This window comes from Furipterus horrens, unplaced genomic scaffold (genome assembly GCF_987537825.1).
Source record: "Furipterus horrens unplaced genomic scaffold, mFurHor1.1.pri manual_scaffold_10, whole genome shotgun sequence".
Taxonomy (NCBI): domain Eukaryota; kingdom Metazoa; phylum Chordata; class Mammalia; order Chiroptera; family Furipteridae; genus Furipterus; species Furipterus horrens.
The window spans coordinates 31,482,283-31,770,640 of NW_028327180.1; the positions used below are offsets into that span (position 1 = coordinate 31,482,283).

The 288,358-nt window shown below is 37.8% G+C and overlaps 4 protein-coding genes and 1 pseudogene across 11 annotated transcripts; 2 read left to right on the forward strand and 3 right to left on the reverse strand.

Annotated features, from left to right (window-relative positions):
• The first annotated feature begins 76,091 nt into the window (after positions 1 to 76,091).
• Positions 76,092 to 215,345, forward strand: GALNT7 (polypeptide N-acetylgalactosaminyltransferase 7). Of its 3 annotated transcripts, XM_090288920.1 has the most exons (13): positions 76,092 to 76,272; positions 147,088 to 147,548; positions 190,104 to 190,270; positions 194,466 to 194,596; positions 194,858 to 194,937; positions 197,182 to 197,364; positions 197,506 to 197,688; positions 200,411 to 200,528; positions 202,024 to 202,146; positions 205,294 to 205,512; positions 208,932 to 209,030; positions 209,726 to 209,854; positions 214,181 to 215,345. In XM_090288920.1, exons 1-13 carry the CDS (start codon positions 76,147 to 76,149, stop codon positions 214,316 to 214,318), a joined length of 2,157 nt encoding a protein of 718 aa, XP_090145046.1. In that variant the 5' UTR covers positions 76,092 to 76,146; the 3' UTR covers positions 214,319 to 215,345. The 3 variants fall into 3 exon arrangements, with proteins under 3 accessions (XP_090145046.1, XP_090145045.1, XP_090145044.1); XM_090288919.1 differs by lacking the exon at positions 197,506 to 197,688; XM_090288918.1 differs by lacking the exon at positions 197,182 to 197,364.
• Positions 215,346 to 222,721: 7,376 nt separating this feature from the next.
• On the reverse strand, positions 222,722 to 225,493 carry LOC149999430 (high mobility group protein B2-like). 6 transcript variants are annotated; one of them, XM_090288913.1, is made up of 5 exons: positions 225,394 to 225,493; positions 224,565 to 224,729; positions 224,210 to 224,355; positions 223,952 to 224,126; positions 222,722 to 223,230 (listed from the first exon to the last, which is right to left on the reverse strand). In XM_090288913.1, exons 2-5 carry the CDS (start codon positions 224,712 to 224,714, stop codon positions 223,075 to 223,077), a joined length of 627 nt encoding a protein of 208 aa, XP_090145039.1. In that variant the 5' UTR covers positions 224,715 to 224,729; positions 225,394 to 225,493; the 3' UTR covers positions 222,722 to 223,074. The 6 variants fall into 6 exon arrangements, with proteins under 6 accessions (XP_090145039.1, XP_090145038.1, XP_090145036.1 ...); XM_090288912.1 differs by having other exon boundaries at positions 224,565 to 224,733; XM_090288910.1 differs by having other exon boundaries at positions 225,302 to 225,493.
• Positions 225,494 to 237,140: 11,647 nt separating this feature from the next.
• Positions 237,141 to 243,026, forward strand: SAP30 (Sin3A associated protein 30). Its single transcript, XM_090288928.1, has 4 exons — positions 237,141 to 237,773; positions 239,357 to 239,482; positions 239,891 to 239,989; positions 242,812 to 243,026. Exons 1-4 carry the CDS (start codon positions 237,444 to 237,446, stop codon positions 242,932 to 242,934), a joined length of 678 nt encoding a protein of 225 aa, XP_090145054.1. The 5' UTR covers positions 237,141 to 237,443; the 3' UTR covers positions 242,935 to 243,026.
• Positions 243,027 to 251,045: 8,019 nt separating this feature from the next.
• Positions 251,046 to 254,196, reverse strand: SCRG1 (stimulator of chondrogenesis 1). The gene is made up of 2 exons (XM_090288829.1): positions 253,948 to 254,196; positions 251,046 to 251,815 (listed from the first exon to the last, which is right to left on the reverse strand). The coding sequence occupies exons 1-2, from the start codon at positions 254,184 to 254,186 to the stop codon at positions 251,761 to 251,763; spliced, it is 294 nt and encodes a 97-aa protein (XP_090144955.1). The 5' UTR covers positions 254,187 to 254,196; the 3' UTR covers positions 251,046 to 251,760.
• Positions 254,197 to 258,007: 3,811 nt separating this feature from the next.
• LOC149999433 (large ribosomal subunit protein eL36 pseudogene) lies at positions 258,008 to 258,351 on the reverse strand (annotated as a pseudogene).
• Between the last annotated feature and the right edge of the window lie 30,007 nt (positions 258,352 to 288,358).

Genomic DNA, 288,358 nt, shown 5'->3' on the forward strand with positions numbered 1-288,358 from the left:
AGGTAAAGCTAAAGGAGTTCATCATCACCAAGCTATTATTATATGAAATGTTAAGGGGATTTATATAAGGAAAAGGAAGATCAAAAATATGAACATTAAAATGACAAAATCACAACTATCAACAACTGAATTTAAAAAATAAAAACAAACTGAGCGGACAACCAAAGTGGTAACAGAATCACAAGTATGTGAAGCATGTGGAGGGTGTCAACTGGGAGAAGGAAGAGGAAGTAGAGGGGAAATGGTGCAGGGATTAAGAAGCATAGTAAGAGGGTGCAGAATAGACAGGAGGGTGTTAAGAATAATACAGGAAAGAGTAAAGTCAAAGAACTTATATACATGACCCATGGACATGAACTAAGGGGGGTGGGATTGCTGGAGGGAGGGGGTGCTGGGTGGAGAGGAGCAAAGGAAAAAGAAATTAGGACAACTGTAATAGCATGATCAATAAAATATACAAAAAAAGACAATAAATGTAAAGAAAAAGAAAAGAATAGTTGAATTATTAAATATCTCCCACAACATTAAAATTGCTATTTTCTAGATTGCTTTATGTAGATTGCCAATAGAATTGTGTTTTCTTGATTCATGAAGCTTTTGGAAGGAGGCTGCTGTCAGGGAATTCAACAATAGAACAAAATAGTGAAGAAGACATTAAGTTTTTATTGCTAATTTACTTCCTTGGTTTTGCAATGCACCAGGGCTAATTCCTCTACCAAAGTGTGGCAATAATGTTAACAGACTTACCTGATAAATGTGCCCCATCTTCAGAATGTGGGATGAACTGTGTTTGTTCAATTTTACTGCATCCTGAGACAAATGAAATTGGGAGAAGGCTTCTATGAAATGAAGCTATTTTCTACAGGGTTTGTTCCTAAGAAGCTAGACTGCAGCCCCAGCAAAAACGAGGAGACAATAAATCATCTGGTTTATAACTAAACAAACCAGCCAAAACAAAAAAAAAACAAATATAAGGCTTCTAAATGCTATTCCAGTATTAGATCTATGGAAACCAAAGTCAGTTAGTTTATCTGAAATATGGATATATTAGATACTTCATATTTTGTTGAATGGATGGATGGCAGGAAGAATGCCTATTTCTCCTGTACTGTTCTCAGTATTTCCTGTTACTCAACCTTGAAAATAGAGAGCAGAAGGGGGAAGAAGGGGAAAAAGAGAGACCAAAAGAGGGAACCAAGTAATAGAAATGGAAGCCCACATTCTAGAGCATAAAAGATATAACTTCACTGGATATTTTGGTTGAAATGTTGAGTTGTTTTATAACTGCTGCTTTAAGGGGGGGGGGAGGCACAATCAAAATATACTCCATCAGGCAGTAGACAGAAAAAGTCTCCAGAGAAAAGCACAAATCCCTGTCTACGCTGAATTTCTTAACCATCTGAAATGCTTTAACTCTCCCTTGAATAGTTTTCCCATTGGAGGAGCACAGATAATAGAGTAACTACCCTCCTCTTTCCCAGCTTCCTGATAATGTTTTTACCCCTTTTGAAATGTATATAGTAATGATGTTCACCAGTGATTGTCATTAGTTAGAAAAAGGAATCTGAGAAGAAGAAAAAAAGATTCAATAGAAGCTGATAAGTATACAAGTTATATATGCTGTTTCTATTTATTGATGGAAATGGCAAATATAGATACATTATACAGTCATTGCCATGTAACAATGTTACACTCGATGACAAACCACATATACAATGGTGGTCCCATTAGGATTATAATTAAGCTGAGAAATGTCTATCATTTAGTGATACCATAGCCTTCATAAGGTTGTAGGACAAAAGCATTACTCATGTGTTTGTGTTGATATTAGTGTAAACAAACCTATGGTGCTGCCCATAGTATAAAAGTATAGCACATACAATTATGTGCAGTACAAAATACTTGGTAATGATGATAAACAACTATGTTACTGGTTTATATATTTACTATACAATATGTTTTTCTTATATTTTTTATTTTTCAATCACAGTTGACAGACAATATTATGATAGTTTAGACATTCAAATAACTTACAAAGTGATCACCCCAATAAATCTAGTACCCATCTGACACCATACAGAGTTATTACAATGTTAATGACTATATTCTGTGTGCTACACTGTACACCCTGTGACTACTTTTATAACTGACGTCTTGTTCTTCTTAATTCCTTCACCTTTTTCACCCATCCCCTCGACCACTCTCCCATCTAGCAACCATTAATCTGTTTTCTGTACCTATGAATTTACTTCTGTTTTGATTGTTCATTTATTATTTTTTAGATTCTACATGAAAATGAAATAATGTGGTATTTGTCTTCCTTGTCTGACTTATTCCACTTAGCATAATACCCTCTAGATCTATCCATGTTGCCACAAATGGCGATATTTCATTCTTTTTTTATACTGATATATATATATCTCACATCTTCTTTATCCATTCATCTATCGATGGACATTTGGGTTGCTTCCATATCTTGACCATTGTAAATAATACTAAAATGAACATACAGTTGCATATATCTTTCAAAATTATTGTTTTGGATTTCTTTGGATAAATAATCAAAAGTGGAATTGCTGGGTCATATAGTAGTTTTATTTTTAATTGTTTGAGGAACCGCCGTACTGTTTTCCATAGTGTGTGCACCGATTTACAATCCAACCAACAGTCCATGAGGGATTCCTCTTCTCCAACACTTGTTATTTGTCTTGTTAATAATAGCCATTCTAAGAGGTGTGAGGTGATATCTCGTTGTGGTTTTGGTTTGCATTTCTCTGATGATTAGAAATGTTGGGTATCTTTTCATATATCTGTTGGCCGTCTGTACTACACAATACTTTTATTGTTATTTTAGAGTATACTCCTCCTACTTACAGAAAAGAAGTTTGCTGTAAAACAGTATGGCATGTTACAGCAACCTCATACATCTTGGGTTTACTGCATCTCTTGACTACATTGTTATCTCCTGTGCTTGATTTAACCTCAGGTTGCTTTGTACAGTAACATGCTCTATAGGCTTGTAGCCTAGGAGCAATAGTCTATATAAACCGAACAGCCTAGTTGTGTAGTAGGTTATATCATCTGTGTTTGTGTAAGTGCACTCTGTGATGTCCACACAACAACAAAATCAATTACCCATTTCTCAGAACGCATTGTAATAGTTAAGTGATCCATGACTGCATTTTATTGATTTAGACCTCAGTAAAGCTAAGGCAGAAAGGTTCCATTGTGTAACGATAGTTTCTGGCCTCTTCATTGTTACTAGAATGAATACTAACCCTTTCCGGGGAGTGGTGGTAGTTTGGGGACCAGGAGCTGTTACTTGAAAGCTTTCCAGAGCAGTGACACTGATTTCTAAAACTAATTAAGCAACAAGAAATGCATGCAACTGAAAAAGGAGACAAGTCCAAGGCAAACATTGGGCTATAACACAATCAGTAAAGCCTTCAAAAGGAACTGAAGATTTACTGACTGTTCCTGACCTATAAACTTTACTACATTTTGTTTCAACTGCTGAATCACACAAATGGAAAATGATCAAAAGCAACGGATGTGATAATTTCCTAATGGTCATCATTTTGGCCCGATGTAAACTAATATCTTAAACATCTTTAAAGCACATTGCATTGGGCCATCTCTACTCATTCTTGTAAATAACCACAAGAAGATCCAGGTTTAACATACATGTAGCAAAGCTGTTTTTGTTTTCAATTCCTAAAGCCACGAAACCTAATTTTATTGAAGTTAGACTTTGTTATTTATTATCTGTATAACCATGGGTAGATGACCTGATATCTATAATTTAGAATATTCATCTCTATATTATACTGTACTCTAAAGTTCCCTATAAAAAGAAAACTGTAATTTAATAATAAAAAATAAAGTAAAAAAGCAAAGCACGGTAAGTTATAAGAATTTAATCTGGAGGACATGGAATGTATTCTCCTTCTTTTAGAGGATTGGGATAGGGAAATCATTGGCAATGTTACTCTGAACAAGGTAAGATTATCTACACACCATACAAAAATGAGATGATGAATTATAGGGCACTCTTGGATATTACAAGAACTGGCAATGTATTAATTCTATCAGCTATTGATTCATTCACTCATTCATCAAACATTTATTGAGTGACTGAATTATAGACACCACTCATACAAGTTCTCAAAACCCTATAATAACGCTTCATAGCAGAGTTTTTCCCCTAGAAATCTGTTTAAATAATCAAATTCACAGAGAGGCTAGTCAGATACTCCGTAAACCTTGCCAGCAAGCTGGAAATCTGCTTATCAGATTACAAAACTACAGCCAGATGTAATGTTTAAAGGAAAACCATTCTTAATATTAATCTTACTGTCTTTTACTATTGTTTTTAGTAGATGACTGGCAATTTCTCAAAGAATAAGGTATTGAGTACTTCTGAACTCTTTAAATTTTATTCCATAAGAAGATCTTGAGTGCTTTTGAACTGTTTAATTTTTACAACATAGAAATATCTGGTTATCTTCAATATAGGGAGGAGCCTACGAATTACATATCCGTGGGAGTGGAAAATATCTCTCTTTCCTTTTCCTAAAAATCACCCTCCGGCCCAGCCAGCTGATAAAAGAGAACTTTTACCCCTTGAAATCCTGACAAGGGAACAAGGAAAGGCAGCAGTTATCAACTCATTGTTGGGTCTATTTGTGTATCACTATTAATATCTTAATAGCATATAAAGCTCCAAAGTTCCTAAGTTTTTTCTTAAAATAAAATCATTCTTCTCATTGTACTCTGATATGCTTTCTGAATAGCATGAGAAAGAGGTATAGTTACACTTAGTCCTGAGAATTGAGGATAATCCTGTGATAATAAGAAAATGTTGGACACCTGAAGGCTATCCATCATTGTCATAGCAGCACAAAGACTAAGAACAGATGCCTCAGGAAGTTCTTATGAATTTAGTCACTGGCCCTTCTCTTCTTTACTTCTAGGACCTCTGAGCTCTAATGGTAGAGTAGAGGGATTGAGAGGCAAGTTAACGTTCCTCCCAAGGAAAGTCCTGAGAAAACTGTGAGGCTGGTCATTCTGTTCCAATATTCTGATTAAGAAAATGCAAACCACTGAAGAATAAAGTTTAGTCTACACCGGCAAATGCCTTTGATAAAGCCAGATTCAAACTCTTAATTATCAAATGTTAACTAACTATGTGACAATCACTCTACCACCACTAAGCAGGCTTCCATTTTTCATTCACTGCTTTAACTTTCTCTTAAAAGAGACAGAGGACAAGTACAAGCTCACTGATATTTTCCAACCTGGCAGATAATGTGCCAGCTGTACCAGCTATTAGAAAAAAGAAGACTATTATCACAATTGCCAATTTTTACTAATCCAGTAAGTAAATAGCCTAGGCCCAATCTTTATAGACAGATAAACTGTACAGTACTTGATAAATATTCCTGTGTGGCTGCTTGAAAGCAAAGCAAAGGACACCACTGGATAACAAGCCAGCTGTAAAAATTAACATTAAATCCCAGAGAAGAATGGTGTTTCAGGATCACAGATGCTATCTCTGGCAAGAGAGATACCTGTTTAAAAAGAGCGATGGTTATTAAAAGAGCAATAAGCCATTAGAGATATTTAAAGCATTTTACAATCAATTTTAAGATAAGTAACACTGCCTGAAGTTAAGCACAATAAGATAACTAAAAACTGTGATTCTACGTTATCATGTGAGATTTACAGCCTAAGGGAAAGAGCTACACGAAATACAAACTCCATCTGACTTTTGTATCAAAGCCTTGCAATTAACCATTATCAGAAGCAAACTTGGTATAAAAGGGATTTTTTTAACAAGGATATTGGCCCATGCAATAGTGGAATTTAATGTGTCTTCTAAGATCCTTAGGATGTCTTTTTTGCAACCACTTGTAAAAGCCTTGCCAGAGCAGGGCAAATCCTGCTAATCATCTTTCCAACTGGGTTAAAACTGAGGGGAGATAAGAGGAGAGCACAAGTCTGACTGACATATGAAAACAGACTGACATCTGAAAAGAAATGATTAAAGCTCAAATGCTCAGTTCTGCTGGGTAGCAACCAAGAGGACTTGTGACTGTGATTCAGAGTGTCCTCCCAGGGTAAACAAGAGTCAGAGTCATTACTGAGCTGAATAGAAAGAATAAATTTGGGTGAAATTCAGGAAAGAAAATTTAAATTTAATGTCTGTGATGAAAAGAGCTGCCACATAGAGAAACAACTCCCAGAGGTAACCATGCGCCATCTTCTCAGGAGGTTTTCAAATGTCAGGCTTCACTATGAACTGACTTTTCCAGGTCTTTGGATGGGAAAATTCACTTGTAAAAGAGCAGGATTCAAATTTTTGGAGAAAGTAATTGTCTAACATTCCTGTTGGAGAAGAAAAAATCTATGGTGGGAATCAACACAGGGAGCTGGTTCTACAGGAAATGAGGAGAAAGCAGGCACAAGGCACAGGAAACAGGTGGGTATTTGGTTGGCAGAAAAATGGTGGGAAACACCACCAGGTCTATACTCTTCAGAAAGACAGTAATGGACCTCTTCCTAGCAACAAACATCAGCAATGAGCCTGTGTTGAGATCAATAGCACAGACATCTTTAATTCATCAACATGACTTGATTTTTCCTAGCAATAGCCTCAACGGTTGGTGTCAACCTACTACATGCATCCTTTGTGAGCTTAAGCTAATAATTAATTCCCTAAAATCTATAGTAAGCTAGTCTTTGTAATATTTTCTATTTTTAACTAACAAGACTTGTGTCTCACAATGCAAGTTTAGCATCAAGCAGATTGGGGTTCAGATTTCAGCTCTGATATTTACTGTGTGACCACTGACCAATTAATGTAACTTTTCAATGATCACCCCACCCTCTGTTGAAGATGGGGTAATCATATCTACCTCTAGCAGCCAGTGTTATATAGTTGAAATAATACACTAAAAACCATGAGCAGAAAAGGAATTTATTGTAGGATATTAGAGAGCTCAGAGAATTCACAGTAGAACCAGGTGATAAAATGGATGGGAATTAAGAGAGTGAGTTGCTCCAAGCCACAAGCAAGGTTACGCTGGACACTGGAGGCTACCTCCATCCCCTCCGTGCTTAGCCATTGTGAGGTGAATTGTAAAAAGATTTCTTTCTCTCAAGATTCTAATTGTCATATAGTGAAAGGCTTCAGAAGCACCTTATCAGATGTTATATCCTCTCTGGCACCATATGTAAATTCTCACTAGGCCTTTCAATAAAGCCAGCTGCTTCTGGACAATGGGGAACATGTGAAGTTCAACAAATAACTAAGCATGGACCCACTGCCTTTGTTAATTGACTATAAAGTGAGTCCTCGGTCAGAGCAAATTTTAGGGGATCTATGTATAAGGTCTTCAGTAAATCCATGATTATTAGGAACCCAAACCAATACCCATTGATCACAATATGTGTAAAACATTCCATGAGGCCATTCTCCTTTCCAGACTTGACAGATAGCAAATAGGTGCTACTCAGAGATCCTCCCACCAGAAGGACTTATCATCATCCCTTCAGGCCAGGCTAAGCAGGGCTATAGTTGCACAGTGCTCCATTTCCTTCTAGTTCATGCCAGCCTGGGGTTCAAAGCACTAGTCAAGCTCAAAACTCTTCCTCCTCATTAAAGTAGTCTTAGAGAACCCTCATGAGGCCAAATGTCTTTCTCAGTTAGTTGTAAAATGGGTTTTAGGAGCTTGTCAGGGTGAAATGGCCTAAGTATTAGAAATAGTCGGTCCAGAGTCTGATACAGAAAAATACTCTGAAATCTAAGTCATTATTGTTGCCAATTACATTCTCAGGTAAGAGCCAATATGTTTGGGCAAGGAAATGAAATTAAATAGAGGTTTGTCTTGAGTCTATATACTTAATAGATAAGAGTGCTCAATAAATATATTAATTGGGTACATACTTAGCATCCTATTAGCATTAAAGTTATACATTTTAAACCCAATTAATGGAAACACATGCACGCATTTTTTAACAAATTACCTGGAAAAAATAATACAGGTCTATGATATCAAATATAATAAGCAAATTCTAAGCATTTCTCGTCATGGAAAAATTCACTAGTCTAGTCTAGTAGGTTACCAGGGTTCTGTTTCTTCTCACACGTCACTACCAATTATCCAAATGTATCCATTTAGCACATGCATACTTTGGCACTGAGAAAAGAAACTGTCAACAGAGGTCACACAGCACTGTCTTGAAGAGTCTGATTGGAAATCTTATCTGTAAAGTCTTCACTCTCCGACAGTGTCACTATGCTGACTAAATTTCTAGATCTTTGACACCAGATAATCTTTTCCCAAACATTGTCAGGGGAAAAATGAGCACAGGAGGCATCTGGAGAAACTCAGAAGCCCGAAGGTGAGAGACTGCTGGTTACACTTCCTCCTACACGATATATTCTAGACTCAAGTTTTGGAGTGTCTCACAGCAAAAGTGTTATTTAATCACAATTTTCCCTTCAACGACCCAGCTTTAAAATAACTGAATATTTAATTAATTCTCCAGGGGAATCTAAAATATGCAGTTTCTAAATTGATTAAAGAGTAAAAATGTTGCAATTTTTCTATAGCTCTAACCTCATTGATTTTGATCAAAATGCTTCAAAATGTTTGTGGTTACACAATCTAAAGGATGTTTCAAGGTAGAATTGTAGGTTTACTACCTCTGGAGGGTCAGGGATGAAGACTTCTGGATAGCTGCCATCCTGTTTTATACAACTATGCTGTCCCTGAATTTAAAGGGGAAGGAACTAATTGTAACCTGTAATTTTGTGAGAATATGTCACTGTGTATTTGTAAGTGATAGTTCACAGTAGAATTTAAAAGCTCCATGGTGGATATTTTTAATGGGTACTTTCTTAATGTCACATAACTTTAAAATTCTATAGCAGAATAAGAAAAATGACATCCTGGTCTCCACATAGCTGCAACTGAACACTTTGATATCTTGGCTGAAATAGGGGGCAACTCAAATATAATTACTTATTAAACACCCTGCCATGTGTGGCTCAGTTGGTTGGCTTTGTCCCACAAACCCAAAGGTCACAGGTTTGAATCTGGATCAGGGCACATGCCTGAGTTGCAGCTCGGTCCCTAGTTGGATCATATGCAAGAGAGAACCAATCGATGTTTCTCGCTCTCTCTTTCTCTCTCCATTCCCCACCCTCTAGAATCAATAAAAGAAAAACAAAAAAAATTTTTGAAAGAATTAGGGCATTTCAGGAAAATCATGGGAATATTTCATATATTACAAGGTAACAAAATAGCCTCAATCAGGTGTAGATTCTGCTTGTTACAAAACAACCTTTACTTCAATGTACCTTAATGATGATGGGAATAGTAATATGAGGAGGAAAGTGGGAAGAAGGATGTACTCAGTGGTGAAATAAAGGAATCAGTTGTCATTGTATATACTTTAATCAAAACAAGGGGAGGGGAAGAGTCAGAGATTACACCCAGGTTAGCAGCAGCAAAAAATAGGTCATAGGTGAGGCTACATTGGTACCTTCAACATCCAGGTGGTCAGACAAGAGTTCAAGTACCCACAGTAATTTAAATAGCAAACAAATATTTTCCTAAAAATGAACATCTTTATATAAATGTTTAAACATGCAGTTTCTATTTGGAATATTGGACTTATTGGTCTAAAAAATAAAATAACAATAGATCAAAGTCTTTCATCGCACAACAAATATCCCAAATTTACTCATACTCAAAACTTACTCATTCCAAACTATGTCACACTCCAGGAAAGTTTTGTTTGAAATTTCTTGGGAGAAAAATAAAACTAATTTCTCTCGATCATTGTCTGGATCCTCCTGATGAATGAGAATGGGCAGCAGCCAGGGGGGCAGCAGTCAGTGGGGTCCGTTTCAGCAGCCAAACAGGTCACTGAAGAAATTAATTACCCAGCACATAACACAAAAGAGAGAATTTCCAGAAGAAGAAATACAAGTCGTGTGTACAAGAACAACAAAAACAGGTGTGTCAAGTTCCGGGGTTAAAATTATTTTTGAAAAGGAAAAATAACCAAGAATAATAGGAAGAAACAGATAATAAGGCACAGTTTATTAAATTCTTCACAATGTAGGTGGAGTGCTGAGTGCTGCACTAATGAGGTAAAGCTGCAAAACTGGACAGGATGATGTAAAAGCTTATTAAATAAATAGCCTGTTAGCATGTACTGAGTGGCATTAGTGAGAGTTAATATGCTGCAAAAAATACCCAGTCATTGTGTTTACTTCCAAAATGCTACTTAGAAATTCAAGGTCGGGTTTACATTTGTACTTTTCTTCCCTAAAGCAGATGGAAGGGCAAGCTCTTCAGCATCAGTCTGAAGTCCTGCTGTCATGCTGAAGGCAGCCCATTTTTTCAGGGTAGGCCAGCTGAGCAAGCATTTGTCATGCAAAGAGTGGAGACAGAACAAGATCCACAGAAAGAACATTAAGAGCCCAAAATCAGGCCATGTGGCAATAACCATGATGTGCTGGGAAGTAATAGCAGCACCTGGAAAAAAGTGAATCATTGTGAATACAGCGGATGTTTGTCACCAGGAGGGGTGGGGGGCGGGGGAGAGAGAGAGGGAGGAGGGAGGCAGGGTGGTGCTGGTGGTGGGGAAAACGGCAAGTTTTGCAAACTGTGAGCGCAGGCCATATTACAGGTGGACTCTGGAAAGGACTGCCTGAAGCAGACACAGGTTCACATAACACAGTTCTTCTAATAGATATCACAGAAAGAGAATCAAAGAGAAAGAGCATCTCTTAATAATTACGCTTTAAGTCTGCAAGAAAAATCTCTATTTTAATGCCATTTTCTATCTTTGGGGACTTTCCCCAAAATTGAATTAAAAATGTTTAAGTATAAATCAGCTGTTATCAAGACATTATAACAGGATTTTCAGAATATGATTCTACATTTCTAACACTACTAACTGGACAGATAAATAATGAACAAAACTGCCTGTTTTTACATTCATCGACTTATTTATTCATTCATTCAACCAACCAATATTTACCAAGATCCCAGCAGAAGCCAACACCGTGCTAGCCTCTGGAAGTACAGTGGTGAGCCATGTGAATATGGTTCCTGCCCTTTTGGTACTAACATTCTGATAGAGAAATCAGCTATCAATCAAATAATCTCATGATTTTATAACAACAAAGGGGTTAACTGCTATAAAGTAAAACTACTTTGTGCTATAGGAGCATATATTCGATAACCTGATCTTGTCTACAGACTCAGGAAAGGTCTTTTCAAAAAAATGACATTTAATCTGAGTGCCAAAAGGTAAGTAGAAGTGTTTTTAGGATCTGCCAATTTAAGCATGAATTTTTTTTTTTAATTTTAAGATAAGGTGATGGAAGTATTAAAGCCTTAAGAGAGAGAGGCCAGTCAAAAGGGTTTTACTGTCCTTTTGTACCCTCGCAAACAAAAATGATATTATTTCCACTGCTTCCAGCTCTCTATCTGAAGGTGAGAATCTTCCAACATTTTTAAGATTCTGGATATCACAGCAAATGCCTGCACCTTTGCAGTGCTGGTGTGCTGTTGTATAAAGGGAGGGATGGAAAAGGCATTTTGATTCTTTTTATTGCCTTCTCTAATAAAAGGCAAGCAAGTATAATCTCTAAAACAAGAAACAAGGGCATAAGCAAAAGAATGTCTTTAAGCAAAACATTCTGCAGCTATTGCATTTTCTCTTCTGGGGAAAGGAATCACAGGTTTTGGTAAAGACAGTGGACACTTTGAATCCCATCTGTTTTTCATAAAAAAGAGAACATTTTTTATAGCAGAGAATGAAGGCCTTCAGGTCTCTGAAAGGGTTGTTCTGAGACATTTCCCAATGAATATTGGTGAAGGAGGCTAGAATGAGGAATGGAAAAGAATATCCAAGAAACAAGAAATATAGATGCAAAATTCCCTGGGGTAGAGGACCTTGGGGCATATGAGGAGCTGAAGAAGTCACTGCAAGAAGAGCAGAGGGACAAAGAGGGTAAGAGAAGAGGCTGAAGAAATGCCAAATGCTATAGGGCTTTAAAGACCATGTTAATGATTTTGATCTTTATTCTTAAAGCAGTAGAGAACCATTGAAGAATATTTAGCAGAAAAATAATGACAACAAATGTGTATTTTTAAAAGATCACATTTTCTGCAACTTGGAGAAGAGATTAGAGAGAAGCAGAAGTAGATGTAGAGAAACAGTTATGCAGCTACAGTAATAGCTTAGGAGGGAAATAAGAATAGCTTAGATTTAGGATGTTGGCAGTAGATGTGGAAGAAAATAGATATGAAACTAACAGGATTTAATTATAAATTGGATTACAGATAGTAAAGAAGGTGGAGGTGTCAAGAATGAGTTCTTCATTTTAAGCTTCTATCTATAAATAGATAAATAGTGCTGACATTTACTGAAAGGAGAAAAACCTTAGTATGAACAGGCTTGGTGGGGTGATGGTGGTGGTGGTTATGGTGGTTGTGTTTAGCTTAGAAATGTTGAATCTGAGGTACTTTGGAGATACTGTGTATATATATTGGTTGGAAAGTTGAATATTTATCCCACAAGTGAAATTTGTGAGATAATGATATTGAATTGGAATATTGATGGTGAAGACATAAGACTGGATGAGACTGTCTAAGGAAAGAATGTGAAGAAAGAAAACAGAGAAAGAGAGAGGAGGAAAATCAGAAGAGTGGCTTCACAGAGGCCAGGGTTCACAGAGGATTAAAATAAACCTACTGGATTAGTGACATGAAGGTTATTTTTGATGGTAAAAAGAGTCATCTTTACAATAGAGCAGAAACAACTTCAAAGTGTGTTGAGTAAGAAGTAAGGGGGTGACTATAGTAAGTGCAGACAACAAATCTTTCAAGAAGTCGTCTGTTAAGGTTAGATTAGTACAGGAGAGGAAAGTGAAACTGGGCTAGGTCCACAAAAAATATAAATGAATGAGTCTTGGACATACCTCAATGCTGAACAGAGGGATCCATTAAAGAATGAAAGGTTGAAGATACAAAAAGGAGAATGGATTACAGAAAATGCAAATTTTCTTAATCAGCAGAAGATATAATCTTGACCACAGGCATAATGACAAACCTTAGAGAGGAAGAAATAGAGGAAGAAGTTGAGAACATTCCCTCTGATGGCTTCTACTTTTTTTGGAAAGGGGAAGGCTACCCCCAGAGTCTGAGAAAAGAAATGGGATTTGTGAACTGGAAGTCTGAGGAGAATAGTGGTCTAATATACTCCTTGCAAGAAATGGATAAACAAGTTAATCAGAGTAGCATTGATGGATTTCCAGATAATTTTGAAAGACCAATTGGAGTTGTTCAATCATGAATTTGTGATGGTTTATATCTGCCCAGCTCTAAGATTTTTCCTCTAACATTTCTTCTGCTACCTGGAAATAAAAAAGGAGAAAATGAAAAACTAGTGTTGAAGCTTTCTGTGATGTGTATAATGAAGACAAAAGTATGAAGTCCTTTGGAATCTTAGGAAGAGATACAGTGAAATGATGGTTCATAGACTCTAAGTTAGATATGGAAGAAAGTAAAGATAAAATAGGCTAAAGAGCAGAGAGAAGCCAGAGCTGTCAATAGAGTCAATGCTCACATGAATTTCAAATATGGTCATAGTACAAGTAATTGAGCAAGAAATTTGGAAAAATAGGAGACATAAATCTAAATGGATGTCAGATTTGTGATGCAGAAGTAGAGAAGTGTTGGGTGTTTTCTGCCCCAGGATGTGATCATGGAATGGGTAGAGGAGAAAGTCAGGAAGTCAAGAAAATGGGGACCAAGGTGTGGACTGGATCATATATTTATATGTAATAGTAGAAATTGGTGTGAGAAGATCACTTGAGACCAGCAGAGAGTGGAGAGCGATGGAATGTCATAACAATGAGTAGGTCTTAACGGAGGTTAGCAGAGCCAGAAGACATGTGTTCCAACAAAGCATTATTTTCAACAAGATGGTGGAAATTATACAGAAATAGGAATGAAGAGCAAGCAAGACACCAATGCTGTCCCTTATCCCAGAGGTGCATGGGTATGAAAAAGTGAATGACCTCCTTCTCCCCCCAAGAGCCCCATCCGCAAGGCAATCCCAAAGTCTTAGCTCCTACCTCTCCAGGCCATTTTCCCTTGTTCTTCTAAATCTATCATTTCTTTCATCAAGAGCCTCTGAAATGACATAATCATGTCTTCAAAAATATAAAGTCAATTTACTGTTTGAAAGATTACATTTTTGTTTAATAAACACAATGCTAAGAGAGTTAAAGCAGCTGTTACAGACCTAGCCAGATAATCTCAGAAGCAAATTTGGGTAGCATTCCACTTTTTTGAAAAAGCCTATAACCAAGTTTAACTTTGAAAGTAAGACCTTCCAGGGAAATTCATCAGAGACTCATAGTCATAATCTATTCAGTTGGTATATTTGAATTTGATTCTAAATATGTCTATAATAGCATATTTTCACACTTGCACATCTTCACACTTACAAGGCCTTAATCATAATGAGTCATAATGAACATTTCTTTGGTAAGGAGAATTAATATTCCCACATGAACTTGAGACACTAAAATATTAATAGTCTCACAGCCTTTTGGCTTTTACTGTGATGCCTGCAATACTTTCATATAAGTTTAAGATTGGGAAAATAAAATGTGGGCTCAAAGTAAAAAAGTTTTTAAAGCTGTTCTTTCTCTTGTGGTTTCAAAATTTTTCAAGATAAGGGGAAACATTAACAAAAATGCCATCATAATGTAAAAAGCTTCTCTTGAGGTAAATATTAAGGCAATGAACTTAGTAATACTTTTAAAAAATGTTATTACACCATACTGAAAAATAAGCTTTTAATATTTTGTTTTTACTATGTGGCATTTATGGCTAATCAGTTTGGTAGACTGCCTTGATAGTCTGTGTTGGCATTAAACTAATACTACTCAGTGAAAAGTAAAAAATTCAAACAACTGTGAGATTTCCCCAAAAGCTGTAATTTTCTTGCCTATTCATTTTCACTAGGTTCCTTAGGGGAAATAGTGCAAGAAAATATTCATGAGAAACTTTGATCACAAAGAAGACATGTCTATGCAAAATGCTGAAGAATTTGTCTTTAAAAGGGCGAGGGGGAGGGAGATGGGGAGCTCAGGAATATCTGAGTTACATTCAAGGGTGAAGATAAAAATAAAGTATCCAAGGGAAGAAGGCCATAAGAAGGGACTTCCAGAAGAGATGTAGATTATTTACAATTTTTAAATGGACTTCAGGTTGTGAAAGAGCAAAAAGAGATAAAATGGGTAAAAATGAACAAGCGCTATATTACAAAAGAAAAGTAATCAAAACACATTTGCTTCTAAAGAAATAGCTTTGCAGCTGCTAGAAGAGGAATCACATAAGGTGGGAATATTCAAAGAAGTCATAGAGGAAAAAAGAAAAGAAAAGAAGTAGTCTAGGTCTGAAGTGGAAGAATATCACCAGTGACGTTGGAGTAGGGGACTGTCCTGCTCCAGGATGGCCTCATCCTAACTTAACTGATTTCATCTGCAATGACCCTGTCTTCAAATAAGGTCACATTCTGAGGGGATTAGGGATTAGGACTTCAACATAGGAATTCTAGGAGGACACAATTCAACCTGTAACAGTGGCCCGCAGGGTTGCCAGCAGAATGCCAAGCAGCAATGGGACTTCTGTGTAATCCAGATGTCCTCTAGGGTCTCCTGCTCCTTGAAACTTAAATATAATTATATTGGACCCTCATTCATGCTCAGAGGATATTCAGCCCATCCCTTATACATCCGTGGTTTCCCTGGGGCCTTATATTATCAAGGCCAGCTCTGTTTTATGGCTCCTGCTCTTGTGTGCTCTCCACCCTGCACTGCACCGAGAAGTATAATAAACCCCTTATTTCTTTGATATCCACCAATATAATATAAAATAAGTAAGAGCCCCACTCACTAAGTATTTGTAAGGATACTGGATGTTACTAAAGATCTGAAGGTCATTGGAGGGGAGAGAGGTGGGGCATATAAAAAGCATGCAGTGAACAACTTAGAATCACTTCTTAACCTTCCTGCTACTAGAGTTCTTGAGACCAGTTTGCCACCAGGCTTCTGCTCCAAGGTTGCTGCCTCCTGATGTCTGGCAAGTCTTCAAGCAAATCCTCAAATAGATGAATCCACCCTCTGTTTTCTGCAGTCCTCATGAGCGGAAGTTGAGTTCCCTGAAGGAGAGAGTCCCTGCTCCCTGCTTGGTCACATTCGTCACGTTGGCCCCAGAGCAGGCCAGTGGTGTCCCTGTGATTACTGCTCTTTCAGCTTCCCTTTGGAGCCCCTCTCTCTATAAGACTCAATCCATGGATGGGTTCCTGTATCAAATCAAAGATACAAACCTGGCCGTCCCCTCCATTTCTTTCCTGAGGGCACTGGGCAAAATGCCTCTCTATCTCACGTCATGCAGATTAACTTCTTACAGCCCAACCTATGAGTTCAGACTTGTCTGAATCCTAGAATGTATTCAGATAGGGACTTCTATTTTATTCATTTATTAAACTTTCTGAAATGGGAGTTTTGTCAATGAAAATAAAATTCTTGTCAGGACTAGAAGAAATTGAAAATGTAAGAGAAATGATATAAGGGAGTGAGGCTCTGTCTTTTCAATGTGCCAGGAAACAAAGGGACCTATTAAAATATAATATGTAGAAAACTCTCAACAGAAAGCACAAAGCCAAAGAGTTTAAAGAGCGGAGTAAATATTCCCAGCTGCTAGGAAATTCCTCAAGTACAAACTAGAAAAAAACAAAAGTAAAATACTGGAGTAAAATATCAAAAGACAACATTCAAGCAATAATTTTATCAACAAAATCAAGACTGATTAGAGAAGGTAAAATCAGGTAAGATGGAAGATATCTCTTACACACATTTTAAGGATGCAAGAAGAGAGTAAAGGGTAATAGTAGGCTCAGTAACTATTAACAGACTGAAGTTTAGCCCAAAGAAAAGGGAAAAAAAAGATTTTTAAAAGAAGCATCGCAGAGAATTGTTTCCAGAACAATGTATAGAAAAGACTAATTCTTTTATTTGTTTATTTAAATTACAGTTTACATTCAATATTATTTTGTATTAGTTTCAGGTGTACAGCATATTAGACAATTATATACTTTATAGAGTGTTCCCTCTGATAGTTCCAGTACCCAGCTGGTCCTTACGTAGTTATTACAATAATATTGAGTTATTTCCTATGCTGTACTTTTCATTTCTGTGACTGTTTTGAAATTACCAATCTGTACTTTTCAATTTCTTCATCTTTTTCACCCAGGCCCTCATCCCCCATCCTCTCTGTCACCATCAGCCTGTTCTTTGTATCTGTGAGTCTGTTTATGTTTTGTTTGTTTCAGACCCACAGGTAAGTGAAATCATGTGGCATTTGTACCCAAGAGCCCATCAATAGATAAGTGAATTAAAAAGCTGTGGTACAGATATAAAATGGAATATTACCCAGCCATGGAAAAGAATAAAATCTTACCATTTGCGACAGTGTGGATGGACCTGGAGGATGTTGTTCTAGAAAAGACTAATGCTAAGAGAACTGTGGTGGATCTCGTGATGTGCTGCCTGGATCCCTGGCAACCAGTGGAGCAACCTCAGCTACTGGGAGTGCTGTGGGCCTTCAGTTTACAGCTCATTCAAGGTCTGCCTCAGCTGGAAAGAGTCCCACACCCCTCCGTTAGGATGGCCCACAGCCCATACACAATGATGGTTCAATGCACTTTGACACAGCTGAGGACAATTCTGAAGGGCAATTCTAGTTTCATAGTGCCCCATGAACTTGAATGAGACCGCCATTAGATCAGCATCACAGCTTGATTTCCTCATCTCCCCTATTCTGCTTCTTCCTCTCCCCTCTTTATGAATGGATATTAGAAACAATTCTTAATTAATGTCTTGTCCACTAAAATCCATTTCAGAATCTGCATTCCTGAGGATCTAGCTTGTGAAGGAAGGTGATTTGCTTATATGAATAGGCATATATGAACTTATATGCCTTTTTATATAAATTAATTTGCTTATTCAAATGAATTTATATGAGACCTTAAAAATGAGTGGCATTTTAGTCCCTTTGGGCTGCTACAACAAAATTCCATAAACTGAGTAGCTTATAGACAACACAAAATAATTTTTTTATAGTTCTAGATGCTGGAAAGTTCATAACCAAGGTTCAGGAATTCAGTGGCTGGTGAGGACCAGCTTCATAAATGGTGTCTTCTCACTGTAACCTCACATTGTGGAAGAGGCAAGGGAACTCCCTCAGGCCTCTTTTATAAGGGTGCTAATCCATTCACAAGAGCTCTGCCTTCATGACCTAATTACCTACCAAAGACCCCCATCTCAAAATATCATCACATTGGAGATTAGGTTTCAACACATGAAGTTTGGGGGCACACAAACATTCAGCTATAGCAAGTGGTATAATAAATAAGATGCTACGCAGGGGAAGACCTTCTGTGTTTATATCCACATGGCTTTGTTCTTTGAAACTTCAAAAATTATCTGAGAAAACTTTTGGTTTTTAATGTCATATGCAAGAAAAGTCAATAGTTTAAAAAAACAAGTATAAATAAAGTGTTAAAGAGAGAAAGGAAAGAAAATTAGCTCTTGAGGCCACTAGCCCTGCTGATAATATTTTATATAAATCATATTATGAAGCCTAGTATGTATGGTAGAAAGATGATGAAAAAGGCACAATGTTCTGTCATTAGGAGATGAAGCATAGCTGCTAGTGAATTAAGAGACACAGAGAAGCCGGGGGGCTATATTAAACCCGTGAGCTGTTCCGTCAGAAAGAGCAAAGATGAAAGATGAAAGGCAAGTCCTAGTGAAATTTAGGTCCTTAGCTTTAGTTGATGCTTAAGCCTTCCATAGAGGAAGGATCTCCTATGTTGACCTGGGGAAATATTAGGTTTTGTAGAAGAATTCTGGTTCTTAAAAAGGGGGCTGGTAACTTACCATTATAAAATTGTTTCAGACTGAAGAAGCAATTTCTGGAGCCAACTTTCTCTCCATGGCTGGTTCTGACTATCGTTTTAAAAGTGTGTTGTATCAATGACAAGTTAAATTCAGACATTAAAAAGCACACTGTTATTCTATATTAATTGACATGAAAACAAGTCAATGGCATAATAAAAAATTTCAAAACTACAGGTTAATGACTTCATTAACTTAAAATACTGTATCTCCATAAGTGGATTTAGGTAGTCAGTTATCATTAGGTAATGGGATTTTGAAGGATATTTTATATACTTTAGTACTGGTTGAATGTTCTATGACAACATATAAACCCTGTTTTTAATATTCAGTAAATAATGAAATCAAAGAAGAACTCACAGACACACAAAGAATCAGTCTTGGGGTCAAGACTTTCCTGTATAATGAAAATATGAAGGCTTGTAAGTGTGAAGAGAAGAATTTGTCAAAAATGGTGACATAAATAGAAGTGTAAAATATCCCAACTTTTTTCTTTAAAAAGGAAAAGATTGAATTTAACCCAGTTATCAAGAAGTTGAAAGTCTTGAGAAACGTTCCTGCATGAATTTCTTGCTTTCCTGCATGGCCTTAGCTTTCTGAGTGAAGGACAGGTGTGCAGAGCAAACAGCCTGGAAGCTACAGAGAATGTGATCATCTGGAGAGACTTAGAGATGTGCCTGGGTAGGCACCCCAGGGACATTTGCTTTTCCACCCTGGGACATTTGCTTACTTCCCAGGACAATGAATCTCTCTCCCTAGAGGGAAGAATGGGAAGATGGCCCAGCAATTCCATTTATCGCAAAGTTTGCTAATTTGAGATTCCTTACTTGTGATGTACTCTTACTGCATGCACAGATAACATTTGATCCTCATCGCATCATCTGGGGACTGAGGTCTAGGAACCAATACATAAATGGTGCTCTGGTCACTGTTTTTGCTGTAACAAATGGTCTTCTTCTCTCACCCAGGGGTCTTGTATCCTTATATATATATATAGTTGGGACAGGCTAACTTGTTGTCTTTCAAGAAGAGTAAAAGCTTAGACCCCTCACAGTTTGGGATGTAGCAGAAATGAAGTGCAAATTGTGTTGTTTCATTTAGTGATGAAAAAGAAATGTAAATATTTTAAATTTAATAACCCTATGATAATAAAATGTAAATACTTAAAGCTCACAATCTTATACAGATATAAGGAGACAGGTTTAGTAACACATAATTATAATATCAAACTCAAATAGGTTGGACACTGGTAGCGTCATATCCTTCAGACATGATACATCCTTTACTAAGTTTCTGTTCAATAAAGAGCTGTCAAATTCAATGTATACATGCAGAAATAGAAATTAGATATGTATGTGTCTATATTATATTTATGATCATCATGTCTTCTTCAGCCTTCCTGTCTTCTTTCACCAGGTGTGGTTTATTTTGTTTTGGCCCCACCCTTCCTACCCAGTGCTTGCTTACTCTGTCTTCGCTGTGTTGTGATCGTTGCCCCAATATTTTTGACACCTTTCCTAACTCAGTTTTGAGATCCTCCATATACCGTTTTGTACTATGAGATACATTTTTTGGCCTTGAAGTTATCAATTTTGTCCTGTTTCTTGGAAGGACAAATAACAACCAATGGCCACCATGACTGATGGAGGAAGTGCTGTCTGCCCTGTTAATCATTCAGTGACCTCTGTTCACTCTTCTACAATGACTTCACTCCAAACACTATCTGGACCTTGAGAGTTTCTCCCAAGTACCCCAAGAGATAGGGGCACATATTGAGAAGGGTGAGTTGAATGTCAAGAATAGCTCTCCTGACCGTGCTCTTAAAATGTTACAGATACTCTGGCAGTGATAGCAAACCACTGGAATTCTTTACCTTCTTCATATTTGGTCAAGCTGCTCCCTCTCAACTGCTGATTTCTTCAAGTCCCAGTCTTACTGTTCATTTTCAGAACAAACATTTCTGATTGTTTTATTCAAAAGGTCTGCATCAGAATAGACTATAAATAGGTTTCCTGGAAAATTGACTATTGTTGCTTAAATGCACATTTATCAGAGAGCTCTAAAGAACTTTTAGTAAGTTTCTACATTTACATAAGATTAAGTTGCATCACAGCTATTACACTTTCAATGTCTTTATTTTTTCCTTTTTAATATTACTTTCTTACCCTTTTCTTTTCACTGAATTCTTTGAAACTTCAGCACTCTCCCCTTGTCAGCAAAAGTACTTGGGTGAAGTCTTTGGTAGGTAATATTGCATTGTTTCTAAGACTAGGATGGGTGTCCTTCTCTAACTAGGATGTCTTCCATTACTAAAGTCTCATCCTACCCACACTAAATATTGTTTTAAAAAAGACTCCCTCTCTTGTTCTGCCACTCAGTTTAAACTTCTGCTTCATAGGAGAGTGGAGGAAGGTAGAGGGGTGCAGAACAGAGATGTCACTAAATTGAAAGCACAGTTGACTCTTGACAACACGGTTTTGAACTACACAGGTTCACATATACACACATTTTTTGCAAGAAATGCTGTAAATATATTTTCTCTTTTTAATAATTTTCTTAACATTTTATATTCTCTAGCTCACTTTGTTGTAAGAGTACAGTATACAATGCATATAACATGCAAACTGTGTGCTAATAGACTGTTTATGTTATCGGTAAGTCTTTTGATCAATAGGCTATTAGTGAAGTTTGGGGAGAGTCAAAGATATACATGGATTTTTGACCACATGAGAGGTTCACACCCCTAATCTGCACATTGTTCAACAATAGTACAAGTGTTTGGAAGAGATATTATCTATGTCAATTTAATCCAGAAAGCTTTCTTTGAAATATCTATTCAAATTAGTCTGAGGCAGAGTTTTCTGTGGCACACCTTAAGTTGCCTGGGCACAGTAATTCCTCCTTACCTGATGTACCCAGTGAGGAAAACAGTGGAGGGAAACCTGCATCTCGTGGGTGATATTCCAGGGTTGGGATTAGCAAAGTGCTGGAAACCTGAATTAAGATGTCAGTGCTTCAGATCCCAACTGAGAGTTAATTAGACCTTTAAGTTCACCTGGACTTAGCTGAGGTACCAGCAAAAGACAGGCAACAGTAAAGGGTGATGCTAAAATTCAAAGTGCTTTTGTGAGGCCTGGGTTGGGATAAAATCAGGTTGGGACCTGAGGTGGGAAGGATATGACAAATAATGTAGGTGCGGGGGTATGGGGACAGCCAGAGTGGGTAAGGAGAAGAGAGGCTGGTAGGCAGGAATCTTTATCCTGCTTTGTTGTCAATACTGTTCCTCTAACTTGTTTCTTTCCCTCTAGCCTCTCTTCTTATGTTTATTTCTTTAGTAAACAATCACAGACATGTAGAATGCACAGGACATTGTGCTAGCAACATGAAAATTAGATAAGACAGTGTTCCTACCTTAGTAATGAACTTTTTATAGGAGATTATAGTCAAGGCCTATATTTCTTAAACTATGTGTAAAGAATCAATGCTGTTCTTATAAGCTATATTTTCTGACATTTTGTTTCTGCAGTCAAAGAAGTTTGGAAAATGCCTATAATATACAACTGTTGGATAATCAATGTTTATTAGCACAAGAAAGGTACTGGTATGTCCTGAAATACAGAATTTTTAAACCCATTATTTCATCAATTTATTTGGCCTATTATTTGTAATACCTTAAGTGTGGAATATTCTTTGAACATACACAGCGGGGTAAAAGTATGTTTATAGTTGTTGATATGAAAAATAATACAACAATTAATAATAATACAAGAATAAACTGTGTTTTACATACTCACCACTGTAAACCTACTTTTGCCCTACCCTGTATTTATAATGGGTGACTTAAAGTATTTGTCTGGTAAGACTAACAGCTAGATGTCCTATGGGCAATTTCTTTCTTTCTTTTATAAATTTAATCTTTATTGTATTTTACCCATTACCATTTAGTCCTCTTATACCCCCCTCCCCCGAACAATCACCACACTCTTGCCCATGTCCATGAGTTCTTTTTCCTTTTGGCCCAATCCCTCCACCCCCTCACCTTCCCCGGCTACACCAGCTGTCATCTGCTTTCCTTGTTAGTTCATCTTTTTCATTAGATTCCACATATGAGTGAGATCATATGGTATTTGTCTTTCTCTGACTGGCTTATTTCACTTCACATAATGTTCTTCAGGTCCATCCGTACTGTTGCAAAAGGTAAAACTTTCTTCTTTTTTACAGCTGAGCAGTATCCCATCGTGCAGGTGTCCCGTAGTTGTTTTATCCACACATCTACTGATAAATACTTGGGCTGCAAATGACACTGCAATGAACATAGGGGTGCTTATATTCTTTCGGCTTAGTGTTTTGGATTCCTTCAGATATATTCCCAGAAGTGGGAAAGCTGGGTCAAAAGAGAGATCTATTTCTAATTTTTTGAGATTTCTCCACACTGCTTTTGACAGTGACTGCACCAACCTACATTCTAGGGACAATTTCTACTGACTGCTTTTTTATAAAAAATGTATTAAATTTATTGATGTGACATTGGTTAATAAGATTATATAAATTCTAAGTATACACTTCCATAATAGATCATCTCTAGATTGCATTGTGTGTTCACCACCTAAGGTCAAGTCTCCTTCGATCACCATATATTTGACCTCCCTTTACCCTTTTCTGCCTCAACCACAACTTTTCTCCTCTGGTAGCCACATACCACTGTCTGTGAGTTTCAGGTTTATATCCCACATATGAGTGAAATCATATGGTTCTTGTCTTTTTTTCATCTGACTTGTTTTGCTTAGCATGATATTCTCAAGATCCATCCATGTTGTCACAAATGGTAGTATTTCATCATCTTATGGCTGAGTAGTATGTCATTATACATATATATAAATCACATCTTATTTAAACATCTATTGACTATTTTTTATTCTGTGAGTTAAACTTGCCTTGTGGGTAAGGATTGTCACACAGAGGGAGCTCTGAGTCAGATCAAATAAAAACAAGCCCTGAGAATGGAGCTCTTTGGTGAGCTGCCTGACAAGTCAAGTAGCAACAATTCTCTAGGGATGAAGTTTTGGGCAGTTCCAAAGCTGTTCTTTCCCCTCCGGTGTTTGCTGTGTTGCTGGTTTTCCCAGCTGCCATAGTTATGAAGCTGTAAATTTTAAAGGCTACAGAAGACCTTGAAGAGCAAGATGGGATTAGGGCAAGTTAAAATGTGACGAGCCCGACTGTTCTTTTGAGATTCTGCCATTTTTCTTGAATAAACACTCCTTGGGTTGTTACAAGCTTTTAGTTAGTTTCAAGAGTTCTGAAAAATTTGATTTGACAGTTTTTACCAGTGTTCTTATTGCTTTTATGGATGAGCAGATTTCAAAAAATCCTTACTCCATTATTCCCTACGTGCATTTTTTTTATGCCACTGTGCCTTTATGCCTGTTATCCCCCATGCTAGAAGTGCTCCTGTCCTCTGTTTATGCTGTATTCAGATGTTAAATGTCTCATCCTCAGTATTGACTTCACTGACCTCCTTATCTTCTTCCCCTTCCAGGAAGAATTATTTATGCCCCACATGACTTGTTCATACATTTTATAGCAGTAATCACATAACCTTATGCTCAGCTGTTTCAGAGTTCCACATTTGGTTATGAATGGTGTCTATTACACACCCCAGGGAGCACTGTTCATAGTAATCTTGAATGTGCCCTCTGGAGTTACATAATGAACAGTTTGCATGCTATACCTGGTTGGCTTGCATCTATCTCCACCAGGTATCATGAGATACTTAAAATAGAAATAGGGTCTAATTCAAATGTGTTTGCCCGAGATTAAGTCCAAAACTTCTCCAAAGTACATACTTAATAATTTAAGAAATGAATAAATGGAATATATCCTCCTTATCCTTGTTATAGATCATAGGCAGGTTCTTCTTTAGAAAAATTTATAATGTAGAAAATGAACAAGAAATCCAAATAACTAAACTAAGGTAAAGATCTCAACTGTCATGCGTTAAGAATAAAATTCCTATTATTTTCAAAGCAAGGGAGGATGATTAGCAAATTTAATGAATTGACCTTCTGTTTATTATGGGATTTCTACTTAATTCATGCTTTAGGCCTTAATTATACAGGTTCCCATATGTCTTATTAAGAAGTCTTTAGGTTGCAAGAAACAGCAGCTGCCTAGAAATAGCTGAAGTAAAGAGGAATTTTTATAAGGAATCAAAAGTATTTCATGAAAATCAAGTACAAAACTTGAGCAGAATCTCTCAAGAAACTGAAAGGCAAAACTATAAAGTCCATAGCCAAGGTTATGGACTCTCTGAGATCACTCTCTTTAATGCGTATTTCTTCTCTCTGCACATTAGCTTTGTTTTTTTCTTTCTCCCAAAAGACCTACTTTCTCTGGATCAGGATGGGTAAGATCACCACAGTCCAAGCCTCAAATTCTCTCTCTGTTAAGTCATCTTATCAAAACTAACTAGAGCTTCTGAGTCTTTGTTTCAATTCCCACAAGAGTGAAATTGTTGGACAAGCAGGGATGTGACTGCACTCATGGGGTGGGTTACATGGCCCACTTGCTACCAACTTAGAGAAAATGGGCAATGAGGACAGTGCTATAGGAGACAGAGAGTTTAACTGGATAGGCATCTGCATTAGTCTGTTAGGGCCATTATCACAGAATCACAGACTGGATGGCTTAAACAATAGACACATTGCTCATAGTGCTGGAGGCTAGGAGTTCAAGATCAAGGTGCCTACACGGTGGTTTCAGGTGACACTGCTCTTCCTTGCTTGCAGATGGCCACCTTGGAGAGAAATCTCTGTTGCTTCTTTCTCTTCCTTTAAGGAAACTGGTCATATTGGATTAGGGCTCCACAATTAGGACCTCAGTTAACCTTCATTATTTCCTTAAAAGCCCTATCTCTGAATATGAGGGTGAGGGCTTCAACAATGAGTTTTAGAGGGACGATATTCAGTCTGTACGTCATCTCAGAAGGTAGCTATTGTGCCATATAAAATGACTTCTGAGTTTACTTTTGGAGTATAATGCATACTGTTTTATTTACTAACAGCCATTAATGATCTAAGCCTTGTCAAAGAATAATGAATTGATTTTTCTTCTTCTTCATGACCAATATCCTCACATGTGTATATGCATGTGTAGAATATCTTGTCATGTACATTCAATTCTCAATTATCAAAACTAATGAAGATATAGAGTAGATATTTGGTTTACCTAGAAATAAAGAGTATTATTACAACTGTCTATTCTAATAATCAAGTTTCCTACAGGAAGAAACAATACAATTCAGAAGACTCACACACTTTTGAGTGAGTAGGAAGAGATGTTCTGTTGGAGTCATATAGACATCTCCATTCTACTGATATTGTATTCAGTAAGAAGGAGGTTGCACAGAAAAAAGCATGAAACCAAACTCAAAATAACAGAAGTAAGTAGACCTGGCAGAAAACTAAAGGAACTCTTTATAGTATACAGAGGCCAATTTAAATACAGTAAATGAACCAAGTAGTAACTCAGAGAATTGTAAATAAACTCATAGGGACCAAAACAGTCCCTTTCTAAACAAATGCTGCTTAACTGTCACTGAAAGCCATTCACCCAAAGCCAATGACTTATTCAAATATTATCCAGGTGCCATTCTGAAAGCAAAAATTCTAATATCATCTCAGAGGCTTAGGGATATTGTTCTGCTCCCAGCAAATATTTCTGAGCATTTTTGTTTCTCCAGAAACTAGTAATATGGAAACATAGTTAAATCTTGGATCATTCAATGACTGTCCTGTGCAATGCTCCCCTAATTCTGCTGTGCCCAACTCAGCTGCCAAAACAAGGGAAGGAAACCAAGCAGCACAAACACAATCTTACATACTCAGAACATCTTAATTTCATGTAAGATTACTAACAATCAGGCAACTCCCGTAGAAAATAAGAAATAGACTAAAATCAACCATATTTGTCAATAAATTACTAATTATAATTTTTATGTCGCAAAGCTATGGAGTATAGGCAATGTAGACTAATGGTTAAGAATAAGGACACTGGGCTTAGAATGTCAAGGTTCAAACCCCAGCTCTACCACTCACTAGCTGTGTAACCTTAGACAAATCACGTAATCTCCCTGTGCTTCAGTGTCTTCATTATGGAAACAAAGATAATAACTTCTACTTCATAGCATTGTTGAGAGTATTAATGAATAATAAATATAAATGCTTAGAGAGTTTCATGGCACAGGGTCAGTATTATGTTCATTTTTGCTCTAATTATAATTTCTGTTACTTCCATGTTAGCTACTATGGCAGACAGACTCCAAAAATGGTCTTCCATGATCCCCACTTCCTGGTATTCACGCCCTTGTGCAATCTTTTCCCCTTGAGTGTGGATAGGACCTGTGAGTTCCTTCTAACTGATAAAATGCAGCAAAGGTGATGGGTGCCATTTTTATGATTAGGTTACAGAAAACCGAGACTTCTATCTTGCTCACAGACTTTCTCTACTGCTTCATTGGTTTGCATGCATTAATTAAATGCACACATGCACATGCACACATACACACACACATAGGAGAAGCTTATGTGACGAGGAATTGAGGGTAGTCCCAGCCAACAACCACCGGCAACTGAGATCCTCAGTCCAGCAACCGATGAGGAATTGAATTTTGCCAACAACCATGCGAGCTTAGAAGTAAACCCTTCCCTGGTAGAGCCTTCAGATGAGGCCCCAGCCCTGATCTATGCCTTGATTTCAGCCTGAAAAAGACCCTGAAGCAGAGGACCCATCTGAGCTGTGCCCAGATTCCAATTCTACAGAAACTGAGATAATGTGTATTTTAAGTTTGTATCTATAGCAGTAAATAGTTAATATACTGAGATAATGCTTAAAACAAAGTGATTGTTCAAATAAATATTCATTCTCTCACCCTCCTCAGTTTTATATATATGGGTCGGCAGCCGTCCGTCTCGAGAGACGATGGTGTAGCTTCTTAAGAGTCTATCTGCACCGCCGAGAATGACTGTGCAGTCCGACTCGGGAGTGACACGGTATCTGTCTCCTCCCGTGTTGAATCGACATCTTGCGATGTCGCTGGAGTGTCCTCTCCAGTGAAGCTGAAGCTACAGAGCCTGGGCAGGGTGATATGGAGGGTCTGCTGTTGCCCATGCAGCAGACCCCCCCTCTCTTCGCAGCTGAAGGGTCCAAGGGAAAGACGGAGTCAATACAGCTTGGCTTCAGGTGCGCCGCAGGAGTTGCCGGTGTTGTTGACTACAACGTCAAACCGCCTTAGGGACTCCGGCTCCGGATTTTCTGTTGGGGTTTACTCCCTTAGCCTTTCCCCTGAAGAGGTATGCCGCAAGGCAGCGGAGGTTTCTTGGAGTCAGAGTTTTCCTTCTCTGATGTGCCCTGACTGGAAGATCGAACCAGCGACACTTAGCTCGCAGGCCGACGCTCAATCCACTGAGCCAAACCAGCCAGGGTGTTTTATATATATATATATATATATATATATATATATATATATATTTAATGTGATTTTTGCCTCAAAATTATTCTTTAGAGAATTGTCTAATGTCTCAGGCACATAGGGTCTGCCCAAACTTGGCTTCTGTCTCTTTTTGTAATCATTATTCCCTTGCTTTGATTCAGTTTCTTCAACAATACTAACCATTCCTTATGAAGTACCTACATGTGGCACGCACACAGGTGTGTGCTAGGCATCTTACCCATATTAGCTCATTCAATCTTCGCAAAAACCCTGAAAGGTATTATTATTACCTTCACTTCACAGGTCAGGACACTGGTGTTGTGAGAAACTGAACCCCTTTTCCAGGCCATAGCTAGATGCTCCAAATGCTTTAAACAAAACAGAACAAAAAGCCACCACTGTTTATGCACATAGCTGTTCTCAAGATAAATACTATTTTTATGCAAATAGTGCACAAACACCTGCAAGATGTTACTCCTTTTCTTTCTCCTAGGAAATCCTTGAGCATCAATGATCATTCAATCTATCTTTCTTTGTGTGTGTACACTGCAGCCACACAACACTCATGCTGAGGGCCCACTACATCTGGTCGCTGTCCTATATTAGGGGACATCTTCATACACAGCTATACCTGGAAGGAAATAGATGGTGACTTTAATAGCTCAGAGTGAGGTCAAATGCTGTTATTACAATATGCAAAGAAGCCTCCGAAACATTTTTTTCTGTTGAAGTTATACAGCTTAGGTAGAAACAGAGCTGAGATTTGTGCCCACAAACATCAAGTTTAAAATTATGGTTCTTTTAACAGTCATAACTTACCCCCAAGCACACAGGTAGTATTTTTAGTTGTTAGGTTATAGTAGGTATGTGGCGGCCTTAAATATATGTGTGATATGTTCAGATTATAGCTAATACAAGATTGGTTAGTTTGGATTTCCTTTACTCTAAGGTTGTTTATATTTATACATAAGCTGATTCACTTGAGTGTGATTTTTGCACTTAAAGAAATCTGCCTTTCAAATTCAGGGGGTAATAATTACTTGCAAATTTAAATTAAAGTAGTTCAAGCTTAAAATAGGCAGTGTTTTGAGCTCAGCACTCAATGACAGGTAGGGGGAATAAGACAACCTCAGAACACATTGAAATATTTAAGTTAAGGAGACTCAGAGGAAGGAAGTCTGTATTGTTTATAAGGTAGGAGAGAAGTCTCAAGGTTAAAATAAGCCAGACAGGTTAATGTGTGTGCTATATTTTATGTCCTAATGATCCCAAGACATACACACAAGTAATTCTTCTAAATGCATTCATGAGAGTCACTCTCTAAAAACAGCATGAAGTGGATATGAGCATTTAATCTTGAAAACTAGCATGTACTCGTGTGCCTGGGCCTGAAAACAAATTCTGAAGAAGAAAGGAGAAACAGGTTATAAAGCAAAAGGAAACAATATGTATTTAGGCTCCCCTTTCTGTTTGGATTTCTCAGGTACCAGTGGCTACTTTGGGAAAACTGAGTGGTTTGGCTTCAGGGGATGATTAAATTATCCATGTAGGTCTCAGATATCAAGGTAGAACAAGGCCTGACACACAGCATTTTGGGGACTTTTACTCTTTTAGAAATGTAGATTTCTGAAACAATGTGTAGATATATAAATTCTTCTCTGTTGGTAAATACTACATATTTATATGTGCAAAGATATCAAACAATTTTCTCCCCACACATACCAGGGTTTTTTTTTTCCTTCTCTCAGAATTTGAACTGTTTGACAACATTGAGTTCTGGAGGGCAACCAGGAATATAAAATCACTCAGGAGTGATGGAAAGATTTGGAATAATTTTAAATGGACAGGAAACATGGAAGAGGTTATTTAAAACTTAACTTAAAACTAGTATTTTAGTTGGTCTTCCCTCAGCTTTGAATACTCAATTGTCAAAAATCTAGGTTTTAGAAAATTACATTTGTTTAAAAGGAATTATGACAAAACATATATCTTTTTATATTCAAACATAAAAGTAAAATTGTATCATTTTCCCTTCATCATGAAGCTTCCTATAACTTCCTGATCCCTACAGAACTGGACGCTTTTTAGCATAACATTCAAAGCTCTTTACATCAAACACTCTTCCTCACTCAAGAGAATGTGCTTCATTCACAGCAATCTGTAATTCTGTCCCAAAAGGACTGTGTGCTGTCACATTTTCATGGAGCTCTTGCTGTTTTTTCAACCTGAAAGGAGAAATCTTCCCTGCTGGCTTAAGGTAATCCACCTCCTCGTGCTTCAAGTCTTGCTCCAATGTTACCTTTTGCTGGAAGCCAATCACTAAGCCCATCCGCCCATCCACACTCAGTCCTTACGTTCTCACAGCACAATACTCACACCTCTTTATACATCACAAATTTTAGCAACTCTCCTTCGCACACTGTACTGCATTTATGCTCATAATAGATGAGCCAATGAGTGTTTGCTTAAATAGAATTTATATAAAATTTTAATTATTTAAATTTAAAAATTAAATAAATCTATTGTTTTAGGAATTAAAAAAATGTATTGGCTTTATGGGGATGACATTGGTTAATAAAAGTATGTAGATTTCAAGTGTATAATTCTATAATACATCATTAGTAAATTGAATTGTGTGTTCACCCCCCAGAGCCAAGTCTCTTCCATCACCATTCATATCTCCTTTACCCTCTTCTACGCCCCCCCCAACTCCCTTTTTCCTCTGGTAATCACTACACTATTGTCTGTATATGAGTTTGTGGAGTTTTTTCTTAATCCCTTTACCTATTTCACCCACCCCACCCCCCAGCTCCTCTCCTCTGACAGCTGTCAGTCTGTTCTCTGTATCTATGAATCTGTTTCTATTTTATTTTATTAGTTTATTTTGTTCATTAGATTCCACATATAAGTGAGATCTACTTGTCTTTCCCTGATTAGCTTATTTCACTTAGCGTAATGCTCTCCACATCCCTCCATGCTGTCACAAAAGGTAAGATTTCCTTCTTTTTTATGGCTAAGTAGTATTCCATTGCAGAAATGTGCCACAGCTTTTTTATCCACTCATCTACTGATGGGCACTTGGGCTACTTCCATGTCTTGGCTACTGTAAATAGTGCTGCAGTGAACACAGGGCACATATATTCTTTCTAATTAGTGTTGCAGGTCTCTGCAGTGGAATTGCTGAGTCATAAGGCAGTTAATTATTTTTTGAGGAAACTCCATGCTTCTTTCCACAGTGGCTGCACCAGTCTGCATTCCCACCAACAGTTCACTAGGGTTTCCTTTCTTCCACATCCTCACCAACACTTGTTTGTTGATCATTTCTGGAATTTTTATGGTCTTTATTATTGAAAGAAGAATTAATAGAAATTAAAAACAGTAAACAAAAGTGCCTGTAATTCCACCCTCCAAGACAACCTCTATTAAGAATTCAGTATATATACCCTTTCACAATGTATATGTGGCTTTAATTTTTTTTTTTTTTTTACAAAACTGGCATCATAACAGAAAATTTTTTTATCACATTAGCAAGTCTTCTCCCTAAATTTCTCAGCAGAAAAATTTAAACATTGTTCTTATTTTTTCAAAATTCTTCTTGCGTCTCTCCCATATTATACAAAGCATTTGTTTTTAATTTCATTTGACCCCACCCATAAATCCTTTATTTGTCAGGTGCTTTCATTATGAGGAGGCAATAATTCACGGTGATTCAGCTGGTCTGCCCAGGCCTGCCTGTCACCCTTTGGGCTTTCTCATTACTGGGCTTAAGTGGTCCTAATTACAAATTAATGAGATACACACAGAAATTGCACAGTAAGTATCTTTTTAGCAGTATCTTAAGATTTGCAGAAAGAGAACTTGGCTGGTGACCAAATTCAGGGTCTTGCGTTCTGTTTTCCACAATCTTTGTCACAAGGATCTCTGGGTCTCAGTTTCTTAATCAATGACTGATTGGGTGGACATCAAGAACTTTCAAATTGTGCTCCAAATAGTGCAAAGACCCTGAGAACATGCCCCAGAGGCCTTCAATAGAAGAGTAGAAAATGACTTATTTGATAAATAATTAATTAATAAAATATCAAAGTTAATCAAATATCTCATCTTGGAGATTACTGAAAATGATGAAAATTACTAAAAACAAAATGCAGTGTAATTATCTCTGGTGTCTCGCTTATAGGAGAAAATAAATATCTATTTGTTAATAAATAAAACTTAGGTACCATCAAGCCTAAATTGGTATCTTTAAAATTTTAAATGCATCCTTTTGTTTCACTTTATCTGTTACCTGCTTCCCAGCCTTCCCCACTCTCCATCTCTTTCAAAGTAAGCTCTTATACTAGCTCAGCCTCATCTGAGTATTCACAGTTTCTAAGCACAACACAGATATTGAAATAGAAAAAGAACTGGGTTCAATCGGTCAGAGAATTTGAATTGAGTCTCAATCTGCCACCAATGTTTCACCTTGAGTAAGTCACTTATGTCTCTGAAACTGTTCTTTCTGGCAATCATTTATCAATTAATGTTGAGCATTTATGGCACACCCGCTACTAAATCAAATACTACAATTAATATGTCCCAGCCCACTTTCCAGGAGCTTACAGTGTGATGAGGGTATATATAACCCCAGATATGCAAAAGTCAGTGGGAATGAAAGAAAAATAAGACAAACCTGAGAAAAGTATGACCATAGGATTGCCCAATCCCTTTCAAACAGCTCCATGGGAAGAAAGTAATTAGCTCTTTTTTTTTTTTTTCCACGATTATAGTGCTCTATAAGTTTTCTCCTCACATCACTGAAAAGGGGGATAAACTTACAAATATGTAATTTCGGTTGACCAGCACCTTCTCCAATATCCCTCCTAAGCTGTTCTGAAACTAATCACAGCCCAGGCAGGATCTTGTCACTTGGCACTTGGGAGGAGCTCAATGAACATTTGCTGAATTAACTCATTAATGCCTAGCAGGCAGACAAAGCCAAAGCAGAGGGAACCTCCTAGCTTTTTTTCATTTTCTATGTATGGAAAATACACAGAAAATGTGACTCTGGAAACAAGAGTGGACATGAAAAACATTCCTTGGGACATGAATTAAGGCAATTGCTCATTCTGCTGTTGTTCCAAAGCTGATTTTCCAGCAAAATGAAAGTGATGATAGCCCTGACCGGTGTGGCTCAGTTGGTTGGGCATCATCCCTCAAAGTGAAAGGTTGCTGGTTCAATTCCTGGTCAGAGCACATGCGTGGGTTGCAGGTTCAGGGCACTGATGAGAGACAACCGATAGATGTTTCTCTCTCTCTCTTGTCAATGTTTCTCTCCCTCTCTCCCTCCCTTTGCCTCTCTCTAAAAATAAATCTTTTTTTTAAGAAAGAAAATGATGATGATGATGATGACAATAATACCACAAACTTAGAGATAATTACCAGTCCTCATAGGATTATAGATGAATATTTTGGCCTATAACAAAGAAAGAATTTTCCAAACATGACTAAATCTTTACATTAAGAAGGCATATCTCGGCCCTGGCTGCTATGACTCAGTGGATTGAGCGTCGGCCTGCGAGCCAAGTGTCACTGGTTCGATTCCCAGTCAGGGCACATGACTAGGTTGCATGTCAGGTCCCCAGTTGGGGGCGCAAATGAGAGGCAATCACACAGTGATGTTTCTTTCCCTCTCTTTCTTCTTTCCCCTCTCTCTAAAAATAAATAAATAAACAAACTAACAAATAAATAAATATAAATTATTTTAAAAAAAAGAAGGCATATCTCAGACTTCTAACTCAACAGAGACTTATTTAGGCAAATCATTTACAAATGTCTGTGAGTTCCAGGTGTGTCTAGGAAGGGGCAATGACAGAGTTTTCTGTGGTATGCATCAACCCATTTTGGCTTGTTCAGTGACATTCTGGGGTTCCAGGTGCAGTATCAAGGCAGGAAAGTGTTCTATGGGGCTGCAGACACAGCAGGTGCCTGCTGAGCAGATTCAAAGCACAGCTGTTTGGCTCAGAGAGCCGCAGATAGGAAGAACACTAGTGCCTGCCACAGAAGTCAGCTGGGATATCTGCTATTCTTGCAAACTGGTGTATATTACATATGTAATTCAAGGGCTAAAATTAAAACTAAAACGAACCCACAATTTCTGGAACAGTCTTCAAACATTCCAGTGCTTCTTTTAATACAGCTAGCCGTCTTCTGAAACTCAAAAGGAATTTCCTCTAAGCAGAAAAGTCTGAAGAGAGTTCTTCAAAGATCCATAAGGGGAACTCTTTCTGATAGCTGAAAAAGAAGGTTCAAGATGCCTCAGAGATGACATGGATGGAAAAACACTTTACACTGCCAGGGGAGAGGAGGTCATTTTAAATGGTTCATGAGAATACAGTAATCAAGTTAGAAATCCAAATCAGAATTAAAAGAGCAAGAGTAGTATTAAAGACATAACCTTGCAAAGCAAGGGCCCAGAAACACAAGTACCTAAATAGCATACATTACATGTGTGTGCATATATATCAATGCAGGGGTAATACTAACCAACCAGAACAGATGCTAGCTATGCCCAACCCATGTGGCCTTACTGACATGATATCTGATCTCTCATCCTTGTTATCTGAGGATGCTTAAACTGCATAAACCCTGGGATTCATCCAGTACTGTGTGCGGTTTCCCAAATTTCTCATGCGTGCTCCTGGTTCTGTGCCTTTGTACGAACTATTCCCTCCACCAAGGAAACCCCTGGCTGTCACCTGTAACTTTCTGCAAAGAAATCTCTTGACCTTCAAATCTGAATTAGGTACACCTCTGAAGGTCTTCCCTAGGACTCCATATTTACTCTTATATTCAGAATTGGGGGCGGGGGCGCCGGTGAAGCAGAGACATTACCAGAGAAACAAAATTGCTCATCTCAATTTACTTATGAACGAGGAAGAACTGGTGAGCGTCTCTCTAAATCCCCACCTCCAAATTCTGAATCAAAATAATTTTATCACAGTTGGTAACATTCTCCAGGGAGCCACTAAAAGCTATTATAGGCTTTTGTTCATGTTTCTAGGGTCCCAAAGAGAGCAGAAAAAAATCTTAATCTGATGATTTTAGGCATGATAATTAAGACCTACTATTTCTGCAGGTCTGAGCCATGGTCCTGGTAATAGGAGAAACATTTTTCTTCAGTTTACATTGGGTCATGCTGTCACTGAGCAAATAATTACTGTATATCCTCAAGAGATGTAATTAGTTAATAAGGCCTATTGTTGACACTAAAGGCTTCAGGAAAGAACCAGAGTTGAACATTCTGCTCATGTGGAAGGTAGCAGAGTTTACCCAGGGGCCAAGCGACACAAGAGGTGTGAACTGAAGGAGGAACGAGGTCAGGGATGGGGGAACGCCCATAGGGACTGGATTAGCTAGAATCCCAGTTATGAAACAAATGGCATGTTCATAACAAGGAAATTCAAGGAGAGTTTAATAAAGGATCTATTTGCAAAGGTGTGGACAGAGTGTGGGAAACCACAAGAGATTAGTGCTGGCAATAGGACAGCAGGTGCTACCACCACTAAGCTAAAGGAGAAGATGGTTAACAGAGACCGACAGTGCTGCATAGAGAGACCCAGTTGACAGTAGCTTGGTACTTGTGATAGGGGGACTCAGACAGCGGGCAATGCAGGGCAAGAGGTAGTGACTTCTCTCCCGTTCCTCTCTCCAATCTCCTGCTAATGCTCCCTTTGAGGACAGAGGGTAAGGGAGCCGTTGACATAATCCAAAATCAATCTCTCGGTGTACAAAGTGGAGTGGGGAAATGCAGAGAAGGTCTGGAGCATGAACAGAAGTCCAGCACATGGGCACAAACATTGTGAGAGCCTGCATCCTATGACTATTTCCCTCATATGTAGAAAGGGAAATTCCACACAACTTAGAACTTGAACCTTGGCAGTGGTTAAAAGCATTGGTGAAACTGCCTAAATTAAACTCTCAGCTCTACCTGTGGCAAGTGGCTTCACTTCACTCAAACTTGGTTTACTCACCTGGAAAACAGGCACAATAATAGTACATATTCATAGAGTTGTTGAGATCCAGTAAGGCAACCAACATAGTGAATGGTGAATAGTAAGTGTTCCATCAATGTTGATATTAATTTTCATTATTGCTATTACTGTGTTTTGATAAATATTACATATACCATGTCATCTGATGCTGTCTGATTGAAAAAGCTAAAGGGTCAAAGGAGCAAGGGGAAAAGTAAAGGAGTCTTCTTCATCCATTCTCTCTGGCACCAAGAGAGAAAGGAGTCAGATTACTGAGTGTGCTAAGACACAGACACCAGGGTTACCAGACAAGAAATCTAGAATGTCAAAGATCCCAGAGAGGATATTTGCAAAAGAAGCAGTAAGGCCAAATTTCCTAATTGATTCTTGGAGGTTAAAACATCCACCCCCAGGAAAGGGTTGGGAGGCTCACACATTCCTATACTTAAAGAAGGAAATAGACCAGAAAAATGAAATTGTATTCATGTAGAACGATCTATGCATTACACAAAAATGAAATATCTTCAGCAATTCGGTGGTAGTCCTAACATGTGTTTGAAAGTGCAAAGAAGACGACTCTGGCAACAAAAGTCCATGTTCTGCATAACTTTCTTGTATGTGCATTGGCAAAAATAAATGCCATTCCAGTGTTCTCTGTATTTTGGAAGCATGGGATTTTCTCTTCTGTATCCTACCATAAGTAAAATTCTTTACAGTAAAATTATCTGTTTTGACAATCTGACATAGCTAAGTTAAAACAGAGAATTAGTATTGGCAAGTTAACAGGATTCTATGGATCTATAAGTCACCAAGTTCATTATCAAATAAGAAGACAGATGCAGAGAAAGCAGAACACAATTTCTGCCAGGGGAATATGAATGAATTGGGATCAAACAAAGGACTAACACCAAAGATACATATAATACAATTCCTGGGCTCAACATTTAGCCTTTTATTAACTTACCTGTTTTGATTTACAAAATTTGAACAGACATTGGTAGGTTGTGGACTCCTCCTTTTTGGATGGCTGGTTTTAGAGTTTTATTTTGTTAAGTAACAGCCTTATTGAAATACAATTTATATGGCATACACCATACCCATTTAAAGTATGCAATTCAGTGGGTTTTTTTAGTATATTTGAACTTATGTGCAACCATCAGCACAGTCAATTTTAGAACATTTTCATCACCTCAAAAAAACAGAAATCCATATCCTTTAAATATCATTCCTTTGTCCCTTATCTTCCCCTTCCCCAGGCTAAACAACCACTAATCTAGTTTCTGTCTATCTGGATTTACCCATTCAGGCCATTTAATATAAATAAAATGATATAATATGAGATCTATTGTGACTGTCTTCTTTCACTTAGCATAATGTTTTCAAGGTTTATCTATACTGTCACATATAAAGAGCTTCATTCCTTTCTGTGGCAGAATAATAATTTGTTGAGAGAATATACCACATTTTATTTATCCATTTATCAGTTGATAGACATTTGGGTTGCTTTCACATTTTGGCTAAGATGAATAATAACTCTGTAAACATTTTTGTACTAGATTTTGTATGGACATATGTTTTCATTCCTCTTGGGTAAGTACCTAGGAGTGAAATTACAGGGTCATTTGGTAGTTCTATACTTAACTATTTGAGAAAGTACAAGACTACTTGTTAAAGTGGCTGCATCATTAACGTTCCCCACAACTCCTTCGATTTTCTCTACCACCCCTATAACTATGATAATCAACTTAATATGTAAGCGAAAGTGCAAAATACTGGGTTGGTCTCCATACCAGTCACATCCACAAATAATAATTCTCACTTCTCCACCTATGACCAAATGTTTATTGATTATATATATAGCAAGTGAATCTTATAAAGATTCAAATGAGAACTATGTAGTCCTTTCTATTATCTCTATGAGATGAATTAATCTTATTGATTTTATTCTCAAAAAACAGGCAACATAGGCAGGAATGGTGTATCTCCATTATACTTATCAGGGAACAGCACGTATTAAGGTCTCTTTCCTTCAGTAGAAATGATAAGATATTAGCATAAACAATAACAATGCTATGAGTCAAATGGGTGAGAAAAGCCAAAATGTAATGAGTGTTATAAAAGGTGAGAGCAGATGGGGGTAAGGGTATACTGAGGACAAAGGAGGGAGATACAAGGAAGAGTTCCTGGAGAAGAAGGGAAGGTAGCACTGGAGATGGGTTTTATAGGACACATAAGACTTGGAGAGTTTAGATACTGCTGGCATACAAAGCAGCAGGACCAAGAAAAGGCACGGAACGATCGATAGACCAGTTTGAGTGGAAAATATTCTCTTACGTTTACCTAAGTAGTAACAGGATATGGGTTTTAATGCATAAGTCAGAATCTGGTCTTTATTCAGTCAATAGTAGAGGAAAACTGACAGAAAATTTTTGAAGGATTTTTATAATCAATGTTGTGCTTTAATAATACTATTGTAGCAATATTATATGAAAACAAAAGTAAAAGGCTAGATGATGGGGTTAGGAACACTCTTTAAACGACTATCACAATAGCCTGAATGTAATATAACAAATGTGTAAATCAAAAATTCTCAACCAGAGAATATTTTTACCCCCCAGGGGACATTTGCAATGTCTGGAGACATTTTTGGCTGTCACACAGTGTGAGTGCTTCTGGCATCCATTAGGTAGTGACCAAGGATGCAGTAAACATTCTACAATGCACAGGAGAATACCACACAACAAAGAAGTATCCAACCCACATTGTCAACTACACCGCGGTTGATAAAATCTGGTCTAAATTAAGGTAGTGACAGCAAAAATAAAAGCAAAGGATGGATAATAAAAATATTATCAAAGAATAAGTGATATGATATGATGATGGATTGGCTATGGAGGCAAGAAAAAGGGAGCAGAAGGTTTTTAACTTGCACGATTGACAAAAGTATAATAGTGAAACTGAAAAATTTTAAAGAAATTGATGTTAGAAGAAAGAAAGAGTATAGTAAATGTATGTTTTTATCTTCCCAGTCTCCCTTTCTTTGGAAAGAATCACCTCTTCAAACTGTAATGAGATTTGGATGGAGAAAATCACACCCTCAACACCATCCAAGTGGCATTTGCCTGATCTAGGTTTGGCGAATCAGAATCCACTATAGATTTGACCTTAATGAATGGTTCTCTAGGTGGGCACGTGATCCAAGCAGATCGATCAGAGTTCCTGCTAGAATTCTACAGATGTCACACAAGAAGCCTGTCTAAAAATTAAATTAAACAAAGGCAAGCAAAACACACACACACACACACACAGATATTTTAAGTGATCTCATTTAAGCTCCTGAATATAGCTATGCCTGAAATACAAGATTTAGATTTCCCAATAATATTAAGCCTACTTTGCTTAAACTAGTTTGAGTTGGATTTCTATTACTTTCAAACGAAAAACCTCTGCTAATAAGAATACTAGTTTTCAATATGTTAACAGAAAATTCATGAAATAGATATAAGTGCAGGAGCAGCTAAAATTTAGAGGATTAGGTTGTTAGGAGACATATTTTGTTATTTATATTTTAGAGGTGACCGTTAGATGCCAGAATAGTTGCAATCTTTTTGAAACAGACCAAAGATAGAAAGGAGAGTTGGTATTTTTTAATGTTATAATAAAATAAAAAGAATTATAAATTATTATTTAAGAAGTCTAAATTATCAAGTTGTGATCATTTAGAAATAATAGTTTTAGTAAAGATATTGGAAACAAGTATTCATGAATGGTTTTGAACTATTTGTAGTTTCACCATATATAGAATAGATCTGAATTTGTTCAATTCTAGCCTATCAATGTGTTATCATTTTCTCTCACATCTCTTTTGTCTGCTTCTCCTGCTCTGTTCTGTACTACAGTGGGTTGATTTCTGCAAAACACAGTGCCCTGGCTTCTCTGCCAATTGGCTTCTGGTTAATTTGGCCAAGAAGAGTCATTGGCAGGAGTTTGGAGTGGGAAGGTGGGAAGAAGACAGAGATTGCCTTTCCTTCTTTTCTCACTTTAGCCAGTGTTTCTGGTGGTGGTTGTGTCTTCTCCACAGTCCCAGTTTGCTCAGGGTAGCCCTACCCTGGGAGGCCTCAGTTCCTACCAAACAAAGCCAGCTCCTAAACTCTGGGAAAACCACCTCCTCTTTTTGTCCCTTCCAGCCTGAGGTCCTGGCAGCTTCTTGCTGTGGCTAATATCTGACTTCACTATTTGCTGTTTGCCTTTCTCTCTCTCTCTCCACGCCTTTGTAAACAGTTCCCCATGTTAAATCATTTCTATTAAACCACCTACTTTAGGTTCTCAGGCTGTACTCTGACTCATTTGCTTAGTATCTTAGTTCAAGCTGTATAACAAAAACACCATGGACTGGGTGGCTTAAACAACAGGTGTTTATTTCTTATACTTCTGGAGGCTGGAAGTCTGAGAGCAAAGTACCAGCAAGGTAAGGTCCTCGGTGAGAGCCCCTTCTTGTTGATGGGCAGTCACCTTCTTGCTATGTTCTCACATGGTGGAGAGAAACATCATCTCTCTTGTATTTTTTATAAGAGCACTAATCCCTTTTATGAGGGGTCCATCCTCCTGACCTATATACCTCCCTCCCATACCTCTAAATACTATCACATTGGGGATTTGGGTTTCAGCGTGTGCATTCGGGGTAGGGTGAGGCACAAACCCTCAGTTCATAGCATTTAGTATCCAGTTCGGATCACCAGAACTGGGGTGATGGAACAAAGAACAAAACGAGCCCATTTACCATTTTCGACTCCTCAATTAAATAGGGCATATAAATAATTGTGTAGCTGGTGGTAGATGTAGAAGTATCAATATAAAATAGAGTTCATAAGGGACATGTAACACAAAGTCATATTGAAACCATATTTAAAAATATAAAAGAGTATAGATATACATTCCGGAGTTCAGAGAGGGAAGAGATTGATGTGAGCTGAACTCTAAAGGAAGAAAAGCCGAATAGTGGGAAGCAGAATTCCTAACAGCATTATGTGGGGGGAAAGGACAGAGCATAAGCAAAGAAGCAGGAGTAAGCACGGTGCATTCACAGAAGAGCTGACTGAAGTAGAGCCATGTATGAGTAAATAAGTTCTAATAAGAAAAGGTCACATTGCAGGGGCCTTCAATAGTAGGCAGAGAACTGTGAAGTCTATGGGATCAATCCCAGAAAAACTGAATGGAGAGACTGTGTCCTTTAGAAGATAAAAGCTATACCCCCTTTTTAATCTGGTCAATGAAACACAGAACAAAGGATCTGAAGCTGGCTTTCATTCCCACTTCCTGACCCATTTTATAATCTTAAAATCTCAGAGTTTAGTTCTTGGTTGCCTAATTGCAGAGAAGTTAATAATAAATAAGATTCACCTAAAAATAAAGTTTTTTGTTGTTTTTCAGATAGCTAAAAATTTTTTAGATATTTACTGGACACCCAATCTTGTGCTAAGCTTAAAATTATGAGGTCAGTTTTATTTTTTCCAATGATCAATGTAATCCGTCATAGTAAACATGATTCAACATTGCATCAAAGTCACTAGAAAGAAGAGTGTTTTTGCCAACACCTAGTTCTGACTTTAAAAAACAGACTGGAAGAAATGAAGCAATGCTGTAACATAGTCTAGTAATTGCTTTATAAAAATGAAAGTACACAGCAACCCAAGAAAGAACGAGTCATTCAAAATGTGATGTGTTTTTTGAGAATGAAAATGGAAACATCAATGCAAAGATTAAAACTTATTTCAGACTATAAGTAGGTTAGCTTGACAGATGGCTGATGAAATAAAATTCTATGTCCCATTTTATATTAAGGTGAGTTTGTTTTGTCTTGCGTATTATGATTCACATTAGAAAAGCCATAACCTTTCTGCTGTTACCTTCACCTTCACTGTGGAAAGAAACTGCAGAAGCATTATCTTAGCTCTTACCCATTGCCAGGAATGAATTGCAGTCAGAACAAACAAAAGACTTAATTACAGCCTTTAAATGAAAGCAAGAATAGTACACCTGGAACTGAAATCATATCAAAGACACATTTTTTAAAAGGTGGAGAGGAGAGAATAAAAGAAGTGAACTAGGGTTTTAACTTTGGGAGGAAGAAATTAAACTTCTACCCGTCTATAAATTGATATTGGTTAAGAATTGGTTAAACATTTTGGGCGTTTGGAAGGATTTTTTAAACTGATTTTCATTCTCTTTTGTTAACATCTCCCCAAAGAGTATTTCAGTGCTGATATAAAAAAAGAATTACAGTAGATGACTTAAGCATAGTTTACAAAAATGTGTAGCTTCGTTGATGGCTTAAGCTGGGGGCAAAAGGTATTTAACAGAAAACACATAAAAACCAACCTCTTCACAGAAGGCTAGTCAAAACTTGCCAGAGTCACATAATCATGTCACTTGGTAAAATGAGCAGGCCAGGAACGAGGAAACATGAATTGAAGGGGTGTTTTCAGTTCTGAACAAGGCATGGCAAGGCAAGTCAGTTTAATTGTTGCTCTTTTACAAGGTGATGATGCTGAACAGTCTCCTGAGTTCAACAAGATTCTCAGCTAACCCTTAATTGTTAAGTCATTATAGCTACTACTGATGTGTCATCGCTGCTATAATAGCTGTAGGGTTTTTCTGCACCTGTTTTGCATTTGCTGTTAGCATTAAGAGACTTAACGCAAATGTAAAATGAGACTATTACTTCTGTTAACTGCATGTATACATTTGTACAAAACATTTAAACCCACACACAAGGCAAGGGGGATAATCTCTTATCGCTGTACAGAAGAGACCAGCTCTTTGAGATCGTAAGGTCAATACTTGTAAAAACAAAGCAAAAACAGCAGTAACTAAGAAACTCAGGCAGTCGGTCCTCCCGCAATTTCATTAAAACCAAAGAGTTTCAGGAACCAAAGGGTTTCAGGTTTGATTCCAAGTCAGGGCACACACCTAGGTTGTGGGTTTGGTCCCCAGTCCAAACACAAATGGGAGGCAGCCAACTGACTCTTGCATGGATGTTTCTCTTTCTCCCTTCCTCTCTCCTGCCCTCTCTCTCTCCCTGAAAGCAATGAAGAAAAATTTCCTTAGATGAAGATAAAAATTTTTTTTTCTAAATATATGTCTCAAGATAGAGCTATGGTATCAACATACACTTAACTTTTTTCCTTTTCCTTTCTGGTCTGTCTCTGGAGGGACAAAAAGTAAATGCCTTTGCTCAGACCCATGGGTCAGTGTGGAGCCACACACCTTGGGGCCTGTGACAGTAATTCCGTGAGAATAACCGGTGTCCTTTAGCCACACTGATCTGGAGGGCCTGCAGAGTTCCGTCCATCTCCCACTGCTTATCAGCTCAGGTTGCCGTCTCAGAGTAGGTGCCTAACTGATCATCCACAGAGGGAAGGTTTATCAAAACTACCCAGTGGCTGGCCGGCCTCCTCATCCCTGGAGCTGAAGTGATCTTGTTTGAGAGCTGATGTTTGAATTCTTTCTTTAGCATGAAAGCACAGTGGATCAATAAGAGTCTTGAAAATCTGTATGCAGAACGATTTTTCAACCCCAGCTCATTTTATCATCTCTGGAGCAAAGAGTTCGGAAAGTATACTTTCCAACAAGTTAAACTGCTTGTAATAGAGGTATTACGTTAAAGAAAAACATGAAGACTTGCAGTGGCTATTGAGGGTCGAATTTTTCATATGCTGAAGTTGTGGACAGACAGGGACAACACATCTGACAGCTGAAAGTAAATAAAGTGGCAATCCTTCAAAAAAAGCCTTTAAATTTTTCATACCAAAAAAAAAAAAAAAAAAGAAAACAAAAAACCACTATGCTGAGACGTCTCAGAGATTTTTTTTCTATTCTAACTGTAGTAGATAAGATAGTGTGTATTTCACAGGAAGATAAATCATCTCACAGGACACCAAGAGACTAAAAGAATTGTTGAAGATTGTAATGCAACACCATTTTTGATGTTCAGATTCCAGACACACCACTTTACCACATTAGTGCACAGTTGTTTTTTGAGGTTGTTTTTATGCAAGAGTGTTTTCGTTCATTGCAAAAAAAAGAAATAAAATAGCCCGCTAGATGTATAGGAGTAGGTTTAGGTCTTAGAGGAAAAAAACATCACTTATTGTTTGCTATAGTTGACTTAACACCTTTTGGTCTTGTTTTCTTAATGCTACAGGCCACTAAAATGTACTACTTTGCACCTTCTTAGAAGCCAGTTGAATCAAGTTGGCAGATGGTTTCTTTCACAACAGCCTTGATAGACACTTTTTCTGATCTCTAACTCTGTGATGGATGAAGTATAATTTTTAACATAAAAGTCGTATGGCCGACTGTGAGGATAGAGAAAGAAACAGGTGTTGGGTGATATAAAGACATGTAAGATCAAGTTAGACTTGAAATACCATTTCCTTTTTTTTTTATACTTGAATGCCAAGAAAGGGGCTTATTCTCTAAGGAGAGAAGATTTTGAAGATAAAAATGCAAAGTTGGAGATTTCAGACTAAAACCTCTTCTCCATCACACAAAAAATAAATAAATAATATGTGTGTTTTAGGACCTTTGGAAAAGATTATAGGTGAGATAGGTATTTGAGAAAGGCCTGCTAAGGATATGAACTGTTGCAACAGAATAGTGCAACTGTGGCAATTTCTTTTACTCTCTGGAACAGAATGGAAAGAGATATATAATCGTATCTGTGGACTTAAAAGACACTCTAAAGATTTATGACTTAAAATGAATGTAAAATATGAGTCTAGTGATGTCTACTTTTCTGCAGCTATTGCAGTTTTTGATTTGCAAATGCATTTGACTTGGGGACATGGCACTTTGCGATTTATCCACTGGGATTATAGATGATCCAACAAGCATTTAGTCCTGTTCCCTGTACTGCTTACAAAATGTATTATGATTTAGTAAAATTACCTAGTATTTGGAGCAAGAAGGCTAAGATTAGAGGTGAGAAAAGGTTATATTACAGAATGATGTCTTCTAGGAAATAATCTTGCCTGAGGGTGATATGAAATGAGCAACTGGTGAAGGAAGTTACAGAATATCTCATATTTTTTTCAGCTGAGTCCAGTAATACTTGATGGTTGTTATTATCAAGCACACATAACTATATTGCATTTCCCTTGGTTTTGTTCTCACCTTATTTAATATTCCTTCATAACTTTTCACTTAAAACACAGCATGGAGATGTAGAAAGGAAATCATATGGATACATAAATAATTCATATGCACCTGAAGGCATAAAATTATGCTAGACAAAACAAGGAGCAAGAAAGGTGAACAAAAAGTTAAATTTAAATGTTGTTTAAAAAATCTAACTGAAGGAATCTGAAAACTAATAAAAAAATGACATTGCTCTCTCAATGAGGATGTACGTAACCTTGATCTTCAGCCCACATCATGCTAATTGAACTAATTCAACAGGGATCGTCTTAAACTTGAATAACTTTAATGTGTGGAAGATTGTTAATGTTAAGGTAGTGAACTGTCAGTTCTATACAAAGAGATTTCCAACTCTATTTACATAGTGTTCTTTTTTACCTTCTAGGATAATATTCTGATCTCTGCCAATGCTTTTTTAGAAACACCTGTCAATCCATTTACAAACTGCAACGGTGCAATGCCTCCAGACTTCACAATAACAGAAGTTCTAGTATTGAATAAAAGACAGTGACTGCACTTTCTAAAGACAGTGTATGTGTTTACAACATAACACTTACTTTACAGGAGAAAAAAATTTAATAGCCTTAGATTTTACGATATTTTACAAAGCATTTCACCATTTTGTGTGTATTTCTCTAGAGTAATAATATTTTCCTATATATAGTGAAGCAAGTACAGATACAAAAAGTAATATATAGTAATCTAAAAATCTCAAAAAAATTAAGTGTAGAAATAGAGAAGGCAGCCTAATTACATTTCCCCATGTTATTTATTTCCTTTTATTTTATAAATGATAAATGAATGATAATAATAATTGTCAACATTTATTTAATACTTATTATGTGTCAGGCACTATGCGAAGTACTTTACAAGATTTATCCCTTTGAATCCTTCCAATAGTCCTATGAGTTATCTCCATTTGATAGATGAGGGAACCTAGATAAGAAACTTGTTCCATGTGCTAAAGCTGACAAGTGATGGAGCTGGAGTCCAGCAGTCTGAATCCTGAATTTATACCTTTACACAGTATGTTATTTTCTGGGATCATCAAAGAAGAAATTGTCACTAGTCCTCTTGTTATCAAGTAAAATTAGGTATGTGTTAAGTCTGTCTTAGATCCTTACCAGTGGATCTACTGAACTGAAAGGACTTCAGTTTTAAGATGGCTTCACTTATGAAAAAGTTTTCTAAAAATATGGGTACCAAAGATTGTGAAATTACAATTACACTACCATAATCTCCTAACCATATGTTTTTTTGTTTGTTTGTTTAAATAAGCATTTATTGATCACCCCCTATGTACCTGGTTTTTTTAAAATAATAAGAAAGATGAAACAGAAGATAAACTATATAGATGTTTTATCTAGATAAGCATCTTTCTGCAAATTGTATTGATATTTATGTGCTCCCCTTCATTTAACAAGTAATTAATGCTATTACTGACAAAGGTATCTGGAATTCAGATCCACTAGACATTCCCTCTGCTTCAGTCATTCTTCCTTCCTTAAAATGAAAGATACCTAGGAGCCAAGGAGAAAGGGGATCCTGGGAAGAGATTAAAAGCCCACATTCTTATCTACAATTTCCTTTGCTGTGATGGTTTAGGTTTTTCTCTTAATCATCTTCAGTTGGGGGAAGGAGATAACAGCTGCAGTTCCAGCATCATCTCAGGCTCCTCACAGGTATGGAAGTTCAACGGGACTTCAACTGCCCCTGCCTAAAGGAAGAGGAGAGAAAAAAGGGCAAAGGCAGAGAGAACAATAATGGTTTATAGCAGCAGCTATTGAATACTGCCTAGCTCTACAATTTCTCTCTGCTGGTCAGTGGAAAACGCTTCATTTTAATCCTCCTGAGCTCTCTCAAGGACAAAAATATTCTTCTTAGGGAATCCTTAATTTGTGTGAATAGTTGCTATTCTAAAGCAGAAAATGGAAGTGTATTTATGAAAGAGGTGCTGGGAAAATGAAGGTGTATTATTTCCCATTAAACAAAGCAATAAAACACAGGCAAAGATCTGAAAATAAATACAGTGCTTTCTCTTACACACACACACACACACACACACACACACACACACTGAAGATATCACATTAGAAGTTACTTAAAACATTCTCCAAAATAGGACAATATATGGATTCCGAGATTTCCTGATTGAGGTCCATGCGCTACTTTGGGAAAGAATGAGGCCCGTAATAAATCCTCTTTGTACCTTATCCAATGCTGCTGATGGTGAAGGTTTGAGACTGTATTTTGATTTTTCAGAATAAATGTATTACTGACCAGGTCCTGGAAGCTCCAAAATAAGAGGACAGTCTTCTAAGAAAGGCACTTATAAACTCTTTGGAGAACTATTGAACCATCTCTCTTGGAAATGGTCTCTTTAGCCACATGCAGTTAGTCTAAAATACAAATCCCTCTTTTAAGTTTGTGTAAGAGAAACAGTATTTCTAACAGAATTTTCTCATGCTTTTCATATACTATAACATCATGTAAACTTGTAGCTGGAATTAAAGCAGAGATCATCCAAGCAGGAGTCTCCTCTAAAATTCCCTAAGACGTAATTACTTGTGAAATACCAGCTGGGGTGAGAAAGTCTACCTTCGTAAGATAATAATTTCTTCCATATTCAGAAAGAAAGTCTGTCTTCCTTCATGATTCCACTCCTAGGTACTAAATTGACCTCTTGGAGCCTCTGAAATTTCCATTCTCTCTACCACATGGGGTCCTTTAACGTTTGAAGACAGTTACGTACGCATAAGCCCTTTCTGTCTTCCTGTTGGCAGATAAAACAACAAGGGATTTGGGCTCAGTTCCAGAGTCAAAACCTGGCTCTGCTGTTTACCTTTTCCATGGACCTGGATATAACATGAAATGTCTCCACGCCTCAGTTTCCTTAATGAAGAAGCAGAAGAAATAATACTCATCCCATATGGTTGTCTAATGGGTTAAATTAGTTCAATGTATGAAAATGCCTGACCTTGGAGGTCCTGAATTAATTGTGACTCATATAATTATGAATACTGTGGCTTTCAGCCCTGTCCTTCCACCCCAAACATTTTTCCTCTGATGCAACAGAATTTGGCAAAAAGTGTGTTACAGGTGTGCCAAATTCAATATTATTTTCTGTGGTGGTTACGGCCTTGGGATGTGTAAGTAAAGTACTGCATTGGTTTTCGTGTCCTCTCCTGTGGACCGCAGAAGTTTTTAGAGATTTTTGTTTGTTTTTTTTTAATCTCTCCTTTGTCATATAAATATCCTTTCATTATCAGCACTTAAATAGCAACTATCGTTAGAAAAAATGGATTCTCCAAGAGAAATATGACAGCCTTTCAGTTCCTCAGCCCTAAGAGTGGCCCAGCAAGGCTTTTTTATTTTTTACCCACTTGTATCCTACAAATATTATTTGGGGGCTCACCATGCTGTAAAAAGAGTTGGGGAAACACTGCAATAAAATTCATTAATGACTACTTGGTGTGTGGTACTAGAATTAACTAAACTTTATCCTTCAGAAGGCTAAGAAGAGTAGAATGAATTATATCCTTCATTTCTCCTAGCCCTGACACTTCTATTGCAATTTAAAATGGTATTTGGTATTTGGGTTTTGGGGGATCCACATCAGACTGTTAATGAACATTGACTTTGAAGCTGATAAAAACTTCTAGCAAAAATATTGATTCATTCATTCATTCAAAAAATATTTTTGGTCTACGTATTCTGGGCAATATTCTAAAAATTGGGACATAGTTTTAAACAAGATCAACAAGATTTCTTCCCTCATAAAATTAAAAGAATAATAAGCTTTCAATAAAGTCAGCCATATCTACAAAAGAATTTAAAGTTGAATAATAAATAAACTAAAATACTCCCAAGTTGCTGCCCTGATTCATTTCTAGTCAGGAGGGTAAATATCACAATCCAAATGGAGTGGGAATAAATTACTTTTAAAAATAACTCCCTAATATTTCTCCTATGCATTTGATATAAGTAAATGCAAAAGAATGCTCAATAGGTTGCCTGACACAGCTAACATCCTTTCAGCTATTATGAATTATAATGTGCAGCATCAGCCCCCTGCTTTACTAGTTCCATCTTTGTTAAATTCAAATAAATTTACACAGTTTGGGATATCTTTCTCCTAGCAACTACTAGTATTTCTTTTTATTTATATAAAGCAGAATTGAGGCTGAAAACCTGTTTGTATTTCACTCTTGATGTTGATGTCCAAAGATGTATTCTTGTATACTCTTGTGTATAGTATTGGGGCACAATAGGCTGCGTTGTGACATAGTGGGACACTCCAAAAACTCAGTGACTTAAAGCACACATTTTACTTACTTCTTGCTCATGCTATATTTCTATTGCAGGTAGCAGGTAGGTGTCTGCCTTGGATAGACGCTCAGGGGCCCCAGCTGACTGAGCAGCTGCCATCTTAAATATTATCAGTCACAAAGCCAGAGAGAAATCAGACATGGGGAAGGGAACACTGTGTCTTAGAGCTTTCAGTTTCTCTACTCAGAGAAATTACTTGCCACACCCATTTCCAAGTGTGCAGGTAAATTCAACCTGTTGAGAAAGACAGCCTGGTACTTGTGAACCACCATAATGATTACCACAAGAGCCCTATTTACTAATTAGACCCCCCCCAAAGCAATATTACCTTCAGGTGTTCAGAATCTTACTTTGACCTTTATGCTAATCTGATCCATTGAAAAACTTACGATAATGCATTAAATTTAGGAAGTTCTTATATTATCTGTGAGGTGTCATTATAAATCTTGAATACATTCTCTAATTAGAATTTCATTTTTTTAATGTTAAAGACATAAATCATTTTGTGCTTTGATAATTGAGTGATATTGACATAAAATACTTAGGCTTCTGAGGGCATGAATAAGTCTATAATTATGTGGGCATGGGTTGGAATTTTCTCAACTGATAAAATGACATTAATTAACTGCAATAGTGATTATTAAGCAATCTTTGGACTATTTGTCACACACCTTTATCCATAATCCATCTTATCTATATTTTTTATGGGGAAATATATGAGATACTCATGGTTTTTTAATAAATTAAGTTTTAGGAATTTATTGATTTTGGATGGTTTGGGTTGGCCTGCATGTGACAGTGGCAGAACATATTTGGGAACTCTTCTTCTCAGTGTTTACATGGTACTATTGGAGTCCTTATAAATTAAACCATTGTCTGGAACTCAGTCTGTGAAGAAGGATCTGGCTAATAGCCTATTCAGGCTCATCTTTCTTTTAGAAAAATTCTGTTGCAAATAATATTGCATTTCCTTTATACCATTCACCTCTAAAGAACTTGATTTTGATCTCCCTTTCATGGCTTCCTGCAGGCTTTCTGGTTTGTGCCTGTTTTGTTTGTGTTGATGCTTTATTGCTTGCACCTTTGATATAAGTGAATATTTTTCTCTTATTTCTTTGTTCAGTACAGAAGGCTGCACTGTGTGCTCTCCTCTGTTACTTGAATGAATTTCAAACAGTCTTTCAGAACACCCACATTGGGATGACAATGAAAGTAGTCAGTAATTGTTGATGAAAGCTTTGTAACTTCTGCATCGTATAACAAAATTGAATTGTGAAGAACAAAAGCTGGTCCCTTAGCCTCCTTTGTATTCTGAAAGGGCTTGCAGAAAGCTCAGGTAAAGCCTGAGTATGTTATTCTGCCAATTTAGCACATGCAATATAAGACACAATCTGATAATTTGACAAATTGAATTCTTATATAGCTAGAAAATATTTTCTCTTCCTGATAGACTTAGTATTCTATCTCTGAGCTTGTAAGATGTTCAAATATACTAGAACTGGTTTAGTTGGAGATATACCCATATTGGCACTCATTACTGCCATAAAATCAACATAAATTATTTGTTGTTTATTATAAAATTTTTATAATTTTTTGAAGGCTGGAGTTATAAATACTTATTTGTTGGGAGCATAAACTGAATCAAATGTTTTTTTAACATTTATTTATTTACTTATTTATTCCCTATTCCATTAGTTTTCATGTAACTTACAAAGCTAATATAGTACAAAAAATTGAGACAATTCAGGATATAAAAAAAATATGAATGAAAAAAATAAGTGTATGACTGTCATTAAAACCAAGAAACAAACAAAAATATTTATTTGGAGCCATATCTCTGACTCTGTATTTCTAAAGTTCACATAAAAATTGCAAAAATAGTGAAGTCTATCAGTCATATTGCTTTCTCTAAAAATTATTAGTACTATGTTATTTAAGAGCAAGAGAGAGAGAGGTTCACAATGTGGTTAAATTTCTAATAGCTTCTTTTGTGATTTGCAATTTTTGTGTTTTGATGATGAAATTTAAGGACATACAGATAATCTCTATGTTTGCATCTAAAGTTCTTAGAGTTTTGCCTCTCACATATAAACTCTCGATTCATCTGGGATTTTATTTTTTTATGGTTGTGAAGTAGAGATTAATTTAAATTCTTTTTCCACACAAAAAAATTAATTGTCCCTAGTGTTTCTAGTGGAGGGGAAATGAGCAAGAAGATGAGATTACCACTGTGGCCAAGATTGAGACAATTTAGTCCCCAAAGCTCATTTCAACCTCAGGGAAGCATGGAGAACACTGGTGGTGTCATCTTGGCAGGAACACAGACTGCTGGGAACTATACCCCTGACTCATAAGATGGAATTTTAGCCTTTCCAATTCCCTTATACCTAATAAAGCTTTATTATTTGGGGCTTCACTAATTCAGAAATTGTTAGAATTCACACTGGTATGCTATTGAAGTTTATTCTTACACCAAGAATAATGGCAGAGATTGTAAACAATCTTAGTAATATAAAGGAGGATGTTCACAAGAAAAAACTGTCTTCAACTACTGCAAAAAAACCTTGTTTGTTTATAATTTCATGCTTAAATATATTTTAAAGTCAGTCCATCTCTCAGGAACTTCTACTAGGCAATTATTTTATTACACATTGCTAGAAAAAAATGAGTTTTCAGACTAATTTGAAGTAGCTTTTTTTCCCAAAGAGTCCAATAACATGTTTTGTAATAGAAACAAATATATTATAATACTGTTTAATGGGTTTAATAAAACAGAAAATAATACTGTGGTTACACTTTAGTTCCCAGAGCTAATTGTTAGTTTTTATAATGTCCTACTGGTGACCACTTTTAACACATTTTACTGTAGGAATTAATTTTAAGGAAAACAATCGAGATGAAACAAAATGTCAAAACTTGTCAAATTCTCTAATTTACTAATCATTGACCCATATAGCTTTTATGGTTTTTATTTATATGCTATGTATTTTAATGATCTGTTGTGCAACACATTACCCCAAAACTTAATGGAACAGCTTAAAACAACAAACAATCATGATCTCACATGGTTTCCGAGTTTAGGACTCTGGGAGTGGCGCAGCTGGGTGGTTCAGGCTCAGCGTTCCTTTGAACTGCAGTGACTTGAAGGCTCAACTGGGGAGTGGTCCACTTCCAAGCTCGCTCGTGTGGTTGTTGGGAGGCCCCAATTACTGCCCACATCCTCAATTCCTTGTCATGTGGTCCTCTCCAAGGACTGCTAGAGTGGCCTTTCACATGACATACTGCTTCCCCAGAGTAGGTGATTCAAGAGAAAGTGAGAGAGTCCAAGGTGGAAACCACGGTGTTTATAATCTAATGGTATATCATTACTTCTGCTGCGTTCCACCACCCACAACCCTAGTACCAAGTGGAAGGAGACCACACAGGGTGTGATCTAGGAGGTGGGGAACATTGGGAGCCACTTTGGAGGCTTTGTCATCATAGTATGGCATTTGAAAAAGAATATAGAAAAGGGAATAAAACAATATAGGGAGCAAGAGATGTTCACTAGAATAGAAGGCTCACATGTATATATGGATAGGTTTATACATATATAAAACCGTAGTATATAAAAATGGTAGTTTTATATGCTTGAATATACTTCTGGGTCTTCTCTTTCAAGCCATTGATCTCTCTGCTGTGGATCATCACTATTCTGGTTTTGAGTACCATAGCCTTGTAACATCGCAATGTCTCGTAGGGAAAAGAACAAACAAACAAGGAAATGTTAATTTTTAACAATAACAAAATTACAATTTTGAAATTTGGCTTTTATTTCTATGCTGAAATAATTGCTTCTGTCTCCCTCCCCTTGCAAATTCATTAATTTCACAGAAGCGATTATCAACAATTTATGAAAAATAAAATAATTTTAACAACTTGGAAAAGAAATGCGGGATAGTAAAGCTAGATAATCAAGGGGGAAATGTTGAGAGGAAGAAATGAACAGTTGGTTCCCAAGGGCAAGTTAGCAGCTGGATGTTAGGGCAGACCTTAATATATTGGTTTGCTAACTTTTTGTTTATATCCGGCACTCATTATGTGGTTTTGCCATTGCCCAATTCATTCCATGTGGAGTAATACGGCTCTAGCAGCAAACTATAAAGCAAGAATATTTGCTTTCTCATTCTCCTACCTACCATCTTCTTTTACCAGCTGTATTATTCATTGCATATTAACTGCTATGATAAAAGATTCCATACCTTAGAGGTGTAATACAATATAGGTTAATAGCTTGCTCAAGTCACACTCCAATGCAAATGCAAATGCAATGGGAGGAAGGAGGGAAAACTATTTCACACACTTACTCAGAGTTTCTCTTCCATTCCCTTAACTTCAGCCTTTCTCTGAATTCTGTACAGGGTTAAAAAAAAAAAAGACAGAACTTGAAGGCATATGCAAAATGTTATTTAGGGGTCCAGGCCTGCAAGTAGTGTGCATAATTTCCAGAGCTCAGTCACATGACCCCAGTAAGAGAATCTGGGAAATGTAGTAGAGCTGTGTGTCCGGGAAGGAAAGGGGATAGAGTTCCGTGAACACCCAGTAGTGTATACATAGCACCCCCATTAGTCTCCCACAAAACTCTAGTATTCAGTTCTTCACTTTATAATTTTTGTATTATATGCTTTGAAGCAGTTGTTCTTTAAATTTATATAAATAAAAAGAGACTTTACTAAATCTTAAAACTACGCAATAAGCTTTGAATTGGGTGGTAGACGAGAGGCAAGGGACTACTCTGGAGCTGCTGTGAGTCACTGAGTGAGGCTGTGGTCCTATTACAACCATTTGTGCTCCAACTCTGATCAACAGACGCAAGTTATGGAAACTCTAAAAGGCACAGTTCCTCTTCTAACTCACTGATCCCGAAGTGTGAGAATGCATATTTGAAATGATGTACAGTTTTAAAAAATGCCTACTTGCATGCAGGTGTAAATTCTTATTCATAGCACCTTCTATCAGTGCAATCACCATTTTATTATTAAAAACCTAGGAGGTAAAACAATTTGCACTTTAATATCTCCATATATAATACAATTAATCCAATAAACTGTCACTTGAGACTGAAAAAACAGAAATGTAATAAAAAATCCTGATTTCTAATGCTAAAATTTCAAAATTAGAGAAGCAAAATAAATCTAAAAGCTCAAATTCAGTAGATTTGAACTACTTTTTCCTTGCTTTTTAAAATTTTGTTATTAACCAGTAAATGACTCATGAAGTAAGACAGCACATATTTTTTTATAATCACTTATTTAATTGCCCTATTTCTAGGCAAGACATAGTTCCTAGTCATTTGGTATACTTCACAAGGGTAATAGTTGGCTGAAATTTTATTTAATAATGAATTAAGAAATTGGAGTAAGTTATTTCCTCTTGATAAAATACCCAATTTAAGATCTCAATTCTTAGCTTATATAATTGAGGATTTTTCCTTAAATTGTATTGATGAATTATTACACTTTTGTTTCCCAACTTTCATTAAAAAAAATAATTCTAATTTGTTGTACAATTCTATATATAGTTCACTTTTCCTTCTTTCTACGCTTCCAAATTGCTGTTCCCCAAAATTTTTGCTTAATTTTGTTGTTATTGTTATACATTACCCATAATTTCATAGGTGGTTATGCTCATTAACACTTCTTTCCTTCCTTCCCTCCTTCTGCCTTTCCATGGCAGTGCATTCCTTGGTGAGTCATAATGTGAGCCATTGTGGCATAACACTCAATGAAAGATACTCAGAAAAAGAGTGTTTTCTTTCACAGAATTCCAATAGGAAAAAAAAGGGATATTTGGCAATACTTACAAAATGTAACTTTAAATTTTTTGTTAAAGGTAATAGTGAAGAAAACAGCCAAACAAAAGAAACACTTTCTATTACCGTTAATCATTCCATTCAGTGTTTCCAGGCAGTAAACTTCCAAGAGCAGAACTTTGTCTCCTCAGTCTGGCACAATTAGTCACTCAATATTTGTTGAATGAATCCATCAATGAAAGCATGTATGAATAATGGGACTTACAATACCTTTGCATGTTTCAAATACAACCAGAAACCTTTTCAAGAAAGCAATACAAATGCTTTTAAAACTATAAATAAGTTACTTAAGTCTTTTAAAGAAAGAAAGCAAACTGGACATTCTTATAAAGTTTTCCAGGGCCTAGTCCATTGGTTGATTTTCCTTAATCTGTGCTGATAAAAAACCTGTTTATACTAAATATGTTTCCCTATGATTAAAACAGTTTTGTCTGGGGAGTACAATTTTCTACCTATACCTTTTCTGATTAATAAAAGATTAATTCCCCAAACTAGAAATGATTGATCACTTTTATAATTTTATTAGACATCTTATTCTACTTAGAAAATTTTAGAAGAAAACAGGAATGTGTTGTATTTTCAACCATTTTACTTAAAATTGTGTCACTAGGAAAAAAATGCAAGAAAAGCATTTAATTTTTGCAGTGTTAGGGAACAAATTAAATAGGTTTACAAAGTTGCCCATATTGCTTTAACTCCTTTTCCACAGCACATCTAACGATAATGTATTTGCTCATATGTCTATAGCTCAGAGCTCTACAGTTCATGTCTAAATATATTATTTCTTTTCTTGTCTATAAGCTTCTCAGAGGTCAGCAACAATAACCTCATTTCGTATCCCTGGTATAATGTCTGGCATAAGATATGCACTCATATTTTTAAGCAACAAGTAATTTGGTAACATAAAACTGAAATTTATTCTTAATCTTCAAAAAAAAAAAAGATATACCAAAAAATCTCTTATCCTTGGATTTAATCCTGATATCAACTTGGTTGTTTATTGAAACATTAAGCATAATATATTTGTAGACAGGCCCCATTGTCTCATTTTGTTTTGTCTTATCTTCCCATCAGATTACTACAAATAAGGCCCTCTGATAACGACAACTAAGAGTGTAATGGGTAAGCAGACACTCATTACATATTTACTTGCTGTTTGATTCTTCAATAATGCCTAGTACAAGGTGTTATCTGCCCTTGAATGTAATAGCTGTTCAATGGACATATTTTGAATAAATTGAAGGATAGCATCAAATAGGAGAGCACTGGCTTCTCTTTCCCCCAGTCTACTTTTAGGAAAATGGATATATGTATATTCTTAACATTATCAGATAAGATGAGGTGAGGGGTTCTAAGCTGAACCGTGTATACTCTGTGTGTTTAGCCCACGCTAAGTCTCTCTGCGGCGCTCAAATAGTCTGGGTTCCTCCCTTTCCCATTGTCCCTAGGGTTACTTCTAAAATCCTTGGTTTGTCTAGTGCCCACTCTGGAACACTCACACCAGCCACAGGCACTTGTTCCTATTCCTTTATCTCATCTCAGGCATTGGAGACTTTCTCCTTCCCACCTACCTCCTTGATGGGGCAACACCTATTTGTCTGACAGTCTGTCAGTCTCCTCTTAAACACCACTTCTTTCAGGAGGCCTTTTTTGATTAACTAGATTAGGTATCATTAGGTGTCTCCACATCATTGTGTACTGGATCAGAAATAGCTCTTACAATACACATCATATAACTAAATGTCTTTCTTCCCTCTGGGCCTATTAACTTTGTGAAAGCAGAGTCTTTTTCTCTCTTGTCCACTGCTGTATCTCCAGCACCCATGCTCAGTTTACCGCTGCTTAATTACACTGAACAAAGGAACCATGTCTTCGTTATTCCTGAAATAGTAGCTTTCAAAGAGTAAAAGGAAACCTGGACTGGGAATGCGTAGCAATGGGTTCAAATCTCATTACAAGCACAGTTGCTTTGTTCTGGTTCCCCTCTTCCAACAACACAAGCAAAATAGCTTAATTTAGTATGCTCATATCACAGTTTACAAAGCTGAGACAGTCTTACACTATGATAAATTGAGAAGAAGTACTGTTATTTATGCAACATAGCTGCAGAGACCAACAATCAAATGATAGTCATCACACAGAGCACTGTGAGCACTGTCCTTGGCTGCGCAGCTGTCGCAGTGTTAACAGGCTTGTCTGCAGCTCTGCCTCTTGGGGATGCACAGCCCAGTGATTTCTCCGGCTTTCTGACCAGAGTGAGCCAAGGGAAGCATTTGTCTGTTGCTTCCCCAGCAGTCCATGCAAGATAGAATCATTTCTATTATTTTATTTATGAACTGTAGCCATTATGCCTCGGCACCAAAACAACTGAAATGTACATCTGTGGGCCTCTGTGACTCCCATTTAATGTCTAATGAGGTCAGTCAAAACCGAGGCCAAATTTACCATTTATTATTTATAGGTTATGTTCAACTTCAAAAAAAAAAAAAAAGAGACAATATAGAGGGAGGGACACATGAAACAGGCTGTTTAAATCATAGACTAAGGACAGAAAAGATCAGATACTCTTAAAAGGAGAAGGAGAACAGTATACCAGAATATTTGATCACTGAAGCTACATAGAATAGGGGTTAGAGTTCAAGCATGTGGAATTCAGGGTAAATGGAACATTTACTATGGCCCCTCAATCTTAAATGTTTCATTCCTCTATTTTTTTCTCTTTACCTTTATCTTGTAGATGTACAACTATTTCTTGTTAGAAACCACAAGGAAAAGAAAGGCAATTCATATTTCCGCACTAGTAGGACAATGCAAAGAATTGATATTTTTTCTTAGGTGTCCCCCTTTCCAGTTATTCATTTCTTAGTTCAATAATTAAAATCCACCCAATGGTTGGATCACATGATGGAATGAGCATATGTAATGGAAAGTCAGTCACATCTAATTTGTGATAATAACAAATAGCTCAGCTAATGTGTTTATGGTCATCAGTATTCAGGAAAGGGCTTATTCCAAAAGTCTGTGCCTCATAAGGAATGCTAATGTTCATCAGTCAGCTGTTGTTCTATGAGATAGATCCTCTGGAGTCTTTGTGGATTGGATTTGTGCTGAAAATTTTTGTTTTCTTTTAAAAACATGGGAAAAGAAAATCTTGTAGGTTTTTTACCCTAGCCTAACTAATGTAATCTGTTAATTCATTCTGCTTGTCCCTGGCTCTCAATTATTATTTTGCTGACTTCACTTTATTCTACTTTGTTTCCACCCCTTTTTTAATACTAGGCTTAAAAAAAAACAAAAAACAAAAAGAGAGAGACTTATGATTAATAACCACAAAGCCAGAAATAACCAAGGAACCACACCCCTGCTTTTACACGACACATAAATCATCCCAGACAGATCCCTATTTTAAGGATTTCCTCAGAGGCAGATTATACAATTCTCTCTGCATTTTTTTTTAATTTAAGTGTCATAAAATTCAAAGATAGTCTTTTCTTTGTCATACATAAAGAAACCTTCATCCAAAGTATAAAATTAATGACCAGCTTTTTTTTTGTTGTTACTTATCATCTCTGGGAACAGGATTATGATTTCAAGAAACAGTAGAGACTTCTCTATTTTACTCATTTGAGCTATGTGCAAACCAAAGAATTCTAGTATTTAAAAAAGTTTCATATATTAATTGACTATTTTTTCTAAAAATATATTTTGTGTCATATTAAGTAGGTTTCCACTGAAAATGGGGTGGGTGTAGGAAAACAGAGTAGTCATTGTTTTTAAAAAATTAATTGTTAAAAAATATCTTTATATATAGCACCTACTAATATTCACTTTTTGGTACTGTGTATGAACATAACTAAAAAAACTAGATATAGATCATAAAAGTAAATATTCTATAAGGTAGGCAAAACCTGTACAGTTCATGGTTTCCAAACATATAGAGAGGCTTGAACCTAAAACATTAAATTAGGTAAATATAACACATAAGTCGGTTATTTCAAAACTGTAGTAAACATGGGATTAAAAAGGATGATTAGGTAGAATGCAAATATTTTTAATTTTGATAATTATTTTAATATGTGTAGAAAAATTAATACCACAACCTTCTGATTTTACTGGTATCATTGTTTAGTGAAAAGCTAAATTTAAGTTTATAAAAGTTTATAATATTAATGAAAAGTATTAAAGCAATAATACATGTGTTACTCTAGGTATCACTAAAAAAGGTATAAATAGTACAAAGATAAATAAAGTTTATGAAATACTAATATAGTTAATTCATTGGTATTGATATCACACCTGCCATAGGATTTAAGTGTTGTGAAACTGAAATCAAGGTATCAAAAATAAAGTGTGGTGATTTGGCTCATCAGCTAGCATATTTAAATAGCATCATAGGGAAATAACAGTTTCTTAACATTTTGTTCTTAGGCTTTTTCCATTTGATTATTCAGTCATACTGGTTCCATCATGAACATGTATTAAATATCTACTATGTATAAAGCCTCTGATAGGTAATTTCCAGGAATATACAAATCTTTTAAAAGCACATCATTTTGTTTAAAAAAATTTTTGATGAGGAGATCCAAGATGGCGGAGGAGTAAATGGAAGCTACACTAACCTCCTCCCAGGACCAGTCTGGGTTTACAACTTAATTTTGGAGAAATCATCTGGAACAACCAACGAACACTAGCTGGAAAGAAGTCTTATAACCACGGAGAGACAGAAAAGGCCGCTACATCACAACGTGACCGGTAGGGAGTGCGGAGACGCGGAAGGGCTGGCTGGGCTCACATGGGTGGCAGCTGAAGGGACTGAGAAACAGCTCAGCAGCCGGGGATTCCCCCTGAGAAGGGCAGGGTCTAAACCCCCAGCTGGGCTTCCCAGCCTACAGCAACAGAGTGGAAAGTAAAACAGTATCAGCTGTGAAAAGCGAAAAGCCACAGGGTTTCTTGCTAGCCGGAGAGAAACAGCAGGAGAAAAAGAGCTCTTAAGTGGATCACATACGAAAATATTTTGGCCACCACTTACCCTGGGCTCAAGCAGAGGGAAGGCAGAGAGGACTGGAGACACTTGGGGAGAGTTTGGCACGGTGGCTTTGAGGGAAGAACTGGAGGAGCAGCCGACTGGGTCCCAGTGCTGACTCATCCCCAGTACTGCGGGTAGACCATTCCCCTCCAAGTGGCGTCAGCCTGAGGGGAAGCAAAAGCCCTGCCGACGGGAATTAAGCTGCCACACCCACAGTCCTTAAGCCTGACAGCTAATCACAGATTGAGCAGATTAACAATCAAAGAAGACAGACAACAGCAGTAGATCCCTGGAAGTCTCCAACAGGCTGCCTAGGGCCAGACTGGTACATGATCTGACGCCACCAGAGGCAGATCCAGGAAGTGCAGATCATTCTAGGAAGCACCAACAAACAATAGGAGTCAAAAAAATGGGGAGACAGAGAAACAACCTCCCATCAAAAGGAAAGGTAGAATCCCCAGAAAGAGTGCTAAATGAAATAGAGGGGAGCGAACTATCAGATATGGAATTCAAAACATGGATTATGGAGAAGCTGAATGAGCTCAGCGGAAACTTCAAAGAACTCCAGAAAAACTACAAGGAACTCACAGAAAATTACGTGAGCATGAAAAAGGACATAGAAGCTATCAATAAGAGCCAGGAGGAAATGAAGAATACGATCTCTGAATTGAAGAACACAGTAGAAGGAATTAAAAGCAGGCTAGAGGAAGCAGAAGATCGGATCAGCGAGCTGGAGGACAACCTACACAAAAACTCCCAGACAATGCAACAAAATGAAAAAAGGCTGAACAAGACTGAAGAGGCTCTAAGACAGCTGCAGGACAACATGAAACGTAATAATATCCGTATCATAGGAATTCCAGAAGGAGAAGAAGAAGAGCAAGGGATAGAAAACCTCTTTGAAAAACTAATGACAGAAAACTTCCCTAACATGACGAGAGAAAGAGTCACGCAAGTCCAGGAAGCACAGAGGGTCCCAATGAAGATGAACCCCAACAGGCCCACTTCAAGACACATCATAATTAAAATGGCAACATTCAAAGACAAAGAGAGGATCCTAAAAGCAGCAAGAGAAAAACAACTAATAACATACAAGGGTACTCCAATAAGGCTATCATCAGATTTCTCAGCAGAAACACTACAAGCCAGAAGGGAATGGCAAAAAATATTCCAAGCAATGAAAAACAAAGGTCTACAACCTAGAATACTATACCCAGCAAAACTCTCATTCAAAATGGAGGGTGAAATAAGGAGCTTCCAAGACAAAAGAAGGCTAAAAGAATACATCTCCACCAAACCAGCAATGCAAGAGATGCTAAAGGGTCTGCTCTAAGAAGATAAAGAAACAGAAAGAGACAGAGAAGAACACAAGTACAAAGGGGAAAAATGACAGTGAATAAGTACTTATCGGTAATAACCTTAAATGTAAATGCATTAAATGCTCCAATTAAAAGACATAGGGTAGCTGAATGGATTAGAAAGAATGACCCACATATATGCTGTCTACAAGAGACCCACCTTAGAACAAAAGATCTACACAGACTGAAAGTAAAGGGATGGAAAAAAGTATTTCAAGCAAATGGGCATGGGAATGACTGGGAATGACTTTCAAAGGTAATAAAAGCCCGCGAAATAAAAGGCCTGCTGCCATGGTTGGTTGTGCGGTCCACAGCAATCTCTCCAGGGAAAGAATGAAGGTTGTTTTCCTGAAAGATGGCTAGAAGGGACCTTAAGGCACAATGGAAAACCATAAAGACTTGGAAAGGACAGGTGTGTACAGGCAAGGATGAATGCCAGGTATGTGGCCCAGCTTCTGTGCCCTGAAGAGCAGACTGAGGGCCACCCTAAATGTTCCTTGGGTAAGTTCCAGCAAAACAGAACTAAAGATCATAAGTGATCATTTGCTGCTCTTGTTATGTTTATGCAAACGAACAGGATAAACTAAAAATGGACTTAATGTAGCCCCTTTAAAGACAAGGAGAGTAATCTTAGGGAGAAAAATCATTATTCAAGGAAAATCACAATGATCAGTGGCAGACTGTAAAGTAGGGCAGCTAACCGTCTTAAAAGTTTCTTCTCACTTAAAAAATGGTTTCACTTGAAAATTAAACCATATCTGTGATATCACCAAGAGATTCAAGTTGCAGGCAAGTAGAATGTCAAGTGCCTTGCAACTGGATGTCTTCCCAATAAGACAGTCTTACAGATTTAGAGACTTGTTTGTTGGCTATGTTACATAAATTAACATGTGTTTTCTGTTTTCAAAGGGCATAAGCCTATGACCGCATTACCTGAGTGATTGTCTGTACGCAAAAGGCTCACTTAATCCTCTCTGCAGCGCTGCCTCCTGAGACTCAACGGTTTGGCTGAACTAAATGGCTGGGTTGATGAAGAATAGGGTGGTCTGTGGGCTTCACTTTAAAACTGAATTCTCTTTTCTATCCTAATGGCTTGGACAGAAAGGGCCCAGAGGTCTGAGAAGGGGGAAACATAAACTATTTCCCTCAGCCCAAACTAAATATAATGGGCAAAAGGGTTTTGGACAGGCGAGATGTGCCTAGCACACCTTCCTCCAAAGAAGCCCCCCCCCCTTTTTTTTTTCTCCTAATGTGGAACATTGAAAAATTAATCCCTGCCTTTTGTCACCTAGTAGTTATGGATTGAATGATGCTTTTTAACCCTTTTTGCCAAATCTGTTCCCCCCAGAACACAACAAGGATGCCAACCTGCTAAACCAAGCACGCGTTGTCCAGAGACAGCCAACTGACCTGGAGTCTGCACAATCCTTCCCCATGTGGGAAGGCCACCCTCCCCTCCACACCCCCACTATTATTAGGGATTTCTGGACCCAAGGGTAGGTAGGACGACGACCATGTCCAGCTTGAAGCAGCTAGAGGAGCTTGAGACCTTCGCCCATTGTCCTTTACAAGATTACAAAGGGTCTTAATATCTGAGAGGGAGGGATAGTTATTTTTTACGAACCATGGGTACGGACTTGGGGGGGGGATGCTGGGGGAGGGAGATACTGGGTGGAGGGGAGTAAAGGGGAAAAAATTGGAACTACTGTAACAACATAATCAATAAAATATACTTTAAAAAAAAAAAAAAAAAAGAACCTGAAAAAAAAAAAAAATTTTTTTGATGATGTTAACCTTAAAAAGCAACTCTTTCATTATTAATAATTTAGATAAGACAGAAAAATATTGAGAAGATTTCCAATAATCTCACTATTCAAATAGAGATCAAAATGCTCATAGGTTATTTCCTTACAGTCTTTTAAGAATGAAAATATATTACTTCTTTTACTAACAGAGTTACAACCAGAGTGTATTTACTTTTGTATCCTGTTTTCCCCCACTTAACATTCTATTGCTTCTACTTGCCTATCTTACTAAATATTTGCTAAAATGTGATTTGAGAATCAAGTTACCACTTAACTATTCGCCTACCAATAAAGATGTGGCTGAGTTCTCAAAACAACTCCCAGAGATCCTACACAGTGCTCTTTTCTCCCCTAAATTACCAGCTATGTGCAAAAAACTCAGTGGGAGACTTGGACTCCTCCAGGAATGGTAGATCCACACAATGGGAAGAGCTTGGGTTCCCAAAGGGCTGTGCAAGGCAGAGTCCCTCCCACCCCTCCACCAACCCACAGAGAGGCAGGGACTGACCAAGCCCCTGAAATTTTGGACTTGTTTGTCATAGCAGTTAGCCTTAATTTATTTATGTTCTTCCTCCAAGCCTTAAAAACATCCCAAAATCCTGTTCCCTTGTTTTATAACACCTTATCTCTGTGCTTGATTTGGAATTTTCCAGTTTACTTAATTTCCGATGAGGTCATTTATCTAGTGGTCAACCAATTGTGTGAATGTACTTGATTTCATTTAGAGCCACTTTGCAAATCCAAAGCAGGGGCATAGGTTGCTGTGCATGATTTTGTCCTATAAGACAAATTTTCTATCAAGGACTTAGCTAATAAGATGCTACAGGATCTTCTCCTTCTTCACCATCTACCTAGTGTTCTAACACTCTGTTAGAAAAGTTGATGAAATCTATGACCTTCAGGTTGGACTCCAAGCAAGTCACTTACACCATGCTTTAGTACTTTATTTCAGGGGATCATGCTTTCCAGGATACAGTGATGCCACCTTTAAGAGTAAACCACTGAAGTTTTTTGCTCCAGGAGTGATACAATTGGACTTACATCTTAGAAAAATAGTTCTAGTAGTGGTGAGAAGAATGGTTTTAAGAAACCAGAGATTAGAAGGTGACACACGTAATGGAAAAATTGCAAGTGACCCTGAATCATAGTAGGGGGAATTGATGCAAAAGGAAATGCCAATGACAGAGTGGCCCTGACTTGTTAATAACTAAATCTGGAAGAAAAAAAATAGAGGAAATCATGGAAGATGTCATAGAAATTTCTTTTTACATGTCAATGGCTGAATCAGGAGCCTAGAAAGAATAGAAGACTTGGTGGGAAAATAAATGAATTCTACTCTGGAAATGCTGACTTTGAAGTACCAATAGAACATCTACGTGGGAAATGCCCTGTGGTCCAATGTTCAGAAAAAAAGTCTGCATTGGAAGTTTAAGTGTGGCAATGATTAGCATGGTCAAAGCCTTGCAAATGGTCAATCCAGGCAAAGAATAAAAATGAAGGAGAAGAAGATGAACTAGAACTGAATTCTAAATGATGATATCATTTTGGACAACAAAATCAGTGAATTGGTGGCAGACAGAGAATAAGTGGCCTGGAAGACAGGAAGAGAACCAAGAGTCCAAAAGGCAAGAGATGAGAAAATTTCAATAATAATTCTAATGTGCTATTTAACCCATCCATTATATTAAAAATTATTTATATATTTTTATTTCTAGAAATTAGGTCTTTTCTCAGTTTTACTTAGTTCTTTAGAGTTCTTCATGCCTTGAAATGTATTAACCATGATTATTTCATATTGTGTCTAATAATTCCAATGGCCACATTTTTTCATGCAACATATTTTATAGTATATTGTTTTTGCCGGCCCTCCCTCAGGGGGCCTTGGATGTTCAGTAATTTTCAGCTGTAAGTTACTCATTTTCTTAGGGATCTCAGGAACAGAACATTTTCTAAAGTGTGAAGTGCAGAGCATTCTTTCTAAAAAGATTTGTATTTGCTTTTCAGATGTGACATTATTGGTCTGGAACTGCTTTAAACTAAATTCTGCTTTGACAGTTTTCTAGCCATCCAGCTTGTGTGAATTCTTGCTGCTAACCAGCATGAAAGCCAATTTATGGTCATTAATTTCTTAGATGGATGGTGTGGGGTATGAGTAGAGAGAGGTTTCTTTTCAGGGGATAAGGAAAGTAGGTCAATTTTCATTCTTTCTCACCTTGAGGATGGAACCCTTTAGGGATTCTGAATTTGTAGATCATATTAGATTTGCCATTTGGGAGTGGGCCCTGAATTTGTTTTCTGTTCCTAAATCCTTGAACTCAGAATATAAATGATCCTTGGGTACCTCAGGTTTGGCCAAAAACCTCAAGGCAAGAGCCAGCTTCAGTGCTCAGTTTACTTCCTTTACTCGGTCTTTTGACATTAGTATTAATTATTTTCTTGGGTACCTGGATGCATTCAGAAAGGTTTGAAACATGTTATCTGGCGTTTTCATTTTTTTTCAACAGATCAGTTGATCCTGGCACCTAACCTGCCATTGTTGCATGGGAGGCTTCACTTCCAAATACAGGTTGTTCCATTTGAAAATCTATTATATATATGATACTCTAAAACAAATTGCTGAATAATCACACAGTTTCTTAAAATAATGTGTGCTGCTAGGGCATTCTAAGTGTTTGTTCTATAGGTTATTAATTTAACCACTTACAGAGAGTATGGAAGCAAAACAAAAAGATCAATTATTTGCAACCATAATAGTTGAAGAATAATTAAAATAGATCCATATTCTGACCAATTCTAACCACCTCCACTCTCGTAACCCTCAACCATGTTACCACAATAGCCCATTTGGACTATTAAAATAAGCTCCTGACTGGTCCTTGCTTTTTTCTTTGTTCCTTTCTGGACCAAACCCAGAAGCCAGAGGTTGTGATCCTATTTAGATATGTTACGTCATGTATACTGCCACCCTACGCACTGTTGATGGCTTCCCATCTCTGTCTAAAGTAAAGCCGTAGTCATTGTTATGCCCCAATGATCACTCACCCCTCACTTTATTAGCTATCCTTAGTGTCCTTGCTTTTCCTAAGACAAGCAGGAATGTTCTTCCTTAAACCCTTTTTTCTTGCTGCAGCTTCTGCTTGGAGCTGTCTCCTCTCAAATCCATTTGGCTTGTTCCATCATCCCTTCTGGTTTGCTCAGATATGGTCTTTTCAATGAGAACTACTCAGGTTATTTAAAATTGAGCCCTGGCTGGTGTGGCTTAGTGGATTGAGTGCTGGCCTGTGAACCAAGGGGTCGCTGGTTCAATTCCTGGTCAGGGTACGTGCCTGAGATGCAGGCCAGGTCCCCAGATAGAGGTGTGCAAGAGGTAACCACACATTGATGTTTCCATCCCTATCTTTCTCCTTCCCTTCCCCTCTCTCTAAAAATAAATAAATAAAATCTTTTTAAAAAATAAAAAATAAGTAAAATTGAAATCTTCCTTCCTTCACTTCCACCTAGCATTCCATATCCTATGTCCCTGCTTTACTTCGCCCCATAGCATTATCTTCTGTTATACAGTGCTATCTAAATAAATGAGTTAATCTTTGTAAACTCTTAGAACAATGGTTGGCACATAAATGATTCACTTGTTTATTCGATAACAGTAATTTACATACCTGGTTTACTGTCTCACTCCATGAGGGCTGGAATCTCTGCTGTCAGTTTACTGCTGTATCCCATCATATAGAACAATAGCTAGAACATGGCACATGTTCAAAAATATGTAAAATAAATAGAAACATCTATATACAATAAAAGATCATAGAAAATGATTCCATTTTTAAAATCATTATACGTAGCTTGAGAAATAGAAGCCATCCCATAAGACCAAGTCCTCAAAGACCATTCTCCTAAAATAAATGCAATTAAAATTCAAATTCAAAACTCTTTGCCATATACCAAAAGGTACATTTATCTAAATGACAGTACTTTGAGTTCCTCTGAAGAGTAGCACTCTTGGCTCATATCTCCCTGGTGTAACTCTCCAAATAGTCATTTAACACGGAGTCACACAGTCAAATAAAGAGAAAAATGTCTTTGGTCATTGTTCAGCTGTTAGAAAACAACTAAGGAAAAAATGAAAGTTTTAGGCATCAGCAAGATGTAGTATGACAATGCTGGAAAATATAAGGTTTGAAATGACCAGCTATGTAGTCCCTGTCCAGACTCTAATTCCTGGATCCTTAGAATAATCTCTCTGCAAATCTCTGTATAGTCTGTACCTCAGTTACTTTATTTGTATGCAGCTTTGCTTCTCTCCTCTGAACTGTCTGAAAGGACTTATAGGCATAGCCCCTCACTAAAAATAATCCAATCTTATTTAAAACTAACCAAAGAATATTCAGAAGATGTGTGAAATACTTCTTTGTCGTCACCATCATGTACCTTTTAGGCTGTAGAGTTTGCCTCGGACAAACAGAATGCCCTCCAGCTTGGCTCCTTCCTTCTGGTCTACACATCGCCACATCCCTCCACAGATCCTGGTTATCCAGCTCTGTTCATTGTGGTCATCCAGAGATTCAGCAAAATGCCTCGCCCAGAATCTCACATTCTTTAATGTGGGAACTTGATACCTTCAGGACAAACTAGCCTCTTTTGGTAATAGTGATAATCTCTTAGAGCATAATTTTGATGCCACAGGGGTGAAATGGAACAAAGCTATGTCAGTTAGAGGGACAGAGACTCCAACCTGGCACATGTAAAATGAGAAATTTGGCTAGGTCCTAACAGAATAAATTTCATGAAATTAAGGTATGAAATTCACTGGAGAAAGATCCAAGTTCTCAGCCGAGTGTGGTTAAGTGACATGAAAAAGTCTTTATAACTGAAATTTGTCAAGGTGTTACTATAAATCCTATTACTGTTTGTGCATATAAATCTCTGCTTCAGCTATCAGTTTGTTATCTAGAAATTATAGTACTCACTTTAGTCAGATCAAATTGTAGAATGGTGTACCCTCCTTTCCCAGCTACTAAATAAGGGCAAAGCCATCTACCCCTAAAATACTTCCATAAAACATTTAGATATTATCGCCTTTTAAAATCTGTTAATTTGAAATTATTAAAGCATGGGGAAGAAAAAGTATCTCCATTTTTATACACATGATCGAGTTGTATAAAGACATTAAAACTATAAAGATTAGGGAACCAAGGTAAAGAATTTCATAGCTCGGGTACGTGGGGGCAACTGTGTAGCAAGAAGAGAGAGAGCTTCAATTTGTAAGATTTTTAGTTTTGAGTGACAGGACAACCTGACATTTTTTATTTGTTATTTAAAAAGATGAGTTATTTTTAGCAATGGACAATGCCTGGAAGCCTTTTCAGACATTTCAGATGAAATACACAGAATTGTATAGAAATAAAATGAGGTACAGACCATAGAGAAATCTTTAGAGAGATTATCCTAAATGATCCAGGATTTAGAGGTTGGACAGGGAGTAGATATATAATAATTCCAAACCTTTTATTTTTCTATTATCATACTACTGCTTGCTGATTCCTGGGAATTTCACCTTTTCTTTAGTCATTTTCTAATAGCTAAACAGTGAACACATATATTTTCTCTTTATGTACATATCTGCAATACATCTTCTATTATAAAATGCTTCTCAAGCTTGCTTATGCTTAAGACATGGAGGGGACAGATGAAGTATATTTTCATTCATTCACTCTCAAATATTGAGCCAGCTGTCAGTATCTAGAATACAATGCCAAATAATAAGAACACGGTCCTTGCCCTTAAGAAACTAGGTCTAATGAGAGTAACAAACTCTTGAATAAGCAATTACAAAGTCAAGCTATATAGGCTGTGGGAGAGAGCAGACAGTGTGATCTGAGACTGAGAAGCAGGTGCTTGTAAACTAGCAAGGGGTGGGGTCTGAAAAGAATCAGAGGTTTCTGAAAGAATTGATGCATCAGTTGAAATCTGAAGAATGATCAGGAGTTTAGTAAGAGGGAGGTGGTGATAAAACTAAGAGAACATTCCAGGCAAAGGAATACAGTCATGTGCCACTTAATGACGGGGATATGTGCTGAGAAATGCATCATTAGGTGATTTTGTCATTATGGGAACATCTTAGACTGCACTTACACAAGCCTAGATGGTATAGCCTGCCACACACCTAGGATATATAATATACTACCTTTGTATATGTGGTCCGATGTTGACCGAGATGTTGTTATACCATGCATGACTGTAACATGCATGAAGACCTGGAAGTGAGAGAGAATTTGGCCTGTTCCAGAAATGGAGAGAAGGTCAACATAGTTGTAGTTTAAGTTGGAAAAAGAGAGGTAACTGACCAATGGCAAGGCTATGGAGGGAAGCAGAGGCAAATTCACAAAGATCTTTGTAATAACGTGAGGAGTTTGGGTTTAAGAGCAATGGGAAGCTGCTTGAAGAGATCCCCCAAAAGTGGCAAGAGATAAAATTTGTTTCAATCACCTCTTAAGTGATTAAATCAGAAGAGCATTTCTGAGTTGTGGGAGTCTGAAAAAAGTACCAAATTATGAAGAGGTAGTGTTGTACTGTGTTAAATTTATGAGGGCTTTTAAATAAGCATTTTTTTGCCTTTAAAACACTGTAGGAAACCATTTACCTCATCAAATGGAAGCCCAAGTGACAACTTAGGAATTATCCTTCTCTTAAGCTTTTGATAGAAATAGTCACCCATGTCAGAAAAAAAGTACAAAGGCAGAATTTGTCTTTGTTGTGCTTCACACTAGTACAAATTTAAAAGTCCCAACCATATATTAACATTACAGGAAAATCTCACAATTTCACTATTGGAAGGCATGTTAAAGATCATTTGGTCTAACTCATTCCTTTTACAGATGAAGACAGTATACAGAGTAATATATATTTTTTGCAAGGTAATAAGAAAGCAATTATTTAAGATTTGGGTTCTTACTGAAAGGCTTGAACATATCATGATGGTGACTGAATTACTACAAATAATAATTGAAAAATAAAACAAATGTTCTAACCCAGATAATGGCCTCCAATGATCCCCACCTCATATTATTCATACCCTGTGTGCTCCCCTTCAACACCATGCAAGACTGTGTCTTCTGTCTTGAAATCTCCTGTGTTCCCCTGCCCCATACCTCAGATCTTTCACTCTGGTGGAAGCCAGCAGCCATGTCATGAGAAGCCCCTAGGGGAGGCCCATGTGACAAGAAAGTTCCCCACTAATAGCCAGTGAGAAACTGCCTGTTAGCCTTGGAAACGAACTTAGAATTAGATTCACTAGGCTTGTTGAGCCATGAGCTGATTGTAACTCAGCTGACAGCTGGGCAACAGGGTCTCATGAGACCCTGAACCAGAACCGCCCAGCTAAGCCAGTCCTGAGAATTCCTGACCTTTAGAAACTGTGTAAAATAATAAAAGTCAGTTTTCTAAGTGCTAAGTTTTGGGGTAATTTGTTATGCAGTAAGAGATAACTAACAAACACTACATAAAGTCAGTATATGTTTTTTAAATTTTTTATTCTTCAATTAGTTGACATACAATATTATATTAATTTCAGGTATACAATATAGTGATTAGACATTTATGTAAATTATAAAGTGATCACCCCAAAATCAACATATTTTTTAACAAATATAAACTATAAACACTTTTAAAAATATCTGAATAGTGATTCTTTTCCAAACAATAAAACACATCTTCAGCTTGAAAATACTACTGCTGGTGTTCTTCTTTAAAAGAGGTGATAAAATGGTTTACAGAATAATTAACCATTTAGTTATAGGTCACCAATTCTAATTTAATCAAAGTTCTTGGCAAGCAGATATAGTTAAAATTGAAATTTGGTTGTAGATAGTAATTGCCCATGGCTACATGTTCCCATTTCAATACAACTTAATTTCTCTCTTTGGTTTGAAACCTCAGTAGACACAAAAATCTGAATTTAAATTAAACAATCACTTTCTTCTTAATCCTACGTCATCTTAGTAGGATGCAGAGTAAGAAGGAAACATGTCTATGGGCTAATGATGATAAAGACATGTAAAATAGTCAATTTTCTAATTAAATAAAACCTCCAGGTAAGGAGAAACAGTAGTTGAAATAGCTGTGACCCCTCTTCGAAATTTCATCTTCCCTTATATTCTCAATCCAATTATTCATTCAGCATTTTATCAAAAAATACTTATTGAACCTTTGTACATAGTAAACATAGGGATACAATGATAAACTGGATGGACAAGGCTCTACCCTCATGTACTTTTATCTGGGAGTGGGAACAAAAATTAAGCAATTACAAAACTGTGGTAATTATTAGGGAAGGAGAAGGGATCACCTAGCAGGGGAACTATCCCAGGATATTGGTAGGGACAGACATGGGGATTGGGAACAGGGGAGGGAGTATGGGAAAAGCTTTTTGTTAAGGTGTCATTTCAGGCAAAAAGAATTCCCTGTACAAATGTCTGAAGTCAAGGAAGTTCAAGATAGATTTAGAAACTTGGGAGTTCAGCTTGGCTGCAGAGGAAAGAAGAGAGTGGTATGAGCTTCAGGGCGTGCACCACACCTTTAAGCTGCAACCCAGCAATGGGCACAATTCCTTTTGGTGGGGTTCCCACTAACAGAACAGGTGCAGGAAAGAATTAAAAACTAAAAAATCTTTAGGCCCTGACTTTTTCCATCCTGAGTACACTTATTTATATTCCAAGCCCAGAAAGCTAATACAGTTTGGCAAGGAGTATGTAGGTAGTGGCAAGAATTCTAAGGTTAGAAAGGCCTGCTTTGAATTCCAGCTTGAAAAAAGTAATACCAACCTCAGTCAGGTCATATAAAGACTGAATGATATAATAAATGTAAGGCATCCTGCACACACTAGGCACTGAACAAAGTCTCTTCTCTCCCGTATATTGCTTCTTAGCCCACAGCTGGCCTCATAGCTGAAGGCACTATGTCACTATCCACCACATGTGACCCGATAACCTGGCAAAAGACAAAGCTCTCTTGCCATCTCCGATGTCTCTCCAATTCAGTTCTAGTCTCTCCCCTCTTCCTATGTGAATCTTGGTATAGAGAAACCAGAAGCTTTCCAGCATCACAATCCCTGTCATAGGATAGCTCTATTGTTCGTAAAGAAAAAAACAATTGTGTCTTATACAAATGAGACTTGTTCATTAATTATCTGTACTTTATATTTGTATATATATTGTACTTGACCTCCATTATTCCTTTTGACAATACTGAGGTATTATAATCACTATGTGGCAGGTAAGAGTCCTAGCTTCATAGAAGTGACTGACCCCGACCTAGGTTTTGAATGTAGTTCATTTTCTAAACAAAGTTGTATCAACTCTGCAGAGGCTGCCTCCCAGCAAATGTTGCAAGAGGCATATGTTTTGTTATACTTTTAGCTTATTTTAAACATTGTTAGGACTCAGAGAAACATGAGCTTTTACTTTTATAACCATTACTCAATCTCTAACTTTGTGTCCTATCACACATATTTTAAGTTCTGTGTATAAAACTAAATGGGGGTGGCAGAATCTTCCCAAAATACTTTTTTTTTTTCTACCCAAGAACAATTTCAATCACTTCAGTGATAAGTACCACTTTCACTTTTCATACTTGCCCAACCATGCTCATAATAGTAAAAATAAAGCTTCCTATTTTCTATTAGTAAAAACCTGTCTCCTGACTGTGAAAATGAGAGCACAAATGAAAGGTTAATTACTTCCAGTGGACTTTGGCTACTGATTTCAAATGGAATTATTCCCTCATATGATCAGAATAAGATCTCTTGAGGGTCACCTGTTTCAAGCCCAGTCTCTGTTGAAGGAACTATTTACTTTGCAAAGAGTCCTCCTCATTCCTGCCTTCTAACATTATCTAATCTTTTCCTAAGTACCCCTTCCTTTCAGTGTTTCTCCAATGGTGGTGCTCAGATTACCTGGATCAGAATCACCAGAGTACTTATTAACAGGTGATTCCTGGGTTCTAACATTGACCTGAGTCATCACACAGGAGTTGGGCATTAACTTTTTATATTATCCAGCAGTTCAACACTTTTATCAGTAAAATATTCCAGATGTTTTTTCAGAAAAGAAATAAAAAATTTTGATCAAAGTCTCCCGTTTCTTATACTAAAAGCAACTGGTTTTTAACAAGTGGTTGATAAAAATGCTGAGTCAGACAATGATTTGTGTTAGATACCTGATACTCCTTCCTCCAGGTGCTCTATATGTTGGGCTTTTATGAAATACTATGTACAGTTATTCAGCTAACCAATATTATATCTAATTATACTGTCATCCACTCTACACTTCTCCATGTTGCTCACAAGGATACCACCTCAAGTATTCTGTGGACATTTTTAAATTATGGCATTTACAGAATTCCCCATATGCAAGGTAGTATAACCCAAACAATGAAACCGGTGAAGTTAGTTTGGTACTATTCTTTATTCATCTTGATGATTCAAGAGCAAAGAAGAAAAAAAAAAGAGAGAAAGAACTCATGGACATGAACAACAGTATGATGATGGGGATGGTGGAGGAGGGTCTAGGAAGGATAGATGGTGATGGAAGGAGACTAGACTTGGGGTGGTGAACACACAATACAGTGTAAAGATTATGCATTGTAGAATTGTGTACCTGAAACCTGTATATGTTTGTTAACCAGTGTCACCCCCAATAAATTCAATAAAAAGGAAAAATATCTGTATTTCATTAAAAAAAGTTAAATAACCAGGGTTTACTTGTTTTAAAGTACTTGCAAATATGAGGTGATATTAGGAAAAAGGATCAACTTTCACCATCCTAAAACTTAGGAGATTAAATATTCTGTTCAACTTAAATTAGGCAGTTGAGGGTATATACACTAATAACGTCATTACGTACACTTGACCATACAGTAAAGTGATCGACATCTTTATTGGGAGATAAAGGCACAAAAATTATCTCTTTGGAGTGCAGCATTTGGCTCAACATTTGGCAATAGCCTTTCCTTTATAACTGATGTCTCTGGCACAAAAAGCTTTGAAAAACAGAAATCAAGGAACCTCTATCAAGTGGCAAAAATCAGGTCCTCAGAACAGAAACTTACCAGCCCATTAACAAGGTTGATATTGCTTATTGCCATAATACTGGCTTTCTTGTCAGCTCAAGAGAAAGTGAGCATTCCAAGTTAGCTCCTCCAGTCCAGTGATATTTGCACATCCCACTTGGGCCTTTTGGTTACAAATCCACCTCCTTAAAGAGCCGTGTGAAAAAGCAAGAACAATCAATAAGAAAAAAAAATCCTTCCAGCTATAAATCAGCCACGTGGAGCTGCTGCGGCAGCAGCAGTGGTAGCCCCGACTTCCTGGTTTGCTTCCTGCAAGCCCAGCGGCAGGGGGCTCGGGGAGGAGAGTGTAAGAGAGAGGGGGGCAGTCAGAGCAGCTCCAAAACCACGGGAGGGGGCGGCGGGTCAGGGCATCCTGCAGGACACGGACGTTAAGGGGAGAGTTATGGCCCAGAATTACAATAAAAGTTTGGGAATCTGGAAGCTTTAAGAGCTGAGCTGAGGGGGAAAGGCTAAAGCTAAGGACCAGACCTGGAGAAAGTATAAGTTAGTTACAAGGTAACGGGGGATTGCAAAGGAGATCGGTGTGCACAGTGAGAGAAAAGAAGGGGACTGCGGATCTGGAAGGGGGCAGGTAGACAGAAGGAAGATTAGAGGAGCGAGACGCACCGGTCGGTTGGATCTCTGCGGAGGCCAACGGAGGAGGGGGAGTGCAGCGGTAGCGGAGCGCGGTCCGAGCCTCGGGGCCGCGGGGAAGGGGCGGACGGAAGGGCCCGGGGGAAGGTAGAGCCGAGGGGAGTTCCGGATCTGTAGCTGGAAAGGGCAGGCTACGGAGAGGGCGGCAGCCTGTGCGGCAGGGGTGGGGGAGGGAGGAGGAGAGCCGGAGGAGGGGGAAGAAGGGAGGGGAGAGCTGTGGCGGCGGCTGCGCCCGGCTGTGTGTTTCTAACTGCCGGAGGAAGATGAGGCTGAAGATTGGGTTCATCTTACGCAGTTTGCTGGTGGTGGGGAGCTTTCTGGGGCTAGTGGTCCTCTGGTCTTCCCTGTCCCCGCGGCTGGACGACCCGAGCCCACAAAGCAAGATGAGGGTGAGTGACCCGCCCGCCCCCTCCGGTGGCGGCGACCTGCAACTTGTTTTGTTTGCGCGCGCGAGTAGCAGGAGTCGGGAGTGGCAGCGGGGTCGGGCGCAGCGTTGGCGCCGCAGCTCCGCAGGTGGTGGTGGCGCAGCACGGGTGGATCGGGGGCGTTGAGCCCCGAGCACTCTGTCCCGGCTGCTCGCCGCCGGCCCGCCCCCTCGCCGCCCCTTCCTCCCGCGCTTCCCCGCCCCGGGCTCCGCCGCCGCTCCCTGCGCTGCAGATGCGGCTCCGGCTGCCGGATCCACTCCGGGACCGCTGGGCGGAGCGGGAGGAGAGTAGGGTCCCTAGGGGCGGAGGGAGGGTCGCGGCCGCCCTGCCCCTGTCTCCGCTGGGCTGGGACCGCTGCGGTCAAGGCCAGGGGACGCGGGGTTGGTCCAGGCTGCGGCCTGTGGCACGGGCAGGCCTGAAAGAGGCGAGATGTGTCGCCTCTGCCATCGCCACCGGTCCGGACCAGGCCCTCGGTCCAGCCTTCCCTCCTGCTACCGCCCGTCCGGGGGTTCCCGCAGCCCGTGGCTCCCCCAGCCTGCGGCCCGCCGGGTAGTGGGAGGGAGATGGCGCCCCGCCTCCGGCTCTTACGGACAGCGCCGTCTCCCCCTCCACTCCGGTGGCCGGGAGACGGGGTGCGATGTGCAGCCGAGGCCTCGCCCTGGACGGGCCCTTCCGCTCGCTTCTCCGGCGACGGGAGGGCGGTTGGTGCGGTGGGGGGCGGGGGGGCGAGGTGCAGAAGGTCATCCCAGTCTGGCTCTCGGGCCAGGTCCCCACCCCTACTGGGGAAGCCCCTTCTCCCGGAGCGACGTCCGCTCCGGGGGATGTGAAGCTGGTTCCTCTTCCCCGGCTGCAGTAGGGCTGCTCGGCCGGAAAACTAACTTGTGCTAGCGCCCCGCTGCTCGGCGCCGGCTGCCTGCTCTCTCAGCCGACCGCTGATGGGCGCCGAGCTCCCTGAAGCTCCGCTGGGAAGCATTTGTCTGCCGCGCCCAAGAGCGAGTATTAGCCTTGACACTCCTTTGCTTTAAAGGATTTAGTCAGATGCTTCGGAACATTAGTTACCCGGAGCCGCGCAGAAAAGGGGTCGCGGATACTGCGGCTTCGGGGCGACTGTGACTGAGTCACAGCAGGTTGGCAGCATACCGCTTCTCCCTCCAGCCTGACCCGCTCCCCGCTAAATGATCTGCACTCCCCTTCTTCCTAATTCCGGACCCTGGCTTAGTCCCCCGGGCCAGCAGCCCTTGTGGATAAGGGAGGGCGTGAGAAGTTCTGGGCCACTTCTTATTAACTTCCCTTCTGGAAAGTTAGCGTCAGGGAGTTGAGTGAGCAGACTTCCTTTCTTGAACAGGAATCCTAGGAAAAAATTTCCTTATCAGTTCCTGCCTATATGATAACTGGATTTAATCTTAAATTTTAGTATCCGAAGTCTTTACTGCAGTAAAGACTGCAGTTTTAAGCCTCTCAGCTCTCTTGGAGTGGTGGCGACCTTTTTATGATTTTACTTAAAAAATGCTTTATTGACAAAAAATAATTGAACATTACAGTTGTTTGAGAGTTTGTTTTAGGGAAAATAGTTTTTTACAAAGCTAGAAATCTTAAAACCCTGTTTTCTGGGAGAGAGTTAAGGAGAACTGACAAAACTATGTTCAGAAGGCAAGTCTTCTAAAGGGGTGGTGGAGCATCAGTGTCAATACCCAACTCTTAACATATTGTATTTGTGTTGGTATGTAAGTTCCGAGTCACCATGCCCATTTAATACCTGTAGGAGGTGGTGGTAGCTTGATTTTTGGTCCAAATTACAGTTTGGTGCTGCATAGTGACATTTCAGTCAACCAGGGACCACATATAGGACAGTAGTCCCATAAAATTAAAATGGAGCTGAAAAATTCCTATCACCTAGTGACATGGTAGCTATGGTAATGTCACAGCACAACACATTACCCTTGTTTCTGATGCTGGTGTAAACAAACGTGCACTGCCGGTCGTATGAAAGTATAGCACCTACAATTATGTACAGTACGTAATACTTGACAGTGATAATAACTATACTACTGATTTATGTATTACTATACATTTTATCATTATTTTAGAGTGTTCTCTTTCTACTGATAAAAACAGTTTGCTCTAAAACAGTATGTGGCGTTATGCTGACAGCAGCATGCATACCGTGTCTCTTGATAGTATCATTTTCTCTTGGGCTTGATTTAATCTCCTGTTTTGTATAGTGACATGCTGTACAAGCCTGTAGTCTAGGAGCAACATGTTGTACCATGTAGCCTAGGTGTGTAGTAGGCTATATCATCTAGGTTTATGAAAGTGCGCCCTATGATATTTGCACAGGGATGAAATCCCATAAGGACACATTTCTCAGAAGGTATCCTCATTCATCATTAAGTGACGCATGGCTCTATTTCATAGAATTTGTCGGTGGAGCCAATGTAGCTTTATTTGCCAAAGACAGAGCTAGCTGTAAGACTTTCTAACATGATTAATATTGAAAAGAATGCTTATGGATCAGAAGATTCAATCCCTTCTATTAACTTTGCAGGCAAACAGTAACTAAGGTATAGAATATAGATTTTTAAGTCACAAGAGCATAAAGAAAAGGACTATTGCCTCCCATTAATGAAAACTAAACCAAGAGTGTCTGAGATGAAACACTAGAAAAATATCTTCTTTATGGAAGATTCTAACCCAGTACTCAGATTCTTACTCCCCTGTTTCCCTTACCCCTCCAGTTTTTTTACTTTGATTATGATTGCAGATTCCTCCATCCACTGTGAAACACCTGCCTCTCCTTTAATGCTGATCCACATGTGGACTCTTTTGGATTCCTATAAATGGCCTGAGAAGGGATAGAAAAATCCAATTTATCAAATATATGTTCTGCCTCTATTCTGGCAAACATGCTCATGGTTCCACCCTGGGCCACTTTTATTGCACTTTCAGTGTTCTAGGCACTAAAGTCTGTTGCATCCTGGTCCTTTTTTTACCTGGATTACTTCCTTGCTTTAGATCAGCCCAGGCACTATTGCAAAACACATTATTCATGGTCAAGACAAGAGAAACATGTTTCTTTTCTTCCTTCTACCTCTGGGCCTCTTGTGGTTTCTCTGAGGTGAATAATATGAAAAATGATTTTGCTGTTCAAATTGTACTCTGTTGTGTACAATTTTTATAGTCAACAAACATTTTTGAGTGCCTGCTGTGTATCAGTGCTAGTTGTTAAGGCCCTTGGCCTTAAGGATCTTGCAGTCTAGTGAGAGGGAAAAAGACATTAATCAAGACCCCCACAAATGAATCAACAAAAGTTGTGCTACACACTGTGAAAGAAACCATGGCGGAGGGAGGGTGCTAAGAAAACAGAGGAGAGCTTGGTCATAAAAGGCTTACCTAAAGATAGGAGTTTAGGGTTGAAATCTGAAGATTTGAAAAAGTAGTCATTGAGAGGGAGACGGTCTGAGCTGGGAGACAGCATGGTGAGCTGAAGCGCTGAAAGAAGGTTGACATACTTGGAACATGGAGAGCAAGAGGAGAGGTCGAGTGAGGATGCAAAGTGGAGGGTGGGTCTTGTACACCATGCTAAGGATTAGGTCTTTAGAGCAGCGGGGAAGCCATTAAAGGATTTTTAAGTAGCAGAGAGATGTGATCAGCCCTGTGTTTTGAAAAGATCACCCTGGCTGCCTATAGAAAGTACAAATTGGTTTGGAGCCAGAGCAGATAGAAGGGGTCCTGTTGGAGGTTATACTAGTTCAGGTGGGACATGAGGTTGCTTGGATTGGCAGGGTGACAGTGGAGGTGGAGAAAAGTACATTGATTCAAGAGTTATTAATAATGCAAAGGCATGAGGACTAGGTGATTGGATGTGGGAGTGAAGGAGAAGAAGGTGTCAGGAGGCTTCGGATGATAGATTACTTGTTACAGTACTGAAAGTCCTGAAGACAAACTTCACACATTCTTATGTCATATTTTATGGTTATGGGAAAGCTTATTTTTTTAGGCTTTGTCCTCTGGATATTTAAAGGTCAGCATTTATTAAGACCATCTGTGTAGGACTTGCAAAGTACAAAATGTTTCTTTCATTAAATAGATTAAAGTATCTCCCAGACCATGTATCCCAGATTTATCCTTGAGTGAGTGTTTAAAGTTGCATCATAAGCCTCTGAAAATAAAGGTTTGTAATGGAAATGTTGAAAGATCTTTAGTGGTTCTATAACAGCAAATTCAGTACTGGTGCGTAGTGGCATGTAAGCTGATGATTCTGTGTAGTTGCTACTGTAGTGAAACCATTACTACCACTTAGGTTCAGAGCATACATAGTAGGCTGATTCAGGAACCATTGCTAGGCAGAGGAGTTTAATGTGATAGCAAATTAAGACTGTTGAAAGGAATATCACTTAAGGATGTGGGCATTGATTACCCTGTCTCAGTCAAGTTCCACCTTATTAAAGTTGTTTTAATTCAGTGATGCTTGGCTGCAACCTGAAAAACTCAGCCCTTGACCATGAGATTTTATTTCAAATAGAAGTGCCATTTATCCCATTAAAGATGGGAGCTGTCACTTAGCAAAAGAGTATAGTGTCTGAAGTCGTAAGTGGTCACTTTTGCCTCACTTCCCCAGGCAAAATGCCTGGGATTGGTTTTTTGTTCTGTTTTACTGTCTTCCCTCAACCCTACGATATAAAAAAAAAAAAAAAAAACTTTTTAAAGAAAAAACAAGCAAACAAACAAAAAACTCCCCCCTTACCAAGTCTAATAAATTCAAGCTCTGTAGAGCTTTTGAAATGAACGTAAACTTTTATATACACGTATATTCTTCAGGTCAAGAATCAGAAGCTTTTGTTTCTTAAAGTTGCCTGTAAACCACCAACTGAGCCCTTTGGAGGCAGGATTCATGTATCCTGCTCATGGAATATCTCTCCCATCTCCAAGGTGCCGAACCATTCAGCCATGATACCTACAGGTCAGGACACCTGGAAACGCAAACATTCCTGAGAATTGCCGTATCTGTAGGTTCTGTGGAAGTTTTTTTCCACCTGGTGGTAGAAAGTGAGGCATCAGACCTGTTACCACCATGCCTCTCCCCCTTTCCCTCCTGTAAGACTCCATTAGAGTAAAAGTCCCTGCTCTCAAGGAATCATGTCCTAGTTGAAGAAAAAATGCAATAGTGGCATGGCCTGCGTTCCTTTCCCTCTCCCTTAATCCAGGGAGTATAAGTAAACAATATGAGAGCTAGCACAAGGACATGTTTCGTTGATAGCCAAACCAGTTGGTGATTTAGAAAAGCTATTCAGGGAGAGTGCAATTATTAGTAAAGAAAGAATGAAAACTGTTGAATAGTCAAATTGGGATAACTATTTGGTGAATTAGGCTAGCTGCATGGAATGGGAGATAAGGTATGGGCGACAATTTTGGTTCAGTATAAGCTGGCTGCATGAGATCGTTTAATAGTAAATTGGAGACAGAGGGAAAGAGAAAATAATGCATCGTGAATGAAAATCAGAATTCTGAGCATAGGCCATTTTTAAACAATATTTCAGCAAGTTTTGGATAGCTATTGAATGTGCGAAAATGATTGTTATCTTCAACTTTAAACAAGATCATTGTCTTTGTTAATATTTTGATGATTTTCATTCTTAAAGAATGAATGTTTAATCTGACAGAAGGAAAAAAGTAGTTTAAATACAGGGTGGGGCAAAAGTAGGTTTACAGTTCTTTTTATGGTAAATAATACAGTAATTAATGATAATACAAGAATAAACTTTTTCACATACAACTGTAAATCTACTTTTGGCACACCTGTATAGAATTTAAAATTTCTAGAATAAAATGAACATAGTTTGAGGCTAAGAAAGAAGTAACTATTCTACACGTATTATGTTAATTATAACAATAACCCCTTAATGCAAGTCTGATATAATGCCCACTTTATAGCTAAGGCTATTGAGTTGCAGAGAGGTAAGCTCTGCCCAAGATCATTTGCTTAGGAAGCAGTAGAGCCAGCATTCAGTCTCAGGTGTTCTGACTTAAGAGCTTTGCTCTCTGACCCTGCCTACCTCACAGCTTTTAACAACATAGGAGAGACTCTGCGGACTACATTGAAAGGAAAGGGAGACATAGAGACAATAGAGAGGTCATTTCAAAAGCAATAGTCACTTGAAAACCATGCAGGATAATATGGAAGAGAAAGGGGCAGCAGTGACCACTCAGGGAAGGTCAAGGAAAATGATGGCTGAAATGAGGCCTAAAGAGTATAAGCCTGTAATGCAGTGCTGACGAAGAGCATCTCAGGTAGAGGAACATGAAGTGTGAAGCCCCTGAGTTTGGAACGGGGGCTGTGATGTTTGAGGAATAGAGAGAGGGCCAAGGTGACTGGAGCATGATGAGTTTAGAAGGAATACGGTACTTGATGAGCTTGCAGGTTTAGGCAGGGCTCTGGGTTGGATGACAAATTATGTAATCATTTCGCTCTGTGAGATGGTCTTAGATAAACAGAATGGGTAATAAGGTTTTTTGGCCACAGGTTTGTGGACCAGATGCACAAATAGCAATTGCACAGATAAAGAGACGAAAATTGTATTAACGAAGTCCACTGGGTCCTGTGGGATCACAGAGCAGGCAGCATCTAGTCTGCAGGGCTAGGTGCTGTCAGAGAGCTGTCTTAGGGTGAGAGGGAGGGAGGAAGGCACTGTATGCAGAAGCATGAAAGATTAAGGCAAACCCTGTGGACAGAATGGCTGGAAGGTTGGAAAGGGGAGTGGAGGAATGAATGAGAGGACCCTAGAACGTAAACCCTGAATGACTGAACACTGCGAATGGACAGAGCCAGGGTATAAGGGATAATCTGGAATGAACTGCAGACTAGATTTTAGTGAGGAGAGAAGTGTCTCTGTAGGAGATGATGAGACCTAAACTAGGAGAGGGACCAAGAAAATGAATGTGAGGAGAAAGTATAAAAATAGAATTACCCATTGTAGCTGATGGGAGGAGGAATCCTACTGGATAGACTAAGAAGGGAAGAATGCCTTCAAGAGGACCAGAGCTGTCTGCAGCAGTGATTCTCAACTTCAACAGTCATCACAATCACCTAGAGAATGAGTTAAAACACAGATTACTCAGCCTGTGCCCAGAATGTCCGATTCAGTTGGTCTGGGGTGGGGCAGAGAATTTGCGTACATAACTAGCTCCCAGGCAATGCTGTTGCTAGTGGTCCTGGGATCTCTCTTTGAGAAGTACTGGTGTAGAGAACCTGTGGATTTGGAGGCTGCAAAATCAAAAATTTGTTTGGTTTGGTCATATGATATTTCACAGACCATGCATGGGTCAGTCAAGTGAAGGTGTTTACCAGGTGGAACTCAGACTAGAAATCGGTACTGGATGCAAAGGTCTAGCTCATTGGCAGGAACGTGATGTCTGCAGCTCGGGGAGTGGATTGGTAGATTAAGGTAGCACATGTGGATAGAAGACAGAAACATGCTCAGAAAAAAAAAACATGGAAAGTGCCTTATTTTAGGTGCTGGGAAGGGGAAAGATGAAAGAAGGCATAGGCACAAGTAAAATGCTTTAGAGAATATTGCCCTCTAGGAAACATGGCAAAAGGTAATTTCTTTAAGGGTGGAACCATCAGCAATTTCAAACACTACAATATTTGAGCAAGGTCTGATTAGAATTAAGGATGCAGCAAGTTTATCTGCCTGTCAAATTGACCAAGGATACTTGGGAAGGACTGGAGTAGCATCTTCAATGGCATCTCAGTAAATAAGATGACCCAGGAAAACTGAATCACATAGAAAAGAAGTTGAAATGGCGAAGGAAGGGTTTATTAGAGAATTGTTACTGTCATAGAGGAACATAGCCCATCTGGGGTTATATCCCTACTGCCTTCACCTCCCCCCACCCACCACTCTGTGTGTGTATATGTAAATACATGTTATACAGGCTGAAGCAAAAGTAGACTTACAGTTGTATGTATAGAAAATAATACAATAATTAATAAATAATACAAGAATAAATGTTGTTTTGCATACTCACAACTGTAAACCTTTTTTTCCCACTCTGTATATATTTTAAGTTGAATTGTAATCATGTATTTATGATAATATATAATATATACTATATGTAATGCAGACATTATATTACAATATGATTATAATGCACATTAGGCATTTTTTATATTCTTTTAGTTTGAAATCCAGTAACTTGTAAAGCTCTGATTAGAGCATAACATTTTAATATTTGAAGTTGGGAAAGGAAAAACAAAATAGCAATCAGTAGGCTCAGCATTTCAGTAATATTAGCTAAGAAAGGAGGTCTACTGTTAAATTCTAGTTCAGCCTAGTGATCCCGAAAGCAACACTGAGACAAGTGGAGCTTTAATTGCCCAGGGCTTAAGTCTCTTCTGGAGAGGAAAGAAGTAACTTTCAGTTGCTAGGAATCCTGACTATTTCAAAATGAGAAATGTCCTCATGTCTGCTCCATTATAAATTCTCTTCAAGGTTTCCCAGCCTTCATTGCATTTTTAAGCGTTGCTTCTGAGAAGTATTTAAACATGCCAACAGGGAGACCTGATTGAGTTCACTGAGTATAAGAACTGGTACACTGAAACTTGAAGAAAAAATTAACTTTGCATTGTCTAATTAGGTTTATAGGCTTGCTGCAGAGCACCCTGGTTTCCCAAACCTAGAAGGTGCAATTAACTGTAGTATTACATCAATACCAACTAGTCCGCTAATAGGCTTCCAAGCGAAGCAGTTGGAATTTGTTGTTACCAAGAATATTTTAAACTGGATGAATTAAAATTAAATCATATACTATTGGGAGCAGTTCTATTTGAGACTAGAATAGAAGAGATGACCTAAACATTTTTTTCATCTTTAATCTTTTATTGAGTCCCTGGATTTAAGAATACATCTGGGCCTCAAGAGGTATGCTACTCTCTTCAAGAGTAAACTTACATGCTTAATGATTATTTGGCTTAAACATACTTTTAGCACTTACAGTTCTTACCTTTATAAAATACTTTATAATATGGTTTAGTGCTTAAGTATTGAGGTACTTATTGTGAATACATATATTCACAAGTATGTGTACACTTTATAAAAACAATTGGTGTAAATATGTTTTAAATAGACATTAACCAAGAAACTGCCTAAACTTTTGTCACTCTTATGAGAAGGTGGGTATGTCAGCATTTCTGTTTATTAAATGGTCTGTAATTATCCTTAGACTCTTGATTTTCATTTTTAATAAAAACACCAAAAAAAAAAACCTGTGATAAGAGATTCTCTTTAATGTGAGGAAGGTTTGCAAGTCACTTTTAAAACTGTGTGAATGCCTCACCCTTCTCCAGCTGGAAGCCTTGTTTAAATCTGACTCATTGGGTGTTGCTATTGAAGTGAAACAGTAGACCTAGGTTCTTAATGTAGTATGAGACACTTTGAACAGTTTTGTAGAATCTTAAGAATGAACACTTGTAAAGAAGTAGTAGCATAACATCAGTACACTTATCTTTATGCTTCTGTGAGAATTTCTTTTTTGATAAATTCTTTAGAAAACTAAATAGAAAACAATAGAACAGTAAGGTACAATTGTACTTTTATAAAAAAATAACGTTGCTGAGACATGATGTTCGGAGTGCTCTAAAGATTCAATTGTTATCATTTACTATTGCAATTGAAATAATTTTTGTCTGTTGGAATTTGAAATAATATTTCACTTATAGTTTATTAACGTCTATCATGGAAAAGCAATTTTCTAAAACAGTAGCACAGTAGTATACTTAAGTGAGTCATATAAATTTCATTTTCCCAGAATATTTCAAAAATACCTGAACAAAGATATTGGATATAGAAAATTGGAAGAGTGGAGCATGATATGTAGATTCTGTTTCTATTTAGATTTACAAATTATTAGTTGTAAAAACATTTCAAAAATGACTCAGGAACAGTCATTTTTATTTGGAACTTCTGGTCAAGATGGTGGCATAGGCAGACATGGCTCACCTCTTTGCACAACCACATCAAAATTATAACTAAATTAGAGAACAGCTGTCACTCAGAACCATCAGTCATCAAGATGAATGGAAGGCTGACAACTACAGAATTAAAGAAACCACATCCACCCAGACAGGTAGGAGGGACACAGATGTGGAACAGGCTGGTCCCTCACTCATGAGTGGTGGATAAAAATTTGGGAGGGATGTCTCAGAAGTGAGGAGTCCCAGCTCCACACTAGGCCACAGAGTCCAGGGTTCCAGTGCCACAAAGATAAGTCCCCAAAACTTCTGGTGGCAAAATCCAGTAGGGATTGAATCAGTGGAAGAAAATGCTGAAGCCCCAAGCAGTTCCCCTTGAAGAAACCATACACGGACTCACCTACTCAGACTCACTCCCTCTGAGCTCCAGCACTGGGTAGCAGCTTGAAAGGCATCAGTGGCATACAGGGAGAAACTGAAGTGTCTGGCATCAAGGCGAGCTGAGGCCATTATCCCCTTTCTAAGCCCACCCCCACGGAGCCAGCAAGCTGGTGCCATATCTGAGACTCCATCAACCTGCCTAACACTGTTTGACCCGCCTTGGAGATCCCCAGAGACTCCTCCTCACCCAATTTAGGGGCCCAACCAAGCTGCTTTTCCATATGAATGGCTGGTCTTGGCTCACACTTCACAACTTCCTAAATCCTCTCAAACAAGCAACAGCTTGGCCCCAGTGAGCCCCAGGCCTGGCACTAGCAGCAGCCAGCCTAGATTATAACTTGGCTTTGCCAAGGAAACCCTAAGCACAGCACAAGTAGCAGCAGTCTCAGATTGCTTTATAGCTCAGGCAGAGTGGCCCCAGGCAAAACACAGGTGGGGGCTGACCTTGGCCTGCACCTCTGGGAAACCCCATCCAGTGGACAGCTACAGGATGGAGCACCACCATCCTGCCCCTGTACAACTCATCCTCCATGGAGGGCGGAGATTGGTGGTCAGTAGTCACAGCCAATCCATACAGCTGACTGGCCTAGCTAAATCCCTCCCATTGACCTGCCAACAGCAACCAAGGCTCAACTACAAGAGGAGGCTGTACTCAGAGGGTGCAACTCAAGTACGCAGCTTGGGCGCTAGGGCAGGCTGTGCCACTGGACCCTACAGGACACCTACTACATTAGGCCACACTAGCTTGGTTGGGCCCCTAAGTTGGGTGAGGCCACACTACCAAGACACAGAGTCAAAGAAGTTCTACCTAATACATAGAAACAAACACAGGGAGGCTGCCAAAATGAGATTAAAAACATGGCCCAAATAAAAGAACAGATCAAAACTCCAGAAAAAGCTAAATAAGCAGTCTATCAGATGCAGAGTTCAAAACACTGGTTGTAAGGTTGCTCAAGGAACTTAGGACCTCAGCGGCATAAAAAAAAGATCTAGTCAGAAATGAAGGATACACTAATTGAAATAAAAAACAATTTACAGGGAAACAACAGTAGAATGAATGAAGCCAAGAATCAAATCAATGACTTGAAACAAAAGGAAGCAAAAAACAGCCGATCAGAACAACAAGAAGAGAAAAGAATCCCCCAAAATGAGGTTAGTATAAGCAGTCTCTGGGACAATTTCAAAAGAACCAACATTCACATCATAAGGGTGCCAGAAGGAGAAGAGAAAGAGCAAGAAATAGGAAATCTATTTGTAAAAATAATGAAAGAAAACTTCCCTAATTTGGAGAAGAAAATAAACATGCATGTATGTTCAGGAAGCAGAGAGTCCCAAACAAGATCGATGCAAAGAGACCTACTCCAAGACATATCATAATTAAAATGCCAAAGGTTAAAGATAAAGAGAGAATCTAAAAAAGCAGCAAGGGAAAAGAAGTTAGTTACCTACACAGGAGTTTCCCTAGGACTATCAGCTAATTTCTCAAAAGAATCTTTGCAGGCTAGAAGGGACTGGCAAGAAATATTCAGTCGTGAAAAGCAGGGACCTACAGCCAAGATTGCTCTACCCAGCAAAGCTAATGTTTATAATTGGAGGGCAGATAAAGAGCTTCCCAGACAAGAAAAAACTAAAGGAATTCATCATCACAAAACTATTATTATATGAAATGTTAAAGGAACTTATTTAAGAAAAAAGATTAAAGCTATAAACAATAAAATGGCAAAAACCAAATCTTATCAACAAATGAATCTAAAAACATACTAAGCAAACAAGAAGAACAGAGACAGAATCATGGATACAGAGAGCATTTTCTTGTTTTTGTTTTTCTTAATTTAATTTATTTATTTTTAGAGGTGAAGGGAGAGGGAAAGAAAGGAAGAGAATCATCAATGTGTGGTTGCCTCTTTTGTGCCCCCAGCTGAGGACCTGGCTTGCAACCCAGGCATGTGCCCTGACTAGAAATTGAACCAGTGACTGATTCGTAGGCTGGCACTTAATCCACTGAGCTGCACCAGCCAGAGCCAGAAAGCATTTTGTTGGTCGTCAGATGGGAGGGAGTTGTGGGGGAATAGGTGAAGAGGAGAGATTAAGAAGTACAAATAAATAGTCACAGAGTAGCCGTTAGGATGTAAAGTACAATATAGAAAATTGAGTAGCCAAAGAACTTATATGTATGACCCTAGGACATGAACAATGCTGTGGGGATTGCCTGAGGGAGGGGCATATGCTGGGGTAGAGTGAGGACAAAGAGGGAAAAATCAGGACAATTGTAATAGCATAATTATAAAATGATTTAAAATATAATTTTAAAAAATAAATTTTTATTTGCTTGATTGTTTAATGCTGCTATGAAAAATAGGTATTTGTGATGGAAAATATTTGCCAAGAGAAATTTACAATGAAATATATTATACTGGAGTCCGTTGTCAATATCAGCCTATATACCTAACCTAGACATTTTCTAAAATATTTGACTTATTAGGTATAGGTTTAATTATACTTACTTGGAATTGACTTAAATCCAACTCCTTCCATTAATATTCTTCTGGAAATATTTATCAGACAATCTGATTATTATGTCCTAACTAATCCCACAAAATTAGTTTTTTAATCTCTAATATAACAAGGTGTCCCATGTAAATCTTATTAGTATTTGTTGTCTTTACAATCTCTTTGCAGAGTGTTACAGGTTTTTTAACTGATTTTTTTAGAGTAATGGAGAGAGAAACATTGATTTGTTGGTCCATTTATTTTTGCATTCATTGGTTGATTCTTTTATTTTTAAAGATTTTATTTATTTATTTTAGAGAGAGGGGGATGGAAGGAGAAAGGGAGCAAAACATCGATGTGAGAGAGAAACATCCATTACTCAGTTGCTTCTCGTGGGGACTGAACCTGCAACCCAGGCATTGCCCTGATAGGGAATCCATCTGGGGACCTTTCACTTTGTGGGAGGACACCCAACCAACTGAGCCTCACCTGTTAGGGCCATTGGTTGATTCTTGTGTCTGCCCTGACCAGTATTGAATCTGCAAACTTGGAGTATCAGAACGATGCTCTCACCAACTACAGTTCTGTTTTTTTTCTTTTGAAAGAAAGCATTTAAAACCCACTGTTTGAAAATCTGCTAGCTCTTGCCAGGGTGATTTAAAATGAATTTAAAAAATCCATTAGATTTTTGGCAAATAAGCTCTCAATTATGGTACAGAAGAAATGACTATAAACAAAGTGCTTTTTAATGTAATGATCTGGAAATGCCTGAAATCATATCACTTTACAGATGCAGACTTTTCTCCTGTAGTGGGGTGTTTCATTTTTTAACTAAAATATCGCTGTCAAGATTGAAAATTTTGTTCACTTAAAATATATAATTACATTTTAACATTTAAGCAAAGATTGGTAGAATTTGGCAATATATGCAGTCAGTTTCATTAACTGTTACTCTGTGCATGATGGCCTCTGAGGAAATTCTAAGTTCAGTATTTGTAAAGGTTGGAGGAGAATGTTTTTATTGTGGTGGTCAATTAAAATAAATATGCTTTCAGTGCAGGGAAATTCTAGTGTGTGGTAAGGAGAAAAATACTTTTAGCAAAAAGTTTTCTAAAATCCTGCATTCTAAAATTGTGCTAAAAGAGGGTGATTTCCAAATCCCTTGGTATTTTATGGAAATACATTTTCTGTATGAAATTAAGATCAATCTTACTTTTCCTTTCATAGTTAACAGTTAGACTCTAAAACCTGGCACACCTTTTAAAATAAATGTAGCACAGTTGTTTACTTCGGAAATTTTGATGAGTGGTTATCAAAACTTCAAAGAGAATAGAGTCCAGAATACCACACACTTTTTCCCAGGTCCTGATGTCAAGGAAAGAACTGGTATCAACTGTAGTATGGGTCAAAGTATGCATAGGCTACATCAGTATGCTTAGATTACTTTTCCCAGCATCCTCTTTGAAATCTGAAGAATGTTTTAATGAATATGGCTTCATTTTAAAAACTTTCCATAAATTACGACCGCAGGAAGAGTGCCAGCCGCTCTTGTTTGAGCATCCATAAGGGTGACTAAATTGAAGAAAATCGCAGCCAGACAGTCTAATAGCTTCATAGTGGCACAATAATGTTTCTTAAGAGGCAGTTTTCATCCTCGACCTCTGCTCAATTAACTGGTAACACCAAGAGAAAAGTAAATGTTAAAATCTTTGCTATATGTTGACAAAAATCACTTCCTGATGATCAAGTGAATGGCTTGAAAAATGTATTCTGATTTGCATTTACTCTTTTTTTATTTTAAATACTATCAGGTACGTACTTGTGTTTAAAAGTAAACATGTCTTGTGTGATGATTTATGACTTGGAAGGGCTGATAAAATGCAAAAAGAGTAGCTGAAGGGAAATTGTTGTAACAATTAAGGAATAGATTTTTAATATTATAAAAAATGAGGAACTTAAGGTAACTGCAAAGATAATATATAATTTGTTCAGTACTTTTGTTTTCTAATGAATAGTGATACTTTTCCTACTGTGCCTTCAGTACTTCATGAAAATAACTGCAATCTATTAACTATTTTATTTTTCTCCCTCTAGACAAAGGATTCCTTTCTTTGATTATGAGGCATTTGTTGAGTGGTTGGTCAGTTTCTTTGGGTGCTGATGGGTGCTAAATGTGAGAATGATTCCTTCAAGGTTAAAAATTTCAGTCATGTAGCTAGATAAACCCAGGTATCTAGGTAAGCCAAACCTGCCATTTGGTCACACAGCATGTAGCCTTTGAAGGATGAGGCTGGCAGCATACTCAAAATTTTCTAACGTGTACAGGTTACATTATCGGAATATACCCAATTCTTTTTTATTAAAAATAATTGAAGATTCACAGTCCTCTGTCATACCCATAACTCTGATGAGTCAGTCCTAATAAGAAAGTATTTTATTTCTAAAATTAGGTACAATGAGCTTTTTTAAAACCTTATGCTTTCTGTGTAACTCCCCACCCCCCATCTCCTCTCACAGGCTTTAAAGAAGCTATTGCTTCCTGTGAAATAGTGACTAGGAATGGAAGAGAGATAGAGCCTTGGTTTTCTTGCAGGAGATTCCTTCTGTCAAAGGATTGCAGGTTTTCCTTGGTGGCACAGACAGCTTAAAATTAATTTTTGCCTCGTGTACGCAGTGATGAAAATCACATCAAATTTAAATTACTAAGTGAAATGTTCTTCTGATAACTTTTTTTTTAAATGAACAACAGATGCAGAAGTGTTGTTGTTACTTCAGAGGGTTCATATTCTGAAAGTTGAAGTTTCAGTCTCCTCTCTGTTTCCACCATCTCTTATCAGGTGACTATCAGCATTGGTTCACTTCTCAGTTAGTAGTAAAAGGATGAGAAAATATACAGTGCCGTGTTAAGTCAGGTTCCTGATTTGTTTCTAGTGCCTTCCATCTAGATATATATCTAATTTACTTATGTTATGTCCTAAATCCATGGGCCAGTACTGATACTCCTAGCCATTTTTATTTAGGATATCACAAATGTACATTTAAAAACATTCATGGTGATGGAAGGTGAGTTGATTTGGGATGGTGAACACAATATGATATACAGCTTGTGTGTAACAGAATTGTACACCTGAAACCTATATAATTTTATAAAGCAATGTCACCCCAATAAATTCAATTACAATAAAAAAAAACATTGTAATAGGTGACTAACACCCCAAAAAGTAAAACAACAAACGAAACCCACCATGCTTTAAATGGTTTGTGGTGAAGCAAAAAGCATGAGAAATTTGCTGCATTTCAATCTGCTTATTATCATTTGGAAATCAGCTTCTTGCCCAGGGAAGTTTTAGGTTGATTGAATTCTCTTCATTGCTCTGTGGCAGCATGTAGCAGTGAGCATGACCTCATTTAAATATGTTTAAGGAGTGATTGGTGCACCAAGTGGCACCTGTAATCTCTAAAGGATAGTGTCATTAAATGCCTAACATACTGCTAGGAGTGAAGATCAGTAAGTTGCAGAAAGGAAAGTGGAAAAATTCATTTTGAGGAGGTAAAGCTAGTATAATTTAGGACTTGGATTACTAGAATTATTTCACTGAGTGAATTTCATGATCATCTATGAATATAGGTACTACATCAGTATGACTTTGTGTTACTGCTGAAATGGCTTCCTGTCCCAGTCAGGTAATAAATTAAAATATTTTGTATATTTAGCACAAGCTACGGCTCAGGAATACTCAGAATTGTACTGTAGGCTAGTTACCAGGAAGTAGTAGGGGTCAAATCTGGACTGCTGGGGAAGTTTTTATTTCCTTGTGTAAGCCTCAGAGAACCCACCGTTCTCCTGCTTCTGCTGCTGTTGCGTGAATGCTAACAATTTCTGTGGTTATGTAAACTGTACGCTGGTCAAGTAAGAGACATCAACTCTGTTTAAGTTCAAGAGATTCAGCAATCTCATGGTTTTAGAATAATCTGATATTTTAGTGGTGTTTTTTTGCCTTTTTGTCACTGTCTCATTGAGAATTTGAAAACCCAAATAAGTTCATAATTAATGAATAAGATTCCTAGGGAGGGTACATTGAAGTTGATTTTAGTATTCCTTACTAGGGCTTGAGTTAGGGAGAAGAAAAGGGTGTGTTATCTAAAAGGAGAAGGGGCTTTGCTATAAGTACAAAGTCACAGTTTAGGCCAACCATTTGTGTTGCAGGTAGAGGGGAGTAGAAAGGATGAGGGCATCTAAATCACATGGTTTTTCTCTTCAAAAATAATTGGATTGGTAACTCTGTTAATCCCCATGAATACTAAATAACCCTGGGAAATTATATTGATGTTTAATTTACTTGCTGTGTAATATATAGCTCCCTGAGAACAACCTGGTGGATTAAAAATAAAAGCTGACATCATTGTATAGTAAAAGTACACCTGGGCTCTGACATGGGTTAAAATCCGGGTGTAAACACTGTTAATAGCCTTAGTGAGCTTCACCTAGTGACTTCACTTCTCCAAGCCTCCTTTTCTTATCTGTACAGTAGACATAAAACGTACTTCATAGCAATGTTCCTGTGCTTCCAAGCAGGTTAAGTTTATCAGAGCTCGTAGGACAGCGTTTAACTGGCAGTTTTGCACATGTTGTTTTCCCTTCTTGGGTGAGCATAAAAATGTGTACCTCGTTTCAAGAATGGTTAAAAGAGTGAAAATAATTAATTATGCAAACTTGTTATGCATTTATTATTTTGAATTATAAGTGAAAAGGGGTTGAGTATTTTCTCCTGGACTTTTAGGCATTTGCCTTAAAAGTTATGTCTTTTATTGCACCAATATTCTAAAATGGGGAAAGAGGATAATGCTATCACTTATTTACTTAAAAAATATATTCTTTTTTTCCTGAATGTAGATGTATGTTCATTGTAGAAACTATTAAAATGTTAAAGCAAATAAGAAACTAAAATTCTCCTATAATCCATCTTATTTAAAGCTATTTATCATGATCTGTTTAGTGTATTACTTGCCCAAATTTAAGTATATGCAGTCATAGAATATATATATATGTATATGTGTCCATATACATATATATATATATATTCCTCGGCAGCCGTCCGTCTCGAGAGATGATGGTGTAGCTTCTTAAGTGTCTATCTGCACCGCCGAGAATGGTTGTGCAGTCCGACTCGGGAGTGACACGGTATCTGTCTCCTCCCGTGTTGAATAGACATCTTACGATGACGCTGGAGTGTCCTCTCCAGTGAAGCTGAAGCTACAGAGCCTCGAGAGACAATGGTGTAGCTTCTTAAGAGTCTATCTGCACCACCGAGAATGGCTGTGCAGTCCGACTCGGGAGTGACACGGTATCTGTCTCCTCCCGTGTTGAATCGACATCTTGCGATGACGCTGGAGTGTCCTCTCCAGTGAAGCTGAAGCTACAGAGCCTGGGCAGGGTGATATGGAGGGTCTGCTGTTGCCCATGCAGCAGACCCCCCCTCTCTTCGCAGCTGAAGGGTCCAAGGGAAAGACGGAGTCAATACAGCTTGGCTTCAGGTGCACCGCAGGAGTTGCCGGTGTTGACTACAACGTCGAACCGCCTTAGGGACTCCGGCTCCGGATTTTCTGTTGGGGTTTACTCCCTTAGCCTTTCCCCTGAAGAGGTATGCCGCAAGGCAGCGGAGGTTTTTTGGAATCAGAGTTTTCCTTCTCTGATGTGCCCTGACTGGAAGATCGAACCAGCGACACTTAGCTCGCAGGCCGACGCTCAATCCACTGAGCCAAACCAGCCAGGGCTATATATATATATACACATATATATATATATATATATATAACTGTGGGTTGCCTTTTGAATTTTATTGTAGAAACATTGTAATTTATAGATTGTTTTTCGGATATATACTGTTTTCTAAACTTTTACTCTCTGGTAATTTTAGCATTGAGATCATTTAAAAAGTAGGGAAAAAGAAAATCCTACATTGTTGTTTACAACACATTTGCAAAATTGTTTTTCATCTGCTTCTTAAAAAGCACATAATATGATTGTGAGTTTTATAAGATGGTTATAAAAGTTGCTGTTGAAACTAATTTGGGGTGCTTCTTGGCTAAAGCAACAATTAAGTGGAGAAAAACAGAAGTGATCTGAGGGAGAATGACAGTGGAAAAACGGTTTTCCTTGGCAGTTGCTTATTTTACTATCTTTTCCTTATTCTTTGCTCTAGCAAAGTCCACAACTTAATTTTAAGTTGTGGTTACTGAACACTAAAGCTTTTAAACTTCTACTTAGAGAATAAGTATTAAGATATCTAAGTCATGGGAATAATTATACATCACAGTAAATGCATTGTTAATTTTATTCATTAATCTTGTTCCTATTGTTGTGAAGAATTTTTCTTTCTACTTAATGAACTCAGCCACTTCTGAATTTTCTTAACTATTTTTCTCCATATAATGAGCATTTAGAAAATAAAAATGAAAAGTATACCCTTTCTCTTATCACTGCATGGTTGGACTATACCTACATGACTGCACAATGATGTGCCTTCTTTTCTATGATCATCTGATTTTAAGTTCACACACACATGTTGTTTGCATACTTATTTATACATATATATGGTAATATAACAGGTCAGCATTGTCTCTTTCCTATCTTTGAAGGGAGCCATATTCTAATCTGAGAATTGATGCATCGGCCTCAAATACTAGGAAGGAACTTCTGAATTTTTACTTTGCCTTCTACTAGGCATATTTATATTCTCAATTTAATCTTCTGACATTTTACAGATGAGGAAATTTGCAGCTTAGAAAACTTCAATGCCTTGCCTGAGGTCACTTGGCTTTGTAGGTAATGGAATCTGAGTTCAGACCTAGGCTGACTGCAGAGCCCTCTCTCTCAGGCAAGGTGTTACTCACAGTAGGACTTCCTACACTGTGTTCTGTGGGCCCAGATGTATTAGCAGGACTTACTTTGAGGAAGGTTCTTGGACCAATAAGATTGAGAAATGCTGAGTGCTGTATCTTCCTCTCAAGTATTCAACAGCGCACACGGGTATGTTAAAAGCTCTGAATAGTCCTACAGAAATAAACTAAGACTTTAGCTCATCTTTCACAAACTGATCTGGTCACTGATTCAATCTTAAAAGAACACAATTGCCCTGAGAAAAGACTTTGCTAATAGCTGAATCAAAGTAAGGGAGTGACTGGGTGATACTACTAGCCAGTGCTTTGTGGATAGATGCACCTCGCTCCAGGGCAGGGATCTTGTTGCCTGGGCTTGCAGAATTCTGCCTTTAGGCCGTTACTCTATGTTCCTGCTTGGCATATCACCCAGCTGTCTAAATCTTTTGTTTCAATGTCTTTCCAAGTTCCCTCTCCGAAGCTTTCTTTATCAACTTTAGACCACACTGTTATCTCCAGTCTCAGAAAGGTCCCTCATTATGATGTGTAATTATCAATGGCCATTATACTCTTTGGCTCCTGGCTACTTCCTCAGTTGGTCTCCAAGCTCCTTAAGGGCAGGCCCTATAGTACACTACTCTCTTGGACCCCTGCTGATTAGCCTCTGGTCTTACTATCCTAAGAAGAGAGGTCCAAGTTCTAGTGGATTTTGTTCAGTTGACAAATACTCATTGTTTCTTGGTCATGACCCCCCAGTGAAACTTGCACTTCATTCTTAATCCTTAGACTTGAGAAACCCATGTAATCAATTTACAAGACACTAACATAAGTAATCATGCTCCCTTTTATTGCTTTCCAGTATGGCACAACCCTCTAATCTGGCTGTATTATTCATCAAAAATGATTCCAGTTCTATTGTAAATTCTCATACCCAGTGAGTATTTCACAATTACAGAAAATTCCTACTGGTCAGTTAAAATAGGTTTCTTAGAATAGCCCCTGCTAGGCAGTCCCCTACATCTTGCCCCCTTGAAGCCGCTGAGTATTTATATTTAGGAATTTCTTTTATACAGGTGTTAAAAATCTTTCACAGGCCAAAAGCTTTTCTGAAAGAAGGAGTTTATTGAGCCAAACGCTAGCCACAAAAGGATCGTGCAGCCTAACCCACCAGCAGGAGCAGGGCTAGATGGAGAAGGGGGGTCTTTTTTACATTATGTTCTGGGAAGACAGATGTAAGTTGTATGGAAAGAGTTTACATTGACTGCAGATATGGTAGGATGGGAGAAGGTGAAGCAGAAGCAATTCTAAGGTGGACACACAGTCCATAAGGAAGAATTATTTCCTACTTTAGATTGATTGCGGGTAACAGTCCTGAAAGTTCATGCAGAAGCAGGATGGGAGCATCAGGTGGTCTCCTGCTTTGTTTTAGATAGCTGCCTGGAAGTTGATTCAAAGCGCCAACATGTGTTCAGGAATGTGAGCACTATTGTCAGTTGGTCCACAGCTCTTGTCTGTTTCTCTCACTGCTGTAATTTAATTTAGGACATCTCAGAATTTTTCTCTTGTTATAGGAATCCCAACAAAGTGGTTCCTTGACTTGGGTTGTGAGACAAATGGTTTTAATAGCTATTAGATTGATGTTCATATAGAAATAGACAGATGTTTAGTGTTTAAATTACATTTCAGGTACTGGAAACTCATTTCAAAACAGGTCCACCAAGCCAAATAAACATTTTGCAGGCACATGCACATAAAACACCAAAGCCGTATCTTATATGTTATATGGATACTTTTTCTGCATAGGCAAGATGTAGTGAAGCCTCTTAAAATATGAGTCTAATAAAGTTTACACTGAAAGTGCTACCTTTTCTTCTGGAAACTCCCTGTAGTAATCATTGGATATTCTTCCTTTGCTCTAAGGAACTTCTGTGTACAAAATTAACATCATCTGTCTTGACTGGTTTCACTCCATATTCAGTGTGCACAATGCCTCTGGAAGTCTTTGTATGGTATCTGCTGGGAAACAGATGATTTCCACTACCATCCCAGCTTTCCCTGGGGAAACACAGGATGAGTAGACCAACAATTCAATTATCAGTTGGCTTTGTAGCTCTATGTGAATGTTAAGGGATGGTAACTAGACATTTGGGGGTTATATCATTAAAATATGTATTTGACTTCTATAGCAGACATCTAAAAAGTTAAGGTTCTTTTTCTCTTTCATCTATGACATCATCAGGAATGCATGCCCCTTCTCCATTGTTATTCTGTCATTCCTAGACAGTTGCTCTTATCTGTGTGGTCTGAGATTTCCCCACCTTGTGCGCACTCGAGCCATAGGAAGGAAGGAAACAGGAGCATTTGCTTCCTCCATCTGTACCTGTCACTTTCAGTCACATCCCATTGGCCAAAAAGTAGTCACTCTGAGGGAAGTTGGAAATGTATTTTTGCTATGGGTGGCCATGTGCATAGCTGAAAATCAGTGGTTAGAGGGTGATTAATTAATGAGTGAGAAGGAGAGAAGGCATATTTGGAGGGCCAGTAGTCTTGGCCACAAGGTAATAGCATAGAAGTTTAATGATAAAGTTGTAAAAGCAAGAGTCAAGAGCACATTAGCTCAAATTTTAGTTCCACCTAACTTCTCCTTCTCTAAAAAAATTAGCCCAATCTTGGTATCTGGTATAGGTTTTGTCTTCTCACCCAAACATGAAATTTGTCTGTTTTTGTATTAATTTACTTACTATTGATTCCTAAACTCTTTCCAGACTTGTTTGTTAAGTTCACATCATCAGGACCAGGTTTTAACTTTCTCTTATGTTCGCATTATCACCAAGCAATGCTTTTTAACGTAGGTATTCAGTAAATTTATATCACATGGAATTACAATGGATTTTTAAAATTCTTCCTGTTTTGTTTATTTCATTGTTGATGGAGTCAGTAGTTTCTTGTCTTTTTTTCGGCCAACGGAAAGAGTTCATACTCCATGCATCAGATGCTTATCCCCTTTCAGAACTATAGAGGAGGTATGGAATTTTCACGGCTGGTGAAGATGTGGTATCACAAAGTCATTCTCAGGACCCTTTACTGTTTACAGTCAAGGGGCCATAGAAAGGGTTATGTGTCATTGGAGGAAGTAGCAAAAGTCTGGATTCGCATAGCTGCATTAAGCGGTAGGTCTTACAGTGGGAAAAATGCACTGGAGTATTGATAAAAACAAAAATGGAATATTGAGGAAACAGCGTGGTTGCAAGAAGGGCTACTACCACCCTTAGGGTGTCGGAGAGAGGAAAATGAAGAGGTTGGCATTATCAGAGTTTAGAAGTTCACACGAAGGGCACTGTAAGTTGGGGTTCAGATCTCTGGGGGAGGCCTGGGAAGACCCTCGCCAGTTGCTGATTGCACCTCTAGAATGTAATGAGTTTGGGGGATAGAGATCAGTTAGGTAAATGGTAGAAACTAGAACACTCCAGCTGCCATGGTGAAGCGCCTTGACTTTGACAGCAAGCGAAGAACAATGATCTCTTAGGCCAGCCCGTCTCCCCTCTAGAAACCCTTATTGGTAAAGCCTAACGGCTGACAGTTAACAAAGGAGAAATGTCTGCAGAGTTCCGGACCGTACTGCAGAATATACAATAGAAGGGTGGGTTTGGAGCTGAGAGAGAATAGTTTAATACCCTACACAGTACTTGATACAAGGTTTTCCTTTGGAAAGTTTGTGTTGGAAGGTTTAGAGTCAAACAGCTCGATGAGAGAACAGTGGTCCGCCCAGTCTTGTATTCTGTCTTACACCCGTGCCATGGCTATTTCCATGCAAGAGAGCATGACTTCCATTCTTTCATCCTCATAGGTTAGGGATGCAGCTTGGATTTTCCTTTCCTTCCTTTCAAAACCCTTTCTGAAACTATCACTCATGAATTTCTTCAACACTTTTTTGAGTCTGTTTATTTCTAATGTCTGTGATTCATTAAAAAAAAAACTACTTAGTGAGACTTTTTTGGTGTCTTGCATTGTGCTGGGCCTTGAGGATACAAAGGTGATTGAGATACAGTCTCCATCCTCAGGGAAGTAACAGCCTAGTTTGGAACACAAGGTGAATGTGAGGAAACTGATATTATGTATTAAGTACTAAAATAGAAAGACCTGTACCTGGAAAGTGGAAAAGAGCAGGCCCAAGGAGGAGAAGTAACTTTGGGCTCATCTTCTAAAGCAAGAACTCGCCAGTCTGAGGGAGGATATATGTGGGCGTGAGTTGTGGGGGAGGGCAGCAAGTAGAAACTACAAATGTAGGAGGAAACAAGGAAATAATTATTAAAGTGACATTGCTACATATTTACCATTTGCTGTATGAAGAAACATATTTAGTTGCCTATAGTGGAGGTGCCACACACACCCTAGGCTCGGTAGGAAGTTGCTCTGTCCAGCAGAGGCTTCGTGACCACGGCGGAACAAACTTTTACCCAGGACACTTTGTTATGTCTGGGGGAAGGAAGGGGACTGCCTCTCTAGTGGAGACCAGCAGCCAAACCTTCATCCCTCGTGTCTTCTATTGAGGAGGATACATACGAGAGATACAAGGTTAAAATTCATAAATTGTCTATTGTATTCAGGCATTTGACAGTAACATATAACATACACTAATTTGGGAGTCACACTGACTGATTAGAGTCAAGGTCTATAAAACATTTGGACCGAGTGCAGGGTTCTATATACTCCCTGCTGAAGATAGCTTACACTACATTACTGATAAGGAAAGCAGAGTAAGTTTTAAAGCACAATGAGCTTAATAAGCGCTCTTTCATCCAATTCCCATGGCAACCCTCTGAGTGGTTGACAGTTATGTTCTGCATGCAGCCTTATGTTGAGACTTAGAGACAAGCGCGGCCAGGAGACTGGCGGCTCGTCATGCTCAGGCCGGGGCTGGTTCCTTAAACCACAAGGAGCGGTTGCCCACAGTTGCCCTAAAAAGCCCTCTTTTTGGCTTCATGGGAGTCTCCTTGTTCCATAATTTTGAATTTGATAAATATTCTCCCTCCCACCCTGGTCCGGTATGATTCTCTGTACTTTGGCCATATGCTTGCTGAGATAATTCACCTTTAGAAGCCAAAAAAGTACTACTGTTTTTTACTTTTTTTTTTTTCAAATTGAGCAGACTTGTTCCTGGTTTATTAGTTGTCTCTCACAGAACAATTTATGCTTTCTCTTTATGAGCCCCCCCCCCCCCCACACACACACACACTTGTAGGAAAGGCTGTCTTGAGAGGTATGAGAATTGGCGCCACACAATGAAAGATGCCCCGGCTGCCATACCATCAGAAGGGGATGTGTAATGTCACTTTTATATGTACAGGTGAATTCTTAAATTGTCAATATTGCCTTGAAAGGCAATAAGTTAATAGTAGGGAAAAAATAAAAATGCAACTGTCTTAGTTTTTCTCTCTTAGTCTGCCAGTGGTTAATGTTATCCTATGTATAACATTATAATTCAAGGGACCTTGTAACATCTTAAGCCACATCCTGGTCTCAGTTCCCTTGCCCTATCCGTAGTTTGGGAGGAATAACCCTGTCCCATAGATACAGCTAATTGAAACAGGGGTGTCTAAGCTAGGTCAATTATATTTTTGGTCCTGGGATTTTTTGGTTTATGTGGCATTGACCACTAGAGCAGGTGCACAGTTGGTCTGTAGACATGGCATCAGGGTCAGGCAACTCCTTAAGCAGTAAAGTTACATACCAGGCTAAGTTATGGGGAAGGAAAATCTGAAAGTCCTGCCAAGGAAACCATCAGAGAAAGCAATGAAGCAGACTCTCTTTCCAAAAGCAGTTATGAAAGATTGTTATAGAGAGGGACAGACAGAGACACAAAAAGACTCTACTTCTGCCTGGGGACCTTCTAATTTTCATAAGACCTACCTGTTCTTCCTGCAAATTAGGTTTTGTGACATTTGGCCAGATTCTTATAATAAATGCCAGTTTACTTAAGTTATCTTAAATGGGTTTCTGTCACTTAATACTCAGATTGTTTTAGAGTAACATACACTCCATAGAGAAATGATCTGCTTTAACTTAAAGGAATTGCTATCATGGATATTTCATATATGAGCCAGGGAGTACGATTTTTGAGCGGTACCTTCACCGCACATACAGGAATTTGCTGCCCTGCCCCTTATGTCTCTTTATTGCTACCTCTTTCTTGTCTCCCCCACCTCAACTTTGTTTTTGTGGTATGGTAATCAAAGAAGATGAATAATGTTTTTATACAAGAGTAAGTTTTGTTTTTCTATAATTTTTAAAGATGCCTGGCTTTTTTATATGTTTGACAATAATCATTAACTATGATATGCAATATGACTTTATATAGTATATATAAAATGATATTTGAAGAAATTTCTATGTAAATGAATAATAACACAGAAGGCAGCAAAATAGGAAAAAGGAATGACTAAACTCTCAAATTTTGGCATTTTTGTTGATATTGTTAATAAGTAGTTCATTTGCTTTAACTAAAAGCCCAAAACTTTAAAAAGAATTTTTGTTAAGGAAAAGTATTTTAACTTAATTTCTAAAGAATATGAATTTAATGAGTTGGACATAATTTTGTCATTTACTATGAAGATATCTCAGTGGCTTATAAAATAGGTGGTTTTACCAAAAACTATAGACTATTCCGTTTTTAAAATGAGGCTAAACATACCCAGTTGTTAACAATACTTACAATTTATTGCCTTATTTACTCTTGAGTTTTTGGTTAACATAAATTTAGTTCATATGCTTATGAAGTTATAGAATGAAAACAATTAGACTTAGTTTTCAACTTTCCTATTTGTAAATGGATTTCTTTTTGATAATCTAAATATTTCTTTAATCGTTCAACTGTTCAACTGATTACTTCATGTCTTTATTATTTATTTTACTGTATTCACTTAGGGTACAGAGTATTAAAAGCATTAAGAAGACTAATGATGTAAACTAATTGGAGTTCTTATTGTCAGATTTAATATAATATGTTAATATTCAGTATTTATAGAGTCATGTTTTGTACATGTCTTGAGTTGTTTAAAGGACAATTTAAAGTTAAAGTAGGCAATTTCCTTATCAACTTAGAAAATCTGTCTTACTGGTTGAGGGTAAGTATATATCACATCACAACTTTTAAAAAATATTAGGGAAGCTGTTGGGAACTTTTTTACCAACACTTTCACAATCACAGTAATATTCTGTGGCTTTGAATGTAAATTTTAAAATTTATTATGTTCAGAAACAAGGGAGAGATGGTGTCTGCTGATAATAAAGTGAAACTAATATCAATATTACAGTCTGAGCACTTTCTTGTAGGTGGTTTCATCTGAGTCTTTGATTAGGATTTTGTCTTATAGGAGATACTTGTAATCTGGCTTTTAGCTGTAACAGCACCCAGACTGAGCTTTGAAACCTGAGAACTTTTGGCTTAGATTTTCTTAGCCAAATTTCAGCCTAGAAGCAGTGGTTCAGTGGCAGATGTTAATTTTCAGTGCTGGTTTAATAATAAAAACTCAATTTGTCCATAAGGTGTTGTTTCACACGCACATAAAGTATTTATAAAGCCATTTCTTTCCTTTAATGTTAGGACTGAAATATAAAATCTGCCTTTAGGATTTGCCTCTTCTCTAAGTATTTGTGACTAAATTTAGTTATTTCTTAAAGGGTAAAGGAACAGTCTATAAAACTGGTAGGCAGAACAATCTTCCAAAGATTGAAGTGACTGGCTGTAGTCCCAGGCTAACTTTGGAGTGAGTTTCATACATGGAGCAGTTCTCTGAGTATTTTTCCATTCCAAAAGACCTTCGCATGCTTCAGGTGGTTCTCCAGGACCTTGGGATCATCCTGCAAAGAAACAAAAGTGGCATAAAAACATCCCTTCACTTCCCTGTGCCTTTAGTATCGAAGTATAGCTCAGAAACCTATTTTATTCCCTAGGAACACCAGATCCTGAAGATAATTTCTCAGTGTAGGAGCAGAGTTGTCCTTAACCTGGTTAATCTCCTTGCACAATCTGTAATTATTGTTAAGAATTTATGTTTTATTCCATGCTTACTATGAATGTTGTTCCTCTTATAAAACAGCTATTCAAATATGTTGCTGATTTTTATGATAGGAAAACAAACTTATGCTTGGTTTACTCAGATGTGTAGTCTCTTAGACAATAACACTAGGTCTGGCATGGAATCCAGTGAAGCTTTCAAAAATGTCATGTGGGATTTAATAATGAGGAAAAAGAGTACACATCACCATGTGGCTTCTATTGACATTTTAATTTAAACCCTAAAACTAAAATATGCCAAGGATAGCTACCTTCAAGTTAATATGTGAGGCGGAGGCTCGGTTGGAAGCTGCTCTGTCCAGCAGAGGCTTCATGACCACAGTGGAACAAACTTTTACCCAGGACATTTCATTATGTCTGGGGGAAGGAAGGTGACTGCTTTCTCTAGTGGAGAACAGCAATTAGACCTTCTTCCCTCATGCCTTTTATTGAGGAGGATACACATGAGAGATACAAGGTCAAGATTCATGAATCATCAATAGCTTGGAGGCGTTAGGATTACAGATGACAGTAACAGATTACATGTACTAGTACAGAGGGTACAATGACCAGTCTGTGTCAGGGTCTATCAAACATCTTGACGCCACACTGGCATTAGGTGCAAGTTTTCATACATTTCTTGCTAGAGATTGTTTATATTAAAAGATAAGCAGAGCAAGTTCTAAAGCATTATAAGCATTCTTTAAATCCAGTTCCCACGGAAACACTCTGAGTGGCTTTCGGTTATGTCTCCCGCGCAGCCTTATGTTGAGACTTAAAGACAAGCACAACTAGAATGCCAGCGGCAGTCATGCTCAGGCCGGGGCTACAATTCCCTTAACCACGAGGAGCGGTTACCTACAAATATGGAGGTTACTAATAACCCCAACTGCTTGCTGGCTGTACTTGCTTTCAGATGTGAATGTGATGTTTATAGTTTTTTGATAATTCCCTTAATAATAGGAAAAAATAAACCCTTGGACAGTTCATTACATTAACTTAAATAAAATGACATTACAGTTTCCTAGTTTACATTTTAATAATAAAGAGAATCTGAATGTGGAATGTACTTCAGTTGTTTAAAATGAAAGCATTGTATGTGTTCCTCAAGACCTTCTAAAAAGAGCTTGAATTTCGAGCGGAGATAGGCACTGTTTGTTGGTAACGTGAAGACTGTTGTTTGGTTGTCATGAAAACAAATTAGTTTGGCGATTATGGTGCAATCGTGTAATAATGGCCTAACCTGACAGCCTTCTCCATATTTGGACTTTGTTTGCTTCCTAACGTTCTCTTCATTTCTTCCTGTTGTTTAAATATCAGATCAATGCATGTGAAAGCTGGGCTCTTTGCCCAGACATCTAGAGGTACATTTGAGAGGTATTTGTGTTACAGAGAAGGTGGAATTTTTAGATCATCTTTTCCGTTTTTGTTTTTGCAGGGACACAGCAGAAACTATGCCATTTAGAACTGTCTAAGATATGGGGAGTAGAGATCTAATATCATGAACGACTTTTTTTTTTTTTCTTTTTTTGCAGACTCTGGAAAATAACCCCAGAATTTTAGACTTTTATCACTAAAATTATATTCCTATCTTAAACAAAATAGTACTGCTATGTAAGATTTCTGTAAACTAAGCTTTAATAGATTTGCATCTAGAGGCTATTATAACATGTTTTCTTAGAACAGTAAAGAAACTTCATGTATGTGAGGGAAAAAGAAAGGATAGGGATGGCTTTGATAAACCCTGGACCAGAGACTTATGATAAAAAATAATTCATTTTCTAATTCAGAAATGTGAAAAAGACCTTTTTCTTCTTTCTCAAATCTTCCCTGTAAAGAGATGAAAACTGATTACACAACTAGTCATCAGAGATGTTCTTATTTTGTTTTGAGCTTAGATTCCAAATCTATGTTCTCAAATATTAACAAGAGAACAAGAACTCTCACCATACTTTCTTCTTGTCTGGGAATTGTACCAGCAGCAGTGTAAGTACAAGTAGGCAAGGGGGAAGGGGGTGCTCTCCTCTGCTTCTGCTTCTCCTTGACTAGCCACACCTCACTTGGAGTCACCCCAAAGCCCAGACACAGGGACACCCCGGCTCTGGCTGGAGAGGAGGTGGGAGATAAAGAAGGGAAGTGTACTATAGTGGGAGGTGGATAGGCTTTGGAGCCAGAAAGTTCTGAGTTTGAGCCCTGACCCCCACTCTTAGCTCCTCCGTGAAATGCGGCATGTTACTTAATCATCCAGAGCCTCACCCTCCCCTGATCTGTAGAATGGAGATTATACCACCTTCACAGGACTGCCAATTAAACAGAACTTAATGAGTCATTTACATGTTACATGCCTGGCCTCCCTCACCCCTGTTGCATTCTGGGGAGCCGCAGGGGGAAGAAGGAAGCAGATGCAGAAGCCAAGGACTCTGCACGTGAGGAAGGAAAGGAGGAAAGTGAGAAGTGGTCTCCAGGAATATAAACCCCAACTAAAAACCCAAATTTCCATAACATCACAACTATGGAGAATGATACAATGAAGAGAAGTGGCCAATACTTTTAGTTGAGGATAAAATACTTTCTTGCATTTGGCCATTATTATTTGTTCTCCCCATTCAGAAAAATATCTAAAGGGAAAGCTCTCCTTTTTTATTTATTTTTTTGTTGTTGATTTTAACTTTTTAGACATAAAAATGTGAAAAAGGGGAGGAGTCTTACTTAGTTTGTCAAGGGAAGGTGGGAAGTTGATCAAGTGGGAGGTATGCTAATAAGTTAACTGATTTCTCAGCCTTGTGGCCCTTGTGGCTCTTCTTAACACTGCTGTTGACTTGCTTCAGTGATGTTACTGAACCTGTTTCTTTAGAGAAGAGAGGTCTGGGGAGTAGACCACTTCTTAAAGGAGTGTCCACAAAATCACTCAGAGAGGAGACTCATCTTTGTATGGCCCTTCTCAGAGTCCTCCTGTGAGGGGCTCCATTAAAAGTATAAGAAATTCCCATGGTCAGATAAGTTTGGAAAAACTGTTTATTATAACCCAGTCTTAAGGATTCACAAATCTGAAAAACGTTAAAGAAATTTGTTTAACCTTGTTATTTCAGTAAATAATGTTTGGGAACTTGCTGTATGTCATAGACTATCATAGGCTGCCTCAGGGAGAGCTGGGGGAGGTGGTGAGACAGGTAAAAAGATTGAAATGATGATTTCACATAGTGATGCATACTTTGAATATCATAGATCAGTGTGAATGGTGTGGGTGAGAGGTAAGACCTATTTTAATTGGATGGTCATAAGAGGCCTCTTGAATGGGTGATATCTGAGCTGGAATCTGAATAGCTGGAGCTGTACAGGTTGGTGCAAGTGAACTGGGCTTGCCAAAATTTCGGAGGGTAGAACCCTCTAGAAAGAGAGAAAAACAAAAAAGGAATTTGTGTTCTCTGGGGGACACTGAGGAAAATAGAGGCAAAGAGCACATGTATAGGAAGTATTTCCTCACCAGAATTTTGTCTATATAATATATAGTTCATCTTTATTCAGCATTATATGCTAGAGACACAGAGAACACAGTTCCATTTTAAAGAATAGAGTCATTTGGAGGAGAAGGAGTCAACATTTCAGGAAGAGGTGATAACCTGCATGATGGAGGTGGCCTGATGCAGTGATGGAGGCTAGAGCCAGACTGCCTAAGTGCAGCTCTTCCACTTCATCGGCAGCCGTCCGTCTCGAGAGACGATGGTGTAGCTTCTTAAGAGTCTATCTGCACCGCCGAGAATGGCTGTGCAGTCCGACTCGGGAGTGACACGGTATCTGTCTCCTCCCGTGTTGAATCGACATCTTGCGATGACGCTGGAGTGTCCTCTCCAGTGAAGCTGAAGCTACAGAGCCTGGGCGGGGTGATATGGAGGGTCTGCTGTTGCCCATGCAGCAGACCCCCCCTCTCTTCGCAGCTGAAGGGTCCAAGGGAAAGACAGAGTCAATACAGCTTGGCTTCAGGTGCGCCGCAGGAGTTGCCGGTGTTGACTGCAACGTCAAACCGCCTTAGGGACTCCGGCTCCGGATTTTCTGTCGGGGTTTACTCCCTTAGCCTTTCCCCTGAAGAGGTATGCCACAAGGCAGCGGAGGTTTTTTGGAGTCAGAGTTTTCCTTCTCTGATGTGCCCTGACTGGAAGATCGAACCAGCGACACTTAGCTCGCAGGCCGACGCTCAATCCACTGAGCCAAACCAGCCAGGAAAGCTCTGCCACTTACTTGCTTTATAACTCTAGGAAAGTTATTGAACCCCTGTGACTGAATAGTAGGGACCCTGATAGTGCAAAGTTCTTAGAACAGTGCCTGAAACACAGGCACCACGGGCTAAAATAAATGATTGTGGTGTGATATGCCTGTCACAATTGCTATCATGGTCATTGTCACCTTCATCCGAAGGCAATATCATCATCATCTTCATCGTGGAAGACTGCCTAGTGCCGTGGCACAGCCCAGATGCCTGGACGTCCTTCATTCTCTCTTAATGGGGCCGAGGTTTGCCCATGATAGTCTTATACATCATCACCCACCATATAGGCACTATCCTTACCCAACAAAGGAAATTGAAAGTTGCTTTATCTGTTTTCTACCCAAGTTAACTTTTTTTTATTAAAAAAAAAGTCCTTGAGAATTTATAAGTCTTAAATTTGATCATCTTCTATTTTGAGCAAGGAGAGAGAGGTGCTAATAAAGTTGAGGATAATGTGGACCAAATCAGAATTTGCAATTAGCCATTTACTAGCAGGATTAGGTTAGATGAGAGTTATGGTTCTGTAATAATAATGATGGATTATCTTAAGTGATCTGAAGGCACTAAGTGATATACCATGTTCCTTCAGAATCAACAAAAGTTAGCATTAATCTCGAACAGTTTTAGCATTTTATTGATTTCTAAGTCTTAGAAAATTGGCAATCCACTTATAGAATAGGAAAGGCTCAGTTGCAGCAAACATTGCAAACCTGAAGGACTCTTCTCCTAACCATTTAGATAAATACAATAAGAGATGTTTATAAAGCTGAATAAGATATTAAAATTCTATTTGTACATGAAGAAGCCATTTATCTAACCATTTATGTATCTTAACTTATGTAGCAGCCCTTTGGAATTAATCTAATTGCATTCTATTGAAAGTCACTCACCTTGTGTAACATGACAGTTATATGCCAGGAGAATGAAAATGTCAGGTCTTCCCATTACAACAAGCCAGATTTTCCCTTAATTATTTAAGGCAGAAAGAAAGCCACTCAGGTTAATTTGTTTTAAAGTTATTTTTATTAATCCTTATATGTCATATGTGGTGCCGTGTTGTAAGACCAATTTGTTCTTGGACACTGCTTTCCAAAATCTATAGGTTTCTACTCTTTAAAAAGAGAAAGAAAAAATTACTATCTCACTTGACATATTATTTTATCCTGGGAGATCCTAATTAACACACAATGTCTGAGAGCTGACAACCTCCTACATATTATTTTATAATTCTATGTGCAAGACTGTTACTTTAGTTACTTGAATAACATCTATTCTCCATAGCTTGCTGATAGTAGTTTTATTATTCTGTTTTTTATTTATGACTGTCTGGACTTTAGAGTATGCTAAGGAGTGGGAGGTGAGTGTGTTCTCATACAGGATGTTGAAGCAAATTATTTTGCATGGTATAGTTACTTCCATTTTTTGCACAGAGTCCATAATCCTGAAATTCTATATTGTAGAGTAGTTTGAATCTTGGTTTTAATTTCGGTGAGATAGAATTAATGTTTTGAATGAGAAAAGGATTAGAGTAGCATTTCTTAAATATCACTTTTGAGCCACAGCTTAGAATAGAGAGATGTATCACAGAAAAGCTTAAGAGAAAGGGAAAAAATGAACATTTATGGGACAGCCACTGTGTGCTAGGGATTTCATAGAAGACTTAATTCTGCAATAAACCTTCAAGAAACGTCATACTATCCATCTCAAATAAATTTGTTCAGATTAAATATCCTGCCTAATAGTTTTGTAAATTAGTTTTGATTTGATTTGATTTTCTATGAAGTTCAGAGCTAATTTTTTTTACTTTTTAGTAACTATATAATACCTCGTAGAATGAATTTTGTGTTTCCTTCTTTTTCCCAATTTTCTTGCCTTCATTTCACTTTTCTGCCTGATATTTTAAAAATTTTATTTTTGCCATATGTTTTAGGTAGACCACACCATATCCTTTTCAGCACTGGCTAGGATTATTAAATTAATGAACTAACTCATTACAAACCTGGCCAGTGTCACACAGGTAGGAAATGGGAGAGCAAAGTATTAATATGAACCCAAATACTTGCTGTTCCCCATGCACCTTGCTGCCTTATGGGATCCAGATAAAAGTAAAGAGAAATTTTAAGTGCTTTGAATGAGTTCACAGCTATTTGTATGACTAGAATACAGTCTATTTTGAGCAAAGAGAACTGGGTTATATTCTGTTTCTATATTGAGCCAAACTAGAAAGTCATTTTTAGTCTATAGGATTGAGTCTAACATTGTATTAACTTAATGAAATTGCCAGCTCCCATTCAGGCCAATGACCAGCAAGTGATATCAAAGAGGACATCTTAGAAAAAGCACCTTTTTCTAGTAATTACTGATTGTGTGTTACAAGCTTCCATGTTAATTGGCTTGGAGTGCTTACAGTGCTTCAGCCAGCTCGCCCAGAACCCCACAAACACCTTTTTATAGACTTCCATTAGGATGCCATTTTGTGGCCTTTCCTTAGTAGGAAGGTAGAGAACTTTCCAACTTCTCTGTCTCTTAATGGCTTTTGAAGTTTTGAGAAAAGTGACAGGTTTATTGTAAATGTATGCCTGATCTTACAAAGAGAGGAAGAGAAGAAAATCTTTCTTAAAAAAAACACATCACTCACACACACACACACACACACACACAGAAGATTCTATCTTTATGAATTGTTTATTAGGAAGTCTAATTTTTTAAATTCATAATATTTGTTGCTTTTTCTTCTTTTTGATCACGATAGTTGCTATTTTATGGCAATCTTGTTACTGTATACCAATTTTTTTTCCCAAAGGGTAACACTTCTATATTTTTGGAAACTTGAGAAGCAAACATTTAAAGTGCTTTTGCTTGTTTGCTCCCAGTGTCGGGAATGATATTAAAGAAAGCTACTTAGTCATCCAGGATGAGTGAGAGTTCTCTGAAAGGGAGACACAGATCATTGTGGGTCCAGCCCTGCGCCAGACATTACAGAAGTCAGAAACCACCGGACTTCTCCCTAAATTTGGTGGACAGAGGAGGGAGGAGAGCCTGGGAGTTGATTCTTAGTGTAGGTTGTCAGTGGCTACGGGGTCTGTCGTCCTGCCGTTGATCTTGCATGCAGTTGCCTTTTCTTGGATGACTCTCTTCACTTTTTTCCTGCCTCTTCAATCCTCATTTAGCTGCCAAAATCTAGTTCATATCCTCCTTTTGCTCCAGGAAACTTTGCCTACTCATTCTATTGTAGTTCACAGTGATTGTTTCCTTTTCCTGGCTATTTACAGCATTTGTTTCATTTCATAATCTGGCCCTTGATTGAATACTACTGCATCTGGTATTTCCTAATGGAAGCTATCAATTTGTTGAATACAGACCAGGACCTTGTTTTTATTTTACAGCAACCCCTTGAAGTGGAAACCATTATTATCTTAAATGCACAAAATGAAGAAACTGAGTTCAGAAAGGTTCAATCCCTTTCCAGTTACAAAACTGGGAAGGCATCAAGCCAGGTTGCAAACCTAGATCATTGCGTGGGTCTCCAAGTGCTTTCTCCCTCTTAAATTCTAAGAAATGGGAAATAGAAAGGAGCATCAAAAGATGAGGGGGAATTGTCCTCATGTCTGCACAATGGACAGTGTTCCCCGGAGGTCTCCTGCTGGGGGTTGAGGGATGGGGTAAGGAAAGATCGTCCGTAGCACCCAGTTCAAAGTCTTCTCCCCACTGGAGTGGTTCTGGAATTGCAAACCTCAGCTTGCAGTCAAGATGCGACACTGTTGCTGGCTGCTGCTGTCTTTGGAAACTGCCTTTGTTGCTCCTTGGGCCCTCTCTGGAAAGGGTGCTTTGCTTCCTGTCACTGTGACCATCATCAGCTTCTCCACTTACATCTCCTGTGCATATCTGCTGGGGTTTACCACCCAGGAAGTGGTCTCCATGTGGGCTTGACTTTGTATTACCTCATGTTGACTTGAGTGTGGAATGTGATCATTTGCCTTTTCCTCACTTCTTTCTCATCACCGTCCCAATTATAACTTTTTTCTTTTTTTAAAATGTATTTTATTGATTATGCTGTTACAGTTGTCCCAATTTCTTTTCCCTCTGCTCCCCTCCACCCTGTGATCTCCCCCCGCAGTTGTCCCCCCACCTTAGTCCATGCCCATTGGTTGTGCATATAGCTCTTCTCAACATTTTCCTGTCTGCTCCACTCCCTCCTACTATGCTTCTTAATTCCTGTACCATCTCCCTCCCTTTCCCCCTTCCCGCTCCCTGCTGACCTCCCCCCAATATGTTCCCCATACCTATAGTTCTTTTTCCACTCTCATTGCCTACGTAGTTTGCCTTTGTTTCGATTCCCTAGCTTCTGTTGTTGGTTGTTGTGATGCAGTTTTCATTTTAATGTTCATAATTTTGATCCTCCTTCTTCTAAACCAGTCCCTTTAACATCTCATATAACAGTGGTTTGGATCTGATGAACTCCTTCAGTTTTACTTTGTCCTGGAAGCACTTTCTCTCCCTTCTATTCTGAATGACAGCTTCGCTGGATAGAGTATTCGTGGCTTTAGGTTTTTGATTTTCATTACTTTGAATATTTCTTGTCAGTCCCTTCTTGCCTGCAGGGTCTCCTTTGAGATATTAGCTGATAATTTAATTGGGACCCCTTTGTACATAATTCTTTTCTTCTCTCTTGCTGCTTTTAAGGTTCTCTATCTTTAATTTCTGACAATTTGATTATAATGTGTCTTGGAGTGGTTCTCCCAGGGTCCAGTTTTTCTGGAACTCTCTGTGCTTCCTGGGCCTGTAAGTCTATTTCCTTCCCCAGGTTCAGGAAGTTCTGCTTCATTATTTTTTCACATAATTTTTCAATTTCTAGTTCTTCTTTGCCCTCTGGCAGTCCTATAATTCGAATGTTCATTTGCTTATAGCTGTCCCAGAGGTTTCTGAGCCTCTCCTCACATTCCTCACTTTTTGTTCCCTCTTTCTGCACTGGTTGACTGTTTGTTCCTTCCCTATGTTCTGATTTGTTGATTTGCTCTCTGGATTTTATTTCCTCACCACTTGTCTCGTGTGTTTTTGTTCGTTTCAGTATGACTAACTTTCATTCCTTCCCCGTCTTGTTCCAAAATTTTTGTTAATTCTGTAAGCCACCTTATGACTATAGCTCTGAACTGAGCCTCAGAAAGATTTCCTATTTGTTCATTGGTCAGGTCCCGCATCTGCTGCCAGGTGAGCTGCGTCACCAGGATTTCAATCGTGGTCTGCTTCATCCTGACAGTTTTGTGTTTAGCTTTGCTTCCTGGGTGGGCTGTAGGGGGCAGAGCCCCATGCACTCATCACTACCCAACAACTGGTGGTGATCAGTGACCTTCTTCACCACACTGTGGCGCTCTGTGTGAGGGCAGGGGTCCAAGATGGATTCCTGCCGTTACTCTCCACTGAGAGACCGGGATCCTCTTCCTCCGTCCCCACACCCTCTGAGCCTCACAGTCTCAGGCAATAGGGGTCTGTTTTCCCCAGGGTTGGAATCGCGAGCTGATGGGTCTTGACTACAGCCGAGATTACTCCCCTGGTGTTTCTCGCAGTCCCGCCGCTGTCGCTGCTGCTACCACAAACAGCACCGCCCAACCTTTCCGCTCCGATTTTCGCCCCTCCTACCCGTCTGGACGAGCACCACTGGTTTATAACTTTGTATGTTGGGCTTCCATGTAGTTTTATTTTCTGGAATTTCTTGTTATCTTTGGTTTTGAGGTAGTTGTATTCCTACTTAGTTGTGGAGGGAGACAGAGTGTGTCAGTCTAAGCCTCCATCTTGGCCAGAAGTCCCCAATTATAACTTTTCAGTACCTAGGACTATGTAGTAGACTCTAAAATGTATGTACATGAGAGGAATAACTAAGTTGCTTCCGTCCCATCATCTATAGGCTCGTAATTTCCTTAAAATAGGTTTCTAGAATTTTTATTGTTGGGTCAAAGTGTATGTAAAATTCTAATAAATAATTTTTTAGAAAGGTTATATAAGTTTACTTTTCTACCAGTAACTGAAAACATCACCAATATTGGATATTATAATTTCAGATTTTGTTAATTTTATAGGTAAAGAAAGAAATCTTATTGTTTTTAATATTTTTAAATTAATAGTGAAGTCGAGCAGTTTTTAAATTTACTAATTAACCACTTAAATATTATTTTGTAAATGAACTATTTGTTTTTCCCTGTTTTTTCATAGATGTGTTTATTTTTTCCTACAGAATTGTAAGAAATTTTGGGGAAGTGGGTTGGGGCCAAGATTTAAGAATATTAACACTTGGGGTGCTGTACAGTAGTCCCTCTCTAAATCGCGGTTCACTTATCGTGGCCTCACTGTATTGCGAGATTTTAAAAACTATTCTATTCAATTATTTATCATGGATTTTTTGCTATATTGCGGGATTTTGCGGTACTGTATATGTATGTTGTTAAAATTGCGTAGGTTTAAGAGTGTATAATATGTTTAAGAACATAAGTAGTGTTTGAAAGTATGGAAAAGGTTAATAAGGGAGTGGAAAAGGTGAATAAGGGACTGGGAACAGTTTATAAGTGTGTGGGAAGGGTTTATAAAGCCTTAAAATATATATATAAATACTAAAACAAATGTAAGGTTCCTACTTCGTGGATGTTCACCTATGGCGAAGAGGGGTCTAGAATGTAATACCCTCAATAAGTAAGGGAATACTGTATACATTACAAATATTTCCCCCCCCCCAGTTTCTGTCTTTTATTCGTGGTATTTTTTACATTAAAATATGAGTCAGCTCTGGCTGCTGTGGCTCAGTGGATTGAGCATCAGCCTGCGAGCCAAGTGTCGCTGGTTCGATTCCCAGTCAGGGCACATTACTAGCTTGCACATCAGGTCCCCAGTTGGGGGCGTGAGTGAGAGGCAACCACACAGTGATGTTTCTCTCCCTCTCTTTCTCCTTTCCCCTCTCTCTAAAAATAAACAAAGAAACAAATTATAAAAAAATTAAAATATGATTCATAATTAAAGTAGATTTCTAAAAAACTAAAAATTAAGAACTACAGTCTATTCTGTAGTTAGGAAATACACAATTCTTCCTATTGATTTAACAATAGAAAATTCCTATTTACTCCTTGATACGAAAGGTGCAAATTTGGCCTACCCTTTTCTGTTCACCTCTCATTCAGCTAATAGTTGAAATTGTTCAAAAGTTCTTCTCTTGTTTACCTTTAGGACTTGAAATAATGCACCTGATCCTTTATTTAATTACCATTCAACAGTATCTCTCAACTGCCCACTTTATAAAAGGAGATTATTAGCACCTCTACCCTTTCTGCTCCCCTTGTCTCTCTTCTCTGTCTGCACCTGGAAACTCTGGAGTTCAGAGCTTTTCCAGAAGCTTCCCTCTCCTGTGTAGTCTGCAGAGGACCTGAACCCATCTCCGTTGCCTCTCGTTCAGCTGGTTCATCTCCAGCCAGCCCTCCCTCATCTGCCTCCTGTCTTCCAGAAAGGCTCCTTTCTGCCCTCTGCCTTTCTCTTATCTATTTCAGTTTTTCCTCCTTTTATCTATCTTTTCAGTGGGATTTCAGGAAGACAAAAGGCAGCTGTGCCTAGCCTTCCATCTGGAATTGAAGTTTATGGTGGCTTTGGGTGGACAGAATTTAAAATTTTTTCTGCAGTCAAACCTACAAATGACTTTTTGGTTTCTGTCTTCGGTGCTATGTTTAGAAAGTCCTTCAATTTAAGAATTTTTTTTTCAGTACTTGTATGAATTCTTTCTTAAATTTAAATCTTCGTTAACTTCCAGAATGTATTTTGGTTAAGTAGAATAGTTTAGAGATCTATCTTTTGTCCAAATGGTTAGCCAATTGCTCCAATATCATTTATCAAGTAATCCAGTTTTGAAGTACTGCTTTTTATTAAATACTAAATTCTTATCAATACATATATTTGTGTCTGTTTCTGAACTTTGTTTCATTAGCCTGTCATTTTTCTACACTGATGGCAAACTTAATTGTTGTGATTTCAGAATTTACTTTTAATATCTAGAGGATGAGTCTCTCCCCCATTACCCATCATTGCTCTTCTTTTTCCAGATATTCTTAGCTGATGTGTGTTCTCACTTCTCTTCTGCAAAGAACAACTTCTTTTTTTTTTGTATTATTACAGATTTGAATGAGATTGCAGTAGGTCAGTCTGTGTCTTAGCTCTTTTTCAGTATTTTTTTCCAGCTGGGTGGGAGAAACAGAACTTCCGTGTTACACTGGTTCCCTGTTCCATCTAGGTTTTGATCTCAGTCACTCCAAAGACTAGGATTGAAAAATACAGCATATTGCCAATAACTAACTCTTTCTGATTCTGTGAACGTACACCCTCGTGGACATGTTTTTGCAGTGACTTGGAGCCAAAATGAAAGTGGTCACTTAGCCAGATTTCACTATCAACACTGCAGGTGTGCTTCCACTACCTGGCACCTGCCAGTACCTCAGGGCACCTAATCTGCTTTCCTTATCTCTGGCAATCTCCCCAGTCCTCATCACTGCCTCCCTCAGTAATGTGGAGACGCCCTTGAGGCCATTTCGGCAGGTTCCTTCCCATCCCATCTGGCAGCCCATCCATGGCCTTCCCTTCTAAGGTGTGGAGACAGAAAGGCCCTGACCTCTGTGCTCAGGCAGAGTGGGGCATCTAGCAATTAAAGAAATTCTGATTTACTTATACTCACACAGAAACACTGCAGAATGAACATGACTCACTCCTGCCAGAAGAATGAGTACTTGTTTCCTGGCAGGAAGAGTGCCAGCAGACCTGTGCTTTGGAGTCTCTGTGGGCACGGAGCCTGTGGTTGAGGGAGATAACATTTCAGCCATCAGCAACTCACTTTCATTGACTCTCTCATAAACATTCTTAGAGCAAAATGAAAAATAGTCACTTTTGCACAAATCTATCAGAAGCCAAGGAGAGCAGAAAATCACTTACACTCTTTTTTTTTCCTTTGCATTTGCTGTATTAGTCACATACTGTTTTTTATTTTTATGCTCTAACAAAAAAATTAAAATGTTAAAAAGTAATGTTTTCCATAGAAGGTACTTTACTGAAACTCTTATTCTGGCACTATCCAACAGAAAAAATAAGTGCAGTCACGTGTATGATTTAAAACTTCTAGTAGTCACATTAAAAAGTTTTAAAACCCCAGGTAAAATTAACTTTAACATATTTAATCCAGAGTATCCAAAGTAATATCATGCAGTCCATGTAAAAATATTGAAATACTTTAAATTTCTTCTTTGAGGTCTGGTTTGTATTTTATACTACACCATGTCAGTTTGGACTAGCCACATTTCAAGTGCTCAATAGCTGCATCTTACTCCTAAATTTTGGATTATTTTACTTTGTCCTTGTATCAAAAATAGCTATTTCTAGAAGTTCTTACCTCTAGAAGTATTTGTCTAGAACCACCTGGAAACTTTTTCAGTGTAGATATTCCTCTCTGAATCCCCACCAGATCTCCTGAGGTAAAAACCCTTCATGTGTGAGGCTGTGCATGTGTGTTTTGAAGAAGGTACATAGGTAATTCTGACCAGTAAGTACGTTTCATTAAAAACCACAGAGCTAGTCCAGTTACTTTTTTAAAAGTTTTACCTACGACTAAACACATCCAGTAATGGACAGAAATGATACAGACCTGAGTCTTCCAGTGACAAATCTGGCATCCTTTTTGCTGTATCACATATATCATCATTTTTTAACATGCTAGGTAAGAAAGCATGCTAATATTATACATAGATTTTCAATAACAAGAAAGGGACTGGCAACAGAAGGAATTTTTGGATTGCCGAGAAATCAAATGCAAAACACCATAACGGTGCGTGTCTAACTACTCTTAATAACTGAAATTTAGTTGTTACGGACATGACTGTGTGGACTCTATATGTACTTCCATTCTCTTGATGTCTTTTAAGACATTAGCATTAGTCTGTAACAAAATGGAGTGCTATTTTGAAACTGCTTTTGAAAATCTATATTGAAATAACAATCAGGTCTGTTGTAATTATTTGAATGGATCTCTGGACATCATGACCTAATATAAAAGTTCTTCAGCCAGTCAGCTTTAAAGTATGAAAAACATATTCAACTCTTGAGTTTTTAGGTTAAAATTTCATATTGTTAATGACAAGACTGCCAGATATCAGCAGGCAGTATGGTTGACTGCTCTGTAATTTTATGGGGATTCTTTATAGGGTGAGTCACAACGGATTTCTGACACACAGCTGACAGGGCAGCATTGCACTGAAAGATCATACATCTCAGAGAGGTCACCCAAAGGTAATGTCGGGATTATTTTAGATGAGTTGAAGATACGGAGAAAAAATGTTTTTTTTTTAAATGTTTGCTTTTTATCACTAATTTCGTATGAAGTGGTTAAACTTAAAAGATTATCCAATAGTTTTATTTAAGGCAAATGAATTTAACAATGAAATATTTTCATAGTTCATTCACTGATATCCTTGCTTATTAAAAATTAAAGTCAACACAAATTGTTAGTAATTAACATGTCCTATTACATAAAATAATGGCATCTATAGTACCCTGCAAATAACTGCTACACTTTTTTAAAAGAGTTTTAAAGTTCCAGACTGCTTAAACAGATTTTTAACAGTAATCAGCATGGTTATATAGCTTCCCATTAAGTCTTGAGTTTAGATTATATAGATTATCTTTCTTTTTAAAGACCATTTTTTTACAGTAGTCTTAGGTTCACAGCAAAACTGAGAGGAATACACAGAGATTTCCCAAATACTTCTTGCTCACCACCCGCCCCCCAACCTGCATAGGCCCTCCATTATCACCATCCCCACCAGAGTGCGATAGTAGTTACAACTGATGGACGTACGTTGGCACATCATAATCACACAAAGTTCACAGTTTTCATGAGGCTTTACTCTCACTGTTACACATTCTACAGATTTGGGCAAATATGTAATGAAATGTATTCATCATTATCGTGCCTTACATTGTATTTTCACTGCCTTATGCATTCCCTCCACCACTGATCTTTTTACTGTCTCCATAATTTTGCCTCTTAATTCTTTTTTTACAAATGAAAATTTCAGACTGAGATCCAGAGAGATCAAGGGATTAATTCCAGGGCACATAGAGATTCCTTCTGGTCTTTCACCGTCTTCTGACTCACTGCACAGACTTTCTGTTTTCACTGGCTACAGTGACTTTTTTGTTGGGTTGTAATTGCATATTAAGCTGTGATATGCTATAACAAAATGATTAAAAATATTTTGAGATCTATTGGATTTATAAGTACAGTAGCATAAAGATAATAGCAGCATGACTTAAGTGTTTCAAAGTACTATCTGTATTTCCTTCTGTTTGTCTGTCATTGGACATTAAATAGAGAATAATTATTTCTTCAGAATTGGTGTCTTATGACTGAATACAGTAGCCAAATTTTTAAAATACCTTTTACGGAAAATACTAAAACTTGGGACCGCATACTTGATCATTTCAGGAAAAATTCCACTTTGGGTAACTGCATATAATCATATACATAATGCACTGGGAAGTACAGGTTACTCTTAATTGACTTCTAATATATTAAATATATGAGAAAAATGTACACATTTCATTAATAATTTTAAGTTGATAAACAGAAGACTCCTTATGGGGAGTGCTCTGATTTATTCTTAGTATTCAAGATCCTTTATCTAAACAAAAAATATCATTTCTAATCCATGGTATTTTTTTTTAATGCTCGAAAGTGTTTCTTTTTTTACCCTCACCCAAGGACATATTTTTCATTGCTTTTATAGAGAGAGGAAGGGGGTGGGGCGAGAGAGAGAGGGGGGGGGGAGAGGGAGAGAGGGAGGGGGTGGGGAAGAGAGAGAGAGAGAGATACATCAATGTGAGAGAAAAACATCGAATGCTTGCCTTCTGGAACGTGCCCCAACTGGGGATCTAATCCTTAACCTGTGTATGTGCCCTGACCAAGAACCAAACAAACCCTCAGCCTTCCAGTCTACAAGCCAGTGTTCCACAGGACAATATTTTTATTGCAGAATTAAAACTGATAAACCTGATCCTCAACTCTGTGTGCTCTTCAGATTTCCCCAGTGAGGAATGGTTCCCCATAAAGCTGGGAGCTTGTTAGAAGCTGAGCATTTGCCATTTGAGAATGTTAAGGATGACTAGGCTGAAAGCTGGCAAGAAAAAAAGAGTTATGATTTCTATGGCAATGTTTGTAAAACTGGTCAGGCAGTGATCAGTAGTCTCCAATATAATTGGACTGTGATGGACAAATATGAATAATTATACATTTTCTTAGAAGAGTTCCAGATTCATATTTTTATGTACTGTACTTTACAATAAAACAATGAGCCTGTTTGTACACATCCTGAAAACTATAATTTGATGACTATGTGGTGATTATTTCTTAGTAATTTTTAAAAGTCTGCCAGCCAAAAAATTTGTAATAAAATTGTCTTATTAATTACAAAAACACAACTGTTCCAATAAATATTAAAATACCAATAAGCATATAGCACATCAAATCTAGTTGCACTTACAAACTTTAGCTTTACAAGCCTTTTTTATCCTTAAATGAATTACATAAACATTCTTTCCTATTATTACCAAAAAGGATGCTTCATAATTTTTTTATAGCAACTTTGATTTTAGTCTGAGGGCTTTTAGATAAATTGAAATGGATTCTTCCACCATGTGATTCTGAAATGTTGACCCCTACACTTTCCTGATGTTAAATACTTGACTTTATAAAATTAATATAGGGGCTTTTCTATTGCTCCAGGCAAATTTGGTAGATCTCAAACAATATCTAGTGTGCAAAAAGGTCAGGATACCTCTGAAGGTAGCATACAACACAATGTTTGGGAGTAGGGTGTTTGCAAGATATAACTAGATGTAATCATTAGCTGTATTCTTTAATCTTGATATTTTAGTAAAAGTTCAAGTGTTTCCTTTAAACAATCAAGTTCAGTTTTAAAGACTGGATGAATACAAGACTCTAAATAAAGTCTTAGATGAGTACATGTTATGATAAGTATTTCAGCCTTTGGGTTTTGATAACCTAGTAAGCTTTACTTTTAGAAGTAATTAACTTATGATTTGACCTAGATCACCCTGTAAAGTCATCGTAGTTTCAGGCTTAACTCTAACTAGCCTTCCCCTTGGGACACTAGGCATTGTTCCAGGAGAAAGAGCACCATCTCAATGTGATTAAATTGAGTCTACAGGGGACTAGGGGCACTAAGAAAATACCAGATTTTAAGAAATCTTCAAACAAAAAAAGGGTCATACAGACCCAGATGAGCCCTCAGGAAAAATGAAATGCTTGGTACATGTACACTTTGTTGTACACTCTGAATAGAGCTGTTCCAACCAGGAATCCAAATCAAATTCTCAAGCCTGGTAGAGAGTCAGATTACAGGCACTTGGCAGTCGAGAGTCTTTAGAATGCCTTGACAGAATCAAGTAGTAACCTGTCACCCTTGCCTTTCATTTGCTCTCAAACTTACAGCTTTATGAATTTTTTTCATTACATTCCTTCCAGACTCAGTAGTTGGACAGCATTTTCCAAAATATTATTCAACACCTCTCTTAATACCAGAGGCAGTCCCCAGCACATCCTGGCATCCAGCCCATAGTCGTATTTCAGGAATACAGTGGTTGCTTCGGTGATGGCCAGATGCCAGGTTATGAAGCCAACTTGTGGTTTGGACGCGGCGTGGACCCATTCCTTTCTGTAACCCTATCGTAATTGCCTGCTTTCTTTCCCCACCCTGACCAGAACCTTAGCTCCTAGAAGGCAGATGCTATGACTTTGTCTCTGTTATCTCCAGAGTGAGTCCACCAGGGACATGGTGCACAAAGAATGTAGGTTGAAGGAGCAAATCCAGCTATCCAAGAGGTTCTGAGTTCATCCCCTCAAATCACAGTTTTTCTCTCTTTAATACCCTCGAGTCCTAAGGAGAGCTGGATTGAGTGAAGATCAGAGCTGCTAACTGGGGGAGGGCCCATTGCTGACCCAACCCTGAGAAGTGCTGAATATGGAACCTTATTGGGCTCAGAGAATCCCCTCAAAGAGCATTCTGATAATCCCTTGGGCATTCAACTCTTGGGGTCCTAAAGAAATTTCTAGAGTTGGTCCAGGAGCTGGGATTACAATTCCAGCAGCAGTAATATTAGTGTTTTTCTTTAGCTATAAAGACAGTAATCTTATATTTAAAAGCAAAACAAACAAAAAATAAAGCCTATGTGAATCTATTTCTCTGGACAGTCTTACAAAAGGCATCAAGCTAAAATATTCCTTAAGTCTTTATTTATGGGAAGGATAAAATTACATGAAAATGAAATTGATAATAAGAATTCAGGAAGCAAGGTCATGTTATTATAGAAATTGAATAATGCTTTAGGTTTAACTGTTGTTGATAGGGTGCCAATATCAAGCTTCTTCAGGTATGTGAAACAGTAACACTTTACCTTTTTGAATTAACTGTGAAACTCATTTCTAGTTAATAAAATGTTAGAATTATAGAACCATATAAAAACTACAATTCTTTTGAAACTGTTGTAGTAATTAGGATTGGGCTCGACAATATCAACTGCATTTTTACAAACATTCAGTTTTTTGAGACTGCCTTTAATGATTACTGCGAATTATGTCCGTATGTTGTTTCTATGTAAGATGGTTCAATATGTTAACTTCTCCCTCCTATGACATTTTTTCAACCACTGATTTACTTTAGCAAACACTTCATAAAAAGTGCAAAGGTAAACTTAAACCTTGTATGTAATAAACAATTCCAAATCAGTAGAATTTAAATAAAAGTTTTATATATCCTACTTTAATAGAAAAAAATCATTTTCATTTCTTGGGGCAATTGTCCGTTAATTTGCCCTACATTACTAGTAAGCATCTGACATCTACAAGAATGTAAAGTTGAAGTGAAAAATATGTTTTAGGCCATGCATTTTAAAATACTTCTCTACAAAAAAAAAAAAGAAAAACAACCAAAATTATTTTGCATTACTTCTTATGTAAGTTGGATTTAATATCTGCATTTCCCAGAGATTCAAGTGTTAGTCTTCTACATTTCTTTGCCTAATGATAGGAGAAAGTGGTTTTGCCATTTGTATTTTTTTCTTAAACCTTTCTACCTGTCCTCATCCATCTGTTCTTCAAGACCCACAGTGAGGATGAAACTTAATATATAGTGAACTTCTGTGCAGATTTGGTGATGCGCAGATACTTGGCCACCGGACTGCATTCTGTCATTAAGGATTTTGTTGATAAGCTTGCCACCTTGCTTATAGAAGATTGTCCCTACTATTAGATGCCATGTTTTAAAAGGAAAAAATGCTAAGAGTGGTGACAGTTGTTTATAAAGTACCATCATAAAGCCATCAGGCTCCCAAGAGTTCTCTGATTAAATTTCATAATAACCTTAATTTCTCTAACTGAATCACTTCATTAAATTTTCTCCTGGCTTCTACAGAGTAGGAAGACAAATTAAATTCCAATATCTTATGCTATTCATTGGGCTTGGCAGAGTTTTCTAAAAAGTTTAAATGATCATAAAGACAGATTATGGATTCTGGTTTACCCTCAAATCTTAGCATAGACGTTTTCTGATATTAAAAAAAAAAAAAAAGGAATCGTATTGAACTGCTCCAGGCTCAGATGAGATTGTTGGAATTTGGCATTTGGTGAGTAGTTTTATTCTAACTACTTCTCTAATTGACTAAATGTGAGAAAGTTTTTCTGTAAGCTAAAAAGCTTTATTTGAGAACAAGATAGTATCACACTTAACTAAAATTCTCCTGGAATATTTTGTTTCCTTTGCTATAGAAACAATATCCAACAGTGGCCACTGAGAAGGATGTGAGTGTGTTTTAATGGAGGGCTATTTGAAGGAAATTCTATATACTCATTCTAAAGAGAGCAACTTGGGCAAGTTTCTCAGCTGCTTATATGTCCTGTTTCTTTTTCATTTGAGCTGTATTATTCCATTGTCTTGATTGTAGAAGGACTGATACCATCCAGTACAAATAATGTCAAAATTTTCTGCCCAGAAGTCATTGTAAATATTAAAATATTTTAAGTAGGGAGTGAAAAGCATATGTGTACTTATAAATTTTGGCAGTTGCCCAGTGCTCCTATTCATTCATTCATTCATTGATTCATTCATTCTATTTAACAAGCATTTACTGACCCCTGCTGTTTCTAGCACTGTGCTAGATGTTCAGTAGTCAAAGATGAATGAGTCATGGTCCCTTCTCTTCAAGAGCCAGCAGCTTCCAAATGCTTGGTCATTTTAGTTGCTCTATTTTTACTTCTTTTCCTCAACATCTGTCTTCCTACAGATCTGTTAGGTCCTAGGGTTATAGCAGTAAAAAGACAGAAAAAGTATTTTCCTTTATGAAGTTATTCTCTAGCCTGGTAATAAAAGGTAACATGAATAAAGTAAAGAAGCAACCAATACTGAGCTGAACTTTTCAAATAGAGTAGAGCTATCAGTCATACTAGTACAGAGACATAACTCTTTGGTGGGAGGCTAATTAATACATGGAATAAAATTAGAGGATTTTAAAAATATATACTTTAATTTTTTAGAGCAGTTTTAAGTTCCTAGTAACACTGGAAGAAAGGTATAGAGATTTCCCATTATGTCCCATGACCCCACACATGCATAGCCTCTCCCACTATCAATGTCCCTCACCAGAGTGCTACGTTTGTTATCATCAATGAAACCTATAATGAGACATCATCATCACCCCAAATGCAGAGCTTATATTAGGGTTCATTTTTGGCGTTGTACCTTCTGTGGGTTTGGGCAAATATATAGTGACACCTATCTGCCATTATAATATCATACAGAATATTTTCACAGCCCCAAAAATCCTCTGTGCTCCACCAATTCATTCATTTCCACCCCTGCCCCTGGCAACCACTAATTTCACTGTCTCTATGGTTTTGCCTTTTCCACAGTGTCATATATGTGGAATCATACAGCCTTTACAACTGGATTCTTAGTAATATGTATTTAAGATTTCTCCATGTCTTTTCACGGCTTGAAAGCTTGTTTCTTTTCAGTACTGAAATATATTCCATTGTCCTATGTACCACAGGTTATTTATCCATTCACCAACCTACTGAAGGACGTCTTGGTTGCTTCCAAGTTTTGACAGTTATTGTGACTATAGCTGCTATAAATATCTGTGTACAGGTTTTTGTGTAGACATACGTTTTCAGCTTCTCTGGATAAATACCAAGAAGTCTGATTGCTGGATCATGTGGTAAGAGTATGTTTAGTTTTATAAGAAACTACCTTATTAAGAAAGGAAGGGAGGGAGGGAGGGAGGGAGGAACCACCAAACTGTCTTCCAAAGTAGCTGTGCCATTTTGCATTCCCACCAGTAATGAGTGAGAGTTCCTATTGTTCCATATTCTCACCAGCCTTTGGTGGTGTCAGTGTTTTGGATTCTGATCATTCTAATAGGTACGTTGTGGTCTCTTGTTTTAATTTGCATTTCCCTGATGACATATGATGTGCAACATCTTTTCCTGTGCTGCTTTCCCACCTATATATCTGTGGTGAGGTGCCCATTAAGGTCTGAAGGGTGACTTTTTAAAAACCATAGTTTACCTTCAACATTATTCTGTATTAGTTTGAAGTATACAGCACAGTGGTCCAAGTACTCCCCCCAGTGTTTACAGTACCCACCTGGCACCACGCAGTGTTATTACAATATTATTGGCTATATTTCCTATGCTTTACTGTACTTCCCCATGAATATTCTGTAACTACCAATCTGTATTTCTTAATCACTTCGCCTTTTTCGCCCAGCCCCTCAACTCCCATCCCCTCTGGCAGCCATCAGTCTGTTGGTCATTTGTGTCTGTTTCAATTTTGTTTGATGGTTTACTTTTTTCTCTAGGTTCCACATATACATGAAATCATACGGCATTTTTCTTTCTCTGACTGACTTATTTCACTTAGAATAATAGCCTCTAGGTCCATCCATGCTCTTGCAAATGCTAAGGTTTCACTCTTTTTATGGCTGAGTAATATTCCATTATATATGTATGTAAGAAAGGTGTTTTTTGTTGTTGTTGTTGTTGTTGTTGTTTTTAGACTAATTGAAGTTATGGAACCACCAATAGAAATAAGAAAACTACAATCTAAAATAGAAATTTCTAGACTCAGACTTGGGAGATTTCTTACTTAGCATTTAACTTAGTGAAAACTTTAATAGTTCAATAATAATTCAGTAGTATTAACTATTAAACAGTTATTAAGTTGACTGACTTTATTTGAAAAAGGTAAAAGGCATATACCAGTTTTAATATAGATCTCTGACTCACATGTTGGCAGGCTGTGCCGTCACATCAGACTTTGTTATATGGGAAAGGATATTAATTAATTGCAGTTACCTCAGTGTTGTGTCATTCAGATTTTTGACTCTACCCACTCTTTAATTACTGCTGCTTGAAGAGATTGATCTAATGAGAGATATACTTAAATTTTACCATGAGTCAAAAAAGGACCAGACACTTTGTTTTCATCACTTTATGCTTTATGATACCACTTCTCAAACTCTCGGTGCTGGAAGAACCAGTTTTTTTGTTTAGTTATTTCTATCCAATCACAAATCAATACTTCTGTGCAAGTGAATTAATAGAAAAACGAAAAATTTAAAAATATACAAAATGCAAGCCCTAATTCGGCTTAGAAATGAAATTAAGCTATCAGATTGCTTTCAAGCTTTTAAATGCTGCCTTTTACCTTGAATATCTACCCCCTAAAGGATCCATAACACAGTTCCGCAGTCTCTGTTCTGCAGCATCAGCACGTGTGTAGCAGTCCCTCAATAAACGTCTGCAGAAATGGAGCCTTGGTTTCACAGAGAAGATCTCACCATTATTCTCGTAATCTGTATCCCATTGTTATGTTTGGTATTGATTTGTTTTAAAGTCAGCTTTTTTCTTTTTTAAGTTATGGATATGAAACTCTCAAAAAAATTTTACCTGCTGAACACTTCTTTGGAAATTTTAAATTACCCTACCCCTTCTTAATCTAGTACATTTAAATAGATCTTTTCATGTAAAGTGCTCTCCCAGGCATTATCTCACTTGACCTTCTTGACAGCTGTGAGGTTGGGTACTTATTATTTCCCCCATTTTACCAAGGAGTGAACTGTGATTTCTCTGAGATTTTAGAGCTAATTAGTGGAAGATATGGGCTGGAACTACAGTTCCTCACTCCTCTTTCAGAGCTGTGACCAAGCCCCATCAGTGTTTTAAATCAGTCTCCATCAGCATTTTGACTAAGGTCAAAGCACCAGTCTGCTAGTTTCTGGCTCGGGATCTTTTTTTGACAATAGTAATATAATTTTTTTTCACAGTGAGAATCATCCTTTAACAAAAATTTCATCCTGGCCTCAGCACTTGTAAATCAGTTCTAGGAACTAGGGTACTTCAGGCCCTTCTTTGCTAAAAACACTCTTTTAACACTCGGCATACGTTCCTCATCCCATGATTTTCTGAGGAAGAAAGGTACTTGCTTTCTTAGGCTGCTCCCCACTTGTCCCAGTCTGTCCTCTCTGTGAAGCTGGAGGAAGAGGGATGCCTGCCCTGTTACCCGCTGGTTCACAGAGATGCACTTCCACTGGTTCTGTGAAATTAGAACAACCAGCATAGCGGCTCAGTTTAACATTTGTATATGCTAAAGTGACTAACTGAAAATAACTGTATTTTTCTCTGTAGAAATAAAATCACATGAGATGAGTATACCATTCTAAGGTATTATAGTTTCCTACATCCTGATATTTACCTAGGCTAGAGGGCCTCATTGCAAGCTGAATCTGTGGATGCCACATACCTTCTGCTTCATGAACCTCATCCCTTGTGTGGGCGGAATGAGTGCTCTCAGCGAAAGAAATGCCCGATTCTTTTTTATTTGAATTGTGTATTGTTAATGTACTATTTGTTACCATCTTGCTTTGGAGGCATATCTCTGGCCTTTGCTTTTATTGGAGGATCTTGAAATACCCTAAGTGTCTATGTTGTATAGTTTTTAAAACTGAATCATTTATCAGTGCACTGAATTTTGGCAGCCAACAACATACTGTCTTTGCTTTATGATGTTTTCTAAACTAGAAATGACATGCTTTAAAATTAGGCATATGTCAAATATATTTTAAGATGTGGTTAAAAGACAATATAATTTTTAAATGACCTCAAAATTAATGCTTGAATCCAATCATTCTTTTTAATTTCTTCTTTATAATTTACCATGAATACTTAACCTGCTTTGGAGAGAGATCAAGATGAGGACTTTTAATGTAATCTCTTTAATATTTGAAATCTAATTAATTTTTTTTTAATTTTAACTCCTTTTAAAGAAGTATCTTGAAGATGAACTGGGTGCAGGTACAAGTGGGAGAGGTCAATAGAGAACACAGTGTAAAAAGGATTTGTTGTTTTTTACAAAGATGCTCATCTTCACGTAAAGCACTGTGCAGGGCAGGACTTGCGCTTCCACTGCAGAAAGGCCTCATTTTAGATGGAATTCACTCTCCTTTTAACTGATCTATAATTAATGATTGAATGATTAATAATTGAATTCACTACAATCTGGGTTTGTGTGTGTGTGTGCTTTTTATAAAAGATTTAGTAAAATCGGGAGGTTTTTGATTTTTGTTTTTAATATTACCTAAAGTTAGATTATGTCCTCTAATGAAAAATATTCCTAGCTCTACCCTGTGTATGAACAGTCAGCTTAATTCACTTGCGATCATAAATATTATTTCTCTGAGCCTTCTCTCAACTGTGGTTGGTATGTATTTTCTCTCTCTCTCTCTTTTTAATCACTAAGTGATATGTAGTGATCTTTGGCAATCAGCAAACTTTATAGCTTACTGTGATGTAGAACCTTGTGGGAAGACAAAAATCTCCACTTATTATATAAACTGCTTTCTAAAGGGTCATTTTTTTCAATAAGTAACTTTTAAAACAAGTTTAAGAGGAAGCTTAACAATTTTTAAAAACTTGATACAGCCATATGCTCAATATAGGAAATATGGGAAATCATGAGATAAGAAAAATTATCATCTAAAATCTTACATAGAGGCAAGTACTACTTTTATCTTTCTTTCCTTCTAGTCATCATTTCCATGCCTTTTTTTCATATTTGAAGTCATATAGTGTAACCAGTATGTGTAATCAATGTATGTATCCTGCTTTTTAAAAACTAACATTATAAGGATTTTCTACAAGGATTATTTTCTCAAACGTTTTTATAGTTCTGTACTACTCAGTCATTTAAGTACAGCATAAGTTTCTTGACTATTCTCTTATTATAGACATTCTGTTTGTTGCTAGTACATTTGCTGGTGTGTGCTGCAGTGCACATTTATGCATAATGTCTTTTCTGTAATTAGAATGATCTCCCTAGCATATATTCCCAGTTTTGAAATTTTATAATCAGAAGGGATGAATGTTTTTGAGGCTTTTGATACATACAGCCCAGATGGTCCTACAAAGGACTCTACCAACATTATACTGTTTGTACTTTTCTAGGAGAGGTTCCAAGAATGTTGTCACTCTAAAAAGGTTAGGGACCACTGATGTATGTTTATAAAAAGAGACTTTATGTTTCTTGAGGTCACTCTGCCATTTAGCTTTCTAGAAGCCTAGCAACAAGCATAGCCTGAAGGAGAGTGCAAGCAATGTGTTGAAAACATGATGTAATGAGACCTATATATGAGCACAACTGAGGACGCCCTTCAGGAATACCAAGGTGCTTCAGGGAGTAGAAATGGTACCTCCTCCGCAGTGTCAATTCAGAAAAACCTTATTTTACTTACTTCATTTATCTCTGGCAGACAAATAGATTTTTGAAAACCATTTCATGTTTCTGTGAAATTAGAACAACCAGCATAGCGTCTCAGTTTAACATTTGTATATGCTAAAGTGACTAACTGAAAATAACTTTGTATTTTTCTCTGTAGAAATAAAATCACATGAGATGAGTATACCATTCTAAGGTATTATAGTTTCCTACATCCTGATATTTACCTAGGCTAGAGGGCCTCATTGAAAGTTATTACTGGTTTTTGAAGTACTAATTGGAAGCTTAGTAGTTTCAAAAGTTTAGCCATGTCTGAACTATTTTATTATTGAACTATTTCATTACTAATTCTAGTTAATAGCTTTATGTTGGTTTGAAAATAAAGGAAATTTTATTGAAATGAACTTGCTGAAATTAACAGTGATTATAAGGAATATATTTAGGTTTTTGCATTTTAAAAATCTTAAGGATAGTTATCAATTTATATAGCTAAAAGTAATGAAAAACTTGTGGCTGCCTCCTTCTGTGGAGAGATGAAAGAAGTTAAGAACTAGTTTCATAATTACTTCTTTCTTTCTAGAGTACCTTATCAACAGAGTGATCATTTCATTTCAAGAAACTTTTTGGCACTTTGGGAGAAGGAACCTTAGAAGCTGGTGAGCAACAGGAAGCAATTCTATCAATTAGCTGAGAGAAACCAGTCAATCAGATATGCTAAACTTAGCTGCTCTGACACATTCCAACCAACCACAATCACACAAAAGCTGCCAAAGTACTACAACTGAATTATGTTAAAAAATTAACATAAAGTACACTCTCCTTTAGAAATATGGAGCCTAGAAGATACCATGTTTCCTAATGAATAAGTATAACTATTTTGTATATGGGTGTAGGAATAAGGGAAATCAAAATGTCAGAGAATTTAGTAGAACATAAGATACATACTAGAAACTCTTAAAGGAGTAAAAGACTATATAAGACTCTCCTCAAGTAGAGCTTTTAGTCTGGTTGAGGAAGAAAAAACGAACACATAGGAAAGTTAGAGGATTGTAAAAGTATTAAAGAGCAGGAATTAATAAGGGAGAAAAATATCACTGGAACTAGAACAGATGACAGAGGCTGCGTCTTTATAAAAGGAATTGTAACTGAACCTAGAAAGAACAGAGGAGGAAACCAGGACAGTGCTGTAGGCTAAGACAGCAGCATGAGCCAAACTCTAGAGGCTGGACTGAGAATACTTTGTTTGTTTGTTTTATTAAATTTATGGGGGTTTCAGGTGTACAACTTACATAGGTTTCAAGTGTACAATTCTATAATACATCATCTCTGTGTTATTGCATTATGCGTTTTTCACCCAAAGTCTCCTCATCGTCATATGTTTGACCTTTTCCCTTTTATCTCTTCCCACTCCTTTTCCTCTGGTAACCACCATACTGTTGTCTGTGTCTATGAGTTTTTGTTTGTTTGTTGCTTTCAGTTTTATATCTTACATATGAGTGAAATGATGTGCTTTTTTACTTTTTCTGACTCATTTCACTTAGCATGATATTTTCAAGATCCATCCATGTTGTCACAAATGGCAGTATTTCATCTTGTGGCTGAGTAGTATTCCTTCATATATATGGACCACATTTTCTTTATCCAGTCATCTATTGACGGACACCTCGGTTGTTTGCATGTCTTGACCACCATGAATATTGCAGCAATGAACATAGAGCTGCATATATCTTTGCAAATAAATGTTTTCAAATTTTTTCAAACCCAGAAGAGGGGGTTCCTAGGTCATATGGAAACTCCATTCTTAATTTTTTGAGAGATCTCAATGCTGGTTTCCATAGTGGCTGTACCAGTTTACATTCCCACCAGCAGCATATAAGGGTTCCTTTTTCTCCACAACCTCTCCAACAGTTGTTATTTCTTGTCTTATTGATAATCGCTAGAGGATGCTTTTTTATGATCTCCTGAAGGAGTCTGGCTCTAGAGTCCAAGGAACAGCTTGAGTGAATAAAAATGGGTGACATTAAAAGGCCAGGCAAAGGATTTTGAATGTGACATGTTAGAAAAAGATGCAGAGCCTTTCAATTTTTAAGAAAAGAAATCCCTAACATGCACCATGAAAGCAGTGTTTAACACAGGTCAGCCTGATTGCATTGTGTAGAATAGATTAAATGAGGGAGACTGTTGGAGTAAGTCAGACACCAATGGTGAGAGTCTGGATTCCAAGGAAGAGAAAAAGACATGTGTCTGCACCAGATTCCATCCTTCCTGTTTCAGGAGGGTACTGCCCTCCTCCTGGCCAGGCCACTCCCACCGCTGCTTTGGCTCCCTCCCATCCCATCCATATTCTCAGAAACTTTCTACTTCTGATTACTCCATCTGTCACAGTATTTATAATACCTAACCCTTGCCTCTCTTTAAAAAACGATCAGGACTTTCCCATTAAAAACAAACAAACAAACAATTCCCTCATTCCACCTTATTTCCTCCAGGGACCTCTTCGTTTCTCTTCTTCCCTTAACAGGCAATTTTGACAAATGCTGTTTATTTTTGCTTGCACCACTTCCACACCTCCTGACTCCACACTTCCACCCACTCCAGTTGGGCCCTTGACCCCATTACATCACCAGAGCAGCTCTTACTAAAGTTATCAGTCAACTTCCCCTAACCAAATCCAGTCCTTCTCTCACTTGGCTTCTAAACAGCATTTAATACTGTTCACTGTTCCCTCTGTCTTGGACACACAGTCTTGGTTTTGGGTTTTCTTCTAACATGTTGTGCGAGTTCTTCCTCTTCCTTGGTAGACTCACTGCCCCCCTCAAGGCAGGGTCCATGGCCCTCTCCTCTTCTCACTTTATAATCTCTCCATAAATAGACTTATCCAGGTCCTTATGTCAGTTATTGGCTATCGAGATGTCTGCCAAATTACTGTTCTCCAGTCCGAACCACTTCACTGAGATACATAGAACATGTTTCCATCTTTTCTTGAATGTTTCAGAAGCACTTCAGACTCAGCATATCCGAAAACAAATTTGTCATCCTTAATTCCGACCTTTTTCAGTGTTTCCTCTTGCCATAAATAGCATCCAGATGTACGAATTAGAAACCTTAAAGTCATTCCTGACACCTCCGTCTCCTTCAGCAGACATAACCTGTCCATCATTAAATTACTTCATTTCCTATTTAGTCCTCATCCGCTCTGTCCTCCATCCAGTCTGTTCTGACTCCTCAGCCAGCAGGCTCTTTTCAAAATGCTCCTGTCCCTTCCAGGAGCATTAAAACTATGAACTGGCTTTTCATTGTTCTCGTTAAGTTAAGACCATGGACACCAGTTGCTGCTTGGGGGGCTGCTACCTAGCCTCAACCTTACCTGCCACCAGGTCCCCCTGATTCTTTGCACTCCAGCCACATTTAGTCCTTATTTACCATAGGCCTTCTTTGTTTTTGTTTAGCAAGAGTTTTATTTATTTTCAATTGAATTTATCATGGTGACATTAGTTAATAATATTATATAAATTTCAGACAGCTTTATAATTTGATCCGTATATTGCATGCTTACAACCAAGAGTCTGGTTTCTTTTTATTACCATATATGTGACCGCCCCATCCAGTTTTCCCTCTCCTATCCCCCACCCCCTCTAGTAACCATCACTCTGTTGTCTGAATCATGAGTTTCTTTTTGTTTTGTTTTGTTAGTTTGTTTGTTCCTTTTTTGTTTTATATTCCACATAAGTGAAATCATACCATAGGTCTTCATGCTGTAGGGACTTGGCACAAACTGTTCTCTACCTGGACCTTCCCTCCCCTATCTACCTAGTTAGCTTCAGATCTCTGCTCAGTAATCCTTCATTCTCAAGGAAGCCTTCCCTAAATCCCTAGGTTAGATCAGCCCCCTGAAAGGGTCTTAGAGCACCATGTTTGTATGATTATTTGATTATTGTCAACTCCACTGACAGCTCCAGGAGAGGAGAGATGTATTTGCTTATCCTTGTAACCCTGTAGCCTGGTACAGAGAAGGTACTCAATACGTGTTTGTCAATCCATCAGTTAGATGTTCATTTCAAATGCCTAGGGCAGAACAGAGGATCTTAGAAATGCCTCTAGCTCTTTAGATGATAGAAAAGTGTAGGGTATTTCCCACTGCAGCTGGGTAAGAGATGAACTGTGAGCAGTCCTGAGGCCCTGCTAGATTAGATCCATGTTCTTGGGGCCTCCTCCATTGTATCACAGCTGGCGAGTGAGTCATGCTGTGGAGCTGAGACTGAAATACTTGCCTTGCCTACACCTTCAAGCCTCGGAATTCTCATTAATTTGACAACTTGCCTGTAGTTTTTAGCCCTGTTGACCACTCCTTGGTTGAAATTCTCTCCCACATTGCTTTCCCAGTATTTTATTTCCAAATATTTTTCTTATCAGTCTGAAAACATCTCGGCTCCTCTTCCTGTTCCCTTGCTCCATCAGAATACTCATTCCAAAATTCAGCCTTGATCTGGCATGCTCCCCTCTCATGGCTCCCATTTCTAAGAGGATAAATTCTTAAACTCCTGGCATTCCTTAAGAGGCACTCTGAGGCACTGCCAAAATCTTGAGTCTTATCTCCTTCCACCTCCCCATATGTGCCCTGTACTTGTTACACCAAACCATTTGGAGTTCCCTTAATATTACATGTTCTTTTATGCTTTTGTGCCTTTGCCTCAGGCTAGAAGGGCTGCCAACCCCCCACCCCCATGCCCTTACCTACCAGCCCTTCATCCTCTCTGTGCTGGGGAGTGTCTGCTGGTTTTGAAACATAGATCATGTCACTTAGAGCCTTCTTAAGCACCCCTTCCCCCAGGCTGTGACTCCCTCAGAAGCAGGGCCTATTCATATAACAGTATTTTAGAGAGTGCCTGGCAGATATTAGACCTGTAATAAGTATTTGGATAACTAAAAGGACAGTTCATTTATCTTTTAATGATGCATATAAATACTAACCCAAATGCCAAATAACACTCATGACAAACTAGAGTATCTATTGCTGGCTCAGCATTCCCTCCTGAGAGAGATCAGGCCTGTTGATAGTTGAACAGTAAAATGTCAAGTTTATTACAGAAATAACCTTGATCTTCTCTGAATGTGTTTTTTTCTTTCTCACATAGTTATGTTTCCTTGTCACACCCTCCTAAAATGGGTTTCTAGTCATGACATGGTAGTAAAATGTTGCTTCACACTTTAAATTGATGCATCTGCCCTGAAAACTTTGAGGAATTTTTTGAGGTGATTTTTTTTTTCTTTTTAGATTTGCAAGAGAAGATTCTTAGTCAATCAAAATGTATGGGTTCCAAGACCCACATCGCAATTCTTTTTTATGAGCTGTTATGAAAGCCAAGCTTCAGGGCAAAGCAAGGAAGCACTAGAGGAAAAGCTGTTTCATGCATTTCCAGCTGCAAAAAGTAGTAACATTTCATGTGGGAGTGATGTATTCATTCTAGAATTTCTCCCCTAGAGGGATAATAGGACATTGCTTTTTCAGCTTTCAAAAGGGTATTACAAACATTCGCTCCCAACACAAATACCACATTTGACCTCATTCTGCTCTCACTCAGTAAAATGTTTTTCCTTACTATCATAAAAATTATTGATGATTCTGTTGGTAATGTAATTTCTGATAAAGTTTTCATGAAGCTTTGAAAATCATGTGCTTTTACTGGGGTTGCCAAATACGAAGCAGAATTAGAATTAATCAGTTTGGCTTTGGGTAGTATTACATTATGAAATGCATTGTTATTGGAACAGGATAACAAGATTCAAAGGATAGGACTAAATAAGCACTTTCCCATTGGGTATTTTTTTTTTTAACGTTAACAGTGTGGACCCAAGTGTTGGTATGGGATTGCTCTTTTGTAATATTTTACAGATGATCCAGAAAAGAAAATGAAAGGATATTTTTAGCTCTTCTAGGTAAGAAGGTAGAGTTGATTGGCACACACTGGAAGAAAGTTCCACAGTATTATGTCAGTGGGCAGAAGAGGAGCAGATGGGACCTCATTCTCAATGAATTCAGCTTTTAAGTAGTTCCTCCTCTCTCCACCTGATGAAATGCTGTGATTGTTCTTTTGAAGGGTCTTATTCAGCAGAGTTAATTTCTTATTTCTTATCCCACAATGCTTTTTGGTTTTAAAATCTATATTTTCTCTCTCCATGTGCATACATAATATATACGCATACATAAATTATTCATGTGTTTAAAAATCTTCACAGATTCTATTTTATAATCTTTCTCTCATTGCTTTGCTTTCCTATATTTTCTCCACACTTATTCTCCAATACCTTTCTTATTTTCAGACAGGTCGTTTAGTAGAAATAACTAAGTAGGGTACATATTATAAAATATTTTGTGTAATTTACTTTTTTTTTTTTAAGAATGAAGATACCAGTCAAGAGCTTCCTTTTTTAAAATCCAGTAACTCCTTAGCTCCCAAACAGAGAGTTAAAATCTACCCAATATTTTATGATATATTTTTAAATATATATGTTAGATATATCTTACTATGTTTTATATATTTTTAAAGTATTGTAATCTGCCTTTTACTAGCTGTGGGAGATGGAGCTTTTAAATTACATTGGCGTGCCTTGTATTTATAGCCCAGTCTTAATATCTGTGCTCTTACCGCTGAAATAATGGCATAAATTTGACAAATAAGCTTCATCACCTTTTGAAATATACTACAAAATTTTTTACTGATCATTTATTTTATATTCATGTTTGATTCTTAAAATTCACTTTGAATCAATTAAAGATTTAATATTAAATATTCACAATAAGAAACACTTCTCAACCTGTAAAGTATATATATGATTCAGGTCATGAGCTGAGGCATGAACTGAAAAACAGAAATTATTTGAATTTCATAAATGTTTAAATTTCATATGTTTCACATACTTTTTGGTTAGCTATCTATGAAAATACTATAACTTTGATCTGGACCATTAGATAGTCTTACGGATAAAAGTTTTTGTAAATGAATAATCAGTTTGTTAGTGTGTTTTCACTATTGTAGACATGAACCTGTATTTTGGTCCTTTATTGCCCATTTCTTCTTTTAATTTGTTCTCCCTTGAATAATACCTGATGTTTTTCTGACCCAATTTAGAATATCTATCCTATTACTGATTTACAACAGGGCCAAATTTAGCAGGAAACCATTTGCAAGATAAATTGGCCTAGAGGACCAAGACTAAGAACTGAAGATTTACTTTCTTGTGTTTAAATAAAGTATTCATTTTCCAAATTTCACTTGCAGACATGCATTGTTTATCCAAATGTGAAGAAGAGAAGACACTAAAAAAAGGATTATTCAAATTTTAGATCTGTAGGGAGAATAATGTTTTCTAGTCATCTTATTTGGATTCCCAGAATGCTGGCCTAAACCAAGCCAAGCAGTGACAAAAGGCAGTGGATCCAAAGTCAGTTTCTATTCCATCAGTGTAATAATAGGTGACTCCCAGCTAGTTGCTCTCCATTTCCTCAGGTCATGAAGAAACACAGTCTGAGTACCTACTGTCTACTTGGTGCTTGGGACACACAGATAAGTCGTACACACTCACGATCCTCAAAGAGCCCTCAGTCTAACTGGGGAGAAATATGTAAACGGATACTAAGGCAGTGCCAGAAGAACAATGCTAGAAATATTCACTGGACTATGGAAAATAGGACATTAGACATCATGGTGTTAATACAGAGATGGAATGTGTGTGAAATCTCCCCTTTTTCAGTTGTAATTTTAATTTACGTGTTGAAAATTGACAGTTTTTATTAAATTTGCGGTTTACAACCTGATAGCTTTAAAAATGCAATGCATTAACATGGTTTTTAAAAGTTTTTAATTTTATCATAATTTTAAGCAATTTGATCACTTTAGTTTGGTTGAATTAAATTTTGTTTTAAATTACCCTATTCTGAGGAAATGTAATGGATTTTATTACCCATGCTTACTTATATCACTGTCAAAACCACTTTTAAACTATACCTAATCACTGGAATAATCTACAATATAAAAGATCAAACAGAAATTAGAATACTTTTATACTTCAGAAGTTTTTCTTTTTAGTACCTCTAAGACATTTTAAATAAATAAATGTATATCCTATAACGTCATACTTGTTCATTAAGTATGGGTTCTAGTGAAGTAAATAAAGATAATATTTCCTGTCAGTTGAAGAGTGATTTTCCTGAACCGTGAATGAAAAGGTGCCTTCCCATAGAGATGAAAAGACAAGTAATACTCACATATAATATTCAATAATATGAGTGATATTAAATATCAAAAACTTACTGTAGTATCTCTATACTTGAAATAGAGATGACCATGGGAATTGGACACTCACTGATTTATAACTTGGGATGCATCAGTACATAATTATTATCAAAGTATAGAATATTTGAAACATGATTCAGTATTTTTATAAATATTAAATTGAAAAAAAGTTAACCCAGTGGGAAGAAACCTTTTTCTGACTCTTGTTGGGTTTCTTAGATGATTTTAAATGCTTAGAAGGAACCAGAGTTTTTCACTATAAGCATCCAGATTTCATTATTTTCCTGGAGGAAAAAATCTTGTGGGGATGACAGTACATGCCTTTGCCTTCTGCTTGAAAATGGAATTCACAACCGCCCGAGGGAGTGGGCCCAAAAAGGTGCTTGGACCAGGATAAACCAAGAGCTCATTTCAGGCATCAGAAAATGTGGATAATTTTAGATAACCCTCAGGATGTTGTTGTTGTTTTTCTTAAAGATTTTATTTCTTAGAGAGAGTAGAAGGGAGGGAGAAAGAGAGGAGAGGACCATCAATGTATGAGAGAAACTTCCATCAGTTGCCTCTCTCACATCCCCTGCTGAGGAACTGGCCAGCAAGCGAGGCATGTGCCCTGACTGGGAATCGAACAGACATCCTTTCAGCTCACAGGCTGGTGCTCAACCCACTTAGCCACACCAGCCAGGCCTGGAAGTTATTTTTAATAATTTGAATAGTTGATTGCCCCAAATAGCTGGTATTTTTCTACTGAAAATATAATACTTTCATTATTTATTCTTGTTATTATTTAATGGTGGCAAATTATCAACTCATTTTGTCTCATCCTAATGTGGGTAAAAAATTGTGTCTAAGCTGAGGAAAAAGAGCCCAAGCCTTAAAATTTGCCATATCTAGATATTCCGTAGTTGATCATGATCATTCCACAGGATGCATAAAGATTTTCAGAAAATTATTGTGTCAATGCAGATGGATACTGCTTTAAGAACACCATATGAAAATCCAAGTCTGCAAACGTTGGCTAACTAGTTGCACAACTATGAGGTTTATTATGAGACTTTTATAATGGAAATCTCCTTTTATTATGGTGACTTACTGAATGTTCAAAAATGTTATATAGCCAACTTTTTAGGACAATGCCTATTAATTTTCATTTAGTCACAATAGTACAGGATAGATCTGTATTATATCCTGTGTTTTATATTTTGCTTATTTGGTTAAGGAGGGTAGCATTTAATTGATTCAAAGTGCCCTCTTATGAACCTGGTAAAATGTTTCCAGTAGGTGGTTAAAAGTGCGCCACTAACTTACCCATTTGTAACTGTGGTTGTCATAGTACATCCTAAGACTTTAGAGAGAAAAAAATAAAAGGAGTAATCATTAGTTGTCACGTAATAACAGCTCTCCACAGTTCAGAGTCTCAGCGTTTCAGTCCCTAGAGTAAGTCTAGGTCAGGCTGGCTTACTGGGTAGTACTTAGCCTTGGACTGATGATTACCCTGCCAAAGTCTGACATATGGTACTGGAGTTGCTCACCTGAGTTCTTTTGGTGGAGCAGTTACTGTGATGTCAACCATGCTGTCTTCTCCATTCTGTTGCCTTTTAGCTTATACCCTGGCCTAATACCTAGGGGAATAAAAGAAGAAGAGTAGGAATTTCTCCTGAATCTGTTTCTTTCAGAAGATAATTCTTCATGAGAACATAATACATTTTCTTACTGATAAGCCACACCCTTCTTTATTTTCAATTCTGCACTAGTTACCAACAGAGACATTGCTTCTGGCCTTAAATCTCATCCTAGTTTATGGGTCTGTACTTGGAACAGAGTCCTTTTCCATGAGGAAGGACATCCTAAATATTCAAGGACTAGTAAGGTGTCTGTTTAATCTTAGGTTTATCCATTTTAAACCCTGAGTAAGCAGAGACAAATGACTTGACCTACCCTTGGTCCTCCTTCCACGCTTCATAGGGCCACTGACTCCCAATGCAGTCAACTCTCAGTGATCTGAAAGGAGCAAGACTGGATGGTCTTCAGACAGTTTTTAGCATCAAGTCAGCAGGGGACAAATCAGCTTAGAATCCAACTCTAGTTAACCAGGGAGGAACAGAGGTACTGAGGCTGGAATACGGCAGGCTCCCACTCATATCCTGCGGAAAGCTGGTAAGAGTCTACATGCTCGACTTGTTTCTTTGGAACTGCAGCACATTTCTGTTTTTAGCACCTCCCTCCCTGCTCTCTTTGCCCCTGGTTTTTCTGCTCCTTCAAGGTGAGAAAGTGCAGCTAGAGAAAGGATGCTGGTGGGATTTTTCTAAATAAAGGTGTGTTTGTTTGTTTTTATCAAGAAGGTTTTTAAGTCATAGAATTAGATTTGACTTGTTATATGTTTAAGTTCTGTGACTCATGCAGAATGATAACCAAATGTGCATTTTATTAGCAGTGGTCACTTTCTAAAGCTAAATTGTAATTTCTCAAGAGCTCATGTGACTTCAGAAGCTTATCATTAAGAGCTTAGTTTTCCAGGGTTTTCCTATAATTTCAAATCCAAACAAGCCCATATTACTTTCATTTGCTCTAAAGACCGTTTTCCTAAATCCCTTCATATTCATATCGTTTCTACCAAGGCATGACCATCTTGGACAGATATCACACATAAGTAAGATATGGGGGGTGAGGGAGGAACTTTGTAAATTGTAAGGTGTAAAGTGAATAGTCTGATCTGATTTTTCATAATCCCATATTTCCATCTGGTGATAAGTGATTATATTTTCTAGTACATTTCCACCTTTATGAACATACTAATGTTAAAAGACTATCTACCAATTCTCTTTCTATTTCTAGTCACCAGTGATCCATTGATTTTGACTGTACAATAAGTCAGCTGGTACTTATGAAGGTATCACAGTATCAGTGAGTCAGAAAGGCAGCTGCTAATTTTCATTCACTCTCATGAAGGAGTAGTTTTCCTTCTCAGGGGAGTTGAGTGATTATACTGCTTTACAGCCATTCTTTGAATCATATAACATTAAGATTTGACATGATTGTTCTTAATTGACTTGGGACTAGGCAGACAGCTCTCATATTTTGTTTTGCCTTCAGCTTTAATGACATACAGGTTTCAAGAAGTGAGCAAATTCAGTTTTTCTAGTGAGTATTACATAGCATTATTAAGGGTACAATATTGTGCACAGAATGTAAAGTTATGTCCATTCCCTTGCTGAATTCCTAAAACATTGCCAGAAAGGTTACCTAAGCCCTTCTTTTCCACTACATATTCTTCATTCTCTCTTTCCCTTTTCTTCTCAGAATCTCTCTCATAACCAAAGAACAAAGTTTGGGATTCATTTATTTATTCTGTAAATATTTACTGAGAATTTACATGCCAGGATAAGCATTGGGAATGCAATGGTGATAGGCATGATCCCTACCCTTTTCTAAAACTTAGAATCTAGTGCAACGGGGTTGGAGGGGGCAGGCAAATCATTCCCACCATCTGTCGTTGTAAATAAAGTGTTATTGAAATACAGTCATATCCATTCATTATCATATTTTCTGTGGCAGCTTTTGCAGCATAATGGCAGACTTAAATAATTGCAACAGAGACCTTATGGTCTGCAAAGCCTAGAATGTTTACTACTTGTCCCTTTACAGAAAAAGTTAACCAATCCCTATTCTAGTGAGAATTGTGGAGATATAAGTACAGGCTGGAACCTGGAAAGCCTTATCAACCTTGTTAAGCAGGATAAATTCTCCATAGGGAAGAGGGTCAGTGGGGGAACATTGTAAGCAGGGAAAGTAACATGTTTATATTTCAATGTTAGAAGTCACCGTGGCTGCTGTGTAGAAAAAATAATGAAGGAAGACAGTAAGTGCATGCGTTAGAATGGGAAGCACTGCAGCACAGTGGTTATGAGCGTGGGCTCTTGAGCCAGACAGCCTGGGTTCAATTTTGACTGTACCATGTACTGATTCTGACATTAGTAACTATTCTGTCAGATTTTGTGTCTATAAAATTGGGATGGTAATCAAAGAACCTAACTCTCAGGATTAAGTGAATTAATATATGCAAAGCACTTAGACCATAGTGTTTGTAATCATCACTATTATTGCTATTGAAGTAATCCTGTTAAGAGATGAGGGTGGTCTGAACTAAGGCAGTCACAGTGAGGATAACGGAGAGAAGTGGCCAGATTCAGGAGCTAAACAGGTGATAGAGTTGACATGAGTCCATGCGTGATAGGATGTCAGCAGAGTAGGTAAAAGAGAACAAGAAGTGAGGATGAAATGCAGGTTTGTACTTGATCATTTGAGTGGATGATGGTTCCATCCCCAAGGTAGGAAAGACAGTAATCAAAACAGGTTTGTGATGCAGGCTCAATGATAAGTTCAGGTTGGGGTATCTGAAATTGAGGTACCAGATTGATATAAATGGGAATATTCAGGGAGCAGTTGACTATAAGGTCCAAAGATCAAAAGTGTGGTGTGTGCTGAGGAAATGGATGTAGGAATGATAAGTATAAATCTGGTCACCTAGTTTGGAAGAGATTGAGATACCCAGAAAGAGGGTAAAATGACAGGTAGACTTTTAACAGAACTGTGAAGAACTCCAACAGTTAAAATTTAGACAAAGAACCCTTAAGTCAAGAAAAGATTAAAACAGTTTTGGAGGACAATATGCATGAAGTATGAGTCCATTAAATAGTTTCATTGAGGTGGCTGAATTTGAGAAATACTTAAATTCACAATTTGTATATTAGCATAGGCCAGCCTACACCGTACCATGTATTTCACAATTTGGCTACCTTGATTTCATTTGCTATGATATTCCACATCCTTCCAATATGTGACTTTTTTTTCCCATATGGAATATTAGGCAACATAGTGGATAGTATGGTTCTGGATGCTGACATCTGATGACCTACTTTTCTATATTTTTTGACATTTCCTTCCCCTCATTTTTTACCTTCCCAGTTACTGATTCACCGGAACCTTGATGTAAAAAAATTGAAGTGAGAAAGAATGTGTTTCTCCTTTTTGTGTTTTATTTCATTCAGCGTTAACAACTTGGGTCCAGTATCTTAGAGTTTTGTAATGATTTCTCTATTTTAATTTGTTTACAACACTGTCATAAGTGAGTATAATTTTGGAAAGAGCCAGGAGATAAATTGGAGAAATGGGTACTTTTCCCATCATCACAGTCATTTCTAAGCTTTGGTGCCTACCTGTCTGTTACGGTCATGCTTGGCTTCCTCTCCTTAGTACTAGTCAATGCTTACATTAACCCTCAGTACTTCATGAATACAAGATTTCTGGCAAGACTATCTCCTACCTCCTCACCTCGGATCCTTAGTTGGGCTCACAAGTCAGGCTCCAGCTAAGTCTCTCCTGGAGGGTGTGCTGATGAGAAAGTCCTGATCCAAAGCCTTATCTACCTATAAGACATGCCTGAAGAAAGCATCATATTTAAAGAATCAGGCTGAGTGTTGTGTTATATATTTCATTATGTGTTATTGGAGGAAAAGGCTGGTTTGGCTCAGTGGATTGAGCGTCGGCCTGCGAGCTAAGTGTCGCTGGTTCGATCTTCCAGTCAGGGCACATCAGAGAAGGAAAACTCTGACTCCAAAAAACCTCCGCTGCCTTGCGGCATACCTCTTCAGGGAAAGGCTAAGGGAGTAAACCCCGACAGAAAATCCGGAGCCGGAGTCCCTAAGGCGGTTTGACGTTGTAGTCAACACCGGCACCTCCTGCGGCGCACCTGAACCCAAGCTGTATTGACTCCGTCTTTCCCTTGGGCCCTTCAGCTGCGAAGAGAGGGGTGTCTGCTGCATGGGCAACAGCAGACCCTCCATATCACCCTGCCCAGGCTCTGTAGCTTCAGCTTCACTGGAGAGGACACTCCAGCATCATCGCAAGATGTCGATTCAACACGGGAGGAGACAGATACCATGTCACCCCCGAGTCGGACTGCACAGCCATTCTCAGCGGTGCAGATAGACTCTTAAGAAGCTACACCATCGTCTCTCGAGACGGACAGCTGCCGACGACGATTGGAGGAAAAGTTGGAACAATTTTGAAATGGACCAAAAAAATTACTGAGTACAGTATACTCTCTGACTCAGCTTTCTAGGTTATCTTGCCCTTTTATTCTCTCTGGGCTGTTTTACAATCCTGCAAGTAATATAAACTGACAGTAAATGCAAAGGTTCTTGTCCATTGAAAAGGAAATTGTGTACCGGGGAATGCAATTGGTTATTGCCCTCTGGGTAGCAACAGATTTTACCAGTTTTGCATCTATTTGTAGATTCTCTGAAGTTTTTTTTAAATTTTAAGATTATGCTTGACCAAAAATCTATTCCAATCAGGCATCACCAAACCAGAAGTGGTTAGGAGCACTCCTTCTTTACAGTATTCTTGTTATTTATATATTTGTCTGTTCCTTGAATTTACCTTATGTCCAGTTGTAATCGTCGGCAGCCGTCCGCCTCGAGAGACGATGGTGTAGCTTCTTAAGAGTCTATCTGCACCGCCGAGAATGGCTGTGCAGTCCGACTCGGGAGTGACACGGTATCTGTCTCCTCCCGTGTTGAATCGACATCTTGCGATGACGCTGGAGTGTCCTCTCCAGTGAAGCTGAAGCTACAGAGCCTGGGCAGGGTGATATGGAGGGTCTGCTGTTGCCCATGCAGCAGACCCCCCCCTCTCTTCGCAGCTGAAGGGTCCAAGGGAAAGACGGAGTCAATACAGCTTGGGTTCAGGTGCGCCGCAGGAGTTGCCGGTGTTGACTACAACGTCAAACCGCCTTAGGGACTCCGGCTCCGGATTTTCTGTCGGGGTTTACTCCCTTAGCCTTTCCCCTGAAGAGGTATGCCGCAAGGCAGCGGAGGTTTTTTGGAGTCAGGGTTGTAATATCCTATGGATTCCCCTTTTAATTAGAAAGTCAATTAAAATCTATTACCCACGTTAAAAAAATTATCTTGTTATATATACATAGGTATGTTTCTTCAAGCATATATTAATAACATCTCTAGAGAGATTCACAAGAAACTGCTGACTATGACAGCCTCTACAGAAGGGCAGGCAGGAAGACTTGATTTTTACTCTCTGCTCTTTTGAATCCTTTGAATATTTTACCATATGTTTATATTAACTAAATAAATAGATAAAATTTTAAATTTCATTTCTGAAATCATAGTCCTTACCAAAATGTCAACATCAACTAAATTCACATATGAATTAACTGACTTTCTAAAAAGAAATCTTTATCTCTAAATAAACTGCCAGTAAATAACAACCTACCTGTCAACGTCATATCTAGAACCTTACTTCTGTATCTTTTAAAACAAAGTTTTTAACTTCATTTTGAAGCTAGCTCTAACACTGTAGAAACATTTTGGTCAGTCTATTTTGACTCTATTAAAGGATCACATAATCTTAGCGTGGAGTGAAGCGGCAGACCAGTCAGCCTATTTTGCAGTAGTTCTGAGTTCACCTTGCTCCTTGCAAGGCTATGCATACTCAATAATCCCCTTGTCTAATTATAGCTAGCAACTCTCCCTTTAGGCTAGAGGCTCTCAAGCTTGGATGCATGGTGAAATCACCAGGGGAGCTTTTAAAAATATAAATGCACAGACCAATTAAATCACAAAGTCTGGGGGTGGGCTATCAGTATTTTTTAAAGCCACTGGGTTGATGCTTATGTTGAGAACACTGCTTCATACCGAGAATAGTGCTGGGCTTAGCAAAAACTTCACATTACAATAAATACCTCAGGAGCAAAAACACTTTGAATCCTGAATGAAAGATCTATATACATGATGAGGAGGGTCCAAGCAGAGAAGGGGGCAGACTTTACCAAGTCTCCTTACATGCAAAATCTTTCTTTTCCTGGGTTACTTCTGGAATGGGACAAGTAGGTTTTGAGTATGATTGAAAAGCCCACACTGACTTGGTCACAGTTATTAGAGCTTTTTAAAAAATAGTTCTCAATTCAGCTGAGGTCTTACTGAGTAGAATATACCAAATTGGGACTGTTGAATGCATATGTCCGCCTTGTTCCTCTGCCATTAGGGGCACGAAGCCAGCCTAGTGAAGGGTGACATTTAATACCACTGCCACCATATGGCTATGTAACTGACACAAAGCTATATTTATCATACACCGGGCAGCTGGGAAAACCACATATTGCACAACAGGACCTATTATGTGTCCATTTTCGTGAAAGGTCCTAGAACCTCATTGCTCTAACCCATAACAATGTGCTTTATTAAGAGCCTTTGGTAGAGAGTTAGGTTGAGAAGGGGAGAAGTAAAAATGGCATCCGTTCATTTCTTTTGGAATGGTGAGGCTGGGAAATAGTCTATTTCTTGGCATGTCCTTCCCTTCCCCTTAAGATATCTTCTAATGGAAAGTCCTGATTACTGGCCTGCTTCTGTTTCATGCTTTAAGTCATTTTATTGTTTCCTCGATTGGTATCATAATAAACTCTGCTGTGGTTTGCCTTCATGTACTCATTGTATATCCCCCTCCCTTTTGTATAGGAAGACAGAGATGTCAATAACCCCATGCCTAACCGAGGAGGCAATGGATTAGTTCCTGGGGATGACAGATTCAAACCTGTGGTACCCTGGCCTCATGTTGAAGGAGTAGAAGTGGACTTAGAGTCTATTAGAAGAAAAAACAAGGCCAGAAATGAACAAGAGCGCCATGCTGGAGGAGAGAACCAGAAAGACATAATGCAGAGGCAGTATCTCACTTTTAAGCCTCAGACATTCACCTACCGTGATCCTGTGCTACGCCCCGGGATCCTTGGTAACTTTGAACCCAAAGAACCTGAGCCTCCTGGAGTGGTTGGTGGCCCTGGAGAGAAAGCCAAGCCATTGGTTTTGGGACCAGAATTCAAACATGCAGTTCAAGCCAGCATTAAAGAGTTTGGATTTAACATGGTGGCAAGTGACATGATCTCACTGGACCGCAGCGTCAATGACTTACGACAAGAAGAGTAAGCACCCATCCTCTTCTTTCTAAAATTGGGGCAGCTGTTGTTTTGACAGATGTTTAGTTAGATTCTTAGAATGGAGAAAATATTCATACCTTTATTTTAAGGAGATAAGAGAATCTTTGGTCTGCAAAATGGCCAGAAGGAAGAGATCTCTCCATTTGTGCTGTGATATGGAAGGTAGGACATATAAAATTCTGGGATCTTCCTCATGAGCCCTCCTCAGAATCTGGGGTCCAGACCACCAGTCTGTGAATTTTTTGTTAGTAGTCCACAGAGAAAAAATGAGCTGCACCAGGATGTAAATAAACTATCAAATACTTTGTTTAGTTCAACTGACAATTTCTTTATAACAAAATTTTCTTGGTGTGTTGCTTTTCATTCTGGATCTAGCTCCTTTTTTGTTGTGGACCAATAGCAAACAGTAACACTGCTCTAGATGTCTCATATAATAAATTAGATATTTATGTTTCCTTTAATTTTTTGCCTCAGAACTGAAACGCCTAAGTATGCAAAAGGAGCACTCAGACAGATAAAACTATGGCCTAAACTTTCAAATTCTTTTCGTGTAGTTTAATTTAAAATAAAGGATTTCTAAATCTCACCTTTAGACAGATGGTGATTATTGAATGAACTCAAAGCTTTTCGCTTTCAGTTTATTCAATAACCAGTTCTGCTCGTCTAGGACCTAAATGATGTCCATTGATGTGGATGCATATTTAATTCACTGCTACCAGAAAACTCAAAATGTATTCCTGATGGTGCATTACTGAGAAATCTTCATTTTAAAAGGTTAACACAGCATGTGCATGTGCACACACCACAGCAGCACTCTTTATAACCACAAAGTAAAATTTTGTACCTAATATAGGTCAGTAGACTATGGAGATTCATGTTTATTGGTAAGTGAGAGGGGGTGAATGAAATACGTGAAAAAAATAGAAGGCATAGAAGTACAGAGCCCTGATGTTCAAAGGCATGACCTCTTATAGAGAGAAGATTTAGAGCCTCTCAAGGGACTGTGAAGGAAGAATCTTGGAGCAATTTATTCCTGATCAAAGTAGACATTCGCCTACTCATACGGCTGCCAGATTTCACAAATAAAAATAGCAGTTGCTCAGTTAAATTTGAATTTCAGATAACAGTGAAAAACATTTAGTATAAGTATGTCCCAAATAGTGTATGGAACATATTTATACTTAAAAATATTATTGTTTATCTTAAATCCAAATTTAACTGGGTGTCCTGTATTTTGTTTGGCAACCCTTCCATTTGGGGGCGGGGGGCAGGATAGTTATTATATAGTTAGAATTGCCATGCAAGTACCCTTTGGGCCCCATCATAACAGGATCTGCAGCCCCTCCTCTGGAGTGTGTCTCGATTATCTAAAATATAACACTCGGTTGTAGTACTCATCTCTCTTACGGAAGGTTCTCTGAGAAACTATTGATGGCATTCTCATCACTGTAACAGAAGAAGGGAAAGAAGGATTCTAACATTTATTGACTTACCACTACATGCCAGGCCTTACTATAATGTTATCTTATTTAATTCTCACAAGTAAACCATGAGAGAGTTCTTACCTGTATATGTCAAGTCTGAAGCTTAGAGCTGTGCCTTCTTTGTATTTGCCTAGCAGAACGGTAAGCTGTGACTTAACCCCACGGTGGCTTACTGTGAAAGCCCCTTCTCTTTCCACCACACCGCACCTCGAGGTATGTCAATAAGCCTCAGCGCAGCGTTACAGTTGGAGGGTGAGCTTGGTGTAGAAACGGAGATTTTAGCACCAGTATAAATCTAGCTTACTTCTCTATGGAGGAGGTATGCTGAGAAAATCAGATGACAAGACAGAACAGGACACAGGATGCGAGTCATCTTCTGTGCCTCCCTCTCCTTCACCCCCACATCCATTCTATCCACAAGGGCTCTTGTTTCTACCACCAAAATAAGTCTCAGATCATGTCTGAATGCCCTTTTTTCATCTCCACTGCCACCACCCAAGTCCAAGCCACCATCTCTCAGAATCCTGCAAGAACCTTCTTCCTGGTCTCTCCATTTCTACTCTTGCTTCCTACCTTACTCACACAGAAGCCAGTATGGTGTGTGAACCCAATGTAACTTGTCCAAAACCATTCTTTGTCTTGCCAGTGCACTTGAATAAAACTCAAACTCCTAACCAGCAGCAACCCCTCTGCCGTGACCCTTCCCTGCCTTGCCAGCCTCCTCTACGATGGTGCTCCTTACCCACAGTGCCCTAGCTGTGTCGACTTCTCCCAGTTCCTTGCGCTGCCCTTTCCATCTCTGTGAACGATTTTTCCCTTTTTAAGGCTGGCTCCTTCCCATCCTTTAGGTCCCAGTCGAGCATCCTTAACCATGCTGCTAATTTGGTAACGTCCTGCTTTATTTTCTATTATAGCCCTCTGGCCATTTCTTTCATAGCATTTATCAAGTTTTATAATTAGATATTGGTTTGTTAGTTGTTTATTGACTACCTTTCTTATTAGATGATAAGTTCCCGAGAGCAAATAATATGTCTGCTTTCTTCACATTCTTTTCTTTACTTTTCTCTTCTTTCCTTCCTTCTCCCATGCCTTGCCAAGTATTCCCATATTCTTTTTTCTTGTGCAAATGAAGCAGTACCTAGCAATAGGGCCATTACATCTTTCTGTGCATCATTCCTCTAAGTATGTGTCCCTAAGCAAATAAGAGGACCCAAGACTATCAGCAGATGCTCCTAAACCCCTCTTTAAAATTCTGTGCTAGTGAGAAAACGTCTTATTATACCTCAGAATGCTCAAACATAATAACCCCCAGAAACTTTTCAAAAACTGAATCCAGATTATTTTTTAAACTTGATTCTTTCTTGCATTTTTAAAAATGAAATAGGCTTTATTCCTCTTTGAACCCTTAAAATTCAATGTAGAGGAACAAACAATTTCTAAGGAGAGTTATTCATAAATTAGAATGTGGACAGTCATAAGAATTTTCTCTAAAAGAAAAAGTCCAGCAACAAAGAAAACACCCCTAAGTTTTGCACATTATCTAATATGCATATCAGCACTTTTCTGCTTTTACTGACAACATGTTGGAAACAGAGCCTACATCCATGTCACTCACATATAGCCTCCCTCACACTCATCCCTTGTGGAGAATATGCTACAGGGGATGGCTTGGCATTGCTGACTTTCTGAAGCTTTAGAATATAGGCCTTACCAGCCTCGTTTTCTTGTCTCTGTCAAGCATGCAAATGAGCCACCTGCCGTGCTTAGAAACCACTGCGGAGGGCAGCTGGTCCAGATGTGATATCTGACACTGTGGTTAACTCGTCCGTTTCTGTGGCTGTTCCATAGTCTTTTCAGATGAATATTCTCTTCCTTACAAACAACTTCCCAGCTGCCAGTGTGACTCATAGTTATGTATGTTACAGCTTTGAGTTACATTCTCTGGCTGAGTAATTTACTGGCTGTTGATTACTTGTTAAGAATGAGTAACAGTATTTTCAGTGAACTGGAGGCCTACTTCTTTTTTAAAGGCTTGAGCCAAGAATGACTTAACTTGTCTTCGCATTTATTTTCCATAAAAAACATATATGATTTTCTTTACAGTTCAACAGATATTAAGTATGTCCGGTACACAAGGCACTGTGCTAGCCCAGTCAGCAGATGCAACAGGGAGAAAATATAGTCTCTGCCTTCAAGGGGCTCGCCATCTGCCCTTGGGGAGAAGGGCAAGAATACCGTAACATAAGAGCTATAGGAGAGGCATGAGCAGAATGCCATGGTTCAGGGGAATAGGAGGCCAGGTGGAGTTACAGGGGAGTCAGAAAAGGATTCACGAAGGGGGCACTAGAGATGAATCCTGAAGGATGGTAAGGTTCATCCTGGAAGAGGTTACAAGTGTTGAAGACATGAGATAGACGTTGGCTAGGAGGAAAGCAAGTGGTATCAATTACTTGGATCAGGAAGTGTGTATAGAGAAACACAGCTTACAGGTAGGGTTATGTTTAGAAGACAGCAATGCTATTTACAAAGCCTATACTGAATGTGGTAGTCAGGGAACGTTTATATAGGGAACTTTAGGAATATCAGAGTGGTAGAGGTGCCTAATGTGGATCAAGGGTTAGTGGCAGTAGAGTGGGAACTTCAGTGAAGGTTACAAACCAGAAAGAGGAGACTCAATGTAAGAGAACAGAATAGTTAGCATCAGTAGGCCTTGGCAGCAGATCAAGTGGAAGGAGGAATTGAAGATAAATCCACGGCTTTGAAGCACAGTAACACAAAGAATTGTGCCATTAACAGAAATAGGGTGGATGGAATTGAACAAGCTTCTCTGTCTAAAACCTGGTTACCTAAATCAGTGTGTTCCCTGGCTTTAGATGAATTCACACAGAGCCTGTTTGTGGGAAGAGGTGTCAAGTTCTATTTCCAAATATATTAGATTTTCTTCTAATAAAGTTTGTGATTTTATTTCCTTTACTGTGAACTAACTGCTGATGCCAACACATGGAAATTATGTTTGCCCTTTTTTGGCCCAAGAAGACAGACAATCTGAGATATATCATCCAAACAGTTTTGTTTCAAACAAATTAAATATTTTGACTTGTTGAACAAATTCACCTGTTTTTGATATTTAACTTTTCCTCCTACTTACATATCTATTAAAACTTTATTTTGTAGAAAGCTATCTTAGTTACATTTACAGAATGAAATAATAAACATTAAGGTGCTTCAAAAATTCTAAGAGCTATGCAAATGTCAACATGATTAAGTATTAATAACTTCCTTAAACTTGTCCATGGGAAATTTAGGGCTTGGTTTGTTTGTTTGTTTAAGATATTTTACATTTAAGCCCTGGCTGGTGTGGCTTAGTGGATTGAGTGACAGCCTACGAACCAAAGGTTGTTGGTTTGATTCCTGGTCAGGGCACATGCCTGGGTTATGGGCCAGGTCCCCAGTTAGGGGCATGTGGGAGGCAACTGGTTGATGTCTCCTCACACATTGATGCTTCTCTCCCTGCCTTCCCCTCTCTCTAATATAAAAATATATAAAATCAATATGTTTTGAAAGATTTTACACACACACACACACACACACACACACATATATATATATATATATATATATATATATATATATATATATTACATTTACACATACAGCTTATGCACCAGGTAATTCTCTTCTTTCCTGATTCTAAAATGCTGATTTTATTTAAGGTGAATTATGCTAGTGAGCTTTTTACTTTCTCTATCCCTGTTAAAAGCTCTCTTTGATAACTTTGTTTAGAATATAGTGCTGTAATTATAGAATAGATGCTATTTTCAAAACATGGATTTGACTGAAATGCTATAGATTCTTTTTTAATTTCAGTTTCTACATATCCTGGCCTATGGGTTTCAGTTAGAGCTAACTGAAACTCTTAAGGACCCTCTCAAAGAGATTAAAACAAATCATTATAATAATATATACATCACATACACATATACGCATATATAGTTCAGTACTTTGTCTTAGTTTCTATTAAAATAAACAGTGATTCTATACGACCCCATCTAAACTACACCTGCCACAATTATTAACATGTGATCCTTTTCTCTCATAGATTGCCCATAATATGTCTCATTTTTCAAACTACAATTTGGTAGCCTTAAGTCTAATCTGTAGGAAGCACATTTGAAATTGGTTTCAGATGACCCATGACAGACATGTTACTTCTTTTATGTACAAAAATTATTACTTTCTAACTGGCCTGAAAATTTTTACTCTTAGAAGCTTCTTTTTGTGAGTTCAAAGGTTTGCCAAATTAACTTTAAAGAAAAATTGTGTTCTGATGCCTCTTTTCTTCTTTCTTCTTAGCACACATATAGACACAAGCACACACACCATACATTGCATTTGGGGATTTTCTCAGTTATGGGCAGAGCTGATCTTTGTTTAGAGTCCTGGCTGACAGCATCAGATGTACGCATATTTAGTCAAACTGAAATTATTATAGTGATCAGGGGGTAACTTATGTCACCCCAATTTCCACAGCAATTTATAAGGGCATCACATTCATAGAGTAAGCCTACAAAAAAATGGAAAGAGAGATAATTTGTTGTTCTAAGCAACCCTTAGAAAGGAGCAGCAATCTTGAATTCCCCTCTCTCCTTAATAGCGTTCTGGGGTGGCTCACTTTCCTTGATGGAAATATTCTTCTAACGCCAGGACCTCATATGATTGATAAGGTCCTTCCCACTCTCCAGTCATTTTCCAAGTTGCTCTATTAAAAAGAGACTTAGCTTCATTCCCCTCCCTTCATCCTCCCTGCCCCCTGAATCCCACCACCAATATTACAAAAGCATAAAGTGTGCCTGGTTTAACAATTAGAAACTCAGGTTGCTTAATTTTGTTTTTCTGCAGTCCTTTGTCCCCCAGCCAGAAATTTAGAATAAGTTCCCCTGGAGGCTAGTTAGAAAAATATTTATGAGAGTACCACCAGATTATCCCATGACATCCCACACCAGTGACAGGCAATTTCAAGAAAACCTTGACTTTTTTTTTTTTCCAGCCTAAGTTTCCTACCCATCAGGAGCACTGACACGGAGATTAAGGGGTGTTTTTTATGTACCCTCTCCTACTGCAGCATCTCAGTTTTGGAGCTAACAGTCTTTTCAAGGTATTTAGTCATTGTTCTCTGCTAAAAGGGTATTAGTTGCTCACCAAAGAGCCTCTGCCAGTAGACCCAGACATACTGCACAGTGCAATGTGGATGTCAGAACACAAGCCCCTCCCTCAGAGGGTTGGCATATCCCCCTTTGGTAACTAGTAGGTGCAAGCAGGGCCATTAGACATACAGCCTGTTGCTCTGATGTGTCTCCTTGGTGCACGCTGGCTCTCTTGTGGTTAGTAAGTAGGGAAATGGTATCAATTCACTGTGGAAGTCCTGGTGGCTCCTAGATTTCCTCCTGTGTGTTAATGTGACCAGGAGTGTGGAAGTGATCAGGGGCAAGGTTTCTTAGAGTTAAAGTGACCTCCATAGCAATATATTTATGAAGACTAAGGAAAACACTGACAATCCTCCAAAAGTATTTTTCTTTAGTCTAGTGCAGGGGTCGCCTAAGACCATCGGAAAACACATATATAATTACATATTGTTTTTGTGATTAATAACTATGCTTTAATTATGTTCAGTTGGTAACAATGAAAATACATCCTGCATATCAGATATTTACATTACGATTCATAACAGTAGCAACGAAAATAACTTTATGGTTGGGGGTCAGCACAACATGAGGACCTGTATTAAAGGGTCGCGGCATTAGGAAGGTTGAGAACCACTGGTCTAGTGGCTTCAAGATGCACTGCACCTGCCACTGTGCTGAGCTGTATGGGGAGCTGCTGGTGCATCCAGAGAAGCAGAGAGGAAATTGATTGATGAAAAAGGCTCTCTCTGGATCATATTCTTAATTTTGGTAAAGTGGCTCTGTATTAGAAGTGGATGTCTCCAAGGATCTACAAAAAGGAAAACACAAATCCCTGGGTTTAAAGGTTTGTGGTGCAAAGTGCACACATCAGTGCTGATTTTAACTCTGCTGATTGATTTTCCTCAGGGCTCTGGCCCCAAAGTTCCCTAAGTTTTGAGTGGTCTGGTTTGCTCCCTGTTTTTCCTTTAAATCCTACTGTTTTCTTTTTTTTTTTTTAAGTATGATTTAACAAAAAAGGAAATTTATCAGGAACAAAAAATAGGTATGGCATAGTAGCAGAAGTGTCTGTATTGTACCTAAAGAGTAGTCGGAGCCAAACTGGTGGGCATTGGACATAGTATGACTGTGAAATCATAATATAAGGTGTTTTCCACATTTAAGATTAGTAAGTTATGTGAAACTAGCTAGCTGGTTAGTTGTTAAGCCAAGCATAAACCAACATTTAAGAAAATGAAGAACCCCAACCTTTCCATTTATTCTAGAAGCACAGCAACCATTCTAAGATATAAGCAGCACTCAGTGCATGAGAACTCACATTGGGCCATGAGTGTAGGATAAACTGACCCATTCGGAGACAGGTCTCATTATGCCATATTAGGCTATATAAATCCCAGATGACAGCCTCCTCTCTTCCACATAGATACAGGTTTTGGAGGAAAGCAAAAAGTAGGATTGGCTGGGGGGAAAAGGGGGTGCGGGAGGGATGGGTTGAATGGGTGGAGAATACAGTCTTTGCAAGTGGATCAACCAGGTCCAAGTCTTCCTTCCTCTCAGGCTGAGTTTTAACTGATGTCCACACCTCCATCTGTGGGGCACTCTGAAAGCTCCCCCATGGGAAAGGCAAGTCCTTGGAGAGAGCTGTAAAGCAGGGTTGTCAGTACCAAGTCATTTTCTTACTTAAGGATTGTGGATGTAGTCATATGAATAATGTACAACTTCTTGAATGCACTTATAATTTTTACTCATTTTAAGCCAAATATGTAAAAACGGCATTTCATATATAATAAACAGAATTACTCTTTCATCATTTTTATGACGTATAAAAAGTAAAAAGACCAAGCTAACTACATGAGTTAAAATTTTATTAAAATATAGTTTAGTTCAGTAATAACTTGTAATGTATCGCTGGGAAATGGCCCATAGTTTCACTTTCCTCTTCACTGAATTTTGTAGTTAATGTATAGGAGGAAAATCACATTTTAATAACTTAGTAACTTACTTTAGAATGAGCTCTGCCATTTTAATTAAAAGAAAAATACCCATGCTTTCTCCAGAATAGCAAGTCCCAGTGAGCAAATCAAAACCCAGGATAAAGGGCCCTGGAGAAAGATTTAAGAATCTAAACTACATGTTCTTAAAACCCTGGAGATTCACAGCCATCACTTTAAAGAAAGAGTTGTAGTAAAGTCTTTAGTAAGAGAGAATATGGACAAGGAGCTGCTGTGTCTCCTCCTTTGTGAGGCAGGAGCTCCCTCCAGAGCCAGAAGGTGCTCAGCTGTAGGCCTGCTGGTGCAGGGCCCATCCTGGTTTCTTCTCTGAATGAGAGTAGGAGAGAAATTCTTTCCTAAAAGCTTTTTTTTTCTTCTTTTTTTTTTTTAAGTCTGTATGAACCACAATTTATTGGAAAAGTAGCATCAGGTATTCTTATTTAAACCAAAGAAGAGTCTTGTTTTCTCAGCAGACAATGAAAAAACATAGATTAGGGTTTGGCTGGTTCTTGACCTTATATCAAATTCTGTCCTTGTGGCACTAGTCTCAGTCTTCACTGTCATATGCCAGGCATTAGGGCTGGGGGAGGAAGGACTGGAATTAAGGGTGTGCTGGAGCATGTCTTATAGACATAAAATGACACAGAAAGGCAGGTTCCAGCCCTAGGGCATTTTTTCCCTCTTGTTTAATATGGTTTTGGGGAAATATTTCTCACTCGCTTTAAATAAAGGATAAGCTATGTCTTCCACTTCCACGTAATTAGCTCTGTCACTGTGCTGGTGCTTGGCTCCCTTAAGACAGAGTGTCCTCAGAAATGACAGTAAGGATCAACTGCATCATTGTCCACTTGCTGAGCACCTGTGTGCTCTGGCAGCGTGCTAGGTTCTGAAAGACACTATTTCCAATACTTATAACCACACTGAAATAGCATTAATCTTTTTCACCATATTTTTGGATGATGGAACTGAGCTCAGAGAAGTAGATAACCTGAAGTTCATGTACCTAGAAGATGGCAGCACTGGGATTCAAATGCGGTTCCCGCACCACATTGCCTTCTCAGTGATGCTAAACTAATGGCTGAGGGGGCGCTACAGTACACTACAGTACCTTTACATTTTTTTTTTTTTTTTAAGAGGAAAACAAAGGTAGAAAAAGATAGCAGGCAAAGGCTTTATATCTCATTATTGTAGAATTGCTCCCTGGTTCTAAGACAGGATTTCTAAGTCCCAGCATTATTGACGATCTTTGTCATGATGACTGTCCTGTGCATGTAGGATGTTTAGCAGCATCTCCGGAATCTACCCACTAGATGCCAGTAACACATACACACACTGTCCTCATCCCTGGATGTGACACCCAGAATGTCTCCAGACTTTGTCATGTGTCACCCATAAGGCAAAATTGCCCCTAATGAAGAATAATGCTCTTAAGAGGTCAATCGAGGTAATGCTGTGGAGAGGGGTTGTAACACAATATAAATAGCAGACGTAGGAGTTGTCAGGGTTTATAGCTTGTTTTAGCCACAGAATCCCCGGAGTCCTTTCTTCAAGTAACTTCCTAGGCAAACTCTTATGCTTTGGGTCTTTGCACTTCTCTGGCTCCTCAATCCAGTTTGGAAATCACTAGACTAGATGTCTTCCAAGGTCTCTTCCATTTTAAAATTCACTTTTTCTGTTTCTACCTTACCCCTGGTTCTTTCACAATGTTTCTCTAGACACAAAGGCTGAATAGAACCAGCCAGCGAGCAGCTGGTGTGCAGCTGTTATCCCTCTAGCTGAGCGGACTGCTTTCTGTTTGGGTTTTGCCTGGTCCTGCTTCCTGAAAGGGCTGAGAGGCCCAGCAGGCCCTGGGTCTGTGCCAGGCCTAAGAGCTCTTCTTGGAAAGTAACAGTAGATATGATATCTGTTAACCTAGCTATGTAGTATCTGTGCAGAGGCCTTCTTTGATTCCAGCTATTGAGCAATATGCACTTTGGCAAAATGTGTTTGGTGTCCAGTCCAGACCCTGAACCTTGAAGCCTGCCCAGCCTGGCAGACAGAACGTCAGACTGGCTGCCGGGATACTAGGCTCACCCTTCTTTGGTTTCTCAGAAGCAGGAAAGGGACCAGGATGGATTAGCTAGAAGACAATCAGCTATTTTACATTGCCAAACTCAACCCTTCTAGCATCTCTGGGATGTAATTCTGTTATGAGAATGTCTCTTCCAGTTAACCTTTATATATGCCAGATGCAGAGGGTGGAAAAAACCGATCTGGCCACATCACCCAAGAAGTCAAAGTTCCCTTTCTCCCTTTCCAGGGACAGCTACTGTTCGGTGAATATGTGTCATGTGCTTTCTCTATACATTCATATATATATATATTCTTGGTTTTTAGAACATAAAAATCTGTGTTCTAAAAGTCCTGTAAGGCTTGTGACATAGGTAGGACTCTGCTGATACCTGGCCAGCAGCAAGTCCTCACAGCTGTGTATAGCAGGCATGGTGGTGTAGGTACTTCTCTCCCTCTCTGCTCTCTTCTCCCTCTTCCTCTCTCCAGCGATCTAGAATTGCCTCCCATTCTTCCTACTCTCTCATTCCTAGTTTTTGTCTCTTCCATTGCCATCCTCTGAGTCTAGTCCTTTGCTTTCCTCTCATTCCTCAAATTGCCCAGATAAAGGGCTGATCAGGTGGATGGGAGCTGGGGGCGTAAGATTGCACTTCTGGAGTTACAAGGCCATTTTAATGGGAATGGCTTAGATACTTCAAACCTTGCTCATAATATAGTAAATATTTCATAGACTCATAAAATTTTAGAACTAAAAGGGACCAGAGCAGTCACTTGGTACTATTGCTTTATCCTGCAGATAGGGAACCTGAAGTCCAAAGAACAGTGACTCTCTAGGATTTGTGACTTCCAGGAGTGAGTCCATGTCTTCCAGGGCCTTTCATCATAGCAAATAAAAGACCAGGGAAGTCTGTTTACCAGGGCAGTCATTTTAAATGTAGTATTTGTAGTATGCATTCATGAAACATTTTTATAGTAATAAAAATTTTACTTAGGAGCACAAGAAGTATGTTGATCAATCCCAAAGCAACCCTCTCTCTTTAAATGTGGCCACTTAAAATTCCAACTGTTTGCAGTAAGGGCCACTGCTTAAATCTAAGTTGGAAAGAGCCATCGTAAGAAGAGAGCGGAAAGGCACTGAGGCATGGTCCCAGGGCAGATGTTAAGGGAGGGGGCACATTTTACCATTGTACAATGCCTGTGACTTCGATCATGCTCCAGGACAGCATTGGAAACTTTTACTTGGATGCTAAGGAGATGCTGTGAAAGAGATTTTAGAAAATGTCTGTGGAACTCATAGAGGGCAATTTTCCACACTTGAGAGTATGTCAAATTTATGGCAAATCACCATCCAGTGGGTTCTACAATGACAGGAAACCTAGACCATGGCACAGACCGGCAAGCATCTTGGCAGTGGCCTTGCCTTAGAATAGGCTCAGTGGTGGGAGCAGCATCATAGCCCCTTTGCAGCAGGCACCACCTCAGTGAGCCTGAGCTAGAGGAGAAGGGGGCACTACATGGTACCTCTGCGTCCCGAGTTCGTGAGTGCACATGAGGTATACCTTGGGATCCCACACAGAGTTAAAAAGAGAAGAATGGTAACTAACATTTAGAGAGCTTTGCTTGCATATTCTGGCAAATGTGAGTAATATTATTTGGCTCGTAAAGTTATTGTGAATATTAATAAGCAAATATTCACCAAACAGTAGGGAACATGAGCCCCACTGGACCAAGTCTATAGTTCACATCATTAAGAGAAGTGATGGAAAAATTAAGATACATCAGGGCTATAGTGTTTAGTATGTAAATAAATACTTCATAATAATAAACACTTTTGTCATTTATAAAAATATTAGTCTGTTTTCCAATTTTACCCTACATTTCTTCTAAGAATCTTTGTAGCCTAAACTGACATCTAAGCAAGAGACCACATTGTCCTTTAAAGGGGAGGTTTGCCAGTGAACGGGGCTCATTTTCCTGTGGCTGGCTATTGGTTACTACTGTTGCTCAGTTGTGAAGATCTCTCTCTCTCTCTCTCTCTCTCTCTCTCTCTCTCTCTCTCTCTCTCTCTCTCTCTCATTCTCTCTCTCTCTCTCTCATTCTCTCGCTCTCTCTCTCTTTTTCACTGTTTTGTTTTGGGATTGGGGGGGAGGGTTTAACAGTTTCCTATAGTTTTTAGGACATATTTTTATACAAGGCATCCCTGAATATTTGACAGAATGTTCCTGACTTACCCTGAATTTTTATAACCTTATTGATTAAAGTTCTATTTTCTGGCATAATAATTGTTTTAGTTGAGAGAATGTGATCGTCTCTGTCTCTTACATCTTGCAGGTTACGTTGGAAACTAGGAGCACTTGCCCATAGAATAGAAATTCATCCCCCTAGCGTACTTACCCTTTATAGTGGGCAGTCCAAAAGGGTGACAAACTTTATAGCTGACCTTTCTTATTGGTGAAATAACTACTATAAAGTCATTATGAACACTGGATTAGCAATACAGAAGCATTGCCCCTAGAGAAGTATAGGCCTAGGTTCCTATGAGCCTCTGGTCACAACATTTTGTCAGCTGATCCGTACACAACCTTGTTTTATGTGTGTTTCTGTTTAAGCACCTATTAACGTAAATTGTTGAGTCATAACTAAACTCTTGGCCATCAGTACTAGAACTCATACCTGTGCGAAGCCTGTGTAACACACTTATTTCCTCCGTAAGGCATATCACACCCTTCTCATGGTTAGGAACACTGGACAGCACTTCAGCACAATGGTTTGGAGCCAGCAAAACCAACAACAAAAAAACACAAAAATGAGGAAAACATAGCACTGAGTAGACTATGAAAAGGACACAAGAAGGCAGGGGCATCATGTTGTACCTGCACACAGCAACTCAAGTTATGGTTCACATTTTTTACTGCTCTGTACATGTTCTCAAATGACTGCAGAACTGTCCCAAGTATTGACTTGGAGGTTACAAATAAATTTTAGAGAGTAGACAAATATAGAATCCATGAATAATAACCCACTGCATTTTTGTATATTTGAATATGGAGTGAAGATTAATCACAAAAATATTCAGCATATAGTTAATACCCCATTATATAGTCCAATGTCCCCTTATAGTAAATGCAGATCTCAATAACACTTGAAATGGTAATTCATACAGACCAGATATTTTTTTACCTGTTAATTTATGCCAAAAAGAATATCTGATAGTAGCTTTTAGAAATGTCAAGACCCCAAAGCATAGACTATTACGTTTTCTTCATTCAAAAAACAGAAATAAACTGGCCTAGTTATTATTCAGTGTAGCCCCATAATTCATCTTGCCTTTCTCCTTCACCATCTCACCCCCTACCTCCTTTGCTATGTCTTACTGCTATAATGTGCTTGGGAAGGATGTTGGAATCAAGCCAAGCTGTGCTCAGCAGAGGCTGCTGCAGTCAGTGGCATGACCAAGGCAGCATAGGAGGTTTTCTGCTCTGTTGGAATATTTATTAGATTTAATGCTGACATAGTCTCTGTTGATTAGCAGACCTGATGTGAATTAAGGTCCTGATGATCATGTAAATGTGATAGTATCTTACACTGAGGCCCTAAGTGCTTCACCTTACCTAAAGGGTTAGATGCTGTATTGAATCTGTGTAATTTCATGCTAACTAGTCTAGGCTTTTATCTGAAAATAATGTATTAATTATGTTAATAGTTACTTACTAAACCATTACTAATTTAGAGTGTATCTCCCCTACTCCCCAAGAAAAAATGATTTTTTTTAAATTTTTGCATTAATGTTTATCTTGCCAAATCACAAAGTTATTAAAATTAGAGTGGCATCCACTTCAAGAGAAGTGATTGAAATTCTTTCCAGGTAGCACATAAACAAAAGACTACCACACCTTTTTCTTACTTCAACCTTGGTCTCAAAGAAACATACCACAAAGTCTAATAGACCATACCAGAAACTCTAATTGGAATAACACAGGAAAATAAATGAATGGTGTTTGAGGGTCAAAAGTTGCAGGCGTGATGCTGGGGAGTTTCACATACTCTTGGGATCAGTAAAGCTAGAGATATTTTCCCTGCAGCTGATTGTAGGGAAGTTGTTTACATAAGTCCTGTGAAGAAAAAAGCAAGATAATACAAATGTGCGCATATTTCTGGAAGCTGGAAATATAAACTGCTAATAAAATGTACTTGAAAGTATAGCACAATTTTAACAATTCTACAGAGGCACAGAGCTTCTATTATTGGCACTATGTAAGGATGTGAGTAATTTCATGGAGAAATCTTTAAAACTAAAGTGGGAATAATTTGGAGGTAACTATAGGCAAACTTTTCCTTTAAACTGTAACAGTAACCCTTATAGTTGTCTGTGCTCCCCAGAATCAAGGATTTAACAGATTGATATCAGTTTGAGAAAACGAGGCTTGAGGTAGCCAAGGGATCAATTAAATTGCTCCTGAGGTCTTGAGTTTAGCAACCTGATTTTTTTTAAAGCCTTTTGTTGTTGTTGACAGTGTTTTGTGAATAAAAAGTTTAAGTGTTCTACAGTCTGTCTCAGATAATGAGGAAGCCACAGAAATAGCTTCATTTCTTCCACTGAGGCCTTTCACGGAGAAGATAACCATGGAGGTCCTTGCAGTGACACTAATCTGGGGCAGTCAGGCACTGCCCCAAGCTGCCTGTCAGTACTTGGCGTGATGGCCTTTCAGAAGAGCACAGAGAGCAGAGCAACCGAAAGTCAGTTAAATGTATGAGAACTATGCAGCTTTTTAGATTATCGTAGTGATGTCCACTTAGAACTATTTCAAGGAATTTCAACCTTTTTACTCTTTAGAAACACAATTGAACATATCTTGATTGCTTTGGAAAGTCTAGAATTTTTAAAAACGTCTTCAGAATATCTAGGATTTCTACAGCTTTCGGTGGATTTTCAAGAGGTAAAATTTTTCTACTCCATGAAGCATTTTATTTCTAAAATGGTGATGATTAAACACACTTAATGGTATTGGGAATATTATACTGGAACTCAGAAGAGCTAGCTTTTCTATTTGGATTTATAAAGTTCTAAAAGTTGGCAACTGGCCCTCATGAAAGATTTCTTCCAACAGAGCTCTTATATCTTTGTTTGTGTTTTCCTTGCCCACTTGAGCACATTTATTGTTGCTTCTCGCTGCTGCAGCTCTCTGAGAAATAGTAGTGTTCTTGGCCACTCTGCTCTGTGCAGGCTCCTGCTCCATCAGTGTGATTAGATGGAATAACAAAGTAGTCATGTAATTAGATGGAATAGCAAGCCAGTATCAGGAGGAAAAATAAACTGGCAGAAGTAAAATGCAGATGCACCTTCAGTAAAATCTGCAAATCCGTCAAATATCCTGCTATTGAATCAAAATGAGAATGGGTATATATAGTGATGTTTTTTGAAAATGTGCCCTTAACTTCTTAGAACAGATTGCCTTCCAGCAAAGTCACTGACAAAGTGAATGCCAGAGTTTGGTCTAATTCTGTTCGTAGGGTAAAGCTCTGGTTCGAGGGAAAGCCTTACTGTGATTGTTGAATAAGAAAAGAAGTATTAGGGGCTTGCTGATTGTGAAGATGCCAAGTAATGTTTTGTTCACTTGTAGTGGACTTGAGTATCATTTTTATTTTAAAATGTTTTGCAAAGGGAAATTTTTCTGTTTAACAGACCATTTTAAAGAAGAAAATAGAAACCACCTATCACCAAAGTAGATTTTTTTTTAAACATAGATATTCCACTGAACAGATGACCACAGTTGATTTCACCAGTCCTATATTTTGGGACATTTGAGTTGTTTCTAGTTTCTTGCTATTATAAACAATGCTGTGATGAGCAAGCTTGTGGCTCAATCTTTGCAACCACCGTTGATTACTTCAGTAGGACAGACTCTTAGTGGAATTGATAGATCAAAGGACTAAAAACTGTTTCCTTTTACTTGGTAGTATTTTTTTGACTCTGGAGTCTGTCCTCTGCTGTCTGCCATATCATTGGTCCACCTGGTCTATCAGTTGTCACCTCACACAGATGTGTTTTGCTCTTTTCCTTTTTTAAAAAATGATAGTCTCCCTTGCATGTGGCCTATCTGTAGACCTGTTAGAAATCCAGGGACGCTGTGGAGAAAAGGTAACAAATTGATAATATTAATATACTGTCTCAAGATGACATTTGACTATACCTCACTCATAATGATCACATGTTCATCCTTGTGTTCCTTGCCAGATTTCTGTGAACTGAAATGTTTTCCAGAATTGTGGTTTGAGATTTCCTGGCATCCGCCTTTTTCAGGGTGAGAATTAATATACTCTTTCAGTTCTTACCTTATAATCTTGTCCCATTTGGGGACCATAAACCTTTGATAACTAACTCCAACTCACTTTTAGCGACTCATTAGCCTAAGAGGATTTGATTTTCTAGAAAATTACAATGAAGCAAAGATATAAGAGAGAAGTAAAGATAATTCGATTAATGCAAGAAAAGAGGTAGACTAATGATTTCTTGAAATACTATCATCACATTTTCTCCTCGGCAATATTTATTAAACATCTTATATGTATCAGTTATGCTACATGCTAAATGAACAACCTGGCTTCCTCATACTTTTAGCAAGATGAATTACTAAACACAGTTAATGTATTCTTATTAGCCCCAGAGATTGCCTGTTCTATGAATTAATAAATGCTAATATAGATTTGTACTCTTTCCCACATCTATATTCAGAGTTTACAGTTGAGGGAATCTTCGAAAAATGATCTAGTGCATCTCTTCATTTTGTAGAAACGTTAGTATCAATCAATGTTTAAGACTTCCATAAGTAAGTATTATATAGTTATATTGGTAACTCCTTCAATATCTAATAGTTATCTGCTGGAAAATTATTTATTTACTACAACCTAAACTTTACCATGCTACCACTGTAACTTTATACCTTTTCTTCAAAAGTCAAAATTTGCTTTTGAAAATATAAGTTCTCCATATGGTCAATATGATTTCCTTATTATAATTAGAGTACATTGAGAAGACATATAATCTCTCACTGAGTGGTGAAACATGGAATAGGAGATGACTCAATAAACATTTCAAGGAATGTTTGCAAAGTGTGATTTTCAAATCTGTGTTGAACTTAAATTTCGAACTTGGTCTCTGCATAAGTGTTTTTACTGACTTATATCTTGGTATAATGCCATTGGTCTTCATTGACAGCCTCCATGAAAAACAGCCCAGGGAAACTCATTATTGCATTTACTATAAGGAAGTTCCCTAGAAAAAATCCCATCTGGTTTTCACACCAAGAATATTGAACTTCTCCTGAACAACTGGACCAGGATTCCCTGTTAGAAAAATTCAAGCCAAATTATGGCCTTCCCATAATAAACATGGACACAGAGGGCTCACCCAAGGCCACTGTATGACCCAGCTCAGGGTGGTGCCATTTGTAGTGCATCCTTTGTGAGTGGTGCCCCAGAATTTGCACACAAGAGTCATTAGCCCTCTGGTATGCATTTTGATATTTTTAAAGATTTTATTTGATTATTTTTAGAGGGGAAGAGAGGGAGAGTAAACAGTGATTGGTTGCCTCTCACACTCCCCCAAACAAGAGACGTGGCCTGCAACTCAGGCATGTACCCTGACCAGAAATCGTGACCTTTCAGTTCGCAGACCAGATCCTCAATTCACTGAGCCACACTGGCCAGAGCCGGTGTGCATTTTTAAAATTATATTTTATTGATTATGCTATTACAGTTGTCCTGATTTTTTCTCCTTTGCCCCCCTTCCACCCAGCAAACTCCACTCCCTCAGGCAATCCCCCCGACCATTGTTCATGTCAATGGGTCATGCGTGTAAGTCCTTTGGCTACTCTATTTCCTATACAGGACTTTACATCCCCATGGCTGTTCTGTGTCCACTTATTTATACTTCATAATCCCCTCACCTCTTCACCCATTCTCCCCGAAACCCCTCACACCAGGTGACCATCAAAATGCTCTCTGTGTCCATGATTCTGTCTCTGTTCTTCTTGTTTGCTTAGTTTGTTTTTTAGATTCAATTGTTGATAGATTTGTATTTTTTTGCCATTTTATTGTTCATAGTTTTGATCTTCTTCCTTTTCTTGAATAAGTCCCTTTAACATTTCATATAATAATGGTTTGGTGATGATGAAATCCTTTAGTTTTTTTATCTTCTCTGGGAACCTCTTTATTTTCCCTTCAATTATAAATGATAGCTTTCCTGGGTAGAGCAGTCTTGGCTATATGTCCTTGCTTTTCGTGACTTTGATTATTTCTTGCCAATTCCTTCTAGCCTGCAAATTTCTTTTGAGAAATCAACTGACAATTTTATGGAAATCCCCTGTAGATAACTAATTTCCTTTCTCTTGCTGCTTTTATAGATTCTCTATCTTTAACCTTTGGCATTTTAATTATGATGTGTCTTGGAGTGGGCCTCTTTGCATCTCTCTTGTTTGAGACTCGCTGTACTTCCTGGACTTGCATGTCTATTTCCTTCTCCAAGTTCAGGAAGTTTTCTTTCATTATTTTTATAAATGGATTTCTGATTTCTTACTCTTTCTCTTCTCCTTCTGGCACCCCTATGATGCAAATGTTGGACCTTTTGCAGTTATCCCAGAGACAGCTTATACTAACCTCATTTGGGGGGATTCTTTTTTCTTCTTGTTGTTCTGATTGGCTGTTTTTTGCTTCCTTTCATTCCAAATCATTGATTTGATTCTTGGTTTCATTCACTCTATTGTTGTTTCACTGTAAATTGTTCTTTATTTCAATTAATGTATACTATGTTTCTTTTTTTTTAAGTATATTTTATTGATTATGTTGTTACAGTGGTCCCAATTTTCTTTCCCTTTACTCCCCTCTGCCCAGTAACTCCCTTCCCTCCAGGAATCCCATCCCCCTTACTTCATGTCCATGGGTCGTGCATAAAAATTCTTTGGCTTCACCTTTTCCTATATTATTCTTAACTTCCCCCTGTCTATTTTGTACCAACCAATCATGTTTCTTAATCCTTGCACCATTTCCCCATTTCTCCCCTTTGCCCTCCCAGCTGATAACCCTTCAAATGATCTCCATACCTGTGATTCTGTTCCTACTCTGATTTGCTTAGTTGGATTTTGTTTTTATTTTTTAGATTCAGTTGCTGACAGTTGTGAGTTTGTTGTCATTATTTTTTGTTAAGCATATTTTATTGATTATATTGATACAATAGTTCCAATTTTTCCCCTTTGCTCCCCTCCACCCAGCACCCCCCATCCTCCAGCAATCCCCCACCAAGTCCATGCCCATGGTTTGTACATGAAAGCTCTCCCGCTTCACCCTTTCATATATTCTTCTTTTTTTAAATAAATGATTAATTAATTATTTTAACAATAAAAAATGACAATTCCTCCATCTCAAATATTAAGACCCTTTATAATCTTATAAAGGACAATGGGCGAAGGTCTCAAGCTCCTCTAACTGCTTCAAGCTGGACATGGTCATTGTCCTACCTACCCTTGGGTCCAGAAATCCCTAATAAGAGTTTGTTGTCATTTTAATGTTCATAGTTTTGATCTTTTTCTTAAATTAGTCCCTTTAACATTTCATATAATAAAGTCTTGGTGATGATGAACTCCTTTAGCTTTACCTTGTCTGGGAAGCACTTCATCTGCCCTTCCATTCTAAATGATAGCTTTGCTGGATGGAGTAATCTTGGTTGTAGGTCCCTGCTTTTCATTACATTGAATACTTTTGCCAGTCCCTTCTTGCCTGCCAAGTGTCTTTTGAGAAATCAGCTGATAGTCTTATAGGCACCCCTTTGTAGGTAACTCTCTGCTTTTCTCTTGCTGCTTTTAAGATTCTCTCTTTATCTTTAAACCTTTGGCATTTTGATGATGATGTGTCTCGATGTGGTCCTGTTTGGGACTCTGTGCTTCCTGGACTTGTATGTCTATTTCCTTCACCAAATTTGGAAGTTTTCCTTGATTAGTTTTTCACATAAGCTTTTGATTTCTTGCTTTTCCTCTTATTCTTCTGGCACCCCGATGATTCAGATGTTGGCACACTTAAAGCTGTTCCAGAGGTTCCTAAGCCTCGCCTCCTTTTTTTCAATTCTTGTTTCCCCATTCTACACTGGTTGACTTTTTTTCTTCCTTATGTTTCAAATCATTGATTTGAACCCCGGTTTCCTTCCCTTCACCATTGGTTTTGTGTGGATTTTTCTTCATTTCATTTAACATAGCTTTCACTTCTTCCCTTATGTGTTTGTCATACTTAAGGATATCTGTCAAGTCTGTGAGCATCTTTAACACCAGTGTTTAGAACTCTACATCTGTTAGGTTGGCTATCCCATCGTCTGTTAAGTTGGCTATCTCCTTGTCGCTTAGTTCTCCCACTGGAACCTTGATCTGTTCCCTCTTTTGGGCCATACTTCTCTGTCTTCTCATCTTGACAGTCTCCTTTGTTTGTTTGCCTCTGTGTCTTAGGTACAGCTGCTGTACCTGTTACATTGTAAGGGGTGGAGCCTTAGGTATTCATTTCACTACTCTGTGGGGCTGTATGTGGGGGAGGGGTTTGAGAGGGAACAATGCTGCCTGCTCAACACTCGCCCCTTTTCCAGTCACCTCTCCCACTTCCCCTATGGGACTGGTGCCCTTCTAGCTGCTGCCCTGGCCGTCATTCCCAGACTGTTGGATTTGCGGTCATTCTAGGACCATGGGGGCCCTTTAAACAAGTGGACTCTGCTGAGAGACTGTGACACCCCCACTGATTTTCACAGTCAGAAATAATGAGGCTTTATTTTCCTTGACGCTGGAACCATGAGCTACTTGGTCTGGTCTGGTGCTGGGAGTGCTCTCCAGGTGTCCCTCCCTACTTTTTACTTATTTATTTATTTTGGCAATTTTAAAAATTGTTTTTTATTACAGTTGTCCCATTTTTCCCCCATTGCTCCCTGCCATCCAGCCCATCCCTTCTCCCTCCGTCATTCCCCAGCCTGTTGTCCTTGTCCATGGGTTATTTATACTAGTTCCTTTACTAGACTCTTCCCCTATTTACCCCCCTTCTTTCTCTCCCCTTCACCCCCCCGATAACTCTTATTCTGTTCCTTGTTCAGTTTTGTTCATTTGTTTTGTTGTTCATTAATCTCCTGTATTAGGTGAGATCATATGGTATTTTTCTTTCATTGCCTGGCTTATTTCACTAAGCATAATTATGTCTAGTTCCATCCATGTTGTCGCAAATGGTAGGAGTTCCTTCTTTCTTTCTGCTGCTTAGTATTCCATTGTGTAAATGTACCACAGTTTTTTAATCTTCTACAGATGGGCACTTGGGCTGTTTCCAGCACTTGGCTATTATAAACAGTGTTGCTATGAACATAGGGGTGCATAAGTTCTTTTGAATTGAGGTTTCAGGATTCTTTGTGTATAATCCTAGAAGTGGAATCCCTGGTTCAAAGGGAAGTTCCAGTTTTAGTTTTTTGAGGTAATTCCATACTGTTTTCCATAGTGACCACTGTACCAGTCTGCATTCCCACCAACAGTGCACTAGGGTTCCCATCTCTCCACATCCTCTTCAGCACTTGTTTGTTGATTTGTTGATGATGGCCATTCTGACTGGTGTAAAGTGGTATCTCATTGTGGTTTTTATTTGCATCTCTCTCATGGCTAGTGATATTGAGCATTCTTTCATATGTCTATGGGCCCTCTGTGTTTCCTCTTCGGAGAAGTGTTAGTTTAGGTCCTTTGCCCATTTTTTAATTGGGCTGTCTGTCTTCTTGGTGTTGAGATGTGTAAGTTCTTTATATATTTTGGAGATCAATCCCTTGTCTGAGATATCATTGGCAAATATGTTTTCCCATATGGTTGGTTCCCTTTTAATCTTGCTGATGTTTTCTTTTGCTGAGCAGAAACTCTTTAGTTTGAGGTAGTCCCATTTGTTTATTCTTTCATTTCCCTTGCCTTAGGAGATGTATCGGTGAAAATATTGCCATGTGGGATATCTGAAATTTTCCTGCCTATGTTTTTCTCTAGGACTTTTATGGTGTCACGGCTTACATTTAAGTCTTTGATCCATCTTGAGTTTATTCTGGTGTGTGGTGTAAGCTGGTGGTCTAGTTTCATTTTTTTTGCACATCCCTGTCCAGTTCTCACAGCACTATTTGTTGAAGAGGCTCTTCTCACTCCATTTTATGTTCCTTCCCCGTTTTGTCAAATCTTAGTTGACCATATAGACCTGGGTATGTTTCTGGGCTCTATTCTGTTCCATTGATCTATATGTCTGTTCTTATGCCAGTACCAGACTGTCTTGATCACAGTAGCTTTGTAGTATAGTTTGATGTCAGGTATTATAATTCCTCCTACTGTGTTCTTCTGTTTCAAGATTGCTGTGGCTATTCGGGGCCTTTTTTGGTTCCATATAAATTTTTGAAGTATTTGTTCTAGGTCTGTGAAATATGTCATTGGTATTTTAATAGGAATTGCATTGAATCTGTAAATTGCTTTGGGTAGTATGGATATTTTAGTGGTGTTGATTCTTCCCATCCATGAACATGGTATTTGTTTCCATTTATTTGTATCTTCCTTAATTTCTTTCTTCAGTATTACATAGTTTTCTGAGTACAGGTCTTTTATCTCTTTGGTTATGTTTATTCTTAGGTACTTTACTTTTCTTTTTGCTATAGTAAATGGGATTTTTTTTAGTTTCTATCTCTGATATTTTATTGTTGGTGTACATAAATGCCTTTGATTTCTGAATATTGACTTCGTACCCTGCTGTTTTGCCAAATTCACTTATTATGTCGAGTAGTTTATTAGTGGAGTCTGTTGGATTTTTCTATGTACACTATCATGTCATCTGCAAATAATGACAGTTTTACTTCCTCTTTTCCAATTTGGATGCCTTTTATTTCTTTTTCTTGTCTAATTGCTCTGGCTAGAACTTCCAACACTATGTTTAGTAGGAGTGGAGAGAGTGGACATCCTTGTGTTGCTCCTGATCTTGGGGAATGCTTTTAGTTTTTATCCATTGGGTATGATGTTGGCTTCTGGTTTCTCATATATAGCCTTTATTATGTTGAGGTATGTTCCCTCTATTCCCATTTTGCTGAGTGTTTTCATCATAAATGGGTGTTGTACTTTATCAAATGCTTTTTCTGCATCTATTGATATCATCATGTGATTTTTTTCTTTCATTTTGTTTATGTGGTGTATTACATGTATTGATTTGTGGATATTAAGCCATCTTTGCATCCCTGGGATGAATCCCACTTGATCGTGGTATATAATCTTTTTAATGTGTTGCTGAATCATCCTGTTTGCCAATATTTTGTTGAGGATTTTAGCATCTATGTTCATCAACAATAGTGGCATGTAGTTTTCTTTCTTTGTTGTGTCTTTACCTAATTTTGGAATTAGGGTAATACTGGCTTCATAGAAATAGTTTGGGAGTTTTCCCTCTTGGATTTTTTGGAATAGTTTTAGAAGGGTAGGCATTAGTAATTCCCCAAATTTATTGTAAAATTCGCCTGTGAAGCCATCCGGTCCAGGGCTTTTTTGTGCTGGGAATTTTTTGATTACTGTTTCAATTTCACTCTTTGTTATCAGTCTGTTCAGGCTTTCTACTTCTTCTTGATTCAGTTTTGGAAGATTATATGTTTCTAGAAATTTGTCCATTTCATCTATGTTGTCATTTCTTGCCATACAGTTGTTTGTAGTAATTTCTTACAATTCTTTGTATTTCCGTGATATCTGTCATGTTATCTCCTCTTTCGTTTCTGATTTTGTTTGTTTGGGTCCTCTTTCTTTTTTTCTTTATGAGCCTGGCTAAAGGCTTGTCGATTTTATTTATCTTTTCAAAGAACCAGTTCCTACTTTGTTGATCTTTTGAATTGTTTGTTTAGTATCTATATCATTTAGTTCTGCTCCAATCTTGATGATTTCCTTCCTTCTATTTTCCCTGGACTTTGTTTGTTGTTGTTCTTCTAGTTCTTGTAGCTGTAGGAATATATTTTTTATTTGAAATTCTTCTATCCTTTTCAGGTAGGCCTGTATTGCTATGAACGTTCCTCTCAGAACTGCTTTTGCTGTGTCCCATAGGTTTTGGGCTGTTGTGCGTTCATTATCATTTGTTTCCAGAAACTTCTTGATTTTTTCTTTGATATCATTGTTAACCCATTCATTATTTAATATCATGTTATTCATTCTCCATGAGTTTGAATGTCTTTGAGTTTTTTCCTTGAGGTTGATTTCTAGTTTCAAAGCATTGTCGTTTGAGAAGATGCTTGATATAATTTCAATTTTCTTGAATTTCTTGAGGCTTGTTTCGTGTCCTACCATGTGGTTTATCTTTATTTTTGGAAATGTCCCATGTGTATTTGAAAAGAATGTATATTTTGCTTCTTTGGGGTGAAAAGTTCTATATATATCAATTAAGTCCATTTGATATAGTGTGTTTTTCAATGCCTCGATATCCTTGGTGTTTCTTTGCTTTGATGATCTATCTATTATTGATAATGGGGTGTTAGAGTCCCCTATTATGAGTGTGTTGCTGTTGATATCCTTCTTGTTGTCTTCTAATATTTTTCTTATGTATTTGGGTGCTCCTGTGTTGGGTGCATATATGTTTACCAGGGTAATATCTTCTTGGTGGATTGTTGCCTTAAGTATTATGAAATGCCCTTCTTTGTCTCTTTTTATGACATTTGCTGTGAAATCTGTTTTGTCTGATATAACTATTGCTACCCCAGCTTTTTTTTTCGTATCCATCTGCTTAGAATACTTTCTTTCCATCCCTTCAGTTTCAGTCTGTGTAAATATTTTGTTTTGAGATGTGTCTCTTGTAGACAGCATATTTGTGGGTTACGTTTTCACATCCATTACGCTATCCTATGTCTTTTTATTTTTATTTTTTTAAGTATATTTTATTGAGTATATTGTTACAATAGTTCCAATTTTTTCCCCTTTGCTCCCCTCCGCCCAGCACCCCCCTTCCCCAACAATCCCCTCCCCAAGTCCATGCCCATGGGTCGTACATACAAGCTCTCCTGCCTCACCCTTTCATATATTCTTCTTCTTTTTTTAAAATAATTAATTAGTTAAATATTTTAACAATAAAAAATAACAATCCCTCCCTCTCAGACTTAAGACCCTTTACAATCTTATAAAGGACAATGGACGAAGGTCTCGAGCTCCTCTAGCTGCTTCAAGCTGGACATGGTTGTCGTCCTACCTACACTTGGGTCAAGAAATCCCAAATAAGAGTGGGGGTGTGGAGGGGAGGGTGGCCTTCCCACAAGGGGAAGGATCATGCAAACTCCAGGTTGGTTGGCTGTCTCTGGACAATGGCATGCTTGGTTTAACAGGCTGGCATTCTTGTTGTATTCTGGGGGCAACAGGGTTAAAGGACATCATTCAATCCGTAACCACTAGATGACAAAAGACAGGTATTAATTTTTCAATGTCCCACATTAGGGAAAAGAAGGGCTTCTTTGGAGGAAGGTATGCCAGGTACATCTCACCTGTCCAAAACCCTTTTACCCATTATACTTAGTTTGGACTGAGGGAAATATTTTAGGTTTCCCCCCGCTCAGGCCTCTGGGCTCTTTCTGTCCAAGCCATTAGGATAGAAAAGAGAAACCAGTTTTAAAGTGAAGCCCACAGACCACCCCGTTCTTCACCAACCCAGCCACTTAGTTCAGCCAAACCATTGAGTCTCAGGAGGCAGCGATGCAGACAGGATTAAGTGAGGCCTATACGTACAGACAATCACTCAGGTAATGAGATCGTAGGCTTATGCCCTTTGAAAACAGGAAACACATGTTAATTTATGTAACATAACCCACATACAAGTCTCTAAATCTGTAGGACTGTCTTATCGGAAAGATATCCAGTTGCAAGGCATTTGACATTCTTCTTGCCTGTAAATTAAACATCTTTGATAATGCCACAGACATAGTTTAACTTTCAAATGAAAACAAATTTTAAATGAAAAGAAACTTTAAAGACGGTTAGCTGCACTACTTTATAGGCTACCACTGGGCATTGTGATCTTCCTTGAATCGTGATTTTTCTCCCTAAGATTACCCTCCTTGTCATTAAAGGGACTGCATTAAGTTCATTTTTAATTTATCCTGTTCATTTGCATAAACACAACAAGAGCAGCAAATGATCACTTATGATCTTTAGTTCTGCTTTGCTGGAACTTACGCAAGGAACATTTAGGGTGACCTTCAGTCTGCCCTTGAGGGCACAGAAGCTGAGCCACATACCTGGCATTCAGCCTTGCCTGTAAACACCTGTCTTTTCCAGGTCCTCCTGGTTTTCCATTGTGCCTTAAGGTCCCTTCTAGCCATCTTTCAGGAAAACAACCTTCGTTCCTTCCCTGGAAAGATTGCTATGGACCGCTCATCCATCCAAGGTACCAGGCCTTTTATCTCGTGGACTTTTATTACCTTTGAAAGTCAGTCCCAGTTGCTCAGGGCTTTTTGGTAACAACCAAAGCCCAAGCATGTCTCCTTTAGGCATGACATTCCATTCAAAGTCTTAGTTTAAAAAAAAAAAACAAAAAACCTCTATTAACAACTGGTCTTATTAGTTTTATACGAAGAAACTTAGGTCATTACTTACTTCTTTAGAATGCCAAATTCTGGAGGGATCAGATAGGGAGAAAATATATACAGTGTGAAGGAAAATCCTTGTCCTTCTAATATTCACTGAACTTGCATTTCTATTCTTTATATTTTTATTTTTCCCCCCACTAAAAGTTTTTCTATTTGTTTGTTTTTCCATTACAGTTGTCTCACTTTTTTCCCCCTCTTGCTTCCCTGCACCCTGTCCCCCCTTCTTCTACATCAGTCTCCACCCAGTTGTCCATGTCCATGGGTCATTTATACATGTTCTTTGACTAGACCCTTCCCCTTCTTACCACTTCTCTCCCTCCCATCTCCCTCTTTGTTACTGTTAGTTTATTCCTTGTTTACATACCTCTGGTTCAATTTTGCTCATTTGTTTGTGTTGTTCATTAGTTTCCTGTAACAGGTGATAGCATAAGGTAATTTTCTTTTGTTGCCTGGCTTATTTCGCTAAGCATAATTCTCTCTAGTTCCAATCATGTTGTTGCAAATGGTAGAAGTTCCTTCTTTCTTTCAGTACTTATTCATTGTCATTTTCCCCCTTTGTACTCGTGTTCCTCTCTGTCTCTCTCTGTTTCTTCATCTTCTTAAAGCAGACCCTTTAGCATCTCTTGCAATGCTGGTTTGGTGGAGATGTATTCTTTTAGCCTTCTTTTGTCTTGGAAACTCCTTATTTCACCTTCCATTTTGAATGAGAGCCTTGCTGGGTAGAGTATTCTTGGTTGTAGGCCTTTGTTTTTCATTACTTGGAATATATTTTGCCATTCCCTTCTGGCTTGTAGTGTTTCTGCTGAGAAATCTGATGATAGCCTTATTGGAGCTCCCTTGTATGTTATTAGTTGTTTCTCTCTTGCTGCTTTTAGGATTCTCTCTTTGTCTTTGAATGTTGGCATTTTAATTATGATGTGTCTTGAAGTGGGCCTGTTGGGGTTCATCTTCATTGGGACCCTCTGTGCTTCCTGGATTTGCATGATTCTTTCTCTCTTCATGTTAGGGAAGTTTTCTATCATTAGTTTTTCAAAGAGGTTTTCTATTCCTTGCCCTTCTTCTTCTCCTTCTGGAATTCCTATGATATGGATATTATTACGTTTCATGTTGTCCTGCAGCTGTCTTAGAGCCTCTTCAGTCTTGTTCAGTCTTTTTTCATTTCGTTGCACTGTCTGTGAGTTTTTGTCTACATTGTCCTCCAGCTCGCTGATCCGATCTTCTGCTTCCTCTAGCCTGTTTTTAATTCCTTCTCCTGTGTTCTTCAATTCAGAGATCATATTCTTCATTTCCTCCTGGCTCTTATTGATAACTTCCATGTCCTTTTTGATGCTGGTATAATTCTCAGTAAGTTCCTTATAGTTCTTCTGGAGTTCACTGTAGTTTTTCTGAAGTTCTTTGTAGTTTCCGCTGAGCTCATTGAGCTTCTCCATAATCCATGCTTTCAATTCCATATCTGATAGTTGGCTCCCCTCTATTTCATTTAGCACTCTTTCTGAGGACTCTACCTTTCCTTTCGATGGGGGGTTGTTTCTCTGTCTCCCCATTTTTGTGACTCCTATTGTTTGTTGGTGCTTCTTAGAATGATCTGCACTTCCTGGATCTGCCCCTGGTGGCGTCAGATCCTGTACCAGTCTGGCCCTGGGCAGCCTGTTGGAGACTTCCAGGGATCTACTGCCTTTGTCTGACTCCTTTAGTTGTTAATCTATTCAATCTGTGATTAGCCATCAGGCTTAAGGACCGTGGGTGTGGCAGCTTAATTCCTGTAAGCAGGGCTTTTGCTTCCCCTCAGGCTGACGCCACTTGGCCGGGAATGGTCTGCCTGCAGTGTGGGGATGAGTCAGCACTGGGACCCGGCCAGCCGCTTCCCCAGCTCTCCCCTCAAAGCCACCACACCAAACTCTCCCCAAGCATTTCCTGTCCTCTCTGTCTTCCCTCTGCTTGTGCCCAGGGTAAGTGGGGGCAGAATATTTTCATATGTGATCCGCTTAAGAGCTCTTTTTCTCCAGCTGTTTCTCTCCGGCTAGCAAGAAACCCTGTGGCTTTTCGCTTTTCTCAGCTGGATACTATTTTACTTTCCACTCTGTTGCTGTAGGCTGGGAAGCTCAGCTGGGGGTTTAGACCCTGCCCTTCTCAGGGGGAACCCCCGGCTGCTGAGGTGTTTCTCAGTCCCTTCGGCTGCCACCCGTGTGAGCCCAGCCAGCCCCTTCCGCGTCTCTGCACTCCCTACCGGTCACCTTGTGATGTAGCAGCCTTTTCTGTCTCTCCGTGGTTATAAGACTTCTCTCCAGCTGGTGTTCGGTTGGTTATTCCAGATGATTTCTCCAAAATTACGTTGTAAATCCAGACTAGTTCTGGGAGGAAGTTAGTGTAGCTTCCACTTACTCATCCGCCATCTTGTTTCTCTATCCTATGTCTTTTTATTGGAGTAGTTAATCCATTTACATTTAAGGTCATTATTGACAGGTATTTATTCATTTCCCTTTCTACCTGTGTTCCTCTCCTTCTCTCTTTTTCTTCTTTTTCATAAAGTGTTCCCTTTAGCATCTCTTGCAATGCTGGTTTGGTGGAGATGTACTAAAAGAGTCTTCCTTTGTCTGGGGAACTCCTTATTTCATCTTCCATTTTGAAAGAGAACCTTGCTGCGTGGAGTATTCTTGGTTGTAGGCCTTTGTTTTTCATTGCTTGAAATATTTTTTGTCATTCCCTTCTGGCTTATAGTTTTTCTGTTGAGAAATCAATTGATAGCCTTGTCGGAGCCCTCTTTCTATGTTATTTGCTGTTTTTCTCTTGCTGCCTTTAGGATTCTCTCTTTGTCTTTGAATATTGCCATTTTGATTATGATGTGCTTTGGAGTGGGCCTCTTTGGGTTCACCTTAATTGGGACCCTCTGTGCTTCCTGGACTTGCATGATTTTTTCTCTCATCAAGTTAGGAAAAATTTCTGTCACTACTTTTTCAATCAGGTTTTCTATCCCATGCTCTAGTTCTTCTCCTTCTTGTATCCCTATGATTCTAATGTTCTTTTGTCTCATGTTGTCCTGCAGTTCTCTTAAACCCTCTTCATTCTTTTTCAGTCTTTTTTCATTTTGTTGTATTGTCTGAGAATTTTTCTCTACATTGTCCTATAACTCGCTGATCTGATCCTCTGCTTCACTTAGCTTGCTTTTGATTAATTCTACTGTGTTCTTCAGTTGAGAAATTGTATTCTTCATTTCTTCCTGGTTCTTATTGATAGTTTCTGTGTCCTTTTTTATGCTGGTGTAGTTCTCCATAAGTTCCTTGTAACTTCCCTGGAGTTCTTTGTAATTGCCCTGGAGTTCGTTGTAGTTTTCTCTCAGTTTGTCAAGGTCATTGAGCTTCCTTATAACCATTCTTTTGAATTCCATGTCTGAAAGTTTGCTTACCTCTGTTTCATCTAGCACTCTTTCTGGGGATTCCTCTTTTCCTTTCATTGGGAGCTTGTTTCTGTGTCTCCCCACGTTGGATCCTTCTTGTTTGTTTTTGTTTCTTAGATTTGTCTGCTTTGATTTCCCGCCTTCGTGGTGTGAGATTCTGTATAGGAGACCTGGGGATTCAGTGGTGCAGTCTCTTTGATCTCCTGAGCTTGATGCTCTTGGGATGCCCTTTATACCGTTTGTTTAAGCTGTCTTGTTGTATTTCAGTTACTCTTTGGTGGAACCTTCCCTCTGGATAGTTGATTGAGAGTCACTCTGCCCACCTTGTCTTGAGTTCTTTTGTGGAGATGCTGTTAAAACATAAACACACAACCCAGGCAAGAAACCCCCACCCACATAATGCTATCAGCAGCAAATGAGCCAATATTAATGTAGATGTAAAGAGGTTCAGACTATTATACTATATGAAAAACAGATAAGAGTTTTTTTAACTGAAAGAAAGATGATTTTTGAGAGGGAAGATGGTAGAATAATAATAGTAGCAAGTAGGGTCAAGGCTATGCGAGACAGCAAGTAATATTTACATTGTATGTTTAAAAAGGGAGGAAAGAATGCAGAATGAAGTGAGAAAGTGGAAGTGTATAGTATTAGGTTTATATAGCAGTTATATGTTATATATTTAGTACGAGAGGGAGGGTAAACTAAACAGACAAACAAAAAAATTAAAGAAGAAGAATAGGAGGGAGAAAAGGTAGGAAAACAGATTAAAGAAAGAGTTTTTGCCCAGTACAGCCTTTGGGTGCTGTCTTTTTTTCTGGATCTGCCCCTGGTCAAAATTCCATGGGTTTCAAATCTTCTTTTCTGGCTGGCTGGCTGCCTGTGAGGAGATCTAGCTGGATTCTGAGGCTGCTAGTTTCTCACTCGTAGGCCTGCTGCAACTGTCTGCTGTGAGCCGCACTTAGTTGAGTTCCCGCACCACCCCACCCCACCCCCGGTCCTGCAGCACCCTCCAGCCATCTCAGACTTGTCTAGTAACACTGTTCTGCTGGCGAGCCAGTGTGCATGCCCATAGTCCCTGCCCAGCCTTGGGTCCTGTCAACGCTCCTCCTCCCAAAAAGTCTCTGTGTTGCCTCCAAGCTGCAGCACTGGCCTGCGTCCCTGTCTGGCAGGGCCTTTTTGTACACCTGTGTGTACTGCTTGCCCACCTGGGGTCCCTACTGAGTCTAGGGTTCCACTGCAGCTTTCCCGTATAGGCCCCTCTCCACAGCTCAGTTCTGCTTTTTTGTTTTTTTGAAGCCTTGATGCAAGCACCCGGGGCACAGGGTTGCCGGCCTAGGGTTTCCAGCCCAGGGAGTCCCCACCTAGACTCAGTTCATACAGTTTCTCACAGTCCAGGCTGTTCACTGTCATCCCATGCTTCTGGCTGTTTCAATCAAACCTTCTCACTGACTCCCTCGGCGACTTTGCTGGTCAGGGCGCCTATGGCAGGGGAAGTTTCTAAGCAGATCCCGGTTAATGAGCTGGTCAGCATCTGTTCCTTTCAGGTCCGGTTCTGCTTGGAGAGTACGGGCCAAGCTTTCTGCCCTCTTTCTCACCGCTCCCACACTCCCATCCCTGTTTGCCCTATCTGAAATCCGCACTCACTCAGTTCACTCCGTGTTTGTACTCCAAGTCCTTCAGTGATGGGAGCAAACAGACAACACTGCTACCTACTCTGCAGCCATCTTCCTCTCTCCCCACTCCTTACTTTTTAAAACGTGTGACGGCACTTCCTGCCAGTCTGCTTCTGCCGCCACTGCTGCCACCACCACACTACTTCCTCTCTGCCCCGGCTCCACCCTTGCTACCTGTCTGGATGAGTATTTCTTCTTTATATCTTTGTTCGTTGGACTGACATGCAGCTTGATTTTCTGGAATTTCTGGTTGTCTCTAGTTTTGACATAGTTGTGGAGGGAGAGACACAGCGTGTCTATCTAAGCCTCCATCTTGGCCGGAATTCTATCCTTTGTTTCTGACTGGATCTTTTTTATGCTGCTGAGGTCCTCACTAAGTTCCTTAAGCATCCTTATAACTAGAGTTTTGAACTCTGCACCTGATAGATTGTTTATCTCCATTTTATTTGGCTCTTTTTCTCAAGTTTTGATCCGTTCTTCATTTGGGCTGTGTTTGTTTGCCTCTTCATTTTGGCAGCCTCCCTGTGTTTGTTTCTATGTATTAAGTAGAGTTGCTTTGACTCCACGTCTTGGATAGTGTGGCCCAACTTAGTAGGTGTCCTGTAGGGTCCAGTGGCACAGCCTCCCCTATCACCCAAGTTGGGTGCTTAATGTGCACCCTTCATATGGTCTGAGTACACCCTCCTCTTGTAGTTGAGCCTTGGTTGCTGTTGGAAGATCAATGGGAGTAATTTACCCAGGCCAGTCAGCTGCAAAGATTGGCTGTGACCACTGACTACCAACTTCTGCCCATCAGCTGTGCAGGGGCAGGGTGGTGGTGCTCTAGTATGGTCAGTAGCTGTCCACTGGGTGCACAGGCCCTGGGGTTTCCCGAGTGGTGCAGGCCAAGGTCAGCTCCCACCTGTGTTTTGCCCGGGGCCACCATGCCTGAGCTATAAAGAAACCTGCGGTGGCTGTTACTTGTGCTGGGCTTGGAGATTCCCAGGGAAAGCCAAGCTGTGAATCTAGGCTGGCTGCTGCTAGTGCCAGGCCTGGGGATCACTGGGGCCAGCTGTTTGAGCATATTTAGGAATTTGTGAAGTGTGAGCCAAGACCAGCCATTCATATGGAAAGCAGCTTGAGTGGGTCCATAAGTTGGGTGGGGAAGAGTCTCTAGGGATCTTAAAATCTTAAAGGTGGGTTAAGCAGTGTTAGCCAGGTTGATGGAGTCTCAGATATGGCACCAGCTTGCTGGCTCCTTGAGTATCTCGCCTTGATGCCAGATACTTCAGTTCCTCCCTTTATGCCACTGGTGCCTTTCAAGCTGCTACCCCAGTGCTGGAGCTCAGAGGGAGTGAGTCTGATTAGGTGATTCCATATGTGGGTTCTTTAAGAGGAACTGCTTGGGGCTCCAGCAGGTTCTTCCACTAACTCAACCCCTGCTGGTTTTTGCAGCCAGAAGTTTTGGGAACTTATCTTCCTGGCACTGGAACCCTAGGCCAGGGGGCCTGGTGTGGGGCTGGGACTCCTTGCTCCCAAGATATCCCTCTCAAATTTTGATCCACACATGTGGGTGTGGGATCAGCCTGCTCCACATCTGCACCTCTCCTATCTGTCTGAACAGATGTGGTTTCTTTAATTCCGTAGTTGTCAGGCTTCCATTCAGCTTGACTTCTGACAGTTCTGAGTGATGGTTGTTCTATATTTTAGTTGTAATTTTGATTTAGCTGTGCAAAGAGGTGAACCATGTTCGTCTACGTCACCATCTTGACCGGAAGTGGTAAGCATTTTTAATACCTCATTCTTGCTTCCTCCTTTATTCCCCTCAATTTTTCTTTATCCATATTTCTCCCTCCTATTTTTACTTTTTGTAATATTGTGGCATTCTGTTTGTCTCTGTAAACTGCCTAAGGTCCTTTCTGGAGTAAGGTGCAGCTTAAATTAATAACCGTAGCCGACGCAAACCTATACTGATTCATTCTGTTCTATCTATGCCGTGGCACCCAGTCTTGATCCTTAATCCTGTTAGTGGTTGTTGTTTCAGCTGAAATGTATTGGGCTTTGATAATCTGGTACTACTGTAAAATTAGACTATGGTATGCAAGCTCATTTGAAATGAGAGTCCCATATAGCTATGAACATATGGCTCATACTATGAAATGTTCCTTTGCCTTTTCCTTTCCCAGAGAGTTTTGAAAAAATGTGCAAGAACATATGTCCAGTCCTAGGATACCCTGCCAGAATTTTTCTCTAAATTGTGGTTTGACATTTTAGATCATTAGTGGACATAGCTGTCTCAGTATATTTTCCTTTTCAAAAAAAGAATATTCGAAGACAGAAACCCAGTGACATAGTTCAGCATTCTTAGTTTGCCCCAAGGTATTTAGTATTCTCAACCCTTGAAATAAGGCAGAAATCCATAGAACTGTGTGCAGTTATTTTGTTAGTGGCCTTGTATTCCCTGGGCACTGAGTGAAAATAAGGAATTCATTTTCCTATTTTCTTTAAGCACATATTTGTGAGTAACTATTAGTAAAACAGTGGTTTAGGGAAGGGAACTTTAGAGTTAAAGGTTTAATTTTAAATCTCACCTCTGTCACTGTGGCTTTCAGTAAATCATATAACCTCATGTAGCCTCAGTCTCCTTATGTCTAAAATAAATAATACTAATACCTGTTTCACCTATCCCACAGGGTTATTGTTAAACTCAGATGTGTGCAAAAGTGCTTTGGACACTCTTAGAACTGCGTTTCCCCAGTCTTGGATAAGATGATATCACAATAAATAATTGCAAAGACACCATGTATTTGGCTCCACTGTGCTAGAATTTAGATTCCTCAAGTTTTTCCCAACTAGTTCTGGGCGTCAGCTGGGATTGTTGAATATATGCTTGGGAATGCATTGTCTTCATGGAGTCCTTATGGACAGGCATTTGGGTTCCTTCTCTGTGGCTCACTACAACGGGCTCAAACAGCAAGTGCTCACTAACTCCTTGGCCTGAGGTTCCCGATGCTACTAATGTCCTCACCAAAGAGACATATAGTCATCCCTGTGTAATTACTCTTGACACCTGTCAACTGTGAAGATCTCTCCTACATCTGTCTAGCATCACAAAACAGAGACCCCCACCCCTCATGCCTGGTTGGTTTGACGGGACCCAAAATGAAAAGGAACATCAGCAGGATGGCTGAGATGGAAGTCTTCTCTAAGGCCAAGTGCAAGTTTTTCTGCCCCAGAGTTTGTACACATTGCTTAAAGTCGCTGCAGAGACTGCAAGCTGAGTGGCGCAGGGATGGCATGAGCCTTTAGGAAGCCTCTGGCTGTTTGGAGCTATGAATTCCAACTATTCTGTGTCTGTGTCTGAGGATCACGGACAGCTGAGCTGTCACGGCTAACCACTGGACATTTGTCTCCCCCTAACTGAGCAGGTGCCAGGAAACAGCTACCTCAGAGAAGGCTAGAGAAAATGGAACTAAATACAGGTACAAGCTTTTTGGAGAGCTTTAGGTCACAGCAAGACACAAGTGGTCCAGGCAGATAATGGTGCTATTCTTTGTTACATAAACCACATAAAGCAGTGGTTTTTTAGTTCTTTTGTGTAGTTTCTTGCCTTAACAGTCAGCCAGGGTGAGCTAGAGTTTCTGGTCCTGGTCATTCTGCTCTGCTAAGAATTTCCCCCTTTCTTCCAATACACTGATCATTTGGATATGAAATAAACCTTTAGACTTCAACTCAGAAAATGAAATCTATTCCAGGAGATGTTTAGGTGCAGCTACCTGGTTGGAACCAGGGGCACTTGTCTTAAAACATTGCACAGATGGCAAGCATGTGTTTGTTTGTTTGTTTTTAATTTTGGTTTTGCTGATTGGGAGGGTGGACCTGATACTATGCGCATGATGAGCTAAATCCACCGATTGGCTGTACATTCATCCTTGTTCTGGTTTCCTACCTTCTAATTATAGCACCACACAGTACACTCCAAAACAAGTATGGCAAACAGCTATACTTTCTCAGGTACCTAGTTATATCCTGAAAGGTGGTATGCCTGAAAAACTTTTGTAGACCCAGCCATTAATTTTGTGTTCATTGATTTTGACTTTCAACCCCAATGAAGAAGTTAAAGATTTATTATTCTCCTTTTTACTAGTATCTAATTTGTTAAATAGATTTATTGATTTAAAATGGTAAAAAGCTCTAAGTTTAATTCTATGAGGACATATGCATAATAAACTAAAATTTACAAAAGTAGCATATTAGACATGGATTATTTACCAGAATCAAATCTACTCAGCTAGCTAAAAAGGGAAGTGGTGAGGGGTATGAGCAACTAGTTGAAAGGATATAGGAGGATCTCATAAAACCCAAGGTCAGGAACTAGGAAATGAAAAGTTGAGAACCAAAGTTATATGCCCTTTCTCTCTGAGAGTTTATGAACTCTCATCTCTACTTCTCTCTTTCTCTTCTTCTCCATAAAAATAGCTCCTCAGCCCTTACATCATGAGATAGTTCAAGAGCTCACTAGAAACCAGCTACAGTCACAGAAGCCCAAAGTCCAGGAAGAGGGCCTCTGATTGGCCCTGCTTGGGCAGGTGTTCACTGCTAGTCCATCCTGATGGACTAGAGATGACAACATGCAGTTGGTCTCTTCTGCTACTTAAGTTGACTCTTAAAGAAGGGGACCTGGACAGGCCTGTGAGTGATGAGCAGCTTTCAGAGAAGCAGGAGGCATTCCAGACATGCATACAAGTGGTCTCTGCCAAAGATACAAAAAAAAAATTTTTAATTTAAAAATAATCTGTTTGCAGTAAAATAAAGAAAAAGCAGAGTAGGCAGGTTATTAGGGCACATTGTATGATTTTAACATGAGAGAAAACAGATATGTAAAACACTTTTGTTTCTTTCTTAGATCTCTGCAGGAGTGATCTCCATATTGAAAGTTTTATAGTCAACATGCTAAGAGGGATTTAAATATAATGAGCACAGAATAAGAAAGCACTCGAGTACATTAAATTTGTTGAGACCTTTAAAGCCTCTCACAGGACTAGATATTGAGGACTCTACCAGATGAGTTTGAGAGAAAGTGCTGTCAGTAATCCAGAGACACGGTGGGGAAGAAGAGAGCTTTTAGGAAACTGGAGATGGGAAAATATTGTCTTACATTTTCCAAAAGAGAAAGAGAAAGTTTGGTTCTGGAAACTTGACATTGATGTATTGTTAAGATTCTAGGAGGGATCACTTATACATACTTAAAAAGTAGTGGTCACTGTGTGCCAGCATGGATCTATCAAAAGGAGTCAAAGCAAACTAAGTAACTGTATCTTAAAAAAGACATGAGCTCTTGGTAGTGCATTAGGAGACTGCATCTTTATTTAGCAGGATATTTGAGTACAGTCTTCATATCCCTGTGGACAGATAAAGAAATGTCATGTGAATGATAGTGGAGTTAGATGAAATTGATGAAGGGAGTGATAGCAACCTCTCAAGGATTACACATAGCTGTAAAGCATTATATTTGACGTCATATTCATTCACATAAACAGTAGATACAGAGATAACAATCTTACTAGTCCAATTTTCAACACATAGAAAACTGGGAAGGATGGTTATATACACAAATTGACAAAATTATCAAAGAGAGCAGAACATGCTGGACATGTACCTAAACCAACAATAAAGTAAAGATAGTATTTTATGCTGAATTCAACTGAAAAATATAAAATGAGAAACAGGCTTAACAGTAATTTGGGGAGAAAAGTTTTAGGGACTTGTGAACTAGCAATATGATATGGTTAGAAAAAAAAAATACAGTGGAAACGTAATTTTAAATTATATATTCAAAGGGATATAGATCCGGACTAAAGGTTGTAATATTGCCCTATTATGTTGGCAATGTTATGAGTTATTATAACAATCTTTTCTGGAAAATACATTGACAAAATGGAGCATACACAGATAATCAGGAAATGTAATTTATCAATTTCTTTGATGCTCAGATTCTTTTTTTTAAGTATATTTTATTGATTATATTGTTACAATAGTTCCGATTTTTTCCCCTTTGCTCCCCTCCGCCCTGCACCCTCCGCCCCCAGCAAACGCCCCAACCAAGTCCATGCCTATGGGTCGTACATACAAGCTCTCCCGCTTCACCCTTTCATATATTGTCCTTCTTTTGTTTTTTTAAATAATTATTTTAACAATAAAAAATAACAATCCCTCCCCTCTCAGACTTAAGACCCTTTATAATCTTATAAAGGACAATGGGCGAAGGTCTAAAGCTCCTCTAGCTGCTTCAAGCTGGACATGGTTGTCGTCCTACCTACCCTTGGGTCCAGAAATCCCTAATAAGAGTGGGGATGTGGAGGGGATGGTGGCCTTCCCACATGGGGAAGGATCGTGCAGACTCCAGGTCAGTTGACTGTCCCCGGACAACGGCGTGCTTGATTTAACAGGCTGGCATCCTTGTTGTATTCTGGGGACAACAGATTTGAGATGCTCAGATTCTTTATCTTGCTATGTGTAATAAACTGTAAGGAACAAAATCTACCATAGCTTGTTCTCTAGGAGCTTACTTTGTATCATTCCAGTCAAAGTGCATAAGAACTGAATTCTTGGGTAAAATCCACTCCCCTCAATTTGTTGAGCTTTACTGAATGGGTTTAACAGCAGTAATCCTCCTTTCATTGAAAATATATATTGGTTTTTGAATGCCAAGTTAAATTTTATATTATATATTACTAATTTATTGCTCCCTTGGGTGTCAGCACTGCTTCATGTAAGTTGTAAGCATTTTTCCACTTCCTTTTATCATGGGAATGGGTAAAAGTGCTTTTAGATGGAGACAGGAAAGATTTTCAATTTATTTGAAAATAAAAATGGGTAGTTTAAAAGAAAATCAGTTTTTCCCAGATTGATAAATTGTTTCCTATGCCTAAAAAATATTCTGTATTATACAATGCAGAATTAAAGGAAAAGACTTCCAAATGACTATTTATTGAGACTCTCAGGAAGTGATATAGAAGTAAAATTCAGCCTTTAAAAGGGGCAAGGTGAGTAACTTCCACACATAAATATGGACGTGAGTACACATATATACATACATTAGCGTAGATTAATGATAGTACATATGGATTGCAGGAACTTGCAGCCTAAAAATGTTGCTTTTCATGGACTGCTGAGTTAGTATTATTTGTTGATAAAATCTAAATACAACAAGGCTGTAAATCAAACTATATATGTTAAAAAATGTAGCTGGTACAGAGAGAAAGCAAGTAAATTATTCACAGGCATTTCATTTTGGGTTTTGAAATCTACTTTTTAAGTTATAGAAAAGTCACTATGAAAATTCTTTATTTTCATCTTTTCTTCTGATACCAAGCACCTGGTCCACACAGCTACCATGAAAATGTTCTGTAAAATTACTTTAAGAATAGCTTTATAGCTTTAATCATTACTAGCCTATAACCTGAATGTAGGTGTTTGCAACCAGAACAGTTCTGTGATGAAGCTAAGCCATTACTGTCCTTGGTGTTAGAGGATTTTGAAGCTCTCTTGGAAATGAGGTGCCAAAGAGCAGAAATTAGTCAAAAGTCTATACCAAAACCCATTCATTTAAATGTGGCATTTTATTTTCATTTGGTCTTCCTTCTTATTAGAACCTATTACAAATTCTATGCCAGTAAAAGTGAGAGAAATGATGAAAATAGGGGGGTTTACTTCGATACCATGGTTGCTTCTTTTCATACTAAGTCGTAATATCAAAGTGTTGTATATGATAAGCTCTACTGTGTGCTCTACCCAATGGCCTCATTTCACAACAGAAGATCAGAAAACTGTTGCCTGAGGCTCCATATGGGTCACAGTTTGTTTGGGAGGGAGGGGGATTATTATTCCTACTCATCTCATAATCAGGCATACCTTGCTTTGCCCAGGTTAGTTGATTTGAATTCCTCCACTACTATATTTTTGAACTTGTTATTATGAAAGAGCATTTGGCCCCTCTCAGCTTTAGAAATCCCTCTTTGTTTAGGTGGTTGTTGAAGGGTGACATAGCCCACCATCCTTTCTCCATTCCTGGCATATCTCCTGGCCATAAAAGGGCAGGGAGGAGGTGGAGGGAAGAGTACTCTCATCACATAACAATAAGCTCTACAGGTGCCTTGTATGGAGTTGATATTCAGTGTCAGTATCAATTCTTAGATCCTAGATCAATTTTTAGCCATTCATATATAGGTATAACTAGTATTTTTTTTTTCTTTTTCTCTTTTTCATGTTTAACAAGAATTCTTATAAACTTGATATAGCCAAGGTTTATTTCCTGGCTTAATGACTTACTAGTTGTGTGATGTTAGGCAAGTCATTTATCTCTGAGCCTCAGTTCCCTAATCTGTAAAATTGGGAGATTAATAGCACTAACTTCATGGTGGTGTTGGCAGGTTAAGTAAGTAAATAAAAGTAAAGCAAATTGAATAGTGCCTGACATTTGCTATTATTTGCTATTATACAGCAAATGCCCTTTCTTGTAATGTTTTCTCTTTAACTTATGTTTATTTTTCCTAGTTTAATGGAAATACAGATCTTCATTCTATTTATTTTTGAAGTTCTCATAATTTCTGAATCATATGCCCACAATTCATTCTTGTGCTTTTATCTTCTCCTGACTCCCTCCCCACTTCGTTGGTCTCAAAACTTTTTGGTTTCACCCTCCGGCACTGGCTCCAGGAGGCCTTCCTGACCACACATCTTGAGACCAAGTGGGGTCCACCAGTCATGTACATCCTGGTTTTCCCACCAACACTTTCAGGGGAAGTATAGATATTTGTTTCATGTTTCACAACCCCTGTAGGACTGTTGGCTTCATAAGGGCGGTGTCTTCCTTGATGTTGTAGCTCCAGTGCCCAGCTCAGAGCATGTGCAGAGTAGGTACTTATTACCTACTCTTTCAGTGAGAAAACGCAGGTAGATTACCAGATTCAGTCTGTGTGTCTATAAAAACAGCCTCTAAGAACACAATTGAAAACAATTTTGAAAGGAAAATAATGACCTGGAGAAAAGGTTGTCTCCTTCTATTTTGGGCCAGGCCCTGTTTTAGATAGCAGTTACTACTCTAAATGCTGGTATAGGTTATCAGACTGATAATGTGAATTATTGCTTTTATGGTTTTAAATTTAACCTTTAAAACAAGCTTACTTACTAATTTATGGAAAGCTTGAGGCAGGGTGGGGTGGAGAAGGCTTTCCTTTCCACTTACCAAGGAGAATGTAATTGGCTCCAAGTGTTAGTTCTGGAAATGAACTCCTGCAAAAGCACACGGGTCTCAAATTGTTCTCATTGGTCTGTCTTGTTCTTACTATCTTGTTCTCCCCCCATAACCCAACAAAAAATATCTAATAGTGGATATACATACACATAAGATATATACACAGAGAGATATATGTGTACGTATATGCATATAAGCATCACACTTCTGTGAAACTCACTGAGCCTTCCCTGGCTCCTTGAGTTTTTAGTCAGGCCCTGTTTTGAGTTTCCTCTGAGATAGAAAAAGACTTTTGGCAACTTATCCTGTTACAGTCTCAGATAGGTTTGTGTTGAATAGCTAAAGATCCTTCTTTAGCCAACCTAGTAACTCTACAAACAATATAAGATCTTTATTCATTCAAGTCAATTTTTGAATGCCTGCTACATGCCACAATTCAGCCTTAAAATTTTTTAAAATATTTCAGCCATATTATTGATAGAGTAGGATAGTTTTTAGACACTGTTTTATAGTGGTTTATTCACAGCAAGTGAAATAAATGCCTTGCACCAGAAGCTCAAGTTTTGAAAAGGAAAATACACTGAGCTCTAAATTATGGAGGAAAAAAAAAAAACAACTGATATCTGTACGTAATATCTTAAGCATCCCAACTGAGAAGTATAAATTCACAAACTAGTTCTCTAGTCACATAAGAAGTGCCAGTTGGTTAGGAAGTAGCTTTGTCTATGAGTAACTTCTCGTAGCAGCTTCTCTCTTCTATCTAGTGTTTCTGTTAAAACAAAAGGTTGTATTTCGTTCATTTACCTTAGTTAAATCAATAATATCTATTGCAATCAGAAAACAATATCACAATAAGTTTGGAACCATACATTATAGATGACCTCTAAGTAAATGTGATGAAAATGTCCTTTTGCAGATGCAAGTATTGGCACTATGATGAAAATCTGCTCACTTCCAGCATTGTCATTGTCTTCCATAATGAAGGATGGTCGACCCTCATGAGAACAGTCCACAGTGTAATTAAAAGGACTCCAAGGAAATATTTAGCAGAAATTGTGTTAATTGATGATTTCAGCAATAAAGGTAATGACTATGGAATTGACATTTTGTCCATAAAATAAGTTAAGTATAAGTAACTGCAAAATGTGATTTCAAAATAATTAGTCTTTAAAAATTAATAGTTAGCATCTATTGATAGCATCTATTATCAACAAGTTGGCACTGTACCAAGCATTTTGTATGAATTATTTCATTTAATCCTGACCATAACCCTTACAATGAATATTGTTATTATCTTCATTTTACACATGAGGCTCAGAAATGTGAAGTCACTGACCAACAGTCATAGAGATAGTAATTAACAGCTCAAATCACTTCTACAGATGCATAGGTGTGCACTTAACAACTATTTTACACTATAGCAATTCTTTGGGCCTTGGATTTTGCAAAAATTTAGTCATGGAGGGAATTTATTATATTGCCACCTGATGCTCCATCCATAGTTGTCAAACTGAAATCCATGTACCTATTTAATAACCTGTGTTTTGCATTTTAACAATGATACACTATTGAATTTGACCAGAAACCACGGACTATTTTTATTTATAATAGAAAGTACCTACTAAAGTTCATTTTGTTCTGTATTTGATTTTGTATATTGAATAAAAGGAAATTGTATTTTATTTTTTAACTATTACAGCATTTAGGGAGGCACTGGTTAGTCTTGATTCAACTTTGTGAGAGAGAAATTGAGCATTGATTTTCTAGATAATTGGGTTTAAGTTAATGTTTTTCTTTAAATAGATAAATCATTATAAGCTGAATGTATCTTCTTAGTGACATGAATATAAAAAGATAGGTTATGCTATACCTCAGATCCCAAACCAGCATCCTAAATAAAAAATGTGAGGCTGAAACCCAATCTAGGGATTTATTCTCATTTACTGTCACAAAACTGAATTGAATCCTTTGAAATTTGACCAAAGACAGTATATTTGCTTGTTGGCAAATAAGTTTTGCAGACAATTTTTGTGTACAGGTAGAAATACCACTGACTATATGTCAGAAGACAAAACATGGGTAGCATGAAAATACCATTTAAAATGGCTTTACAAAAGTTTCCTCCAAAACTTAATTTAGAACTCTTGCAGTCTGGAGAAACTTCTACTGTTTATGCAAGAACATGACCAGATCATGATCTTGTACACATAAGTTAGGATGGAGAAGAAAGAGAAGTATGGTCTTTTTCCTTTTCTACTCATCTTTGTTGAGCTAATCACTTCTTTGTAATAATAGTTTTTAATCACACTAGAGAATGTATAAGTTGAACTATTTTAGTCATATCAAATGTCTTTAGCTTAGACATCATATCTTGGTTGCAATTTTCTATGATAGAAATGTATTTATTAAAAACACTATTTATGCCCCAGCTAGCATGGCTCAGTTGGTTGGGCATTGTCCCACAAAGCCAAGGGTTGCTGGTTTGGTTCCCAGTCAAGGCACACGCCTGGGTTGTGGCCTGGTCCCCAGCTGGGGCACAACCAATTAATGTTTCTCTCACACATCCATGTTTCTCTCCCTCTCTTTCTCCCTTCGTTCCCCTCTCTTTAAAAATAAATAAATAAAATCTTTTAAAATGAAAAAAAATAGATAACACTTTTCCTGTCTCAAGGTAAATACAGGGTAGGGCAAAAGTAGGTTTATAGTTGTTTGTCTGGCAAATACAATAATTAATAAAGCATAAACTTTGTTTCATGTATGCACAACTGTAACCTTACTCTTGCCTCACCATGTGTTTTAAAATGTTTTACAGTGATATTGTTGATGCCAACAATAGTTTATTTAGATTTAGAAAAACCCAATTCTCTAAAAATGACTGAGAAATCCCACGTCTATGATTTTTCTGATTTTAAGAGGTCTTATGCTATTAATACAAGTAAAATCTTAGCATATTCTTTTTTAAAAAAATGTGAAGATATATCAAAAGGTGTTTGCCATCCAAAAATAATGGCTTGGCCCCAGAAAAGGAGAACAGAATTTTGGGCTTAATTTTTTTTTTTTTTTTTTTTTTGGTTCATTTTACTTGAATTTTTTGTGTGCAGCACTTTTGTTGTTATAGACCTCTAATATTAGTCTCTTGTAACATATTTTAAAGTCAACCATATGCGGGATGTGCTCAGCTTATAGCATTCATAAGTACAGAAGTACAGAGGTCTTGAACTCATTTTCCCAATTTCAGAACAACCTTAAAACCTGTCAGTTCCATCCTCAGTAAAAGTATATAGTCTTTGGTAAATCTGACTGGAGTGAAAATTTAGTTTGTTCTTTCCCCCAATCAATTCAGAAAGTAGAACTTTTAGTTATAAATTTTGTTTTAAAGACAAAATAGTTTGCTAATATATAATAAATCCTCAAAAAGAAACTGGCTGCTTATAATATTTGGGTTTCTGGAATTTAAAGTATCCTCTCAAAAGAAGGTTTGAGGCCTTTTTTTAATAGAGCACACACCTGTACAAGTGTGTTTTAGCCATCTGAGGCTGCGCAGTGTCAAGGTGAAATGCAACCCACACTCTCATATAATAACAAAGGGTTATAGTAGTGTTTTCCCACTCATCCTCCGTGTTCCCTGCTGGTCAGCTCTGCTCCATCCCACATCTTTGCTGCAGGGCCCAGGCTGGCAGAGCAGCAGCCTGATCTCAGACATTGCCTGCCTGAGAGGCAGAGAGAAAGAAGAGATGGTGAAGTGCTAGTGGAATTTTAATAGTTCTGCTCACAAGTACCTCAAGTCATGTCCACCCCCTTTTCATTGGCCACAGCCAGTCCAGTCACATGGCCCAGCCTGACATCAGTGGGTGGGGGAGGATAATCACCCGCCAAGGAAAGGCTATGAATACTTCGAACATTAGTATAGTACAGTCTGCCACAATGCGAGACCCCAAATAAGCCAGAAGTCATTTGATTCACCAACTTTCCTCTGGGACCATCTTTTACTAAGCATCTGAATTCAAAGAACAGGCCATCAACTTGTTTCTGGCCATAAAAATTTGTTACAGATTTATTTAGATAGCATATCCAGAAAAGCATCCTGTGCAATTCAGAAGGGGCTTAGAAAAAATTGGACTGTATTGGGCCAAAAAAAGGAAGGTAAGAAGTTTTTAAGAAAGCTGAATGGAAATTATTTAGATTTTCTGGTGGGGGGTGGATATAATTTAGCAGGAGAGAGTTTTGTTTATAATCGTCATTAAAAGTGGATGTCAGAATAGAAAAAGGGAAAATTTTCTTCTTCCCAACTTTGAATATCCATGTGTGGGTAGGTGTCTTGGTAATTGATAAGTTCCCTAAAAATGAGTAAAGTATTAAGTACAGTCTGATTTGCCCATTTAACCACTAACTCACACTAAATACAGCTATGTTTTTGTATTCATGGGACAAAATTTTAAACAATTTAGAAGTAATTTTTGTGTCAGGAGGAAACCCCTTTAATGATTCAGGAGCTAGTTGTGGCTGTGATGAACCAGTTTCATGTGCTGATAGGGAAACAAACAAAACTTGTTGTCTTGCAACTGGGAAGGCAAGATGGAAATTTTGGCAAATATATTGTGTTTTTATAACGAAAAATTGTCTACCAAATCACAAATATATATTTTATTTATTGTATACAAATATTATTTATTTATTATGTAAATGTGTAAATACTTATTTGTAAATATGCATATATATACCTGTTTATGTTTAAAATACAGAGAAAATGGGATCTCTAGACTGTTTTTTGCCAACTTAATGGAAACTATATTTATTATACCAAGACTACAACTTGGACACTGGCTATGCTTCTGAAAGATGGCCCAGAAACAGATGTTTACCTATATCCTTTATGGTTCCAAAGAAACCCTGGACTATTGCTTCTAGCAAAAGCAAACAAAATATTATACCTGAAAGTTTTTAGACATGATGCTAACATGTAAATTTTGAAGTTTTTAACTTTTTTAATTAAATTTTTTTTTCTTATGCCATTTGACATAGTCATCATTTATTTAATATTTAGAGAGATGTTTGATTATTCTCAGGTTAGCCAGTTCTCTGTAGGCATATTACGCTCAAAATTTAACTCAAAAATAATCTTCAGCTTTACTTCCCTATAGATTAATCTGGTCTGCGTAAAATCATTGACTGTCCAAAGTACCTTTCCCTAGCCCTGTTTCTTGAGAAAAATAATAGTTTAATTGGTTGATATACATAAATATAATTTGTTGTGCTGATTGACTTTTTTTATTCACAGAACACTTAAAAGAAAAACTAGACAACTATATTAAGCTGTGGAATGGCCTAGTGAAGGTATTTCGAAATGAGAGAAGAGAAGGTTTAATTCAAGCACGAAGTATTGGTGCCCAGAAGGCTAAACTTGGACAGGTAGGAAACATTTCTTACTGTTGATATCTACAATGTTATAATTTTGGGTTTGGTAACTGAACAGTCATATGGATTTTTAAGAACCTTTTTTTTTTTTAGATTGAAATGAAAATGCTGTCCTAAACAGAAAAATCTTATATGTCAAAATGGACTTTAATGCTAACTTATAGCCTCTAATTTTAAGTTGTGTGTGATATATGATGTACCGTATTTAAGTATTCTTTCACCCTGCCTCTTTCCTTTTTTTTTTTTTTTTTTAAGGTTTTGATATACCTTGATGCCCACTGTGAGGTGGCAGTTAACTGGTATGCCCCACTCGTAGCTCCCATTTCTAAGGACAGGTAACATTACCTTGCTTTTTTGCTTTCCTTGTTGAAAAGTAAACCTTGTTCTAGAAGGACAAATAGCATTCTCTTTCTTCTGATTCCAATTCCATCAATATATCAAGTGTGCCATTTTAAGTATTATCACTCAGCTAGTTGTTTCCTGGTGTGGAGCTAAACTGATATTTTGGGTTAATTCAGATGCAGGCAGTTGGGCATTTGGGATAGGCCTAGGGTGTCTGATCCAATAATCATATGTGGTTTAGAGACTTCCTCTAGCTCCAAAAGGTTTCTCTAAGAGTAATATTAATTGCTCCTTCTATGCCATAGTACCGGTTCTAAAGATTTGAAAGAGCAAGCCTTGAAATTATAACTGTTGTTTTTTTTAATGCCCATTTTAATTATTACTTTAGATAGTAAGGATCAGTTGTTACTTGTGTCAGGGTTTTGGATTCCTATAGAAACTTTAAGTTTAGAAATAAGCAACTATGCCATAGATATGTGGTGATCCCCATTAAATTTACAGAAATATCTGAAACAAGAGAAGGCAGCATTTTTCTCCTAGTTCCAAAAGCCTTCCCTGCTTTGCATCCAGAATTCCAACTATTTCAGAATCTAGGCAAATGAGACATAATGCTGTGGAATGGCATGTGTCAAAGAAAGTCCTTTGGAGGATTTAATCATCAGAGGATTACCTGTGAAGGCCTGTAATAAACATGTCCCATATGCTGTCTGGTTAAATCCTCACAGCACCCCAGCAAGATAGGTATTATTAGCTCCATTGTACTGAAGAGGATACTGAGGCTTGGAGAAGTTCATTAATTTGCCCCAAATCAGACAGCGAATATGCCTTCAAACCGAGATCTGTCTAGGACACCTTATACTGCACCATTTATTAAGAAATCCGAGACTCATGAGAAGAGAGGAAAGAGAATAAACCTTCACTTCTCCAGGTGAAGACTAGCTGTCCTCTGGGGCAGTAAGGAACTGGTTTTCCATAGCGTTCCCTGGCAATCCCACATATCCCACAGTGACCAGCCACTGTCCCATGGGAATTATTCCAGACGGAAAAACAGCCTTCTCAAATCCACTTCCATGATATCAAAATTTCAAGCCCCATACATTTTCCCCTTCACCTTGGTTTCTAAACATCTAAAAAGCATCTCAACATGACTATGAAAAGCCGTAATCTCTATTTTAGTAAATGCATTTTTAAATCCTTTCTGATAAGATGAGCACTGAAACAAGCAGGGGACCAAATTATCTTGGTAGAGTTGACTCTGTACGCGATTAGTTGTATAGTACTAGCATTTTCCTGAAGTAAAGTACAATGGATTGTTTTTGCTCCAAATTCTCAAGCTACACTTAAGTTCTTTATGTTTTTTTTAAATAATTTATTTATTTATATGTTTATTTATTTATTTATTTTTAGAGAGAGGGGAAAGGAGAAAGAGGGAGAGAAACATCACTGTGTGGTTGCCTCTCACTCACGCCCCCAATTGGGGACCTGACGTGCAACCTAGTCATGTGCCCTGACTGGGAATCGAACCAGTGACACAAGTTCTTTAGGTTTTGAGGGATGTTTTTCTTCATTTAAAAAAAAAAAAAAATAGTAATACAATGCAGCACTCTTTTTTGGCAATGGAAGCTGGGTTTTGGGTTTTTTTTTTTTTCCTTTTTCTTTTTTTGCAACAAAAAAGAATACGAAAAAGGATCAAGAAAAAGTATAGAAACATTTTCATAATAACTGCTTCCAAAGAAATGGAAAGCAACAAAGAGTTGGGAGAACTGCTAAAAACATAGCAGTTATTATTTTTTTATACAGACACACACATGCAGGTGCACCCACCCACCCCACCCCCACACACAAACTTGTTTTATAATGGAGGATTAAGGAGGAAAAATAATAGGCAGGAAAATCTTCTAAGCAATAAAAAAACGACCAAGAAAAAGTTACCTGTAAGACCAAAGCAAAAATGAGAAAACACAAGTAAGCTATAAAACATGGCTTTTTGTTCCTGACATTTGTCTGCAAGCCAAGGGGTAAGTCTCCTCTATCCTTTCCTTATGAAAACAGGCTCCTTAACTTTTATAGGACATTCATTTACTTCTACTTCCCATTAGATATTTAAGTCCCCTACCTGAAACCCCGCCCTCCCCCCCCAAAAAAGAATCGATGACAAAGAGATACTATAGCTAGGCATGCTATACTAGTCAGTTTTGGGTTCTTAAATGCTTTTTCATTTTCTGTAAATGTTTCAGAACTACATGTACTGTGCCTCTAATAGATTACATAGATGGGAATGATTATTCCATTGAACCACAGCAAGGTGGGGATGAAGATGGTTTTGCCAGAGGGGCCTGGGACTGGAGTTTACTATGGAAACGTATTCCTCTAAGCCACAAGGAAAAGGCCAAAAGAAAACATAAAACTGAACCCTATCGGTAAACATTACTCCTTTATTTTCTTACTTGGAATGTTTATCTAAGTACTTTTTTTTTTCCTTCCGCATGTACTTATATATATATGTGGGTCCATACATATCCTTCCATTTCATCTTTGCTGCCATCATCAACACAATACAGAACCATTTGCACTGTGCCGATTATAGATGTCATAAATGGCAACACATATGAAATTATACCCCAAGGGGGTGGTGACGAAGATGGGTATGCTCGAGGAGCATGGGATTGGAGTATGCTCTGGAAGCGGGTGCCTCTGACCCCTCAAGAGAAGAGAATGAGAAAGACAAAAACTGAACCATATCGGTAATCACTAAATCACTTACATGTTTTTCTTTTCTCCAGCTGCTGCTAACCTGTTAACTTCTTGCTAAGCTAAAATATTTGTTATTAAAACTGTAGATGCTGTTTAGATTCTGAGGACTTCTTTCCTTGCACTATTTCACAGTTTAAACTCACATTAGCGTCTTTGCAATTGTTTTCTCCCTAAATGCAGGCTCCACTTTTTTTGGGGGGGTGGGGGGGTGTTATAGGACATTACTTCCAAATACAAGAGAAAAAAGAACAGTCATTCTGTAATTTTAGAATGCATAAATTACTTGTAATCCAAGTTTTATATCCACTTTGATGCCTTGGGTGTAATGTTAACAGTAAAAGCAATAGCAAGAGATTTTTTTTTCTTCTTTTTATTTTATATGCTAACTCTTAAATACTAATTTTACACCAGTTAAATCTGATGAATAAAAATACATCACTTTGGCAAATGTTACATAGAATTCTTTATTGCTTCCTTCTCAGAAGAGCACTTGATTAAAAGGAAATACTATTCCAAAATCAGCTTTTATCCCTTTCCGTGGCTCTTCAAATAGAACAATGTATGCTGCTGTATTCTTTCAGGGTCCTTTATCTGGAACCTTTGACTGTATTCCAAAAGAGTGACTCCACATGAAATCTTTGGTCAAATGTTAGTATAGGCTTCTAAATATGTCTAATTTTATTTTTCTGATCTTATGGTTCTGCTTTTGGTCTCTCTTTCCTTGTTACACTACTGATAATATTAGAACTCTGTTCTGGGAAGGTGTTTCCAATGTCATGCAAATGCTGCTGGGATTTGGGCATGTCACGATGGCAAACAGAAGGAAATTATAGAACTTTAAGCTTGATTTGACATTTTCCAAATTTCCCTTTGAATTTATTTTTCAAAATAGTGCAGGAATTCACTGCTTACTCACTTACCTAACATAATTCTAGGAGAAAAATACAAGGATAATGATTATATATTTTTTATTTCTGACAATTACATAGGCTCGTAAAGAAATCTTTTTTCAGTGGGCTAGAAAAATTTAAGGGAGATTTCCCTGTAAAGGACTCACTGGTTTTCATGTTAAGATGCATTTTCAAATATATACTGAGATAAGTGGGAATGTATTTAAAGATCAAAAAGGCTGAGTTATAATAATGTTAAGTGGTAGTTAAATAAATGTGACATGAAAATATAGCCAAAAATCTAATAGTGCTAATGTTCAGTGAATTAAGCAGTATACTTTAAGAAGAACGGGCATAAAAGAATAACTTGGCCCCAATGTGATTTTTCTTTAATATTGAAAATATTACTTAATTCATTATTTATCCACCCAACAAATATTTAATGAGCACTTACTATGTGCCAGGCTCTTTTCTGGAAATAAATTTTTAAAAGATCAGTTCCCTCGTGGCACTTAAAATAGAGTGGGTGAGACAAAAATTAAACAGAAAACTACACACCTGCACTGAGTGGGATGAAGAAAAATAGAGCTTATGGAAAGGAGAGCCTCACCTAGCCTGGAGCATCCAGAATGGCCTCCTTGATGAAGTGTCATTGGAGCTGAGACCTGAAGGATGAGGGGTCAACCCTGTGGAGGAGGAGGAAGGACATTTCAGGAGAATGAACAACAGAGATGAAGGCCCTGAGATAGAAGAAAGTTTGGCAAGTTCAAGGCATGAGGGAGCCAGCTGAGCCTCAGAGTGGAGAGAGGCTGGCATCAGGGGACCCATGTGGAGTCCCCTCTGCCTGCTGTGTGATTAGACTTGGATGGGGGAAGAATAGAATAAAGGAAGCAAGTTATGAAGTTCCTGTAACAAGCAGTGGCAACTCAGTCTAGGATGGTAGCAGTGAAGTTGGAAAGAGTAGACAGATTGAAGATATATCTTCAAGGTAGAATTAAGAGGAATTTGTGACAAATTGAATATTAGGTGTGGTAATGAAGAACATCCTCTAATAGAGGCATCTTCTTAAGAATCATGATGCATTAATAATTAATTGTTCAGGGTGGGGTGCAAGCAACAGGATATAAATCATTCTCCTAATCACTTCTAATGATGGGAGTGGCTTGTCTCTAAAAAGCTACCAAATCCTTTTTCTCTTGCACTTAAAAAGTACCAAATTCAAGATTCCATTCAAGAAGACACGCAGATCACCTGTTAGCAGTCCTACCTCCTGGCATAGTAAATAGCTCCATCTATTTCTCCTGTGTTGTTTCTGTGCTACATTTGCAAACTCTGAATGAACTGTGACTGTTCCTACGATGAATTACACTCTTATTTGTCAAGGCCCTGAGCTATAAACTTAAAAACTGACAGACTACTTCCATGGTGTATGGTTTTGCTCATCCCGTAATGACTCATGAATCATTGCAGGAGCAGTTAGGAGACCAGGACTGTATGGCTCAGTATTTTTAGGAGTGAAACAGAAAATTCTACTTTTACTAGATCTAAAGGCTTAATTTTTAAATCAACAAAGGAACCAAAGCTCCCTCTAATGGTGAAATGATGTGATGCTCTAATTTGTATCGAGCTATACAATTTGATTTCAATCAGAAATTTTGGTAATTCATTAAGGAAATATGAACAGATTGTTTTGCAAAGGCTTTATAATTTCTTAATGTTTGGCCATCAGTTTTGTCTTTTCTATGCTTAGAAAAAAAAGGCTTATTGTCTATTGGTGAAGGGGTTTGTCTTTTATAATTATTGAAGTGTTTCTTTTTTTTAGGTCCCCAGCCATGGCTGGTGGATTATTTGCCATCGAACGAGAGTTCTTCTTTGAACTGGGTCTGTATGATCCAGGTCTCCAGATTTGGGGTGGTGAAAACTTTGAGATCTCATACAAGGTAACAGTTCATTTCAATAAATGGTGTTTTCTAAGTAGTGACAGACTTTTGTGACTTTCAAATAAAGGCTGGGTTCTTGGAGGCGGGGGGGTGCTGTTTAAAGCATTTGCCTAAATCATAATGAATGACTAACAAAAATGTATACCTTTGGAAGACTTACTACATATTTACCATGGCTCGCCTGAAAATTGAGGCCAGCAAGCTTCAGAATTATAAAAAAAAAAATTTCAAATTAAAAAAAACACCTCCTCCTTCCCCCACCTAAGGCTTTCCGTACATTGGAGCCTTTTGTTATAGAAGCCCTTTGGAGGATCCGCATGTGTTGAGGCCACATTTGACCATCCACTGACACAGTGACCCCTTATTACTGTAGGACATGATTCAGGACAGAAGTAGACCCCAACAATGACTATGCATCCTCAGACTGACGGTGGAGCTGCCTTTCTGCAGTTCCCCCATCACTGAGCCAGTCCTGGAACACTAATACCTTCCATGCTCCAACACCACCACCCATTTTCCAAAAGGAGAAAAAGAACTAGATCACAGTTTGAGTTAAACAAATATGTATTACCTCTTGTCTTAAATGTCCAGTGCTTAGTGCTTAGTACTGTAAGGAAGAAGAATAACTCGGTCTTTGCTCTCAAGGAACTCACAGTCAATAAGAAATTAGAATTATATTTAAATTGATAATATTATAAGAAGGTTGAGTGCCATTTGGTTGGTGTGATTAAGAAACAGCATCCTGCTGGAAGTAAAATTTGAGGCAGAACGAGAAAGATGGGCGTGATATCAATAAGCAGAGATAAAGGAAGGGGAGAGAGACTTCCAAGCAAATAGAATAGGGAAAGGTACAAAGGTGAAACATGAAGAATGTATTCAAGAAACAGTGAGGAGCCAGTTTAGCAGAATCTGACAGCACGAATGAGACAGAGACATCAAGAAGATAAAGTGGTCAGATACGTTAGCAGCATAGTGAAGAGAGCCTTTCATGCTGAGCTAAGAGATTTTTACTTAATTTGATAAGCAATGGAAACCTATTGAAGATATTAAGCAAGGGAATAACATGACCCAAAGCTGCCCTTCAGCTAGAATAATCACTTGCTATAAATAAGGAATGCATTGAGGAGAGTGAAGCCAGAGGTGAAGAAGCCAGGCAGGAGATTACTATAATAATCACCCAGGTGGGAAATATATTAGCAATGGAAATGACGGATGATGTTAGGAATGGAGACTCTGCATGGTTTGGCAAGGTTACATTGCAAAAAGGTTGCCTGGAGCTACCAGTACATAGGAGGAGTATATTACCACTTTCCTTACTGCCTCCTTTGTTATGAGTTTGAAAAACAAGCAAGTTATTTTAAGATTTGTTTGATTACTAAATTCCCTGTGAACACTGTATCTAATTAAGATTTCGGATTTACAGTTATAAGATGAATTTTCAGCTGTAATTTATTTTGGCATTTGAAACAACTTTTCTGTGTGTTTTCCTTGATAGATATGGCAGTGCGGTGGCAAATTACTGTTTGTTCCCTGTTCTCGCGTGGGACATATCTACCGTCTTGAGGGCTGGCAAGGGAACCCTCCACCCATTTATGTTGGGTCTTCTCCAACTCTGAAGGTAAGTCTTTCGGTTGGAAATGGAGATGGCTAGGGAACTAACATTTATGTACCACATGCTGTGGTAGGTAGTCAAGTAAATGTCAGCTCACTGAAAGGGAGAAAATCTCGTAAGCCATCACACAGGTCTTCACAAAATATCTTATTGTTCTTTGAGATTATTTATTGTATCCCACTCAGATTAAGGTGTCTATATTGAATGTTCTCCATGAAGACATCACAGATAAATTTAAAAAGAACTGACTCTGTAAGAAAGTAGTGGAAAGGAAAATACCAGCTGCTATTAGTCACAAATGAGTAAAATATCATTTTTTGACACATATATTTGTATTTATTTTAAATACAATAATATGACAAACAGCCATATCCTGCAAGGCTTAATTTCACAGCAACATGGGCTATAGACATCTTCCCAAAATGTACTGTGATGGATGGTGAATTGTTTTTTGTTTTGTTTTGTTTTTGTTTTAAAAAATAAATCGTATTGAGTTTTTGTAGTAAACAAAAGCAGATTTTGAACAGTGCTTGCAAAAGATTCATGTCTTTTGTTCCTCAGACCAGGGACAAACCAGGGAAGCTTTATATAGAGGCCAGGTGTCTACTGCTAGGAGGCCACTGGCCCTTATCCTTGACAGCACAACTTTGAAGTGTCTGGGGAGCTGCCGCCCTACGTTCTAAGAGCCTCTATAACTCTGTGCCCTTCATTTTCTGGAGTCCTTCACCAAGTCGAAGACAGAAGGAAGATCATTATTGTCTGCAGATGCAACTTGGGAAAGTTCCCAAAAAGGGAATAGGAAATGGAGGCAGAGATAGCTAGGCTTTAAGAACAAACACAGAACTTTCTAACTGACCAAACTGTCTTAGACTTGGTGAAATAGAGCCCCAGCTACAACAGAGGCTGAGATTAAAATATCCCCAATGAAACAAAGATGCACCAAATTAACAGCAGCCCTGACTGCCATAGCAGGAAGGGAAACTGACCTTGGATCCACAATCATAAAGAACTGATGAAAAGTCAGATTGATTCAAGAAGGTATATGCTGCAAGTAAAAGGAAAAGAAAAAGGAAATACTCACCCACTCTAAAAATTAAATGTAGGTCTCATAAAAACTACCCAATAAATGTCATGTTCAGCATACTCTTGTGACTGCCTCAAATGTGCCAGGGACTTTCTTTTCTCCAATTTTAGCACCATGCACCTTAACCACCAGGGTGCCAGTGGCCTGTGTCAACTTCTCCCGTCCATTTGTCTTCCCTGAGCTTCAGACCATAATCAATTGTCTTCTAAAATTATCCTCTTAGATATTTCAATTTCAACATAGTCAAACTTTTAAACTTTTCCTCAAAAGCGATTCCTTGTCCTATATTCTCTACTTACCCATGAATGCAACTTAGGGGGCATGTTAGGGTTGTCTAACTCGCCTTTCACCTTCCCAAGCCATGACAAATCTACCTCATACATATCTCTTAAATCCATTCCTTACTATGCTTAGTGCAGGTCTTCCAATCTCTCGCGTGGATATTGAACAGCCTCCCACATAGCTCTCTGCCATCAGCTTCAATGTTCTTCAGTCCATCCTCTACCTGCCACCAGTGTTATTCCCTCGAAAATTAAATCTGATGTCTGTTGCCTGCTTAAAACCTTTTGATGCCTCTCATATAAGATAACAATAGTATTAACAAGAGCTAACACTTTTTGACTGCCTACTAGGTAGTAGACACAAATCTAAATGCTTTCCATAATTTTTTAAATTTACACAACACACCGTAAGATAAAGACTATGACTATTCTCACCTTAAAATGAGGAAAGAGAAGCAAGTTTTCTCTCTGAACCCTGCATTCCACTTATGATAAACTACTTGGAGGACTCCAAATGCACCATGATTTGTCACACTTCATTTGCATTTCTGCTTGCCCTCAATACAATTCTTACTTAATTAACCACTCTTTCCAGATTGAGCCATCCAGCATCCCTCCATGATCCCCCTCCGGCCCTGTCCACCCCAAACAAATATTCCTTCTCTTCATTGCTATGACACTATGCATGTATACTAATTCTTCACATTTGTTAGCATCTAGAAGACATGGACTGTGTCTAATTTTGGGTGGATTTGCAAGGATTCAAAATACTTAGCTATAATATTTCATGCTTTTTTTAGGATACCGCTGCTTAAAACTTTGTTGAAGCCGCTGGCTTTTGCAAGAGCATGCTCGCCTTTTGATAGTTATCTTTAGTCTAGAAAAAAAATGTAATAGGAATGCTAGGTTTTCCTACTCCTGGTGTGAAAAAGCGGTCAGCTACTAAGCATGATGGGCCAGATCCAGCCCTTTTTAGTAAATCAAGTTGTATTGGAGCACAGCCCACACCCATTTGTTTATACATTGTCTGTGGCTACTTTTTTCCAGCAGAGTTGAGTAGCTGTAACAGAAGCTGTATGCCCACTAAGCCAAAAATACTTACACTCTGGCCCTTTATCCACAAAGTTTGCTTAAGCATGACAGAGAAGACCAAGGGACTAGATTGAGTATGTACTAAATCTGTCACTTATATTTGTGCCTACATGCAGCATTTGGTAAAACCTTACAAGTTAAATCTTTGTCAATTATCACAATGTCAACTGATTTGCGCCAGCTGGGGAAAATGTCCAGTTAATTCTGGGTTATGGTAAAATGGTCCTATTATAGTTTAAAGAAAACCAATAAAGCCACTTACAAAAATGTGTTTTATTAAACAGAGCTGTTGTTTTTCATAATGGTTACTGAAATTTAATTTTCCCCTGCATATGCTAGTGGTATGGAGATAATTCTGGGAGGAATACCAGTGTCTAGTGCGCCTCTCATAAACCCTTTCTAGGTATAAGTTTCTTCCTTTAGAAGCACGATAGAATTTATTTTCTCAAACTAGATATGCTCTTGCAGCCAAGAGTCTGTGTCCATCACTTTAGCTGAACATGTGTGATGATTTTATCCTTGGCAGTTCCCGTATTAGAATCATTAGCTCAGTTGCATTTGTTCTTTAATTAAATATTAGGTCTTACTGAAATAAGTTTGTTTTATGTTAGTCATATTTCATATGTCTAAGATCAGCTGTTTTTGACATTACAAATATTTTAACTTGTCATATTATATTAATTTTCTTTTTTACAGAATTATGTTAGAGTCGTAGAGGTTTGGTGGGATGAGTATAAAGACTACTTCTATGCCAGTCGTCCTGAATCAAAGGCGTTGGCGTATGGGGATATCTCTGAGCTAAAAAAATTTCGAGAAGATCATAACTGCAAGAGTTTCAAATGGTTCATGGAAGAAATCGCTTATGATATCACCTCACATTACCCTTTGCCACCCAAAAATGTTGAGTGGGGAGAAGTAAGTATCAGTGATATCCAGATCTCAAAGTGTGTGTGTTTGTAGACTGAAGTTGGGAGAAGGCAGAGACAAATGAAAATGAATGAAAGAGAAGAATTCTTGGGGGAAAGTTTGGGTAAAAACTGATAACTTCCTCCTCCTCTCTACCAGGCAGTTAAAACTACCCTGACTACCTGACCACGTGTCCCCGCCTCTCAGTCTTTGCACATCTGGCTTTCTGGTTGGGAAGGAACACTGTCCATTCCCTCCAGCTCCTGCCACTTCTCTGCTCCTCAGTCAGACTCCCTTTCTTAGCTAATTCCAGCTTATCCTTCTGCTTTCAATGTGGAGATCACCAATACTGAAAAGACTTTCTCATTCTTTCCCACTCCATGAAAAAGACTCAGTCCTGTGATTTTTTCCATGAGTTTTCCTAACATAGAACTGCCTCTCTCTCAGCCAGTCCGTAAGTCCTTGTTCACCATTGCGTCCCAATGAACTAATGCAGAGACCACCATATATAATAGGCACTCAGACAATGCTGCCAAGTGAAGGAATCAATTAATGGTAACCGAAAATAATTAAAATCAAAGACAATGATCTGTGTTGTCCTTTCTTGGTTTCTTCAAACTTATCTTTGTAAGTAAGTGGGTGCATTTCTCATTCACTCACCCTTGCAGATGCTACCTCATAACTATATTAAACATGCCATGAAATGAAATTTCAAGTCTACATGCTTTTGCTTAATTATGTGTCCAACAAATATTGGTTGAGGGCCTACTATGTGCCAGTCACTCCTTTAGACAGAAAACAAGACAAATAAGATCCTTTTCCTCGGGGAATTTGCATGCTAGTAGATAAGACAAAAACAAAAAACAACGAGAAAAGAAGATAATGGTAGATGGAGTTAAGGGCTGTAAAGGCAGTAAGCCGGTGAGGTTCAAGAGGACATAGGGACAGGGTGGGGAGGCTTCTCTGAGGAGGTGACATTTAATCTGAGATCTGAATAATGAAGGGCCAGGAAATCAGAGAGCTAGGAGAGTGTTCCAGATAAAGAAAATGGTCAGTTTGAAGACTCTGAGTCAGGAAATGCTTTGCATGTTTGACCAGCAGAAAGGAGATTAAATAAGGCAAAGTGGCGGACAGGTGAGGAGGGAGGCCTGTTATCCTGTTGGTGTTCTGGATTTGTGAATGGCCCAGGTGGAGCTGTCAAGTAGATGTTAAGCTGTGTATTGATAATACTGAAACCCAGGACACAGGCCAAATACACATCTAAGGATGTGTGTTTGGAGCCATCAGCATGTGGATTGTTTCATGGGACTGAATGAGAAAAATATAGATAGGAAAAAGAAGACAGGATCCATGCCTAAGGAACTCCAACATCTCGAGTTTGGGAATAGGAGCCAAAAAAGACACTGCCACTCTCTCAACCTCTTGTTTTCGTGCCTTTTTTCCTATATACTTATTTCACCTCTGTGTGCAATTACAGCAAATTATGTTTAAGTCCCAACTAGACCATAGCCCCTGGCAGTTCAGACCCCACTTTGGTAATCTTTTAATCTCAGAGAACCTATTTAGTATAGTTACCTTATGTGTAAGAGAAAGAAACTCAGTGATCTTGTCCAATCTCATGGCTTTAATACCATCTATGTGCAGATAACTCCAGTTTCTACCTTCAACTTGAATCCCTCTCCTGGTGCTCAGACAAGTATATCCAACTGCCTACTTGGCATCTCCACTTGAACATCTGATAGACATTTCTAACTCACCGCATCCAGTGCGGACCTCCTGTCTCCCCTCCTCAGCCTATCTGTGCTGATTGCTTAGGCCAACGCTTTGCAGTCTTTCTTGAATCCTTTCCTTCTCTCTCACTTTACACTTAGATCCAGACTTTTACCCTTTTTTACTCTGGTCTAAGCCACCACATCTCACAGAGACTAAATTTGCCTTCTAAAATCCTGTTCTAAACACACCAGTCAAACTGATATTTTTTAAATGATACTGTTACTCTTCTGTTAGAAACTTGCAGTGACACCCCCTTGCCCTCAGAAAGAAGGCAAAGTCGTTTCTAGTGCCCTCCAGGGCTGGCGTATCCAGACCCTTCCTCTGGCCTCACCTGCTACACCTCTCCTCACTCACTGCAGCCCCACTGTCCTCACTTACTGCAGGAAGCCTTTGCTGCCTGTCCCCTCTGCCTGGAGTGCTTTCCCACTGCAGGTGTCACTAACTGGTACATATACCTCAAGTCTGCTCAGATGCCACCTTCTCAATGAGATCTACCCTGCTGGTCCCCCAAACACTCCTAGCGACACACCCCCTTAACTTGCTTTTCTTCTTTTCTGTTTCATGGCTCATGTCACTTTCTAACTAACATGTCTGTTCGGATTTTACCTCGGAGTCTGCCTTTCCTTCCCTAGAATATAAGTTCACTGGGGTGAGGATCTTTGTTTTTTGGTCACAGGTGTATCAGAGCCTACAACATACCTGACACAGTACTTGCTTAATATTTGATGAATAAATAAATGCATAAGTACATAAGCAAATGGAATTTTCTGTCCTCCCATTATAATCTCACTCTGAAGACATCTTCAGTTTAACCACGTCCCATTCTGGCCCCAACATGTTATACTTCACTTCCCCGTCTTCCCTGCACAGTTCAGAGTAAACCCCCACCAGCTGCTTCAGGGTTCCTCCAGGGGCCCGGCAGAGGCTCCTTCCTCCGCATGTTCATCCACCTGTCCGGACTGACGCTTACCCCTCGGCCTCCCTACAGACCTGAAGGTCCTGAGGACCATGACTTGCTTCTCTTTGTATCTTCTAAAGCTCTGATATTGTCCCAGGTGCTCTGTCAATATATACTGACTGAATGGATAAAACATTTTATCCAAATATGATAGTAATTTATAATTAAGATATATAATATTTCCAAAATGGAAAAAGGTTATTTTTATATAAAATGTGCATTCCTAAGATGGAAACCTGTGTTGGCTTTCCACATACATTAGCCAGTTGCCATAACTTTGTCCCTCTAGACTCCTGGAGACAGTTACCAAAAGTACTACGTAGGCATTTGGGAGTTACCTTACAAATTCAATTCTGGTCTAGACATCTAGGGCCAGTGTCTGTGACCACTGTGGTTAGGTAACTCTATTTGCTTCTCATTCACATGAATTAGAGATTGTACTTAATAGTACCTTTTAATTTTTTTTCCTGTGGTATTTTATCAAAATCTGTAGTTTGATGTCCTTTGTCGGAATGAGCCCATTCCAATGTTGACTTAAAGATGACTACTATGCTCTAAACGACTCCAAGTTGGACAGTACAATAATAACCTGGCATTTCACATACCCAGATTTCCACTCTGAACTGTAATATTTAACATGAAACTTAATAAAAACTAAACAGTTGTCTGTTTTTTGGTTCTTGATTTAATTTTTTAGATCAGAGGTTTTGAAACTGTTTACTGCATTGATAGCATGGGAAAGACAAATGGAGGCTTTGTGGAACTAGGACCCTGCCACCGAATGGGAGGGAATCAGGTAAATAATGTCCTTTCATATTGAAATTGCTTCTGCAGTGAGAACTGTCAGGCTTGTTAATAACAAGATTTCTTTTGCTTTTCAATTTGGGGATTTTGTTTGGAAAAGTAATAAGGTAAAACACTCTGTAAAAAAACTGACAATGCTAAAACTTTTTTGTTAAATGAGGGTATAACAGAAGTATTGCTTCTGACATAAGCAATCAGAATCTAGAATTTATGTCTAATATAAGAAATCAGACTGTATTCTTATGTGAAACTATAACTATGTAAGCCTAGCTCCCTAACAATTTTATTTGCAAATATTATTCTGTATTCCACATTTCTTCCCAATAACCTGCAATGTTACCACCAGTAATGCATATTCCTACTTCTGTATGTATTTTTCTTGCCTTTAATTTAGATTGTGAAACATCAGGTCTGTTTTCACTTTTCTATTTTCTCACATTGTTAGTGCATGATAAATATGTGTTAATGACCCATTCTATATCTAAAAGGCTAAAGAACATAATCCTTCAGGTGTTAATTAGTAGGGGTTTTTGCTAACATCAGAATGAATTTAATTCCTATCTTTGGATTTACAGTTCTGAACATACAAAATCTATAGAAAAATAAGATAGTTGTTTTGTTTAGTTGTTTTTGTATATCAGCAGAGAAGGTGCCTCTGTTATTTTTTATTTCTTTTTTTTTAAATAGCTTTTCCGAATCAACGAAGCTAATCAACTCATGCAATATGACCAGTGTTTGACAAAGGGGCCTGATGGATCAAAAATTATGATTACACACTGTAATCTAAATGAATTTAAGGAATGGCAGTACTTCAAGGTATTCTACATTTCAACTTATGAAATAATAATTGTATGCTATTTTACTTTAATAACACCTATCATGTGGAATTTAGGTGTATAAATCTTAAAACCAGCATTCAAATTAACTTGCATTTCCTTCTCATTTAGGTTTTTTTTTTTTTTTTTTTTTTTTTACTGGAGCACTAGTGACGCATTGTTCTATAAAAGCATCGCTTTTACTCTCTGGTGCGGTATTGTCGTGTAATGATGTCACAAGATGTCCACGAAGACCCACTAATTTCAGTAACCCTGGAAAATCAGTGTCTTGTGAGAATAAATAGATGTGAACACAGAAAATATTGTGTTTATTTCACGTTGTCCAGCAGGTGGAGTTAGAGACAGACAAATAACACTTGAAAATCTAGACCGTCACAACTTCCTTATTGTTATTCGCTAAATACAATAGTTAGATAAATGTTGCCTGTTTCTTGCTTTAAAGGTTCCTGAGAAGGAACATTTTTTCTGTTTTAGCTGTGAATATTCAGAGTCCTATGCCAAGTTGAGAATTCCAACATATTAATGGACTTATATATTTTATAATTTTCAGCTGGACTTGACTAAATAAGTTTATTGTAAAACGTAAAGGTGAGAAAGCTGCCCCAAACTGAAAGAACCTGGCTACCCCCAATCTTATTTACCCACTTAATATTTTTATCATACCCTATCTGTCATGCAAGCACTTGCTTGCTGTGTAGGTGTGTTATGACCCAGCTTAATATTCCCAGTCATCATCATTCATAGATAACTGCTGTGAAGAGATTTGTGTCCATTGCTGATTCTTTTAAAATAAAAAGTTAGGAAAAAATGTGCAAAGGTTTGTGTCCGTTGCTGATTTTTTAAAATAACAAGTTAGGAAAAAGAAAATCAACATAAATCCTGAAGAACAGTGTTTATTTCCACACAAAATGAGTAATAGCAATAAGTGGTAGATGTCAATGAGAACAATATTAGTAAAGTACTAAAAGAAGGCAAAAAGACCAGAAACTACCACTGAGAAAAGATTAAAAATGGAATGTATATATTTTAGATATTTTAAAGGGCATAGCATTGAATATACATTTATGCATCAAACATTACTAAATATACAGGGGTGGGCAAAAGTAGATTTACAGTTGTGAGTATGTGAAACATAGAGCTTATTCTTGTATTAATTATTGTATTGTCTTCTTCTTATTGATGTTATTTCATATCCTTACTCATGATTTATCTTTTAGGTAATGATGGCTGCTAATTTAACCAACGACCAATGAAAGTGGATACTTAAACCTACTTTTGCCTGCCCCTGTATGCTGGGGCCTGATGATGTAGTGACTTCAAACAATAGCTAAAGCACATCATGCTGCAATAGCAGGGAAGGAAAAAAAATACAGAAATAAAAATAAACACAATGCCATAGGACAGCAGAAGGGACATTAATAGTAGTAATTATTTCTGATGAGTTTTATATAGGAAGTATCATTGAGGTATAAAAAGACTTTTTATGGAGGATAAATTTTAAAAATGGGTGAGCAAAGGCATGGCATGAAAGTGTATAGGAAAATTCTAGGAATCACATTTAGTTTAGTATCCCTAAATTGTACTCCATGTGAAAGAACATTGAACTTCATTTTGTAAGTTTTGGAGAATAGTTGACTGTTATTTGAGGAATGCAGTGATAGGAAACAAAGGATACTTTTAGGAAAATAATTCTGGAAACATTGTGAAGTATGAACTCTAAAGCTTCATCAGGAGTTCTCAAAAGCTCTGGTCTCTGGATTCTGTGGATACTCTTAAAAATTATTGTGACACTCCTTACACAGATTGTGTTTATGTAGATTATAGGTAACAATATATATCCTATATTAGAAATTAAATCTGAGGTCACAAGATTTATTAATTTATAATTTATCTAAAACTAATACTATCCCTATTACTTAATATAAATAACACTTTTAATGAATAATAACTTTTTCCAAAAATAGTAAGAAGAATGGCATTGTTTTATAGTTTTGCAAATCCCTCTAATGTCTGGTTTAATAGAAAGCAGCTGAATTTCATACTGCTTCTACATTCAGTTGATATGATATATTGTTTTAGTTGAAGTATTTGAGGAAAACCCAGCCTCACAGACACATGCAGTTGGAAAAGAGAGGAGTAATTTAATAGACTTTTCAGATAATTATGGCTATCCTTTGATGCTACACAAGTCGATAAGTGATAGTTTCTTAAAAGTTATTTGCAGTGTAGAATCCGAAACCATGTAAGTGAACATTCTCTCCTATGTTACATTAAAATCCATTGGTAAGGGGGTGGGTTGGGTGGGGGAGAGAAATTGGGGGAAAAGGGGACAACTGTAATTGAAAAACCAAAATAAAAAAAAATAAGAAGAAGAAGAAGAAATTAAAAAAAAAAAAAAAATCCATTGGTATGTCGTACACTTTGAATGGCTCTTTTATCCATATCAGTTTTTGTAATATCATGCATTGTTCATTTGGAAAATTGGTCCTTTAAGTTATGACCTTCCAAATGTTGACATTTTCATTGTACAATGTCAAAAAATATAAGGAACCTATCAAGTTCATGGTGGTAGATAGAAGTTTTCAAAGATTCTTAATTTGTGCTTGAAAACTCAAATTATAAAATGTTAACAAATACCGTCAGATTTGTGGATTTGTCTTTTGTGGTTTTTTTGTTTTTTGTTTTTTCCTTGAAGGGGCAGGCTCACTTCATTTTCAAGAAAATGTCTACAAAGTCCCAAGTTTGAATGATCGTAATTTGTCTACAAGTTGACCTTTCAAGTCAAAATGGCATACTACAAAAAAAGCAGCTAGTTGAACCCTGAAGTCAAATAATTGCAGATGTACACTTTCCCTCAAGATCACCATGATACTTCACTATAAAGAAGTGTTTTGTGCATATTTCCCATTTCATCTTACGAAATATTTTAAGCAAATACTCAAGGGTCAAGATTTAATAAAACTAGTAACTTCTTTGCTTCATCAAGGACATTCTTAAGTGAAAATGCCATTTTCTTTCCTAACTGCATGTGTAGCTATGAAAAATGTGACTACTAGCACAGTTTTGTGTCACTACTTAATTTATGCTGAAGCACTAGCACTTTTACCCACCATTGCTTTTGCACCATCAGTATAAATGTCAATACAATGAAAAAGACAAACGGGATCTTCGTATTATTATGAAAATAGTTTTCACCCTACAGACACAATCTTAGATAGTCTTTAGTACCACAGTCTGAGAAGCCCTGAACTATGTGAAGATGAGTCTAAACTAAAGCATGTGCAGTGAGGATAGGAAAGGATGCATACCAGAGACCTTGCAAATACAGGAAGGAAGGAAAGGGAGGGAGAGAGAGAGAGGGAGGGAAAGTGCAACATGAATACCTCTATCCTGAAGACTGAAAAGCTGGTGTTGTCAGTAGTCAGAATAGGAACTAGAGAAATACGTTTGGAGAGGAATATAATGAATTTCGATTTGTATACAGCAGTATATTGTGACTTACAAGGACTTGTATAGCAATAAAAACACTTAGAAGACTGACAATTGAGAAATACAAAGTTGGATGTATGTTTGGTTGGTCGAAGCCTGTCCATTTTGCTTGAATTATCATCTCTTTTAATTTTTGTATTTTTCAAGTACAGGTGTCATTCAATCTTATATTCAGTTGTACAACATAGTGGTTAGACATTTATATAACTTATGAGTGATCCCCCAATAAGTCTAGTACACACCTGGCACCATACATAGTTATTATAGTTATTACAGTATTATTGACTATATTTTCTACATCTCCATGACTATTTTGTAATGGAACAGAATGGATCCCAGAAATATGCTCACATCTATTTGGGTAATTAATCTATGACAGCAGAGACAAGAATATAAAATGGAGTAAAGATAGTATCTTCAGTAAATGCTGTTAGGAAAACTGGACAGATACATGGAAAAAATGAAACTAGATCACTTTCTTATACCATATATAACAATAAACTTAAAATAGAAAATCTTAAATATAAGACTTGAAACCATAAAACCCCTAGAAGAAAACAGGCAATAAACTCCCTGATGTGCTCTTAGTAGTATTTTTTTGGACATGTCTCCTTGGGCAAGGGAAACAAAAGAAAAAATAAACAAAAAGGACTACATCAAACTAAAAAGTGTTTGCACGGCAAAAGAAACCATCAACAAAATGAAAAGACAGCCTACTGATTTGAATTAACTTCGTATGAAAGCCAAATAAAGACTTGTTCTTATCTCAGTGACATCAAAAAAGTACAAATTTAAAACTTTTTCCTGTGTTTTCCAGAACCTGCACAGATTTACTCACATTCCTTCAGGAAAGTGCTTAGACCGCTCCGATGTCCTGCATCAAGTGTTCCTCTCCAGTTGTGACTCCAGTAAAATGACTCAAAAGTGGGAAATGAATAACATCCATAGTGTTTAAAAAGAATACAAGAAACCGGTAACCTACCTACTGACACATAAATTCTCACAGGACTGAAAACCGCCTGAAATCTGCTGCAACTATTATTAACTCTGTACAGCTCCAAACCCAGAACCTCTGATCAGTTCAAAGGACATTGATAAACTGTGATTTTACAATAACATTATCATCTGCAGTTACTGTTTACAAAACTGCTTTTACCTTAAACTTTGTAGATGTTTACATCTTTTTGTTTTGTTTTGTTTTGTTTTTAGATGATGTTGGTAATTTGTACATTTAGCTCTGTTTAGAACAGAGTAAAAAGCATTGTTGTCTTCTTTGGGATTACACTCAGGGGTCTGAAAGGCAGTTTGATTTTTTTTTTTTTTTTAAACACACTTGAAAAAAGGTTGGAGTAACCAGACTTTCATATGTAACTTGGTAATTATCAACCTGTTTGTGTCTTTATTTAATTTTACATCGTTTTGAAGCACTGCCACAGGTTATTAGCCAAGGTGGCCTTCCTTCACAGTCATGCTGCTTTTTTGAAAGGTGAATTTCAACACATTTAGTGCCTCTTTCATTTCTCAGTATATATATCAAGAGCTTTCAATGAAATTTATAGGATGGTAATAATGGAATTGTCACCGGTATGAGAAATATTTTTACTACTCAGAAATGAATTTATGTACTACCATTTGCTCTGAAATCAATGTTGTATGGCTTGGAAAAAACGACAAAATGAAACATCCCAAGGCTCTTCCACAGGGATTGGAGATCATATGGCATTAAGTCCCTTCATTCCCAGTACCCTCTGTTGATACCAACTCCTAAGAGAGCAACAGGTTCTATCAACCAGAGAAAAATTGTCTGCTGCTATTTGGGTTTTACTTTTCCCCAATACCTGTTGTTATAGAAAACTATAAATAATTCTCAGTTTGAAATCTTGAAATGGGAGTAACAAAAACAGCAAAACGCTGTTGTAAACAAACACATCAGAAGTTCATTCTGATTGAGGTAAGAATTTCCAAGCCCTTGTTAGATAAAGCCTTATAATAATCTAAGCTGTGCAACCTTTGAAGCCAAGAGTGAATGAATGTTTCATTTATATCTTCATTCAAATGAAATTCCCTGCACATTTAAAAAATTTTTTAAAAAATCTATTTAAAAATACAATTCATTAACAAATACAAACTCCTTTCTGTTATATTAGGTGTTAGTTCCCTAGTATCTTTTAATTTTTTTAGGAAGCATATTCCTATTAGTATTTTTCCAGTGAAAAGAAGACTTAGTTGGATTTAAACATTTATTAAGACAGTATAGGAAAACCAAATACTGCAAGCAATCATTTAGGTTTTAATTTCTAAATAAATAGTCTTTTATTGCTCAAAATATTAAAATGCTATGTTGAGTTGGGGGAAGAAATGACATGAGGTGGGAAGTAGCAAGTAAATTAAGCATTTTTTGATCCTGTAATCATGATATTACAATGAAAGGAATTTACAAACTACTGTCAGAGGGAAATATTTTTAACTAAAGTTTAAAAAAAGAAAGGGAAAAAAAAACCCTACATTTGTTTAAAAGAAAAGCCTACAAATTTGTTTCTTCAGGCTTAGTCCTTAAATTTGGAGAGTCAGTTAAACATCCTAAACAGAGTTTTATTTATAATTTCGAATTGTCAATTTTTATTTTGTTACTGATCTATGATCAACCATTTTAACTTTTCATCCACCTCTAGGGATGTTTAAAAAGGAAAACATTTATATGCTTAATATAAATCAACTATAAAAAAGAGTGTAAGAGAACCGGTACTTTAATTACTTGTGTTTGCGAATAGGCTCTGTTTTTCTTGTTGAATAGATTATAACCTTGTTAACTATGCATAGGCCTAAGAAAGGTGGCACATAAAATGTGCATGTAAATTTTAAATGGGTATTTTGTGCAATTCCTTAAGATACTCTATGAAAATGATTCTCTATATTGAAATCCAAAACCTTACCAAACAAAAAAACATCAGAAACTGCTGCCATAATGACTATTTTCTACTGTAGGCTGCTTTGGAAATAATTCCCATATCCTTGCTTTGTAAGTTGATAATATCACTATGCATTTCTACACATTTTATAAATTTGATTTGTGCAGATTTTGATACACTGTATGTTTCTGTAGAAATTGTATAAATATTCAAAATTTTATTAGGGATAAATTTGAGAAGTTATGTATATCTTAATTCTGGGTTGCTTGTTTTTTAGGTGAGAAAAAATAAAATACTGTATTTTAATTCATGGGGTTTTTTTTTAGTACTTGTAATCATTTCTAAATCTAAACACTATGCATTTGAAATAATAACTTGATTTCATTGTTCATGAGATAAACTAACATAATAGCTAAAATGTCATTAACCATAGTTAAATGTTGAGTATGTGCTTGAGTATTGGTTAGAATTCTACTTACAGTGTGCTTAGAATATTCAGAGCTTATCTATCTGAGGTTGCCTATGTATAGCAATTTTTTTTAAGTCATTTATCCAATTATAAAAACCCCATCAACATAAACATATCTTTCTTGACAGTGTATTCTACAATTTAATTGCTGATTGAAAGCAAATATTTAAGTCAAAATTCCTTTAAGACCAGGTAAGTAGAAAGAAGGAAAGCCTATCGAAATGAAGTTAAAAATAAGACCTTTTGGCACAACACACGGCATCTGAAGATGATATACCAACTAACATCCAAGTAAGTGACTGTGATGTTTTGGGAAACTGTTCTAAACTAACTTGGCTACTGTTATGTCTTCCTCTTCTTAGTTGCTGTGCCTAAGAAATATGAAAAATTAACATAGCTCCAGACTGGAGTAAATGGAGGCTCTCATAGTTAAAAGAGTCTCCCATGGGACTCTTGGAATAAATTTCCTTTCTAGACAAAATGTAATTGAGCAAAAAATCCACTTATAATTCAAGGAAAATATGACAAGTGCCTGACCTGAGCCAGATACCTAGTAGGCCAGTAGTTTGGGTATGTGAAAATTAATTCACGTGAAAGCTCTTTTAGAAAGTATTGAGTATTATGAAAATGCATATTATTCTTTAGAAGGAATCTGTTGCAAGAAAATGGATGAAAGTCAGAATAGTTTGGTGGAAACACCATCCCTGGAATTAGAGATTAAAGGAGAGACTGTCTCTAAATGCAATACTTGCTTTGCAATTCTCATTTTTTAAGTTTTGAAATGCCCATAATTGAGATTGTTGGCTGTCACTCTTCTAAGTGAATCAGGCCTGGCATCCACATATGAACAGAAGTGGGATGAAGGATTCTATAATTTTCAAAATACAATGATGTTATAATCTGGTCATATGAATCATAGTATAATATGGTATACTTGCCTGTATTGGAATCTCTGTCCCACAAACAAATTACTTGTCTGGCCTTGTGTAAGTTATTTAACCTCTATGCCTCCGTTTTTCCTTTTTTAAAACAGGGGAAATAATAGTGCTTATTTAATAGGATTGTTACTAGGATTGAATAAGTTAACATATATAAAATGCTTAGAATGATTCTTACATATATTCAGGGTAATAAAAATGTTAGCTATTATTACCTGGTTTCAAAGTCTTAAAATCGTTCAATAATCAGATTTAAGACACCTACACTGAAAATCTATAAAGACTATGTGTGTCTGTACCTGTGCTTCATATGTAAGATATCATCACCCTCACTTTACAAGTGAAAAAATGAAGTTCAGAAGTAATACTTCCTCTTAAATTGGGGGTAAAATGGCAATCCGATTTAACCTTTGGATAGAAATGTTTATAAGCTTTCTTTCATAATCTTGTTTTTCCTTTTATATTTTTCTCTTTTAATTCTTTGTATAAACCATCCCATCTGTATTGAGAAGATGTGGAGAATCAAAGAATAGCATATAAATGTGAATTGTTTTATTATCTCTTACCAGCCCCCCTAGTTCACCACCATGTCTTCCTGAAGAAAGGAGACTGGGCCAATTGATATAAAGCTCATATTGCTTAAAAGTTATTTTTCATCCCTTTTAATGTGACAACCTAATTGTGCTCCTGAGCCACTACTCTAGATATAACTCCCAGGATGAGGCTAAGAGAGAAGTCTGCACTGTAAATCCTGAAGAACAAAGGCCTAGGAGCACAGTGAAATTCCATTACAATCTCAGAAACAATGTCTATATTTACATTTACTACAGGATAGGTAAATGAGCTTCCAATCAGGGAAAGAAGGGTTTCTTAGACAACTATGAAAACAATGTTTAACTGGAAGGTATACATACTTTTCTCAACAACCCTATCTCAAATAAATATTAATAATCTTATATTTACCTATACTACTTATATTGCTATAGAAATGACAAATTGGGAACCCTTGTTCAGTCTTACCTATAGATGTTTTAACTGGACATTAGAATCAATTGCTAATATTTAAAATTCAGGTTTCATATTTTTAACATCTAGATTTCTAGTTCCACTTGAAAATTTTGAGATGTGGGAATTGTAGACCCATGTTTCCATCCAAACAGGACTGGGCTAAATAGTGGCTGTCCCCTTTATCCTGGGCATTTATGTTCACAAATATTTGTAGAACAATTACTACTTTTCTGGTGCTAGGTATAGAGTAGTACAGTAGTCCCCCTTTATCTGTGAAAGATATATTCCAAGACCCCCAGTGGATTGTACAGATAGTACTGAACCCTATATATACTGGTTTTTTTTTTCCCTATACATGCATACCTGTAAGTTTATATATTAGGCAGAGTAAGAGATTAACAATAGAACAGTTATAACTACATACTGTTATGTGAAAATGGTCTCATAAACAGACCACTACGTGACTAATGGGCACGTAACATATACTGAGTGGATATGCTGGACAAAAGGATGATTTGCATCCCAGTGTAATAGGCTGGGGATGGAGGTGGATCAAGAGATTTCATTATGCTACTCAGAATGGAGTGCAATTTAAAACTTACGAATTATTTCTGGAATTTTCCATTTAATGTTTTTGACCATAGGTAACGGAAACTGTACAAAGTGAAACCCATAGATAAGAGGGGACCACAATATACAAAAATAAAGAAGTACCTGTTCTCGGAGAACTTACTTTCTTGTATGCTCCTCACTTTACTGCCTCTCATCAGTCTCCCATAGGAATCTCATGAGAACTAATCCAAAAATGGCTGATTTCTAGGTATGTTTTATTTTTAAAGGACTGGATCTTATGCAGTGGCAACACAGCTCCTTTGGTTTTCCTCTCTGTATTTCCCAAGAAATAAAATCATTGCTGCTTTGTAAAACATTTTCAGTAGCACATATAATAGAAAGCCAGGTATAAGATAATGCTCTATTTGTACTATCATAAGACAAGCATATCATCTACTATTTAGAATAAATGATGTTGTTAAGAGCAAAATACTAAAAAGGCATACTGTCATCTATTAACCAAGTCTGCAAGTGACTGCTTGGATATGTAAGGGCCCTTAGGATCTTCTAACCCAGCACCCTAATTTTATAGATTACAAGACCAAAACTAGTGGCTACCATCTAGAAATAAATTTGAGGCCTTACTTCAGTCCTTATACCAAAATTGATTCCAGAAGGATCAAGAAATAATCATTTTTAAAAGAAAGCAAAGACAGTTTTTATAATCTTTGAGTGAGAAAGGCCTCCCAAGGCCACTAAATAAATTAGCCTACATAAAAACAAATCTTTGCGTGGCAAAAGCATCATAAATTCAAAAGACCAAAGACAAAAATATTTCCAATGCATGTCACAAAGGGTAATTTCCTTAATTCCCACAAATCACCAATAAAAAGACCAATGAGACAAAAAAAGCACAGGAAATACAAATGGTCCTGAAACAAAAATAAGCTAAACTAATAGGAGAAATCATTTTTAACGTATCAGAATAGCAAAGATTACGTTTGAGAACTGTTAGGTTGCTGAGATGAGGAAATAGGCCCTCTAAAATATTCATTGCTATGGGGCAAATACAAGTACTACTGAGATATTTTGGCAGGCTTCTGTAAGTTAACAAAAGCATCAGAGCAGTTTCTAGCATATACCAAGTACAAATTCTGGCTGTCATAATTAGCAAATTTAAAAATGTACAAACTTTTAAATGTTTTTAATAAGTTTTTGAAATCACATACAAGAACATTCACAGCAACATTGTCCTTAAAGGAAAAAAAAAAAAAAACACAAAAAACCTAACATCATTAATGGGACTATGCAGATAGTTATTTAAATGAATGTGTGTGAACGATCTCTACAACGATGAAAATAAGGGGCAGAACAGTAAACTTACACTTAATACACATTGATGTATACACACATAAATTATTGCATAAGAACCAGGTAACTAGGAATCAAGGATATAAACTATCCAATACATAGCCCTTTTACATTTTGTACCATTAAGGCATCTCCTACTTTTAATAGGAAAAGGGGTTTCATAATCATACCCCCAAGTATAGGCAGGTCTGGGCTAGAAGCTCATTCTTATCTCTATTTCAGTGCTTTCCAACATAACTATTGTATACTCGAAGTCACAGCCTTGGAAACTTACTAGTCTTATTAATAAATCTTTCAGAGGGATTTGAAGTTTTGATCCATACTTACAAAATATCAAACCTAAGGACTCATCTCAAGTCCTGAGCTTATTTTGGAGCACCTCTTAATGATTGAGTTATTCTTAGCTTAGAAACTTATAGTCTATGTAAAAAAAACAAATGAAAGCAGTTATAAAAACTTCCAAAAAGAAAGGTGACAAGGATTCTGATGGGTCTGCCTCATTATTCTAATTTATAGGTCTATAAATCCTTATGGAAACACTTCTACTGTAGTCCAATTTCAGAAACTCCTATTTAACATTGTTATAGGTGTTGTTTTAAATACTTTATAATATTCGGAATTAAGCATTAAAACACTGAAGTAGGTACAGTATTCCCTCACTTATCCCGGGTATTACGTTTTACACCCCCCCCACCCCACCCCCCCGCGATAGGTGAAAATCCGCAAAGTAGGAACCTTACATTTATTATAAATTTTTTAAGGCTTTATAAACCCTTCCCACACACTTACAAACCGTTCCCAGTCCCTTATTAACCTTTCCCACTCCCTTAACCTTTTCCACACTTTTATAAACACTACTTATGTTCTTAAACATATTCTACTCTTAAACCTAGGTCAACATACATATACAGTAGTATTAGCCCCATATTACGAATGGGGAGAAACAAGCTCAAAGGTCAAGTTCATGCAGCTAGTATTTGGTAGCTAGGGAACTGGGGTCCAGACCTAAGTATGTCTCTATAAAATATATTACTGCCATATTTTAGTCACATTAACACCAGAAAATATTTTTTTTAATGTTTTCATTTATGATCAGCAAACAAAAACCTTACATTTAATTCTGTAACTATTAGGATATGATGAATAGCAGGCAATCAGAGGTTTGAAATTTTTACTCGAGTCCATTTGCTCTGGTCATTACACCTCATTTCAAATTAAAACTTTGGGATGTTTTTCATTTATGAAATAATCCTCACTAAATATTTATTCCAAATATGGTATAAGATATACAACCAAGGCTCCCATGGTTGGTTAAGAATTTTGGCTTCTATTTCAAAACTTCATAGGTAACCAAGACTGTCAGGTTTAACTACAAAACTATCAACATGTTTCTTCTGTTATTTAGCCAACAGTCAACTCTCACTAATATCCTCTGATAACTATTCAAAATAGTCATCTAAATTCAAATAAAGCCAACTTCTTCCTCAAATGAACATATCTCAAAAAATTCTTGTATAAATCCTAGTATAATTTAGCCAAATTTGTTATGAGAGACAATAACCACAATTGCTCTCAGGTTACTCAGAATTCTAAAGCGTAAGACCACATTTATTTTTAAAAGATTTAACCCAAAATTCACCCCGTATCCTACCTTGAAGAGTTCATTATCAGAAAATGTAAACCTTGTAACTTTTTAAGTTTGTGTGTTTTAGGTATAGATTCACTGTACTATTTCCTTTGCCTCATACTCAAGTTGCCCTCAAAATAAACTGTCATTAAAAAAAAAAAAAACAAAACCTGAGTTGTGAACAGGTTAGCTAATAAAATAGAAATGTCAAGTGCAAAACATTCATTTTGTGAAACTGCATAAATTTTTAAAGTTCTTTAACTACCAGATCTGACTTTTAAAGAACACTTTGTAAATATGAATATGGGTAATATGACTTTTAGCTAAAACGTTTTACTAACTCAAGTGTGTCTAAAACTGTTAGGCAGAAATACAAAAAAGCTTGACATGGTTCCAGACCCAAATTATTTTTCAAAATGAAAGTTAATTTAGCATATTAAGACAAAGACAATAGAAATAATATACATAATTTTATTACAAATTTTTTAAAAAAACAAATGCAACATTCTAAGAAACCCAAAATTTACTATTGATACTAATTGCTGAGTTTGCTGTGCTACCATACACAAGTCAAGAAATTAAAGAAACCATTAAATATTTAGAAACATTTAACATCCAAAGCCTTAAAATCTAACTGTATGTAGTAGCCCCTCGAAAAGCTACAACCTGCATTTTGAAAAAAGTATTTTCTCTACAAAGATTCTTACCAGCTATACAAAAATCTGTACAGTTATTATACTGAAGCTAATATTGAGCTGCACTTGAATTCACATTCTTAGCAAAACAATTGCCTGAGCGCACACACATACTCCACACACATCATTACAGGATAGCTTTTTATTCTTCATCTTCATCCTCTTCCTCGTCCTCATCCTCTTCCTCCTCCTCCTCCTCCTCATCTTCTGGTTCGTTCTTCTTCTTTGAGCCTGTTGGCCTGCCAGGACCCTTCTTTCCCACTTCACTTTTGCCTTTGGCACGGTATGCAGCAATATCCTGAAATATTGTCAAGAAAATAAAATCAGCATCCGGTGTCATTTCTCAACTGGAAACCACTAAGTTGTAAACAATCTAAGGTTATTGACCAATAACCCTGGTGACTGTATAAAAAATTATTCAGTCTGTTTTGAGAGCACTTGTTCCCTCTAGGCTTTAGAAAGCTAATCATGTAAAATGATGTGGTATTAGATCAATGTCAGTACTTTCACTACCAACATTTATTTGCCTCACACTAGGGACCCCCCCCCCTTAACTTCACATTTTAGACACACCTACATAAAATACATCTGGCCTTCCACCTTTCCAAACTAAGAGGCCTCTATAACCACAAATGAGTCTGTATGGAGGAACCTACAAGTGCAACAAACACTGGTTTCAGTAAAAGATTACAGGGGGGGATAAATGGTAATGGAAGACTTGACTTGGGGTGGTGAACACACAATACAATATACAGATGATGTATTATAAACTGTACACCTGAAACCTATATAATTAACCAATGTCACCTCATTTCAATAAAAAAGCAAAGGGAAAAAAAAAGATTTCTCAATGAGCTTGTATTGCCTCAGTGTACCATTTCAATAGGCCGTTTCAAAACACAGCTGATAACCATTAACACAAGATTTAAACTTAATTCCTAACTTTCTACAGTTTATATCTACTTCTAACATACATTAGAAAATATCTACTTAATTTCAACGGTAGCTTTAAAAAGTACCTTTTCATACTTCTCCTTTAGCTTAGCTGCTTTCTGTTCATATGGTTGCTTATCTTTGGCTGACTGTTCAGACCACATTTCACCCAATTTTTTTGCAGTATCCCCAATGGATAAACCAGGGTGTTCACTTTTGATCTTTGGGCGATGTTCAGAGCAAAACAGGAAGAAGGCAGATCTGAAAGGAAGTAACAAAGTTAATAAACTGAATGAAAATCAAGAGCAATATATCAAGTGATTTAAAAAAAAACAAAAACTTACGGAGGCCTTTTAGGAGCATTGGGATCTTTTTTCTTTCCTTTCTTATCACCTTTGGGAGGAACATAATTTTTCATCTCCCTGTCATAGCGAGCTTTGTCACTCTTTGCCATATCTTCGAATTTTGACTTTTCCTTCGCAGACATGGTCTGAGAACATGAAAGGAGCAGTAAATACACAGCAAAATTGTAAGCTTTTCAATTAAAACAAAAACCTAAAGCAGTCTGCCTAAAACTCCAAGTACTCGGGTGAGTCACCTGGACCGGAGAGTTGAAAGTTACAAGTCAACTGCCTGCTTAACGTCGCAGCCCTCAAACACACCTGAAAACCCTTAGCCCTGCCTGCATTCCTGTCTCACCTTCCATCTCTCCGAACATTTCTTGGAAAATTCGGAAAAGTTCACGGAAGAGTCTGGGTGTTTCTTCTTGTGCTCTTCCCGGCACGTCTGCACGAAGAAGGCATACGAGGACATCTTGCCTCTCGGCTTGTTGGGGTCTCCTTTAGCCATGGTGACAGACGGCGTCTACCTAGACGGGCGAAAGCCGGTGGGTGGGCGCCGGCGGGGCTCGGCTTCCCGCCCAAATCCGCGCCCGCCCGCGCGGCCGCGAGGGCAGCAGCCGGAGCCCGGCTCCCCCGCCGAGCCACCCGCCCCGGGGTCGTGGCAACAGCCACCTCCTCGCAAACGCGCCTCCAGGGCCCGGCCCAAAGAGTCCCGACCGAGTCTCCTCACGCGCGACTGAACAAGTCCCTCTCAGAGTCCGGAAACTACGCCGCCACCCTCTCACCGGCCCGGGAGGAGAAAGGTAACACCGCGAGCGCCCTCGAAGCACTTCCTGACAGAAATGTCCACCGGCTTCCCCGTCGCGAGCACCACTCAGAAATGTCGCCTCGCGACCAACATTTTAAAAAAACTACCGGGCCCGGGCGAGCTTCCAACCCGCTCTCCACAGCCCCGGGGCCTCACCGGCCCGCACCCTAGATTCCGCTCGCTGAGGCAAACCCCGAGGGCCACAGCGTCCAGTCCAGCTAGAAGGCTGTGAGGAAAGGGGAAGCAGCAGGCCCACGAATCCCAGGGAGGTTAAAGGGGATTCTTGCCTAGTGGTAGGTTTTCCTTAAGAGTCCCACCGCAGGGTCCTACCGATACGCTTTCCTCGCTGGGCTCCGGCGTGAACTGGTTTTTCGCTTACCCAATCCTCAGGCTGTTGTTTTGCAGACTTCTCCGCGCCACGGCAACTTGACGAGCCGGACCACAAGCCACACCCGCGCCTCTCTGATTGGGTTTGGTGAGTATTCAAACTCTGGGAAGTCCCGCCTCCTCCCAGTGGAGATTTTCTATTGGTAGCTGTCTCGGCGGGCCCGACCCTCCACCCCCAGCCTAGCAGGTTCGGTGGGTCGCCCAGGTCGTTAACTCTCAGACCCGTTAGAACCGGTCAGGAGAGGAATGTACTGCTCCATCCTGATTGGCGGCAGGAAGAGGGTTTGAAAAATGGCGGGCGTGACGCTGACTGGCTATGGCAGTAAACGGGGGGAGTGGTTGGCCCGCGAGGAAAAGCCCCGCCAGATTTAAAAATAACAAGTTGTGAGTATGGGGGTCGTTCTTAAGGGGTGGAGGAGGCAACTCGCTTCTCAGTCGGTTAGATAACGGAAGCAGCTTGCCCTGCCCCAACCACTGTCCAGGTCCTGTTTCTCCTGAGTCCCGTCTAAAGAATAGTAAGTGGGGAAAGACTGAGGAGCTCACCCTGCGAACCGGTTTCCCAGCTCCTCCTGTCGTCGCTGAGGTTGGGGTGGAACCCAAGGAAGACAGAGCTGGCGGGGAACCTCGGAAAGGGCGTAGGAGGGCAGCTGATCTCGCCTCTCCAGGGGTGTTTCAAACCGACCTAAAAGTAAGCCGCTTTCTGCCGGTGGCGTTTCCCTCAGGAGGTCCCTTCCTCCCTCCCCCCATTGTCTCGGGTGTCAAATGCCATGAAGTAAACAAGAGCGCCTTCAGTGTCGCGAAGGGGCGGAGGCGGGCGGCCTCTCCCCCGGCCCCACCCCCGCTATCTTTTCGTGATTCCCGGCTGTGGCGCGGCCTTCCGACCGCGGCTTGGAGAGGTCGAAGAAGCCCTGGTGACTTCCCCACCTTTGGCTGGCCTAGCTGTCACCTCGTTATTTCCTATCTTGTCCCTCTAATGTGATCGTTTTCTGAAAGTTTTCAATGTTAAAGATCCATCTGAGACTCCCTTAAAAGTAATGTGGAGGATGCTCCCCACCCCCAATTGTTTATATTCGCCAAGCTGCTTACAGCAGCATTTTACAGACTCTTCCAAGCCTAAGTTGACCGTGTTAGTGGCCAATTGAGAGCGCATCAAAACCCTAACTTACTGCTTTCTAGTGTCACAAGCTTTTTCCAGGATGAGAGTAGTTTCACTGACAGCTCGCTGTTTCTGTGTTGTGTTTAGTTTAGAAGTCTGTTTTTTTCCTGTTGGCTCTTTCGTTGCACTGAAAGTTGGTTTTAGCAAATTTTAAACAGTCTATTATTATCTCAATAAGTTCCCCGGGGTTTGTTGGACTGTTTGCCCCTGCTTGTTTTGTAATCGGTAATTATACTGAATAGAACCTCAGAACCAGCAGCTATTAACCTAAATTTATTAAGGAAAGCTACATTTTTTTAAATATATTTTCCTTGGAAACAAATATTAGTTGCACAACATTATGCATATACTTAATGCAATTGAATTAAAAAATAAATTTGAAAGGTGTAATTATTAGTAATCTTTTTATTGCTATTTAAATAATGTAATATGATTTATTTTATCAGTCTGCATTTTTGTGTGCTTTTTTGATATAGTTAGTTAAGTTGAGGTCATACTGAGGCTGGGTGGGCCCCTCCCTAATCTCTCCCTAATCCAATATGACTTATAAAAATGGAAAATTTGGGTATAAATAAGGCATAGAAGTAAGGTGATGTGAAAAGACACAAAGAGAAGGTGGCCATCTACAAGCTAAAGAGAGAGGCCTGAAATAGATCTTCCCTTACAGCCCATCGAAGAAGCCAACACAGCTAACACCAGTTTACATTCTTTACTCCATCACAGCAGAGAAGAGGAAAACATTTCTATATTTCATCTACTTTTAATGTTGAGGTCAAGACTTCACTCTCATGCTGTACTTCCTGACCTAGAAGTAACATTGACATGCACAGTGAAGTGATAAATGAAGTAAGGTTTATGTGTGATAAAGACAGTTGTTGGTTATAGAACAAGCGGTTATAGAACAAGCCCTTTGTTAAATAAAAATTATATACAGAACCTGGTAGCACAAACAAAAAATCTAGTCCCAAATGTCATTCTGAAAAGATGGATTAAATGCATGAGAAGCCTAGTTCACTATTATGAATTACTTGGCATACTATTATAACTATCAAAAAACTGAAATGTCCTATAAAGAAGTAATACTAAAGGTGTTTCTCATTGTGTTTCTAATCTTGTGGTTCTTTTATGAGAAAATACGATTGTATTTCTAAAACTCAACTTTAGAACCATTTCTTTTCAGGAACATCAATTTCATATATTCTAAAAATAATTTTCTAATTTATTTTTATTAAAATGATGCATCTTTCTAAAGATAAAAAAGAGGAAAGCATTTGTTCTTCTTTTAAAAAATGTATAAATTAAAACCCAGCAAGGGCTTGTGATTTTGCAGAGTATACTTAATATTTCTAAGCTTTTGGGGGATAATCTCTAAAGTACCATTCAGCTTTTAAGGTGTATGATTCTATAATTCTGTGACTATGTGATCATAATGTGGGGAAATAAATATTTTAACTTCTGCAGTTGTTAGGTGTTCAAGAGATGACAATTAAAATTTAAAAACATAACTTGGCTTCTAGGAAATTCCTTGGTTATGAATACCAATTAGTTGTGAGCCCCATTACTTCAAAACAGCATTTGATGAAATAAAAGTTATACTGCCCAAATGTAATAGACCAAACTTTGGATACACAATATTGTTCAGTCATCTTAGTTTTCTAGTAAAATGATCATAACAGAGTTTTCCCCCCAAGATGATACCAATATGTCACTTTATTTACCAAACTTTGCCTGAGTTTAGCATCTCACAAATTGTAATAACATAAATATTTAGTAATAAACTAATTACGAGTGAGGCTTGAAGCTGTTTTCAAAGTAGGTCCCCTATCCTATAAGTATAAATAGCTATTCTGTAAACTGGAATTTATCTATAACAGTGACAGTCTGGCACGATTGTGTAGAAATGATCTGGGTTTTGCTAGCTATTGAAATTCTTATCGTTTATTCAGTCAGTCTAAGAATTTGGGCTTTTCATAATCTGATCATCAAACCAGATTGCAAAATCCTGAAGGAAAAAGAATGTCATAAATTTTTTGTAAACTCCCACCACAGAGAAGTAAATAAGTTCTCAATAATTATTTCTTATTTATTAATTCATATAGTTAGCCAAAATATAGTATATCTTACATAAGATTACTTGCATATAAAATAATTATTGCTCTCTCAGTTTTCATAGTTAATGTAAAATACTGAAGCCATTACTCTGCACACATATTAGCTTCTAAAGATAAATCTTATATTGGAATGTAATATTTTCAAGTTGTTTTAAAGACTGAGAGAAGAATGATAAGTATATTTAAGTATTATCAAACAAGCACATCCATTTATTAGGAGGGAGATCACTGGTTCTGAGGCCTAACTGCATACTCACTTCAGAGATTCAATTTAGTGATGTAGTTAAACAATATATTTTTGAAGAAATGAAAATTCTATTTAAAAGAAAAACAAAAAACCTCTCATCCCATTATTAGCATTTTCAATGAAAAAAATGGCGACATTATTTTTGTTTTTTCTTCAAAAAAGCTGATAACTATTTTTGTGAATCAGTATAAACTAAATGTCCACCAGAAAAACTTTTTACATACTTTCTAAAAGCCTCTACTGCCACAATTAGGGAGAAGGGGACAAATTGCAAAATTCATGTTTTAAATACCTTAGAGATCTACTGAAGCAATCAGAAAGTAATTCAAACTAAAATTCCAGATAAGGAGGAGCTCTTTATAGGTGTGCTGATGATTTGGGGGAACAATTTAAATTTTAGGCCTGTAACTGAGAATCAATTTCACTATGCCCAGGTATAAGGACTTTTAAGAAAGGGAAAGATAATCTAGCAAGTTTTTGGCAATTGTGAGAGGTTAGCACAATCAGTTGGAAACTAGAGGACACTTAAATGTACATAATAATCTATTTTCCACACAGATGGACTGAATTCTCAGTGGGAGGCAAGAGAATTGTGCCAGAATCTTCTAAAAAAAAAAGTTAAATCTCCTAGGGTTTCATGGTACTTTGTGGACAAAAGGCTGGCTGGAAGGAGAGGGTCTGCCTTCAAAACACATCACCCACTGGTCTCTTCCTGAAGACATTTATTGTATTTTAAAGCTGTATTGACAGAAATGTGGAGACACAAGCTCAAAACCCCCAAAGAGCAGAAATGAATCTTTTCAGGGCCAAGGAGACAGAGACTGCCATAACCTCAGTCAAAAGCCCATTTGACAATGTCTGAGGAACAGCAATGAGCCAGAGGTGAACTGGATCTTACTAAAACGTTATAACCCAGCCTGGATACATACGGCTCAATTTCTCACTAGATTGAGATAATAAACCTGTTACCCTTCTACCTATAAGAGGGGTTGATTCTGCCTAACAAGAGGAAGATCAAATCCTCTCTAGTAGAAGAGATCATCTGGAGTATATCATAATAAAAAATTTGAAAACTAAAAACAAAAACTCTTAGGAACCAGAGGGAAAAGACACACTAAGTTCAAAAAGCAACAATAAATCTGAATGCTGACTTCAACAGAATTAGGAAATCCAGGAGAATACAGAATGACATCTTTAAATTACTGAATTTAAAAAATGCTAACCTTAAGTTCTATATCCAGGAAAAAAGCTTTCAATAATTAAGGTAAAATGCAGATGTTTTTGGAAAAACAAAAGCTGAGAGAATTTATTGCCAGCAGTCCTGCTTAAGGAAAATGGTCCTAAATCCTCAGCAGGACAAAAAGAACACAGGGTGATTATGTAAATTTTAAGAGTATTATTTGTTTAAAACAGCAATAATAATGTCCTTTGGGTTTTTATAATATGTAGAAATAGAATATATAACAATAGCACAAAAGAGGGATAAGTGGAATTAAATTGTGTCTCATTGTTCAGAAGGTGATAAAAGTAGTAATTTGTATTAAGCTGTAACATGCCTAACATACTATACTTTGAGGTGCTGGTTACATAGGTACATATACATACACATATGTAGATATGTGCATGTGCAAACATAGGATACCAGATCTTAAATTAATCTATGCTAAAAAGCCAATGACTAACGACTACTAAGTATATGAAAATATTGTAACATCACTAATCATTAGGGAAATGCAAAGTAAAAAACCACAATAAGATACCACTTCATGCCCACTAAGATGGCTTTAATCAAAGAACAAATAGCAAGTATCGTTGAAGATGTGATAAAATTGGAATACGTACATCACTAGTGGGAATGTAAAATGGCAGTTACTATACAAAACAGTTTGATAGTTTCTCAAAATTTAAACATACATTTACCTAGCAATTCCATTCCCAGACATCTGCCTAAGAAAAATGAAAACCTATGTTCACATACCACACAAACCCAAAACTTATTTATATGCTAGGTTTTTTTTTTTAAGAGGAGAATGTCCACAGTCCTCGAGTTGACAAACTTTTTCTTTTTTTTTAAAGAGAGAGGAAAGCACATATATAGAGAGAGAAACACATCCATGCGAGAGAGAAACAGTCAATTGATTGCCTCCTGTGCATGCCCAGACTGGGGGTCAAACCGCAACCCAAATAAGTGCACTGTCTAAGGCAACCTTTGGTGTATGGGAGGATACTCCAATCTGCTGAGCTACCTGGCCAGGGCTATGCTGTTTTGTCTTTGTTTGCCTATAAAGGCAATGATTTATTCTTCCACTTGCAGAGTACTGCATTCGATATAGTCAAAAACAATTTAGACCTTAACAATGAGAGCCGCAGAATACAGTATGAACATAAAGGAATCATTTGAGAGGAAGTGAATACTTTTAACTACTGTTCTAGGAAATAGTAGTTAAAAGTGTCAGAAGCTCTTGAATTGTAATACCATTGTGAATTTGGCCCACATTTAGCTGAATACCTACTGCTTTAATGCAATAGGAAAATAATTCTTTTGTAAACATTTTTGAAAATATTTTTATCTACTATTTTGTATTTCCAGTTACAGTTGTGATATATGACTACTATGCTGATTTTAAATTTGGTAATGACTGAAAATTGCAAATTCTGGTGTTAAATACACATGAATATAAACGTGACGTTTTTACAACTTTATCCCCTAAATAATTTTGTTACTATGCTTAGTAGTTTGATTGTATTTAAAATTTTGTTCACAAACAATATGAGATTTCCATATGTACTTTAAAAATATCTATCTAAATTTAAAATTTAGAATTAGTCTAATAAAACTAAAAATACACTCATGCAGAGTTGAAAATTAGACTAAGAAAAAGAAGTATTTGTATCTTGAAGGATAAACTGAAAGATTAAAGGACAGTAAAAATAGAAGTAGTGATCTTACTTTGTTAAAAACTTCAACAGAAATTCTAAGAATTTCTGAAACCAATTCTCTGGACAATGATTCTATCCTTGTACAGACACAGCAGAATTCTGTTTATTCAGTAGTCTCTAGGCCTATCTCATTTCCACTTTTGGGGGGGTTTTGAGAGAATATCTTCAGGACCTTGGGAATGAAGTAAATGTAGCCCTATAATCTGAGTCTGCTCTTCCTGCTGAGTATGAGATCAAAATCAAGTCTTATTTTCAATATTTCAAAACAGAAGTCAATGAAGTAACTCCATACAAATGTAAGATGGTCTTAATGTAGACAAAATTTAACCAAAAGAATCTGTATTTCTCAAGCCTTTCTCCTACGTGATTCCCTGACATCTCTCTGTGAAGATTCTGGATTCATCTTAAGGTTCTAATATAACCTATTGTCTTCCACTTCTAGTGCTGCCTTCTACCCTACATACCCCTCTCACCACTGCAGCATCCTAAAATACAATAATTTCATAAAAACATTTAATCATACAGACCTCCAAAATGTCTATGTCTAAAACAAGTGAGAGAAAGATACTGTGAAAAACATACATGCTGTTTTATGACAGAAGAGATGACCAAAGGAATAAGGCAGGCGTGAAAGATAGGGAAGTATGTAATAGTGTTGAGCAGTGATAACAAGAGAAGATTTGGGGGCAGGTTGCACAAAGGGATAGCTATATGGAGCAGGACATTAGATTTTATAAATTGTGTTGCTAATGCCATATGTATTTAAAAATAGAGTATGAAACAATACCATTTATTAAACAAGCATAGTATCTGCTTTGTGCTGGGCTCTAAGTACTCTAAAAATATTAACCCATTTAATTCTCCTAATAATGCCAATGAAATATATATACTATTTCATATGATAGAAGAAGTCAATGAGACAAAGAGAATAAATTGCCCGTGGTCACAGTATTGCTCAGTATCCAGACAGGAAAAGAAAAACACTTTGGGTATTTCAGAGGGAATGTTATTACCTGTTATTGAGGAAATCCTTAAAGAGCTGGAGGAGCAAAAAGAGGTGGTGGTATTGTTATCCAGTGGTAACTGCAAGAAGAGCTATGATCCTAGCACTGGGGGAGCAAGAGAGAAAGTAGTGTAGTCCAAAATTCACAAATACTGTACTTTTGAGGCTTTTGGAACATAATTATTGCATGATTAGAACTATCTCTGCTCAAAGCTCCTCAGGAAGCCAGTTGACTTCAGCTGGCCTCCCACTCCTGGAGTCAAGAGTAGAGAAGCACAGTGCTATTGAGGCTACTGGAGCCTGAAGAAGAAAAATGCCTTGTATCCACTTCCTCTTGCTTTTTGATCTCCCATTAGCAAAACTGAACATGAGGCCAACTGACAAGTGAGTCTGGGAGTTGGGTCGTTTTTTGTGTTTTGTTTTTGTTTTTATTTTTTTAGGAGTCCAGTACTCTTGTAGTAGAGAGGAGAGTAGGAAGAAGGAGCTGAGAGACAATAACCAGCACAGTCTAACAACTGGCAAGTGTAGTTTAATTCTCAAGCACTTGGCTCCTGAGTCCATGTTCTTTACTACTACGAACAATGCTGTGACACTATGATATACTATAACAACAGTATTTCATACATTTAAAAATTAATGTCTGATCATAAATGCGGGTTAGCCACAAAAAAAATAAAATGTATTCGTTAAATACAAATATTTAGCAAGTTCCTACTTTGTGCCAGGCACTGTTCTACTGGAAATACAATAATGGGGAGACTAAAACATAGAAGAGACCTCTTTTCCCCCAGTTTCAGATTGAACAAAATTGCCTGGGAAGGATTCAAACTGGCTTTGTTTGAATCATGTGTCTACCCACTCAAATGCACTGTAGCCAAAGGCTGGGTATGTGGAAATAACCTAATGGAAATGCCCACTATAATCCTGAGACAAGGATTTGAGTGCATGTAATTTATCTGGAGAATTCAGGAAACACCTGTTGGGAGGTGGGAAAGTTAAGACAAAGAAGGAAAAGCATTAAATAAAGGGTGCCCTACCAAGCCAGCTACCACTAGTAATGACTGAAGCACAATCTCACTGGAGATCTCAGGGAAATGGTATGACATAACATGCCTCAAAGTTATCCCATGTGAGGAGTAGAAGAGCCAGGTTATCTACAGAACATTGGATAAGGGGTGCTGAGATGGGAGGTTGATAATTCTTAAGCACTTCCAAATTGCCCTAACTATCCTGTTAGAGGACTTTCTGCCACCCTTGGGAGAAAGACTTCAGGCAAAGGGATGCAGATACTGGCAGCTGAAAATCTCTCCCAGAATATTAAAGTGATAAAAGCCAGAGAGGCATAGATAGGGATCTACAGGGCCTACTATTTATCAGATAAAAATTTCTTGCACGCAGAGTTATGATTTCCAAATATTTCATGCCTGTGAAAGTTTTATAAAGTAGAAAATAAAACACAAAGTTATTGTTTAAAAGTGTCTTGAAGGTAGGGAATGTGTATCATGTTTTATGTCTCTCAGAGGACTTAGTAAGTACAGTGCTATACTATGCTATTGGCTCAAATATTTACTGAGTGAATTTGTCAGTTTAATTAATACCTGATCATAATTTCTAGGTTTACAAAGGTGGAATTGTTTTTAAACTTCCATTAAAATCAATAATTCATTTCTGCTAACTGCTGAAAGAATTTTAACTGTTTTAAGAACTTAATAGCATAGTCTTGTTCTATTCTTTCTATCATTTCTTAAATCTATTGTAGATAACGGTTAATTGCTTACCCAACCATCATTCTCTCCTTTCTTATCACTGTAAAAAATACCTTGATTAGGAATGTTATTGATAGATTATTGCTGATTCAAGCCAACTGTGAGAATGCTACTCTGAGTAGCATGAGGGAAAAACAAGAAAATCATAGATGCCAACCTTGACATTGTTGAACTACTGTACCAGGAGCCATCTTCCCCCAGCCTTCTTATTACATCAGAAAAATAAACTCCTAATAAAACTGTTAAATGGGTATTCTGTTCTATCCAGTCAATGATTCATAACTTTAAATAGCATTTTTATTTTTTGCATAGCATTGCCAAGACAAGTCATTTTGTTTTTATAGCAAATTATTTAAGATAGTAACACATCAGAAAACCCAAACAGTGTTTGGCCATGCCAGTTTTAATCCTTCTGAATTCACCTCTGAGGAAAGATCACAGTATTCCCCACAGCTCTCTACCTGTGCTCTCCCCTTCAATATTCACTTTGATATTTTAAAACATCTAAAGCACCTTAGTAGGGCTCTTATCACCTAAAGAGTTGTAGTGAGATGATGACCTTTAACATACAAGTTATTTGAGTCTCTACTATCCTTTGGCTTCCCTTCTGAGAGATGACCTCAACCCCCAAGTGGAAGTATATCCATCCTGTCCATATGTCCTCATTTTTGCCAGTTGCGAAAATATATCTATAAACAAGGTAGTATTACTTAAAGCCAGCATTATCTTATGTAAATGTCAGCCACATGTGTAGTTTTAAATGTTCTAGTAGTCACATTAAAAAAATGAAACAGGTAAAATTTATTGTAATGTTATATTTTATTTAAACCAATATATCCAAAATATTATCATTTCAACATGTAATCTATATAAAAATTGTTAATGAGCTATGCAATATTTTGTTTTCTTAAAATGTATTCTACTAAGTCTTTGAAATCCCACTAGTAGTTTATACTTACAGCACATCTCAATTCCAATGCTGAATTAAGATTTCATGAAGTTTAAGTTGAAAAAATGGATTCATATATTTAGGTTTGTTCCAAACATACTTATGAGTTTTTCAATAACTGAAATCAGTTTTTAAAATGTAAAATAATTAACATTAAGTTAACAATTCCATTCTACAGTCCCAATAACCATATTTCAGGTGTTCAATAGCCACCTATGGCTAGCGGACACCATATTGGACAGTGCAGATTGAAATAATAACACAAAGCACTTACCATTTCCCATCGTTTTTTAAATGTAATATTTTAATTCTTTTGTTTTCTTTTGCCATGTCCTAGAACAGAAGTGCACAGATGGAATGGATAGCTTTGAAGTTCAGGGCAGATGACATTTTACATTTTTAAAAAATCACCGATCACTGAATTTATTCAGGAAGTATAAATGAACTTCAAAAAACTTAATTGCTTCGTATTTTAGTTCAAACAATGGATTGTTAAAAAAGGTATATCTGTTGCTATAGTATAACTAGCAAACGTTCAGCTTTCATATTAGCCGCTCCCATCCTTCTAACCCGTCCTCCACAAGCACGCGCCCACATGGACGCACGCACATCCACGAAAATGCACACTCATAGAGCCCCGCATGTGACTGCGGGCGACCCAGGAAGCGCGGTTTACTTATCCCCTCTTGAAAGTTTCTAAGGGGCACTCAAGCTAACTCGGTATTTGTAGCGTTGCACGTCTCCTTTTAAAAGATATTAGACTCTGCCTTCTCCAGGTCCATTCCTGGAGAAATGAAAAAGATCGGGGGTGGTGGTAAAGAGAAGGCCTCTCTTATAGTCTACTGAGTCAGTAGCTCCACCTAAGGAAGCGGCAGTATTTGTGAGCCTAAGACAAATCCTTGAAGGAACATACAAAAGATTTCGAAAAGGCCTTCAACCAAAGCATTAGTGAGGAGACAATCACCATCGAGTGCTCAGGAAGAGCGTTTTCCCCTAAGCAGGAGCTCTTGAGTTGCGTCAATCCATGCTCTTCAACCGCGGGTCCTCCAGGGCCCAAAGAGCGCCCGCTAGCCCGAGTTCTTGTTTTGGGTTTCCCACAAAAACGTGGTCACACCGAAAACTTTTATCACAGATACGATAACGGCCCCAAAACTTTAACAGCATCCTAACTCCCGTCCAACTCCCACCATCCTCGTTTTGCACTTCGCTTTGGGAGCCGAGTGATCTAGTCGTCTAGAATGCCAGCTCTGCAAAATTCCAGGAGCTAAACACAAACCAGCCAACCAACCTCCTGAGAGAGATTTGAACCGATAAAACATAGCAACTCCCAACAACATCCCCAAGTTTCTCCTGTGCTTTAAAGCAAAAAAAAAAAAAAAAGACCGGCCCCCCTCACCGCGCGGCATGCTGGGATAAGTAGTTCCTTCAACCCGCGAAGGTGCAGGATCTGTACAAATCTCAGGCTGAGTTCCCAAAGGAGTACTACAATTCCCGTTGTGCCTTTCGGCAGAGTGTAAGGAGCGGGATGAGAGAGGGCGCATTGCGCTTGCGCAGGTTGAGGGGCTGGAGGGAGGCGGAGACGCAGTAGTCCAACTGCAGAAGAGTTTCCATGTGACAGAGAGGTGAGTTTCAGCTCCAGGACTCTGAATACCGACCCAAGCACTGTTCACTGGCCCCGGGGCTAACAGACGTTAGCTCGCGCGGAACGCTTGGTGTTTGGCGGTACCACCAGAGGACTTGTGCTGCAGAGTGAACTACTGACTCCCGGGCAAGTGCCTGAGGTACCCTGCCGAGACCGAGGAGTCTCCAGAGAGAGGCGGAGCGGCGAAGCGAGATTTCTGTCAGCGCCGGCGCCCCAGAGCGCGGAGTCATGAACGGCTTCATTCCTGAGGAGATGAGCCGCAGCGGGGACGCGGCCGCTGCAGTGGCAGCCGTGGTTGCTGCAGCCGCCGCCGCCGCCGCCGCCGCTGCCGCTTCCGCCGGGAATGGAGCCGGGGCGGGAGCAGGAACTGAGGTGTCCGGCCCCGGGGCAGTCTCGGTGGCTGGACCCCCAGGACCAGCTGGGCCGGGCCCCGGGCAACTGTGCTGTCTGAGGGAGGACGGTGAGCGGTGCGGCCGGGCGGCAGGCAACGCCAGCTTCAGCAAGAGGATCCAGAAGAGCGTCTCCCAAAAGAAGGTGAAGATCGAGCTGGATAAGAGCGTAAGTGACTGCGAAACAGCTCTGCCCTGCCTGTCCCCTTGGGGCTCTGGGAGCGGTCCAAACAGGGGTTGTTGGGCCAGGGGTTCTGGGCTCCCCGAGACCTGATTGCAGTGCAAACCCGTTGTGAGGTCTCTAAGTAGAAAGCAAAGAACAAAGTCTCAGCAACTCTGGCTGCCCCCCCAAGAGACATACACTTGCACGTTGTGTTTCCCCTCCCTTTCAATCCCTCCGCGCCCCCCCCCCCCGCACCCCTACCGCTCCCTGCTTCTCCCTTCCCCCTCCACTTAGATCTGGAAACGAAACAAAGGGAACGAGCGCACGTAGGGAGGGCCTGGAGTAGTTTTCTTGTTGCCCAGCAGCTCCTTCTGGAATGGAGGCGCCTTCTTTGTTTTGCTGCCCAGGCTGGCGTTTGGCCCCAGGAAGTAGCTTCCCGGGTCTAGGGAAAGAGGATTCTTTCAAGGACCTGACGCCGCAATCAAGATCCTGTTCCTCGCTGCCCTGTGTGCGGATGAGAGGGAAGCCGAGCTCCCCCTCGCCTTGCTGAGAGCCTGTGTTGTGGACGGTGGCGGCGACGTCAGCTTTGGGGCAGCTGCTCTGAACGTGGGGAGCACACAGTCTGCAGCTTTGCCGTCCATTTGGCAGCCATCAGGATTTCTTTTTCCATCCTTTTGGACGTCTGTTCTTTCGACCATATATGAGACGTAAAAACAACCATTGCCATTTTCCGGAGCTCTGGCAGGCGTAAATTAGTAACAAGATGTCAGAACCTAGCACACGTTCTGCTTATTTTTAACTTGCACTTGGCTTAAAAGTTCATTTAGCTCAGTTCTTGATTGTTTGCTTGGTTTTTTAAAGAAGAAGCTGTTACTATATTCAAATATTACTATACATCTCTCAAGACTATATGTAATTAACATTTTGGGAAGTTTGTAATCCTTTCTCCTTATTTAAACAGTTCTTTAGTCATGTTCGTGAGACTTTTTAGGTAGACTTGAATAATTTCACATTGCTTTGGAAAATACACATAAATATATTTAATACTCAGAAAAGTTTATAATTTCAAATTTAAATATGGTTAGGATATGAAAATCAATAGCTCATTGGGAAAGATGAATAGTTCTATATCTGGATTATAATTTGAGTATTAAATTAGATTAAGAAGTATTTATTATGCTATTAATATATGCTCTTTAAGTAGAGAAAATACTATCAAGTAGCAAAATTGTGGGCAACGTCATCATTCCCCTTGCAAGCAAAACAGCATGACCTAACTCATCTAGTTCACCCCCACTGCAATTTGATGACAAAATCTAGAGGTTTGGAATTTCTCATTCTCCTCCTCTGCCTCCCTCCCCTTACTGTCACTCCTCCCTACCCCACTTCCCAATCCTCTTCACAGTATTGCCAGACATGGTGGTTTGACTGTGTGCAGGACCTTAAAAGAAAGCATGCCCTTGTCTTAACAATGCCCTGTTTTGACTTTTTTTCTTTTTTTAATGATTCACTGTGGCCTATGTATTTTACTAATACATAGACACATTTTAATGCAATCCTAAGTAATCCATGAAACTTTTCTGTTTCAGGTAAGGCATCTTTACATTTGTGATTATCATAAAAACTTAATTCAGAGTGTTCGGAACAGAAGAAAGAGAAAAGGGAGTGATGATGATGGAGGGGATTCACCTGTTCAAGATGTTGATACTCCAGAGGTAGAGGAAAGTTTTTGCATGATAAATGTAAATCCTAAGTAGTCCATTCTGAAACTCTTATAAAAAAGATATGAACAAATTTTTAAAATACTTAAAACATATGAAAAAATCTGAAAATGAAAACATAATTAAAAATAAACAGTTAACACACAGTTACACAATTTGACTTGTTATATTTTCAATCGATAATTCCTGTAGTTCTGTTGTCTTAACAACTTCTTCCCCAGTTTTTAATATTTATCCTCCAAGGATTAAAATGTTTATTACATTTATAGTTTTGGTTCTGTAAAAGGCCTTTTAAATAATAGAATGAAAATTTTGTGCTATAAGTGAAAGTTATTATACATATAAAAGTTAAGTTTTTAACTAATTGCATGAACTTATTGATATATGTTATTTTTTTTTTAGGTTGACTTATACCAATTACAAGTAAATACACTTAGGAGATACAAAAGACACTTCAAACTACCAACCAGACCAGGACTTAATAAAGCACAACTTGTTGAGGTATTTATGAGTTTTAAACTTTTTAAAACTTTAAAAGACTCCGTTCATACAAAAAAAAGGATCATTAAGTGTGAATGAAATTGTTAATAGAGTGTATAAGACAATATATTTTAATTAGAAAGATCGAAGTTAATTTTTAAAGTCTGTTGTGGAAGAATCCAGTTACCTAGAAATGTTTGTCTGCTTCTTAGGAAATGTCTTTATGAAGTGACTACTCAATGGATTGTGTATAGTTTTCTAATCATCTTCTAATATTGGCTTTCAAAAATATTGTGGGAGAATTTTTTATTCTCTAGAAATTTATTTTAGAATTCTATTTACTCAGTAAATATTTATTGAACTTCTAATTGAGGAATAATAACATAAATTAATATGCTTTGATGTCTTTACTAGAATTTTTTAAAGTTTCTAATGGAATAGGTCTACAGAGAAGTCCCTGAAATAGTATTTCTACAATTTGCTGATTTAACCATTTCAGAATTTATCCTTGTTGATGTTGGTTTGTTTTATTTTAGGCATCCATGTTTTCTTTACATCTAGAAGATGCAAAGACTATGTCCAAGGTTTTCCTTAATAGTTTGCTTTCATATAGGACTAAAGTGAATTTTGAAAAGTTGAGTGTGTGTGTTTGCTCTCAGGAAAAATAGAACCAAGAAATCTGTGCATGGTATTAGGATGTTTGTTAATTTGTATAAATATATAAATACATATTTATACTTTAATTACATTTAAATAGATATGGTTTAACCTACTAGGCAGAATAGAAATTTATAAGTATATAAACACTTTTCTCGTATTCTTTAGCTTGAATTTAGTAATCCTACATTTTCTAATATGTGCATATCGGATAAGATAAAAGATGAATAGAAGGTACAATTTTTTGGCAGAATGCAATGCTTTTTAATATTGTTGAGACCCACTACATTAACTTCTTAGCCAGAATTTTTCTTCCTTCTTGCCTAGGCAACAAAAATTCAATTTTTCTTTAAATCTGATATAAAAGATCTAGTGTTTTCAGATTGTATAGCACATTACTATAACATAAATATACGTATTGTCTACCATGATTAAACTATATCAAAATATACAGACACTAATTGAGTGTAAGTACTCTGTTTTGGAACAACTGAGAACCAAATAAGTGATTATTTTAAAGGTACATATTTGTTAAATGCGTAAATCAAACCTAAAGTTTTTGATAATCTGATATAAAAAAATTATATTATTTCTAGAGCTATTTTCTTACTTAGAAATGAGAAGTAGCCATAATCTAAATAGCCATGAGTATTATAGTTTATTTAGTCAGAAATACAGATATTTAAAAGTGATTCCAGAGTTGAATAACAATCCTCCTTAAGTGTCTTAATTATCATTTGGATAACCTTTCTTTAAGAAGTTTTATCTTCTAGAATCTAGATATTCCTTTGAGCATCCCAGTTTAGTCAGCCGTACTTCTGTTAGTAGTTGCAGTGCGCATGTTAGATTAGTGAAAAGGCAAGATAGTAGGTAAACGTTCTTCAGTGAACATCCCTCTTTCCCCTTTTATTTTCCATTTAGAATTTTTATTCAGGAAAAAATTTTCAAGAAATCTTAACAAAGAATATTGCTAGCCCTGGCCAGGTAGCTCAGTTGGTTGGAGCATGGTCTGGATACATATGCCAAGGTTGTGGGTTTGATCCCTGATCAGGGCACATACAAGAGACAATCAGTGAATACATAAATAAGTGAAACAGCAAATCAATGTTTCTCTATTTCTCCCTTCTTTCTCTCTAAAATCAATCAATAAAAATTTTTAAAAAGACTTGCCAATGAATATAAGTTAGCAAACATACTTGTAAGATATTTCATGGTTTGTTTCTGTAGTACCAAACTTTCGACTTCTTATTTACCCTTTTTCAATGAGTAGGATCTAAATTATAAACGTGGACTCTTACATTCTCTTTTATTTCATTGATATTTAAAGTTTAAGAGTAAAAAATTACCAGTATGCTTTAGGCTTTAACAGGATTTTAACCTTTAAAAATGTTTAAGCACATAAAAAACCCACAATTAGAATCACTTAAGAGTAGATCTGGATTTGTACCTCCTTTAAAGCCATTTTTACCAGTTTTTGGTTTTAATGCTTTCTTAAATAAAACACTGCATTTGTGTTGTATATTTGCATACTATTTTAATTTACTAATTATTTTTTATCAACTGTCCTGATATTTAGTTTTCTTTGTCTTCAGGATTTTGAAGTGTTTAACTGTTCAATAATTTATACTTGTGGCTTTTATTCTTTAGTTAGTCAGTTTTTGCTTTTACTTCTATGCTACACTAGTTTGCCATGTAGCAGTTGCACTGTGCAATGTTACAGTAAGGACTGGGAACATTTTTATGGATGTAATCTCTATTATGAATTGTGATAGTATTTCTCTCTAGTTCTCAGTGATTTAAATGTGATTTACATATGGTGTATTACTGTTGATTCACTTTGAATTAAAAAATATATATTGCAACAAAAGATAATAAAAAGTAAAAAATTACTTCCTAACCTAGATTCCAGTTATAACATTTAAAATTAGTAAAAATAAATACACATCCTAATTAATGTAGATTTAATTGAGTGGGCTGATGGGTCCTTTGAAATCAAACTACCTCTTGTTCATAACATCTTTCATGCTTTTCACCATGTTGGGATTTTATTGAATACAATTTATTTTTAGAAGGAAATAGCTCTTATCACATAGCACTTTTTTTCTTTTGATAAGTGTTTTTTACCTAGTTTATGAAATCTGTTAATATCTATAATTTAATTTCCTCAATTTTTTTTTTCTTTATAGATAGTTGGTTGCCACTTTAGGTCTATTCCAGTGAATGAAAAAGACACCTTAACATATTTCATCTACTCAGTGAAGAATGACAAGAACAAATCAGATCTCAAGGTTGATAGTGGTGTTCACTAGGAGAGATGGAATTAAGACTAAGACTTGGATGTTCAGATGTTAAGACTGTTTTTCACATGTAGAAATAAATGTTCCTGTGTATTTTTTCTATAGAGGATTTTCTCTGGTTTTATTTTCTTTGTTTCTGACTCTAATAATTAGTTGGAAACTCATGTAAAATGAGCTTTCCTAGATTAACAAATATTTTAAATAAAGGTTATTACTATTATAGTTGCTTCAGTGTATTTATTTTGTGAAACTCGATTTTTATTTTAAACTGCCTTTCAGGGACCTGTATTAATTGAGATTTTAATATAAAGATCATTTTGTTACCCGCTGCTCCCCCCAACCCTCTTTTTTTAATTCCAAGAAATTATCAGGTTAAGGAGAAGTAACAAAGGTGTGGCACATTTGCTTTCTTGAGATGCTCTGATTTGGAATTAAGGATATACTAAACATTATCTTGTAAAGTGCTGTTTAGTGCTAACAAGTTTAAAAAATAGAGTTCAATTAAGATGCAACTTTATTTCCTTTTTTAAAAGATTATTATTTCTTGATGGAAGTATCAGGAAGAAAAAATAGATTAATTTAATGCCTACCTCCTTCCAAAGAAGACTTAATATGCCTGTGAAAATAAGCACAGTGCTGAAAGTTCAGATAAGAACATGAATTAGTTATAGCTATTTCTTTAAATTTTGTCTTACAAAAAATATTAATATGGCATGAATGTAGAAAGAGAACCTCTGCAATACCCCTTAATTTTCAGTCATATCCTGTACTGTTTACATTGCAAATTAAAACTAATAAATTGGATATCTAAAAATTTAACAAGATCTTTAAATTTTGGTCATAGATAGCTATGGCTTGATTTATATTTTTCCTTTGCAGTTCACTCTTTTCTCAGTTTTCTATTGAATATTTTTAACCTCTGCTTTTCCTGAGATTGCATTGCTTACCCGACTTCTTACAGTTACAAATCAAATTTACATCTTGTGCATGAAAACAGCTTCAAGGCAGTATTCTGAGATTGTGCTACAGATTTTAGGCTGGAAGTGGATGACACCAGAATTGTAGCTCAGATTTTGAAAATTGACAACCAAAAATATCTGTCAACATTGCCAAACATACTTTGGGGGGCAAAGTCACCCTTGGTTAAGAACCACGATATAGCTACATTTAAAGTACTGTTTCATTAGAAGGTGAGTGTATTTTAAGTGTTCTCAATGTATTAACAGCTAGAAAACATGGTGAAAAAGCCACTGGGCTTTGTTTTTGCTATGACCATTTACAGATTTACATGTTCACTGATGATATAGAATCTTCTCATATCTGGTATCTCAGAAATCTGATAACTTTTTTTCTTAGCTATATGAAAATGAACCACACAGCACAAACATATGGTAATTTATTAGAGTGAAGTATTACTTCCAAATTTTATATTTTTACCTAAACCTACAAAGACAGTGTTTTAAAAAAACTTGACTGTTAGGTTTACTTTTTCCTAATAAAACATTTCATTCTTGTGAAAAAAGCTTGAAATTACTTGTTTACATTAAAATGTCTGTTTATGAATATAATCTTGGTCTAGCAATGTTAGTTATACATAGCTAATTATTTGCATAAAATAGTTGGATAAGTGAATAAGAGTTCTGGGTGTTGATTATAAAATGAAATTAAATTCTTAGAGCAATTTACAACATGAAAAATTGAGAACTTAAGAACTTCATCAAAGCTGAGGAATTCAAGGTGTAATATAAAAAAGTCAACTTTATTTAAAATGTTTAAATCTTTGCTGTTGAGTTTAAAAAATTGTAAATTCAGTGGAAGGTATATCTCTGTAAGGGTAGAGGTTACTTTTAAATGTTAGAGCATCAGAAGAAAGACTGCCTTTGGGATAGGAGAAAGAAAATAATGAGTGAGTAGCAGAGGCTCAAGAAATAAGTTCATTGTTAAGTAACTACCTTTTACTAAACAATTTAGGAAATAGCTAAAAATTAGTACCTGAAATGTTTTTAAGAAAACATGCTCTATTATTTTTGCATAAGACCTTTTTAATTGAGGTGAAATTTACATAATATACAATTAATCATTTTTGAAGTATAGAATTTGATGGTATTCTGGACTATATTTATAAGGGTGTTTATATAGTGAATAGCCTTGAAATGCATTTGACTCTTAAACAACACAGGGGTTAGGGGAACCAACCCTCCTCACAGTCAAAAATTCACGTATAACTTGACTCTCCAAATACTTCACTACTAATAGCCTACTGCTGACCAGAAACTGTACTGGTAACATAGTTGACATATATGTATTATATACTATATTCTTACAATAAAGTAAGCTAGATTGAAGATGTTAAGAAAATCGTAAGAGAAAATACATTTACAGTATTTATTGAAAAAAACCTGTGTCTCTAAGTGGATGCACCCAATTGAAATGCATGTTGTTCAAGAGTCAACTGTGTATGTCCTTTTGTGTCTAGTTTTTTTTATTTTTTATTTATAAGGTGTGATATAAGTACCACAATTTATTATTCATTTATTGATGGATATTTGGGTTTTCACCCTTTGCTATTATGAATAATGCTGCTATAAACATTAGTATACAAGTTTCTGTATGGACATGTTTTTATTTCGCTTGGATATATATCTAAGAGTGGAATTATGGAGTCACATAGTAACTATATTTAATGTTTTGAGGAACCTTCAGACTTTTCCATAATGGCCGTACCATTTTATATTTTCACCAGCAATGTACAAGAGTTTGTATGTATTTCTCCAAATTGCTAATACTTGTATTTCCTTTTTGTAAAATTAAAGCCATCCTGCGTGTGAAGTGTTATCTCATTGTGGTTTTGATTTGCTTTTCCTCAATGACCAGTGTTGTTGAATATCTTTTTATATGCTTGTTGGCCACTTGTATATCATCTTTGGAGAAATGTCTGTTCGAGTCTTCTGTTCATTTTTAATTGGGTTATTTATTTTTCTGTTGTTGAGTTGTAGGAGTTCTTTATTCTGGATATTATGATGGATATTCGATAAACAATTTGCAAATATTTTCTTCCATTCTGTAGACTGTCTTTTCACAGTCTTTTGATAATGATCTTTGATGCACAAGATTTTTATTATGTAGTCCAATTTTTATTGCTCATAGTTTTAGTATCACATCTAAGAATTCATTGCCAAATCAGGTTATAAAAAGTAACTTGTATCTTTTTCTAGTTTTATAGTTTCAGCTCTTCATTTAAGGTCATTGACCCATTTTGAGTCAATTTTTGTATATGGAGTGAGTTAGCGGTCCACCTTCATTCTTTTGCATGTGGTTGTTTAGTTCTTCCAGCACCATTTGTTGAGAGACTGTGTTTTGGCACCTTTGTTTGGGGGTATTTCAGTATTCTCTTCCATTTTATTGGTCTATTCTTCTGCCAGTACTATACTCTTGACTGCATTAGCCTTGTAGTAAGCTTTGAAGTCAGTAAGTGAGTCATTCTAATTTTTTTTCTTTTTCAATATTGTTTAAGTTATTTGGGCCCCCTTTTAGTTTCATATGAATTTGAGTATTAGTTTTTCCATTTCTGCCCCAAAAAGCCATTAAAATTTTGATGAGAATTGTATTGAATCTGTAGATCACTTTCATATTACCATATTAACAATATTAAATATTTTAATTCATGAACATGGGGTATCTTTTCATTTATTTAGGTCTTTAATTTCTTTCTGCAGTGTTTTATAGTTTCCAATCTATAAATCTTTCACCTCCTTGGTTAAATTTATTCCTGATCATTTATTTTTATGCTATTTTAAATGGAATTGCTTTCTTAATTTCTTTTTTGAATTGTTCATTACTAGTGTATAGAAACACAAATGATTTTTGTATGTTGGCATGGCAACTGTACTCAATTCATTATAGCTCTGGTAGTGTTTTTGTATATTCTATGAGATTTTCTATATGTAGAATCATGTTATTTCTAGAGATACTTTTATTACTCTTCCTTTCCAATTTGGACACCTTTTATTTATTTATTGGCCAAATTGTTCTGGCTAGGACTTTCAGTACAATGTGGGATAGAAGTGGTAAAAGTATCCATCCTTATATTCTTTTTTAAAGAGAAGAGATTTCAGTCTTTCACCATTGAGTATAATGTTACTTGTAGATTTTTCAAAAATGCTCTTTCTTTTGTTAAAGAAGTTCCCTTCTAGTTTGCTGAGTGTTTTTTTATCATGAAAGGGTATCAAATTTTGTCAAATACTTTTTCTGTAACTATTGAGATGATCATGTGTTTTTTCCCTTTTGTTCTATCAATGTGGTATATTACATCAAATGATTTTATATTGAGCCACCCTTGCATTCCTGGGATAAATCTCACTTGGTCATGGCTGACAATCAGAATCACTTTTTCTTTTAAATCTTTATTGTATTTCTTTCCATTACCATTTAGTCCCCTTATACCACCACCCTCCACTCAGCAATTGCAACACTGTTGTTTATGTCCATGAGTCTTTTTTTTCTTTTGGCTCAATCCTTCCATCCCTTAACCTCCCCTTACCATTATCTGTCAACTGCTCTCCATCTGTGAGTCTGTACCCTTTTCCTTGTTAATTCAGTTTGTTGATTAGATTCCACATATGAGTGAAATATGATATTTGTCTTTCTCTGACTGGCTTATTTCACTTAGCATAATGTTCTCCAGGTCCATCCATGCTGTCACAAAAGGTAAAATTTTCTTCTTTTTTAATGCAGAGTAGTATTACAAATTAACAGTTGTTTTATCCACTCAGAAACTGGTGAACACTGGAGCTGCCTCCAAATCTTGCCTATTGTAAGTAGCACTGCTATGAACATAGGTGTGCTTATAGTCCTTCGAATTAGTGTTTCAGGTTTCTTTGGATAAATTCCCAGAAATGGAATTGCTGGGTCATAAGGCAGTTCCATTTTTAATTTTTTAAGGTAACTCCATACTGCCTTCTACAGTGGCTGCACCAATCTGCATTCCCACCAACAGCGCCAAAGCATTCCCCTTCCTCCATATCCTTGCCATCACTTGTTTATTGATTTATTGATGATAGCCATTCTGACAGGTATGAGATGATACCTCATTGTGGTTTTAATTTGCATTTTTTATGATTAGTGGCATTGAGCATCTTTTTATTTTAAAGTATGCTCTTTCTACTTATAAAGAATGTTTGATGTAAAACGTGGAGAATTGTTTTATGACCTTCTAAAGAATGCTTCGTGTGCATATGAGAAGACTATTTTGCTTTTGTTCAGTTAAGTGTTCTGTGTATGCCTGTTAGGTCTAAGTTGTTTATAGTGTTGTTGAAGTTTTTTATTAATCTTATGTCTAGATGTAATTCTATTATTTAAGGGAAGATATTGATATCTCCAACTCTTTGTAGAACTGTATTTCTCTTCAGGCCTGTCAATTTTTGTACTATAGAATTCATTTGAGGTCATGGAATTTCTTATATATTTTTAAAATTTTATTTATTTATTTTTAGAAAGAGGGGTAGGGAAGGAGAAAGGGGTAGAGAAACATCAATGTGAGACAGAAACACTGATCAGTTGCCTCTTGTGCACACCCCAACCTGGAATCAAACCCTCAACCCAGGCATGTGCCCTGACCAGGAATCGAACTGACGACCTTTTGCATTGTGCGACCATGCCCAACCAACTGAGCCACACCAATCAGGACAAACTCCTTACATTTCTTTCTAGTTGAAAGTTGATGCTATAAACTTAGTTTAATAGGTACCATGTCCTAGTTGTATTAATAATTGGCATGATGAACTATAGTCCTCAAATAATAGTTATATTAGTTGCTATTATATATATAAATATATCTATGTGATATGTATTCCCTTTAATATATACTTAATGTATGAAGTAAGTTTTTTATCTATAATACCCAGTAGACTTAATTTTTACTTCTAAACCTCTGCAAATATAGATTACATATACTCTTTCTTTGTTGAAAATTTACTATTTTTATTTGTAAAATTTTTATAATATGTTGGCTACGAATATTCCAACATTCTCTCTAGGTATACCACTCTACAAAGACGAGCACATTATGGTGATACCATTCTAGAAGTAAATTGAGAAAGCTAATTCAGTGTCAATTTACTATCATTTTCTAATACCAGTTTCTCTTCAAATCTTTGGGAGAAAAGTTTAGGCTTAGGCTGTTAATGCAAGATGATTTATAAATATTTAAATTTGATTTTTTTTCTTTTTGAGAAAATTATTTTAAAGCCTGTAGTGCTTTACTTATAGGATTCTTTGTATTTTAAAAGCACATTCCATAATACTTTGCAAAAATGGTTATAGAAAGAACTCATGTATGCCTGTGAGCAATAGTTGTTGATCATTGTTTTGGTTCTCCATGTTACTTTCAATTATCTAATAGTCCTTTAGGATTAGTACTTAATCCTAACAAGAATATGCAAGGAATCCCTATGGATTATGTTGATGAAAAGATGTTATCAGAAGAGATGAGCTATTAGTATTACTGTCCACTTGTGATCAGCAGTAAGAACAAGAATATAGAAAGTCAAAGAAAAAAAACACAGAAATTGTTATTCAGTAAGCATTTAGCATAAATGAGCTATCTGAAATGTAAAATTGTGTGTCCCATTCAAGTAAAGATTTGCTTTCCTTAAAAGAAAATAGATTAGATGATGCTATTAAATAATGTAGTGGTTAAGACTAGATGCTAGAGGAAGATTGACCATATTTTTTAAATGTGGTCCTACTGCTCTGATAATGTAACCTTAAACAAGCTACTTAATCTCTCTAAATCTTGGCACTTTGGCCATAGAACAGGAATCGTGACAGTATCTACCTCACTCAGTAGTAAGACAGTATTTAGAACAATAGTAAATTTTAATAAAAGCTTAGGTGTCTTTTCATGTAGCTAAAATTTATTGAAAAAATAAAGGATATATTCATTAATATGTTTGAATGAAATGTTTGCTTTTAAAAACATTGACCTAGTCAGAAAAAAGTCAAGTAAGGTAAGTTGTGTGAACATTCATGCTTTTATATTGTTTTAGTAGTATAAAGAAGGATGGGTGGTTCTATAATACAGCCATTCTAAAAGAATGTAATTGACATTTACATTACAAAGTTATTCCCAAAAAAGAGAATATGATGAAGAATAATTATAAAATTCCATTTATTAAGTATTTAGATTTTTTCAAATATATTTTTCTCATTAGGTTTTGATTGCAATAATAAGGGAACACTTAAAAGCCATTGTTGCCTCATATATGCCCTTATGCTGAGATACTGAATCTTTATCACTTTTTTCTCCCTTAAAGAGAAATTACACCAAGTAGAAAATAAAACTGGTTTACTGATGATTTTTCTTTATTTACTTGTTCTATGTACCATTCCAGGAAGGATATAAGACACTTTATTGAGATAGTTCAATTTTAATACCAGTCCAGTGAAGAAAAAAAGCTGAATCAAATCATCTAGTAGTGATAAAACAACAAATTTAATTTTTAAAAACAATTCCACTTCATTGCATTTTTGTAGGAGGTCACGCTACTTGAAAACGTTGTGACTTATGATTGTGCAGGTTTTTAGAGGAACTGAATTCTGACTAACTCAAAATTGTTTGGTCCAGCACCGTAACACTTATTGAACAAATCTGGGTATGGTCTTTAGGAACAGATTAGGGACCTCCAAGGATCTATTTCCATTAAATAATGTCACTTTTATTCACAAAATGTTAACTCCTAAGTTTACTACAGGTAATGCTTCTCAAACTTTTCCACACAGCAATACTTTGTATAGCACCCTACACCTCTCATCTGTACAGGCTTCACATTTATAAATAATAATTTGTTTGTAATTATTGTACTTTTGTCAAAATACAATTTCCAAGAGGCAAGTCCATCTTATTCATCATTATATATCCAAATATTAATAAGAGCTGGCACTCAGCAAATACTTAATAAATTTTTATTGCATGAAGGACTTTCGGAAATCACCTCTGATGGCCACGAGTCAACACATACCTCTTAAGATATGGAGACATAGTCCAAATCTGTCTCTATTAAAATATTTTTGAAGGCATCTGTTTTATTTACTTTTAAAATTCATTTAACTTTTTAATTCTCATCAAAGCATGTGTTTTTTAAATATGCACTATTCTCAAGAAAAATTGATATGTTGGGGATATGCATCCACGTTTTAAAGAGGTAGCTATTGTGTGTGTGTGTAGTGTATGGGCTTTGAAATTAGGACTGTTCAAATTCTTGCCTTGATTTTTAGCAAATATCTTAAACTTAAGTCAGCATCTGAAAAATGGGTATAAGAATACTTGAAGGTGTTGTGGCTGTTTTTAAAAGAGAAAAATGAAACTACTTAAAATAGTTGGCATGCATAATATGTACACTCAACATTTGCTTCCTTTTCCCCTCTTACTAGAAAACTTCTAGTTTTTCTTCTAAGAATCTCAATTTATATATGATTCTTTCCATTAAGTATTAGATGCTCAATAACTGTCAACTAAGAACTGAAACCTCTCAGTCTTTGAGCCAGGATTATGGTTATTCATCTGGGGAACAGAATTCTTTTATTGATATAGTTAACACCTCATAGATGAAAATTTTCTAGCCAATATTTTTAACCAGTGCCAACAATGTCCACAGAGAAAAATTAAATTGAATTAATTTTTATTACTACTTATTTAACACAAGTTTACTTGTCTTGGACAAGTAAGGATTTATAGAATGTGTGCTTTATTGCACTGGATAGAAACTAGAAATGCAGTTACACTGACATAGCGGTTTCTGGGAAATTGGCGATGGTGCTCTGCAGAATACATGAAGGGTCTCAGTGACTGTTGCAAGGAATCACAAAAGAGATCTTTGGCCCAAAGAAGACATCTCTGAAAGAAAATAGAACATCAATTAAATCTAGCTACAAGCTAGAGTATATATTAGTCTTTTCTGGGGTAAAAATGGACAGTGATTTCCAGGATTTCAGATATGACTATTTTTTTTAGGTGAATAAAGTACAAAGAGAATGAGTGGGAGAACTTGCTACAGGATCAGCAAAGACCAAGAAGGTAATCAATTCTTCTACTTTCCTCCATTTGCCATTAATATTCTATCATTTCTTTATAAAGAGAAGATTAGGTGATTTCAAAACCTTATAATCAGATCAAAAAAAGTCATTCCTCTGATATGAGTGGGATGGATCATGAAGTTTAAATCTACAGGCAAGACAGAAGATTAAAAATTTTTTATAATGTCAATAATTAAATTTCTAGCTTTTATAGGGAAAGGAGACATGTTAAGCTACTCTTGTTGGAAAGATCATATGAGATAATGTATAAAATGCATGTAATTAAAATTGTATATAGGTGCAAGGTACTATGATTAAGGATCATTAGAAATATATTTAGGATATAATGTACATTATTGTTAGCACTGGTGTATAGTATATTGGAAATCTGCTAAAAGAATAAATTCTAAAAGTTCTTATTACAAGGAAAAATAAAATATTTTTAGTCATTATATGAGGCAATGGATATTAACTATCACTAAACTTATTATGGAAATAATTTTTCAGTATATATCTGTCAAGTCATTATGGCATATACCTTAAACTTGTACAGTGCTATATGTCAATTATATCTTAATAAAAATAAAAATAGGGTAAAAAAATTAAAATTTGTGTTTGTAGGGAAAAAAAGGAAATATACTTAGCAAGGTAAATTTGCTGCTACTTGTAAAAGGGTAACCCAATATCAGATAGAAATTACTTTTGTGTATCTATACTTACTTCTATTCTCATCCATTAACACAGATAATCACAAAAATATATCATGAAGTAAATATAAGTACATTTCTGTAAATTGGATTCAAGTCTTACATTACAGAAGGCAAACATATTTTAATATTAGATCATATTTACTTCTGTGGCCTGGGAAAAATTGTCATTTTATTGAACCAGTTAACTCAAGTTCTTGATATCATTTAGTAGTGATTCTGAAACTTTATCATGCATCAGAATCACCTAGAAACCTTATTAAGCCATAATTGCTATGCCTTACCTCCAGTGTTCCTGATTTAGTAGGTCTGATCTGGGGTCCAAGGATGGATATGCATTTTTAACAAGAACTCAGGTGATAGTGAAGCAGCTGTTCTGGGAACCACACATTAAGAACCAACTGGCTTGATAGGAAAAAAAATCTGGTCCAAATCAGAAGACCCGGGCTCCAGTGTTAGTGCTGATGTTAACTAGTTATGGGGGATGGTGCCAGTCATTTTATCTCTCTGTACCTTTTCCTTGCTAAGATGGGTATATCTGATCTTTTTACCCTACAGTTTTCTTAGAAAAATGAAAATATGATGACATATTAAAAGTAATTTGAAAAAGCTAATTTAGGTATAAAATAGCTGAGATCATAGTATTTGAAAGATTCCTCAGTCGCTAAGGGAAGACGATTTTAAAATCAAGAGCTAGAAATACCTATTGACTTTTCTACTATATTATACTTAAAATATATCAGCTTTCCAAGTCAGTGGAAAACTTTTATTTAGTTTATTCCTAGTTAACTCATACATAGAGCTAGATTTTTTTTCTTTTTTTCTTTTTTTTGACCATTACCAAACTTTCCTGTCCAGGTAATTACTTGATCCTGTTTACCAAAATCTTTTATCTAAAGCCCTTTATTAGTTTTCAAAATGGTTTAAAATATCAACCTTGAAGTTGACTGCTGCTGGTGGTGATTTTTTTGTGGTAAAAACCTGATAGGGAATTTAGATTTTAATAGATTAAAGAATGTTATTAATTTTCTGGATTTTATTTAATTTTATTAAAATCTGCCAAATTCTGTTTCTAAATGAAAACATTCCACTCCATACACAATGGTGATGGTTCTAAAAAATAGCTGAGATTTGAACAGGATTTTACTAAAAAGGGTGATTATTTTCAGCAAACTCATTATAAAGGTGTCAAAAAATTTGTTTTACGTGTTTCATAGCAATATATTTTGTGATTACATTTCCTTACTTTGGACAGCAGAGCAATTCACTGAAGTTGCAGTAACAGATCATCTCACATCCCTTTCCATCCCAGAAATGATCCTGGATGTTTACATCAATTTTTGTTAGGTCAGCTACTCCTTCTGGAAGACTGTGGCAGTTGCGATCTTTTAGTATTTTTCTGTAGCAAGACAGACGATTTGCAGGCATGGTCTGGACTCCAAGCAGCAAGGTTAGCCCAGTGGTAACAAGTACTATAAATTTCATTTTGGCCTTTGGCCCTGAGATAGAAGAAAAATCAGAAGTGTCAGTGTTTGTTTGTTTGTTAAAGATGTAATCCATCTAAACATAAGTTCTTAGCATTCTCATGGGTAGAGTGTTTCTCCAAGTGTAGTTTAAAGACCATCTACAATAAGAATCACTTAGAGTATTTGTTAAAAATTAAATGCCTCAATTCCACAAAGAAATATTGAATAAGAAATGCTGGATCAGGGGAAGAGGTGGTGGTAAGACCCAGAATATGTATTGTAAGTACCCAAAGTAATCACTTTTCTATATATAGTAGATAAAAATTGCTTTTTAAGGTGATAAAACTCTGATTATATTTCTAGGAAAAATAGCGTCATCAAGTACTGCGGTTCTTGACCTTGCATATCTTAACACTGTCAAAGAACTTGGATTCCACCCTAATGGAAACAAAAAGCCCATTTATCCTCACATTGACAGATAATAGTCTACAGATATATTTATAGTTCAATTAAGTTTTTAAAATCTTCCAAAATTATTTTAGGGACTCGTTGCAAATTTTTAGTGATATTGTGAACTTTTTTTCCTATATAGATTACTCATCATAGCCTCAGTTGAAAATCGAGGCTTGAATTTTCCCTAATAAACATGTAGCTTGTTCTTAAACACCTACAATTATGGGGAACTCATTATTGACTAAGTTAACGTATTTCACTGATATAGTTTTAATGTTTCCCTTACTGTAAAATATTTTTTTGGAGCTACTATCCACCAGTCCTAGTTTGAACTCTTGAGGTCATGCCAAACAAATCCAGTTCCTCTTCCAGAAGATTGAGTCTTTAAGTACAGTATTTGCATACAATTATAAAATATTCATTATCTGTATATTCAAGCTTCTCAGCTTCCATATTCAACATGAAAAGAATGGAGGTATTTTAATAAAGAATGACTAACGAGAGTGGAGTGACCAGAATCAGAATCCACAGCCATTCAGGTTTCAAAAAGTATGTTTCCTACTGTGGAGTATTAAAAAAAGGGGAGAAGAAAGATGTTTATTGTACCTTGAAAGAAAACAATATTGTTGAAAGGAAATTTTAGTATGAAGTTCTCAGTGATTACATACATCTACCAAGGGGGCAATTGCAGGGCTCACCTCACTTGTTTCCCATCTCACAGGAATCAATGTCCTGCTTTACTTAAAATCCAGTGTTTTAGCAAAGGTTGTTTCATGTATTTTGTCTGTTTTGTTATTGTTGTTATTTCAAGGGAGTGGGTAAACCTGGTTCTTGTTACTCCATTTGGGGCAGAAGCAAAACTTTCTATATTACTTTTACTATTTGGACCTGTTTATGGAGGACTATGAAGGACAGATACCCAAATCTTATAGGTTCTAAAAATGAACTATGTGCTACTCTAGTAATTTTAATACTTTAGCCAAATTCTCAGAACAGTGTTTCTCCCTCCCTCTACTCACTTTCCCAAATTGAATTATGGTTCCTCTGCCTCCCATTTATTGAATTAGGTAAGTAGCTATTGGGTCCCAATAACAAATAAGACCCTTATTATTTGAATGAAGAGCATTCAAGCTGCCCCTTCCTACTTCTGGAATGATGCTTGTGTGTTTTGTTCTAGATGAAATAGGCTACTGAAATATAGCCTGAAATCATTTTCGTCTTCAGGCCTAAATCTTCATATACTTCCTCGGATGACTTAGAATCTCTCTGCCCATACCAAGACCAAAATTGCAAGTAAAGTCAGGAGAAAAACAGCCAATATTGAGCAAGTGAGGAAGTCAGAGAATAGCACCGATGTGGGATTTACTTATACGTAAAGTGATTAAGTAATTATGTGAGAGAGGAAAGTAGGAGTAAGCTGGATTAATTTAGTTCAACTTAAGAAACATTTTTAGTGTTTCCTTTATGCCAGGCACTGTCTTAAGTACCAGGAATACCAACTGAATTGAGGAAAATATTAATCAATATCTAAACCTATCCTCATCAAATAATTCCAGTTTCTTTGAGCTAAGGCTAAAGTTATTGCAATGGCCTCCATATGGAATCTGGCTCCTCATCACCTCTCTGAAATAATTTATTCTTCCCTTTGTCATTCTGTTCCAGCTATTCCTCAAAAACCCCAGACACGTCCTGCCTCAGGGCCTTTGCACTGATTATTTCCTCTGCTTGGAAAGCTCTCCCACCAGATGTCTGCATGTCTAACTGCCTCACCCTCTTCAAGTCTTTGCTCACTTTGCTCTTCAATTAAACTTACCCCACTATCCTATTTAAAATGATATCTCCCTTCACTTATTCTCAGCCTGCCTTAGTTATTATACTTTTCCATGGCATTTTAAAATAGTCTTGTTATGTATCCCCAAACTTGAATATAAGCTCCAGAAAGGCAGGATTTTGTCCTATATGTATCCCAAGCACCTGAACAGTGCTTGGCATGTTAGTGAAAGAATAGATAATATATCGTAATTTGTATATACTTACAGTCAGAGATGGGGGAGGGTCTCAGATTGCTAAACTCAATATCTAGTTGCAGAGGTTAGTAAGCTGTCAAATTTTTAAATTTGCATGTCATCAGGTACTATTGTTTTAATTTAATTGTACTATGTTTAAATTTTTCTAAATAGTCTGACTTTAAAATGTGCTTCCCAACTTCTGTTTTGTTTTCTCTTCTTTGGTCACAACAAGAATTTATTCTGGCCAGAATTTTATTCTGACTGAAAAATATTTATTCGTATGTGGGGGATATATATCAGAAGATTCAACAACAATAAATACCTCCTACCTTTTCCGTAACCTCTCTCACCATATTCCTCTCTATCAAAAGTTTGGGTGTATGGGGAGGTATGGGTGGATAGTTGTAAATTCTTTTTAATCTTTTTTGCTTAATGGGTTTGAGGATTTTATTTTATTATTATTTTGGATCTTCAGCATTTAAAAACATATCTTTTATAGCTTTGATCTTTCTAGGTTTTTTATTATTACTATGCAGTGATATACTTATTTTTGGTAATCAACCTTAATTTTTTCTAGTTTTTATGGCTGTTGAGTATTATATTTGCATATTATATTTCCTGCATATAGGTATAGTGTGTTCCTGAGGTCATTCATGACTGTTAACTGCTGAAGCTTTCTTTTCATTAGATGGTTCTAATTAGCACCATAACCTGATGAGATATTTTTTAAGAGAGACTTTTTAATTTCAAAAAAAGTAAAATACTCAGTGTAAAACATGGAAAATACAGAAAAGCATAGATAGAATAAAATTCAACTAGAGTTTCAATGTAGAGAGAACTGTTAACATTTTGATGTGCTTCTTTTGGGTAGTGTAGATGAAGGTGTTGAGAAGGAGAAATTGAGATGGCAAGGGGCACAATGCTGGGAAACACTGTGGACTGGGTGGAAGACAAATCAGATAAAGAGGTTATAAACCAGTGAAGAACACGGATAGGAAGTTCAAGCTCATAAGGTAATTAAAAAGGGAGAAATGTAAGCGATTAGATGGCCCATGGCCGAGGCATGTTTAGACAAACTCATCTCAGAGATTGGTATTTACTGAGATTTACTCCTCTGTATCTCCATTACACGCTGCTACATAAAAGCAGATGGATTCATATACTAGCACTCCCTGACCATTTTTATAGTCCTGTGTCTCTGATACACAAAGATCACCATATTTAATATTGTTAAAATATGGGGTTGTCATGTAACATATGGAGTACCTAGTTAAATTTGAATTTCAGATAAACAATGAATAATTTTTAGTATAAATATATCCCAAATACTACATAGTTTCTACCTTTTTTTTTTTTTTCTGAACAGGTTTTTATTACACAAGAGGGGATGGGGCTCAGTCCTTCTTGGCTGCTGCCTTCCTCATGGCTGCAAGGACATTGCTCAGCTCTTCTCTCTTCCTCTTGGCACGGATGTGTGTCCCCACCCTTTTCTTGATGAATTTCAGGGCTCTCTTGTCCTTAGAGACCTTGAGCAGCTCCATGGCGCGCCGTTCATAGGGGGCAAAGCCACACACCTCTCTGATGATGTCCCGCACGAACTTGGTGTGCTTGGTGAGACGCCCACGGCGGCGGCTGTGCCTCGGCTTGCTTACGTTCTTTGTCACCTTGTGGCCCTTGTTGGGGCCCACGGCCATGGGGTAGCGGAGAGCCATGGCTGCTCCTCTCCAGTTTCTACCTCTTGAGTTAATCTTGATAATTATACTTCGGTAGAAAATAGCCCACATCAACCATTTAAAAATATAGCAATAAAGATATATAGAGGACTTATTTCCTTATAATTAAAAGAAAATCTTTCTTCCCTCATTATTATCTTTCTATATGTTGCCCTCTTTGTGATAAATGCTTTTTACTTGACTTTTAGGCTTCAGTTTAAATGTTATTTCTTCAAAGGCCTTTCCTGACCATCCAATCTGAAGTCATTTCAACCTGACTCTTTAATAGTGTCCTCTTCTTTTCCCTACTGATATTTATCACCATTTGAATTATATATGTGTGAGTTTACTGATTTATATCTATCATTCCCATTCAACAGGAAGCCTCACAAGGGCAGTCTGTATTCTTTTTTCTTTCTTTCTTTTTTTTTTAAAAAACACCACATACCTGATGACTAATACAATCGTTGGCCCATATTTGTAGTATTAATGAACGCTTCTCTGAAAACACATTTTAATCCTGAGCAAAAGCCTACAGGTTTCATGTTTTCCAAAAGACTATGACCTTCTTAGGGCTAACCCTCAGGTGTTCCTTCCACTTCTCCTCTACACAAATCATTCATTATTGCAGAGCTAGAAGGCAGTCAGACCTGTCATCTCTTCAATCCTATACATGTGACTTTCTTTGTTGTTCCATCTAACCTCTTCCCTTTACATTAATTTCTGATGAAACAATCTATTAAGGACAAACATCAAATCTATTCTAAGAAGCCTTCCCTGATCCAGTGCATACCATTCTAACAATTCCCCTGCTCTCTGTTCTGTAGTACTTACGTATAATCTGTACCTATAAGAACAGTGAATTTGACTAAATAATGCTTTGTCATTGTCAGCATTTTTCATAAGCCAGTTAACCACATGGAGAATATGGCTACAGTTGAAAGTGGGAAATTCACCAAAAGCAATTTGGCCATTTAGTGAATTGGTCATTTTATGAATTTACCTAGAACTAGGAAGGAAGATCTGGAAAGATCATGAAGGGCCTTGTAAGACATGATAAGGGCTTTAGATTTTATTTAGTATATTGCAAAACCATAGGAAGATTTTGGTAGAATAATAACATGATCTGACTTATATCTTTTAAAAAAAATTTTTTTTTTTAATTTATGAAGATGTGTTGTTGTGGGAAAAGATTGGAAGTAGAAGAAAAGAGGCTACTGGTGAAAGTTGATGAAAGATATGATGCAAAAGGGAAAGAATCAAAGATGACTCTTAGGTTTTTGACCTGAATGCTACTGACATTTATTGAGGTGAGAAAGAATTGGATGGAATCAATTTGGAGGTAATGCAAGAGTAAATTTTTGGATGAATTAAGTTTGAGATGCCTACTAAACATGCAAGTGAAGATGTTGATAGGCAGGTGAATATGAATCATTAGGATATTTATTGATAGTATTTATAGCTATGGGTCTGTCATGGTAGTGAGTATAGATTCAGAAGAAGGGAGGCAAAGGGCTAGGGCCTAGCACAAGCCAACATTCAGAAGACTGGAAGAAAAGATGCCAGCATCGTAAAGGCAAGGGTTGTAACTTTTAATTTTTATTTTTCACCTTTCAGAGCGCCTGCTTCAATGCTAGGCTCACAGTAAGTATTCCAAAAACATTCACTGAAGGAATGAAAAATAAATTGTAGAAAAGCAAGTGGGTATGCTGCCATACCACACACCTCTTCTGACTATGTTCATGCCAAAATATAAAATAGTATTTCTGTCACAGTCTCAGTCACATACTACAACGGAAAGTTCCACATCTGGCAAGCGCTTTTGGGCAGTTTTTTTTTTTTTTTTTTTGACACTTTAGAAATTACATGTTTGAACTGAAGTCTTCTTTCTTTCTTTTTTTTTTTTTTTTTTTTTAAGTGAAGATAAATAGCTTTAACTCTTATTTAGCAAGTGGAACAATGTCTGAACCAGTATGTTTCTGTGATGCAGTGGTTGTTCTTTTTTTCATTAGAAGACACCAATTTCAATCCTTGGCAATCCATCAAGACCATATATTTTCAAGTTCCAACAAGATGAAATTACTTCGGCAAGTTTGAAGCAAATTGCTCTATTTTTTCTTTCAGTTGAAGGACATGCTCTTAAAATTCCTACTGGAGTGCATCCAAATTAGAAAAGAAAATGCAGCTGGAAACTGAATGTCTGAAGGAATAAGCAAGAGATCATCAAATATCTATTTGTTTTTTGGACTCAATTTTATGTAATTAATATTGTTTCTAATGTATGATACCACTCCTATCCCAATATTGAGTAGATTGGCATAATATCAATGGCATAATATTTAAAAGAGCAATGCAGAATGTACAGAATTATAGGCAAAATGTTTCCAATGAAACAATAAGTCATTGCCACTGTCATATAGGTAAGGAATTGCAAATCTTGATTGTTTGGGGGTATTTGGCACCAGCAAGCTTCTGAATGGTTGGAGTTAAATGGAGACTTAAAAATAAAAATTATCCCATTTAATGGCCAAAACTAACAGGGCTATGTAGTTTAGGTGTTGAGACATTTATGGTGCAATGCTCATATAGGCAGCTGATGTCAATTCTGGGAACTGGTATTTTTTTTAAAAGTGGAATGAAACAGAGTTGATGAATTAGACAGAAAGGGCAGTCCATTTTCAGGTTTCTTTTATAACACAGCAAGAGAGAAGCAAAAGCAAATGAAAATTACAGCCCAGATTCTGACATTTAAAATATCAAAAGTATAGTTGGAAGAGATTAAAATTGCTGTCCAATCTGTGGTGTTTTCCATTTTTTTTTTTTTGAGGATAAAAATCACTTATTTTTAAAATTCTCTCTCCTTCTTATTAATTGTGATAGAAGAGGTTTGTGTTAGAGTGACTAAGTCCTGAAGTGAAACCTCTCAAAGTGTCCATTAGAGGAGTCAGAGTGGTTTTAGAAAGTGGATAAGCCTTTCAAACATCATTAAAGCAGACATGATCAGCCCAAATACCCAAAAGACATTCACCAATGGAAAAAATATAAGTCCATATCCTCCCTGAAGGTGATCTGCCTTCAGGTGTCTCAGAGAATGCTAGAAGATGATATTAATATTTAGTCTTGCATCATTCTAATTGTTTTTCCTGGCCTCAATAGATCACCATGGAGAAAAGGACTGGCATTTGGGAGAGCTTTTCATATAGATTGTGTAACTAAGTTAAGGACTTTTAAAGAGAAATTTTTATAAACCCCAAAGAGGAAAAAGGTTCCCTTTATCTTAGCAGTACAGACACTCTGCTGTGTTCCATGGTGGGGGGCGGGGCGGCAGGGGGACATCAAGGATGAATTCAATGAATTCCTTCTTTGTATCACACATTTGTACCAATTTCTTTTTAGGAATCAGGAATTTGAAAAAAGCAAAAAATATTTGCTTTCTTAAACCTTGCAGTTCATGTTGGGTAGGTAATATAGAGATATAGCTACTACATTAAAAAAAAATTATAGACATCATCATCCTCACATAGTTCTGAGAGGTGGAATAGTAAGGTGCTGTTATGTGGAACCAGATCCAGAGTGGACATGTGAATTAATAAGAAATAACAGTGAGGAGGCTGCCTCTTTTAAACCTATGATTAAGTGACTTTCCCAGTTAAGGAATGTACATTTTCTATTCTCTTAATCTGAATGTTTTCCTGTTTCCTAAGAGGCATTTTTTAAAGTACATACATCATCTCTTTAGAAGGTCTCTGTCTTTCTCTTCTGATTCAACACAAAAATACATTTCTGCTTTAATCTATAGCAATAGTTTGGAGTAGAATAAATGACATAAAATGATTTTTAAGAAAAATAAATTACATACCTTTTTCTTCTTTCTTTTTGGTCTTCTTGGCAGAAGAATCTTTTTAAATGCTCCAACTCACTGGGTGAGTTTGGGCAAGAGGAGAAGAGAGGAGGTACTGGAAGGAGGTTCTTTACAAATGAACCTTTGTCTGCCTTGTCTCTCGCCTGGGATTGACAGACTTGCTGCTCCAGCCAAGACTCGCACGAAGGGGAGTGGAAGGAACACTGGGCTGCAAGAACTGCCTCCCTTGGGTTCTTACAAACCAGGCGAAGACGACTAAACAGCTTCTTTAATGAGGGAAATAACGAGTCTATACAAGAACCTCAGAGAGGCAGACTTGGAGCAATAAAATATAAAACCTGAGGGATTTAAAAAGAATGATTTTTACCTTAAGAGAAATGTGTGTGCGCACACAAGTGCATGTATGTGTGAGACAGAGACAGAAACTGAGACAGAGAAATAGGGACAGAAAGACAGAGAGCTAGGGAGAAAAAGAAAGAAGGGGAGAAGGAGGTGGAGGAGAAATGGCTAATATGATATAGGAAAAAGCTGAACACCTCTTCTTCTTTCATAGCTTCTTTGTGTTTTGTCACCAAGTTGTCCTCACCAGCTAGGTCCCTTGCTATAATATTTTGGTTGAAGATATATTCCAACTTTCATTATCAGCCAATTGAAATAAAATGACTAAAAAAGAAATATATTCTGTGTCAGAAATAGAGGCACAAAGGAATTTCACTCTGTGTTGAGTAAACTATACTGAAATTGTAGCATCTCTTAACTATCCTTCAGTTGTTGGCTTTTAAAAAATTCAATTTGGAATAGTGTTGCTGGGTGCAGAAATAGAATAGAACAGGAATTATCTAGACATAAAATGGAGGGCAGGTCATTCTAGGTTTTATTAACAGAGGCATGAAAGTGAAGGAGAGGGTAACAAGTTTGGGGATTACAGGTAGTTTTGTGTCCTGGAACCAGGGATGGTGGAAGACAAGATTAGAGGGATAGAGAAAGTTGATGAAGTACCTCATATACTATACTAAAAATTTGGATTTTATTCTGAAGGTAAATGGAAAGATAATGAAAAATATTAAAAAGGTTGACCCCTGACTGCAGTGTGAAAGAAGAATGGTGTGGGAGGAAAGAGACTCGTCGTCGGCAGCCGTCCGTCTCGAGAGACGATGGCGTAGCTTCCCGAGAGTCTATCTGCACCGCCGAGAATGGCTGTGCAGTCCGATTCGGGAGTGACAATCCCTGCCGCACTTGGTACAGGTGAAGGCAGATGGCCGTTGTTGCTGCTGTTGACGCTGCTTCCGCCTCGATCTTTTCTGGACCGCCTCCTCGTTGCGCGCAGCCTCTGCACGTGACGTACCTTGCCTGACCGCGAGCCTCCAGGCTAGGCGGTCGTCTGCTTGAACTTCCCATGTGTTGAGATTGATGGAGCATTGTGTCATGTCCTTTTTGCAGATGTCTTTGAACCGCAGTTTTGGGCGCCCTGTCATCCTCTTGCCTTCTGCTAGCTCGCCGTAGAGGAGGTCTTTGGGGATACGGCCTGCATCCATTCTTTTGACATGGCCGAGCCACCTGAGGCGTCTCTCGCTAAGAACTGCATGCAAACTGCTCATATTGGCTCGCTTCAGCACCTCGGTGTTGGGGACCTTATCCTGCCAGGCGACATGCAGGACGCGTCGCAGGCACCTCATGTGGAAGCTGTTGAGTTTCCTTTCGTGCCTTGCGTAGGTGGTCCACGTCTCGCTGCCATAGAGGAGAGTGCTGAGTACGCAGGCTTGGTAGATGCGCAGTCTGGTTTTCTCAGTGAGGCTGGAATTGTTCCACGCTCGCCGGTTCAGTCTGGCCATAACTGTGGCTGCCCTGGCGATTCTCCGGTTGACCTCCAAGTCGACTGACAGAGAGCTCGAGATGGTGGACCCGAGGTAAGTGAAGTCGTTGACAACCTCCAGGGTGTATCCGTCGATGGTGATGCATGGGGGAGTCCCCGTGCCTTGAGCCATAACATTCGTCTTCGTCAGGCTGATGGCTAGTCCGAACTCCTTGCATGCGTGGGAAAGGCAAGTGACTAGCTGCTGGAGTCCCTCTTCGGAGTGTGATGTCAAAGCTGCGTCGTCGGCGAAGAACATCTCATGGATGAGCACCTCTTTGACTTTGGTCTTGGCTCGTAGACGGGCCAGGTTGTAGAGCTTGCCATCGGATCTGGTGTGAATGAAGACACCCTCGCTGCAGTCCTTAAAGGCGTATTGGAGGAGCATGGAGAAGAAGATTCCGAACAGCGTAGGCGCGAGGACGCAGCCCTGCTTTACTCCGCTGCTGACTGGGAAGGCCTCAGAGGTTGCGCCGTTGTAGGACACCGTGCTGTGCATGTTGTCGTGAAAGGACATGACCACAGCAAGCAGATGTGGTGGACAGCCAATCTTCCGTAGCAAGCTGAAGAGTCCGCTTCGACTGACCAGATCAAACGCCTTCGTGAGGTCAATAAAGGCGAGGTAGAGTGGTTTATGCTGCTCGTGACACTTCTCCTGCAGCTGGCGTAGGGAGAAGATCATGTCCACTGTTGATCGGCCAGCTCTGAAGCCACACTGGGACTCTGGGTAGACGCGGGAAGCAAGGGTCTGCAGGCGGGCAAGAGCGACCCAGGCGAATACTTTGCCGACGACGCTGAGGAGAGAGATGCCCCGGTAGTTGTTGCAGTCGCTGCGGTCTCCTTTGTTCTTGTACATGGTGATAATGTTGGCGTCTCTCATATCCTGGGGGATGTAACCCTCCTTCCAGCAGAGACAGAGTAGATGGTGGAGCGGCTGTAGCAGGACTGGTTTCCCGCTCTTTAAGATTTCTGGAGGGATTCCGTCGCTTCCTGGTGCTTTCCCGCAAGCGAGGCGGTCGATGGCTTTGCCGAGCTCTGCCGCAGTAGGTGGGGTGTCTAGCTCCTCCATGACTGGTAGGTCTGGGATGGCGTTAAGAGCAGTGTCTGTTACGGTGTTCTTCGTTGCGTACAGCTCGAGGTAGTGCTCGGTCCACCGCCGCATTTGCTGTTCCTGGTCAGTGATGACCTCACCTGTCTTGGACTTAAGGGGGGCGATCTTGGAGGGGATTGGGCCTGTTGCCTTCTTGATACCCTCATACATTCCTCGTGCATTGCCTATATCGGTGGCTTCCTGAATGCTTCTGCACAGGTTTAGCCAATAAGTGTTGGCACAGTGGCGGGCGGTCTTCTGGACTTTGTTCCTGGCAGCCCGTAGAGCTTGAAGTGTACTGGGAGTGGGCGTGACCTTGTAAGCCAGTAGGGCCTTCCTCTTAGCCTCGATCACGGGTTCCATTTCTTCCCAGTGAGCCTCGTACCAGTCAGCGTTCTTCCGCTCTTTCTTCCCGTAAGCAATAATGGCGGAGTTGTATATGGCGTCGCGGAGACGTGGCCAATTGGATTCGATAATGTCATCTGCCGCCACTCCCTCGCCGAGTGCATCTTCCATCTTGTTGATGAATTGCTGGGTCTTAAGTGGGTTGCTGGCACAACTGGTGTTGATGCGTGGGCGACCCTTCATCTTGGAGTGGTGCAACCTCTTCGGCATTATGCGCACCTTGCTTACCACGAGGGCATGGTCCGTGTCGCAGTCTGCACTGTGGTAGCTGCAGGTGAGGAGGGTGCTGCCAATATCCGTTCTTCTGGTGATGACGAGGTCAAGCTGGTGCCAATGGCGGGAGCGGGGGTGCCTCCATGACACCTGGTGGATCTCTTTGCACTTGAAGAATGTGTTTGTCATGCACAGGCCGTGGTGACACGAAAGCTCAAGCAGTCGCTGACCATTCTCATTGATCTTTCCTCTCCCAAAGTTTCCAAGGCAGGTGGGCCAGGCCATGTGGTCGGCTCCTACTCTTGCGTTGAAGTCTCCAAGGAGTAGGAGGAAAGAGACTAGTGACAGGGAAAAGAGGAGTTCTTGCAGTAATTCAGGAGAAAACAGAGTTAGGAAGCAAAACTGAAATGATCTGATCACCAATTAGGTTTTCATGTTTAGGATAGAGATAGTTGAGAAAAGAGTAGGAGACTTCATTAAATTTCAGAAATTTGGACCCTTGGATGAATGATGCTGTTCTTCATCTTGGAGAAAAAATAGAAGAGCAGTTTTGCCTGGAGCAGGAGTGAGGAAATAGAAATGAGTGAGTGAATATTGAATTTAAGGAGCCCTCGGTGTAATTGGAAATGTTTAGTAGGCAGTTGGTTAAATGTCTGGGAGCTCAGGAAAAAAAATATGGGCTAGAGAGTTAGGGTAAATCAACTAAATGTCAACTAAATAAGAGAATTATCCAACTAAATGATAGTGAAAGCCATGGATGTACCACTTAAAAGTTACTGAACACCTACTGCGTGCCAGGTACTTCACATGTCTGAACTAATTTATTCTTCTTTATGACCTTATGAAGTAAATACTATTATTAGTCCCACTTAGTACATGAGGAAATGTCACAGGTGTTAGGTAACCTGCCCGAGATGTCACACACACACAGCCAGAAAGTGTCAAGCCCATGGACAGTGATTCTAGTTGCTAGGCTCTTCACCATCGTGCCTCTTGGAATAGATTATAAAGTGAGAAGAGACTAGTACTAAGATCAGAATCCTAGAAAGCAGTGGCATTTAAGGGGTAAGTAGAGAACAAGAATTACTAGAAAATGAAGAGAGTATTGTCATGAAAGTCAAAGGAAGAGAGCATTTCAGGAAGGATGGAAGTAAGTGGAGACCCCTGGTGACAGCTGTTTTGCAGAAGCTATACAGCACACCCCAGTCTGGAGGTGTGTAGAGAAATGGGAAGACTAGCCAAACCAGAAGCCATTACCAGCCCTGACAGAGATTGAGCCTCTGGTCCCCATTTTACTAGAGCTGGAAAAAGTGGCATAGGATTTAAGAAAAGAGAGAGACATACATGCCATTGACTCCACATTTCCTTTGCATATTTATAAATAACTTTCCTGTGATACTTACTAAAATAAAGATTATGCCACAGATAGTGTTAATTTGTTTGTATGATTTAAATGTATAGACATATGTGAGGATGAGGAGGAAAAGGGAGACTCTTCAGCCTTCACTCTATCTTAAGAGCTATCCATCTTGTTTACTCCATGTCAGTCTAGGCCAGAAGTAAGGTGCCAGCACAGACTGACTTTCCTGTAGATGGATTTTCTCTTTCTTTTGTGTTACTCTTATTTCCCTGTGTGTCTATTCTCTCTCTTTTTTTTTAAGTATATTTTATTGATCATGTTGTTACAGTAGTTCCAATTTCTTTTCCCCTTTGCTCCCCTCTGCCCAGTACCCCTCTTTCCTCCAGCAATCCCACCCCCCTTAGTTCATTTCCATGGGTCATGCATATAAATTCTTTGGCTTCACCCTTTCCTACATTATTCTTAATTTCCCCCTGTCTATTTTGTACCAACCAATTATGCTTCTTAATCCCTGCACCAATTCCCCATTTCTCCCTCTTCTCCCTCCCAGCTGATAACCCTGCAAATGATTTCCATACCTATGATTCTGTTCCTATTCTGGTTTGCTTAGTTGGATTTTGTTTTTATTTTTTAGATTCACTTGTTGACAGTTGTGTGTTTGTTGTCATTTTAGTGTTCATAGTTTTGATCTTCTTTTTCTTAAATAAATCCCTTTAACATTTCATATAATAATGGCTCGGTGATGATGAACTCTTTTAGCTTTGCCATGTCTGGGAAGCACTTCATCTGCCCTTCCATTCTAAATGATCACTTGGCTGGATACAGTAATCTTGGTTGTAGCTCCTTGTTTTTCATCACATTGAATAGTTCTTGACAGTCTCTTCTTACCTGCAAAGTTTCTTTTGAGAAATTAGCTGATAGTCTTAGAGGCACCCCTTTGTAGGTAACTGTCCACTTTTCTCTTGTTGCTTTTAAGATTCTCTCTTTATCTTGAACCTTTGGCATTTTAATTATGATGTGTCTTAGTGTGGTCCTCTTTGGGTGTAGCTTGTTTGGGATTCTCTGTGCTTTCTGGACTTGTATGTATTTCCTTTGCCAAATTTGGGGAGTTTTCCTTCATTATTTTTCACATAAGGTTTCAGTTTCTTGCTCTTCCTCTTCTCCTTCTGGCATCCCTATGATTCAGATGTTGGCACGTTTAAAGTTGTCCCAGAGGTTCCTAAGCCTCTCCGCATTTTTTTCGATTCTTGTTTCCTCCTTCTGTACTGGTTGACTGTTTTTTTCTTTCTTACATTCCAAATCATTGATTTGAATTCCAGTTTCCTTCCGTTCACCATTGGTTTTGTGTGAATTTTCCTTTGTTTCACTTAGCACAGCCTTCACTTCCCTTATGCATTTGCCATACTCAAGCATATCTGTCAAGCCTGTGAGCATCTTTTTTACCAGTATTTTGAATTCTGTGTTTGTTAGGTTGGCTATCTCTTCATCGCTTAGTTCTCCCATTGGAACCTTGATCTATTCCCCCTTTTGGGCTACACTTCTCTGTCTCCTCATCTTGACAGGCTCCTGTGTTTGTTTGCCTCTGTGTCTTAAGTAGAGCTGTCGCTCCTGTTATGTTGTAAGGGGTGGAGCCTTAGATATTTGTCAGTACAGGGTGACCCGTTTCACCATGTGTGGCATTGTATGTGGGGGAGGGGTCTGAGAGGGAACATGCCGCTTGCTCAGCATTTGCCCTTTTTTCAGGCACTTCTCCCATTTCTGTATGGGACTGACACTTCTTTAGTTGTTGCCCTGGCCGTTGTTCCCAGAGTGGGTGGGTCTACGGACGTTCTAGGACTGTGGGGGCCCTTTAAACAAGTGGACTCTGCTGAGAGACCTGCAGTTTCTTCCTCCACCCCAACCCCCACTGGTTTGCACAGTCAGAAGCAATGAGGCTTGATTTTCCACAGCGCTGGGACCGTGAGCTGTGTAGTCTGGTGAGGAGCTGGGAACGCTCCCCAGGTGTCCCTCCCAACTTTTTAAACACATGACTGCAATTTCTGCTGGCCTGCTTCTGCTGCCACCGCTGCCGCTGCCACCACACCACGTTCTCTCCGCCGCAGCTTCGCCCCTCCTACCTGTCTGGATGAGTATTTCTTCTTTATATCTTTGTTTGTTGGACTACCATGCAGCTTGATTTTCTGGAGCATCTAGTTATCTCTAGTTTTAAGGTAATTGTATTCCTTCTTAGTTGTGGAGGGAGACTCTGTGTGTCTGTCTAGGCCTCCATCTTGGCCGGAAGTCTGTCTATTCTCTTTTGTCTCCTTTATTGCAATGCTCATTTTGTTTCCCATTTTTAATCAATAGCTATTCAAAATGTGGATTCATTTTTTACATTCAACAGTATTCCAATCCATGCAATAATAGGCCCAGCATTGAAGTTCTTGCATGTCTGCTTCAAGTGGTACACAACAGCTCTCTGGTGACTGTCTAGTGCCTCTGGATCATGCTCCTGGTCACTTGGGAAAAATTGCCCCTAAAAAGCACATTTGGATCTTGGCTTCCTAGTCCCCTGTGTGTCAAACATTTCTTCTTACTAGCTGGATGTCCCATTATTTCAAGAGAGAATCATCGAGTGTTTTTACAATAAATTTTAAAATGCCTGCTGCTATTCATCCTGATATCTGTTACAAGAGTTGCCTGTTTGAGAAACAATTGAATTGCAAACCAAAGCCTGCAATTGCAGAGACTGCCTTTTTGATTTTTCAATCTGGGGTTCAAATCTGGAACCACTGTTTGTTTTCTTGTATATAAAAACTTAGGTATTTTGATTCTGGCCTGATGGCTCAGCTGACTGGAGTGTCATCCCATAAACTGAAAGTTTGTGGGTTTGATTCCCAGTCAGGGCACATACCTAGGTTGTGGGTTTGCTCTCTGGTCAGGGTGTGTACAGGAGGCAAGTGATTAATGTTTCTCTCTCACGTCAATGTTCCTCTGTCTCTCTTCTCTTCCCTCTCTCTAAAAATATCAATAAATATATCCTTGGGTGAAGATTAAAAAAAAAAACAACTTAGGTCTTTTGTTTTGTTTTCTCTTCTGATGACCTATTACTCAGATTTCTTGTTGAACTCTGGTTTATGTTGCTCTGGAGACCATCTGTGTCTTTGAGACAGCCTCTGTAGGCTCCCAAAGTAAACTTTATGTGAGGTAGGTCAGCTATTAGGACGTACCGTCCAGATTTCTAGAAAACATGTCCTGCTATATTTTTATGTGATACCTTATATACGAGGGGGAACCCCCCCCAAATGGAATTACCTTCTGGCTGGCAGGCCCCTTGTAGTACAGGCTTTCCCTGCTCAGTAAGTATTCTAGGAACCCAATTGTATCAGTGTACCAGCTAGCATTGTTGTGAGAGGCTGCATTCAGATTCAGTTGATTTTTTGAAGACTCTTTGAAAGTGTGTGCCCATTTCATGATGGGTCATTTATGAGCGCACCTGCCCACACGGTGCTGAATGTTCGGCAATATTTGACCAAAAACAGCATGACCATCATGCCCCACCCTCCTTATTCATGCAATTTTGCCCTGAGCTAATTTGGTTTTGTTTCCCCGGATGAAAACAGTCCTCAAAAGGAAACGTTTTGCCAAAGTGAAAGACGTGAAACAAAAAAAGAGCAGAAGCACTAAAAGACATCGAAATCAATGAGTTCAAAAACTGTTTTGAGCAGTGGAAAAAAGTTTTCGATAAGTGTATTGTATCAAATGGAGAGTATACTTTGAAGGTGACTGAAGTTTAAACATGTAAGAATAAGTACACAATTTTAATAAATAAATTTGATTTTGGGGGCTCCTCCCTCATATGTGTGTGTGTGTTATTTATATATGTTGTCATTCTTATGTCTAATTAGGTTTGTTACAAATAGGAAATCCCCACAAACTGGTGACAGAACCAATTCATGAGTAGAGAAACATTTGATCTAGAACTTAAGCAATTATGATAAAAGTATTGGTATTAAATTTGAAAAGCAAGCTGATTAGTATTTCCTAAAAAGCAAACAAACAATAATGATATTAAAATCCTAATTAGATAAAGTTTCAGGAGATGTCTTATTAGATATAAATAATTTTAGCCATTGGACATCTTAAGCTTGTGAAAAAATAAAGGGAATACATAAATTCTTCCCCTGATTCCCCTGGGAGCTCATGCTTATGACCTGATTTAGAATCTGCAGCTCCTGTGTTCCGTACTTGACCCCTTTCTCTCATTTCCCTCAGGCTTAAGTCCTTCTGGAGTCACTGAGAGTGGCAATGTGGGGAGGAGCAGCAGCAGGTTTCAACCTTCACAGGTTCCTCCCAGGAGAGAGGTAAGACCTGTTTTATGTGAGTGTCCTTGACAAAAGGAGTTTCTAATAATTACGCTAATGGAAAACTAATTCACAGTCTATTTGTTGAAATAACAATGAGCTACAGACAAAATTACCTTTCAAAATTCCTTTAAAATAAGTTAAAAAGAAACAATTAACCTGTTTTATTGACTTAATTATTTTTGAACTCAGCAAAAGAGTATTCTTTTTTATTATAAATATTTAAAGTTTCTTTTAAGATTTCCTTTGAACTTGGAACATGTGTGCTGAGAATGGTTTTTGGAACTGGGTTGAACAAGATAAACCCGATTACCCAATCTTAGCTTTCTGCCACTGAGGCAAAACTTACGAAAACAGACTCCATTGAGGAGTCTCAAGGGAGGCCCTTGAGGAGAGAGCAGAATTACCAAGGAGCTCTTATGTAAGATGTAGAGCTGATGCCCCTACCACTACCGGATGAGAACGGTTTTCTAGAAGCATTCATGCTGGAGTACAGCTTCAGTGGTACAGTGTTCTTAGGAACTACAGTAGTCCCTCTCTATATTGCAGTTCACTTTTCATGGGCTCACTGTATCTTGGGATTTTAAAAAATATTCTATTTATTTATGATGGATTTTTTGCTATATCGTAGGATTTTGCGGTACTGTATATGTATGTTATTAAAGTTATGTAGGTTTAAGAGTGTAGAACATGTTTAAGAAGATAAGTAGTGTTTATAAAAGTTTGGAAAAGGTTAATAAGGGACTTGGAATGGTTTATAAGTGTGTGGTAAGGGTTTATAAAGCCTTAAAATATATATAAATACTAAAATAAATGTAAGATTCCTACTTCGTGGATTTTCACCTACCGCGGGGGCGGTCTAGAACATAATACCAACGATAAGTGAGGGAATACTGTACTGGATTTCCAGCCAGCCAGCCTTGATGATGAGGAGTCTTCTTGCCCAGAAACTTGCAGTCAGGATAGCAAACACAAGACCTCTTCTACCTGGGCATAAAGAGTATGATGTTCACTGGGAGTGCTGGATTTTTTTCACAGCATTTATACATAGAGGTTGTGAGCACTCTGAATAGAATGATCTTTAAATATGATGGCATAAAGTTAGTAAAATGAACATCAGGAGTGAAGGGTGCTAAGAAAAGGAACTTGAAAATAACCCCTTTAGTTTCCTGGAAGTCTAACAAGGGTATTGGACTGATAGTAAATAGAATCATAGCCCAGACCCCAACAATAATTTTGTGGTTTGTTGGAAATGACCCACTTACCTAACCTAGAAAGATCAAAAGAAATAAGTGTGACACTGTGTGTTCTTTTGTAGATCCTGAGTTATTGCCCTAAGCTTCCCAAAGTTTTTTCACAGGTACAAGCATCTGGTTGGTTGGTAATGATAACAATAACAGTATTGACACTAGTAATTATAATGTCATTGCCAAGTGTGCTAAGCACCTTAGAAATGTTGGTTTATTTAATGCAGGCAACATTCCTTTATAATGTAATTTTTCAAATGGGGGAACTGAGGCTCAGAAAGATTAGGCATCTTGACCAAAACTGTGAAGCTGGAACTGGAAAGAAAAATTAAACTGTGGTCTTAGGCTATTTCCTCAATAAATGCTGAAAGTAGTAGTATGAAAGTGGAGAGTCTAAAATAACAATATTGGTCAAAAGGCCATACCCTATACTTTGAATGTAAATGAACCACATATATTCTCTGTACCTCTTAGAGTTGTCACTCTCTTAATGTGTCTCCTCCATCTATTTCCTGTTAATACTTGGCTTAAAACAATTCTTCCTGGGACACTTGTAAACTTGAAACAGCTAAATAGAGTTTCTTACAAAGTCAGATGTGGAAAATTGCCAAAGTGTCAGTCATTTGGATAGAGCTTTAAGGTAATTATCATTCTAGAAGTAAAATTGTAGTGCCACTCAGTAAATATTTATTAAATGAATGAATAAGTTAATTAATAAGTAAGTGAATGGATTAAATACATGGATAAAGGATAGGTTTGGGGGAATTATTTACCATTCAATATTTATTAAGTGTTTACTGTGTACTATGATTGATGTAGTGTCACTGAGGACATAGTTCAGCAGCTAGACACCACTGTTTTCTCAAGGCCATCTCCAAAGTGCAGGCTACCAAATCCTACTATAAATCATTAGTTTTCTCCCTTGTAAATAAAGAATTTAAGTGGTGATTTTTTTTTTATGGTTCTTTCCACTTCCCACTTTTTTTTTATTTTCTATATAGAATTTTTATTTTGTTTTTCGATTAAAGTTGTCCCATTTTTCCCCTCATTGCTCCCCCACACCCAGCCCACCCCTTCTCCCACAATCATATCCCTCCCCGTTGTCCATGTCCATGAGTCATTTATACATGTTCTTTAACTAAACCCTTCCCTTACTTATCCCCCTTCTCTCCCACCCCCTCCCCCCTAATAACTGTTATTCTGTTCCTTGTTCTATTTAGTTCATTTGTTTGTGTTGTTCCTTAGTTTCCTGTATTAGGTGATATCATATGGTATTTTTCTTTCCTTGCCTGGCTTATTTCACTAAGCAAAATTCTCTCTAGTTATATCCATGTTGTCACAAATGGCAGGAGTTCCTTCTTTCTTTCTGCTACATAGTATTCCATTGTATAAATGTACCACAGTTTTTTAATCCACTCATCTACAGATGGGCACTTAGGCTGTTTCCAGCATTTAGCTATTGTAAACAGTGCTGCTATGAACATAGGGGTGCATAAGTTCTTTTGAATTAGGGTTTTAGGAGTTTTGGGGTATAATCCTAGCAGTGGAATTGCTGGTTCAAAAGGCAGTTCCATTTTTAGTTTTTTGAGCTAATTCCATACTGTTTTCCATAGTGGCTGCACCATTCTGCATTCTCACCGACAGTGCAGTAGGGTTCCCATTTCTCCACATCCTCGCCAGCACTTGTTGTTTGTTGATTTGTTGATGATGGCCATTCTTACAGGTGTAAAGTGGCATCTCATTGTGGTTTTTATTTGCATCTCCCTGATGGCTAGTGATGTTGAGCATTTTTTCATGTGTCTATGGACCCTCAGTATGTCCTCTTTGGAGAAGTGTTTGTTCAGGTCCTTTGCCCATTTTTTAATTAGGCTGTCTGTTTTCTTGATGTTGAGTCATATAAGTTCTTTATATATTTTGGAGATCAGTCCCTTGTCTGAGGTATCATTGGCAATTATGTTTTCCCATATGGTTGGTTTTCGTTTCATCTTGCTGATGTTTTCTTTTGCTGAGCAAAAACTTTTTAGTTTGATGTAGTCCCATTTGTTTATTTTTTCCTTTATTTCTCTTGCCTTACGAGATGTATCCATGTTTTCCTGCCTATGTTTTCCTCTAGGACTTTTATGGTGTCATGGCTTACATTTAAGTCTTTGATTCATCTTGAGTTTATTCTGGTGTGTGGTGTAAGTTGGTGGTCTAGTTTCATTTTTTTTTTTTGCATGTCCCTGTCCAGTTCTCCCAGCACCATTTGTTGAAGAGGCTCTTTTCACTCCATTTTATGTTTGTTCCCCCTTTGCCAAATATTAGTTGACTGTATAGTCCTGGATTTATTTCTGGACTCTCTATTCTGTTCCATTGATCTATATGTCTGTTCTTATGCCAGTACCAGACTGTTTTGATCACAGTGGCTTTGTAGTATAGTTTGATGTCTGGTATTATGATTCCTCCTGCTGTGTTCTTCTGTCTCAAGATTGCTTTGGCTATTCAGGCTCTTTTTTGGTTCCATATGAATTTTTGAAGTATTTGTTCTAGGTCTGTGAAATATGTCATTGGTATTTTAATAGGGATTGCATTGAATCTGTAAATTTCTTTGGGTAGTATGGCCATTTCAATGATGTTGAATCTTCCCATCCAAGAATATGGTATTTGCTTTCATTTATTTGGATCTTCCTTAATTTCTTTCTTCAGTGTTACGTAATTTTCAGAGTACAGGTCTTTTATCTCTTTGGTTATGTTTATTCCTAGGTACTTTATTTTTCTTGTTGCTGTAGTAAATGGTATTTTCTTTTTTGTTTCTGTCTCTAGTATTTTATTGTTGGTGTACAGAAATGCCTTAGATTTCTGTATATTTATTTTGTACCCTGCTATTTTGCCAAATTTGCTTATTATATCAAGTAGTTTTTTAGTGGAGTCTATAGGGTTTTCTATGTATACTATCATGTCATATGCATATAATGATAGCTTTACTTCCTCTTTCCCAATTGGGATGCCTTTTATTTCTTTTTCTTGTCTGATTGCTGTGGCTAGGACTTCCAACACTGCGTTGAATAGGAGTGGTGAGAGTAGACATCCTTGTCTTGTTCCTGATCTCAGGGGGAATGTTTTCAGTTTTTGTCCATTGAGTATGATGTTGGCTTCAGGTTTCTCGTATATAGCCTTAATTATGTTAAGGTATGCTCCCTCTATTCCCATTTTGCTGAGTGTTTTCATCATAAATGGGTGTTGTACTTTATCAAATACTTTTTCTGCATCTATTGATATGATCATATGTTTTTTGTCTTTCATTTTGTTTATGTGGTGTATTACATTTATTGGTTTGCAAATATTAAACCATCCTTGCATCCCCGGGATGAATCCCACTTGATCATGGTGTATGATCTTTTTAATGTATTGCTGGATCCTTTTTGCCAATATTTTGTTGAGGATTTTAGCATCTATGTTCATCAGTGATATTGGCCTGTAGTTTTCTTTCCTTCTTGTGTCTTTACCTGGTTTTGGAATTAGGGTAATACTGGCTTCATAGAAAGAGTTTGGGAGTTTTCCCTCTTCTTGGATTTTTTGGAATAGTTTGAAAAGGAATGTTTTGTAAAATTTGCCTGTGAAGCCATTTGGTCCAGAGCTTTTGTGTACTAGGAGATTTTTGATTACTGTTTCAATTTAATTTTTTGTTATTGGTCTGTTCAGACTTTCTACTTCTTCTTGATTCAGTTTTGGAAGGTTATATGTTTCTAGAAATTTGTCCATTTCATTTAGGTTGTCAAATTTCTTGCCATACAGTTGTTTGTAGTAATTTCTTACAATCCTTTGTATTTCTGTGGTAACAGTCATGATTTCTTCTCTTTCATTTCTGATTTTGTTTATTTGGGTCTTCTCTCTTTTTTTCTTGATGAGCCTGGCTAAAGGCTTGTCGATTTTGTTTATTTTTTCCAAGAACCAGCTCCTACTTTTGTTGATCTTTTGAATTGTTTGTTTAGTCTCTATGTCATTTAATTCTGCTCTGATCTTGAAGATTTTCTTCCTTTTTCTTACCCTAGGCTTTGTTTGTTGTTGTTGTTCTAGTTCTTGTAGCTTTAGGGTTAGATTTTTTTTATTTGAGATTCTTCTATCCTTTTCAGATATGCCTTCCATTTCCCACTTTCTATGAGTGTGTGATTCTCAATATGATTTTTAAAATTTATTTATTTATTTATTTTTAGAGAGAGGGAAAGGGAGAGAGAAAAACATCAATGTGAGAAAGAAACATTGGTTGGCTGCCTCTGCTACCCACCCCAGCCAGGGACAAACCTGCAACCCAGCACATGCCCTGACCTGGAATCAATCAACCTTTTGCTTTGTGAGACAATGCCCAGCCAACTGAGGCACCCCAGTCAGGGCAATATCATATTTAAAATAAAGTTTTGCACTTAGAATAGTATTAGGTTTATGGAAAAAATTGCTAAAAGCACAGAAACATCTTATATACCCTATATCCTTTTTATTTTATTAGCTAACATCTTATATTCATGTGGTACATTTGTTATAATTAATAAATCAACATTGATACATTATTAACTAAAGTCCATAATTTCTCATTTTTTACTGAGAAATGAGTGTCCTTTTTTCTGTTCATGGATTTCCTCCATGATGCCACATTACATTTATTAGGAATGTCTCTTTACACGTCTCTTGACTGTGACAGTTTCTTACCTTTTCCTTGTTTTTGATGACCTTGACAAGTTTTGAGGAGTACTGGTTAGGTGTTTTGTAGAATATCCATTTTGAAATTTGTCTAATATTTACCTTGTGATTAAACTTGGATTGTGTGTTTTTGAGAAAGAGACCCCACAGCTAAAGTGCCCTTTTTATTACATCATATCAAGGGTGCATACAATGAACATGATTTATTGATGATAACAGGGACCTTGATAACCTGTCTGAGGTAGTGTGTGTCAGTTTTCTCCACTATAAAGGTGTTTTTTGTTTTTTGCTTTTCCCCAACACTTTCTTACTTTCCGATACTATAGGGTGCTCCAAGCTTACCTTGTATATTTCCTGTCCCAATCCTAGAATCATCCATTTCTCCAAGGAACCCTGGTTCCTTTTTTCAGAGAGTGGATTAGAAACCAAGATCTAGGTGCTAGGTGGGCTCATTGCTACTGCTCGGTCATAACTTCTAAGCCCTCTCAGCTGACAGAGCAAAGAACTATGTGTGTGGATACTAATCTGTATATATGCACATATATCTATACATATTTCCATGTAACCATTTAGAACTATGTCAAGCTACCTATGAGTTTATACTGCCTCCAGCTCTGATCCGCTACTACATGAAATGCTCTGCCCTCCTCCCCTTTCTTATCTGTAACCTCCCACTCCAACAGTAAGAAGCCTGTCTTCCACCATGTATCGTTTATTTAGTTATTCAATTCCTGTATACACATATAGCAGCATCAGAATTGGTAATTCATATCCTGCAATAAATAATTGTATCAACTAGAGTACAGTGTTTATATACAGCATTTTTTTTACTTGTTTTATAGGCCCCACTTTCAAAGTTACTTAGATCAGCACCTTTTCCTCCACCACAGCCTTCAGTGAGGTGGTTTCATTCATTAGTAATGCAGTTAGATTGTTCTGTCACATTCTGCATTCCATCCTGTGATACCCAACCTCTTAAGTGTGTGTATTATATACACACACACACACACATATATATATATATATATATATATATATATATATATATATATATATAATTTTTGTACATTAAGGTTCAGTCTTTGTGCTTTGAAGGTCTATGGGTTTTGGCAAACACACCCACCATTCAAATAGCAACCTTTACATTATAATATATAATAATGTCACTGCCTTAAAATATCTCCTGTGCTTCACCTATTCTGCCCTCTCCTTGTCTGAAACTCTTAGTAACCACTGATATTTTTTACCATTTCTATAATTTTACATTTTCCAAACTGTCATATAATTGGAGCTATATAATATATAGCTTGTATGGACTATCTTCTTTTACTCAGAAATACGTATTTAAGTCATCCACATATTTTTATGGCTTGATAATTTATTTGTTTTTACCACTGAATAATATTCCATGGTAGAGATATACCACAGTTTTTTTATTCTTTCACCTATTGAAGGACATCTTGATTACTTACAGTTTTTGCAATTATGACTAAAGGTGCTATAAAAATTTGTGTGCAGGTTTTGTGTAGACATAAGTTTCAAATAAGTTGATCAGTATCTGTTTAACATTTAGCTTTCAGGTTGATTGTAATTGTTGATTTGTAATCATTTGGCTTTTATATGACTTCTTAAATATTGCTCCTTAAAAATAATAAACACTTTTGCATAATAAGTCTGTTCAGAATCAGGCACAATTTTTTACAAAAGAATAAACAATGAGCCCATAAATATTTTATGGAATAAAAGAACTTTAAATATAGAGCACTTTAGAAATATTTACATTTAATATTCTTTGAAATGTGAGCAGACCTATGGTCTGCTGTGGCCATTTTTTTTACATTATGAATAGGGAAATTTATAGGTGTTAACTTAGCTGCAATATTGTTCCTTTATTACTGCCTCACTAATAAAACATGTTAAAAATTACATGTCTGGAAATCCAAATAAAAGCAATTGCAAGTTGAAGTAATAAATATAACACAGTATTAGATAACTAAAACCAGCTCTCTTAATGTGCAAGCATATCAGATAGGACACATAAAATGCCACCAAATAGTGAGATGTGGAAATAATTTCCCTGGGTATTTCATCTCTAAACACATGATGTGTTTTGTTTACAGCATAAGTCTTTTAAAAAGCAACTTGTTATTCCGCAAGATATGGCTATGTATTAGAGTAGGAGAAAAATGTGTCACTGGAAGTTTAAAACATAACAATTCTACCAAAAAAAAAAAAAAAAAGCCTTTCTGTAACACTATCTTTTATCAAATGGCAAGTTAGTCTTTATCTTTAATACTAGTATTCTGAAGAGGCTCCTTCTTTGGAAATGAATTAATAAAAATTGCCCCCACATTGTTACCACTTGACTCAATCTTCACAGTATTTCCCACAGTATCTAAATGACTTATGTTGATTGGTCCAGTAAGGCTGAGTGTAAAATATCCTCGTATCAAGGAAGTTTTAAGAGTGTATGCTATACTTCATTTTGTGTCTTAAGGCACTTGATATAAAATATTTGAGAAGATGGAGGCCAAGTACTAGTGAGAATGAGAGGCTTAAGAATATCATACTTTTTAAATGTATTTCTCCTTTGCATAGAAATTATGGCCTTTTTAGTGTCCAAAAACTAATGAATTTAAAGCCATGTTGGTAAATGCAGGGATTTTCTCCCTGACTGAAAAGGTTCTGAGATTTCTCCATTAGGAGCCTGGCTCACTGACAGATGAGGACCAGCTTACCAAGAAGGCCGGAGGGTTTTAGGGCTTTTTAGGAGAAGGAATTCAGGAGAAAATGAGAGATAATGATGTATCAGATGGCTTCTGTGGATAGATAATGCCCCTTTTAATGTACAAAATTATAATAGGGAAAATCTTTCTGTATCTCTCATTGCCTTCTATCTCCCATGTGACATGGGTGCCTTCAGATACTTAATTGCCTTCAACATACTAGAATCTCTTTCTATCCTTTGCTCCCATGAAACTTCATCAGTGCTATGCTCTGTATCCTTCCAGATTTTAGCTACCCCTCAAATTGAAAGAAATCCAGTAAACAACTTGGGCCAATTATTCATAACCAATGATTTTTAAGTATTCCAACCCAGAAAGGTTCACAGTGATTTGAAACTTAGTATATGTGCCAAATGAAACTTATGAACGGCCAAGCATACTCACGAAGGAAAGGGATCAAGATCCTATTTTCTTCCCTTTTGAGATTTAACTGGATTGCCTGAGGGAGGTACCCTGATAGCAAACACATTAAAATCCCCCCAAGAAAAAAGGGGGAGTCTGGCTCAGTGACTTAGGCTCAACACCAGGGCCTAGAGGTTTGTGGGAGACAGCATGTTCTAGATACAGTGTATAGCTGTGGCTACAAACCCAATTATTACCTGGCCACCTGGGAAAAGCTGTCATGTTTGGGGAACAGTGGCTGAGTGAGCATAATTCCAAAACGCTGTCATCTTGGTAGTCCATCTCCTCAGTGACACCCTGCTGCCTGCATAGGGTTCTGCAGCAGAAAGAACATCCTTGGGTCAGGACAAGAACTCATTCACTGGATCCTGTCAGAACCAGCTTTCAACAGTGGCACCATGCAGAGGTGATTAAAATCAGAACTTTTGATGAACTAATCAGTTCTTTCCACATGATACTTGGAAACAAGACTGCTCCCTTTGGATTAAGTAAATTCCCAGGTTCCTGAACAATTTGGGGAATGGGAAATTTGTGAGAAGTACTGCATTACTTCCAATATAGCGGAATGAAAGCTTAAACAAGTAATTAGAAAAATAAAGGCAGATACCCAAATTTTGAGTCTAAAACTGATGGAGGTCATGCAGGTTATATTTAATATGCCAGTTCATTGTGAATTTCCTAGAGCTGAAGTGTTTGCCAAATTTGTTTAAGCACCGAACCTTTTTTTTTTTTTAACTGAACATTTTGAGGAACAGGATTCCAAAAAACACTTGGAAAATGCTTCTTGAATGGCAGATTTAGATACTAAGGCATGACGAAGGAACAACGGTCCTTTCCTGGTGCCCACCATATAATTCCTTAACAGTCTCAGGATGGATTGTCTCCTAGTTTTGTGGTGTTCATCACAATGTTCTAATGACTAACCCAAGGAGAGCAGAGTGCACAGGAGAGGGTGCTGAATGAGGTCACAACTTTCTCCTTGGCTCCATTTCTCCTTTGTCTTTGAATAATGAACACCACCTGCAAGTACTTGTTGGGTCCATAAGTAGGAATTTTTGTCTCTTATTCTGTGATGTATCCTCAGTGCCTAGAACTGTGCCTGATACAGTGTAGGTTCTCAGTAACTATTTGTTAAATGAATGAACTTTTGCCCTTCACTGTCTTGGCAAAGTTACTAAAAGCCTAACATTGCCATTTATTTGTTTTTTTCTTTCTTCTTTTAATACTCACCCAAGTATATATTAATTAATTTTAGAGAGAGAGGAAGGGGGAGAGAGAGAAACATCAGTGTGAGAGAGAACATCAATCAGTTGCCTCCCATAAGTGCCCTGACTGGGGATCGAACCCACAACTTAAGTACGTGCCCTGATAAGGAATCAAACCTGCAACTTTCTGGTGTACAGGACAATACTCCAACCAAGTGAGGCACCTGGTCAGGGCAACATTGCCATTTTTTTTTTTTTTTTTTTTTTTTTTTGCATAGTTTGTCCCTTGCAGCTGCAGAACAGAGTCTTCTGAAGATTCGGGAAGTAGGAGAACAGTAACGACATCTCATTTGTAAATCAAATGAAGCCCATATTTTCCCAAGTCAGACTAGCCTGAGATGGGGGACAGGGATACAATGAAGCCATTTCAAACCCGACCAGCTGAATCACTATCCCCCAGTTACACATTGCCTACTCTAAATATGGTGTTTAACAACTTGTACAGCAATGTAAGTTCTATAAATAAATGTAAAAAATATATACTCAGGGTATCATTAAAAACTTGAAATACTTTCTGTTCTCTAAACTATATTTCGTGAAACTACTTACCATGTGATACGAGGTAAAATGGTCTTCAAATCACTCTAATAATTTCTAAATCATTATTTAATTTTTAAAATTACTGGTGTGATCTTATATTTGATAAGCCCTCTTAAAACTAGAAGCAGCTTGCCTCTAAGCTACAGTTTTGTGGAGGAAACTGCACCAAACCCTTCCAAAGACTTCCCCATTAAATCAGTGGTCATTAGATCTGGGGCCAGGCACTTGCTGCAGTGGGAGGATCACAGGGTGGGCTGTCCCTCCTGTTTTGGATGCTAGTGCTTCTCACACAGCCTATACCTGGAGGGCCTTTGCTTCCACACCCACCTACAACACTGCCACCAGCCAGGCCTGTTGCACCACTCCTGCCCATCCTGAGCCTCTCCTGAGCAGCAGGCAGGGACTGTGTTCTCTTCAGCTACCAACTTGGTCTACTCAGCTTACGCCCCAATGTCCAGATGCACCAGTCCCAAGTCCCATTACCACCTACACAGTGGTTATTGGGTATTGTCATTCTATGACATGTGGTCTAACTTAAGCTACTTGCCAACCATCAGGGTAAGTATCCCTATATTTTTATTTGCAGTAGCACCATGCCAATATATATTAATGGAATATAATCCCTTCTGAGTAGTCCAGAAAGTCTCACTCTTCTCCCACATATGTTAGAAAAAAGTATGAATGCTTTTCTTCTATCACGATATCTACCATTTCTTTTTCTGTCTCTCACCTACATAAAACGGCTCCCATATTTAGACGTTGATTCCTGGAAGCAGCTACTGATTTTGCTTTATCTCTTAAAGTCACTCAAGTAGTGTTGCCCTTGCTGATGCTCTATCTCTGAGCTAAAGCAGGATAAAATCCCCTCTGCTGACCTAACTGGCTCGCAGTTGCCAAGCTAAGGCTACCTTATTCTCTTTGTAACTTACTCCTTACTACAAAACCTGAGACTCTAGGTGACAACATCGGAAAACAACCTGAGCATCATACCACCCTCAGTGTATTGTTGCTTCCACAGTTCATCATCTTTTGGATTAAGCCTGTACATATTTTTCCGGTTTTAGTCACATATAATTGACATATGGCACTGTAGAACTTTAAGGTATACAGCATAATTACTTGACTTACACATATTGTGAAATAATCAGCACAATAAACTTAGCTAACATCTATTTATCATCTCATGTAGACATAAGAAAAAAACGTTTTTCTTCTTGTAATGAGAACTCTTAGGATCTTCTCTCTTAAACAACTTTCAAATATACCATAGAGCAGTATTAACTATATTTATCATGTTGTACATTACATCCTCAGTACTTATTTATCTTATTTATTGGTACCTTTTGACCACCTTTATCCAATTCCTTCACCCATCACCTCTGATAATCACAAATGTGATCTCTCTTTTCCTATGAATTTATTTATTTTTAAGATTCCCCATATAAGTGAGATTATACAGTATTTGTCTTTGACTTATTTTACCTAGCATAAGACCCTCATCCATGTTGTCACAAATGGCAGGATTTCCTTCTTCTTTATGGATAAATATTCCATTGTATGAATATGCCACAACTTCTTTACCCCTTCTTTCATTGATAGGCACTTAGGTTGTTTTTATGTCTTAGCTATTGTAAATTATGCTGCTAGGGTAGCTCTTCAACATAGTGTTTTTGTTTCCTTCAGATATATACGCAGAAGTGGAAATGCTTAATCATTTTGCCCATGTTTAATGGGATTATTTTGAATTTTATGATTTCTTTATAGATTTTAGATATTAACCCCTTATCAGATACATGACTTGCAAGTACTTTTTCCATTCTGTAGGTTGTCTTTTCATTTTGTTGGTCATTTCTTTTGCTGTGCAGCCTATACATTTTGAAACTCTTTCTGCCCTGGGTAATTTTTCCCCCAATAGCTTTGGAGCTTGAGAAGAGGTCTCTGATCCCCACTGGTTTAAGGGAAATTGTTCTTAACATGCTGGGCATCAAAAGCAGCCAGTCGAGTGGGACCAAGGCGTGAAGATTGAAAACTCCATACATATGTTGTATCTACATCAAGGGCTGAGAACCTTTAACTTAGGGGTCTGTTTTGGGTCCAAAGCAAGTACTCAATATTCCCCTCCATTAAACAGGCCACTGCTGGATCTACCAACATGCCTCGATGGAACTTCTTAGGAAATTCATATACAATTTGGTTGTTACTCTGGGACCCTTTACACTCTGTGAACCATTCCTGTGAACAGTGATACACAATTTCCTTTAGGTTAATTCCATAAGTTGCATTAAAAAAAAAAAAAAGACCTGACATCACAAGGAAACCACTTTTTGTTGCTCCATTTCCTGGAGCCTACAGCTGGCAGTGCCTGGGACAAGATGTATTCAATTCAAGTCAAAGCAGAGCTGTGTTAGAAGAAACAGATGGCCCACCTAAGGTGAAAATATTGCTTTCTTGAGGGGAGAGGTAGGGTCGTTTATTCACCTCTTCTTCTAGGAAGGTAGGAATGTGTGGAGGGAAAATAAATAAAACACATTACAAATGCATTCCACAGATGAACAGAATAATTGATGCTGAGCAAGGCTACAAGAGGCATGTTTCTGCTTCCAGGCAGGCTGTGGGAACTTATCACATGCATATTAATATGCCCCCAAAACTCAAAAATCATTTCATCAGAGGAAGTAATAAGAACCAACACATAATTAGATATCAACCATCTGTAACCCCCTCTGAAAGCTGGTAATGAGGGATTGAGATGATTGGGATAGTTAGGATAAGTCAGGTATAGGTTCAGGAAAATGACTGAATATAAAACAAAGCAATGAGAATTATATTGTGTCTCATCTGAAGAAAACTGGGATTAACATGTTAGAACATGTAGTAGATAGGTAATCTGAATTTGTTTAGAAAAGGGGAAACAAGGCACAGAGAATTTGTTGCTGATTACCTAACACTTTCCACAGGACAGAGACATTTTTCCTAGAGGTCATTGGTGTCAGGTCACCTGAGAAATACATTCCACTCAGAAGGCTTTCCAATACCTGGATGAAACACCCTTTAAGTTTATCCAGGTCTTTTGTTCCAAATCTCTGTTTAGTAAGTAGCATCCTGATTATGAATTTGGTCTCTCAGCTACCTGATAATGGGCAGGATTAATGTCACTGGAAAGTTATTATATACCTATTACAAATAAGTACATTTGTATTCTGTTTGATATGTTAATCTGTTGATAATTTGGTTAGCACCAGTCAGCCTACAAACTAATTGCCCAGCAGTACAGACAAATTCCATTGTATCTGCACAACTGAGTGCCAGACCCAAGAACACTGTGACCACTTCTTCTTATTGCTGTTCTGTGAGGTTCCACCCAAACAGCCCGGGGCCTACTTCCCTGATATCTGTGTCTCTCTTTAAGTTCAACACAAATCATCCCCAAAAGTCATCTCCTTACTTGCTTTTTAAAAATCAATCCAAGGTAACTCTAAGTTATCTCCTCTATAATGCATTCTAGTGTCTCATAGCCCTGAACCTTAGGAAACATACTGCATTATCTGTAATCACACTGTGACCATATAGTTTCACCAAGTAACAAACAGCTTCTTGTGGACCTTGCTGTCCTCTTTACCTTGAGAGGGTGGGCCATGGTGAGGCCACATGATGGTGTACCAAGGTTCTTCTGCAAGGGGTGGGAAAGGGAAGATTACACTATCAAACATAGTTTGTACCTCTTGATGAAGTAGCATGAAAGGGGGAGTTGCTTGAGTTAAATGAAGAAAGGGTAGAGTGTTCTCATCCACAAGAATAAAACTAGAATTGTACTTCTTTCTGTCAGCTGTGCTCACAGTAGCAATGGGAGGATGTAGATCTTTGCCGATTTCCCCCTGTCAGAGAGAATATATGCTTCTATGGTTTGCTCTGGTGTACTCATTCCTTGAAAAGAGCAAACTATCTTCCCTTTAATTGAAAAACAGAAAAATTAATATTGCATATGAATTTCTTTTTCTCCCAATGTGGCAAGTTGGCCAAAGGACTACTAATTATGACTATTATAAAAATTCTCTCAAAATAGTCATTCCATAAATAAAATAATAGATACATTCCCGGCAACTGAGATTTATAAAAGTTCTGGGAGATCGCAAAGTGTGGTTTGCAATTCAGTATGTTTATTGCTGTCAGGGGCTGTGGCTAATCTCTTATGAAGCAACGTTTCAGTTATGTAGAGGTTGAGTAACGAGGACAGAGATGCATTGTGTAACTCCTTCTTCCCCTTTATTTATTGTGGCCCAGTGAATGCCATGTCTCAAGCTTAATAAATTTAATTTTTTAGTATCTCACATCATAAGAGCTCAGCATTTCTTGCAAAAAATGGCCATAGATAACCAAGGCCATTATATCTGTCACTGTGCTGGTGTTAAGTTTGTCTGACAGAATCACATTAGGGCATCCTAATAGACTTTTCTTTGAAGGGAAAGAAAATTGGCATTTATTGATTACTTACTCGACAGCTACACTGCCTTTATTTATCATGGCAAATCTATGAGACTGATGCTAGTTCCCCAAGGTTGTGAATGGGATTGAGACTCAGAGACATTAAGTGACTTGCTCAAGGCAATAGAGTACCTTAGAGGCTGAACACAACATGCTCTCTTCTGGTCAAGTTTATACAGGAAAAGTGAGGTGATAACACTTATAGCTGGATTTTAGGATTTTAACCTCAGCTTGTTGCACCCCAAAGCTGCTGCTCCTTCTGCTGTACCATGTAGCATTAACTTACAAAAGACTAGAGAAGCATCATGGGAGATTTTCTTTCTTTCTTTTTTCTTTTTTATATTCACTCCTGTGTATTTTGTCCAGTTTTTTAAATTGTGGTAAAAAACATATAACATACAATTTAGTATGTTAACCATTTTTAAGGGTACAGATAAGTGGTTTTAAATACATTTATAATGTTATACAACCATCCTTACTGACCATCTCCATAACTTTTTTTATCTTGAAAAACTGAAAATCTATTCTTATTAAACAATAACAGCTCATTCCTCCCAACCCCCAGTCCCTGGCAGCCACCATTCTGCTTTCTGTCTCTATGAATTTGACTACTCTAGGTACCTCAAATAAATGGAATTATACAGTATTTGTGTTTTTGTGACTGCCTTATTTTACTATAACATCCTCAAGGATCATGCATGTTGTAGTATATTGTCAATCTTCATTTTTAAGGTTGAATAATATTCCATGTGTGTATGTATCACATTTTGCTTATCCATTCAATTGTCAGTGGACACTTAGGTTGCTTCCATGTTTTAATCTACTGTGAATAATGCTGCTATGAACACATGTACACAAATATCTCTTTGAGACCCTGCTTTCAATTCTTTTGGGTATATATTTAAAAGTAGAATTGTTGGATTATATGGTAATTCAATTTTTAATTTTTTTATCAATCTCCATTACTGTTTTCTATAGCAGCTGTACCCATCAACAGTATACAGGGGTATCAGTTTCTCTACATCCTCGCCAATTCTTGTTTTAATTTTTTGATAGTAGCCATCTGAATAGGTGTGAAGTAGTATCTCATTATAGTTTTAATTTGCATTTCCCCAATGATTAGTGATGTTGAGCATCTTTTCATGTGCTTGTTAACCATTTCTATATCTTCTTTGGAGAAATGTCTATTCAATTTCTTTGCCCATTTTTGATTGGATTGTTTGTTTTTTGTCATTGAGTTTAGGAGTTTACTATATATTGTGGATATTAATCCAGATATTAATTAGATATATAATTTGCAAATATTTTCCCCATTCTTTGTGTTGCCTTTTCACTCTGATGGTGTTTGATTTACAAAATATTAAAATTTTCATGATGTCTAATATGGTGTCACATTCAAAGAATTATTTGCCAAATCCAATGTTGTAAAGCTTTTGACTTATGTTTTCTTCAAAGAGTTTTATTGTTTTAGGTGTTATATTTAGGTCTTTCTTTAT

Bases quoted from the DNA above. Each gene is read 5' to 3' on its own strand.
- GALNT7 (XM_090288920.1), top strand. From the start codon at position 76,147: ATGAGGCTGAAGATTGGGTTCATCTTACGCAGTTTGCTGGTGGTGGGG. The intron at 76,273-147,087 runs GTGAGTGACCCG...CCTTTTGTATAG, and splicing joins GCCCACAAAGCAAGATGAGG to GAAGACAGAGATGTCAATAA. The intron at 209,855-214,180 runs GTATTCTACATT...TGTGTTTTCCAG, and splicing joins AGGAATGGCAGTACTTCAAG to AACCTGCACAGATTTACTCA.
- LOC149999430 (XM_090288913.1), bottom strand. From the start codon at position 224,714: ATGGCTAAAGGAGACCCCAACAAGCCGAGAGGCAAGATGTCCTCGTAT. The intron at 224,356-224,564 runs GTGAGACAGGAA...TCATGTTCTCAG, and splicing joins AATGTTCGGAGAGATGGAAG to ACCATGTCTGCGAAGGAAAA. The intron at 224,127-224,209 runs GTAAGTTTTTGT...ACTTCCTTTCAG, and splicing joins AATGCTCCTAAAAGGCCTCC to ATCTGCCTTCTTCCTGTTTT.
- SCRG1 (XM_090288829.1), bottom strand. From the start codon at position 254,186: ATGAAATTTATAGTACTTGTTACCACTGGGCTAACCTTGCTGCTTGGA. The intron at 251,816-253,947 runs GTAAGGAAATGT...ATTTTCTTTCAG, and splicing joins GAATTGCTCTGCTGTCCAAA to AGATGTCTTCTTTGGGCCAA.
- SAP30 (XM_090288928.1), top strand. From the start codon at position 237,444: ATGAACGGCTTCATTCCTGAGGAGATGAGCCGCAGCGGGGACGCGGCC. The intron at 237,774-239,356 runs GTAAGTGACTGC...TTTCTGTTTCAG, and splicing joins AGATCGAGCTGGATAAGAGC to GTAAGGCATCTTTACATTTG. The intron at 239,483-239,890 runs GTAGAGGAAAGT...TTTTTTTTTTAG, and splicing joins AAGATGTTGATACTCCAGAG to GTTGACTTATACCAATTACA.